At 42.4% G+C, this 288358-nt stretch overlaps 1 protein-coding gene across 1 annotated transcript; it reads right to left on the minus strand.

Annotated features, from left to right (window-relative positions):
- Positions 1–53805: 53805 nt before the first annotated feature.
- EXT1 (exostosin glycosyltransferase 1) lies at positions 53806–230018 on the minus strand. The gene is made up of 11 exons (XM_062503632.1): positions 229072–230018; positions 79103–79196; positions 76336–76443; positions 72588–72707; positions 66999–67131; positions 65541–65659; positions 64716–64811; positions 61665–61754; positions 57824–57984; positions 56655–56826; positions 53806–53991 (listed from the first exon to the last, which is right to left on the minus strand). The coding sequence occupies exons 1-11, from the start codon at positions 230016–230018 to the stop codon at positions 53806–53808; spliced, it is 2226 nt and encodes a 741-aa protein (XP_062359616.1).
- Positions 230019–288358: the final 58340 nt, after the last annotated feature.

Consider the following 288358-nt stretch of genomic DNA (forward strand, 5'->3'; position numbering starts at 1 on the left):
CAAAATGGATATTACAGATCTGTATAAACCTTCTTTGTCTAGCAGCTCAGGTCAAAAGTGCCAATTCATATGCCTGATGTTTTGATGCAGTTTTGTGCATTGTCTGAAAAATAAATCACAAAATCCACCGTTCAACAGAAATTAGGTGTATAATAAAAATGGGCTAGATCCTGTTCTCCCTTTCAGTTGCAAAACCCTACAGAGAATGATGAAATTTCTTGGGTAAGTGCAATCCAGAGGTGGTTTTACTGGACAAGTGCCAATATCAGCAGGCATTGTGTCAGTCTAGTCTGGAAATATCTAGAGAGCTGGGCTGATGCTCCTTTTCAGGTTTTATGCAGTGCCCATCACCTCATTAAACAAGCAGTGATCTGCTGTGCTTATCCTTCCACACACCATGAAATCATGTATTTAAAGCAGACCTTGGTGATACCAGTGTTTGAGGTATCACTGGTTATTTGAATGACACTAGAATTGAATTTTTTAATCAGCTTTGCTTGAACTAAACCAGCAAAGGAACATAAGATCTCTGAGCCCACAGTATATTTTTCAAATGTTAGAAAGATCTTTTTCAGCACGAGCAGGAAAAAAAATGGAGAGTTAATTTTGACAGCACAGACACTGCTGCTATTGTGCAGGCAGAAACTCGAACTTCCCAGCTGTCTTGCTGGCTCAACACTCCATTAGACATTTGAAAGGGAAGAATACATACTGGAAATTTTGTGTGGAGGAATAGCTCAAGGGCAGAATGTTAGACTGTTGTCAGAGTGTTCTGGAAGCCATGTTACTATTACTATTACTATTACTATTACTATTACTATTACTATTACTATTACTATTACTATTACTATTACTATTACTATTATTTACATTCTTCCCTTTATAATGTCCAGCTTCCAGGGACATAATAACACACTGCTACTTCTCAAAACCATAACCATGGCAAATGAAGCTTGGGCCAGCATCATCAACAACCTGCAGTCTGAAAGTAGAGAAGACAGAGGTGTCTGTGGGCTAGCCAGAATGCCCCTCCAACAATCCTGCTCGGTATCAGTCTTATCTAAAATAATGCAAGGCATATCTGTTCCTAAAGCAAAAATTATCATTAAACGAAATAATTTCAATCGAGCTGCAAACACAGCAATAACAAGATGAATCAATATCTGGGAAATAACAATAGTGTGGATTAAAAACAGGATATATATGACACTTTTATTAATAGCCTTTTCTCTGAACCTACCAGCCTGCCCTAGGCACACCATTCATTTTCTTTGTACAGCGTTTTGAAACATCTTCCAGGAGCAGGGCTGTTCCTCCTTGCCACCCCTGCAGAGAGACCATCTGTGCTAGTGGCAGTCCTGCACACAGGTGACATCTTCATGCTGGAACAGAGGAAAGAAGGTTTACTTTCCCTATGCTCCCCTTAATGCATATTTGTTTTTCAAAGCAAGTGACTAGGATTGCTGCTGTGGAAGTGCTTTGGGGAGCTCGTGACGAAAGCTTTAAAAGCATAAAGGAAAATATTAGTTTTTATTACTCCCAAAAGGCTATTCTGAGAGTTGCCCAAAGGGAACACATGAGCAATACTTGAGAAGAAGAAATATTATTTTTCAGTAAGGTATAAAATATTTACTATCTGCCAGTGATGGGCGCTGAACGATTTGTGAATATTACTTTGACAGTGCAGTGTTTAAGGATGCATTTCTCCCTACAAAGGCAGTCATCAGAGCCATATATCAAACCCTAAAGATCTCTTGCCCATGTAGATATTGAATGCATCTGAAAACAAATGCATGTATAACTTATCTAAAATTTGTGCAATTTTAACACAATTTTTAAATATGTGTATATGTATTGTATAAAGCTCCTGTTGGATGAAACTCACAGCTGCTGTGCCTTGTTGCTCAAGCATGAAAGATCAAGGTTACATTTTACATCACATGCACAAAATTTAGATGCCTTTCCCATTATTTACTTAGACAAGGTGCCTGCACTCCATCCTGTCAATTGATGAATAACCCTGCTCCCCAGTAAGAGCAGAGCAAAAGGTAGCCCCAGGGATAATTCACCTTCTCTGTCTTGCCTTCAGATGGGTACCTCTCACCATGGAACACTAATGAGCTGCTTGGCCCAGAGACTTGAGGAGGGAAGAAAAGTGGATATCTACTAGAAAAAGAGACATACAAGTATTTTGACTTAATTAAAAAAAAAAAATCTCCAAGTTCTTTACAAACATCTTTATAAATTGTAGATCTGTGCAAAACTCCTAAAAACAATGGAATCTTTGCTCTACCAGTTTTAATACATTTACACACAAGCCCAGTGGGCTGAATTTTTAATTCTGGCTTCCACTGAACCCAAATTGAGCTGAAAGGCTGTGGATATCATTGTTCAGTTTACAGGAATATTCAAAGTCTCAAGCTCTTAATGATTTCAGAGCAAGCAAGATAAATCCATTCAGTCTTCTCATTTTCCCCCCTCAATGTTATGTTCATTTTCTAATTGGCTTCAAACAGAAAATTTAAACAAAGACTTCACATTTCCTGCAAGGATTTTGTGTAGATGTGCATAAAACTCTAGGCCACTTGAGTGATGTTATTTTTCCTGAGTGCATTGCCCAGTAGTACCTCTGGACCTCTGGAAGCCTAATTACACACCTCTGGATTATTCACAGGAGTAAAGCCTGGAAGACAAGGCTCCCCTAATGAGAGATTGCTTCACCCAAACCTGACATGTAGCCACCTCTGATATGGATTGTGGTAGCATTTAACAGTGCACAGCAAGATAACCCAACTAAATTAGGACAAGAAGTGGAAAAAGAATAATGCTGCCAACAGGAGCTCTGGGGAGACTGAAAGTAGGCAGATTGCAGCAACCCAAGCTGTAACCAAGCCAAGGAGCCTGGGGAAATGCTGTCAGTAGCACAACAGTGGCTGCACTGTTCCAGTGACTGGGACGAACGAAAACCTGGTTTATCTCTTACACCTCGTATTAAACTGTACAGCCCCCTTATAACTGGTTCAGGAGGGAGTAAAGAGGAGGAGCTCTGTAGTTTGCAAAAGCACCTGATGTGGGCTACCCCTGGGTGCATCCCACAGCAGGGGTGACCCAGCCACATCTGCCTGTCTTTGCTCTGAAGGGAGGGCATAAATCTCTAGGAAGTAATCTGCTGCTATTATGGTTGCTATTACTTTACCAGTGCTCACTAGCTTTATGGAGCTGTCTGGACCATTAGGAAGTTTCTGGATTATATGAGACTCTTAAACTTTTTGGGCACCTATGAATAAACTGAGACACATGAAATCATAGCCTAAAGGAAATTAGGAGTCTGAGTTTAATACTGGATGCATGCCTGAAAAAATCTATGAGTGCACCTTTAAACCTCTATGAGAGCATTTAAAATTACCACAGCAGAGGCACCAGAACTAGCAGGGCTAGAAAGTATCAGTCTCAACCTCTTCAATACAAAAAGACATCACACTATTTTGAAACAGACCTTTTGGTGGCTGCTCAGAGCATCTCAGAAAGTGCTAGCATGAACATAAAGTCAGTTCCTTAACACCGGGAATGCAGTTGTTCAGGCACCCCATGACACACCAGAACACAGATTAATATTAATGAGAAAGTTCTCCCTGATGAACTTCTTTTCAGCATTAATTTCTCAGCTAATCCATGTTTTGTGAACTTGAAACCACAGGCAGAGTCCATGTGAGGAGAGAATCTGGTGTGTCACAGGACTAAGAAGTTTGGAGCCCAAACCTACCTCCCCTGGGATGGTCCTCTTAGTCTTTGCTGGTGGATTAGTCATTCCCTGTCAATCCTAACTTGTTGCATGAAGACTTCCACATGGATTCTGCAGTTGGCTGGAATGTGTTTCATGCCTATCTGTGACTGACTTCAGCTGTTCACTCCTTTATCACTAGTGTGATATATCTGATGTAAGGCATGCAGGTTGTACACCTGAGATTCACACAGCACTTATATAGTACAGCTGACCATGGAAATCAGATTTTTCCTTCAGATCTTGTGTTGTCTTTTCAAACACAACAAAAATGGAGTTCACAATGTGATCGGTCATTCAAATAATTCTCATTTGAGCCCAAAGTATCTTAAATACTGCTTAAAGCCCTCAATAAAACCTGCACTCAGTAACTTTGTTCTTCTGCTGCAACTGAATCTCTCTGAAACTAGGGCAAAGCTTGTCTGTGGAAGCAGAACTGGTCAGCCTGCAATTGTGGAATGAGCTCCCTCAATCTAACCACGTCTTTCTAAAATAAATACAGAATATTTATTTTGTCTCTCTAACCTTTCCTCCTCTAAAATAAATATAGAATAACGTGTATTTTTCCAAAACAAATCTAAACAAAACAAAAACTAACTAAAATATTCCAGGGAACATAGTTCACTTCAATGCAGGGATGAAGAGTAACCATCACATGATAGATACTAATCAAATCACTTAAGGCATCAGTGCAAGGCATTCAAATATTATCGAGATGAACCTATGCAAATTTAATTTCTTGAACAGTCTGCTGTGAAACCTTAACTTCTCCCTTAAAACCACTATGGAACTGAACATCTGCAATGTGCCTTTCAGTACAGGTGATCAAGAGAGATATTGATGTCTAAAACTGACACAACTAACAGAAAAGTTAGGAATTGTAGTAAAAACAGGAGCAGGGGATGCCTGAATACACATTATGTATTTTTGGAAACCAGTGCAGCTATTATAAGTATAAATCCTGCCTTAGAAATCTATGATAGGCCTTTGAAGGAGCTGCCAAAGAGGTGAGTAAAGAGGATCAGTCAATAAGGGATTGTTCTTTGCCAAAGGGGTATGTGCATTATTTTTTTTGGATGGTTTCACGGAAAACCCAACATGTTAAAGGGAGAGGAAGTAACAATCATTTCTGGTACACAAGGCCTCTGAGCTGAAAATGATTGAAAGCTGCTCCCACTATCACATATGTTTTATCTTGTTCTTAGCTTTCATTATACAAACATTTTCACCCTTACACACACACACACACACACACACACACACACACAAGAGTACCAAATTGCATAAGCCTTTGGTCTGACCATTTTCATTTTCTCCAGCTATCATTCATTTCAGCATCTTTCATTAATCACTAACAAAAGATCATCATTAGAGTAAGACACTAAGTTGGACATTTGGTTGGAAATGGGTTTGAGCCTCTCTTTTTTTAATTTTCTTCATGCTGGACTTTAATCCTTCCTCATGAAACGGCATTCACTCTGCTTCCCTCCATCAGTGACATTATGTAATGAGAGGTGCCTGTTTTTTTCAGTAATGATGAACGTAGACACCCTATAGTTACAGAAAGGGCAGGAAAAAATGTGTTGTGGGAATACAGGCATGATCTGGTTTGGGTTCTATGAAGGAGATAATTATGGCAAAAAGCCATATACTACCTTTTGTGATGCTTTTGTGTACCCAGGACAACCACATGAAGTTGCCATATGGGGCTCTGAGTGTCCATGACTTTCACAGGGTGAATCGCAGAGGAAGAGATACCAAAGGCACCTGCAGTGACACAACCAACTGCACTCTGTTACAGCCACAGAATGACTCAAGTTGCATTGAGCCACTTTGGATTTTGACCTCTGAGAATGACAGCTGAGGCCTGCCACACTGGTATGGATGGGACTTTTTCCTCTGCAGTGACAGAAGAGAGCTGCTCTGGTAGCTGTGAGTCACTGCCTGCTGACAAAGACCATCAGCTCCATGGAGCTGCTTATCTTTGCTTCTCAAAACTGTGCAGTGAGCTGCTTTTCTACAGTCTAAACCATATTTCTTTTATATTGAGCCCAGCACTTATGTGAAAAAATATACAATATACACCAATATACAATACACATAGTTCGACTTAGGACTACAGCAACCATCAGATGAAAACCATCAGATGAAACCATGCTGCAAGGAGCAGGTTCCAGAAACCAAGGGAAAATCAATGTCAGGCTGCCAACTGTGGAAGAGCCTTTTATGTAGGACAGTCTTCAGCATCAATTTGACTTTTTCCCCCTTTTTTACCTGACTTACTGTGATTTCATGTAAAGGGTTCAGAAAATCTCTAGTAAATAAATGCCCTGAAAATAAGAATATAGAAATACGCTTATGTTCCTACATTTTGCTTCACACAAGCCAAACCTTGTGTCCACAAGAAAGGTACATTGCACACATAACAAAATGCTTAGAGAAGAAGGTGAAATAAAGCTGGGGTCCACTGAGAAAAGCCCAGGATAAAAAGAGAAAGACCAAGAACCTCCATGAAAGCTGTAAATATAATTAAAACACGGAAGGGAGAATGTCAAATGGATTAAGGTTAATAGTTCACGCACTGCCATGGTTTGCTTATGAAGAGCATTAACAGTTTTACCAGAAAGGACTGGGAAAGGACACTATGAGCAATCTGCCTCACTTCTGAAGCAGTCTGCAGAGTACTCAGTGCTGACCTTTAAGTCCTAACTTGACCAGTCAAGAAGGGCCACCTGAAGACTGCAGTATAATAAGGTAGGGAGGGAAAAAACCTCAGAAATATGGTTTTATGTCCTGAAATCTGATTGAACCTGCCTTGGTTTACAGGCTGATCCAAAAGAAAATGTAGCAGAAAGCTTCAGCTGACTTGAAATATTATCTCAGAGCATCTCTTTCAGCTCCTTCTTGCATTATTTGGCAGTCTTTTGATAGCACTGTTCTCTCAGTGATTTCAGACACAGCTGGCTTTCCTCCAGGCAAATGCTGGTTGGGAGCTGGGGACAGGCCACTGAGGAAAAAAAATCCCTTGTTTTATATGTTGTGCATGGAGACGAAATCTTTATGGTGTCCATATCATGTGGAGGGAGGTACAAAGGGGGTGCAGGGGCTGTACACCGAAGAGCCAGATAAGAAATGGAAATCCCCAGTCTGGCAGAGAATGTGATATAAGATGGTAATACTTCGAGAAATGGTTCAGAAATGCAACAGTTCTGGTTTCTTCAGGGAATTAGTAACACAAAAGTCAGTCTGATTTTGCTCAGCAGAAGAGAAACAATACCTAGCTGACAAGATAGCTTCAAGTACAGGAGATGACTAGTTAGATTACACTGAACAAAGCAGGCTACTGTGACAGCAAAGTTTCCTTTCTTGTGTCTCAGGATCTTAACAGATGTTTACTGAGAGCTATTTTCTCCACTCGCTCTTTTAAAGAACCTAGTTCAAAAGAGTTTGGAATTCATGACCTCTAGCATAACAAAAGAAGCAATAAACTTATACATATCAAGGCTGATGTGTCAAAAGCTCAAAAGACCTAAGCAAGAAATACAGTGATGTACTATGATACAAATAAGATACAGTGATGCATCTCAATAAATTATTTTTATTACATAGTCAGAGCATCTCAAAATCCCCACACCTTCTGAACAGGGGGCTTCACTAATAAGCATTTCTCTTATGAAAAGAATATCTGTTTTACAGGTATACTGTGTTCTTTATTAACTGGACTTTTCTTACTATAGCATTACCTTTCCTATCCTAGTTTTTCTTGCCAGAGTGTCATTTCTATCATAACAAATAAGCAGATTTTGGCTGGGGGAGTGGGTGGGTGGGGGGCGTGGGTTTGGGTGTTTGTTGTTGTTGTTTTGTTTTTTGGGGGTTGTTTTTTGTTTTGTTTTTTTTAAAGTTTTTGGTGCAGAAATTCAGCACCACTCCTGTAAATATAGGCAGACCCTTTCATCTTAGCTTTTCTGTTGTGGAAGCAGGGACACCTTTACCTTCATGGACATAAGACCAACATTTTCAAAGCAATCACTGCTTGACCTCATCTCTCTCTGATCTGGGTTCATTTATCTTGTTTATTTCAATGTTCACATTTTGGCCTAATCTAGCTGTTTTACTATCACACACTAGATTCACGTTAAACATAGCAGCAAAACATGTATTTCCTGATTTGTTACCCTTCAAAAATGTTGTCTATTTTTAAAGAAGAAATAGTATCAAGGAATTCTGATAAGGTGGAAGGTGAACCTGTTTGAAGATGCACTATTCTATAATGAGCCAGAGCTGCCACTGTACCACTGCACACTTTAAAATCTGAACAGAAATAAATAAAAATTGTAATCATCCACAACAGCCCAGAGCCTAGTGAGGGCCACAGATTTCCTCATCTTTGATTAGAGAAATCCATTTATAAATTTACTCTTATCCTGGGAGCTGCTTATTGCAGTCACAAGGGAAAAACCCCAAATCCCTACATTTCTGGTTAAGTATTATTAAAAAATGGAAACTGAGTTTCAAGAAGAAAAGCCATCTCTCTGATAATGTCATCTCAGCTTGTAAGTTCAGTCTACAAGCTCCTGGGCAAGCAGTGTGTGTTTTGTCCGTGCTGCAGATGTAAATTTGCAGTTGTTACTGCCACAGCAAGTGGCGTTCTGCATCATGGTCTTGCTTCAACTTCTGAAACATCTCAAGGGTAAGGCCAAGGAACCACCTAAGATGTAGTTGCCTCACAGTTGTGAGGCAATAAAAACACCATTAAAACAAGGTCCATGTTCACAAAAAAGATGCTGCTTTTCTGTATTTAATGGAAAAATGTGTTTGTTGGACAGCCGCCATTAGGTACAGTGAGTGCCATCTGTCCCATTGCCCAGTATCACATACCAGCTTCTGAGCACACAGCTGTACCAGAAAAGGGTTAAAATCAGCCCCTGACTCCTCCCTATACATGACATAATGTCCATTGCCATAATCTCATAGTAAGAAGTAAGGACGATTTGACTCCACCTTCTTAAGGATTTTAGTGTTCACACAGAGGAACTAATCTTCAGCACTGTTCTTCCTTCCATCCATCCATCCATCCATCCATCCATCCATCCATCCATCCATCCATCTATCCATCCATCCATCCATCCAGACACCAAGGTACTTACCAGACACTAGTTGCCATGATTACTTTTGCTGTGAACACTGAGGCATGCAGACAGAAATACGATACTACCAGGACTTTGGACTTGGTCCAGTCGTCTTAAAGGCAGGGGAGTTAGAGACTATTTTCCAAGCAAGGAGGCACACATACATCTGGGTAAGTTAGTGCAAGCAGTAAAGGATGGGCAGATAGCCACAAATTCTGAGGCACATGTGTTATTTTAAAACAGTTTTCCTTCAGTGTATCTGTCACACCCAAATTTAGTATCGTCACATAAAACTCTTCCCTTTCACAGGACTGGCTTCTAGTGGCCTTTTTCTAAATTATATGGGTTTTTCCAGTGCAGTTGTGCTCTTTGGAAAAGAAACTATAATCATCTGGAGTAACAAGTCCAATTCACGCAGAAATACTTCTTGCAGAAGCTCCTTATGCCTTAGGCTCAGTATACTATGTCAGGGAGATTCTGAAATTCACTAGAGACATTTATGCTCATGAGCTAAATAAATACCTATCTGTGCATGTGGTGCAACTGCCACATAAACTCAGGAGTTTATTGCCTTTTTGTGCCACAAGTCTTGTGCCATGCCCTTATCAGCAAGCAACATTTATCCCCCTTTGCACCTGCTTTGCAAAGTCAGGATACAAATTGGTGATTAGAAACAAAAGAAATCCAAACTGGCAATTTATTATCATGGTAAAACAATTAAATTTAAAATCATTGTAGGCAGGGCTACTAAGTTCCTCTGGGTAGTAGCCTTTTCCTGCACAGTCAAATCTCTTGCACATTGTTTGGTCATTGTCCATGTCTGCTTTGGTCCAAATGCCTGAAAAATTACATGAGAAGGAAAAATAGGGGAGAAGAGGCTGAAGAAAAAGTTCATAAGAGTATGAGTTGTCCTTTAGTATCACTTGTGACCATTGCTAGTGACTCCTCAGCTGGCCACCCCCTCTCAGCGTGCCACCAGATGTGTCCAGAGTTGTCAGTGACTCACAGAGCTCACCTGAAGAAGCAGACCCAGGCTCACCTCCTGCGGATACTTAGAAAAGAAGACAACAGTTTTATCTGACAAACTGCCTCTGGAGATTTCCCTTTCCTCCACCACCCATATCCCTATCCTTTACCTCCAGCTCTCTAGAAAGTTACCTGAGCCAGTAACTGTCAGCTTGCTTTTGCACTTACTTTTTGGATTGTCCTTGTCTGAACTACATACAAATGTAGAAAAATGTCAGTTTTGATGCTGTTGAACACCTCTTAGTGTGAGACAGAAACCTGCTGAACCAACCAGAGGCCAAAACACCCCGGTACATATGGGGCTCCTGTGCTTCAGGCATGTGAGTGATTGCTTTGGGCATGGTTCTGTCAGCTGGAGCAAGCCTCGTTCCCAGCAGCCAGGAGCTCGCTGGGCTTGGCCTTTGCCTCCTGCTCCAGCCTCCCATCCCCTCAGTGGGCATCTGGAGGAAGGCGTCTCTCCAAGCACCCCTAGGACAGGCCCAGCTGTGGCTGTGCTGGCAGCCACAGGGGCTGCAGCAGAGGCTGGTGGCTGCCAGGCTGTGCCACTGCCAGGCTGCGCCACTGCCAGGCTGCGCCATTCAAATGCCGGGCCACTGAAAGGGTGTGACAGTGAAAGGCCAGGCCAGTTAAATGCTGGGTCACTGCCAGGCTGTGCCACTGAAAGGCTGTGACAGTGGAAGGCTGTGCCACTGAAAGGCTGTGACAGTGGAAGGCTGTGACTGTGGAAGGCTGTGACTGTGGAAGGCTGTGCCACAGCAAGGCTGTCCCACTGGCCCAGACCAGCTGAGCAGCCATCCCTGCTGGCCAGCGAGCCCTGGCCAGGACACGGCTGGGAGTGCAGCTGGAGAGCACAGCCTACCATGGCTTCCAGCCATGTTTAACTTGTCTGGAGCATGCTGCATCCTCCTCTGGTTTGGAAGTCAGGTTGAATCAAAGGCATCTCGCATGAAGCTCATGTGTATGCCAGAGCAGCGTACCTGCATATGCTTTTTGGAGCAGGCAGATCCCCCATATGGTGTTGAGAATGATGGTGCGAGATAAATGGGAAGAAAAAGCTCCTCCTCTTATCTTTCCTAGCAAGCCTGGAAGTTAAACTGGCAACAAAATCCAAAACTTCCCTCTGGCAGTTCTTACAGTAGAGAAAAGAATCTGTATTTAAACCCTAGAGGAAAGCAGAGAGAGGGAGGAGGAGGAGGAGGAGGAGGAAGAGGATGATGAACATGATGATGATGATAGTTGGGCTGGAATGGGCACTAGGGGTCCCAAAGACCCCCAGCAGCTCCATCTGGGGCTGTGCTGTGACTTCTCAGAGCTAGTACCCCCAGCACAGCTATGCCAATGTGATAAGATTTCTACTTTTTGTCCCTGGACAAACAGGTTGAGGAAGCATTTTATTCAGTCACCAGTCGAACAAAGGGTTAATCCATCACTGCCACACAGTGTCACCAGCTTTCTGATGTTGCCTGATTTTAAAACAAGACTTAACAGTATTTCTGACCCAGACCATCAATTATTACCATGCTTTTCTCAATGGCCTTCCTCAAGTATTACTGCAGCACCCACAAATGACTTTGATATGCTGCAACCACTATTTAACCACAGGTGAACTCAGAGCTCTCCCCTCTTTGCAGCCAGTTCCTGCCCTTTCCAACTGCTATCACAGCAGTCACAATTTTTTCCCCTTTGACTTACCAGCCCCTAATAGACCTGTATGCCTGGCTGAAGGTTTCAATTGTATGCAGAAACCCTAACCTGCCCAAAATACCATTTCAAGCATGCAATTTGTAAAGCCCCCAGTTGCTTTGCTGAGAAAATTTCATGGTCAATTAAAGTAAGGATTATCAAGACATCTACTTTCAAAGTCCAGGAAATTTATTAGGTTGACACCTTTTTTTTTTAGAAAGATTGTAACTCTTGTACTACAGAAAAGGTTGACTCTTTTCTTCACAGACTTACTCATAACAATAGGGAGCTTGGTTTTCTCTCTCATTGTTTCCTATTCAGACAATTGGAGGGTATTTCTGAAACCCCTGGAGGTGTTGCACATTCTGGAATTCTATTTTATCTGGGAACACCCACTGCTGCATGCTTTCTACAGTCGTTGTCAGAAGCACCAAGAACCCTACAACTCCCAGTTCATCTTTATAGACCAGATCCCTATCTGGAATGACAGAGGAGGCTTCTTCTGCTTTATCTCTGCCATCTGGTGCAGGACCTAAGACCAGAGAATAACAGTGGTTTACCAAGATTACTGATAGTAAGTGTAGTGAATGTTTCTTCTGGCACTCAATCAGTACCCCAATCAGAGCAATCAAAGCATTGATTGGTTTGGGTGCTGGGTGAGCGTTGCTCGCTAACATTCAATATTCATATTTTCAGTCAACAGAAATAATACCTCAAGATAGAAATGACCAACACTTTTCAAAGTAAGAGAAAAGCATAAATGTCACCATTAGATGAGATTACAGAGATGTGGTCTGTATTGCATTTATAACTGGCCTGCACTACAATGAACATGTGCAGTTTAATGCAGATAAAGACAATCTGTATTGCTGGCTATACAAATTCTGTCAATTTTACATTTATGGAGCTCAAGGCAAATATTTAAAATTTTGGCTAATGCGCCATATATTTAAAATCTTTCAGTTCCAATTGACATTTTTAAAACATTTTTACTACAGTGGTATCTTGTTGAGTAAATTCATTATTTTCTAGAGCTGGCTATCCCATACTCCCTTTTGCCACAGCATTCCTAGACATGTCTGCCCATGATGTCTTAATTTTTTGGCTCACTAATCTAATTTAATCTAATGTAATTGGTTTGGCAGCTCTATTAACTTTTTTTTTTCTTTTCTTTTCTTTTTTTTTTATGTAGGTGCTAAATGAGGCAGAATGTGTGCACGGCATGCGAGGCTGCCTTTTTCCACTTGTCCATTTTAAAGCATGATTGCAATTTTCTGGACAGCAGCAAGAAAAGTGGGACAACACAGCCCCTCTGTGCAACCCACCTGGCGGCAAATGAAGCATCCTTCATGGTAGATTAGCAGTGAAGCCTGCTGGCAAGCCATGGCATGGTGCAGGTCAGGATCAACTTTGTGCAGACTGCTCAGGGTGACTAATGTGCATGAAAACTGCACCTCAATAGGAAGACCTTACACATACAAATATAGAGGCATGACAGACAATATAGAGGCAGGAGTCTGTCTTGCTTCGTCCAGGGGAATTTAGGTTTGGTAATGGCTGGGAGCCCTCACTATTGCAGGCTGTGCTTTGGGCTCCTCAAAATAACATTAGGCAAAAATATTCAAGCAGATGTAATTAGTTTCGTGTTTTCATTTATGACTGCTTCTTCACACATAGCTAGCACTCTGCTTTCCAAAACATTGTAGCTCTCTGGAAATTCTGACTGAGAGCAGCAGAGCAACAAGTTTTTCAGCAAGACACAAAAGCCATTATAACAAATATCACAACAGCAAGTCAGCCTAAATGTTTAATGAAGTGAGATTCAAACATAGCTTAATAGATTTTCTTCAAAACTTCACAGGAACATCCTTGTTGGTTATGAAAGAAAATCTTCTTGTTTTCTGTCTGAATCAATTTTGTAAATTAAAATTGTAAGGAAACACAAGTAAGTTCTATGGCTGAAATCTCATCATGAAGCATTGCAAGAAACATTTATCAGTGAGATACTAAAATCAGACTTCTCTGACTGCAGTAGCAGCAAAACAAATTCTCTGCTGATGTAACTTAGTTTAGGTCCTGGGTGCTGTGCTAAAAGGATACTTCACCTGATGCCACAATCAGGTTGTTCAAAGAGGTAGATTAATTTAGGTTCATTGGATTTATGTCAAGAGAGAATTTAGCCTTATATTCCTCACTTTGGCTTCTGTCTAGGGAAATATTCTAAGAGGAAATTGAAAGGGGTTTTGACTGATTTTATTTATCAAATTCCAATAGAAGACCTCACTGGAGAAAGGAGAAGGTTAGCTTTTCTTCAGCACAATCCAATTTAGATGATTGTCAGAACAGCAGCAGGTGCTTTTGAGAAACCAATGATAAATATTTTTCAGAACATAGGGACAATTTATTTTTAATGGATGGTGAGGCACACCGCTCAATCATGATGGGGTGCAACTTTCAAATGTACATCTTTGCCTCTTTGGGCTTCCCCAGTGGCAGTGGAAAGAAGCATAAGAGAGAGGTCTGTGTATCTGCAGATTCAGACCACAAGAGATGACCAGGACTGTTAAGAACATAAATATGTGGCAGGGAAGGCAAAAGGTGGGTTTAATTGTGCCTGTCTCAGATGGAAAGAGAGACTGGACAACTGAATGCCCTGCAGACCTCCCTGTGCAGCGCACACTGCTTCGCTGTCATCTTGGCAAAGGGCTGACGTTTTACACTTCTCCCTTCAGCAAGACACTGCTTTATTCAAATGTCAGCAAATGAATCTTGATAAAGTAATCAGTCAGTTTAACAGAATGAAATCCCTGTGTACAAAAAGGTGACATGAAATTACTGCCTAACACATTAAAGGAATACGCTGCTGTAGCCCAATTACACCTTCACTATATACAATGAAATACCTCTCAAGCAATTCCTCAACAAAACAATAAACCTGTCATGAAAGAAAAATGTATTGTTCATCAAAGCTGTGTATTCAGGAAGTAATACTACTTTCAGGGTCATGCTGGTAGTAACTCAGCTTGAGATTAAAGAAAATTATAGGGAGTCTTCACTGTATTTTATACTTTCCCTTTGTGGAGCTAACAAATGTCTATCCGAATCCCTAAACTTCACCAGCAAAAGATTATTCAGTGAAAAACAAAAATGCAAGGTGATGAGAATAGCAATTTTTATATGTACTTCTTCTTGCTTTGGAAGAACTTCCTTCCTGAAATTAATATTAGAAGTTATACCAGCCTAAACTAAAGTAACTACACTGGATTTTGGAGGAAAAAAAAATCTTCTGATTTGCAGTGGTATACCTTAGAGTGAAGTCTGACCTATTGTCAATATGAAGTATTCAGACCCCATATTCCTGAATCCATCTATAATTCTGTTTGTAGTCTAACAAAGAAATCGTGAGGTGAACTACTTCTAATGATTTTCAGTATTAAGAATTCCCCTCTCAATCTTTGCAAAAAAAAGGACATACTAAAATAGAAGGTGTCATATCACAGGCTTTTGGTTAGCTGAGCAGCAAGTTAAAATCACAGGAAAAGAGGTTGTGAAATAGGCTTAAATATTGATTGGATGCCTGCTCTCATTCTGAGAAGTTTAAACTGTATATTCCCATGAGCTTCAGTTGCTGAAACCTTTTCTAACAGCTTTGCTCGGCTATGCAGGCAACTTGCTGGTTCACTAATTACTTATCTAATCAAGCTGTAATTAGCATGGTTTTCTATAGAGAAAAATTAAAAATGACCCAAAACTGTATTAGCGAAGATGCGCATTTGGTGAAAGGAAGAAATACAGATTTAAGAACGGTCCTTTATAAAAAGAATGATGGTTTTCCCATCATGGGTTTTTGTGAAGATCAGTGGAACAATTGCTCCACATAAATATGATTCCTGAATCATTTAATAGTCATTTAAAGCAGAGCTTCTGAACAATTAAAGGTATGATCAGAAACCACAGAGCTGCTGATCAGGGAAAGTGAAGTGAGTTTTAATTCAGCTCCTCCACAATGGGGTGAAGGATTGTCATATAATTAAACTTTCTCAAGCTTTTGTGGAAATATTTATGAAATGAGAGCATCTTTTAAATAAATTACTGGTCTATTTATTATTCTAAAATATTGCATTGACAAAATATTCACCCTGGCTTGATTGTTAAGCTTGTTTGAGAGTCAGGCTCAGCAAACATTCTGAAGAGCTGAACATTACAACCACAGGACATTTTCAGTCTGTGCCTACTACACGACCCCATTAGCTCGGCAGAAGAGACAAAACATATGGGGATCTCAGCAAGAGGAACAGGGAAAATGTGCCTCCCCAGCATTGTTTTCCCTTTCCCTGGCCACACAAAGGCTGTCAAATAAACACTGTAAATTATGAGTCCCCTTATTTCAGAGAGAATATTGCAGAGCTGCAGGGCTACAGGAAAACAAGGCAGGTCAATAAAAACAATAAAAGTCTTGGTAACATTCTCCTAGGTGAAGAAATTGCAGTGATTGGAGTTATTTACCTGAAAGTCCCAGTTCAGGAATAGGAACCAGTAGCTTAGGATAGCTGACATGATTTCTAGTTTCCAGGTGCTGGTTCTGCCCTCTTGGAAGACCCCATTTGTGCAGCAGTGCTATTAGAGATGGTTGTAGAGCTACTGCTGAGCCCCTGGTTCAGGGCAGCTGGAGAGAAAACGGTAGGGATAGCTCCCTTCTGGGCTGTGGAGCCCTTATAGAAGGCAGAAGGGTCATTTGTCCTTTCCCGTCTCAAGGAACAAGTTGGAGGCAAGAATGGAGGTGGTAAGAAGGGAATAACAATGAAATTAAACACTAAACCAATCCAAATGCAAGAGGAAATTCTTTCCTGACAAGTGGACCTATCCTGTGAACCTTGATGCTGCAGGGCACTGCTGATGGTGAGAATGTGAGAAGGAAGGTGAAAGAACTGGATGTGAATATTGCTTTGCTAAAGGTGGCATAAGTGACAATTGCTACAGTTTTGACCCTTAGAGTAGCATTCTTTCTTATGCTTACTTAGAAGTCTTGCCTCATTGTTTGAGCCAATCTGTAATGAGTAGCAGGAGGAGAATGTCTAAAGCAGGAGCTCTCATCAGTGGAGAGCTTCTGACACCTTCCTTTAAAAGGAGAAGGGTGTACTTCCATATGTATCATCAGAGCTGGTGCAGTGTATTGCCTCCTGTGCTCATGCCAGCCCTGTTGGACTGCAGCCCCTCTGCTCTACCCCTCTACTCAGAGTCACAGAAAAAGGATAGGGCAAAAGTCACAAGTTCCAGCAAGGATGTCTTCTAACTAGCACAAGAAAGGAAGATTTCACTTAGGGATCAGGGGCCCAGGAGAGACAGTGCCACCTCCATCTTTGGATGTATTCAAAACCAGCCTGGACAAGGTTCTGGGAAAGACAGCCCTGGAGTAAGACAGCCCTGCTCAGAGCAGGAGGCTAGAGCAGCTGTCATATGTATCTGATGTCCTCCTGTACTTCAGCACAGAGCCAGGTTACACATTAATACCTCAATATCAGTAAGACTTGTCATGCAAGGTGCTGGAAGGAAAGATGGGAAATTGACTCTGCATAGGAATGACCATGTGGACTAGCCCTGGGCTCTACAAAACTTTATGTGTGGGAGAACAGCCAGTGCTGGATGCCACCAGCTCTCTACAGACCATGGATGGAGGGGAAGGAAAACATCACTGTGACCTCCCTGAGGATATCTATCATGATAGCTTGATCCTTGACTTGCTAATGGATCTACTTCAGAGAGAAAGGACTTAAATAAAGATTAACCTTTGTATTATTAGGGAAATGGGAAAGAAATGTAGAATGACCTTTTACCAATTCACTGGTACACTTTCCTCTCTATGTCTGGTAGAAGGCAATAATAATCATCCTACAGAGACTCAAGGAAAGTGAGCAGTGCACATTGTTCCCATCTGATTTTTCAACATTTCTGTCTATCTCCTTCCACAAATCATCTGAAATTGTGTCCATTCATTAGAAAAAAATATAATTAGAAATCATATAAAAACATTTCTTTTTTTTAAAAGAGCACTAGCTCTGCAAATCTCTGGTAGATCAAGAATATTTTCCAGATCCTCAGGCCCCACTGAAATTAAACTGAAGCCCAGTTATTTTTCAGAGATATCCACAAACCTCCAACATTTTCACTGTATTTCAATACTTTTTTCCAGTCCCTACTGACCTCAGAAACTCATGCCCCCAAGACACAGAATAATCAACTTTTCTATTATTATTTGAAGACAGATGTTTGTTCCATATTTTTAAATAGCAATATGATAATAAGGCAGAGGTTTATTTGACTCACAGATACCAGCAGCTACAGTTCCCCTTAGTGGAATAACCATAACTTCCCAGGCTGAAAGGTTTATATGACATCCTTGCACATCCCAATCATAGATTTATGGTCAAGCCCATCTTCAGGGCCACATTAGAAAAAAATATTGTACAATTCTAGAGATCAGTACACCAAAAAGTAATTTAGTGCATATTAGCCAAAAAAAAAAAAAAAAATAAAAGAAATTTTTTCCAAAGTGCATAAACGCTTCTCGAATATAAAATTTCATCCCATCTCGAGGAGCTTATGTTACAGTATTTTGTATGAGCACTCACATGACCTTGCACTGGCTTCATGCACTGGTGCTGAATGAAGACAGACTTGACTGATTAATTCCTCTACATTGCTTTTTGCCTTTCATTGTCATCTCCAGGCATGCAGCAGTCACACTTGGATGCAGTATTCCTTCATATCTTTTTGACTACTTATGTGTTCCTCTCTCAAAAACACCAAATCCTCAGCAGCTGTAGTCCTTTGCTCTTTCCTGTGCTTTCATTATGTGCTGCCACAGTGTAAGCCCCTGACTTTGGGACTATTAAACTCCTCTTTATATTCTGTGGGCATGAAGTGTTGAGTGCAGATGAGATCAGGACACTTCCATGTTATGCAAGAGCAAATACTGAGTGCAGCAACAGTAATTTTCTGTCTTGAGAACTTCAGGGTAGCCACTGCCTGGTTTTCTCCCTCCATTCCCTTCACCTTTGCTGGCAGCATGTGAAGGCACTAATTTTGCATATGCTCCAGTGAAAACAGCAAAATGTCTTTTTTCTTCATCAGCTTCAGTAAGGAAGGGATTTCTGCTATGAAACCTAACTGATCTTCAAAAAAATATTTTTAAAGATAGCTGAAAGAATCTGATCAAGAGAAAATTTCAGATTTTGCTCAGAAATTTACTTAGAAATATTACATTTCTGATTGAGTTCTGTACTCCAGGGCTGCTAAGGCAAAGTAAATTTCTTTACCACTCTTGATCTCAGCAAAACTTGCCATTTTACACCAGTTGAAGATTTGTCTCAAATTACAAAGCAAAATCATATAAACTAATTTTCATTTATTCTGTGACCTTCCATTATGAAATTATAGTCATCCAGAGTAAGTAATTTCCACGGAATACATCTTCTCCATTACAATCAATAATGGAAGTAGAGAGCAGATGAGAAGATACTGTAACTGTGTTAGAAAATTTTCCCAACAGATTTGAATGACTGCTTCATTTCTCACAAATACTACATTTTTAAAGCAGTTTTACATGTTTTAATTGCAATGGGCAACACGGCTCGTTAGACCATCACTGCAAAGCAATGCCTGAAGTTCCAAAACACTGAAACTAATGATCTAAAATTTCACCGAGGGAACCATAGGCAACACAGCAGGTTTATGTTTCTGTTACAACAAAATATTTTTATGTAAGCCAAAATGACACGTACAATTTCATGAATAGAGCATAGACCAAGGGAAAAGAAGTGATGTAGCCACTATATATATATAAAAAACATCTCCTGCAAGTCACAAGAAGTGTGACTGGTGGGAGTTTGTATTGCCCTGTCATGTCAGTCTAAGTGCATGCACCACATTGTATAAGCTGAATTCATTTTCATTCTTTTCTCATGCCAAGAAATCCATTGTGATGCTGTCTTTTCATTTTCCTACCAATTCTTAGTTTATAATATTTGGTTGGGTTTTTTTGTTTGTTTTGAAATGTCTCCACTAATTTTTGACAGGCTAGAAAGGTTGCCAAACAAACCCAGAAGAGGTTATCTGGTGTTTTTCCTATTATTCTGGTGAGCAGTATCTCTGTTTCAAATCTATGAATAACAAAACATTTTATTTTTCTTTCCACATGGTCAAATTGGGAATTCTGCTTCACATTGGACATTTCTGTGAACCATTTCAAGCTCACTATTCACTCTTTCTTTTCTGCTTCAGAAATTAAAGCAATATTTACTGAGTTGGCAATCACAATGATTCTCCATAAATTAATTCGGGGTTATAAGGTAAAGGAATACAGGATGAAATTACATTTTTGGTAGGCACAATGCAGCAACAGGGCATGGCTGGTCACCCCAAGGCTTTGGACAACGGGCTGCTGGGGCAGCATTTATAATAGTAAGATAAGGGTGAGTTTGGAGTTTTGATCTGTGTATGATCATGCATGCTGTGCAGGGGATGCCTGTGCCCAGTGTAGGCTGGGAGAGGTTGGTAACTCCTGCCCCAAATCCACCAACCTCCATTTACATTGTTCAGTGCAAAAGCAGAGACTCCATCCCAGCCTAAGCCAGTACCCCTGGTCAGAGTCGGGGCTGGGGCTGCTCACATATCCGACATGAGGTTGGGAGTGAAACTGCCTGCAGCTGGGCTGAGGAAGGGCTGCCTGTGCTGGCTGCTGGAGAGGCTGAGCCCAGGAGATGGAGTGTGGCCCACGCACCAGGCACTCTGCTGGATCCAGCAGGATCAGCAGCACAGGCTGTCCCCAGCCCTCAGGGGACACGGGCACCTACCAGGTTGTTTGTCACATCCTTTGGCCACCCAGATTGCACCGCAAGCAATGCACAGTGAGGCAGCCAGAGTCCTGCTGTGGGACTTCCCAAGCCATGGGAAGTGCCAGGCTTGGGCATCTTCTCACAGCTGCCCCTTGACTGCTGTAGAGCCGCAGACAAAAATCTCCACTGTTTGAATGCCAGACAATGTCCTTCAGTTGTGGCTTTCTTCTGGGATCTTCATGGGTGGTAAAAGAGCTGGAGAGGGAAATATTTGTCCCCTGCCAGGAATTATTAATGCCTTCCTTTATGAAATGAGAAAGGCATGTACGAGCAATCCCCAAACACAAATTAGATGGCTAGATCAGAGGATGCTGGTCTGGTGAGGTGTCATCTCCTATTCTGTTCTGAGATTTCAAGGAGAGCCTCAAGCAGTTCCTTGAAGCCTCACTTTCTTCCCAAGTTAGGATGGACCATGTGGGTAAAGGCAATAATTTCAATTCTTAAAACAGTAAGCTCTTCCAAGCAATGAAGAAGGAGCTACTGACACTTGACACATCTAGAAATCATGCCAAATAATTGTCTAGATGGGTTTGGAGCTGAGGTTAACATCATCAGCCTGCTTTTAGTTAACTGTAGCTCTGTAAATATTTTATGTGCATATTGTATATATTGAAGCACGCAACTATTTACAAAAATTTTAAAGAAGTAGAACAGACTAACAGTTGGGAATACTTATGATTTTTGTGCATTCTTTTTAATCACTCTTCTTCCCTGGCAAAAACTAAACTGAGGGGGCAAAAAAGGCCCATCTTTGAAAGAGAATAAGAATGAAACTAGAGATCCAAGAGCAAGGTGGGTTTCCGATTAAAGCAGGAGGAAGAGCTGGCTACAGTTGTGTCTCTAATTTATGACTAGTTACTTCTTTTTAAGAGTCTTTGCCTAATTATCCTGATCTTTCTTTCTTTCTTTTTTTTTTTTTTAAAGACATACTAATTCACAGGTATTCCATAAAATACTCCATTATTAATTACAGGGGGATTTATCCTATATTTTGAAATACTCAGATAAGGAAATGTTCTGTGCTGAAGCAAAGGAGAAACCTTCTACATTGTAACCAGAACTTCTAAGAATATAGTCTTGACTGAAATATAAATATCACACAGAATTGAGATCCTAAATAACCCAAGAACTAAAGAAGTGAAAAGCATACCAGAGATTTCTTTAAAAAACACCAAGCAACAAACGATCCCAAGGGCAAATCTGACTCTGATTCTTTCCTAGGAAGAACATTGTTCCATATACTTGTAAATCCTATATACAACTCAAAGAAACAAGGCTACTCCCACCCTTTCAAAAATGCCCACCAGCCCTTCTGGACATCTGCAATGTCACCAAAGGCAATGACACCAGGTCTTTGCTTCACCAGTTGCTCCATTCTGGCAAGTACATTTGGGTACTATATTGCATATTACCTAAGGTTTGTTATGGGATGAATCCCATGGATTCAGGGACACTGTGCAAGCCCCAAAGGAGACAGAGCATTAAATCTGTTGTTCTGGTCTCCCAACATCTGGATATGTTATTTAGTCTTGTCTTTCTTGCAGGGTGGATGAAATGATGCTTTCCTCCTCAGAGGGCTTTCCTGGAAGGAAGGCATTGGACAGGCAGTACCACAGCCATGACTTTTTCTAACTGAGATATCATATGTATGTAAAATAGATTGCAGTCCTGCACCATAACAAAGTTCTAACTGGTGCCCACATGCCCTAGGTTGCTTCATTACTCCTGTATTTCCCAAACAGGAGGGAGGAGCAGAATTAAAAATAAAAATGGAATCCTGTGTATTTGCAGGTTTCCTCATATGGGTATGGGACTGCCAGTAATCTGCATTGTAGAGAACAGCAGTAACAGAAAATAACTCAGAATAGAAAAAAATGATACCAAAAATAAAGTTGAATGTTTTTGTGTTCCTGCTAGATGAACTGCAGGAAATTCAGATTTAACAAAAAGTAATCAAAGATAATAATATAAATCATTAAACCCAGCAGGTACTCTACTAAGGAAGACAGAGAAATCATGTAACATGGGGTGATGGCTGTAACAAAAAAATCTACACCAAACAAACTGGAAAAGCTAATGAAAGGGTGAAATTAAGACTACATAAGAACTCGAGGTAAATACTGAAACTTTTTTGAAATATACAAAGAAGATGAGGTTAATAAAAGAATCATTTGTATCTCCCAGAAACACAAGACCAGATGCCAAAAGAGGTAGACATTTCAGAAAAATTAAATTAACTTCTTTCACTGTTCATGAGGGAGGAGGATGAAGTGTTGTGAAAGAGAGAAATGCACATTCCTGAATGAGAAAAATGAATCTCAAAAGTGAACCCAAGGTCAACTTATAAAAAATGATAAAATTATTAGATTCTGAAAACATTTCTGGGACTCTGGGGCTCAACAGGTCCCATCCCATTCATTGGAAAGAGCAAGGATCCCCTTATAACTGAGTCATCTTGGATTTACTGAATGCAAAAAATTTCTGATTGAACCTATTATTTTCTATGATCAAATAACTGAGTTTATGTACGTGGGATAATCAGTGGATAACACTTATGTCAGCTTTAGCAGGGCTTTTGACAGTGTCTCCAACAACATTTTTACCTGAGGACACTGTGGTCTGGATGTGTGGGCAACCAACTGCATGGGTAAAAATTGCTCAGAGGAGAGTGATTAATGGGTTGTGCTCTCTCTAAGGCAGGCTGGGGCTGACTGGTTTTACTGAGAAGACTCTGAGAACTCATGGCAGACAGAGCCCTGCCTGTACATCAGGAGTGTGCCCTGGCAGAAAAGGTGGGAGCACAGCCAGGAGCTTGTGGGGAGGGACTGTCCTGCCACCCAGCTCCTGCTGGGCCACATCCACACACTGTATTCTTTTGAACTCCTCAGTACAAGAAATACGTTGGAAAAGTGGAGAAGAAAAATTGTTAGGAGCTGGAGCACTAGATTTGTTCAGACTGGAGAAGAGGTGGCTTCAGATGGACATTATAACAGCCTGCCAGCACCAACAAGGAGGCCATCAAAAAGATGACTGAGCTCTTCACAGTGGTTCTGGGGAGATAGGAGACACTGGGAATAAGTTTGAACATGAAAAGTTAACCAGGATATCAGGAAAAACTTTTTTCCCCAAGAGGAAAGTCAGATATTGGAGCAGGTTACCCAGACAACTTGTGCAGTCTCCCTCCTGGGAAGTTTTCAAGACTAAACTAGATAAAGCCCTGAGCAGCTTAATCTGATCTCAGATCTGGCCTTTCTTTAAGCTGAATTTGGACTAGAAACCTCCTGAGGTTCCTTTCAGCATCAATTATCCTGTAGTCCTATGATCTGTAGGGGTCAACAGCAAGCCAGCTGAGAAGGGAGCAATGGAAGGCCCTGCTGGATCATGGAAAAACTTAGACATGATAAAGAATAAGCCCATTCAGAGTCTCTGGCAAGTGAAATAGCAGCAATGCTAGTTAAAGGCAAGATTAGGAACAGAGATTAACCAGCAAGTGAGAAAAAAGGGAGCAAGAGCCTACAACTGAAGGCAGAAAAGCTGATTCTACCAGTACTGTCCTTAGCTTGCTGTGCAGATTTGGAGAAGCCTCAGGGAAATTTCTCCCCAGTGGTTAAAGCCATGTTATTTCCTCCCTGTCTCTGCATGTTTACCATGCAGACACAGCTATCCTGGAGCCAAGGGCATGATGATGATGGCTGCGTTGAAGATACACAGGTATGTTCATAGCATGTTCTTTCCATTAGAGACCTGTGGTCCAAGCCCGGACCTGAAAACAATTCTCCTTTTGCTACCAAAACTACCCAGAGAATCCTACCAGCAGAGGCAACCACCTGAGCAGGAACCACTCAGAAAGGTTCACTGTTTTTTACCAGAGCTTTCTTTATCCTGGGTTAAATGCTTGCCATGGAGAGACAGCAAATATTGACTCTACCTGTGAAAATCCCTGAGAAACCCAAGTTGCTGAAGGCTGGAAAAGTATCATAAAAATATTATTGCTTTTCAGTCCCACCTAAGAGACTGGGATGGGTAGACCTCTTTCCTGTTATCTTTTGTAATTTTTTTTCCTGAGTGATTTTGATTTCTATGCATAAAATGGGAGGAAAAACTTTTATTCCATTAAGACAGGGACTTTTTCAGACTATATTCACAATAATAAGAAGCTGCTTGATCTTCAGGTAAATGCAGATCAAGAAAAAAAATGTCTTCTTATGCTTGTAAATAATTGCAATTTAAAGTGCCATGAAAATAAATCAATAAACCCATTCCCAGGAGATCAACAAATAGCATTGTCCAGAGATTATAACCCAACACTGGGGTCATTCTCAATAGACAGCTGTCTCATTTCCTTTTCAAAGAAACAGTCATATATCTCACTACAACTCATCAAAAAAGTATAATAAAAATACACATTCATTAACCTGCAGAAAGGAAAAGGGAAGGAATGAAACACGCTGATGAAACAAAAATAGTCCAGCCTAGCTAAGACACGAGATTTTAAGGACCTTCAAATGAACTAAACCAAACCAGGTAATTGGACAGTAGCACACTAGATGAAACTCAGCCTAGGCATGTGGTTTGTGGGAAACACTTTAAACTACTTGTGAACATTTACGGGCTCTGAATTTTTTGTTACCACCAAGGAAAAAGATACAGGAATTCTTGTGGACAGCACAATGAATACATGTATTAAACATGCAGCAGCAATTAAAAAAAAATAAAAGGTAGGGGATATTGAGCATGGAACAGACAGAGAATAATACAGAAAACACTGGAATCAATGAAACATCCTCAGCCTTGCCAAGTCAATAGACATTTATTTCATATGCCACCTCTCCTGAAATCTACAACCTCAAGTGCCTTGCAAACCAATGTAATCTAATTGCACAATTAAATAATAACAAGGGGAGATAAATTTGATTCTCTGTTCGCAAATCAAGTAAAGAGCAAAGGGCTGAAATGAAGTCTGGATGAGGGCTGCAGTCCTTCACAACTTCACAACTGATGAAGAATTTCTGCCTAGAGAAGATCAGAGCGAAAAGAGATGAGAGCAAGAAAGCAAAGGAAAAATATAGGCCTGCTCTGTCTGCTGAAAGGGAAGCAGTGTGAGTAAATGCCTTGCTTCATTTGTGGGTAGACATCCACATACATAACAAAAAAAATCTGTATATATTGTTTTATCAGTGGTTAGCTCCAGGGGAATCATAGTCAGTGTTTCAGTGAGAATGGGACTGGACCTCCAGTGCTGCAGCCAGGGTTCACCTTTCTGTGCCCATTTTTCACATCTCTGTTTTTGTCTGGTTTTTATTCCTTAAGGCATTTATTGTGTAGGTTACAAACTATTTCTTTTCATTTTCTGTATGTTTGTGCTGAATGGGAAAACCCCTGGGTGAAATGTGTGGAGAGCAATGCTGGCAGGCTCAAAGCAGGAGACCTGAACATTTGAACCTGTCATGGCCATGTTGTGTTTGCAGTTTCACAGTAACAGTAATTGTAATAGTGTGGCAGAAAAGAATGCAAGGATACTACTGAGGTAGCAATCAGTAAAACTAATGCAAAGCCTGAGTTAAGAAAGCTTTAAGAAATTTATGTAAAAGTAACTAAACCTCAGATAAATGAAGTCATAGGCAAAGTACTGGTGCTGAATCCTACTGGAGTAGTTTACATTCCCACTATTAAAGGTGAAAAGCAATCACTAACCTCATTGCACAGATGAAGACAGTAAGAAGAGAGGAGTGAAAGATCACCCACGAAGTCACAGAGTGGAACATTAGTACATAGAGAATCAAACTCAGCTTTGCAGTGATCTTCCAAGAAGTTAGACTGCAGAACAGTCATTGAAAAGTTCTACTGTGGAAAACACCATTAATGTGCTTTGATATTTTCCAGTTAGAGGTGAACTACAAAAAGTAAAAAGCTATAAAAGAAAAAAAAAAAAAACAAACTAAAATTGTCATGAAAATTACATTGGGTCACCTCATTTCAAAAAGATGTATCAGAAACAGAACTGATAAGAAAGAATATGTGGAATTGGCACTGCTGAGGTTTTGGTTTGCAACCCCAAGAAGGGTACAAAAGTCAATGCAAGAGGGGAAGCTGAAGGGGAACTGTCACTGTAATACACTGAGAGTTTAACTTCTGTCCAAGGCATTTCTCACTCACCTTTTGCCTACACATCCTACCTTAGAGGTCAAGTATTCACTGCCAGTCTCTCAAAGCACACACACAATGGGGTCCATTATAAAATTTTAGCCTTAATATCACAGATATATATTTTAATCTCACAAAGTAAATGTAAATCTGCAGGAACACATTTTTTTAAAAGTCAGGAATTTCAGTCTGAAAAGATTGCATAGAATTGGAGAAAAATTAATAATGGGCAGACTTTTAAGAGCAAAAATAAATCAGATATTGAAGGTGGATCTATCTTGTACCTTTAATTAATTAAAAAAAAATTAAAGGAAATCCTTTTACTGAATGAAAAACTAGAACCCCTAAATTTTATTTAGTAAATTCTCTCCTTTGAAAGAGTGAAATAAAAAAAATGGGTAGGCAAAAAGAAGTTGGGAAGAAGAGTGAACATAATTTCCTTAAGAAAGAAGTTCCAGTCTAAATTTGATTATGTGTAAGTGATGACCTTCTCTCTTTCAATGAGGTGAACAAGGAAAAAAAATAATCAGAAGTGTTCCTCTTAGGCAAACACTCAGCACTTCTTATTTAAAACTGCCTTCCTGTCAAAAAGAAAAATAATTACGTGGGTAAAAACAGAATTAGGATTTTTCTCTTCTCTATCACTTAAAAACAACAAAAAAGAGACAATTTTGAAATCTAATTTCAAAAATTAAAAATTGCATAAAATAGTTTAAGGAGATCCTCTTTCAACAAAGAAGAAGAGCCAAATTAGTCACAGCCATGCAGGTCACTATTTGGGACAAGAGCTGAGGAAAGACACACATGACCCTTTTCCTACAGTCACATTCCCATTTGTACAAAATGGTGGTAAGGAGTCAGATGGTAGAAACACAGATATTGCATAAAACTGAACTGGAAACCATATTCACCCTACACAGACCTCTACTTCCATGTTTAAAGCTTATTCCCTTCTTCCAAGCTGTCATAGTTTCCATCTCAGTGCTCCTTCCTCTTAGCGCTTCTCAAGGTAATACAGGCAACTAGATTAATTTAACCTGGAAGCATCATCCAACTATAAAAACTACATTATTCCCAAGGTAGTAAGTTCCTTTTATTCACTGTTCTCATGGCACTTTGGGGGCAAGAATGAATCTGGACTGTAAGAAACATAAAATATTTCTAAACCCTTTTTTCTATACTCAGCTATCCTGAACAGACACACTGCTGAGTGTTACAGGATTAAGAGGTATTTGAATAGTCATGGTCTGTAGCCACCTGCAAGTCAATTTGAGCTGTGGAGAAACCAGAGGTCCTTCGCTTGTGTTGTTGATATTGAATGGCACTTTTTTGTCATAAGATAATAAAGTCAGAGAAGCTTCCTTCTGCAGAGCTCCAGCATCCTCCTTTGCTGTCTGAAGGCACAATCCTCACTGCTACTGGCGCCACTTAAATACAAAGGTTTGGTCTCTTTTTTCCACTTTTCTTTCACATCATTGCCTCCCATAATAATAAAAGTTGAGATCTCCCGTAATAATAAATTGCTGGGACAAACTTGCTCTTTGACTCCTTGAAAAGCCTTACTTTTTCATTTGACAGACCTTTCATAGATGTTGTTAGTCTGAGATATTGGGAGACTGAGGGCATATCTTTCTGCCCCAGTCAAATAAGTTAAAAACATACAGCAATGCCAATGAGAGGAGCTCTTCTCAAATTCACATTTCCCTCTCAAAACAAAGTGATCCTGCAAAAGGCTCCAGCCACCTGGGCGGAGCAGTGTGCTCTGAGCCCTCCATGCAGTCTGGCCAGGTGGGCTGCCAGGTGGGGGCAGTCAGCAGCACTAAAGGCACAAAGGACATTTGGGACTTACTGCTGTGTTTTAACAGCCCCCACCACAGCTGCTGACTCCCTAAACCAGCAGTGCAAAGCTATTGCAGGCCCACAGTTCAGACTCTGGAGCTCACCAGACAGGTCCCTCTTCCAGGCTGACTGCACATCAGCAGGACCCACAGCTCCTTTGGGCCCCATGCAATACACCTGAGACCCTCAAAGAGCATTAGTTTTTTTTGGGGGGGGTGTTTTTTTTTTTTGTTTTTTTTTTTTTTTTTTGTTTGTTTTTGTTTTTTTTTTTTTTTGTGAGAAAGACCCAGCAGGACCCATACCACAACCACCAAAGCCCCACTTTACAGTGTGGAAAAGAAGGCTTGTGTTGCCTGCCCTGCACCACAGCACAAGAGCACCTGGGAATTTTGGGCAAATTATCGAACTTTAACATAAATCACTAACTATTGTCATGGCTGACATCTTCCACATCCGGAGAAGTGAGTAAATCACAGAAAGAGCACTCAAGTCCAATGCTTGTTTTTCAAACTAAGTTTTGGATAACAAAGCTCCTTTAGATGCTATGGATTGACAATATCTATCTTATCTGAATATTGAAAACATCATGTGTTGTCCCAGGCCTTCTCTAAACAGCTGATTCAGATTAGCTGTAACACACTTCTTGGATAACAAGGAGCTAAGAAATTATTGAATAAACCATTAATCATGTAACACAGTATTGTCCAATGATTATTTTAGAAACTAGAAATAAAAAATTTAAGCATAAACACAACTCTTAGACCCATACATCCTAGGTTTTCCCGGTGGTCTTTTTAATCATGTCTGTGGATTGTACAAGGACAAAGAATATCTCATTTCAGTTTATTTCCCCCTCTCTGCCCTGCTGGTTTTCAGTGGAAAATGTTATGGTTTGCATTCACTCTTCTTCAGCAGTTTTTCAGTTATAACATGCTGCATGAAACATCTTGGTAAGAGGATATCAGGAGGGGTTGTTACTTCTCTGGAGCATCTATAAGCTAAGCTGTTGCTCTGAGGATGCCTGTGCAGGCAGGACAGGCAAGTCAGGCCCCTTTTGCTCACTCAGGACCTGTATCATTATATTCTATCCCTCAGGCATTCATGTCAAATATATGGGCAATAAATGACTGACTTATTAAGCAGATTCCAGACCAGATGGAGTTAATGCAACTCTGCATGGCTTCACCCATTCAAGGAGACATCCTTCCAGGAGAGGAATGCTGTTTTAGTATGGCAGCTAATGGTATTTACATGCTCATCTTCTCTAATATTGGTTCTTGGTATCTTCCCTCCTTTACACTACACTCCCATTTTAGAAACTAGATAACACTCTAAAGAATTGTTTGCTTAGGACCACTGTAGAAGTAGGAAATATTTCTGAAAATCAATTTCCCCAAATATGCAAGATTTTGATACATAAATCTGGGCTTGGCAAAGCCTTGCTGCTTCTCAATTATGCAGTAAAACTGTACAAAATGCAAGGAGGTCGAAAGATTGCCCAAGGTCACAACAGGAATCAGCAGCTCAGGTTGAGTGAAGCGTACAAACATGTGAGCTCTGATTTTCGTCATCTAGCTATTGGACAACACTCTTTATTTCCAGCTACTATTGATTTACAGCCTTCTACCCTCAGAACACAGCTGGCATTTTGTTAATTCAGTGTCCAATAGCTCATAATGATCCTGCTAAAGATAGACGGTTATGGGGCAGTCAAACTCCATGAAATGATTGCATAAAAGTGTGACCAGGATGTCATTTTTTCTTACATAGTCTGATTTTAATTCCTGAAGGAATTAAAATGGAAGGAACTTTTTGCTCAGCTAAGTTTCATGTACAGTCAGTAAACAATACTTCCAGTGGAAGAGTTTTCTGGAAGAAATTGCTAAATTCTTTAAAACTGAATGGCTTTTAGGATTTTTTTTTTCCCAGGGGGATGTTATTGAAATTTCTCATTTTGATAAGACCAAAATTCTTTCCCTAAAAAGAGGGGGGAAAGAAAAAGACATTTCTCAGGGGGCGTGACTATCAGGAAGACCTCTTTAAAAGGTAGATTTATGAAAAAGGAATTTTTTTAAAGGAATTTTATCACGTTACAATTTTCCAGATTCCTCAGATGACACAACATGTCAACCATCATGACTCATATTATTTGCCATGACAGATCCTGTCTGACACAGTGAATCACAGTGGCCAGGGCATGTGACTGGCAGCCATTAGTGGAGAGGGTCTGATTTAAAGTCATGGGCTTTCCTTTACACCTACCTGCTGTACATCTGCAAAAGCTGAGGCTCTATGTGCAGCCAACTGCTCTTGGTTTATTTGCAGATTCAGAGAGAGCAATAGCAAGGGACAGAGAGTCCTTTTCAGCACTCCTATTTCTTTCCAATTCTCTGTGCAAAATGACTAGAGATTTCCATTAACACATCAAAATATCTTTCTGTGTGGAAGTCCAACTCCACATAAGATAAAGAAATAAAAACTGTATAAACAATCTTAGCATTCAAAAGCCTTTCCAAGCCAATTGCTATATAATGAATTCAGTATAAATGTGTGCTGACCTTGGATGCAAAATGATCCCTTTCTGCCAATAATTTGCATAGTGGATATTGCTTTTGAGTCAGGAATACAGTGCCTTGCAGTATGAAGGTTTTAAAGGATGAAAAGAAAGTAGAGACTGAATATTAGCTCAGAGAGACCTGCACAAGCCAGGAAGAACACCAAGAAACATTGAGGCCTTCCTCAAGAGAGGACAGAAGTGCAATGTTTTTAAGGAGTAAATGCCTTTGTGTTTATTGTGTTTATTACTATATGTCAATTCATCCACATGATCTGGCTGCAAGCTCATAAAGTAAATTGTACATAGGGTGGAGAAGACAGAAAGTGGGTGTTCAAACTACACCTGCTGCCCTGTCAGGCACATGCCCTCCCATCAACGTGGGCACACTCCTGTGCTTAGGGCAGGGGATGGTGAATCCCGGCATCTCCTTCCACACCCTTGGGAACCAGCAGCTGGGGCCAGAACCAGTCTGCATGCAAGCAGGATGTAAAGGTGGACAAAAATGTTCTCTGAATTCTATACTAAAAACTTCACAGGTACTAACATGTCAGTGGGACTTCTACAATCCCCCAGCTGCAAGGATGGTGCTTTAGCATGGACAGAACAGAGCTATTTCCCTCTGTCAGCAGCAGCCTCTTCCTTGGAGGATCTTCCTTCGGCCACAGGCAGGGCACTGAATAGTCCTGATCCTCCCCACTCTTGTCAGTGCTTTTCCTGTTTCCTCATGTTACATCACCTCCTTGGGATGTCTCCAGGATTTCCCATATGTCTTCAAACCCCCCACATCAAATGGGTCCATAGGCCTACAAATAGGACAATTTTTGGGTACTTTCAGAATACTAAAAGAGTGCAGGGCACTTTGCATGTCCTGAGCACTCCTGACCTAAAAGCAAAGGATTCTCTGAAAGGATGGAAGGACTAAAGCACTGGAAAGTTGCAGCCCTGAACATTCAAAGTATCATTCCTAATGTTTGCCATATTCACTGCACATGCCTTTAGCAAGCTGGTCTCTACTGAAGGACTGGTTATTCTCAGTGTAATACCAAGCCAGCACAAGTATTTCCTGTCACTGGTTCATACTGTAGAGCATAAACTGTGGTTGCTATTTCTCTGTCTCCTTTTAACATATGAACTATTTAGTGAGCTATTCACACTCCATGATCTTGATCCAGCTCAGTCCTAATAAACACCATCTCACTTTTGTAGAACACCTTTGTCCCATAGGATCTGAAAATACTTAACAGGATTGTGCTGTTTTCCTGGATAGACTGGATTTTATTCAATAAGATCATAATATGCCAGAATTTTTTTAAGTGAATCTTTAGATGTGCCAGCCCTTGCCCAAGAGAATTTCAGTAAATATGCTTACATCATTGATTCATGAAATTCTGGACTTCTTCCACTTTATTCTGAAAAGTCAATATTTTTGAAGGATTCAGGATAGGAGTGTTAGTACAGTACATTGGTAAAGACAGCTCTTCTTCTGAGGGGATATGAATGCTAGCACCAGAAAAACACTGTAAATATTAAAAGAATATTGCTCATGACAGAGGAGTAGCTGAAGTAAAATGAGGCCCTGACTAAGCACATATATTGTTCATGGGGTAGACACTTACAACTGTGAGAAAGGGTCTCCTGCCACATGGCACAACACAGGAGATATCAAAGAAAACATTATGCTTAACAAACCATGCTTGACTTGCTGCCTTAAGGCATATTCCACACATACCCCAAATACTGCGTGATGAAAATAATGGGAGTGCATTGGACTGTGGAGCACCACAGGGGACAGAGGTGGATGAGGTTTCAGAGGAGACATGGAAATGGAGTCCCACCTCCATCTGTGGCATGTTTCACAGTTGATGCCACAGATGCCAAGTGGATCACTCGAACCTGATGGTGCTTTTTTCTTCCTGCAAGGTCAGAAAGGAGCCACATTCAGCTCTCTGGCCCCTCTACTGCCCAGGGCTGTCCCTGTCATTCCTGTTCTCCTCATTTGCACAGTGAAGGAAAAGACCTGCTTACTGTAGTGACACAAAGGGCTTTGAGATGCTGCAGTGTAAAGCTCTGGGTAAATGTACATGACAGCCAGGTCACAAGAGTAAAGAGCATTTGACCCTTCCTCCTCTGTTTGCACAGGGGATGGAAGGCAAGGGGATGGGCTGGAGTAGAGATGAGCTGTTACTGTCCATACTATGAGTGCTGATGATTATTCCAGATGAGCTGAAAACTATGGACTCAAACAGAGATATCTGTGCCAAACACAGTAATAGGCCACTTGCAATGCCTTTGTAGTCACCAATGACACTCTGCCTACTGCCACCCTGCCCCATGGCTGATACTGGCACAAAGGCAGACTGATGATGCCCTGCCTCCAAGCAGTGCCCATGGTGGGATAGACAGACTGCCAGCACCCTGTCCACAGCTTGGCAGCAGGAGTGTGGGCAGAACACTGGTTATGTGAGGTGTGCTTTTCTCCTCCCACCGCCCCGGTGGAGCCCAGGGACAGCACAGCTCTCCCCTCTTCCAAAAGGTGTGTGCAGCATCGGCTCTTGCTGCCTGACAATGGGACACCAGCTGTTCCTGGCAGGGCACAGATGCTGCAGCATCACTGGGATCTTGTGTTTGCTGTCAGTGATGGGATAAGTCACTGTATGGGCACCTCGCTGCTCATCTTTCTTACTGCCTCAATAAAGCTTCAGCTTATAAAGCTTTATCAGAGTCCATTACTATTTGGACCCCACTGAGTTAGATGGAAACGGTTGGCAGTCTTAGAGCAAAGCGAGGGGTTTGGATGAAGACACAAAAACAAGGGTGAGAAGGTTTATGTGCGAGCAGAAGATTTAGTACTGCCAAGCACACAATCAATATTGCAAAATAATCTCAGCAGCGTGTTCATCTCCTGGCCAAGGGTCAGAACAGTTCAGCTTCCTGAGCTTCCTTCCACAGCTTAAGAACAAAGAAACAAACAAAGGCTCTTTCTGCAGCCTCGTTCTTCAAATTATTCCAAGAAAATGAGAGTCCTAGACAGAAGAAATCCTGTGACATATCTCATAACAGAAGACATTTCTTGGGAAGTCCCCAGTCCATGTTTCCCAATTCTGCTGCATGTGATCTTCATCTGTCATTCCCATTTTGTGTCCTGACAAAATGCTCTCTAAATCAGCTGGATTCCCCTAACTCATTGCAGTGAGGTCTGCAGGTTACTTTTGCTGATAAAAGGATAATCCTTAGAAAATGAAAGGCATTAAACACTCAGTGGGAGAGAGTTTGGGAAGTGCTTGCCAAGATCCAAAAGAAACAATTTTGAGGTGGGTCATGGGGGAGATCAGACACAGCCATTCAAACCCACATATTTTCTTATGGAAAGCAACTTCACTTGTGTCCCTGTCCCCTAGGGACAGAATAAAAGGGAAAGGCAAAAGGAGATGGGAACTTACACAGACCTGATACAGAGCACTGAGTTCTTGAGCAAGACCTCTGGCCTTTCTGATCTCATTCTTGCATATTCTTTCTCCCAGTCATACAAAAGGGATAACTGCACATACTGCAGGACAGGTACTGAAAGGAGGATTACACCACAAGTCCTTCTTGTTCTGTGCTGTGGAGACACAGTCTGTGCTACAAATGGGGGAGACTAATGTCATTAATTCCAAAATTACTGGAGCTAACAGGAGTATTTGTTATCAGGACATTTTCCTCTAACCCCAAGGTTATTGCTGAAAGCTTTGTATTTTCTTCATAACTTGCTGGCAATGAGCAGCAGAGAGGGAAAATTACTGCTGGACAGACAAAGGGACCTGCAAGTTACAAGTGCAGAGGTAGGCAGTCAAGGATCTAAAATAATGGTATCATACAAGCAGATGGTCCAACTCATAAGACAGAATGGGTCCCTGTAAGAGCTACACAGATTTGGTCCAATGCCACTTAGGACATGGCTTCGTCAATAGTTAAGAAGGGGCTGGTATCCCATCTGACACCACAGACCTTCTAACTAAGTGCACATTTCAATGGAGGGTCTTGAGCAGCAAAAGGAAGCAGCTGATATATAGGGTATGTGAACTAGACAGAAATTGCTATGTATAGAATCATAGAATTATTTAGTTTTTGAAAGATCTTTAAGGTTATCAAGCCCAGCCATTAACCCTGCACTGACCAGGCCAGCACTAAACCATGTCCCTAACTGACACATCTACACACCCTTTAAATACCTCCATGGATGGTGACTCCACCACTTCCTTGAGCAGTCAGTTCCAATGCTTGACAACCATTTTGGTGAAGAAATTTTTCCTAATATCCACTCTAAACCTCCCCTGGCTCAACTTGAGGTTGGTTCCTGAGGTTATTTCTTCCTATCCTCCTAGACAAAAACTAACATTTGCCTGACTTAACCACATAGGTTGAATGAACTTGGACAGCAGAAACCAGAAGTTCCTCCTGCACTGTACAAGGAATTGACCCATAATCCATGGTTACAGCCAATTCATGTATTGTAACCACCATGTTAAGCTCCAGGAGGTGATATTTCAATTTTTCAATTTCAAGCTTGATTTTAGCAGTTTGCCTAAAGGAGGATAACAAACACGACTGCTGAAATCTTTGTCTTCTGAGGGCTATGCTAAGTGAACATGGATTATGCTAATTTATATTGGCTGCACAGGAAGGCAATGACACAGTTATTAATGATCTGCACAACCCAACGCAGGGAAGTACCAACAGACACAAAAATACAGTGGAGCTGGTCTTATGGATATGTTCCCTGTTTCCAGTTCTGCTCAGGCACTGGCAAATTCCTAACTTATGCAACCTAACTCCTCACATCCCAGGAGTTTCATGGAGACCAAGGGGGCTGATTTTGCAGAATCTTTACCAGATACAGCACAGAACTTTTCTTCTGGGGGACACTCTCTGCTACAGGCCTGTATTTTTGGAACTAGTGAATACAGGGACATTTCAGAGAGACTGGAGCAAACTGAAGTACATGGAGGGGTTCTCTGGTCACCTCTCTGAAGACCTGGGCTGCAGAAGTTCATCTCACAGGAGTCAGCACTGGGGTGAGCACAAGCATCCCTTACACCCACCAGCAAAAAGGCTGCCAGGAGTCATGGGACAAGACACCAGCTTCTGCTAACCCCAGGCACCAAGGCTGAGGCAGGCTTGGAGTGGGGCCACAGCTGCTGATCACCTGCACCACATGCAGTACCAACCTGAAATCACTGTCATAGAATCAACATAGAGACATAGAATGATTTGGGTTGGAAGGGACCTTTAAAGATCATCTAGTTACAGCCCTCTTACCATGGACAGAGCCATGTTCCTCTGGACCAAGTTTCCCAGAACCTGATCTTAATGTTTCCATGGATGAGGAATCTGCTTACCTCGGTTCTTACACATTATCTCCGTCTAGAGGTGAAGATATTTTATACTTGAGATGAGGAGGTTGTCCATCACTGGGAATCAGGAGGTTAGAGTTTCACTATGGCAATTGTGAACCAGGAATTCCCCTGCCCTGATGAATTTATTGACAAGGCAGCACCAAAGGAGAGTGGGTGGCTACTGACATAATGGACAGCATAAAACAAGTATTCCCAACCATATTTTTTTTTTTTTTACTTTTCTTTGCACAACTTTAAGAAAACAGTATAAACCTACTCTTTGCACAGATCAATAAATGATCAATAATAAAAGCAACTTCTTATCACAGGCAGGCATTTTTATAGTTCCAGCTAAAGTGCAAGACCAACTAAAAGGGGACATCTCTCATAATAATTTCAGAATGTTTTTGTGTTGAAAAGCTGAGTGGCACTGTTGAATTCTAGCTGTGATCTTCAGAGCCACACCACAAGCACTGGAGTTTAAGAATCTTCCTGCCACCCTGCATGAAGTACCAGGTTCATGCAAACATCCATCCTGGTACTAACATCAGCTTTCCAAGCATGATCATCATCCAGCAAGTAAATAAGGGGTGGTTACAGGTGGTCAGAACTGGATGCTGGGATAAAGAAGCCCCATGATGAATATGGAAAAAGACTTTGGGAAACTACTTCAAAGCAGATGTTTCATAGTAAGGCATTTCAACCTCTCCTCAGGCCATGAGCAGTAGCTGAGTTTGGGAGAGCAATGCATTCAGAGGAAGGACTTTGGCTCAACACTTTTTTTCCTTCTACTTGGCTGAAGAAACCTCTTTTCCATTGACTGTCATCAATCCAGACAGTATTTACTCAGATTTCCACAGACAGCAATAAGTCAAGGGACCCAGGCAGGGAAAGCAATTAAGTTTTCCATGTGAGCTGGATCTAGCATTTCTGGAGCAGACTGCTGTGCCCAATCCATATCACAGACCTGGCCTTTGGAGAGATTTCAGAAGGAAAGAGGGACTTACTTAATCCATCAGTCTTTTGATTTCTCTGTTGGAACAACCAGTGTTGCAGCAGCAGATTTTCAGGCTTTAAGGCCAGCGAGCTCACCATGACTGGCTAATCTGCCCACCTGCATAAGGGAGCCCATCAGTTTTCCCTGGCAGTGCCCCCATCCAGCCCAGTGCTATGCAATTCAGCAAGAGCACACTCCTTGGAAAGACAGGCTGATTTAGTTTCCCTCCCATCCCCAGGTAACCTGTTCTGCTAATGAATTACAAGAAGGAAGGGAGTCATTTAGTCAATGGTATTTGTGTACGATGATTTTACATGTTGCAATGGTGCCCACTGCAGTAAGTAAATTGCCCCCTGGCTTTCATAAACATCATCTGTACACAAACATTATCCAAAGCAACTCTGTGGCAGGGAAATTCTCCAGTGTAAGATAATGTCATCTCCACAGCAATAAGAAAGGTAAAACAGTACTTGGCAGCTGGGAAAGAGGGAGAGGCGACAAACAGCAGCCAGCTGTAAAATGACCGTGTCAGGGCTACAGCTGCTTGTGTCTGCCTGATTTAAAGCACCAGCCCCACAAAGGCATGCTGAGGAAACTAATTCTGTAAGAGAGTAACTTCATACCCAGGAAAATTATGAGTAATCCAGAGGTCAAGCTGGTTCTGTGGGGTGCCTTTATAATACAGCCACCAGCAGAAAAAAATGTCAGTAATTAAGTTCCATCTAATCAGATAGAATTGGCAATAAACCCAGGACTGCTCCATTTATTTATTTATTACATTAGGTGCAAGGGAACAAGAGTCCATTTTCCTTCTAAATTTGGATGTAATTGCAGTCAGCTCTTCATTAGTGCTTTCTAACCTCCATCTTGGAGCTGATGGCATCATTCCTGTTTTATTGGCAGAGAAACTGATGCCAGAAATTGAGAAGTGATCTGGCCAAATTCTTACAACATCTCAGTAACAGACCAAAGAAGGGAATGTGGCCCTGCTGCATCATATCTCTTCCCCGCATCCTCTCAAGCTGTGCCCAGAAGCAGAAAAGTCCTGAGAGTCCAGGGCAAATCTATGACTTCAGCCAGGTGCAGTCAGACTGAATGGTCCATTTTGACCATAGCCAACTCCCTGTCTACATCTCTGAAGGCTGCAACAACCTCTTCCATCGTGTGATCAAGGGCAACGATATTTCTGCTCATGCAACATAGACCCATCCAACCCTGCTTCAGGAAGGTGTGCAGAGCTCAAGTGTCTTTAAGTTGTGTGATCTCTTGGTTGAAATATGGGACACGACTGCTTTAGGCCATTTAATCCTTGTGTTTGTCATTGAATATTGCTTTCTAAGACAGAAAGACTCATCATTTTGTGGCTGAGCAGCAACCTAGTTATTAGAACTAATGACTGATAGCAAACAGTCCAAAAGAAAATGCCTTTAAAACTTAAATGGGTTTGTTCTAAGTGGACTTCCGTCTTCTTCATATATGTTTAAAAAGTAACACTTCTTCATCCAGTACCTAACTGTTAACGCAGAGCAAAACAGGAATTAAATTTTTGCCTGTAGTGTCAACTGAGCAAAGAGATTCTTTGTGACCAAGACAGGGAGGGAATCTGAAGCCTTCATCTTCCATCAGCATGTTCAGCTTCCAAAGAAAACACAAAGAAAAATGTTATCTCTTCTTCCAAGGGGGAAATTCAGGAGTTAATTTTATAGAAATTATCAGGACTTGGGCCCAACACTAAGGATGTAAAATAAAGTCATTGCTCCTATGGGGTTACATATGGTTGGATCTTTCTGAACAGTTCAGCCTCCTTATTTTTTTAAAATCTATGATTAAAAAAGGGTAGGCAGCTGCCTGATGAGTACTTCAGGAAATTTCACCCTTATCTGCAGGTGCTTAAATAGGAGCTGAGCCCTAGGGAAAAACAACATGTCTCTGAACAGCCCAGTAAGTGGCAGTGAGAACAGCAGGGAGCTATTCCCTTGTCAGGGGATCATGGCTGTGATCCAGTCCAGCCCAAGTCAGGGGCAGTGAGAGAGCCTCACCTCCAGAGCATTCCCAGCCCAGGAGGTGGGAGTCATGAGTGGAATGAGAAGGAATGGCAGGGATCCAACAGCCATAGCACCCCAGGGAGAGCCTCTTCTCCTGCTGGCATGGAGATATCTTTTGACTTTGGCTAATGCCACCAACAGACATAAAAAGCAAAATCTACCAATTCAAAGAACTGCACCAAGCCATCTGTGCAACATGTACTCCACTCTGGTGTTTTTTTCTGGCTGTTTGAGCTCCTCAGGCATCACCAAGCATTAGTTCTGTATTCTAGATCCCCTGTCTGGGTCCAGGAACATCTTGGCAGGTTTTCTGAAGGGTCAGAGCACCCAGCTGCCTGTGTTCCAACCACTAACAGACTTACTGGTTTAGATCTGACTGTGCCAGCTCCTTGCCTCCCAGACATCACCCACACACCATTTTAGGGATGGGACAGGTTAGGAGCTGTCCCTACCAGCACCTGCATATTGGGTTTGAAGGTGGAAAGAGAGGGAAGGGAAAAAATGGAGGTGAGTGGATGCCAGCCAAGCTGTGACATTTAGCCTCAGACCTGGAGAACAGACCCTGTGCTTCTCTAGCTCCATAGCTGGAGTAATTTCATGGTCTTTCCCCATTTTCAGTCCAGGTTGCATGCAAGATCTCCCTGCTCTCCTCTGTACCCTCCATTCCCTTTCTTTGGACCAAACACTGAAGTAATGGGTCTGTGGGCAGCATGCCTTAGTCCAACAGTAGGACTTGATGCCTGTATTAGCATGTTACAGAACACTGATAGTGAAAAACACATGAGCCAGTCAAATTTCTATGCCTCAGAGACAGCTCCTATCTGCTGTCTTTGCTAAACAACTAGTTTCTGATATGACCCAACCCAGACTCAGGCATTTTTCTCCCACTCTTCAAATCCTCAGCTTGTCCCATACAACCTTTTTCTCCAGGGATTTCTTAAAAAAGAAACCATACAAATAACAAGTGACTTTCTGCTCCAGCTCACTTCCTTCTCATGCCCCTCTCACCTCCACCAACAGGTTAGGGTTTGCCTCCCTCTAGTCTGTGAAATCCCCCAGGACAGAGCACCCACTGTTCTCTCATGGCTATATAGAGTCTTAACCTGGGCCAGGGGAGGTTTAGGTTGGATATTAAGAAGAATTTCTTCACAGAAAGGGTGATTGGGCATTGGAATGTGTTGCCCAGGGAGGTGGTAGAGTCACTGTCCCGGGAGGTGTTTGAGAGAAGACTGGATGTGGCACTCAGCTCCATGGTCTGGTTGACAAGATTGTGTTAGGTCACAGGTTGGACTTGGACTCAAAGGTCACTTCCAACCTACATGATTCTGTGATTCTGTGAAATATGATTTTGATGTTTTTGCTCTTTACAAAAAAAATAAATCTGTCCCAATTTGTCTTCCCTTTCCTTTTCAGTTTGGAAACCTTAGCCACTTTCCCCAATTGCTCTCATATCTTTTTAATGATTCCTTAGGGCTTTTCTTCACCTTGTCTGCAATTTTCAGGGAGAAATGACATGGAACTCATTTCCCATTTATCTTCTCTTCCTCTTCCAAAGTTTATTTCCAGCCTATTCTGCTCATAAACTGATTATTCCTGGACCTCTCTTCGAAGTTCAGATCTGCAGGGACCAAGCACAGTGTGTTCCTCCGTATGTTCTATCACATCTTTCTGTTCACTTGCTCTCTAGCCAAATTAATTGTTAATTAGTCATAAAATGTGAATCTCTTATTAAAAAAAAAAAAAAAAAGAAAAAAAAGAGTGAAGAGGAAGAAGCAGACAAAGAAATAGGCTCTGCAATGGAGCAGTGAATGTGGTAATAGGAAGCCAAAGCTTGGAATTCTCCTTTTCCTTAGCTCTCACCTCACAGCTTCCCTGAAAGGTGAAGTGTCTTTGTCCCTACCCTCTCCTTCTGCTCTGTCTGTACAGAAAGCCCCTCTGAAGTAGCTGGGAAGAAGATCTGGCTTCCCAAAGTACACAACAGCTCTATGAGAGTGCCACTGCCCTGTCTGCCAAGGCCACAGCCCAGACTGGGCTCATCTCACAGCCCCAGGTCAGCCAGCTCTTGGGTGTTCCTTACTCTTCAGCTGGTCCAATGGCAGCTTTATGCTTCCATTGGTACCTCCAGCATTATTAGGTTGTTCCTTTCTTTCCCTTAAGTATCTTTAAATATACTAGACACCTAGTGAGGTAGTCTCAGGCATGCACTGCTGTCAATAGCAAAACTGCAATGTACTGATGCTCCAGAGGGACACTTCCAGATGCCTTCACTGAATATATGATCACAACAGCCATGGATGAAACACGTACTACACATCTCCTTGCAAGGGCAAGACCTACACCCCCAACAGAGGACACTTGGTAGATACTGAACAACAAGGTCCCCATTTTCTATTATGTCCCAGCTGTCAAGAGCCACTCTGATGCATCAGAGGAAATATAAACCCAGCAAAACTGGGTATACAGCTGCTCTGTCAGCAAACTGGCACAAAGCAGCTGGAGCTCACCAGTAGAACTGGCCCTATTCCTGGGTCCACATCAGCCTCATTTTATGAGGACACTTCAGATGGCAAAGACAGGAGCTGTGGATCATGAAGAGAAATACAATAAAATCACTTAAAAACAACGATGTAGTCTGTATATAAAATTGCACTGTAGCATATTTTATGGGGACCCCTTTGGAGCACAGAGGAGAGAACTGAGGCTTCCAGGAGCAGCAGTGCTACAAAGATCTTATCCAGCAGTATGCTCCTCTCTGCCCAACCCATGATGGAGCATTGAAATCAATTATGCTGCGGGTTAAAATGTGCTGCCTTACTTCTGAGTATTCGTTCACTAACTCTCTATCACAGAGTCATAGAGATTCTTTTAGATTCAATGAGATTCTGGAGTTGTATGTGGAAAGTTCATTGTTCACACAAGGTTTGCAAAACCCCCTAATATGATGTGATTTAAATTTGAAGTAGCATAACCTTATAACCAGACTAAAATGGATAATTGAAAAGGCGTGCAAGACAGAGCACACTTAAAACAGTGTTTTGGAAATTTAAAGTGAAAAAGGAAAGAGTCAGCACTCTTTAGTGAAAAAGGGGGTTGTATAAGCACTTGAGAGGGAAAAAAAGAAAGAAGCTGCTTTTTTCTACATGGAGAATTAATCTGAGCACTAACCTCCAATCTGCTGTGGCACTTACACAGTGGTACAAGGGGAAATGGGGACATAGTGCAAGTTACATAAACAAATTCCTGCAGAAGAAACTCTTCTGATAGAGACATCCATTGTCCAGACTCAATCCCAACCATGCTAACACACTTCTGTCCTCCGTCCTGCATATCTCCTGCTCTGCTAATGGAAAGCTTCCACAGAAAAAGTGTAGCTTACAAGAGAAGAAAATAATTGTGAGCAGGTTTGAATTTCTCTAGTTTCAGAGTTGCCATGCTCTAGCAGTGAAAGAAGTCTTTGACTTTTCAGACTCACCAAACCCATGCTGAGCCCATGAAGGTTGCCAGCCTGGAGTATCTACAGGCTCTGATCTACTGCATTGCTCAAGGCAGGATGGATGGCAGCAAGTTTGGCCTATCAGCTAGGCTGAGTTACTCTCCTGGGCAAGAAAATAGATGCTATTGCCTGCTCAGCAGTAAAGGGAAAAGGGAAAGCAACAGCAAGGGAGAGAGACAGTTATTATAAGTTTGACTAGGGACAAAATAAAATCGATGCAGTAAATGGCACTTAATGCACTTTAGTGACCCAATGCATTTACTTCACCATAGTGTGCCATGTGGCTGATCACATTTGATGCATAACACATGAAAAGCACTAGAGGCCATTGCTGGAAAATCTCAGGATGCAAAACAAATTGTCCGGGCACTGCGGTATTTTTTTCCATCACTTCTACACTCACACGCACACACATGCACACACCCTTTCCTGCCAGCACACTGGATTTGACAGCACCTTCCAGAGGTCAGCTTGGCACTGACTCCACAGTCCCACTGAGTTTGCCTTGTCAGGATGAACAGTCAGGGCTCATAAATAAATTCTGATAATTTCCTTAGTTTGGTTTGACTGAAACAGCACAGCTGCTCTTTAAAAAAAAAAATAAAAAATTTTAATTTTAGTTTTATTTTTAACCGAAAATCCAAGAAAACTTGGATTGGTGCATTCTTGCAAAATTAAATAAGTGGAGATGTGTGCCAGCTGCAAAATACAGCAGGACTTTACTTATTCACATGGCAGTCCAAACACAAAAACTAGACAGGCCAGTTCAAATCCAAGGGCTATGTGAAGGCTCAGATTTCTTCATTTACCTGACATCTGGGGGGATACACAATGTCAGAGCTGTGGAGATATAAAAAAAGACAGCACAGTTCTAGAAAGATGCTAGCTGTTGGCAAAGCTGGGCTCTTTTTGTCCTGGCATGGATTTGCTTTTTTTTCCCTTGCTACCACATGGACACATGTAACACGAGGACATGGATAACCTCTGGAACAGTTGGACTTGCAGACAGGGAATATCCATAACTGTAATGAGCTGGGACTCAACAGGCTGGGGTAACCATGCCTTACAAGACTGGACCTCAAAAGTCTGCCCCTTTGGTTTACAGGATTACTGACTTCCAACCATTTTTGTAAGTGGCTGTGACTGTGATATTGTTATTGCTGCATGTCACCATAAATCATTATGTTTTTCCACACCTTCTCTTCAATTGCAGGTTAAATAGAATAAATGGGTGGAAACTACAACTACACATGCAAGGAAAGGGATTAGAAGCAGCCACACCTATTCATACCAGTTCCAGGGCTTCTGCATCATGTAATAAAAATTTACCCTTAGACTGAATGTTTCACCTGAGGACCAGAAAGCATTAGCCATGAACCCCTAAAGTACACATTCTTCATTGCAAAATGAAGGTATTTATGAATACCCACTCGCTATTTAGGAACAGTAAGGTGCAGAAAGGTTAAATGGCTATTTTTAATCTCAGACTAAATCATTAGAAGAGTTGGGAAGTGGAGCAAGAGTCCTACCCAAAGACCAAGAATCATATCAACATTCCTTGATCTCATTATACGCAAAACATCTTCCTCAAGACTTCAGTTACTACTGACATTACCCCTCTAAATGTAGACTTGAATTCTGTTACTAGGGCCACAAGATGGAATTCAAGGGGGTTAACCCCCATCCCCACCTGTGACCATGTCCCACTTTTGGATTTGTATTGCACAACACCACAATGTGCGCAGCAAAGCCACCCTGAGGAATGTCAGGCCCAAGCCATGCTCACCCCAATGCCTCACAGCTAAGGAAGGTCACTAATCTCATGTGAGATCCCAGCTTTTTGGATTCATTCCAGTGTTGCTGTAAGCAGAATTTGGCCCTGCTCTAAGAGAGGGAGACAAAAATATACATTTAACTTATTTGCATTTGGAGCAAACTAGACAGATTTCAACACTTAAAGGGATTGCATTTAAATCATCTATGGATTTTGAAAACAACATTATTGCTTGGAATCATAAACAATTTCCAAATTTTAGATCTTCCTGAGCTAGACTCAGTTTTAGGCCTAGTAGCAACAATACTATTAAGGCTGAGAGGGAAATGCAATTGCATTGAACTGGTATTCATTCTCCTTAAAAATTATGTGACAAATGTTTTATTTTAGCTTCTCTTGAGGATTTCCTGGACATTGAAAATATTCTTAATGTAGTCACTGACTGGCATTAACATAGTACTCTAACTGCCTGTTTCAGGGAAAGCAGAGGACTCTGTTTTCCTGGCAGCCTTTCACAAGGTGCTGTTTTAAAGGTGCTTTGTTATCTAACAGCACCAAGACATCACTGGATAAATGGCATTTTAACTTCATGCTTTGAAAGTCTAATTCTGTCCTTTCTTGGGCTGAAAAGAATCCATTGTCTTCAACACAAACAAGAAGGATTTACAACAATCAAAGGGAGAGGAAAATCCATCTTTTCTCCTGATATATTGACCTCCATTACTCTGTTTTAAATTCTTGGTTTTTGAATACAGCTTCAGGTACTCTTTACTTGTCCATTTTCATACTGTTTTCCCAGCTCCCTGATGCTCCATGAGTGCTAGCAATAGTGTGGCTATGACAGTCATGCACACCTTATCTACTGTACTGTACAGCTCCACAGAAATTTAGGAGATGAGACTATAAAATGGGGCAGATTTTCAGAAGAAAACCCAGCCTAGCATCCACATAGCAGACTATGGCGGAACTAAAAGCTGAACATTTTGAAACATCTGACTAGAGTTACTGCAGGTATCTCTCCAAGTTGAGATGGTCTAAATGAACTAGATGATGTCTCTTCCAAACCAAACCATTCTATGATTCTATGAAGATAGCCTAACAGATCCTAAATTCTTGCTAAAAATGTAGGACCTTTCAGTCATCCATAGGGCTATCAAATGAAATACTCCCTGGGGCTGCCACAGACCTCAGGATGCTTAATACAAGGAGGAAATGACTGGATCCATTTCAGAAACAAAGAAAACTCAAAAAGTCTCTCTCAATTGCCAGCAACTGATTTGTGGTGGTTTTGTGATTGTAAATAGGAGCTGATTCTTTGTAGAAGGGAAGGGATGAACTTCAGGGAAAAATATTTTACAGGATCAGAATTCTCATTTCTGCCACAATTTTGAGAAAGTGTTGTATACATTTTTGTTTGTTTGTTTTTGCAGTCATTATGTCAGCAGCTTCTTCTTGTGAAATCTCAGAAATTACTTTAACTTACATTTTCTGGAAAGAAATACAGCTGTTCCTTAATTTGCTTCACCACCACCAGCAAGACAATAGTTAATTACAGAATGGAGACAGGTAAGAGCTCAAGCTGCACATAGCAGCCACTGCAGCATGGAGCACCCATCCAGCTTTAATGTGCAATAGAAATGCAGGTGATGTGCAAATTCAGCTTCCCAGGGCTAGCAGAACCTGAAGCCAGCACTTCATATAACCTGCACACAGCCCTGGAAGTCATGAAGGGAAATGAAGTGTGGAATAAACCATATCATGCAGTGACTAGAATGTCACATCACACTGCTCAAAATCTTGAGTAAAATCTGTTTCTCTCTGATAACATTGTGGATATGATTAGCGAACAGCTTTAGAAAAGGAAAGCACACACTTCTTTCTTTTCTCTCTGCTAATAATTTAAAAATTAAAATAAAATAAGGCGCTGATCAGTGCCAACTCTCTTATCTACCTCCATTCAAGTGGCAGCACAATGGGCTTCAGTGAGGTTGTTCAAAAAAAGCTCTCTAGAGTGCATTCAAAGTTGAACTGATTATGTGCTAAATATTTTGGGGCAGATACTTACTTCATGTAAGGAAGCAAAGTCCCAGGGATTTTGCAGACCTGGCTTTGGTGTATTCCAGCTAAGAATAGTTTTCATTCCCAGTGTGGCAGGCTAGAAGGCAAAACTGACACCAGTGTGGGATTCCCTCACTTCACACATCAACAAAGAGATCTCCAGTAGAGGTTTTTCTTCTTTTATGGGCCACTTTTCTATATAGCAGAGATGAAGTGGGCACAAGCCTCCAAGGATCCTACTCACCTGATTGGTTTTGGATTTGATCTCCACTGCCTCTGCAGGCTACTGAGGAACTCAATGCGACAGCAGGGGTTTGGTTGAGGTCAACATTGCACTTCTGAGGTGACTATTCCAGTTTTCTCCTTTACCTCATTTTGGTTCACATCACAGGGCAACACTGGAGCACACCAACTGAACCCTCTTCAGATGAAATAAAGCTGGAAGGGGCAGATATGGACCTGGACACTCCAGGTGGACACTCCACCCCCACATTTAAATCCCCACCTCCAAGGTTAAATATAGCATGAAAGTCAGGTTTCAGATGACAGCTCTACACCAGTCAGTCCATGCTGAATGCCAATGCAGACAAGAGTCCTCTGGCGGCTTCTACAGGTGTAGCTACTTGCTACAAGTTATTTAATCAAATTAATTCCACCGCAAACTGTTTTGTATAAATAACATAGCAAAACCACAGAATTCAACTGCTGAAGGAGTGTTGGCCAATAATTTTCAGGGAAACATTTTGTATTCATTTTCTGGCAGGGAGAAGCCCATAGCCAGTATCAAACACCAGCGACTGCTGGGATGCTGTTTTGAAGGAATCTGTAGTGGCACTGGAAACCAGAAGAGCAGATTCACATCTTTCAACCTCCTCCCAAGATACATCAGTCTTCCATGACTGGCAGATCAGATGGGTTAACACAGTATAAAGACCTCTTCACGCCCTGGCAGTCTGAACCCCAGAAGGGAAGAGGTGTGCATGAACATCCCTGATGGGAACAAACACTAAGCCCTCAAATGTATGGGCCATGGTTCTGGGCCCACTAGTGTCATCAGGAGCTTTCCCAGTGTGGGATTCACCCCACAAGATGTTGGCATCTGTGCTACAGATCCTGCAATCGGTGTGCTTGTACCATCAGCAGAGAGAAAGCAGCACACGTGAGCCACAACTTACCAGGCTAAAGCCCATGTCTGAAACAGGTGAGATCATCCCCTGCAGTTCTGTCTCCCCAGCTATGCAGGGAGATAGCAAGGCCAAGCTCTGGCAGAGAGAGAGGATGCTTTGTGCACACAGAATCAGGTGGGCTGAATGTAAAACCCTGTGACTGTGACAGGCTTCTGATACCCCCCTAACAACAAATATGGGTCGTAAATCAATAAATCCTTAACCTGCAGGAATCAGTCTTCAAAGGCCTCCAAGCTGGTGGAGTGATAATTTTTGCAAGACAGCAAGCACCTATCAGTGCTGCTGGATTAGGACACTGTATACATGCTGCACCACATTTGTCATTGCAACAGAGACACACAGTATACAGAGCCAATTCTCAGTTCAGGCTGAGGAGAAAGCAGATAAAGAGGCTTTCATTTAACTACCCCAGACTTGAGACACATGGCAACTTTGCTCCCAAATTTGCATTCTCAAGAACCAAAGCAAGGTTTGTTATTCTACCTTAAAAATAAAAACACACTGCAACAGAAATGTACGTCCTTTATTAACAACTTTTCAAAATAAATCTGAAGAAAAAAAGTCTTTGGTGACACTATCTATAAAACCAACCTATCTTAGATGGTAAACCTATGATGGTATACAGGTTAATGAAGTAAACCAAATTATATGGCTTTTAAATTTCTCATTCTCTCTTTTTCTCTCACTCACACAGTTGCTTTAGGTTTAATTGCACCATGTTGTCAATAGTCAAACAAAGAGGGAGAAACACTTTAAAAAAGATGTGGCAGCACTATGAAAACATCGGTAATGCATTAGAAAATTTTTCTCAAAAATGTACATTTTATACAAAATAAGATTGTATTTTTGTTTGCTTTTTTGCTTTACATTTGCCAACCTAAGAATTCCCATTTCAGGTTTCCATTCTCAAACACTATACATATTATCTCTCAAAATAAATATACAGAATTATGTACAAGGTCACAAGGCCCATTGGATCATCACTAACCCACCATGAAATAATCACTAAAAACATTGTGAAAGAGTGGAGGGAGCATCTCAAAGCATCTGATGAATCCTATAGCCCCTCCCCCCAGTTTAACCCCTGCCTAATTTAACTCCCTCTAATTTAATTCCAACTTAAAAAATGTGAGTGAAGACGGATAAAATAGTGGTATAAAGGCCAGCTTGACTTAGTTTTAAACAAGGGTGAGATGTACAAAATTTTGGAAGATGCAATTTTATTTCCAGCAGACACCAGCTAAGACCCTGCATGGGGCAGGTCCCTCCTTGGAAGACCTCAGGTCCATCCTGTGAAATCCCACTAACGCTCAGGGAAATGGCTCTGTCAGGCTGATGCCCTTGAAGGCCACGTTTCCAGAACAGACATCAGAGCCTGCCCAGGAATAGAGAAAAAAAAAAAAAAAAAAAAAAAGAGCAGACAAACAAACCACCCTCTGCTGTAAGAGGTTGTTTAAGTGGAGGAATTAATGAACTGCTGTCAATAGATAACAGATATTATGGCAAACACTAAGTATTCTTTTCATTTCAGTAGGGAAGTGCAAAACAGACACAACATTTTACACTGGGCATGTAAGGATTTTTAAAAAATCTGCGTCTACATCTAGCTCTTTTTCTCATTGCTTCAAATGATGACTTCCATTCTCCAAATGACATATTTTGGTAAATGAGCTATTTTAAAAGGCGCTCACTGGTGAAAGATTAATTTCTTTGCTGAAATTGGCTCTAAAAGACAAACTGCAACCTGAAATTGATCAAATCCATGATGCTTTCCAATGGAAAAGATCAAAGTGCTCAATAGCCATGCATTAGCAACCAGTGTGTTCACTATGAAATTATTACAAAGCTTTAACATTCACATCTAGAAAAAGGTATGGTAATAATTAAGAGATTCTCATAAAATAGAAAGAGGGCAAATAAAATCTTGTGCAGGCCCAAGGGACTGCAAGGAGTGCCAGGCACTTTCTATCTTGGATGTTTGCCCCTACTTTTGTGTTGCATTTTTCTCATGAAACCTTTCTCCAGCAATAGATGTCATTCAAATGATAACTGGGAAGGGTTTCTTTCTTTTTTTTTTTTTTTTTCCCTTTCCTTTAATAAATTCAATTAAAAATTCATCAGTTCTCCCAAACTCTAATCCCTACTTCTATTCTGTTTTAATGGCATGGATCTATTCACATTCATCCATCCATCTCACCCCTGATTAAATTAAGGTCAGTAACCTTTACAAAAGGCCACATGCGTAACACTCAGTCAAGTCATCAGGCATTCAAGTACCTGTAAAGTAAAGGCTAACATAGCCTGCTGTTAATGAAAAATAATAATAATAAAAAAAACCTACAAAAGGAGCAACAAGGAATGAACCTTGTTTCAGCACCATCTGAATTGGGAGAGGAGAAAAAAAAAATAAAGAACCACTAACTTGCACCTAGGACATGACAAGAGAGTGTTTTCATTCACTAAGGAAACAATGCAGCTCTGTCTAACACAGGTAGGCATGGGAGGCTTTGCTGGCTGTCCTTAGCACTGGCCAGTGATGGCCACAGTGAGCATAACACACGGAGTCTCTGAGCTGGGTCTGTGTCCAGCTCTCCCCCTGGGTCCTGGGGCTGTGGACACGGAGACCAACAGCCGCTCTGGAGACTGGCTGAGAGGGACATTCTTTCCCAGCAAGACGACTACACCCGGGTAACGCACGGCAAAGAGAAATGCTCCTACCTACCCACATCCCTTCTGGAGCTAAGCCTTCCATTGTTACTTGTTTAATTAGCAATCAGTAAACACACTGAGAGTGAGCTTTAGCACAGTCCCTTTCAGCCACCCCAAAAACTGACGATAACAGAATGTCAAACAGCTTAAAAGCTTGGCCTGACTTGCTGCCCTCCAAAGATAGTTACTGCCTTTCTAACTGAAACTCCAACCCACGTGCCCCCAAATGGCATTTACTAGAACCCAAGCAGAATTGTAATTTTATTTTAGTACAGGTCCCTCTTGCTGGCTACAGACCAGTGACTGCTCTTGTAGACATGGGTGCTCACTCACCTGCACACAGCAGGTGAGTAAAATGTGAGCCCTGCAAACCTCATCCAGTGTTTGGCACATTCCCCAAAAAGTGAGTCTAAGGAGAAGGCTGCTCCAGTCCTTGAACAAGATATCTGCATGGGAACTACTGAGCCACTCACTCTGGAAAATCAAATCACTGGATTTCACCTTCCCATGCAGATCACCAAACACAGACCTGAGAGCACAGAGAAGTGAGGTTCAGATTCTTACAAGATGTGGTCAGCTGAATTAGCAGCTCACCTGAACACAGACTGAAATACATCCTGCTCCCCTTCCCTCACTGGCCTTGCCTATCTACTGTTGCCTCTTCACATTTCTCTCCACATGCTGATTTAACTCTCTAAAATGGTATTAGAAAAATCCAATAAATCACTGGACAGTTTTCCATGAGTTTAGAGAGCTAAATGGGCTCATAGAAGCATCTGGTGGCCACCACCATAGCAGAAGGTGTCAGGTGAGACTGCATGGCCAGGGACTGGGAAGGCAGCAGGAATTAAGGGAAAAGTGGCACCTCTTCCTTTCAGCATCTTAAGTCACTAGCTGCAGTCTCACATGTTTTGGCAGATTCCTTTAAAGATTTGGTTCAGATTTACTAGGGCGTGTAGTGACAGGACAAGGGGTAATAGTTTTAAACTGAAAGAAGGTAGATTTAGATCAGATATTAGGAAGAAATTCTTTGCTATGAGGGTGGTGAGGCACTGGAACAGGTTGCCCAGAACACACCAGAGGTGTCCAAGGCCAGGCTGGATGGGGCCCAGAGCAACCAGGTCTAGTGGACGATGTCCCTGCCCATGGCAGGGGGGTTGGAACTAGATGATTTTCAAGATCCCTTCCAACCCAAACCATTCTATGATTCTAAACCAAAATGTCAGGAACCTGATGATCCTAACTCAATGTACTATGTTCAAATATTGCAATACATACGCAAAGGAAAGCACTCTGCAAGACCTTACATGTCTTCAGGTTGCATTCAACATTTAGTAATGTGTACTTTTCACCTTTACAGCAACTTTCTGTTTAGGGATAATGATCTTACCAGCAAGAGAAATTATGTAAGCTTCACAGCATTCTCTCTGCAACCAGTAACTATTAGTTTTACAAAGAAGAGACTGAGGCATGCCCTGGTTATGCGAGTTGCTTAAAGCTGCATATTAAATTGGTGCCTGAGCCTGAATGAAACAGGTGGTCATTCTGGTCCAATTACTCTTCATCCCTATTAGATTGGACTGGTAGTGACTGAAGAGTCACTACTCTTCATCCCTGCTACCAGATTGCCTACTTTTAAAGTGAGGTATAGAAAGGCTTTCTGGTCTTCAGGGCATTGGCACTAAAATCTCTTGCTGTGATTTAACAGAGCTCCACTTGGGGTGGGGATAATTACAGAGCACCCCAAAATGTGAGTGTTTGAAACCCTTTTAAAGTGCTTATTTTCTTAGCAAACTGGAATGCCATCTTCCTGACCCAAATCACTGCTTCTGTTTTCATTCTTCAATGTAAAGAAACACATAAATAAGCAAAGGATTACAAAAAAATAAGCATCTGGAATATTTCAATTTAAAAATACTTATATTTGAAATGCTAAAACCATTTTGGAGCATGAGCAGCACTCATCTTTCAGAAGCAGGTTTCTTGTGTGTTACCATGCCTGGGAACACACCACTGCTGCCAGGACCCAGTGTCTGACCATATGCTTTAATTCAGGTGTCAGACCCTCATGAGGGAATTTCTCTATGTATTTGCACTTCCAGTAGGGGAAAAAAACAAAAAAATTAAAAAAAAAATAGGGAAGCCCGTGCTTTGATTTCAAATGAGCCAGTTATAGGCCAAATTCCTGCACTGCAAGAACCAACATGCTTTCTATGCTTTCTTACCTTCTGTCAACACTCCTTTTACCCTCAGAAGGAAGCTACTTCTGGATGTTCAGCTGCCAAGTGGCACCCCTGCCCGCAGCAGGGACTTGCCCAGGCTCTGGGTGTCCCACAGGACCACCATAGAAGCCGTGCTGACTGCCCCAGGGTGCTCTGCCCTCCGTGGGCAGGGATATTCGGGATGTGCCTCTCTGAGCACAGCAGCCCTGCGTGCACGTCTGTCCCTGTGCTCCATGTCACGCTCCTCCCCAGCAATGCTCCTCTCTCCCTTCAAGGCAAGGCGGATTGCCTTTAAAACAGAGGTCCCCAACCAGAAGGATCTACCCTCTCGTTTGGCTCCTTGGCAGTTCACCAGTTTCCAGCTGTCCAAAGGAGTTTAGCCATAGGGGTTGCTACTGGCTTGGGGAAAACAGAAAAAAGGAAAGTCGGTAGTAAATGAGAAATATTAATACTTCAGTTCTGTCCTGTTTGTGCTCAGTTTGTTTCTGGACCTGCTGCGTTTTCTCCCGATGAGATTCCAGCATTTAACTGGGCAGGGAAAAAGGAATGAAAATTGCATTGACAATCAAATGCATAAAAGAAAGAAATGGCAGCTCTGAAATATTCACAACCAACACAATTTTGATTAAAGAAAGAACTCTGTTTTTAATAGGTTTTTTTTTTGATCATTAAAAAAGTTTAAACCTGCATAGCAATCATTTCAAAAATAATTATTTAATGTTCCATAATGAAACTGTACACAACCTAGTCTCAGGACAGCAGCCTGCTGGCGGTTCGGCGCAGTCCGGAGCAGCGGCACCGGGGCGCGGCTGGCGGGGTCGGGTGCTCGCTGCTGGCGGCACAGTCTGGCTCCCACACGGGCAAGGGCGGCTCGGCCCCCTCAGCAGCATCCTCAGAGTCGTTCAATGTCTCGGTACTTCTTCCTCAGGATGGAGACCTGGTCTTTAAAGAGGACAGGGTCGAGCCTCATCTGCGAGTGGATCAGCGGCATATAGCCAAACCAGCTGGCAAAAGTGTTCATGCAGCTCTGCCGCTGGGCAAAGTGGTCGGGGTCGGCCCAGCGCGAGGCCCGGGACGTCTGTGAGGGGAGGAGAGGAGAGATAAGAGTGAGCCCTGGCACACGGGATGGCAGGAATGGCGGGAGGGGAGGAGAGCAGGGAGCAGAGTGAGCCCTGGCACACAGGATGGCAGGAATGGCAGGAGGGGAGGAGAGCAGAGATCAGAGTGAGCCCTGGCACACAGGATGGCAGGAATGGCGGGAGCTGGGTGAGGCAGACACCGTGGTGCCCGGCCATGCCAGGGCTCGGGGGCACGCGGCTCTGTGGTGGCTGGAACCTGCTCAGGGGCTCAAAGAGAGGAAAGAACACCCTGCCCATAGCAGACCCAGGGGTAGTGAGCTGGGCACCCCTGACTTCACAAACAGAGCAGAGGACAGGGCAGTGTGGAAACATGAGTTTGACCACAAGTCAGCCTGTGGAACACAACACCCACAAGCAGCCCTCCCAAATCTTGCCAGCACTCTACTTCACCCTATCCCTCACTCTTCTTTTCTTCAAACCTTCCAGCTATTTCAGAGATACAAGAAGTTATTAAAAACCACCAGGAAAAAAAAAAAGAAGGCCACTACTTTCCAGCAGAGGTACACACCCAAGCCCTGGCCAGTTGCTGCCCGTGGTCTTCAGCCACAGGAGGAAAACAATTATTCAGGGTCAAACCTGAACTTCAGCAGTTCAGATCGGCAGAAATTTATACACAAGTAATTTCAACCAGCTTGTAACTGAGTAGATGTCCTTATGTGCTTGGCATTACTCATGTGTAGGTACCCTGCATTGAAAAGCAAGGCGCTTCCAGGAATCCCACTGGCCAGACAGTGCATCAGACAGCACTGTCTCACAGACACAAAAAACTGAACTGAAGTACCACGCTACATCATATTGAACTGTGACCCAAGGAAAACACCATGGTCTTTGACTGCATACATGCAGAATATTCTGGCATGATTTTCCAAAGTTCAGGACAGCTGTAATCACTGTGGAAGTCCACTGAAATTCAGCAGCTCTGGGAAAAAAAGGGCCCTAGCAGCTTTATAGCTGCTATTGTCTGTACCTAAAGAACATTTATAAACCGAAGAAAACTATTATTTAACATAAAATATGAATATTGAGAACCTAAGGTTTTTTTGTGCCACTCCCCATGCATCCCTCTGTAGCACTTGTGTTTCCACTATACTTTAAAAACAAATATAAATTCATAAACTCAAGGGATGTAAATCAAAACATCAACAGATAAAGTCAGGGACTTGCCAAATGACTGTGGTACCAGACTTGATCTTGGTCCAAGGCCTGTCCAGTTTAGGTCAAGTGGTAGGTTATAATGTGCATTGATTACAGCCTCCTGATTTTACAGAGCCACTAAAGAGCAAGTAAAAGTTTCTTGCTAGAGGATTATAGCAGCTATTTTGGCCATTAACACTGAATTTCCATTTGACTATTCATCTCTGTCACAACACTGAGGTTATGTTAATTTTTTATTTGTCTTTCAAGGAATTATGAACATGGTCCATTACATTTCCCAAAGCTGCAGCAACAACTTGTCTTTAGGAAGAGAGTTATAGCTCATGGCTGACTCGAGTCACCCGTGCTGTAAGATGAAAAATGAATGCTCAGGCTGTGCCAAACAGCCAAAGCACAGCCCTGTGGAGAGGTGAGGCTGAAACTGGAAGCAATAGGTACTTTCCTGGATGGCACCTTCTTGTTCACCAAAGGTGTCCTGGGCACCCAGATGAGTCAGAATTGCTAAGTGTTACCAATGCTACCAGTACCTCAGGTGTAAGCACAGTACATAGAGATAATGGAGTTTACAAACTGACATGGCAACTCCCCAGTCAAAGATACAAGTAATGCTACCAGGAGAAAATGTGAGGGGAAAATCAAGAGCCCTTCTGTCACCTGTCCCATAGTAATCATGGTACAGTTTGCACTGAGGTCATGGACACCGTGGCAGCACAGATGGAAGGCTGTTCAGGACTTGCAGATTTTGCAGGACTTGCTGCTCCCCTCATTGTTCTCTCACACAGGGCAAAAGGACAAGTGTCCCCACACTACCATGTATCCCTGCAATTAGAGGTACTTCTGCAATGACAGAAGGCTTATCCAGCAGCTGGAAGAGGACCTAAAGCAACCACTTCATGGGTGCTAGTGAGTGATGGCATAACTGTGGAATGAAATGTTCCCTGTGGGGAAAAAACACTTGCATATCACAAATTATCTCAGCTGTGACAGTTCAGTGTCAGTGCTTGAATCACACTATACAATTTACAATAGCACATGGACAGCCTGGTACATTATATTAATTAATAATAATAAAAAATAGAAAATATTTCTAGAATTTACTTATGCTTCTAGCATTCCATGACAAGGTCTTGAATCTAGAATACTTAATTAGAAAATCAGAGTTTAACTGAAATTCAGTCACCACAATCATCAGTTCCAGGAGTTTGGGATCATCACGAATAACACAGTGTCAGAAAACTATGAAGGGAAGAGCATCCACAGTAGATGTTTGCAATTTTTCTTTTTTCTTCATTATAATAAGCATATCTAAAATCTAATTACAGTTCTGCTAAACTAAAAACTGCAAAAATATTTGACAGAATTGTATCACTCTGAAAGCCTAACCTAAAAGTGAACCTGCTACATTATCAATACATCCCAACTGCTAAAACATACAGTGTTTACATACCTGTCCCATCATGGTCTCCTTGTACTGTTTTTTCTGTGTTACTTTGATTGGAGGCAATTTTGTCACAGCTGACACCAAAAAATTCATTAGAATGTCCTCACAATTGGCCAGTTGGTCCACCATATTCTTTAGGCTGGCAGGCAGGTAATGAGTGTACAGGTAGTGATAATATCTGAAAACCAACAGCAGTGTTAATAATACAAGTCACTGTGCTTTCAGGTATCCAGGATATTTCTATCTCAGTTGAGACCCAAGTTTTGTACTCAACTCCCAGCATAACACTTCCTTTCTTTGGTCTCACCCTTTAACAAAAAGGGAAAACAAATCAGTTTCTCATCAAGACAGTAAACAGTGCTAAAGGAGAAAGAGAACATATGCCTTTTTTGAAGCCAGGTTGAGAGAAACACTGTGGGCCTAAGTATGAAGATAATGGACAAGTAGGAAGGAGAGTCCCATAGTGCTACAATGTGATTAGATAACACTGAGGATTTAATCCTGTGTATTTTCTTCACAAACTGTTCAGATGGAAAGAACTCTTACTAAAACTGCCCTACTACTGTTCTTATTGTTGAAATTATTCTCCTTTGGGTCTGTACCATCCCCTGTGACCTGTCTTCTCCTTTGTGGGGGTGTGGATTAGAGACTCCAGAATTTTCTTTTTCTTTAAATGTAGAGAGCACTTTGGTCTGCTGAAGTTCTAATAACATAGGTTTTCTCCAACATGCTGCAATATGCAGAGCTGCCACATGCCCATTGTACTACATTTCTAGAGTAGCCAGAAGACTTTGCAGTCTGCAGCTGTCAGCCAACACATACCCAGAGCTGGTCTGGAAGTAACCTCCTTTCTGCTATGCTACAGGCCATTCAGCCAAGCAGCTTAATGAATTCGGGAACTCTTTGAAGTGTGTAATTCCTGATGTTAAAAGGAGCAGTCTGACTGCCTCAAAACACAAGTGACTTCAAAGAGACCCAACAAGTGCAATAATGATTACCAGATCCCCAGAGCTAAACCAAGAACTTAAATTATTACCCCATAAAATGTAGACCCACTTACTATCTTTCCATTTTTATCCCCTCCCCGGAAGAATGCTCTTCACACCCCACCCCCACCCCCTCTTTACTATCTTGTTTCATACAGAAGAAGGATAGCAGATGCTCTGGATTCTTACTTGTGGTAAATAGCAGCTCCTGTCAATACCATGGAATAGTCATTAGTCCATTTGGAGGTATACCCCCACCTTTCCTTAGTGTTGTCCCAGAAGTGACTGCGTGCAGGATACCCTACAATCCTCTCTGGAAAGCTCTGCCAAACTGTAAAGGCAAAATCCACCTGTGGACAAAGGTACAGGCCAAATGAATACTGAAACTGTTTCAACAAATGTCAACAAAACAAAATACTACCTTGCCACTAATTCACAATTCAAAATCTTGGAACTGTTGCAAAAACAGTAATTCTGTGTATTCATCAGTAAATTAAACTGACTGCTTGACATTTTGCCCTATAATTATGCACATTTTAATGGTTCCTGTTAAAGAGAGTCTAAAGCATCGCAGCATTACATTAACATTTTCAAGCTTGCCCTTTACATATCAAACCTTTTCAAGTTACAGAAAGAATGGGTGTAGGTGCATGTATTTATACCTCAATGCAACAGCAAGGGGTAATAGCCACGTGGTAAACTGAAATTTTTGCACATCTTTGTGTATTGCATCTACCATTTAATCACTGTTAACACAGAGTTTGGGAAATCAGGAGTCATAGACTTTAAAATGGTAAAGGTGGCTCATTGAGAATAAAACAGGCAGTCAGTGTGTAGTCCTTTTATATTTTCTGTTTTGAGCCTTCGGAAGATCATGTCAGTCATACTTTCAAGACTGTCAATGTGACCAAAAAGGTTCAATATATAGCTTAATAAAGAGGAAGATAAAATTCCCATTTAGTTAAATGGCATAAGGAACCTAAACTTTAAGAAAAATGCTTTATACTGTATGAGCCACAGGAGCATGTCAAATGCTGCCAATGGCATTTTTTTTGTTTTATTGTCTTGCTGTAATTATTTTAATAACTCAAATCTCAGAGAATTGAGAAGTGACAGGACATTGCTACCCTATGATCCTACCAAACAAAATCTAGTGATATTAGGAAAGGGATGATTGGGGTATTTTGCAAAAGGATGGTCAGCATTGTATTTGAGAAGTTTGGTAGAAATACATATGGAAAGATTTTATCAATGGCAGTCCCCTCCCCTTCAACTTAGATTTTGGAGCTCAAGCTAGACTGAAATTTTATAAGAGTTATACACAATTCTAATTGTCCTAGTCAAGCCCCCCAAAAAAGAGGGCTTTGTTTCTGCACTGCACACTAGGTTCCCCTCAGTACTAGAGGGACCTAATACTTTGCTTAAAAATGTTTGAAAAGCCTTCCAAGAATGCAGTCAAAGTTAAGGGTATAAAGGTTAGATAAAGAATAGCTGCTCTGAGAACAGCCCCATTTTGTGTTGATTACTGTCAGACTTCTCACATTTACAAGTATTTTCATGAAACAGAAGAGTTGCACATGGGCTGAAATACAAAGTTAGGGCCTGGTTATTTTCTTTAAAGTCATTTCAAGGAATCTGAGGCCAACCAGAAAGACAATGTGCACAAGCCAGTTACTGTTGTGACAGTTCTGATCTCATACAAATCAATACCACATGAAAGAACTGAAGGGTTTTTTCCCTATAAAGGCCTTTCCCATAAAACGTGACATCTGTTTTCTTTAGAGAAGTCTGAGAATCTCAAACTTAAATAAATAATAAAATTGCTGCACCCAGTGCCCTCTCTTGTGCTTTCAACTATCTGTCCTTGCACTAGGGAGATGCACTAAAGCAACCACCCTAAGAGAAAACTCCCTATATTAAAAAAGCCCCTCAGGTCTCATCCTAAGTAATTTCCAGCAGCACTGCCATTCTCAGCTGATCACCAGGAAAATCCAGCCAAGCTGGCAGTCTCTTAAACCTCTGGATCCTGACCCATGCTGATTTCTAATGACTTCCCACGCACAGAGCCCTCTGTGCATATGGAACAGCTCCTCTCACAGAACAATTACGCACCGTTCTGTTGAGAATGGAAAACCTACATTGGGATCGGACAGTCCACAGAATGTGCCTGGTGACTGCTGCTCTCAATGGGAATGTGATTGTCTTTGGCCAAGTTTCTAAATCGCCTTTTCTGGGCTTTGTAGCTGTGCCACCACAACTCTCCATGAGCAGCTAGTTTCAAAGGAAATGTCACATCACATTTGCACAAGCTGTACCATGGGGAAGTGAAGCAATAGAGAGGTCTCCCAGCTCTTCATGGAGAGCCACCAAGCAGAGGTGCTGGTGCTGGCACCCTGGCAGAGACATGCTGGAGCTGCAAGGTGGGTTCTAGCAAGAGCTGGCCAGCTGGTTCTGTCTGCACACAGTGACCAGGGGGCTCATAGAGCCATTGCGCAAACACACAGGATCAGCTCCGAGTTGCTCACAGGAGCAACAAAGAAAACAAAGCAAAGCAATAAAGTCATAAAGAAAAGTGTAGGTTATCTCACACAACAAGAAGCATTTGTGCTTCAAAATGTTTAGGGTAAAACATGACCAAGGTGAATGAGAAACACTATTAATTTCATATGTGTTCCAGAAACTTGTATGACTTTGAAGTTTGAAGGATGACTAAATACCAGTTAAAAACAAAACAAAGCCTCAAATCCTCATGGAGTTCACAGGCTGGATTGCTGTAAATACCTCATCAGGGCAATGAAGCCCCTTAGAGGTACTACCATGATCCCCAGGGCAGCTGAGATGGGATGCTTCATCCTGAGCAACAACCTGCTTAGGAAGTTCAGCGCAAGGAGAAATGCCTTTTATTGCTTTGGGGCTTCTTTGGGCTGTGCAGAGCTTTGCACTCAAGCGCTTTGGTAGCAGCCATATTCTTCCTCATCTATCAGAAACTACCAAGGTGTAACATTGGTATCAAACAGGTTCAATGTCAGCTATTTCTTTCATTTTAAAAGTGAAAGAGGGTTACCAAGGCTGTTTCTTGACCAGTATAACCGCAACACAACATCTGTACAGGGAAGAAGAATTGCAATCCATCCATTTAGAACAAATTCAGTGACATCTTAGGGTATGTATCAGTGACTGAAGACTAATGTTACGCATTTCTTCACTGATATGTAAGTAGTGACAGCATCAGTGAAAGATCCCCATCACTGACAGAAATGCATTTTTATGAAGGTGAAGTGGGGAGAGCAGAATGACCATGAACATAGAGAAAAAAAAGGGAAAACAAAAGAAAATCGAGTTTTTCAAGCTATTCCCTGCCCATCATTAATAATGTATTTCCCAAATATTGCACTCTATATAAACTGTCATCGGTTTCCCTTGTGGTTCTCAGGAAGAGGTTCTAGAAATCAATACTCATCCCAGTTGTAAAAATTGGTTTTCTACAGTATTTTTCTTTTCTTAGTGCTATCTTGTTCTTGGCACAGACACTCAAGCACCTAAACTAGCAAGTATCTCCAATTTTGTGGGCTGACACAATGGGGAAAGAGCATTCTTCAGTGAAATCCTGCACTAGGGAGACAATGCTGTCTTTTGGAGTGATAGCAGTCCCCCTCTGCTGACGAGCCTTCCTTCTTCACCTACACCCTGCTGATAATGTGGGGGGAAGCTACCCCAGTCAGAAAAGTGAGAGCAGAATATTAAAGCTGACTGCTCTTGGCTGCCTACACCCGCCTGCAGCTATGTTACTAAAATAAAGAAGAACGGAAGAACCATATGCTAATGATGAGCCAATTAACCAGGGCGAAAAGCTCCTCTGATGGCAGACAGTGGCGGGGCTGCTGAAACAAGTGCAACACCTTAAATACGAGGAGTGTAGCAGGAAATCTTGTAGCATTTGCTCACTGGCAAAGCAAGAGAAGAGCATATCTGCTGTGCTCAGGCTGAGCCCAGCAGCCAAGCAGACTCCCAAGACAAAAGAGACCCTTACCTCAGTGGTTGAAAGCACGGTGTCCTCATCCAGGCTTAGCACTGCATCTGTCACTATGTTGTCATAGGGTAGGAAGCGACTGCTCATAACCTGTGGGTATCCAAGGCAGGAAGGGGAGGAAATAAAAATCACTTGAAGGACTCATTTCCAAGGCAAATACTTAATTTTATTCCTCACTCTTATTTCCTCTTGTCTGAGGTACATGGCATATTTCTGTTTGATGTAAAGGACCCTTCAGCTCAAAAGTGAAGGAGTGTCGTTTTTGTCACCCCAGCAGTCAGCCTACACCTTCTGTCTGAGGAGTAATTTCTGAACGGACCTCCCTCTTTGCAGCAGGCTGCTTTCCTTTAGTGACAAACTTCATTGCTCTGTGCTGATAATTAGATGCACCTACAGCTTCTTTGTGGATGACATTTTCCCTGGTGGCTAGGACTGTCCCTCTGCTCTCCTACAGGGTATGAGAATCAAAGGTAATGAACATTGAGAAGGACTTTCTTTGCAACCCTCATAATCTTACACAGCTGGGAAACCAAGCACCTCAGGCTGTGTGTGAAGGATTTAACACTACCAGGATGATGCAACATTCTCCACCAGAAAAGGAAAATATGCTGAAGAACCCAAATTGAACTTTATCTGCATGAAGAATTATATATATTAGGTATCGTAGCATTTTAAAAAGTCACATTCTTAAATGGTCTTCCAGTACCTGAAGGAAGCCTGAAAGAAAGATGGAGAGGGACATTTTATAAGAGCATGTAGTGACAAGGGAGAATGGATTTAAACTGACAGAGAGTAGGTTTAGATTAGTTACTAGGAAAAAATTCTTTCCTATGAGGGTGATGAGGCACTGGAACAGGTTGCCCAGAGAAACTGTGGATGCCCCATCCCTGGGAATGTTCAAGGCAAGACTTCCCAGGGCTCTGAGCAACCTAGTCTAGTGGGAGGTTTCTTGGTCCATGGCAGGGGGGTTGGCACTAGATAGTCTTTAATGCCCCTTCCAACTCAGACCATTCTATATATAAAAAAACCTATATACAGAATAAGCTTATTAAAGATAGAGCAGGACACTCCTCAAAGTAATAGGAAATAGATGGGAAAGCTGGATCAAAAAGACAACAGAAAGAAATTAAAATCCATATGGCTTCTTTATCAGACTAAATAGCACCTTTTGAGAACTGATGACGAATAACAAGGACACAACAGTTTGTTTCCCTCATCTCCTAGGAAAAATAGCCCGGTTAGTTACTAGACTTCTTTACCAATTTACTATGCCATGAAAACACTTTAAAGGTCAAGCCCAGTAAGAGGAATCTACTGTATGGAAAGAGGGACATGGAAAAGTTTTACACAACCCTCCTACATATGGTCAGTTTTACATCCCCTGCAACCTGTTTGGGAACAAGTTGGAATCTGCCTTGATTCAGAGAAGTCTATCTCCATAATCAGGATGTTCACAATGTCTGTTTGGAGAGCACCCTGTCATCACTATGATGGCCTTGGTCTGGGGAGGCAGGGCTCTGATGAAGAGAGGACCTGGCTGGGGCTGAGGGTTTTGCTTTGGTTACACTAAGATGAAGCAGAGCAAGCAGCCAGCAGGAGACCCGTGTTCTCATCCCTAATCTTTTACAGACTGTGCAAAATTTTCAAATAGTACAACAATCTGGACTTGCTGTGTATTTTTTTTTTATAGCTAAAATACCATTTTGTAAAATGAGTGTTAGAATATTTGATTTCAAGGGAAGAGTGAAAGTTTGGTAAAGGCAGACCACTGTGATCAGCTGCATGGAGTACTGGTGCCTGCCAGCAGGCCTTGGCTAAGTTGGAGATGAAAAGCAGTTCCTTTGTGCAACCTTTGAACTGTGCTGCTCCAACTCTGCAAGCTTGGTCCAAAAAAACAGCTTTCCACACAAGAAGCCATTTGGCATACTTTGGGATATTAGAGGAAGAGACTGTCCACTATAAACACACCTTTGTGTACTCAGGAGACTCATTTGTAATCTAAACAGTGCCTGGAGCCAATTTCTACAAACACTATAGAACTGGTCAGAGATTCCTCCTCTATCTCACCTCTGCTAGTTTTACAAAAAGAAAATAAAAAACATCCAGAACATTCAAAGGGCTCAGAAATCTCTACAACCTTTCTTGGCCCTGCAGCAATCCCCCTGAAACTGTTTATATGGCTAGCTAATGCCAGAGCCTTTAGCTGCCAACCTTGCAGGGTTATCTGTCTCTTGTTAAGGTGACAAGGAGAAAAGACCAAAGACAAAATTACAAATTCAAAACAGGATTGTACAGGCAAAACAACTGAAAGTCCCTTTGCCCACGCAGAGCTCTGGAGCCAGCTGACAGAGAAGGACCAGAGAGGTCCAGAATCTGTTTCAGATTCTAGAAGCAAGAAATCTTGCATCTCTCAGGCCTGCGTTTTGAATCATCCACTTCAGTGTGATTTAAAAAAACTCTTTTCTCATCTGATGGCACCTATTTTGACTTTATGGAAATACACACAAGATATGTGTGTTGCACAGCAAGAGATGACATGGTGATTTTGTTCCCACGCAAGTGTTCCGTGTCTTATGTCTCTTCCTTTTTTTATGGCAGCAGTACCTCACAAGGCCATAAAAGAAGATATTTTTCAAAGTCAAGTTCTCATTTTTAACTTTGCTTTTAAGTCCACAGCTGACCCCCGAGTCTTGCATGTGATTTCTCAGACTCAGTGAGTGCAGCTGCATCACTACTTTCATGTACCTGCAGAGAGATGGAATCTCCAATGATGGGGTCAGCACTATCTTCTTGCAGGGTCACATTTCAAAACTGGATCTCATCTGTGAATCTTGGATTCAAGGCATTAATTGCTGTGCTGATGATTTCTGAGTGCACAGGACCCATGCATGAAACACAAATATGTAACTAAGCTGGTACAAAAGGCCAAGGAATAGAAGGGACCTGTCATTTTGTTGGGCAATACAAAGCTTTCACCAAAGCCACTGGAAAATAAATTCCTGTCTCATCAGAGAATGCAGGCAACCTTTTACCACGCTCCTCTCCACTTACCTTGCTTTCTCCTTCAATGACTATGACAGGCACAGAAGTGGCAGGCCAGCGGTGTTTGGCTGGGAGGGGTTTATCACAATTCCATAAAACAATAATCTGAAAGAGAATATTGGACCATGATCAAAGACCTTTGTGGCAATGCAGTCCATATTCTAAAGTCTCAGGTTTCCAGACAGACATGTTAAATTCAAGTTAGGAATTTCAAAATCAAAAATAATGAAACAAATCTGCATTAAAAAAAATTTGATTCATAAAAAAATCATAAACATTGATTTCACCCAAGCTGACTACTTACAAAATATATCCTCTCAGGCAAATAAAGGCTGGACAGGAACTTGGGAAGTCTCTGTATCAGCCACATGATACAGGTGTGACTGATTTAGTGTGGCTCTCATAAATGCAAAACCACTTGTGACACTCCATTACAAGAGGATACTCCTACTGAAATCCCCAGGGTTTTTTTGGAGAAGCCAAAATCCTGGCACTGATAAGATTAAAAGTCACAGTGGGAGGAAGGAAGATCATTGAGGCTCTTGAGGCATAGAGATCCTTGTGCAGTTTGCAGCACACACAGTGCTGATCTTTAAAGTGCACTCATTATTTTACCTGTCTCATGTAACAATGGGTTTAATTACTATCTGTATTCCACTCCCATTATACTCAGAATTTTTATTTCCCATGCATGTAGGTCAGACGGTAGAAATCTCAGAGGAAAGAAACATCAGAATTGAATCAGGGTTGAAACAGGGCTGAGTCACTAGGCTCCACACTCCTGGCAGAGTGGTTTGTCTTCACTGTGACTGACAGCCAAACAGTGCTGCTTACCTGTGCACAGTACTGGGACTTGGCTACAGCAACCAGGAGTTTCAGTACAGGCTGAGATTGGGAAACCAGGGGAGTTACTGCATGGATAACGGCAGTGAATGTGGAAAGAGGCTTCAGACCTGAAGTGAAGAGAGACGTGTTCAGTGAAGACAAAATCACCCCAGTTACTACAGATTAAAGGACTTCAGGGATGGAAAAAAACAATCTGCACTTAATGCAAACCTTGCCAGGTTTTTTTAAGTCACCTTCCTTCCTCTCAGATACCAGATGCTTCAGAGATCACACTTCCCTTTAACTCCCACTCTGCACCTTTAACTTCCACTCTGAAATACCAGACTCCAAGACAATTATTTCCTTTTCTTACTCACTGTTTCCACAGATGTCCTGTAATATCTTTTTTTTTATCCATTTGTCCCACAATATTGACATCTAGCTTGTTCGGCCAAATGTCTTTCTTGACACAAGCTCTGTTTTGCTGCCTGGCTCTGGATTATTGATGTTTTCTACAGATTATCTCCACAAATTCCAGAAGTTTATTCATTTTCCTAAGTTCCATTACAGCCTCTGTCAGATTTTTGCTCTTTCTGGGTTGATTCCTATCCACATGCATCTTCAATTACATCCTAAGCTGGCAATTCTGCTTGCTTCTTTGCCTTCCATTTTTAAATTTTTGTCTTGCTATGATTTCATTTTTTTGCCTGGAATAACAGATCCAACTGGCACCTACCCTTCATTACTGCTCTCAGCCTCATCTAAACTCATCAGTGTGGGGTCACAGTCGTTTTTCATCAGAATTACCACAGAAATCTCTCTTTTTTAACACAATGACTGCCAATTTTTACCAGGTGAATAGTACAGATACACACAAGTGGGATGGCATAGGCTGAGCCAAAAGTAGCAGCCGTCTGGTAAGCAGGATCCCTTCAGCCTGGAGGCACATTTGCCTGGAGAACTCATTGTTCAAGCTCTGCTTCAGGAAAAAGCCATGAACCCAAGCCCTATTCACTCCTTCTAGTGGGACCCATATGAAGACACATAGCATGCAGAGTAAATCCATACAAGTGTGCACTCCAATAAAAAGTGTCATGGGTAAATTACCACTTTTTCCATTTCACAAGCACAAATAAACAAAGAAAGGAAAAAAGCTATTCCTCTTATGTCCCCTCAGGCCATGAATGGGTCAGCAGCTCAGGGATTAATTGCCAGCAACTGGAAAGTATGAAGGAACATAGTTTTTTTTTTAAACAATCTTTGCAAGCAAGAGGCATATGACGCATGTTTATGAGTCAGAGATGTTCCAGTCTACAGTGAGCAGCGAAGATTGAGACAGGATAAATGAAAGGCATCATTAACTAGAAATGAATGGTAAGTCACTTGGCACATGCTACTCAAAGACAAAATTTCAAAATTCCACTAGAAATTCCAAATGCCACTACATTATAGCAAGGATTCACTCACCAAGATTAGCATAGTAGTAAGGAAAATCTCCCAGATACGAGGAATACTGTGGCAGTACAAATAACCCTCCAGGATGTTTGTTCCATATTAAGCTGTTACGTGATATGTGCTTAAATATTCTGTCCTGAATAATCTGGAAAACAAGAGAAGTAATGATTTTTAAATATACTGTCACAGTCACTGTGTTAAAAGCTTCAGGAACTCCAGCTGACTGGAATCATCACCCATTTTGCAAAAAGCCGAGGCACACAAATTAGTAGACATTCCTCCTTGATCTCTCTTAAACAGACTCAAAACCTGCACATTCTGACACCACTTCAGCAGTTCAGGCATTGTGCCATACGTTTTAGAGCACCTCATTAGTCTCTCTGGACATGGGGACCATACAATTTATTGCATTTTATATTTCAAGTCAAATATTTTGTCTATTTGAGTAGCTTAGCAGTTGTAAGCCTGATTAGTTCTTTGTCAGCTTTACTATCCAGAACTCACAGAAGATAGTTATTTGAAGATGGCATAAAAAGCTAGGTAATATTAGGAGATAATGAGAGTATTCAAAACTAAAAAGACTTCTAGCAAATCAGGCTGCATTAATTATTAATTTTTTCTTAATTATAAAGGAATATTAGCATTCAGATACATCACTGATTCCACATCTCAGCTCTGTAACAGTTCCTCGTTGGATGAAATAGATTATCTTTTCACAACTACGGTCTGATTGGCTAAATCTAGGCCAAAACCAGAGACTCCTAGATTTCTAAGGTCAAAATTAATTGATAGGTTATCTACTTTAGCATCTAGAATACCACAAGCAAAAAAAGAAAAAAGATACCAAGCTATACAGTTGGTATGTATTTATGAAATTACAGTTGCTTCACATCAGTTGAAGGAAAACAAGAGTGGTTCTTACACTGATGGGAAACTCCTTAAACTTCCTGCAAAGGCATAGCAAGATTCAGCAGAGGGAATCTCTTACAGGACAAAATCAGCCTCCAAAGAAGGTGCAACTTTCTAAGTGCAATACACTCTTGAGCCACATGTTCTTACAGTTTTGCCTTCGCATGGAGTATTAGAAGTTAGCAAGACTGGAGATGGAATGCTGCAAAAGGCCAGTGGGTGATGGAGGATGGATTTTCCCCCAGGCTGGGTAAGCAGGAATGCCTTGCCTTCTGCTACAGCTCATCTTTTGTTATCTTCCAAGGAGGTTTTCATGTAACTACCAGTTTTTGCAGTGCATACGTCTTGAGTGTAAAGAACATGCTGGTTGCTCTAGCCCAATGTCCCTGGCCTTAACATAGATGTATCTGGGTGAAACTTTATGTCTCTGAAGCTGGACTGAAGTGTAGGAAAACCAAAAATCAGGCAAAAAGACCTACCACAAGAAGAACAAAAGCAGCTGCTGCAGTCTAAACAAGCTAAAATCTCTTTAAGCTTCTAAGTTCAGGGACATCTGGTCAATACATGAAAAAGTATTGCCACAAGCAGCGGTTTTCCTGGAATTTTTGATCGCTATGACAAGAAAAGATTAAAACACCAGTTACATTGTGTTAGACAATCCACTGCTGGTGGCAATACATGTACTGCTAAAATGGGGCAGATGTTAAATGCATGCTTTTCTGAATTTTGCCTACAGCCAATTACCATAGCTAATATGCAATAATTCACTCACACAAGTAAGTTAATTTAAGTTTTTTTTTTTTTGAATAACAGACTTAGGACTGTAATGCCATCAATGACAAGAATGTATCTGAATATTTCTAGCTGACAAGTTAGGTATATCAGTTGTCGTATCTCCCACATGGCAGTGGAGACCAGAAAAAACACACGACAATGACTGCTCCTTACCCAACTGCCAAGTTATGCCACTAAACAAGAGAGAACCTGAAAACTACTTATTTTTTGAGTGTTTACCACAAAGCATAAATACTACAGCTCCTCCCTCTAGCTTTCTCAGAACTGGGGCACAATCAGATAAGTAGAAGTCTGTACATTTACATGGCCAGGAGGTTTACACAGGCGGTGGAGTTTTCCGGGGCACTGGTAGCCAACAATGCTGCAGGGGAAACCCAGGGCTCGTGTTCAGTGTGCCTCAGCGTGCCCGGAGCCAGCACAGCTCCAGCACAGGGCAGGGCCTGGTGCCACTGCAGCACCACAAACCTCACCAGTGTGCTTCTGCATCCTCCTGGGGAGCTGGGGAACTGGTTCACCACAGCTAAAAAATGGATCACTCATTTATCACTCTCTTGGGCATGCATAAGAAACCTAGCTGACTGTCAGGACAGACGGGGAAAACTTGGCAGAAAGAGAACTAAAAAATGTAAAAAAAGATAACATGGAGGACACCAAGGAATTAAAATGCAGAGTGTACAGTGTTGCACATATTGCAGAGACAGCATGTACCTGGTCTCTCCAATGATGAGGCGTGACAGGAAGTTTAATAAGAGAAGAAAGGGGTTAGGATCTCTGGCAAAGTCTCCTTTTTCTTTTTGGAATGCATTAATAGTCCAGTATTTTTGTCTCCCTCATCCTCACACTTCAAAAATTCACATATTGCCTTAATCATTGCTGCTTTTCAACAGGCCCCTGCCAACCATCCAGCATTTCTTGTCTGTACTTAGTGCTGTGCCTCTCCCCTCCTCTTCTTGAGTGGAGGACTGGGCACACTGTGCAGCAATGTTTTGGGTTTGCTTCAAGAGAAGACGAAGCTGAAGACGTGCAGATATGCTGGGGCATGCATTCAATGGTGCCTGCAGCAGCCCACTGCTGCACTGCCAGTACTCCCACTTACCAGCCTGCAGCAGACACTTGTGAGCATCACTGCCTAAGCCACTCCTTGTCCAAGGCACTGAGCAGTTCCTTTGTGCCTGCCACAGGGTCAAATGATTCGAACATCTTATTTTGGACTATGAGCTGTTTGGCTTAGGCCACTGTGTTGGGGGAGAGTTCATTCTTTTCCCAGTGGCTGCTATGAGGCTGTGGTTTGGATTTGTGCTAAACACAGGGTTGACACTCTAGAGTTGTTTTTGTTATTGCTGAACAGGGATTGCATAAAGCCAAGGCCTTTTCCGCTTTCCATACCGCCACTGTGGCGAGGAAATTGGGGGTGCCTGGGAGGTTGGGAGGAGACACAGCCAGGACAGGTGACCTCAAGTGGCCTAAGGGAAATTCCAGACCATATGACATCATGCTCAGGATATAAAGTGGGGGAAAGAAGGAGGAAGACATTTGGAGTGATGGTGTTTGTTTTCTCAAGTCACCATTACACGTGATGGTGTCGTGCTTTCCTGGAGATGGCTGAACACCTGCCTACCAGTGGGAAGAAGTGATTTAATTCCTTGTTTTGGTTTACTTTTGTATGCAGCTTTTGCTTTCCCTTTTTTTTTTTCAACCCATGAAATTTCTGGCTTTTACCCTTCTGATTCTCTCCCTGACCCCACTGGTGGGAGAGTGATTGAGCACCTGCCTGGGGCTTGGCTGCTGGCTGGGGTTAAACCACAACAGCCACCAAATGCTGTGAGATGATCAAGGAACTTAAAATGTGATTAAGGTTTCCAGAGGTGTGCAGAATAAGGGGCTGTGATGTCCTTGCAAACATCTGATTTGGTGAAGACTTTTTCTGTGCTGATATCCTCAGACAGGGACATACACTGGCATTGCAGTTAGTGGGCAAGTGATTATTCTGATGATATCTAGAATCATCAGAGCACTTTGACACAACAAAAATACAACAGAAGATGGATCACATCCACACACAAAAAATATAGAAACTGCTAGGACTTTACTTCCAGACATTAGATTTTAAGAAGAGGATTTATTGCTTGCAGGTTTCAGACAACAAAAGTCACTCTCAACTGTTTTAATATTTTCCTAAGGAAAATTAATTTGGGACTTTACTTAGGCAAGCTGAAATGTGAAATGACCACCTCAGCTGTCTCAAAAGATTGAGAGTACTGAATTTAAAAAACAACAACAAAAAAAAGATCTCAAACCAAAATTAAGTCTCCCAAACAAATGAAAAAACCCAGAACATAACTTCAACACCAGGCATACATTAACTGGTTTTATTAAACTAAATCTTCTGGGAAGACTTTTGTCTTCACTTTGTTTTCTCTGATCTGAGCAGAAACTCCAGCTTGCTGGTTACTCATCTGCTTCAGCTTTAGAGGTTTTGCTGTCCCTTGGGCTCTTGAAACCACAGGGGCCAGTATGTCCCAAAGCAGCACTGAAGACACCTATGTGAGCACTGGAGCTTGATGTGATGGACAGCAAAGCTGTGGGAGCTGCAGGGTATGTGTCCTGGAGTCCAGCCCCAGCACAGGCAGGAGAGGGGCAGTGGGGAGAGCCCTGTGCCCTGTCCTTTTAGCAATCCCTAACAATAACAGGGCACATGCAGGTAAGGCAGATGATGCGTGAGGCACCTGATTGTTCCCGAGAGCACTCTGTAAGGGTTAATTAAACTGTGAGCAATGGCACATGGTCTTCCACCTTTCTAAGTCTGATCCTGTTGTGGGTTGTAGTAATTATCACTACCTCATCAATGCTTATGAGGAGTTTGAGGATGTAGAGCAGTTCTAAACAGGCAGCACAGATGAAGACATGCTCTTCTGAGGGCAATGGGAGCATTGTGAGGAGAGCTGTGCCAGGGGCTCTGCAAATGTTCCCTGGCTGGTTTTCTTCACTGGCATGGAAAAACCTAAGGGACTGTCTTGCAACAGCTGGAGGCTGATCAGCCATGGGCACTCATTTGCAGTTTCCAGAGGGAAGCAGGCACAGCAGGGAAGCAGGAGCCTTAACAACTGTGCATTACAACTGTGCACAAAGACAGGTGCAATTGCAGAAGCATTAGCATAAGACAAATGCATTTGCACCTACATAGTGAGCCCCCTTCAGTGGTACAAATGTGTCAAAAATTTATGTGAAAAATTGCAAAACAGTTAGAATAGAAACCTGCTTTGAAACTGCAGCCTAGGCCCTACTTCTGAAGAGCCTTTCATCTCTCCTCTGTCTCTGAATTCAGAAAGGATTCTCTCCACATTTGAAATCATCTGTCTCCCCTTTTAATAGCAGTCTAATTATGATTATCTATTAATAATTTATAAGAATGATCCTTTCCCTTCTCCTGTGTGTGAAGATAAGACATAGCATTTCCAAGCCCTCTCTTTTCCTTGAGCCAGATCAACAGCCCTATCACAAGGCATCAAAATGTTAAAGAATAGTCAAGGAGGAGCTCTACAGTAGCATTTTTTCCAAAAAGAATTCCAGAAGGGTTTCTTAAGAAATACATTTACTACTAATGACAAGGATAGTGATTCAGAAGCCATAAAGCCTTGCAAAGTCGAGATCACACATGACAACTTTTCCATGTGTTGGGTAGTTTCCATTTTTCACTGTGTCAGTTTTCTAATGTGGATTCTGATAATGAAGAAAGTATTTCCTTAGGGGAGAAAACTCATCAAGATGCCGAGCTTTTTTCCCAGTGACCAATTGCATGTCATGAAAACCAAGGTCTGACGCCAGCTGAGGACAGGAGCAGCTGGACAGGTATGGAAATCTTGCTGCTTGGCAAGGTCCCAGACAATTTTTACTCACCTCTAGTGTAGTCAATACAATCTTCTCAACTGAAGAAAAATAAGCCTCCCACAAGAACTGTGTCTGCTGTCTAAGTGCTAGGATTTTATCCTGATGGATAGACCTGATTGTAGAAGGAATCTGTAATACAAGATGTAGTATAGTCAGAAGCTTTAGAAACAACACAGTCTCATCAAATTAATATGCTGCTGACAAGCCCTCTCCTCCATTAGCAGGTTGTACAGCTTCAGCACTTCGGTCCAACAGAGATGTGTGTCAACAGTTAAAGCCTTGATGTAAAACAAATGAGACATAACTCTTTATAACCTCAGATATTGAATACATTATTTTTTAAAAATCTACTTTCTTTTAATTTTTGATTGTTTCATGGTAACGAAGCTACCCCCCTGCAGCCTTGTGGTAAGGCAAAGTAAGGAGCTCCTCCATACAGCCCTCATGCTTTTCATCCCACAAAACTGTTCATGGATTAGTGTTTTAACAGCCTAGTACCTGCAGGGGTTGAGAGTTCAACAATAATCTCCACATTCCAAGTATATTAATGGGATCTGGAATTGCATTTACCACAGCATGGCAACACTAAGTGCCCTAAGGAAAACATAGCAACACCTTAAATTAAGACTCCACTTTTGGGGAGCCTGTGGATCAAATTGCATTTTACTAATTGTCTTAGGTGGAAATAATAATATCTTCCACAACATCCGTTATTTACAAGGGAAAACTGCTTATTTTTGCCCTCTTTCCATTAAATCTACACATTAATTGTTGTATAAATTGCTTTACAAATAAACCCTAAGTTGCCCTGCTGCAGCACTTTTCCATTAAAAAATGTAACTGCTCACTTGATCAGAAGGGAAGGGCTTCACATCTACATCTTTCACCATCCCCATGTCCTTCTTGAAACTGAGGTGTGTAAATGCCATTTCTTAACTAGGACATTGAACCAACGCCTCCAGTACAACTTGGACAATGCAAAGTGACATTATCAAGAGGATTTAACTGAAATTTGCTTCAGTGATGAGGGCTAGTCACAGCACTAGAAAGGCATTTAGGATACGTTGCTGCTTTGTGCTCATCTTTTTCTAGAAATGAACAATTGTGTGGCACCTACATTTCTGTGATTTCTAACTGGACTCACAGAATTATTTAAGTTGGAAAAGACCTCCAAGGTCATCTAGTCCAACCACTAAATTAGGCCAACTTGTTATCAGACACTGGTTTCTCATCAATCTTTTACCGAACTTATTAGTTTTAAACATAAATTGTATTTGGCTGTGTATTTGGTCCTTGTGCATCCCAGCTCATTCTGTTTTGCAGCCCACCACATTCAACCCCTTCCTGACCAAAACACGCTTCTTATTCCTAAAATATTCTAAGAGGAGGTGATAATTATTTGCTTTTACATGTTCCCAAAACAAACTTCCTGTGAAACCTCTTTCCTGAAGAAAATTTGCAACTTTAGGAAGTTACATGCAAAAAATTTTCACAAGAACCAGAAAATTCTTTACTTGCAGCGTTTGCAGCCAGATCTGGACACTTTGCCCAAGGCTCCACCGGGTGCAGTATCAGATGGGCCAATCTTTGCTCTCTCAGCCCTTCAACTCTTAGACCATCATCGTAGAGACAGTACTAATATAATACAAATTTTGGGCTTATGAGAGAGTTAGCCCTGCAGCAAGGTGGAACAGCAGAAAATGGTCAGATTGTCCAAGGTGCTACTTTATTTCCCTTCCCTATGGGCCCTTTAAGTAAAATATAGGTCTTTAGGTAAAATGCTCACTGCAAAAGTAGTATGAAAGAAAGAACCTGAAAACATGTATTAGCACATGTCTTTTTAAGAGATCACATCACTATTTGTGATGTGTTCTAAGAAGTAGAAGGATAATGCACATTACCTGCAGCAGCTGCACAGATGTGTATTAATCACATCCAGAAACATTACCAGTAACAAAGACAAGGTTTAAGTCACTTTGTAGTAGCATTACAGCATTTTCTTAATAAACGTTTAATTGCAATATGTACAACCTTGTGTAGTGTGTATGTATACATGTATAAACAACCCAGGAAATCAATATTCAATCCCCACTACACCTTTTGAAAGAAAATGCTGCTCTGTGAAGATTACTGCACAAAGTTATGATTTTACACACCATACCATGCTTGTGAGTCCCAGCAAACACAGCGTCAAGGTTAAAAAGAGCCTTGATGGGGGCTCTGTTACCACAGCTGGAAAGAAAAGTCAGAGCTCCCATTTTAAATGCATTTGCCTATTAATCTACTTGTCCAGAAAGACGGGTGGGGGAAATGATGTATTAATACTAATCTGGCATGATTATATTGGAATTATTAGAACTTTAATAAAAGGTCATTTCAGCAATGAGTAGGGGGGAGGGAAAAACCACCCTGCAAAAATAAATGCAGAAAGGCTGGAGCTAGCTCTCCCAGCACTATGATGAGGAGAATATGCAAATAAAAACATCCGAGTTGCTCTCAAACAGGAAATGAAAAACTGTAACATAACAAAAACATTTCCCAGAGCAGACATTCAGGCCCTCTGCCAGCTCTTTAAAAACACTGTTAATAACAGTGCAGTAGCTGTTCAATATGGAAGCAGCTGTGTGAAGTGAACGAATGGCACGTTACCGGAAAACATGAAGATCAGCAAATTATTATTATTTAAAGAGAGACATAATTTTGCTCAGAAAAAATGTGCTGTCCACAGAAGCAAAAAATCAAATGACCCTTTTATATTTGCAGCTTGTATGACATTAAGTAGAATAGGAAGCAAGTTGCAAGGCTTGCTAGGCCAGCTCTTCACAACTATTTACTTCTTTAGACAAGTTAACAGCCTTATGATGACATTGCAAAGATACTTTGTTTTGGGGTGCCACCACACCTGTACCCTTGAGGGCTTCTCTCTATGGTTTACACTAAATTCAAGGATTAAAACAAAACAAAACCCAAACCATCCGCTCTTAGTGGCTACTTTGTGTTTATTCCAGATCTTGTGGATCTCAGCCTTATGATGGGCAATAGCACTTCGGAAAAAAACTATTTTTCAAGAACTTCTCCTACCATGGACTTCTCTGCAGAATTTACAGAATATATTTGGACTGTAAAACCCACTAATCTAGCTGAAAAAAAACAAAACAACCACAGTGCATTTAAAACCAAAGTAGATGCTGAAAGTAGCAGGGAATTTGTAACTTCCTAGCCCACTTTTGTTCTGTGACCTCAAGATTAACAATAAGCGACAAGAACACTGCTTCAGAAAGCAATGCCACATGCTCCACACATCAGAAAAGGGACAGATTCTGCTTTCCAGCAAATTGTTAGATGGTAACTATTGCCTGAGAAAATACTTGCTTTCCTGAGGATATCCATGAGGATAAACTATTTTTTAAGGACTGGAGCAGAATCCACCCTCAAATGTTTTTCCCTTTCATCACAGGACCTGCAGGTCTACCTCAGATTGGCTTCCAAGTGCTCCACTCCAGAAGAGATTTCATGCTCTTTGCAAAAATAAAAGTCTCCTGCACTTAAGAATGTGGCCTGGTGGCTGCAATGACGTTCAGGTCAAATAATGAATGATGTCATATTAAATGAGTTCACAGCCAGTCTGACACAGACAATCTCTTCATCATAAAAAAATCTTTTACAGCCCTGACCTTTTGGATTCATCTTCCCTTTCCACATAGAGGGTGGCAGCAATAATCAAGTGATCTGCTGAAGGCCGTGGTCTCTTTCTTACCTGTAATAACAATCTCTCATCGCCGATGATGGCAGCTTGGTTCCAATCAATCACCTCCGAGAAGGGCAGCTCCCATCCGTTGCTGAGCATGACCGGGACACAGGCAGCCTGCGGGCACACAGGCATGGCCACCATCAGCAGCTGCCCCACCAGGGCACCCAAACCACCACCCCGCTCTCTGCACAACCTGAGGACAGGTAACATGGCAAAGAACACCAGGAGCCAGAAGCCACAGGAAGGCAAGTCCAAGAGTTTATAGTTTTCCATTTTGGGCTTATTCATATGCACTAAAAGGTGGGGTTTGCATGGACAGTGGTATTTGCAATCCGGTGCTTACGCTGCCAGACAAGGGCAGAACTGTTCAGTGCAGCAGATGGAACACTGGAGAATTTAATACAAAATGATGGCCTTCCTTTCTGCTTTGTGAACCACTTAGCAAGGAGCAACTTCCCTAACCTTTATAGCATGTTGCTGACAACCCTACAGAAAATACAAACCATATTTAACTCCTGACCACCTTTCCCATGAAGGAGTTAATTCTCTATCCTGTTTGGTATCAACACTCCAAACAGAGACAACTGCATAAATACAACTCATCTGTCATCACCTGTCTACAGAAATAAAAAATGTTGTATGTCCTGAAACAAACAGAAAGCATATACATTTAGTATCTATTTCTTACCAGTACAATATCTCTAAACTAATTAAACTTTTAAGAGTTTTACACATTCTTTTGCACAGACCGTTTGCGAATACTTAGCAAGTCAGTCAGTATTTCCATAAACAAATGATCTGGTCATGATCTATGTTCTGGTCAGCTCAATCACAACATAAGATCCAAACCAAAACCTTCCTGGTGTGATGAAATAACCTAGTACCAGAGGATTTTTATCAAACCTGTACTCTGGTTCAGTTTCTTTTGGATCAACTTAAGCTTATGTGCTCTGAGTTTGGTCCAGACTAGGGTTCAGGCCTCCCAAAAGACAGTATAAAGGGGAATCTTTCAGACTGCTGTACCTTCCTTGGTAAGATGGATCACACACAGCATCTTAGACTGGTCAAATCTACATTACAGCAGTGACTATTATGTGTAAATAACTGTGATCTTCTGTAAGGAATTACTTCAGTGCATGAAAAAAGCCAACCAGAAAACACCTAGTAATGTGTTTTCATGTTTAAAACATTCCACTAATGCGGGTTAGACCTTTCAACATTACCTGGATCCAGACAGAAACTGGGAATACACCTTTATTGGTAAATACTCTGCTAGCCTGATAGTGAAATCCTCAGTTGCCTATATTTTATCATTGACCTGGAGCCCACAGGTTTTGTGCAGTTAGGCACACTCCCTGCCTTCTCCTCCTGAGATGATGTATCTAACAGAAGCTGCATGACTTTGGGCCCAGATGAGAGAAGAGATGCAGAGTACTCATCAGGAGGATCTAAAGTGACTTGTCATCATATAAGCCAGTCCCACTTCTTCCTCTGAAGAGACTGGAGAGAGAACAGCACTTTTCAGGCTATTAATCTTCTCTTTAGTATGAGAAAGAGGCAACTGACAGTCCAGAACATGGATCTTAAATGTGATTGCAGGTGCAGGGTTCAGTGATTACACCTACATGTCCAGAGCATGTAAGGTATCCAAAACACCCTAGGTCGGTTTTTGGATAGGGTGGGCAGATACGACACAGGATCTACTGGAGTCCTTTCGGAGAAGCAGCAGAAAGCCAGAGCATTTCTGGGCACCCTGGGCTTCTAAAATGACAATATACTCAGACTTACGTACATCAATCCTCAGCACTGCAGAGAACAGTGCTCTCTAACAGTGGCTGGGATGTTTTATGGTTGACAATGAAAAGGGATGGGATGGCCTTCATTAACAACTTTACTGTCAATGCTGGGACACATCCCAAATGGCACAAAACAACCCCTGGAGGCAGTGTGTTCATTTGTCATTTCATGGAAACCAACCAAGCAGCTCCTTCTCTCCAGCCCCCATGGAAATCCAGATGCCAGAGCTACAGAGGAGTTGCAGCACGTCATGAAATGCTCTCTATACCTGCCTGAAGATCCAGGACCCCAGGATTAGGCTGATGTTTGCAAAAAAACCAAACCCAAACACCAAACTGGCTAAGGTGGAGTAGGCAGGTGTCAGGCTTGACCACTGTGCTGCCTGGCCACAGGGACTTCAGAGCCCTTTTACATTGCCTTCTGCTACAGGCCACAGTAAAAAGCGGACCACCAACCAAAGTATTTTAGAAAGTGAAGGATATTCACGTGCTGTCCCAGAGATCAGCTTGTATCCACCTTCAGGTGAAGCTTCCATCTGGAGCTTTACCACCTCCAGGCCACCTTCTCTATGTTCAGCAAGCACCATCTCAAAACTGGCAACACATAAGCAGGTCTATTTTGGCTAAGTGAAAACAAAAAGCTATTTTTACTGCCCCAGGGTTTATGTGCAAAGGCCAGTGTCTCCCAGGGGAAGTCTCACAGCTTGACAAAGTACTGTTCTAAACCCGTCCAATCTCTCAGCCTCACCACATCCAGGGAAACCCTTTTTCTGGAGATAACACAACCCAACCTTCAGATGAGTTCAGTGCTCAGCCCCTCCTGGGAAGAAGCTGCCAATTGCTCCAGAAGTATGAATAAAAGCTTTCGCAAAGTGGATTACTGTCCACTAGGGAAATGAAACACATTCCCCTCCTCCCTGCCATTGCACACTGAATTGCAGCCAGTGTAGTCACTACTTTTAAACTGCAGCTCTTACCTGCAAGGCTTCCAAAAACCTGAAAGAGCCCAGCCTGCGGCCACGGGGAACCAGACAGAAAGTGGCATTGTGCAGCATTTCACGGTAATCATACCTAACAAGAACAGGGGAGAAAAGAGAAAATTCAATTAGTGGTGAGTCCTAGAGTAACTGGGCGTGAAAATGCAAACAGCTGCTGAGACACATCTGGATAAAATCATCCCCAACCAAGACTGTTCAGCACCAGGTTAACTAACTCCCTCCATGCATGTGTGTCAGCCTCCTCTCCGGCTCCTTTATGTTCATCCTCAGGAGCAACCACTGTGGGAGAGAGCTGGGAAGAGTGGTAATGAGACTGATAAGGAAGGAAGTAATTTTGTCTTTGCAATAATATACCAGTTCTGTATGAACAGTGCATGACTTCCTAGAACAAACTCACATTAAATATTTTGATACCCAAAGCATTGTTCCAGTACTTCTGTGACCCTGATTTCTATTCAGTTAGTCAAAACCATGCATGACTGTGTTCACAAGAGGTTTGTACAAAGCAAAAAAGTATTCAAACTACACCAAAGAAATACTTCCTTATCAAGCAAGCACTAAAAAAGGGATGGGGAGTTCCAAAGACTCACTTGGTGGTTATTGTTAAGTACGGACAGAGTAATAAATGACCAGATTTTGGCAATTAATCGCATAGCAAAAAAGATCCATGCTCCTCTAAATGAAAGTGCTGATAGACACTTCTGGCTTTTTTTTCCCCAATTACGTCAATCACCACAAAATCATTCACCAAAACCACACATCAAATCCGAACAGTTTCCTGCCTGTTATTAGCAAATTGTACTTCTGACAAGCCCATGGAACTGTGAATGGCAGTGACTTCATCTGAGTGAAAAGGAACCAGCCTGAACACCCTCCATTCTCCAGAGCGTCCTGGACTCTACACATAGATGTTATTTTGACAGCAACTTGTAGCACTGAAATTTTTTGACACCAATAGTCTAATTTTACCATGTCCTGCAGGCAGAGCAATTTTTTTTTGTATGTGTGTCTATGTGTATATACATACATACATACATGATTATATTTTATATACAAAGAAGTCAGGATCTATGTTTGTATTCTCACACAGGCCAGACAGATGGGAGTAAGCCAATTTTCAATTATAAACTGTCTTTAGGAAGAGACATCTTGCAAAGGCCCATTTGCTTAAACAAGCGTGTATAGCTAATTTGCACAAGAAAAGGTCACTGTGAATGGATTAAGATTATATCCACTGAGAGTAAAATAAAACCCCTCATTGCATTAATTAAAACTACAAAACAGACTTCAAAGTCCCTTTTTTCTTTTGAATCCTATCTCAACTTTGGTTAAAATACATACATACATATTCCATCTGAGTGGCAACTATTTATTTTTCTCTGTATGGGATAGAGATTGGCAGCCATGTCCCAGCTCACCAGTCAGTACTGACACGGCATACAAGGGAAAATATTAGGACTGGAATACAAAAAAAAAAGAATTTTTTAAAAAAGTTGCCATTTTTAAGCACTCCTTTTTTTACATATTGAGAGGTCTGAGGCTCATTGCTTTTACTGCGCATTGTAGGACAGCAAATGTTAATAAATGCCAAAAATAGAATACCCCGTAGGGCTAGAATACACCAGTCAGAAGTTCCCCATCATTAACTAGCTAAAAATGTAAAATCCTGTTAATACCCTGGAATGCAACATTATCCACAAAACATTGATGGCAAAACCAGAACACAAAGAAAAGCAGAAAGCAAGGCCACTGCAAACGAGTCTTCCACATCCCAGTGACATCCTATCTGAGCACCTTTTCTTTCATATCTAACTTGCTGGTATTAGTATAGATTTACAAAGGGGAAAAAAAAGAAGAGGATTTTGTTGACTATTTTCCACCACAAAACCAGTTACCATCTTGCTCCCATTTTTGAGCCTTTTAAAACTTAACATGTGATTTATTGTGGAGGTCTGTAATAGCACAGCTCATGGTCATCAAGCAATTTATCTACATCATGTGTACACAGAAAGCCCCATCCTAACCTTGATGTATAGGCACAAAATATCTACTTGCTTCAGGGAGGACCTACAAATACAGAAAGAACAGATCCAGAGTCGAGTAATATCCATCAAGAGCTGCTGAAGTGAATGAACTGCACCAGAGATTCTATTTAACTAATTTCCCTTCAATTTCAAACAAAATGCTTTAAGGTGACTGAATGGGATCTTTGAGCACAGTGTCCACTTAAAACTCCTCAGAGACCACTCTGGCATCAAGCATCAACTTGAAATCTGCAAACATGAGGTGTGTTTTTTTTTTTTACTCCTATGAGTTCAAGGGTAGCATGCCAAGCAATGGGAGCACTCTGCCTTACCTGGAAGACAGAAGATGGCCCAGTACATTTAAATACAAATTTGGGAACACTTTCTGTGCAACACCTGTAACCAGTCACAAATGCACAAACATTTCTGTCAGGCTGCAAGCATAGCTTTGCAACTGGAAGCATTGCTTACAGAGGAAATAATGTACATGTACCAAACAGTATTTCAGAGTCAAGCTTGCAGCAGAGACCATTTCACTTTTTTTTTTATTTTGGATTTCCAGACAGCATTTGGAGGAGACCTTGGTCACAAAAAAAGTCACTTGGTAAATGAAACTCCAGCTCACAGGCCATGGTGAGGACAGAAGTTTCAGGGCAACTTTCACTTTCAGACTCCTTCCAATTTAGCTCAGACAGAACCATACACACAGCAGCAGGTTTGATTTTTGCCAGCATTTTGTCAGGGACTGCACAATGTTTGTGTACATTTTTTTCCATGTAGTAGAAAGCATACAGCATTACACCTGAAAGCACCTCTGTTCCCTTAACTCAGACTTAAAACACTTTCAGTGAAGTGAGTGAACTAATCTCCATGATTAAAAGTAAGCATCTGACTGAAGTATTTGCTGGACATGAAATTTCTCCTTCACTTGACCAGGAAAGAAATCAGAGCTGGCACAGACTTCCAGGAACACCCTCTCAGCCAGAGTACTGATGTTGTACGCTAAGTACCAATCTGGCATTTAATGCAAACATCAGTACCACCTCAACAATGGGCTTTATTTGCCCACCATCTCCACTGACGAATCTCAGCAAAACCTCAGTAAGACAATCAAATATGAGAACCTCCATTCACAACTGGAGGAGGCATCTTAAGCTATAGAGAAAATAGCGAAGTGTTCAGAAAAGTGTTAAGAAGAGGTTCTTCCAAGGTTTCCTCTTATTCTTCTCCCCAGCAATGAGGGTTAGATCTGTTTCCAGAACTACTTATGACTATTAGCTAGTAACATCTGAAGACGGTAGGGACATTGGTTACGGTCTTCCAGCTTGCATTGTTGTGGTTTCTGCAAACTCAGAACTGCCAGCATGTGTGGACAGCTCTCATTTACCTGCCTACTGACTCTCCTGTTACCCAGCTGTGGAGGTTTTTCAAGCTCCAGAAAATCAGAGCAAAGACCAGCACTGAGCAGGGGCTGGCTGGATACTTCTTCCTTAGTTGTGCTGCTTCCGTGTTGCACTACTTCAGGCACTTTCCTTTCCTTCTGGCAGTTTATTTTCCCTAGCATTTACTGTAGAAAAGCTTTTAGAGGAGTCCTCTGCTTTGCTCAGAAGGTATTTATTTCCAGAAAGCTCCAGGTTTCCACATTAGAAGACTGGCAGGGAGTGAGAGCACATGCTTATTGCTCATACATTCCTGATTCCTTCATTCTGCATGCTTGCACAGAGGTAACATTTTACTGCCAATTTTAGGGTCGGCTTGGCCTGGGTCTCAGCTGCAGCATTCAAACATGTTAAAATCCAAAATGCATATGCCTTAAAAATGACAGTTGGGTCTTCAAAACTAAAATAGCTACAGATTTAACCCAAAGCTGGTATCCCTCTGTAAGTATCAGAGGCATGTTTTATTAACTTTCACGCTTCTTTTCGTAATGATTAAGTGTACCTTGTTCACAGCTAATACCTTTTTAGGCAGCATAAAAGAATAGCTCTATTTGCAATCAATTCTAATTTACTCACAACTTAATTTAATTATTCCCTCCCTGCCACCACCCAGAGTTGAGGAAATATGTTTGGCCCCATCGATCACACAGGTGTAAACACTGCAATGCCGTGAGGGCAATTATCCAAAGGAGAAACACTGCCCAGCCAAATGCTCCTACCATTTTAACTCTTTGATCCAACACATAGTGCCTGCCTTCCCCCATCCCCTTTTTTCTTTTTTTTTCTTCTGATGTGCCGACCATGTCAATCAGCACACGGATTAGAAGGCTGTTTGGGATTCCTGGATCTCCATTATCCCAAGGAGCCCCAGCAGGCTGCAGAAGCTCTGCAGTGACTAATCAGCCATGCCATACATTCCTTCCTACAGCTTAAGCATTTCCCCATGTCACTACACTGTTGAGATTACAAACTAGCCTGGGAAATATTTTCACTTCCAATTTTAGTATAAACTATTTTTTTTAAAAGCCACAACATCTTCATCACCACTGATTGAAGACAGAAGAGAGGTCTAAAATGTAAAAAGACTGTTTAGAACAGCATATATGTCTAGATGCCCTGATTATCATAAAACTTTATCTAGCTACATGGCACCTGTCATGTAGACAATATGTTTTTTTACAGGATGCAATCACCCTTTCTTAGACTGAAAAACCTGACATACAAATGACCGGTGGCTTCTCCAGCAGCTAGAGGGACCTTGGGAATGCGAACCACAGCATCCTGACCTTACTTCTTCCTCTCTGGTGATGCAGCATTCACTAAAATCCAGCTGCATGTTATGGCTATTAAAATTCAGATGGAAATACAGGAGCAGAACCCAAGGCAAATACAACAGGTTTAACTCAAATCAAATGCAATGGGTTTAACCCAGCAGTACATATTTTAACAGTGCCACACATAATCCATCTCTTGGAAGATGCTGGAGCTCATCTTTGGCAGGGACTACCAGCACATTCCACTGTAGATGTCAGATGTGACTAGAGCTGTTTTTTCACTTCCTGAGCCAAAAAATTGTGATGGCACTTAACCAACTATGTCCAGGGCTCCTCTCTGAATCTGCAAGCCCATGAATGCACACTGCATCTTCCAGAAGTTTCTGTATCATACGAAGTACTACGAGAAAGACAGACAGTAAACACCTGTAACACAGGTAAATGGAGAAGTGTTTCTTGGGTTTCCAGTATATTAATTTTCAGCTATTAACAAGTAGCCATTTCTCTATGTGTGAATGCTTAATATAGAGGGCTCTGAACTACTGTCTGGAAAGCCTGAGAAGAAACCCCACTCAGTCACACAGAGTGTCTCGTTGCTTGGTTTCCACTAAGGTATGTTGGCTTTTAAATAAACTGTCAAGTAAAACTTGGCATTGAAAACACCAAGTGAGTAACTGCCTTTGTAGAAGAGCTGACAGCTCGGCTGTGTGTCAGATAGATAGCTGCCCAAGACTGAGCTGGGAAGGCTCACACATCCTGCCTGGAAGGGTGCCGTCGCTGTGAACTGCTTGCTCCTGGATTTACGGCTGCGCAATGCTTTGGGGTGATCTGAATGCTGGTTAACCGGCTGCTGCCAGTTCATCTTCTGCTCTGCAAGTGCCGGTTCTGGAATTAGAAAGTTTGGAGGTGCAAAAACATAATTGGAAAACTTTTTTTTCCCTGTTTAAAAGGCTAATTGATTTCACAGGTGTTTAATTATCATTTGCTGTAAGATAATACCTTGTAGTGCCATAAAAAATGGATTTAATTTTCGAGTGCTTGCAAAACCATTGCCAAAGCCAAGTTAGAGCGAAAGCTAGATAATTATTCTATAAATCAAACACACTGCCTCCTTTCTTTGAAATTTTTAATACTTGGCTATAATGACATCTGACGACCTTGAAACTAACATAAAAAGGATTTTTTTGCCAAGTGCTGAAAGGCAGCCATTGGAGTATTTCTTTCAGTCTAGCTCGTTACTGCAGCCGCTGCCACCACACTGCCCTGGCTGCTGGACTCCAAGGGATGTTCCTGTCTAACTACAGCAGCAGGAATGAACAGTGACTTAAGAGCACTGGTGATAGCTGAGTATGGGTATGAGCATGAGCCCAGTCTGAAAATTCTGCATAATTCTACTAAGCCTTGCAATGAAAATGAAACTCTATAAGCGTGCAGCAACTAACAGCAAAGCACAGCTGTTTTCTACATTCCATGCCAGCATCTTCCTTTAATTCTGAAGGTGGGATTAACAAAGAAAAATGGGGAAGTAGACTTTTCACTTTAATGCACTGCTAAAAAAACTTTATTTTACAGTAAAGATGTACAGTAACCGTTAAAACTGAAAGTATCTTTATAGTCTTCAGTGACATCACTGTTGGATTTAGTTCACTTCAATATTATGCAGAAAAACATTTAGATACACAAGCCATTAAAGCCAATGTGCATTCCAACAAATAAAAATACTCTAAAGATTTCTGTCTAAATATTTATATATAATGTCCTGTAAATCTATATGATGCATGCAAGGCATGCACAACACTTGGATTGTAAAATGCTATCCAACTGGCTTCCAGTGTAGTGGCTAGACCACCCAGAGCAAGAAGTGTTACACAGCAAATGTGGTCTCACCAACATAATTTGATATTTAAAGATAACTGCTAATTTAGCAAGTGTACCAGAGTAGGTTTGTAAGTGGCATGTCAGAGGCAAACCTTGCAGAGGTGCCTCTCTAGGCAGTGTCACGCCCCAGTTACCAGGAACCTGCTAAGGGCACTGTGTAGTGCTTCTTCTAAAACCAAACACTGGCTCCTAGGCTTTGAAGTCCTCTAAGAACGCCTGTTTAACAGCCGTACCTCACTGTGCGGGCAGCAAGAAAACTCACATCGTGCCCCAACAAGAAAAATCCACAGAGAAGCAAATGCAGCGCTTGCCTGTATCTTGTGAAGAACACAAATGTAGCTCCACATAATGTAAATACCCTCCAGGTGGGTGGGAAAGCAGTGATACTGATGCTCGCATGCGCACCCAGGAACACGCACACACAGAGACACATAGTGAGGTTTCACCTGGCCCCACCTCCTCTGCCATGCCTTCTGAAGTGACAAAAGCATGTATGAATGCTCTTTCTCTGAAAAGTGCCCAGCTGGCACTTACTGACCACCAAGGTGCTGGATCCTTACAAGGTAAAGATAAGAACAAGCTATTAAGATGATCCAGTGGCTCAGACAGCTGCTTTCTAACAGGATTCTTCTAACAATAAATTACACCAGCACTTTGCATCATTATGGTACCTCTATATTACTATTTTCTGGAGATCACAAACTCCTTTTAGAATATTTTAAGATAAAGAACCCCAGCCTGCTGGCAGGATAACAAAGCAGCACCTCTACTTTACCGATGAAGCCAACATGCAGCCTGTACTTGGGCTTCATCTCCTCAGCCTTGCTCCTCAGTATTCTGCACAGAAAAATGCAGGAGTAAGTTGAAGAGGAGGTCCAGAGGAGGCCACGGAGACAATCAGAGGGCTGAAGCACCTCTCCTGCAGGGAAAGGCTGAGAGTTTGTGCTGTTCAGCCTGGAAAAGGCTCCAGTGAGTCCTTACTGTGGTTTTTCAATATATAAAGGGGGCTTATACAGAAGATGGAAAGAAGACTTTTTATTACACCCTGTAGTGACAAGAGTAATGCTTTTAAATCAAAAGTGATTGGATTTGCATTGGACATAAGGAAGAATGTTTCCATTGTGAGTGTGATGAGGCACTAGAATAGATTGTCCACAGATCCTGTGGATGTCATGTCCCTGGAAGTATTCAAGGCCAAGCTGGATGGGGTTCTGAGCAACCTGGTCTAGTGGAAGGTGTCCCTCCCCATGGCAGAAAGGCTGGACTAGATGATCTTAAAATATGCTTCCCAACACAAATAATTCCATAATTATATGATACTTATTTTTAAAACTGGGGATATTCTATCCTATCCTTCAGAGTGACTTTGTTTGGACTTTAGCCCTTTCCTAGCAGTGGAAAACACTTGTCCTAAATAGCTCCATCTACTCCCATTAACTGAACTCACATGCTGTGACAGTACAGCAGTGAACATCTTTGGGGTAATTTGCCACTGCAAGGGCAATTTTCTTATTGATTTATTGTCTAACTTAAAAAAAAAAAAACCAACAAAAAACCAAAAAGCCAATAAACCAAAAAACCAAACCACTACTGGAATTTCAGTTATTAAAGCTTCAGTTTGGATTAAAGATCCAAACAAAGAAAAATCTATACTGCATTTTCTGAACAAAGAAACAAATTTTCGTTCATCTGCTACCCACTCTAATTTTGAGATTACAGGACACACCTGAAAGCCTCAGCATGCAGAGATATAAAAGACTTATTGTGAGATCATTCACCTGTCAACACACCTGTTGGCTCTCAATCTGAGGACTGCTACCTACCTGTCAAAAAAGTAAAAGGCTTCCAAATCTTTCTTAATTATTTTTAAATAGCTCTTTATTAAAAATTTGAGGTTAAAAAATGCTGAAGAGGATCCATTATCCAGACTATCACACTTCAGTATCTGTGGTTACTATTTTAAATAACCTAGAAAGAAAAAAGGTTGATTAGAGGCCCTGGATGATAAAATATGGATAAAATCAGTGTTCTGCACCCATTTATGCAACAGTCCAATAACTGCACCCTGCAGAGACCACAGGACTCCATTGTAAAGAATACCATCCTCTCCATTAAGCTGCATGTAGGAGTGGGGCTTCAGCAGGACAGTAGAGAAAGTATAACCCCCTGAAGATCGAATTAGAAGGGGTTACAGTTTGTATTCTTGCTTTGTATGTCTGGCTGAGCTCTTTACCAAACCATTTAGAATAGTCCTTATGAAGTTTATAATTTTCTATTCAGCTCCACAGATTTTCCCATTACAGCTATCAAGCTCCTAAGTGGCTTGTTGGCATCTTTAAAAGTTATAGTCCTCCAGACACAACATCTAAAAATGGAATGCAAAGACGATGTGCAATGCTGGCTCTAATTATGCAGGAGTTCATTTCTATGAATGACTGGATTTGTTTCCAAAAAAACAAAGAGGGACTTTACACAGGAACTGCTGGCAGAGCCCCATGTTGTCTAGGCATGCTGACCTAAAATGTGACCATGCTTGGAGGAGAAATTAGTTCAGCAAATGCAAGGTACAACTTTGAATGAAATAGATAAGTCATTTTTTACTCATACAGAGTCAGCTGTAGCTTAGTCCCCAGGAGCAGTACACCACAACACATCTAGGTACTTCATTATTGTGGCTGATTATTAATTCTTCTACTCGTCTTCACCTCAGGACCTCCAAGCATTTTTTTTCTCCTTTCCATAAATGAGACAAAGCTACCTCAAAAATAGGATTAGGACACAAAGTGGGGAGGGGGGAAACAACCCTAATTCTGTCTATTTTGGTTTTGTAGCACTGAATTTTAGGGTAAAATCCCAGCACTGTTAACAGTCCAGGGTGGTTTCCACTGGCTGATCTGGATTTAATGAGGCCTAACTTCTGCAATAAAGCAGAGCAGGAGTGTGAGCTATGGAAGTTCAGGAAACTGCAATTTTTTTTTTCCTTATTGCAGTCAATAGTCAGTATTAAAATAATTTTTATTTTATAAGGGAGAGGAAAGAGAATATAGCGAGGAAAAATCCACTGATAAATGTTTTTTGGTAATGACTCCTGTACCTATTCAACAGTTTTGCTAGAGATAAAGCTAAATCAAGGCCATGTCATGTGTGGTTTGAGAACCAGGACTGTGCTTCACTGAGTGGCCAGGTAAAATGGAATCTGTCACTCTGCAGATTTGTTCCTCTGTGCTTGCTCACTTCTGCTGACTACAGTAAAATCCAAGTTTTCTGTTATTTGTTTTTCTCAGCAAAAAAAAAAAGGGCATCTACAACTAGTGCACTGGTCCTGTTAATTTCTGCATCACTAAGTGCCCTTTGGAGCCACTCTCCTCTCCTCCTCAGCCAGAGTGAGCTGCATGCCATTTAGCATCAGTTTAGAACTGCAGAATGTTTCTTACATTCCACAGTGTTGTTGAGGCAACTCCAGTGGTCCTCAGTCGATGTTGAATTAGACCAGGGTGTTGACTACATTCAGTAAGACTGGAAAGAGTTTTATTCTCCTTCAAAGGTACAAGGGATAATCATTTCAAGCTGAAAGAAGTTTAGATTGGATACAAGGAAGAAATTTTTCATGTTGAGGTTGATGAGACACTGGAATAGATTACCCAGGGAAATTCAGGATGCCCCATCACTGGAAGTGTTCAAGGTCAGATTGGTTGGGGTTTTGAGTAATCTGATCTATTGAAAGATGGCCTGTCCACAGCAGGGGATTGGACTAGATGATATTTTAAGATCCAACCCAAACCTTCCTATGGTTCTGTAAGTCCCCATTGTGACATATACAACTTTTAGGCAAAATTACAGTCTAAAAGTCCCCTGAAGCATGTTTGCATCCATGCATACTTATATGCACACACTTAAACACTATTTACAAAGGACTTTCATCTGGAACTACTGATGCATGTGCTTAGCCTTCCTCTCCTGCCTGACTCTGCCCTGACTCATAAAAGAACCTCACATATGATTTTTGCAAAATCACTATTTCAAAAAACAAGGCCAATTTTGAGAACAAAGTTAGAGGAATAAGCAACCACAGCAAACTGAAGGAGAGCTCTTCTTAAGCATGCAAAGCAAGAAAATCAGTCTGAAGATGTTAAATGCCAAACACTATCGAAACCAGACTATTTCATACATCTGAGCACCACTGCCACTTTGCTCCTAAGCGTCCCATGGACATACCTGCTGATGGTGACTTGCCTGACTGCTCTCATCTGTACCTCCAGTGCCTCACCACAGTGTCAGGCATCTGAGCTATATTGGGCCTGAGCCCATGAGATACAGATGGTGTTTCTCTGTCCCTACTGATGCCCACTCCTGCTCTCAGAGCTCAACACTGCTCGTAATCCTGTTTCCCCTTTTAGCATTCCTGCCCTGCTGTGCAGCGTTTGCCTGAATGTGCTACGTCTGTTTGCAAGCTAATAAATTATTTACACAAACTATTCAGGCACAGTAGCAAAGATATAAAACATTTATCAACAAAAGGAACAGTTTGTCATTTTAAAATAATTATGTTTCTTTAAAGAAACCAACAAATTCAGTTGTCTCAGAATTACTTACTAGTTTGTGCAGACTTGTAAGGACTCCTTCTTTTGCAGAGAGGCATCTCTACTCCAAATAAAGCTTTAATCATGAGAAATTTTATACCTCAGCAAGGAAATCTAAAACTGGTAGGTTTTGTAGCCAGAACCACAATGGGAAGCACAGATCAGGTTAGGTATATGTTGGCACCTTCTCCTGTGATCTGCCACACACTCAAACATGAGTTGTAGGAGAACAGGGAACTTCTAAGTGTATTTGCAACTCTGCTCTGGGGCCAGTAGCTGAAGCACACCTACACCGTGTTTACACCAGGGAACAGCTCTAGCAGCCCCATGCCTGGAATACTGTCAGACACCTCCTCCAGCCCCACAAGGAAGTGTGCAGGGCCAGAATGACACTGCCTGCCAAAAAAAGCCCTTGTCTCTCTCCCGCTCCCTGCCCTGCCTTTAATATCTCTTCCAGCTGCGAAGGCACAAGGACAAAGGGAAAGGGAAAGGCATCAGCATGCAAGTGCTCAGAGGGACCTATGATCTGGCATGCTTTGCAGATTGCCAAGAAAAACATGACTGTCCAGACAAAAGGGTTTATGAGAGGATGCCAGCCATGATGAGGTTAGTCAGAGGAACAACAGCTCTTCAGCCAAATGCTAAGAGCCAACAGATGGATGGGAAAAGTGTTGACTGTAAGAGAGGCCATGCAGTGATGTAGTGCAATGTGCAACTGGACTGCTTTCTTATACAGGTGTGTTAATGCTGGTATTAGTTTTAAAATATTTATTATTATTTTCGAAATTCCAGTGATAAGCACAGAGCAGGTTAAAATACATCTGTAAAAGAGGCTTCTCTATCAGAGTAACTTCAACTTCCTACCTCTCAAAAACTGTAATTGCAGCCCCCTGTGCTAGTGGGAGAACAGGCTGCACAGTTGCCAGCTGAGTCTGGGTTTTGTGTGTTGCGTCCCCAAGGGGTATAAACAAGACCTCGAGCTCTCCCTACAAACTTCTGAGCAGCTGTTCTCCCCCAGCTGCCCTTCTCAGACTCCAGATGGGCTGTGATACAGGCATTTTTCTACAGCAGTGCCCCAAATCATGTGTTACATGTGTCAGCAATTTTTGCCAACATTGAAGGCTAAAAGGGTGCAGACCTGGAACAGGGTTCTGGAGCATTCTCATGTAATACAGACATCTTTTAGATACTGTTTAAGGGACTGTAAAATGCAGTAAACCAAAATACAACGCTTGGTATCTGAAACAAGACTTTTTACCTCAGAAAGGAACAATTCTGTATAGGATTAGAGGGTCACTGTGGACAAGCAGCTCAAGAAGAGCAAATGAATCCTTAGACACATCAACCATATACACACAGAGAAGAAATTGTCCTTTTGTACCTGGAGTCAGTGAGGTGGACACCAGGAAATGCACTGTGCTAACACCTCCAGAGTTTATAAAGATGGTGAATAATTGAAGACAGAGAAAAGGGACAGAAAAGTTATTTAAAGGACTGTAGTAAATACCTTTCTGAGAGAGACTGAAAGACCTCAGCTTGTTCAGCTTATCAGTGAGAAGAGGAAGAAGTGGCTTGATTACAGCATGTAAGTGGCTCTACAGGGAGAAAAATAAAAGGAAGCAAGAGTTCTTCAACCTGCTGAAAAAGGGCATAACAAGAATCAAGAGGTGGAAGTTAAAAGCGAAACAAACATCAATAGAAATCTGTAGTAATGCCTAGCACTGAAGGTATGATAAGCACTGAACCAAACTGCCAGGGGAGATGGTGGCTCCTCCATTAAATGATCTCTTGAAATCGGAAGGAAGTGCTTAGCCAGAGGACACACTAACTCATCCCGCTTTACTGGATGCAGCACGGGGCAAAGCAGGTGACACAGAATGGCCTGGGCAGGAGATCAGACAGAGTAATCTCCTGGTCCATCTGGCCTTCCATTTTCTGTAAAAGCTGTAGTACTTGGTGCTTTTTCACAGTCCTAAGCACAAACCCTCTACCTCCAATATTCCATCATGTAAACTTCATCCAATTACATTAGTACTGAAATGCCTGGGGATATCTTCTGATAAGCCCAGGCACTACTTAGACTGCTTTACTGGAGGTACAACAAATTCTGTAAGACTAAATAACAACAGCCTACACCTCATAACAAATAACCTTCAAGATTCTTCTACTTCAGACCAACACATTCAACTTACTCAAGAATTATTCTTCTCATGGACAGACAGTTATAAAAACATCCTTTTTTTCATATTTTTTTAACTAAATCAATATTGTATTTCTATAGATCTCAACTGGCTTCATTCCTATAAAATTCTCCACAAGACTTTTCCACAAGGATGATCATCCCAAATAAAATATCAAGGTTGATTATAATTTTGGCAAACTTAAGGGAGACATTCATAAATTAGCAGAGAAGAAGTGGGGGGAAACCCTAAACCAATAAATTGTTATGCCTAGATGGAAATTTTAAAATTATCTTGTTTTAATGGATTACTGAAGCCCTCCCCAGTTCATCTGCAGATGCTGGAAGCATGAATGGATAAAACTGGAAGCCTAGGGATTAGCAAAGTCATTAACACAATCACATTTTCTCTACGTGGAATATTTTTTTCTCCTCCCTCTGCCTTTCAAAGATTTATGATCTCTGTCTAGTAATGCAGCCAGTTCTTACACAAAACCTACCAAGATCTTAGTAATTTAGTTGGGAACATCAGTGTTTATTATCTTTTGCACTGAGACATCCTATTTAAAACTAGTTTCTCAAGACAAATTAATATTCTGCTGTGGGAAGTTTGCAGAAATGGAGAAAGAATGAAAAATAAATTTGAAGGCAGCTCCTTGCTTATTTTATCATCCTCCAGGTTAGCTTGTGTTCAGAGAGGAGGAAGGTCTTAGCACTGCAGCCACACCTCTCAAATACAGTGGTTTTGGTTTATACCTTCCTCTGCTTTGGGCTTTCTTGCTCTGCTGAATAAATACATCTCTTGCAGAAACCTGACCACGCAAGGAGATGCACGGTTTGTGGAGATGTATGGTTTGTGTTTTGCCCACACCATGGCATTTCGAGCTGGCTGTGGTTTCACAGGTGTCTCCCAGCTCTTGGCCAGCACAGAAAGCAGCCTCTCAGCCCCTTCTCCTTCAGCCTGACAGGTTTGGCATGGTTCTGTGGTGACCTTTTCCATGGAGTTTTGAAGGATAACATAATTGCTGCCTCAGCAGATTCCACAAGAAATTCATGACTGAGCTTTCAGCTCCAGTTCTGTGAGGAATCTGGAAAAAATTAAGCCTTTAAAGTGACACACAACCTTACTGTCTGTCCCAGTGCTGCCACAAATGTCAAAAGCCTCAGAAAACACTGCTTGAATCAGAGATTTGACAAAAGCCCCATAGTGAAGTTATGGCAGATTATATTAACCAGTACTTTGTGAATGCTATCGCAGCTGGTAATTTTGGGTCTCTCCTCAACCCCCAGACTCCTGACAAATGTGCAAATTCATTTTGCCCAAGGAGCCAGCCCACTGTGCATTCAGATGAATGCTGCAGGGAAATGTCTGTGGTCATCTTCTGTAGGTGTTTATACTCATCACAGCTGCAGACCAGTAGTCTCTCAGCCTCAGGTCTTAATGCATACACACTCTGACTTATTTGCAGGAACATAACTACTCTGTTCCTGCTACACCTGGAGGGAAGGGTAGCTCTGGCTGGGCTGGAAGATACACTGTTCCATAGCTCCCCAGGCATGGATGGTGGTGTAGTGCTGCTTTCCCAGTGATACAAACCAGATCCCACTAAAAGTGGGTACCTGTCTCATCCTGTCTTGGTCGCCCGGCTGCACAGGAGAGGAAAGAAGTGCTGAGGCCAGAAGGGAGCAGGCTCAGTAGACAGCCAGATGGTGTGTAGGAACAGGAGCTCCCTGCCTGCCAAAGGAGAGCTGGGCTCTGGGTTAACCAGGACTGAAAGGCCAAGCGCCCAGCAGAGACATCCCCGCAGGCTGCCTGGGACCCAGCAGTGGCTGGGTCTCCAAAGGACAGGACAGCAGCCTGCTGGCACGATCCAGCCACACGAGGTTCTTACCCACACACTGCAGTCACGCTGCCCTCAGGCACCAGCCCAGATGCTCTTACAAATTAGTGCATCAAGGTCACCACGGCCAGGTTTTTGCACATCCCAGTCTACAACAACCCTGCTAAAAGCAGTGTTCTCTTCCTGAAGGCATGTGGCTGCTGACAGCAGTCCCAGGCCAAGGACACACGGTGCTTGTGCCCAGCAGCCTCATGGCCTTCTTTGGTGCAGAGCCACGGTGCAGCCCTGGGCGTCCCCTGCAACCTCAGCCTCGAGTTTGAAAAAACCGGCTGTAGTTTTCACACATCGACAGCAACAAGGCTTTTACTTTGCTCTGTATGCTGCTTAGAAAAACACATCAAGGTCAAAGAAAGAACATGACTTGAAGGTTCTTCCCAGCAGCATCAGGGTCTTGGTGCCTAACAGAGTTTACGCCAGCAGGAAAAGCGCTTCTGCCTCTGACGTCTGCATTTTGACCCCAAACAGCCAGCACTGGCGAGTTCTGTGTGCAGCCTGAGGACTGTTTGCAAAATGATCAATGACGCACACAAATGGCCTCTTGTTTGTCTTACTGTACTCTGCAAATATTGCTTTTAATGATGAGGCTTTTGCCAAATGGTTATGAACACACCCAAAACAGGATCCTGGAGATAAAACCAAAAACAAAGTAATCACTGGCTGTCTTCCAAGAGGGACTGATCAATGTCCTCTGGTTTGGGCTTAGACTGCAGCACTGTCTCAGCAGAGTGGAAAACTGGATGCAAGTAGCACCAGCTACCCACCTCTGCTGCTCTTATGATCAGCCCAGATTGCAGGGAGCTGCTGAACCGCTTTTAAGCTGAAAATCCTCTCCTACTCAGCTTCTGGACCAACTCGAGCGCTTAAAATTTGAACTTCCTCAGTTTCCGAAGGTTTACCCAGAATTTTTTTTTGAAGTGGTCTAAGTCAATAATGAATACACAAGCATATAATTTTTTTTAAGGAGAAACTCAACTTTTACCATTAGGTAAAAATAAATCAGTGGTTACCAAATGATTGTACTATGTCTGTCCCCAAACTGAGTAAAATTGAATTCATGCCTCTCTAAAAATCAGGTGCAAAAGGGTTTGTAAGAGGAAGGTAAGGGAATTACTCTCCATCCGAGCCCTCTCCTGAGGTCAGGTGGATGATGATGGCCAGATTCTGCTCTCAGTTACTCTGGTGTGAATCTCAGTGGAGTTGCTCTGGATTTACACCGATGTAGCTGAGAAAAAAACCTGCCCTGTCAATTTTCCTTCTTTGGTGACTGTTCTTCTAAGTCCTGCGCTCCATCTTAAACCTGATTCTTCTTATGAGTTGCCTGACTTCACCACGATGCCAGCTGGCATCTCTCTGCTGATCTGCTAGTGTTTAGTTCAGAGGATTTCCAGACAGCTTCATGGATACTCCTAGAAAAAAAAGCAGCTCGAGAGGTACCTTGCATATTCTGAGTGCAATCATTCAGCAAGCAGGTCCAAATGGCTCTATCTGTGCCCCAGAAAAAATCAGCAGCACCACGGAAATTGGAGTTTAACATTCTGCATTTAAAGCCAAGAGTTTTTTAATCTTTGGCACTTGTGAAAGGCTGTTTTTCACAAAACGGAGTGATAAAACTCTACAAGAAACACTCATCCCCAAACTATCTGTGTGGCTTTTGCACACATCTGTTTCTCTCCTGTCCTCAAGAGATGTCTAAAATCTAATTAACCAATTAATTTGCAAATATATTCTAATTTATTCAAGACAGATTTTCTTAGTGTTAAATTATCTGACAGTGAACCATACGCTGTACACAGGAACAGGACTTCATTAAAATACCAAAGGTTACACAAATGGAATAAAAATTATATTTGTACTACATCAGCACATACTTATATCCCCTAATGAGAAAATGTGTTTGTATTTCCCTATTTCTAATTTGTTTTTGCATGTTTGGTTCAAACCTGTGGTTAATACATTTGCTACATAACTACTACACCTAGTGTGAAAACATGAATATACTGAGAGGCTTACATGTCTGTTTAACTTGCAACAGAATTTAAATACACAAATAATCCACCATCAGCACTGGTAAAGCTCTTCTCTCAGTCCAAGCAATACCACAGCTCATTTGTTACTGTGAATTACATCCATGCCCCTGATCAGCTGTGCTCCTCCCACCTCCCTCCGCAGGAAGCACCTTGGCTGAGAAATCTCAAACTCTAATTGACAGCACTTGAGCAAAGTGAGTCTAGAGGAAAAGACCGATGCCTTGATCTTGATTGTTGCATTGAACTGCTGTTTCTTTTTTCTGCCCTCGAAAACTCAGGGGCTGTGTAGGTACAAGTTCCAATGACTGGTTTCAATTCCACCAGCTACTGGAGGGATTGTATCATTCACCATTGCATGGCATCAGTCACAGCTCCACTTGACCTTCTTGAAAGCACAGGAGATGCACTGCTGTGCTCAGTAACAACTACCTAACAACAATCACCACCACAAAACCCCCTTCCCTATTTATTAACTCTCCAAGAATTTTATTATACAGTGCTAGCACAAACAAAAATACTTTGTCAGTATACACTGGGCACAAAATTACTTCTTGAAAACATTAATACCAAACAGCTGGGTTTTTTGCTTGACAAGCAACTTGGTATTTTGATTACAGTTCATTACATTCCAGTTGCACCACAGTCAAGTAAGACCAAGCTACGATTCTTCTAGGTGTACCTAAGGGACTGCTCCTCTACGGAAAGGTATTCTAACTGTATCTGTAATTCATTAAAAAAATCCAAGACTTCCCCCGTCATAGATCAGTGGCTGAGCTAGAACATCAGGCAGATCCCTCAGCACTGCAAACCCCGGGCCATCAAGATGCACCCAAGCCTGCTTTCATGCCGCCAGGGCTATGTGCTCTCAGCAGACTCCATAAATCAAGCACTGCTCACAGCTGCAGGCACCAAAGCATCAGGAATCCATCAGTGGCAGTGCTTCGCCCCAGGGAAGGGGCTGGGGGCTGCAGGGGACATGGTGACTCCCATGGGTTTGACAGCTGAGTGGGATGGTCTCAGCATGAATTGAGACTGCTGGCTGTGTTCTTCTTAATTAAAGGAGTAAGTGCAGACAGCTTTTCTGGGGGTGGGTGAGTTAGGTTGGAAGTCCAGTAAAGCTGGAGAAGAACAATACCCCTCTCTCGGGACACGCTATCAGTTTTAAAACTACACTTTTACCATTTTTCTCCACTTATTTTTAGCAGCAATATTTAAGGCAAGTACATAAGGAGGCAGAAGTGCCCTACCTACCCCCAATTCCTTATACTTAATTTTTACTGTGTTTACTTTGAGCATACAGTGTGAACTGGAAGAGAGGACAACCTGCAAAGTGACTGGCTCTGCAGGTGACTAGATGTACAGCAAGATGTATAGTGACTGTCAGAAGGGCAAGAAAAATATGAAAGCAATGGGATGAAGGAAAAGGACCATTCGAGTTTGGAGGTAGGTTATGAATGGCACTGCTCAAGCAGCCACGAATGCTTCCACAATATAATCTGGTCTGGGTCCAAGTCTGGCTAATGAGAAGGAGCAGAAACAGTTTCCCAAAAAATAAGCAAGTGTTTAAGATCGAGGATGAGAGCAGAGCCAGTCCGATGTGGAATGCAGAACACCAAGAAGTACAAAGCAGAGACACTTGGCATTCCCATTTGATTTTAGCTGTACAATAAGAACAGTCAATTTTAAAAAAGACTAATTTAAAGCACTATTTTTTTTTTCCCTAGTCCATAGTTTATAATTAAGACATGGAACTAGTTTATAATTGAGACATGGAACTAACTGACTCTAAATAAAATTCAGACCAGGAACTTCTGGGGGATCACAGAAATGATTAGTAATAAATAACATGATGTTCATGGCTACATTATATTTCACATAAAGTGAGTGAGGGGTGCTTAAATTAAATCTGTGACGTACCTTGTACTGGAGGTGTGGGGGAAGCTAAACTTTGGGGGAACTATTTTATAGTCACTCTTAGGAACTGTAAGGTCTTCCTCACATACTCATACTGACCACAGCCAGAGGCTGGAGGACGCTGCCTACAGATGTCAGCTGGCAAGGAGACAGCTCCTTCAGGAGAAGCACAGGAACCCTCTCCCACACATGCAGGAGAAGGAAGGCTATGGGGAGGAACAGATGGAAAACAAGTTCCAGGGGACTGAGAAGCAGTGAGAGCTTGAAACTAGTTTTAATTCCTGTTTGTAGTCATTTCCTTCACAGCTGCAGGTGAAGCCTGTAGAAAGCAAATGCACAGAGTACAGGGTCAGGAGCACAAGGGGAGGCTTTGGCAGTGAGGTGAACTATTTGAATTTCCTATTGTGGCCCATTATGTCAGGAGGACTGTCTGCATGGCTTGACACAGCCGATTATTCCTTCAAAAAGCTTTCAAATTAATTTATTTTTGCTCATATTCAAATCAAAGAATTATGTAGTACAGCTATTTATTTGCTGACTGCAGTGGTCAGAACTACCTACAACCACTGAGGTCTGAAAACAAAGCTCCTGTGACTGTGCTAACAAATCACAAAAATCTCCTCATAAATGCTCTCAATTACTGCCAGCCTTTGCCCTGAAGGCCTGCCTGCTCAATGTCCTGCTGACCAAACAATGACATGCTGACTGTCACACAGCACAGCCCCATGAGTGGTGGGGAGCACTGTGTTCCTCTTCCTTGCCTTGTGAGTCAATGGGGTTGTCAATTTACACAGGTGCAATCACATTCCCTTATGGAAAACTGATCCAATTTATTACATCGATCAACTGATTCCATTAAATCTTTGCTACTCATGTTTCTCCTGAGGCTTCTCCCATCCTCAGCCTGTGGCTGAAGACCTTTGAACCCTTGAATAACAGGAGACTGCCTCCTTTGCCCCACTTTGAAGCCTCCTTGCCCCATAAGATGCACATATTTACATACTTGGCTATAATGTAACACTTTAAAACTGCCATCAGACATTTCTCCACTTAGCTATTAATAATCTCTACCACAGACTCTTCCACCACTGACCAAACATGCAACAGTTGTGAAACTTTAAAAAGGCTGGCCAGCACCAGATCCTATTTTAGCGCCATCTTAAGCTATGTCATGGTACATCCTCCCTCCCACTCCTGTGATCTCAGAAATGTTTTCTAGGCTTTGGTCTTGATGAACAGCACCTGAGCTGAGCTCCTCTTGACCTTATCAGAAACACTGTGTGCTCCCTGGACTAAGTGCTCTCTAACAAGCTCCTAGTTCTTAATGAACAACCATGGAAACTTATTTTTGCTGCCTGAGTAACAGTCCAAGTGGAACATTTTTGTTATCAAACTTTCAAAGAGTGTTAGTGACCCAAATTGTGGCCACTTTGGAAAATTACTATGACTAAAGCCAATTTCTTTTGTGACCCTATAAACAGCAGCCCTAAGTGAGACCCTTTGAGCTCTCCTGACCACAGGGGCTGTGACCAGCACCTCCCTCTGAGTGAGGCTACTCTCAGGCTTGGTGAACCCTCAAGATTGCTATACTTGGAGGACCACTGCCAAAAGCCAAAAATGAAGCCTGGGCTGATACCCTCACTCCTCAAGGCTCAACACTACAGTAAATTCTATAGCATCTGTTTTAAAATATTTAAATTAGATTTTTGATTAAGTGTTGTGAAATTTAAATGTTGCTAGAACCTTTAGGCCTAAACCATGGTTCAAGTCTGGGTCTAATTTTGGCAAGGGGGTCCACTCCAAACCTTGTGAATAAACACAGGATTATCCTTAACCTTTCCCATGGTTACCCTTTTTTCCATATCCAGTCTCCATGAAGATAATTTTAGGTTGATTTAATTTTAGACACTGATTTTAGATTTTAGTATGATTTTTCTCTGTGTGCCTTAACCATCTAGTAAATAGTACAGTAAACTTATCAATGAACTTTGTCACATTTTCACTTTTTTACAAACCCTGGTTTTGCCAATACCTTTGTCAGTGATTATTTGAGAAACCTAAAATACTCACAACAAGCTAAACAAGTGTAGTCAGTATCATCCTCCTTAATGTCAACCACTGTAAAATATTACTGTCCCAATACAGAGAATTTCAGAAGCAGAACACAATTTCTTCTACATTTTTGTTACAAAGCAGATGACACCTTTTTTCTTGCTCGAGCAGGGCCTAATAACTGACAATAAGTATTACATGTATGCAGTTTTTTGCTTGCCTCTGAAATAGGAGTATACACTCTCAGATCTTCCTGACAAGTTTGGCTTATTTAAAACTCACTCAATATTTTAATGTTAGCTGTTCAGAGAGGAAAATAAGGGGGAAGAAGTCTGAAATTGTCACAACACCAAAGGGTATTGACTATAAGCACACATCTGTGATTTAAAGCCAAGTGACAATCTATAATTGAATTTTCTGGGGCTGCCTATGGTTTATTTACTGATTTCAGACATTCTGTATGGGGGTCAAAAGAGCACAGGTTTTTACTTATTCATAGAGAAAGCAGGAGGGGGGGCCTTGGCACTCCAGGTACCTCTGGTATTGAGGAACTCTCGACATGTGTCTTGACTTCTACATCTGCTTCACTGGAGCAGCAGTTAAACATCATCATGTCAAACAGAGGGGCAGATGTGCCCATAACATGGGACTTCCCACTGGAGAAGACACAATTCCTCACAGAAAATTGCTCAAGTCTCTCCAGACAAGGTCTTCACCAAGCTGAGAGGGCAGAGACATTTTCCAAGCCCTTGCCTCCATACCCTCCTTTTCTCCAGCGCCTATCATAGAATCATAAAATCATCATAGTTGGAAGAGGTGTTCAAGATCATGCAGTCCAACCATCAACCAACACTACCACTGGAACCCCTAAAACACTAAACCACATTGTCCAGCACCAAATCCAGATGCCTCTTAAACACCTCCAGGGATGGCGACACCATGACTTCCTTGAGTAACCTATTGCAGTGCCTGACCACCCAAAACAATCTTCTTCTAATACCTAACCTGAACCTCCCGTCTCAGCTTAAGTCCATTTCCTCTTGTCCTCTCACTGTAGACATTGCAGAAGTTCTGTGTGGTTTTCAAAATGGCATTCAGGAAAGGAGCACTCTTCTTTATACTACCTTGGATATATCAACAGATTAAAAACAAATAGCAGTGAAAGAGCACCCAGATGGATCCATGCCAGTATCCCAGCACAGAGCTGCACAAAGCTGGGGCAGTCACACCAGCCCAGGTCCTGTTTGCCACAGCCTCCAGACCCAAGGGGTGAATGAAGCACATGCTGGAAGAGAAGGACTGCTAACGCCTCCAGTGCAGGGGGCTGATGCTTCAGCTTTGACCCCAGCCTCTCCATCAGGGCCATCATTTGGACATCTGTCCATGGAAAGTAAAGATCTGAGGCTATAAAAGCAATTGAAACCAAGGAGCTTGCACGTTTTTTTAATCTGCACCACCACAATGTGTCACCAGCTCCTGTCAGCTCACATCTCTGCATCTCGGGAGTCACAGAAGAAAAGAAGCACGATGGTTACCACACATTTTCCCCAGTGAGCATCCAGCCTGATACTTCAGGTATTTCTACAGCACTTACAGGCAGAACTGCAGACATACAGAAAACCTTCTGTATATGTCCTGGAATGGCTTTTGCATGCTTTGCCATGTGGGATTTTAACAATGCCCTGTTATCCACCTTGTTTCCCCTACCATTGAGCTAATAGCAGGCAGGTGTTAGGAGGGATTAGCTCTCTTGTACCAACTTGTAGGTAGGGAGAATTGACATACACAGGCTCACACCCACAAACACACTCAGATCCAACTCACCCCCTCTGACTCAAACTGGTCTTAGGTTCTTCCACAGCTGAGGAGCCCTTGCTGGCACAGTGGATGCACTGCACCGTTCATTAGGAAAGAAATCGCCACTGACAGTGGCTTAGGCAGAACAGCCTGGGTAAGTCCCTGCCACTAACACAAGGACCTTTGACAACACATTTCTACATTTCTGTGTGCTTTAGCAAACGCTAAAATAATGTGATCACATGATCCTGATCTAACAAGTGCTCTGAAAGACAGTATTTTAACTACATGGCTTTTCTTGTAATTTTTCAGTTAAGGATGCTTGACTTTTGCCCAGTTTAGATCTTTTGACTCATTGTACTAACCTGGAGACAACCAGCTGAACTAGCTGGCATTTCCTGGTGTAACAAAGGGTGCAGAATTAATGGAGGATTTGACTCTGGGACTTTTGGGATGGCATTTAATAGTTTGGTTCTCTGCTCTCTCAGTAAAGCCCTAAGTAGAGGAAGGAAAACACCAAGTTATAAGTGGATAAACCTTGAGTGTTATGGACTTGTTGCTCACACTGTAGCAGAACTACGCTTATTAGTGAGAAAAAATAATTAGTGCACAAAACTGCATTAAAACATTTTTGCACAATTTTCCTCTTCAAGTGTAAAACAGTTCTCATGGCCTATTTTAAGTATTTTGCATTAAAGAGATCAGAAAAAGTCTTGGTTCAATTTCTCAGTGGCAAGTTGTTACAGTAAAGGAGACTGGATCCAGGATAACAATGACAGAAGAGGGAATGGGTAAAGATAGCTGTTCCTGGAAATACAAAAGTTTGGCTAAAGCCAGTGCAGGTGTGATGAGGGTCATGCTTAGCTCAGTCACTTCAGTAGTCAGAGTGCCCCTTGTTAGCCACAGCCCCTTTGTTCCTTATTATTACTTTCATAATAACTTCACATATATTGGGATAATAAACTATCCAAAGTACTGCTTATCAGCTTCATTCATACATGGTAAATGAGAATGTCTCAGCACTGATCCTTTTCACCTGGTTTTATTGAGTCAGGCATCATACCTTCAAACCAAAGTCCAAAGCAGTGTCAGGGATACCCCAGCACACAGAAAGGGTGCTCACATCCATATGGCACTTCAAGGACAGGAGAGCAGAGGATGAGGAGAAGGGAACAACAAAGCAGTAGAGAGTAGAGAGACTTCAGTGGAGAAAGGGATGATGACAGAGCCATTCCTCCTCTTGTGGAGCTAGTAGAAGGTTTTCTTGCATCAGACCCTTGGTAGCAAATACTTCTTTGTTTTAAAATTGCTTTTGAAAAGACTGCAAGGTTATATTCCAACAGAGCCTCGGCACCCAGGATTCAGTTTCCAGGCTGATGACCAAAACTCTGAGGTTTTCCTTTCTCACAATTATGTTCTGTGACTCCACCTGTGCCCAGCCATTAATATCACCTGAATGCATCTTTGGGAGGAAATTATGTTTGCATCAGAAACAGCTTCTACATCATCCAACATATGTTTACCCTTTCACATGGAGCGGAATACTAAATCCTTCCAACCCACCCAAGAAGACACCTTCAGATTCACCTCCTGCCCATTTTTATACACCAAAGGGCAGAAAATAACCCCCTTGACCTCGGAGACATGCTCTTCAGTGCCTGGCCAACTGAATTTTGCTTGTAACTGGATGGTTCTCAGGAGATGTGGAATTTCATGCTGTTGGAGAGTCAAAGAAGGCTACTTGAACAACAACTTACTGCTTTTTTGCTTGGCACCAACTAAAAAGAAGTTACAATAGGAAGGAAAATTCTACAGGTAGACATGTCAACTGGGGCTTCTCCTTTCCTCCTTGGCATGGTGCTGAGCAGCAGGCAGCAGAGCTGAATCACACAGCATCTCTTCATTGAGGCTGGGGGGTGACAAGCTCCCACAATAACTACTGAGATGTGATGCCTCCCAATACTGTGCAAATCCAAGTATGAGGGACTCATTTCCACACAAATGGCCAGAGGATGAGAGAACAATATATGAATAATTTCATATTTGTCTGCTTGATTGACACAATGAGATTTAAAGACCTAATCCTGAAAACCACTTCCAATACTTAGCAAAGCCAGTGTTTCCAATTACATCTCCCTAATGGGAGAGCAGAAGAAAGGTTGAAAGTTATACATGCATTTAATTCCCATTGAAACAAGTATGTGAACAGTGTCCTACACAGTCCAGCATATCTGGCCTGAAGTGTTTGTTCAGTTCTGGTATATGGCCACTGAGAGCACTAGAAAGGGGTTGGATCACTCTAGGTCCTCAGGGAAAGGAAGTCATCATGAGCATTTGCAGCACAGCCCCAAGCTGCCTCTTGGCCTGTTGCTGCCACTCACCTCAGCACCACATCGGCCTCAAACTGTAATTTAGGTATTTTACCACACAAAGAGGTGAGGGAGAAAGGGTGTGAACAAATACAGTGCTGAGAAATGAACCAAAGCAGCAATTTCATTCATGCTGACAGGATCCACTGCAAATAACAAGGAAACCTTTTATTTATTTGGTCTTTGGCAGACAAATAAATTGGACACCAAGGGTGCCAGGGAAGGCAGATCACATGTCCCATTTCAGGCAGGCACCCCTGAATTAGTCTGACAGTACCTGACAGCCATATGCAATGGTATGGGACAGTTCTGCATAAGCAGGAGTCTTGTGTCCCCCACCACGGCCATTTTGGATCACTAGGGAAGTAGGTGGGCCAGACAGCAGTGAAAATTGTCCCCTTGATCTGGTCTAGGGAGAACTTTTGGATAAATGGGTGGGAGGCAGTCCATGTATCTCCTGCAGCCCTTTTCCTGGGCAGCACTGGACAAGGACATGGCACACAAGGATCTATCTGGAGCTTCCACACTCCCCACACCTCTCATAAAGAGACATTTAGAATAACAATTTAGTGTCCTCTCTTATAATAAAGTGTTCTAAATGATGAATTTCTGACATCATCTGGTTAGGACTTTGCATCTTGTCCAATTTCAGACTGAGTGCTGCTAATTATTTAGGCTCCAGAGCTCCCAGACTAACGCAGAAGATGCAGTCATTGCTGCACGCTAGCAGCTCTCTCTGCAAGACCAGTCCCAGTGTGATCTCAGGGAGCTGCCTTGCAAATGCACAGCCAAGTGTCTGGCTCCAGGCTCCAGGCAGTAACCAGCAGCAGGCACAGGGCATGTCACTGCATTCATGCAATGTTTATGGTTATTCTAGGAGTAAATAAGAGGCTCTGTCATGTCACCAATCATTTCAAGCAGCTTCCAATGATTTGAGCCATTTTCCCGATAAAGTTAAGGACATCATGCAATTCAAGAGCAGAAGTAATGAATGTCTGATGGACCAGAGCAAATCCTGGCCCAAGCTAGTTTCTAAATCAGCCAGTTTTTGAAAGGTTATTTGGCAGGGTTGGCTGTGTGTTCAGAGACCTGGGCTTTATTCTACCGTGGTGATGAACTCTGCTTTTGAACTTTCTGTGCTTTAAGCCACTGCCCATTACCACTCATAATGCTACAGATTTTAAAACACTGCCAGAAAATAAACATGTATTTCAAGGTGGCAACTAGAAAACAGAAAGCAAGAGAGAGAGAAGGTTGTGTAAATGGGAGCCATGCTCATTGGCTAAGCCCTGTTAGGAGCTGGATGAATATCTAGTTGGTTTGGCATCCCCCTGGACAAGAACCTGCACTGCATAGCAACGTCCCTCAGTAAAACAGCTGAATCACCAATGCTCGTCCAAAGTATCAGAGACAGAGCTGGATTTGGTTCCTGCAGTGCAGGGAGTGGAGACCAAACATAAGAGAGGTGTAATTACATGTCCTGGGCCACAGGTCAGTCAAAAGGTTTTGATCAGTTTGATGTGATGGGCTGCAGCTCAGGAATGTTCTCCTGGTTTCATGTGTACAAGTTTTGGCTCACTTCTTAAACCACTCTCCTTCTCATTGTTTCTGCCTTGGTGATAACCTGAACCACTCAGCTTAGGAGGGCAAAAATGTGCAATGGGAAGCAGAGACTCCAGGAGTAATTTTTCTTTCAGAAATATGCTTTTCTCTCATTTTGTATCACACTTGAAAACAGTATCTCAGTAGCATTCTGCCTACTTGAATAGAGGTTAATAAATTACTCTACTTGAAAAATGTCCATATGCTTCAGACAGCGAGCTTCTGCTTGGAAGTTTCTTTAAAATCTGTTTTCACACTGAGAGAATAAAACCAACTATTTTTCACTTCCCTTCCCTGCCCCCATGGCAGCACCTCTCAGACACTGAATAAGGACCCAAAACTGACCATGGGCCCAGGTTCACTTTGGTTGAACACCTTGGGGCAGTGGATGCATTTCTGTGCCAAGCAGAAGGACACCAGAGTGTTCCAAGCACGTTGTTGTCCCACCCTTGCTGCCCACTCCTGGCAAGTCCACCCACTTTCTCCTGCTGTGCTCTGGATGTGGTTACAAAGATGAACGTCTCTGGGATGATGAGAAGGAAATGTGTCTTACATTCACTAAAATGGGTTCCATGGTCAAAAGAAAAAGTGCTTTAAACTGAAGATAACATCTTCATTAAAGTTGATTATGACAAAAAACTGAAATCCTTCCCTAATTAATTTCTTCTCAGCAGCCACTGCCTACTCACTGAAATCAGTATTTTTAGTAAAACATTTACATTTGTTGATGCAAAATCAAATATGTGTTATTTTTGGTTTTAATATTTTAGGTGGTTGAAAAAGTCTGGATTTCTGGTAGCATGTCGATTTAAAAGTAAAGTTTAAAAGCAAAGCAAGAACTTAAAATCAAAACAGGGCAAATGTTCTTTCATTTCCTGTTTTCTTCCATTTGAATTTTATCTCTGCCTCAGACTCTTCACATATTTTCATTATTTCATAATCATAATTTCCCTTTAAAAATAAAGGATGTTCTTGTTACTGGAAGAACATCCTCAAAATCACCAGAGAGAGACTTACTGCCAAACACTACTGGAAAAATAATTATTCTGACTATGCAAGGCACTGTCAAGTAGAGTCAAGGTGAAACTCCTTATAAAGAGAAGCAACTAAATATTTAGGGAATTTGCCTACTAAATAAGATAGAAAACAGTATTTTTGCTACTTTTCCTCTGAATCTTTCAGTTATCCTAGCTGTTGGTAGTACCACACCTTTGCAAAATACTGCAAAAAGCTCCAACAGCACATTGAACAGAAGTTGTCATTTCTAAAACAAGGAGCCAGTTTTCTCAGTTTTCTCTCTTAAAGGACTGAGGAGCCTTTTAAGAGAATTCTGTAGTGATTCTAATGCACAAAGCCTGTGACATGCACAAACCATCCCAGACCAAACAGGAGATACTGTTACTAATAAACTGTAAATAAAGGGGAAGTGGCTTTTTCGATTTCCCAATTAAGCAAGATAATACTTCCATCAATTATGTTTTTATGTGACATATTCCCAATATGGATGTAATAAATGGTATTATGCCTCCTGGTTAACAACTCAAAGAAAATCCATTTAATTGTCCCTGCCCTTGCACAAAATAACACCAGTTGTCTGTAAACCATTCCCTAACTCATACACGACTGGTATATTTCTGGAAGTCCTGCTCAGCTTTACATAACATTACTCACTAATTAGCAACTTCTGAACATCAATCTGACGCCACTTCTCTGCTCAGAGAATACTGGTCCCTCCAAAGCAAAGGCAGGATTATCCCAGGCTCACGGAGCTCCCAGGGAAGGCAGAGCCTTTGCAGTTCCTGTGCCAAAGGCCACAGGATTGCAGACTGAGGTGCATGGGGCTCCTGTGAACAGGAGTCACAGGGTCTTGGCTGGTTTCCCCCTAGGAAAGCTCCAGTGCAGGGCAGAGGCAGGTGGGAGAGCATTGGTGAGGATCACCTTTTGGGGGTCTTTAAGGGTGGTTTGGTAAAACAGCAGAAAACCCAAAGTGCTGCTACTGAAGGGTTGCAGCAGGATCCAGGCAGCTCATGCACAGTAACTGAATTGATGCAGGTGAATGGAAAGGCAAGTAAAAAACCCTGCCCCAACTCAACCAAAAAGCTGAGCTGCAGAGGAGAAAAACGAAAGTGAACCTGCCAGCTCTTTTGAGGGCAAAAGAGGAGAACGGTCTGCCCAATTCTGGCTACAACCTCCATCCAGGCCTGGATGTTTCAGGGTATTAAACAGAAACAAATTCTTCATGCATTTTTCCCAGAGCTGATTGTCACCTGGCCACCCCTTCTGCTCTGTATAAGCAACATGCTTTATGTACTCAGTGCTTAGCAGCTATTTGTAGGAGTTACTCACATGTCACAAAACACTTTATCCCTACATTTCATTCCACATATCCCTATTTCATTTAGGTTGCTGTTTTGCATCAAAGCACACAGTGGCTGGCAGCTGCAACCTCAACCTCATCCATATTCCCCACGTGGGCTTTGAACATGCTGGCTGAATATGCTCACAGGTTTGATGATTACACCTTTATTTCAGTGCAGGATTAAATGATTAAATATCCCAGTTAAGACCCCAAATCCTTGAAAAAAATATCTTAATTTTTTCAGAAGCCAGGTATTTTATGTATTCTGGCCAGGAAGCTTTTGGATGCTCCACTGAATGGCTGTACCTCAGCAGCAGCAGCAGCAGCAGCAATGAATCCCAGTCCTCAGGTTCAGCCTCTCAAGGGAGCAGATGGTCATCAGCAGTCAGCTTGTAAGCCCACCATAACCTCCACTGAAAGGTCATGGATACTGCTTTGGAGGATGCCCAAGTCTGCTTTCAGACATGGTTGACATGTCCACAGCTACAAACCCATGAAACATGAAGGGACCAAATTTTGTTAGTTTCTCCATTCCTCTCCAATGAAGACCAATTGTGATGGGAGCTGGGACCATGCTGGAGGCTGCATTGTTTGACTGCAGACAGCTCTTCAAGAACAGCACCACCAGTGCCTGATGCTTTTAGTCCAGTGGGTCATCAGTGGGACTGTTTTCTCCCACATGAAATATCCTGTGCTGGGCTTATGGAAAACAAGCTATGTACCTGTTTTTACATTTTAATTTCAATCGGGTGGGCGGTGAGAGAACATCTCAAAAGCAGAGCCAAACAAAAGTCACCACCAACTTCTATTCCTCAAAGCTTTGTAAAGTGGTAAAAAAAGAGAGGAGAAAAATCTATTATTTCTAAGGCAGGTTGCTTCTCCTAATTAGTGAGTCAGCTCTCCTAACAAATATTATAACAGGGCATGAAAGCAGTGCTGAAGATGGGAGTATTTATGCAGGTCAGTGGGGGTTCTCCTAAACATTTTGATTACTTTAACTGCACTAAAACACATGCAAAAACCCTATCATTAAATTTAAACAGCCTGATGATATGTGGTACCAGAGTAAGAGAACTGCAAATAGATTGCTGTAATCTGCCATACTGTCACTTAGTCCTGCTCCTCAGCAGCCATAATTGACTAATAGGATAATAAAGTGGCAGCTATGAATCTGAAGGCTCAACTCCATTGTTTGAACATCCTTAAGGAGAAAATATTCCAAGTTAAGAAGACGAAGCAGCCTAATCACAATCATCTCCCCCAGTTCAACTTATTTAAGTACTCATCTGGACTCCAGGATTACTCTGTGTCAAATGTGATAACATCCTGGTCTTCCAGGATGACAACTGTCCAAGCAATGCCCTTGTTCCAGAGAGCCACCAGCATCCCCTGCTGCCCTTTGCCAAGCAAGCCTGTGAGGCTGCAGCAAGAAGCACCCCCTCTGGCTGAAGAGCTATGTGAGGGACCTTGAGTTTGTGCAGCAAGGCTTTGTCTCAACCAGGGGAAATGCCCTTTTACTCCACAGAGGGCACTTTCACCTGATTCTGTGACCACAGCACCAGCAGCTATCCCATTCTGCACAAAGGTTACTACCTCACATCCATTTAATCACGTAATCTGCCATGTGAAAATGGTTCTGGTGAGCTAGGACATGCTATATTGATGCTGGGACAGATTAGCAGCATCTACTCTTCAGTGCTGTTTACAGAAGACTATTTGAGGGGCTGAGAGCGGACAAGTTCTTTTTCAAGCAGAGCAGAGGCCAATCTCGATTAAAGACATTGTCTTTTTGTTATCACAGCACTCCACCCCATCCAGCAGTCATCCTACAGCTGGAATCAAAGCTCAGACAGAGACCTCCCACTATGTGTGTGTATACATGTAGGAGAGCTGGACCACGGGAAATATCCTCACCAGCACTCAAAATCCTTACAGACAAAAGCATGGGGTAAGATAAGCGGATGTGACATGGCCACATGGACACCAGAGCAACCTTTCATGCCAGCAAAGTCTTTAAAAGAGTTAAACTGCTTTCTGGTATAAATGGAAAGCCACCGATGAGAAATGAATAAGCAAACTGACCTCCAGGATAGAGAAGTATCTGTACTTTTGCAGCCAAACATGCTCTTCAACACAGCTTGGTGCAGGACGGAAGGCTGGAATTGGTGCCAGCCCTCCATCTCCCACAGCTTCCCTCCCTGCTGCTCCAGCCTGCGTGCCAGACAAGCACTTTATTGCTTTTTCCCCTGCCCTTTGCTTTTCTCAGACATCAACAGCTCATTTCATCTCCTCCTTACGGGGAATGAAAAGGAGCAGTGGGACAGCACTGCCACGCTCTCTGCAGCAGGGCCCTCCACAGCCAGTCAGCTGCTGCCAAAGCTGCATTTCACCCTGAACCCATGTCACTCTGACCACCATCAGCCTGGGCAAGAAAAACACAATGGAAAACTCTCCACTCATTTCACGGGAGTAGTTTTTAAAATCCGAGGCACTAGTGCCAGTTTTGGGAATTGGCCTCACAGATCCCCATTAATCCCAACTCCTTGCCTTCAGCAGTCATAGGGCTCCTGCTGTGACTGAGGGCATTATTTCTCCATGGAGAACACCCATCTTGCTCCAGATCCTTCAGGAAAAGCATGTTTTGCCACACTGCTGGAGGAGAGGAGAGGCCTGCTCCATCAGGGCACCTCTAGACTATCAAATAAAGACACAATGTCTGCAAAGGGGTGGACATTCAGAAAAAAGGAAAAAAATCTGGCAGGCCTCAAAGAAGCAATGTCAGTCCATGATCAACAGGGAGAGAGACAAACACAGATAACAGAAAAAAACAGCCAGAAAAGGATAACAGAATCAGAGATGAGATTGCTTCTGGAAGTACCCAGGGCTAAAAATCAGGATTAGAAACTACTAAATGTGTTTTTTTTTACTTTTTCTTTTAAGGACTTACTTCCTTGTATTTAAGAATAAGGATTAACTCTTAATTTGAGCCAGAGCCTTTAACCCTATCTAACAACAGAGCAGGAAAGGACTGCTGTTTATCCGTGATTCAGTCTGTTTACAGCACGGCATGTTAAAGCAATTAAGGGTCTTAAAGATGAAATACTTCTGCACAGAACACCATTAAGTCCATATGAGCATGCAGTGTCAGCAAGCAAAACAGTATCTTTGACTCAGTGCTCTGAGAAAGCTTGAGCCTGGGTAATAACTATTGTTTAATAATGCAAATTATAGAAAATAATGAGAACATTTGCATGCCTCCTCGACAAAGAGGGGCATTTCAAAGTCTCAGGGAACAGCCTAGGCAATAGGAAATGTTCTTGTTCTCATGGGTCAAACTGCTTTGCTTTTCCTCTTTCCTGCTGACCAAAGGGTTTCATGCTGGACATGCTAATCACGCTCACATTTGCCATAGTTCACCCTCTTGTTCTTGTTGTTCTTGTCTACAGAAACCTGCAACCCAAACCAAACCACCACCAACCACAGTATTCACCAAAACGCATCTATATGACCACACATGCTTTACCCAGCAACTCCTCTGCACATCCACATGCATGAAACATAGCAGAATTCAAGGCAATGGGCAAATACTGAAACCTCCAAAGTGTTAAGCTAAAGAAGATGAATCCTCTCGTTTTTCTCTCTTCTGCCAAGTTCTTAGCTTTACATTCCCATTCAATCATCAGATTAAAAAGCTTGGTTTCCACAAACTTTGAAATTGAGTTTATTTGAGAGTCACAAGATTAGAAGCCAAGGATGCCTTCCACTGAGGCACAGGCACTGCCTCAACAGGCTAAACAGTCATTAAGAAAACTTGAAAACAAAGAGGCGAAACATTTTTCAAGGCCTGGACAGGAATGCAAACAACTGGACTAATAATATGCAAGTAGGAGATTTAGGGGCCCTAAACCAGTCCAAGAACACTGCTCTGGACTACCACAAGCCACCTGAGAAGGCCTTTTCAACTAACATATGGGTATGCTGGTTTTGGCCTGGGGTAGAGGTAATTTTCTTCACAGTGGTTGGTATGGGACTGTGTTTTGGAATCATGCTGAACACAAAAGTTGGTAATATAGAGATGTTTTTGTTATTGCTGTGTAGGGTTTAGACAGAGCAAAGGCCTTTTCTGCTTTTTGTACTGCCATCCTGGCAGGGTAGTTGCGGGTGCCTGGGAGGTTGGGAAGAGGCAAAGCCAGGACAGGTGACCCAAACTAATTAATTATTCCAGACAATAGGACATCATGCTCAGGATGTAAAGCTGGGGGAAGATGGAAGACATTTGGAGTGATGGCATTTGTCTTGCCAGGTCACCATTATGCATGTTGAGGCCCTGCTCTCCTGGAGATGGCTGAACACCTGCCAGCCCATGAGAAGCAGTGAATTAATTCCTTGTTTTCCTTTGTTTGCATGTGTGGTTTTTTTCTTTCCCCATTAAACTGTCTTTATCTCATCCCACAAATTCTCTAGCTTTTACCCTTCCAATTCAGTCCCAAATCCCACTAGTGGGGGAGAGAGCAAGGGGCTGCCTGGGGCTTGGCTGTTGCCTGGGGCTAAACCACAATGATGGGAAAATCAGGTGGAAGATGCATTTTGATGATAAAATTCAGCATATGATTTCCTACTACCATAACCCATACACAACATCCACACACCACAAAGATGTCATCTAGTACTCACTGAAATTTGCTCCCAAAAAATTCTGATAAGCTTTGACTGGTACTAATTCCTCTCCTGCTTTTGTGAGCAGCTCAAGCTACACCCAGAGGCCGACATCTGCTACCTTTTCAGGCTTCCTAGGGTCTTCTCCCCAGCCTCCAGCTGCTGCTCAGAAAGGGTGCAGACATTAACTGCATCCTGAACTAACCACGTATGCCAGGCCTGGGCAGATGCCTTAGATACATTTTGTCTGCTTGCAGTGCCTGGATCCTGCTCCTGGGGTCCGCACGGTGCTGACAGGGAAGCAGGGCTGTGCAGGAACCTTCAAAGCCAGCAGTGCTTTGGCTGTCCAGAGGGTAAGGGCTCTGCTGTGACTGACACACGACACCCCCATTACAGCAGCACGGGGCTCTGAGAAATCTTCCCTTTCAGCTGTATCTGTGGAAACCAGAATGTTGATGGGATGCTGAATACCTGGAGAAAACATAAATCTGGAATTGTTTTCAAGCCCCAACACCCCACTAATGTCTCAGGATTTACAAGCCAGGTAACTTGTTCATACTTATACTACTTCTATACAACAAGATCACCAAAAAAGTACTGTTTGTTTTTAAACAATCTTGCTGTATTATTCCCCATGACTCCTCTGACAAGGTAGGAATAGAAGGTTTTCAAAAATGCTGTTGAAAAACTTATAATTTCATTTGTAAATGGAAAAGAAACAACAACGTGTAAAAAATAAAGGCTCCACTTTTTCCATTTCACCTCTGCTATTTATTTGTAATAGAAAGCTCTTCATTACCTACTAACTCTGTCTGTATTACAGGACAGAAAAAAAATAATGAATAGCACTTTATAGATCTAAAATAATGACAGTGATCAGCTCAAAAAACAGTGTGGGAAATAATTTCTAGGCAAACTCCTGATTCACTTTGTTACACAGGGGGGAAAACACAGAAAACCTAAAACTGTATTACATTTTCCCTAATCCACACTAAATTTTCTGCTTGAAATTAGGGTCTTTGAAATGATCCTAAAACATCTTTTGAATGAGAGGTCACTTGCCTGTATATAGATTTATCTGAATGCATTTATGCTGATGTGATATACACTCTCTCACTACAGAGGTAAGGTTGCATTCAGTGAAAGCACTTATCAAGATTAAATTTACATTTTCTGATATTTTGATTGTCGAAAAGCGTTTTTTTATGAAGAACAACTGCAGAAGCTGCACTCACATTTAGAAATACTGCAAAAAGCACTTTATGAAATAGGCTTTACTACTCCTGAACCTTACAGAGCTGGGAAATCCACAAAGAGACCAATTTACAGTTTTTAAAGAAATGTGTTGATGTCTTTGACATTAAAAACAATATCAAAATTAATTTGGAAGAGAACTTAAATGAGAGGTTCGCAGACTTAACTACACACCTAGATACACCTCAGACTCAAGACCTTTATGTGCACGTATTGTATTTCAGCAAGAACCAAGCATCTTTACTGTTTTAATGTAGGTCTCAAGACAGCAAAAATACATTTAATATATGTGAGTTTGCACTTTCACGTTAGAAATGTGTAGATGTTATACACTAGGGACACACATGCAAGCAATTCCTGAGATTAAAGAAAAAAGGGTTTCCAAGTTATATGAACCACAGCTTTCTCTTAACACAAAAGACTGAAAAATAAAACAATTTCAGAAAGGCTCAGCAGCCATCTCCACTTTTTCCAAGATGTTTTTGTTTGTACTTTGAACTAGAACCAAATCCTGCCAAGCCTGATAAACCAACAGCCCTAGAGGACTTCAAGGCATTAAGAACTCTCTTCCTCTCTCCTTCAGCACACACATCTGAGATGAGGGTTACATTCTCATTTTGGATACAGGGGAAATTTATACAGCAGCATTCATCAACGAAAAAAATACACCCTCGAGCTTAGTGAAGTCAGAGTGAAGTCAGATTTTGCAGATGACATTAGTGATGTCATTTGCCAAATGGGTTGTTGCCACTCAAAATTTCTGACCACATGAAGAAAGTTATTGGATAAATTAATCCTTCCCAGTCTGTGCTCTGAAATATCAACAATTTGTCTGAGCTACATTTTGCACTGAACCTTTTCTGGAGTCCTATGAGAAATGAGTCTGGTATGTTTAGTCCAGTTGCCAGAGAGCCAATATTTCAGAACCACAAAAATTATAACCTCAGTTATTGTTTCTCCCACTGGCAATTCTCAGCAGAGACCTCAAACAGTGAATGTGCCTCAAACAAGAAATTACTAAATGTTGGGAACAGCTAATTTTTGATTGCGGGGAGCATTGCTGTTGCCATCAACAGACTCAAGACTTTGCTTCTTTTGAGAGGAGGAGCCCCAAGCTCAAGTTGAAAGAAAGACTGAAGGAGCTTATTGTACTGCTGCTGTTCCGGGACTCCATATGCTTCCTAGAAATGTCAATAATTATTTATTATTGAAAAGAAGCTAAAAGATGTGGCTTAAAAGCATTCTCATTTTGATTAATTTCTGCCACTTGTAGGCAGTTACTTATTAAACATTAAACATTTAGACTAGAAATAGGTAATTTTTTGGAGATTACTATTACATTTTCAGAGGCCTAGCAAACAAGGTGCTGCTTCATTTTCAACTGTCACACTTTTTCACTAGAATTTTTTTCAAAAAGTGTAAAAAGTTGGTGTGCTAGAACACCAGCAATTTGGTTCACTGAGATGGCTTTATTCTTTTCCTCTGATTTCTTAATGCAATAAAGACAGTCTCCTGTGTTATCTTAAGAAATACATTGTTTCAGTGCCAAAGCCAACAGTAACAAACAAAAAGACCAAGCTGATGTATTTCTTTCTATGTATATATTTCACTGAAGAATACAGCAAAGCATTCTTATCAGATAGCTCCCCCTTAGCTATAAAAAATTATTCCCCAAATGTTCTTCCTTGGTCAAATTTTATTTACCTTGATGAATATTCTACAAAAGGTATATTGCTTTCTTTTTCTCTCAAGGCAGAAATAATCAAAGAAACTAAAGAACAAGAAGAGCTCCCTCCTGACTCACAATAAAAGCTTATCATTCCCATAGACTTTCCTACTTGCAAACAACATCCTGCTCTTTCCAGCCTGCGTAATTGTCTCCCTCCACCTTCAGTAAGGAGCCAACACTGACCTCCAGTATTAGCTGGTGGACAGTAACACTTCAACACAATGGAAAAATAAAGCAGGGTATTCCTAAGGGAGAGGATGAAACCTACTGTGTCCAGTGATGGTGGCTCAGGGCTGGAAGCAGATAGGTTGGAATACAACCACTGGGACAGTTTTTCCAGCCCAGGGACCATATTACTACAGCATCACCTTTCAGATAGGCTGCCTCTCAACCTGTAACATGCCTTTCCTGAGTACTTCTACACCTCAGCCACCAACACAAGTGGAAGGTATTTAAGATCCACTACATTGTTGTGCCACTATCATGTATTTAATGCATTCGTCTTGCCGAAATCTGGCAGGGGTATTCCGTGCAAAGGATGATAACATCTGCTTCTTTACATGGCAGTCTGACTTCTCAAGATGATAAATTTGAACTCTCTTCTACCCTTCCTTTTCTTGCCTTGAAGAGCCAGCATGCCACAAAAATCAAGGCTGACTACCTCAGCCAGGTTTTTTCTACTGTTCATCAAATAAAACCTTTATCAGAGGCCAAAATGAAAGGAAATTCAGGAATTGCTATTATCACAAAAGTTGGTAATGTGTTGAGCACATCTGAAAGAAATTAGTAAAAGTACATCACCTATGGGTCCATAATGTATACTTCCTCCAGGTTTACAATTATGCACTGTCAAAGTGATTCAAACTCATACCAAGATGATGTTTGGTGCCAAACACTGACCACCACAGATCTGCTCACCTCTCAAAAACTGCTTGCATACATGACCCCCTCGAGAGTATAGTCTATCATGCATTAGTATCATCTTGCCTCTGCATAAAATATAAAAAATTAAAGTTCTCTGCATCCTGCACAAGCCTGAAAATATTGTTAGTCATTGTAGGAAGAATTAACACTCCACCAATGCTCATAACTATAGTGCTCATAACTATGGAGCAGAAGACATATGAAGATTGAGCCCAACCAATTTAACTGCTCTACAGTCTCCAACATTGCATGGAGCTAAGAAGTTGGACCCTAAACCTCTGCCATTAATTAAAAATAAAAATTCATTTTCTGTTATAGAAATAATGGTTGATTTATAGTTAGAGCAAATAAAGTTGCCAGGTTTAGTAACTCCTCCGAGGTCATGAAAAGTCAGCAACTGGGCAGGAACCAGCTGGTGGAACCCATATATCTCCCTGCTCCCAGTCAACGAGGAATTCACTTACTCTGGTGAGAAAACACAGGGCTAGAAAGTCTGTTCTCTCAAAGCTAGCAAGTCATAACATACTTTTCTTCCTTTCCCCCTGACCTGAGAAAAACAAAACATACATATTTTGGACAATTTCCTTCTTGCAAGCTCACTATGATGACTGCAAAAGAGCAAAAGTAGGGAGAAGAAAATCCATCCCAAAAACAGTATTATAGAGTAAGGCAATCTTTAACTATTTAAAGATGGGGAGCAGTTGATAATGTTTGGTAAAACAGGGCAGAAACTCCTAAATACTGTTGCTGAAGGGCTGCAGTGGGATCCAGGCAGATCAGAAGTTAAATACAACTCATTACTTGAACACTCAATCCCAGAATGACTTTAAAACCTACATACATGGACGTATGATGCTGTCTAAAAAACCACTGGAAAAGCTCTTGGCAAAGGGTGATTCCCTTGCCTCTTATTTGTGCCTGTCTAAAAGAATGAGACAGAAAATAATAGCTGCCTCCCTGCAAACAAGTGCTGCTGGGAGTGCTGGAAACAGCCAGCGACCAGAGGTTAATTTTTTATTAATTAGAGCACAAAGCATCCTGGCTTGTCCCTCATTAGGCATCTCCAGGCAGTCTGGATTGGCTAAGCAGAGAGCCAAGGGAGGCAACAGGCACCCTGTGACAAGGCTGTCGTGGAGATAGCTGATCACTCCTCCTCCAGGAAAGCTTCTTCAACCAGGACATAGCAAATTTGATCAACAGTAGTTTCTCAGACTGCATAAAGGCAATCCCAGTGCATCGTTTGCTTTGTTGTCTGACAAGGCTCCTGAAATCTGAGCCTGCAGCAATAAACCCAATCCATTTCAGCCAGGCTGGTTTTATTTTTAATAGGTGAGGAGGGAGAAAGCAACAGGGAAGGTAGGCAGGGAAAACCACCAGGAAAAGAAGCAAAGAGAACAGTGAGTGGCTACTGCAGATTCATACATTTAAATATAACCATATTATGTTTGCTCCACCAGAGCTCAGGGTCTCAATTTGAAGATTAGAAAGAGGCAACACAGTGGAAATGAACCTTGTGGGGTAGGTGCACTTTGACATATATATCACTAATAAACTTGATTATTTTTTTAATTGAAAAAGAGACTCACAGCATGGAAAACTTAAACTCCTCTAGACCATCCCCACATCCTGGGAAGGCAGCTGAACATGTCCAGACATGACTGATAAAATAACATACAGTGCCTGCAAGCACATTGCTGTGTATCCTTTCCCTATGATACGCTGCAGATAAGGAATGCTGCTTTCCCCAGGATGAGTTGAGGGGAGGTGTGTGTTTGTCCCCATGTGCACGTTCACATGCCAGAGTTTCCTCTTTTTCCATTTCTTCTTCTAGTTTTTCATTTCTTGCTCTCCTGGGAAGACAGCTCAGACAGTGTCTGGCCTTACCCACAGATAAAGCTCCTTGTTCTTGTCAAAAGCAGTGCTGGGAGAATGGCAGCACAGGCAGCACAGTATTTTAACTCTTTCTCATAAAAACAGATAAAGACTGGCAGCAGAGCACTAGTGCTGCCACAGGTTATGCACAACTCACCAACATTATCCACATCTTTCCAAATCAGCTGGTATTTTATTTAAGTGCCAGCCAAAACATTCTTATTTGCAATTCTTAACAGGAGACTGTCAAATGATAGTTGCAAAATGGCAAGACAACATATCAAATTAACGACAGTTTAAAAACTGAAATTAATCACCAATTTTAAGTGGACTCTTCAGCAAGCCCAGTGTTACTATCTGCTGCTGTTTCTGCCAGGTACAGGCAGTTTCAGTCCTCAGCCATCCTTTTCAATTACTGTGTTTTGGATTCAGCTGCACTGCATCTGCCTGAAGATCAAAGCATGCTTTTCAAAAAAATTACAAAACCCTAGATTAAGTAAATAAATGCATAAGCTGAGGTTGGAACTATCCAAGAAATATACCCCAGAGTGAAGTTAACTGTCAGCAAAATTAGAAATAAAGCTGATTTCTAGATTCAGATTTCTTTTAAATCAGAAGTATTTTCAAAGTTGTGGGGAAGCTGAGCCATTGGGGTGCAAAACCAAATATCTAATTCTTTAAATGACTTGAAAAGGTAACTTTATACATCAGAGCCCATAACTGTTCAAGTATTTTCAGAAAATTCACTGAAAACTCATCAGTATGCCTTTTATATGCTATACTGTAGCCCAATATGGAGGCTATAGCCATAGGTACTACATTTGCATTTTTATACACACATTTACATGAATAAATGAAGTGTTTTGTATGTCTGGATTCCCATTTAGGCACAAATCCCTGTTTCCAAGAGCACATTTTGAGAAGCATGCTGAAAACAGAGCCTTTAAACAATGTCTTGCTGCAGCAGCCTTCCCCCAATGTGGCTGTGAGCTTGCAATTCTAAACTCATTTTTACTCTGTATCTCCAGAGCTCTGGAAGATCCTTTGAGGATTTTAAACCCCTACAAGCATGCCTGTTTACCATGGCAATGCTACAGCTGACTGCAAATTCATTCCCTTGCAAATGATCCTCTTGGCACATTTTGGAATTTGCTCCATTATTTCCCGAGAAGGTATGCTGAGACCTATGGAAACATCTAGGCATGCGCACCCTGGGTATTTTTAGCTCATTGGAAATTCAAGCAATTAAAAAAAATTGAAATGGGGGTGGAAAATGGACCGTGGGAAAAAAAGTGATTAACCAAAATATTCAGGCTCCCTGCAGGAAGGCTTACTTCAGTTGCAGCTTCTCCCAGATAGATGGTAAGAAGGAACTGCCAAGGATTTCACACCCTAATCAGTCTCTGGGGAAGTCTGCTCCCACAGCGACAGATATGGGCTCTGGTTCTGGGTCTGTTCTGAATTTCCTGTGGGACTGGGAGAGTTGTTAAAAATTTGTAGTGCTTCAGTGTTTTATTAATTCATCAGTGGGTCAAATCACAGTTTAACATCAGCTCCAGTTTCTAAAAGAAATCTATTCCATTCAGAAGTCAGTTGTACATACTTTGCTCACCATGATACAAAAGGAAAACAGAAATCCCCCATGCCATTATTTTTTAAAAAAAAACCAAATACCCACAGCATCCCTTGCTGAAGCACTACCTTTTGCTAAATCCTGCGAAATGCTATGATGAGCCATTTTTTTCCATCCCCAAAGAATTCCCCGTAAAAGACTCTGCAGCTCAGTTGCAATATCTTTATTCCAAACCTTTGGAAAGTTGGATTTTCTGAAGGACACCACAACCTTCACTCTCCCCAAGCCCTGCAGTCCTCCTGCAGCAGGAAGCACGGCCAGAGGAGCATGGGGCTGGAGCCCACAGAAGTGAAGCAGAGCTCAAAAAGAAACCCCAAACCCATAACTCCCTTGGTGCACATATGTTTTTCTCTTCAAGTTGAATGCCTTGCTTGCCATCTCTCAGGCTAAAGTTAGAAAAAACCTATAAAGTACCTAAGTAATTCCTTCTATTTTAAAGGTTCAGACATTAAACTATTCAGTGAACAACTGCTTTCAGGCATGAGAATAGCAGATGTATCATTAATTTTATCAAGTTCTGTATTTAGGAGAAAAGTCCCCTCTTGGAAAAGAAGACTGCAGAAAAGACTGGTTTTGTAGATATAGCAGCAGAAAGCAATACTACTACTCTGCCATGGAAGGACACCACAAAATACTTAGACCTATAGCCTGAAGTCTCTTTCTCTAACAGCTCCTCATCTGAAGATGGTGCTCAAGGTGTGCCCACCAAAAGGTCCTGCTCTACCACTGGAGCTTTAAGGCCTAGGTTTCCCCACATAAAATAACCCAAGGCTGAAATTCCCAAAACTGTTCAATGTCTGTGACCTCATTTGTTTTTTCTCCAAGGAGACTGCTACAATGCTTCTCCTCCAGTCCAGCCCTGCCTGCAGCTCATCAGTTGTTTTTTTTTTTTCCCCCCCTCACTTGCTCCTGCTATGCTCTGAGTTGGACAGAGGCAAACTGAAAAAACAGCTCAAACATTGCTTGCATGGTACAACTATTATCAAATTCTCACACCTCCTCCGTCAGGTATGGCAGAGCACACCCTCAAGCTCATGCTCAGATGTTGCAACGAAGGACACACTGCCAGTGGTCCTCAACACACTCCAACATTATGACAGCATCCACAGATGGGAGCATGTCTCAGCAGTGATGAAGGGGGCATTTCAATTCTTGTTAGTTCAATCATATTATGTTTAATGGAAATGAAAAACATGTCTTTTGTCCACCAAATAAAGGCATCAGACAAGCTGAAGCCGCTGCCTCAGCTCTTTCAGAGTTATTTTTATTCGTGTGTCTCTGTGTACAGTAAGTCTGGACTCCTCTCTCTCTACACCTTCAGTATCCACATACAGGGTCCACCTGAACCACCTCTGCTTTTCCTGTCATTACAATGGGTGGAGGAGCCTGCCCACACCTTACTGGATTATGATGCAACTTGACTGCTGTTTGCAACATGCAATGAATTTCTGGAGGAATGCAGCACTTCCATTAAACTGTTCCATAATTCAAAGCCCCAGGAATTCAAGCTGTTTTCCTACTTGGCTCTTCTTCGGAATGGAAATTTCTGTAACAAAGGTAGAATCATCAACCACACCAGGAGCTACTGCAATGCACACTCATGCTATTGCCTTTCAAGTCTAGTTCCAGTGGTCCTTATATAGGGTGCCAGGACAAAATTTGCATGGCAAAGAAAGAGAACCAGAAGCAGAGTGGAGCCTGTGATCCAGCCCACTTCATGCCAGGTCAACCCAAAAACTCTGAGACTTACTTCTCTGCAAAGTACCTGGAAGAAACATCAGTGCTGCATGTCCACCCACCTGGGGCAGCAGTGCTGTGGGTTTCCTGTCCAGGGGATCCCACAGGAGGAGCTCAAACTGTACCCCAAAGACTAGATGGACCATTTCACCTGGCTAAAGACTACAGTCAATAAAAGGTCACACAGCACTACATTGCTAACACAAAAAATACAGATGGTATTGAATGTGCCAATAATGAGCTGAAAACACAGTTGTGCTGGAACACAATTAAGGCTGCTGAAATGCTCTGATGATTTGTAGGCCCAGTAATGCCAAGCCCTTTTAAACCTTTTATTAAAAAAACACCACACAGGAAACAGTGCCTTCAGACACTTGGCATTAGCCACCAGGAGGCAGGCAAATATAAACAAGGCCACGTAGGCGCAGAATTAAACCTGACAGCCATATTGCTCTTTGGCAAGCAAACAATATGACCAAAGGGAAGTGGTGAAATGTTCCCCATTTGTAAAGCCAAGCTTAATTGTAAGCAAAAATCCATCCCAAAAAAAGCTTGGAGAACTGATGGAAACCAATGACATGGCCTGTCATTGCAGGAGGCATCATGTGCTTTGCCTGGTGTCTCTGCTCCTGGGGCAGTTTGTGGCTGGTGGCCCTGGGATATTGTGTGAACTTGCTGAGCAAAGCCATGCTGGCAAAGGACACACTTGCTCCATTGTCCCAGACCAGCCAGGAACACAGAGGAGGAAGAAGCCAACCTGTCTCATGTCCTCCAGCACCTCCTGGTGGGTTACTACTTAGGGCTGACCTGCAAGCATGAACACCCAAAAAAATTCCTGAAAACATCAACATGTAATTAGAAAAATGCCATGAGCTATGGTGTGCAAATCACAGGCATCTGTACAGAATGTGAGAGGGTATTTTAAGGTAGCTGAATTATCTTGACACAAAGGAGTTACTTATACATAAATTACAGTAACTTTGCCCATGCTAACAATGCTGTCATCCCTCCCTGTGATTCACCATGGTCTTGTAATGCAAAAGCTTCATTTCCCTGGCACTGGAGTGGTACTGGGTCTGGTCATTCCTGCACCATGAGCATGGGTTGCATTCCTGCACATGGCCATGGTGGCAGGGGAAGGTGTGGGAAGGTGTGGGAAGGTGTGGGAAGGGAAGGTGTGGGAAGGGAAGGTGTGGGAAGGGAAGGGAAGGTGTGGGAAGGGAAGGTGTGGGAAGGGAAGAAGGGAAGGGAAGGGAAGGGAAGGGAAGGGAAGGGAAGGGAAGGGAAGGGAAGGGAAGGGAAGGGAAGGGAAGGGAAGGGAAGGGAAGGGAAGGGAAGGGAAGGGAAGGGAAGGGAAGGGAAGGGAAGGGAAGGGAAGGGAAGGGAAGGGAAGGGAAGGGAAGGGAAGGGAAGGGAAGGGAAGGGAAGGGAAGGGAAGGGAAGGGAAGGGAAGGGAAGGTGTGGGAAGGTGTGGGAAGGTGTGGGAAGGTGTGGGAAGGTGTGGGAAGGTGTGGGAAGGTGTGGGAAGGTGTGGGAAGGGAAGGGAAGGGAAGGGAAGGGAAGGGAAGGGAAGGGAAGGGAAGGGAAGGGAAGGGAAGGGAAGGGAAGGGAAGGGAAGGGAAGGGAAGGGAAGGGAAGGGAAGGGAAGGGAAGGGATGTCCCCACTGCAGGGCAGTTTGGCTGTGATTCGAAAGTGCAGCCACAGCTCCTGGCCCAAGAGGGGCTCTCCGGTCACACCCTTCCCATCATCCCTGGAAAAACACTCTGGGTTTCCTTCCTCAACCCAGCTCCCACTCAGACTTGAATGTGAACAAATGCAGGACCTTGGTCCTTCTGCATTTTTATTTGTTTATGAGACAATAAAAAGATATTTATCTCATTTTCAAAGCAGCAGTCAAACTGTGCAAGCCTAAAATTTCCAACGTGGCAGTGTGCTGGCTCTTGGAGGAGGCTACACACTAAGCCAAAATTATGGGAGTCGTGTGAAGTCTGTATTTATGCTAAGATGGAACTAGAACTTGTTTGATTAAAATACCTGATGGGGACGTCCTGGAACCAAGTAACAGCAATTAGTCAAAACACTGAGTTTTTTCCAGCTGCATCTTGACACAGAGCAAAACTGGGCAGAAGGATCACCATAACCCAAGTGGGCCCTTGTAGTTAAAAGACTCATCCATTTGCTGATGCTCTGTCCCTGCAACACCCACCTAGCACAGAGATACAGGGAATGAAATGAGCCCAGATCCATCCCACAGTGAGGGACTAGACCCAAGGGTAGCAGACCTTTTGGGAGAGGAGTCTGTGACATTCACGAGCATTCTGCACAGCCAGCAGCCCCCTCCCTGACAAAGACCACCAATCCAGCAGCAAAACAAGGAAGATAAAACTGAAAGAAGAATTTTGTCTACTCTGTCAGAATAATGCCCACAGTGCCACCATAACCATCCACATACACTCTTCAGTTTCCAAGCTTTCCCCATATTAAATTAAAAGTCCCTTAAATCTCCATAAAAAAAGAAAAATACTCCCTTCACACTCAGCAGGGCTGTCCTGCTAAAGAAGATAATCCATTTAGGAACAGCTGTAACTGTTCTTGGAAAGAAAACAGAAATCTCCATGAAAGACTTCCACCTCATTCTCAAAACTTCTCATTTTTACCAATAAGGCCACTACTTTTCTTCATTGCAGGACTCAGGAGTCTTGATTTAACATGAAGAAAAAGGAGAAGGAAATGGCAAAGTGAAAAGAACCCCCCTCAGTTCAAAGAGAACTATTAATTTTGATTTTCTGTAAATAAGTGTAAAAGAAAGCAGACAAATTGTACTTTTTTATACTTTTTTTAATGTCTTCAAACTATGACCAGGCAGGCTAAATACTAAAGCCTACCACTAGCAACAAACATGGACAAGAAAGAGGACTTATTTTCCCTGGGAGGGCTGGCTGCTTTTCTAGTGTTACTTAGAAAGCCACTCTTGACCAGAAGCTCACCAGGGTATTTCTTGGCTGACAAGGCTGCTGCAAATTGAATTGGAATAATGCTAAATGAGGGGGAATCCCTTTGGTTGCATTGCTAACAGAAGCTAAAAGAAAATTATCTATTTACACCTTCATGCAACATCCTCTCAAATCATCTGAGCACAAAGGTAATCAGCATTTGCCAGTGATTGCTGCATTGCATGGCTCATGGCAACCTCACACTGGCCTCATGGGTTATATCATATGCTTCAGAGAAAAAACAATTATCATTGCAAGCCTAAACAAGTCAAATAAATAGAAAATGTGACCAAGCATCTGCACTGCTGTCCAGCAGGTTTATGAAAGCAGAGTAATTGTTACTGTCAGACCATGGAGGCATAGAAAAAGAGGACAAAAATGCACAGAGGTAATTTGATACAAGATATTTTGTACACAAAGCATAGTGATGGTGAGTGACTCAAGGTCCAAACACCTCTAGCCAGCAAGCTAGCTGCAAACCACCTATATTCCTATTTTGCTGATTTGTACTCTCTGTGAGCTATTGCAACAGGGACTTTAAAAAAAAAAAGCTGACTCTCCAAAGCAAAAATGCCAGTGGGTCAGCTTACACAAATACTGAGACACAACATATATCTTTCTGGTGCATGTAGTGATGAGAATCCCCGTCCTACCACACCACAGTGCTTGGAAGACAAGAATTAAGAGGGAAATAAAGTGAAGAAGTGGATTAGATAAGAGATAAGCAGAGCACAGCACTCATTTCCTGCTGGCATGAAAAGGCACAGGACAGGGCAGGAGCTACAGCTCACAAAGCTCCTTTCCAGCTCTGCCCATCCAGCTCCCTTTGAAGTGGTGAAAAACCTGTCAGGTGCCTTCTCCATGAGTTAGTTTCCATATCCATGAAATGGAAACAGGGGTACCCATTTTTTTTGTTTTGTTTTTTGGTTGTTTTTTGTAAAGCTCTTTAGGATTTATAACTCTGTACCTCTGCAGGGTTTCTGCTTTGCCGTGTATATGTGCCACATGCATAGTTTACCAAGGATTTTCTGAAATGAACCTTTCCTGTTGTTATTAATACACTTCATGTGGGGTGGGAACGACTAATTATTCTAATGAACAGCCTTTCAGAAAAGGACCTGATGATTACAGTGAATCAGAAATGCAGTGTAAGCCAGGATAATTCCTCCTGTGGAAAAAAAACAACAAAAAAAACCCAAAAAAAACCCAAAAAAACCCCAAAAAAACAACCAAACCCCAACCAAAACTAACAGAAAGAAAAACCTTAAATGCTGCCCAGCCTGGAAAGCAGAGACGGGAGCACAGATTGCAAGATGCATGAAGTCATCTTTCCACTGCTGTCAACAGCTTGCATGGCCCCAGCTGACAGAGCAAAGGTGACATGTCTCCAGAAATATGTAGAGCAATTTAGTTTCTAGAGAAAACCCAAGTGAGGCCACACTGCACACCAGGGGAATAGGAAAAGTGTTGAACCAGACAGCCCTGAAGTTCCAAGCTGCCCAGCTGGCTGTGTTTTTTACCACTGAGGTGGCATAGAGGATGCAGTTGTGAGTAGCCAGGCCAGCACTGCTGCACAACTGATGGGGAGGACATTTGGCTAGTTGGACAGTGAACAGCCAGGAAAACACCTGAAGCTACAGGTGTCATCCCACCCAAGACAGCCTCCATGGCTCTAGAAATAAAGCCATGTGCCAGGGGCGGCACAGTCCTGCTGGGGACTGCAACACCAAAAAGGAGCTGTGAAAAGCAAAGCCACGAGCTCTTGCCTATCTCCTGCTTGTCCTTAGTACAGATCCCCTTTTCAATAAGGTAACAGGCCAGCCTTTAAGGCTCTGCAGGTAAAACACTCTGGGTCAAAAACCTTTCCTATACTTCTATGAGACCTGCTGTATAAAGCAGTGAAGAGAAGATGTGGGTCCTTCTCCTACTTGGTCCATGCTTTGGTCTCCTCCCTCCCCTGCTCCCAGCAGTATTTCCTTGGTCTCAGCTGGAAGGGTTGTAAATAGAAACAGGTTGGGATGTGCAAGCTATTCAATATTTGCACCAAAAGAGGTCAGGTGCCTGGGGAACAAAAAAGGCCCATTTTCCTCCTGGAAAAGGAGCATTAGCACTTTCTTAACAAGACTGTATCCAGTTAAATTTAGCAACTCGGCACACACATTGCACAAGGTCATGCTGGCTTTTCAGAAGCCTATCTAACTTTGACATCGTTGCACCTCATTTCTTTTTCATATATTTGCGATAAACTAATTTGTCATTCATGCTTGAACATCTATCCTCTGAGTCATGTCTAGGCACAAGGATTTTTTAAGGCTGGTGTCTGGGGGCATGAACAAAAAGGCCATTAATGGCACTGGAGGCTATGGACAGTCAGAGGTTTAACTTACCCAGTTTATGAAAGTAATTTGTTTTCAGGTTATTGGTGATGATGGTGGATATCAGACTTGCATCACAAATAAGAAGAAAGAAAAATACCAGAGACCTGAGAACCAGGCTAAAAACAAAGCTGCAAATGAATAACTGTGGAAAACATTACTGAAAATACTGTATATCCTCTTTCTCAGAACGGGATAAACCCATGAAAAAAGGCCAGGTCTGGAGACTGGTTCTCCTACAGTCTCTTTTTCTCATTTCCCCATTGTTTCTTAATATTTCATATTCAGCCAGTGCAATATTAGATTATGACTGGCATTTCTCTTACGTTCCTTATATTAGAGAGGGGCCCAAGCAAGAGCCAGCTGGAAGGAGAAAGGGAAAATATTTCCCAAATTTTTTCATTAAAAAAGTATCTGCTATGAAATCCACATCTGGATTTTGCTGCTGAGACTCATCTCTATCTCACTTATTTAAATCTCTTTTATTATTTTTACATATCTATTATTGAGTTTTCCTTATGTATATACCATTATGAATACTCAGATTCCCAGATAATCTTACAGCAAATAAAATCCTATTCCATCTAAAACCAAGTTACTGACCCCCAGCTTTACAATCACCTCAGTATAATGCTTACCTAGTCCTCAAGTAATCAGTTAAGCTGGATACTGCATTACACTCCACTTTGGTTTCTAAGTTAAACAATGCCTTTCTACATGCTGTTGGGTGGATAACCTGTTTCTTAGCAATTGTGTCATTTTACTAATGATCAAGAAGAAATAAAACACGGTTGCATACAAGTTAAATCTTTTCACTAATTTTAAGATCCTTTATGCTGTTACACAACCTAACATTTTGGAATGGAAGGTACTACACAAACATTTAATCACATATACGAGAATACTGTGTACACATATACACTTAAATTGTATTTATACAGTCATATATAACTCAAATTAAATGAATGAGTTTCAGCACTATCGCTTAAACAATATCACCAGTCATTTGTGCATTTTTTTCTCTGAATTTTCCATGAGACTGACAGTGATTGAAAACAACTGCACCACCAAGGTCTCCTTGTTAATGGATGTGTCAAAATCCCAGAGGTAAAAGTAGTGACTGCAGCTTCACACATTGCACTGCATTTCTCTTCCATTTCACAGCACAGAGCTGAAGTTATTTTTTAAGCCATATGGTTTTGCTATACTTGCAACCTACAGCTAACAATATACTTCGAAGTGCATGAGCAGGCATTGACATACATGGAATACGAAACTCAATCTTCCAGTACTCATTTACATACATATCTTTGCAAGCACATGTGAGATTTATGTGTAAGGAATGCACTTAAGAAATCCTTTGTGATCCTTGGGATATTGCCAACTCCAGCACTATGCTCCATGTTTGAGTGGAGGCAGGTATCTCTCCACTCCCTGCTCCTTCCACATACTACTGGAAGGCATAAACTGGTCTACATAAGCATTATGTATTTATAATATATAGTACATTTATGCCTGAGGAAGTACTCCCCATGCATCCATTTTGAGCACCCTGTGTACAGATTAATGCATATATCACTGGTGCAATCTCATAAATCAGTCACCCCTAAATTGAATCTTCACTGCCACAAGCATCTTGTATGAAGATGTTATAACTCAGCAACAGTACAATAACCACCTCTCATGACCTGGTAAAAATTGCATGCCCCTATTTGTGACCCTATTGCCTTAAAAGTCGATGATGCACAAAGTTGCTGTGCTCAATTGTACACTTGTGCTTGGAGATGAGCAGCAAAGGAGTAACTGGTAGCTAACCAAAGCTGCATATTCTCAGACACAATCAGCACTGGCACCTCCCTGGGCGATATTCCACTACATTAGGCACAAAAACCACAGACACCTGCAGTCAACTCAGCCGGAGAACTTAGCTGGGGACTGCCTCAGTACCCACTGATGCAGCCACTGCCTCCATCCCCGCTCCAAGACTTATCTGTGAACATGATAAAGAGGACACAAAGTTTTGAAGCCACTCTGGATACCAGCTGGAGAAAGCCAAGCCAGGCTCCTCAGTTGTTCCACATCACATACTGCCCAATGCACTTTTATTTGTTCTATAAGACAAACATAAAGATGGATAAATAATGAGAGCTGTTGAGACACTAATTCAGGTTTTTAATTCATGCAGATAAAGAACTGCTGCCCCTGTGTATAGGCTCAGTTCTCCTGAGGTACAGCAATACAAGCAACAAGAAAAATTAAGAGGGGCTTGTTTGCAAGATTAAATGCTACACAGATGGGACATGGGCAACAGATTTGAGTTTGGTTGGGTGTTTGTCTTCAGCAGGGTCACACAGCAGCAATGTATACAGATAATATGTGCTGGGGAAGAGAATTACAAGGCTGTAAAACACATCATGGGGTCCAGCCAGCATCACATCAACCAGAAGAACAGAGCTCAAAGGGTTTGCAATGCCAAAGGAAAGCTGTGAAGTGCTTACTGATGGGTTTGATGTCACTGTCATTTCTCTTTTGTACAGCTCTGTTATTCAGATGCTGCAACATGGGCCTTTTTTACATTGCATGGCTTTTCTGAAAGGGCTATTCCATTTCACCTTCTTTTTCCTGAACTACATCAACATGAATTTCAGCATTAATTCCCAGTGATTACTTGATCTGCAGATGGTTAGGCAGATAAATATCTATGTGTGCCAATCATCTAGTTTCAAGGGAGTAATTCAAATATATAAAGAACCACAGAAAGGTAACATGATAACAAAAAATAACAGAAGATGCATCCTCTTTGATACTCTTTAAAAAATAAATACAGATTAAAAGATACAGTGGTAGAAACATTCTTGAGATTATTAATGAAGTATGAGGCTGCATGACATTTTTTATGTTTTATTTCTTACTATTACTTTAATTAAGGGAATAAGTTAGTTAAATAAATGAGCAGCACACAAAAGAAGACTAAAAAAACCTGAGGTACTGGTGTTCATATTTGTTTCCAAGTCATCCACAAGGCTACTGCCCTTAAGTCCTCCTCCACCTTGAGACTAATTTGCCTATAAAGCCAAGGAGACTTATTTTCCCCATGAGAAAGAGTAATTTCATTCTGGAAGCAATTGCTACACAAGCAAACCCAGAACAGGCAATGGAGAGGCTGTGTGTGGATGCAGCTGATGAGATAGATGGGGGCACTGCTCCCCTCCCAGACACACCCAGAGACCCTGTCAGCAGACAGCCCACATTGCCTGACAGATGCACCAGCACTTCAAAACAGATTCAAACATTGAATCTTCCCCATGCAGAGGAGAGCCCAGCAACAGAATCTGGGCCAGACCTTCTTTTCCTGCAAATGTACTCAAGGAATCCTCTTTTTTTTTTTTTTTTTCACTCTCAGGTCCTGCGTGCATGCAGGTGTACTGAATGAAGGATGGAACAGCTCTGTTGGGGGGGCGCTCTCTAGTGGTTTTTGGTTTTGTTTGGTTGTTGTTGTTGCATTTGTTTGTTTGCTTGGATTGGTCTGGTTTTGGAGGATTTTTTTTGTTAGATTTTTGCATTCTTTTTTAAATCAACTCCTCCTGGCAGCTCTGGGCAGGGCTCTGTAACTGTGTATCTGACACTTGTCTGTGGCACAGTGAAGGTGGCCAGAACTCATATTTACTGCACTTCTAAAACATGCACGGATGCAAGGAGACACCATGAAGAGAGATGGAGGAGACATTCTCCTTCTTCCACCCATCATTCCCATAATAACGTGAGGACTTGAAATACTACAAGGATTAAGGGAGAGGAAGAGGTGCTGCCAGCAAGGCCCAGGCAGCACTGCAAGGGCAGCACGGGGCACAGCTTTGTGCAGTCTGGGATACACTGGCCTGCAGCAGCTAGGGAGGGTCAGTGGGCAAATTCTGTTTAGGGAAGCAAACTTTTCCATGCCTAGCATGAGGTTTAGAAATTAGACCCCTTTGTTTTTGGAAAGAAGTAATTCTAACTGACTCCATGCCTGTTACAAATGAAAGGCTGAGAAAAAAAGAGAAAAGGCTTAACAAGTATATTGAATTTAAATACGGACATTTGTAAAAAATTAAATCTCCAGTATTTAACTGCAGAGCTCTACAAATTGGAGCTTTCTGTTTACATAGGAGGCTTATGCAGTCAATTCTCATAGTTCAGTGGAAATTGTATTTTTATATTAAACTCTATTAAGCTTATTTTTCTGTGGCAGAAAGGAAGGGTCCAGAGAGCACAGTGCAGATCACACTCAGAACAGATATATTCCACAAACGTGTCTGGAATGGTTTAACGAACACCTAAATTGACAGCAGCCAGAATGCAATAGCTTTCACAGAGAAAGGGCTGGGAGGAAAAAATGAAAAAAAAAAGTCATTGTAAGAACATTTCTGTGCCTCCCAGATGACAAACTTCTGCAGAGCTGTTGGCTAAACTGGGGATGCTTCAGAAGCAAATCAGAGCTGCACACCTTCTTGTCCCACTGTCCCAGTCACCAGTCACACACCAGCAGGACTCCAGAAGCAGCTCTGCACCACTAGCACAGTGTCCTGCCCCGACCACTGTCCTGTGCTGGCCCTGCTGGAGCCTGGTCCAGCCCTGCTGGCAGGAGAGAGCAGCTTCAGTGCCTGCTTTGGATTTCAAAACCCCCCCCCCCCCCCCAAAAAAAAAACGAGTGAAAAAAGGGTAGATTTCCACAAACTAGAAATAAATAACAATTCTGCCATCCTTGTTCTGTAACCAAAGGTGGATTTTCTGTATACTGGCAGAAATAGAACTACAGCTCCACACCCTGCATCTGCCCAACTCCAGCACAGGGTGCCATTTATCACTGGTCCTGCACCATGATCAATCTAGCACTATTTCAGCTGCTCCTAAGTTTCTCTCTCTAGATAACATACCAGGTAAAGAAGGGAAGGAGGGACAGAGGGAAGGAGAGAAAGCAAGACACACTTCCACTTATCTCCATAGTAGTATCAACAGTATTGGGCAATCAGACACAAATTACATTTAAAGAACTCAACAAACTTCCTACTATACTTGAGAAGGCATATAAGGGTATTTATATACCAAAGAATTATGTCCTTCTTGTTTTTCTTTAAGTAAATACAAGTTGGAAAACCTACACCTAAAAATCTTGCCTGTGAAACATCTGTTTCAAGGAGGTGCTCTGTAATGCCTGCAAACAACCAGGCTTGCACAGAACTGATGTCATGTTGTCAGATGCACAAATCTCTACCATCAGTCAGGCTGATTAATATTTGAAAAAAGCCCCTATCTCTACGTATACAGGAAAATATGTGCAAATGAGATACAGCAATGTAAGGGAGATTAAGAATCCAGTACAACATGAGATTAAAGATACTGCTTCTGCCTGGGTCTGAGGTCAACATCACTTGCTCTTCCAGAGATGCAAAAATGTCTCTTTCAACTCAGAGTACTCTAAGGGCCCTCCAAGGCTTTTTGGCTGACTTCAGTTGCTGGAGATAACACAGGTCTTTTGGTCTGGGGGTGGGTTGTTTGGAGAACTTTTGGCTTGGACACAATGCAAGACAAGTATCAGAGGGAGATGAGATGCTCTTAGTGCCCTCCTGCTAGGAAATGCAAGGTCTGGAGGAGGAGTCCAAGTCCAAGCCTAGGGCAGGGCTGCTCATCCCAGCACCTATGCAAGGGGGAGTGCACTGGTCAGCGATGCTCAAGGGATGGCAGGACACCTTTGTCAGACCTAGCACCTCTATCATGTGGCTTCACGGTCTTAATGTTGATGGAGCTCTCGTCTATCAGAGCAAATGTGGTGTCTGGCCATGGCTGTCTGTGCAACACTGAGAGGCTGTCATTAGATTTGCCAGCCCCATTGGTGGCAATGGAGCAAGACAGCCCTGAATGGCCTGGAGCCATCCAGTAGGCAACAGCTGGCAGCAGTTCTGGGTCACTGTCAAGCCCCGAGTTTGCCAGGGAAGTGCTTCTGTTGACTGACCTTTTTAATCCTGCTGCATCTCATATGCAGCACAGCAGTTCGAGCCAAAGTGCTAAAGTTAGGCTTGGGAGTGCCATTCCTCGAAAGCCTTATCCCTCTGACACAGCTCATCATCTGAAAAAGAGATTTTCTCAGTCAACTGGATCTGCTCTGAATGCCTCTCTCTGAAAGAAGGCCAAGAGCTGGGATTCAGTGGAGATGAGGCCAAATACCCTGCCCTTCCTGCCAAAAAACATCAGCTACTGATATCAGGTGCCTTTGCTAGCCACTCACAGGACAAAAGCTGAAGCCCATTAACCCAGATGAGTGGATCTAGATGTTCAGCTACAGCAGCTAGGAGCAGTTTGGTGGCACAAGACTAGGCAGGGGCAACGTGGCAGAGCGAGGCACACCCGTGGTGGGCAGCATGACTGCAGCTGGGCACAGCTGCTGGGGGGCAGCAGTGGTGTGCCAGCACTGCTGCTTCCCTTTCCTTCCCTGACAATGTGCTGGAATGCCTGTTTCTAACAGAGAAGGTCTCAAAACAACAATAAAAGCCCAGACAGCTCTGCTTCTTTGCCCCTTGTTAATGACATGCTGGCCTCCAGTCCATACAATAAGATCCAAAGAAGGATACAAAGGTCATGTTAGAGGAATAAAGTTCCCCTGACTTCAAAGAAGAATGCAAAAACACTGGCAGATTATGGTTTAAGATTGCCTGTAGGTTTCCTGGTGACACATACCACTCACATCTCTGTATGGACCTGGCCCCCACACATGGGTCAGCATTACTGCTCTGCTTGCAGCTCCTAACATTCCATAAAGGTGCATTTTTTGAAATTCTGCGCTTTTTCTTGTTTGTTTTTTTTTTTCCTTAAATTTAACTGCTTTCATTGACCAGCATGTCATGCTGGACATCTGACATACAAGAACTTTCCATACCAAGATATGAACAAGCTCATGGAAGTGTTCAGGGTCTAATTGGATAGGGCTTTGAGCAACCTGATCTAGTTGAAGATGTCTCTGCTCATCTGCGGGGCAGCTGGAACTAGATCACCTTTAAAGGTCCCTTCCAACCCAAACCATTCTGATTCTGTGATCTCAGTCAAAATATGCATTTGAGGCAGGGCATCCTGTGCTAAAAGGCTGAGCCATAGCAATCACTTCCTCTGTGAAAAAAGGCAGCAAAGACTAAAACCACGTTGACATCAAACTCTCTGACAAGGATCCTGTTTATTTCAACATGTGAACAATCAGAGACACACATATTCATGTCTACCACAGCTGCATTCTGTGTTACAGCCACATTTGGTAAAAGAATAGTAATCAAGCCCAGGTCTCCGTTTGTACTAATTACAGCTGCATATATCTAATCAAACAGAAAAAGTAAATTTTCAATTTTTTTTCTATTTAATAAATTATTTTTTAAAATTATTTATCACACTCCATTTCAAAGCCTTTTCTTTCAGGCAACTCTAATGAGTAATGGATGGAAAGCAAAATTTTGAAAGTACTGGAGTATGTGGCAAGCCACCTAAATCCTATTGACTTCAATAACACCTAAGTCAATTCTGTCATATTTAAATACACCTAAAATACCTTCTTCCACAGCCCTAAAACTTTATTTAGAGTGAAAGCAATGCCCCGTGGTTTGAACACAGGTTGTCAGTCCTGAACTGGAACTGATGGCAACTCTGCAGAAGGGCTTTAGCAATTCACTTCCCTGCCTGCAATTCTTGCCTGTGTGCAGAGGATAATAATAACAAGGTTTTATTGAGCATAAAGGGGTTCTGTTGGGATTAACATTTAAGAAGCACAGTGCAATCTAAGTGTTACATTTGATTAGGAGCAAACTCTGACACAGAGAATATCTAAGAAAAGGGCTGCATAAAAATCACCATATGAAAAACAGCTCTCTAACATAAGAACTGTTCTACTTAGCACTGCAAGACCATCCCATGTGGAAATCTTCAAACTACAATTTGGCAGATTTGGCATTCCTACATAAGATTTTTCTCCTCCTATCTCTTTTTTTAACACCCACCCCCCCCCCACCCCCCCCCGCAATGTGATTAACAGCTTTATTAATTTAACAGCTCCTTACTTAAGAGGATTCCAGCAGCTTACTGGTAGGATCCTGGATAGACAGTGCAGACTGTACTGTATACAGAAAGGCAATCCAAGCTCATCCTGATATAACAACTTCACACAGTACTTAATATAATCAAAGACACACAATAAAAGTATTCTTCCTAAACTAATCAAACCATTAAAACACCAGCCTCAGCCCAGCTTCATTATGTATTGTGTTAAGCTGGCAGAGAGTCAATTCAAACAGCATCTCCCTAAACCTCCCTGATTCAGGGAGTCTGACCCATACTTGGTTCTCAGCGCTGCCGGCTCATGTAAAGCCTGAGAAAGCACATATCCTGGCACCAAAGCACAAAGCAGAGGCTTCTCAGCCCCCTCCACTGCAGGGCTCTCATCAACACTAGTAATAATTCCAAAAGAAAAATTAATAAAATCCACCCTGGGATGCAACATGTTTTGGTGTGCTTGGCTAAAGTCAACTGCTCAACAAATCGACCCATAAATAAACACAAGAAAAACACAAATTAAAAAAAATTGATAAAAACATGTGGTAAAGTGGGAATGGGCTGGGAGTGCTAGCAAAGCAGCACATACCAAAACTCAGACTGATTACTCAGCAAGCAGGAAGCTGGTGTCATGATCTGACTCACATTTCTGAAGTTACTCTGTGATGACTACAGTATCCACAGCCAGAGATGGCTAAGATTGCTTTTAAAGAGGTAATGCCAAAACTATGAACGGCTAGTTTACAAGTTCATGGGAATTGTGTGACTCTTTTTACTTGAAAAACATTGTGTCAGAAAGCAACCTCCTTACCCCTCTGAAAAATGTTTATCTCTCCCAGAGACAGCTCCAAGGACACTCCACCCAGCACAATGCAGGCATTAGTTGCTCCAAGCCCTGAGAATGCTTTCCTTGGTGACTCCATTCATATGGTACAGAGATTTATTTTTATTTTCTTCAGAGCAAAGTTTCATGATTTTTTTTAAAGTATTCATGATACTTTTAAAAATTGGTCCTCTTCCCTTCCCTCCAGTCTCACTTTTCTGAAAGGCTTTACTACTTTATAGCACAAGCAGTAAACATGGCACCAGACAAGCCATGCAACAGCCCAGCACCGATCTCAGCCCCAGCACCTGGGTTCCAGCCAGATCTTCCCTTATGCTCATACACGGCTTGCTCAGGGAGACTGCGTGTGCTGGGGCAGGGCTGCTCTCACCTCCTGCCTGTAACAGCCTATTTTACCCATCCTTCCCTAACATACGACTAATTCACAGCTCTTCTCCAGCCTGATTTCAACGAGCAGAGAGTACAATTATTGTGCTTGGAACAGCCTTGTCCCCACTTTTCAGCAAAAGGAGCAAAGTTCAGGGGTAGGCTTGTCTGGTGACTCAGCTTTCCACTCCTCATTCCCAAGAACTTGGCTCCCCACTCTGTTTTCCCTTGGGTCAGAAGCTGATGTGCAGTATTGCATCTGGCTGGATGTGCAAAGCTGCTCACACCATCCAGGGAGGTTCCTTAAGGACCGCAAAGGATGTTAGTTATCATGCCAAGAAGAAAACTCCCAAACCTCCCATTCCCCAGAGAAGCTGTCTGGAGGAAAAAGCATGCATTCTTTGACATTGAAAAGGAAAAAATGGGGCAGAGTAACACTTCAGTGCATACCAGAAAGCAGCTCATGCCAGAAGTATCGCATGTGCAACTCTATTTAACCCCTTTTGGGGGGTTTGGTCTACCAAGGCATTACCTTTCCCACCAGTTTTTCCCTGAACTTTAAGTCTGAGTTTCAGCAAGATGGTACTCCCCCTCCAGGGTCTATGTCCCCACTTCCTTGGCTCTCTCCACATATCTTGGTGAAAAATCTTGGATTTGTTCACTAGTCCCGTACAGAAATATCCTCCTGTTCCAAAAGATTTCCTATTAATTTCCCCATTCCAAAAGATTTCCATAGAAATGTTCTTGCAACCAGAACTTCCATCCTCAGAGCAACACGTATTTATTCTGGTGACAGTGATCCTTCCTGCACTCACCTACCTATGAATGCCTAGTCTCCTGTAGGAAGCCCTGAAAGAGGCCCTTGCATACAGAAGCAATGTCTGACACTTCTCCAAATTTTTGTGTTTCTTTTTTGGGATCACACTGGCCATTAATGATCTTTTCTTTGTCCTTCCTGCTCTTCTAGCATTACTCATACGTAAGCTGAAGGACACCTACAACCTCTACCACATGAGCATCCTGCAGTCCTTGCAAGTGTTTCCTCCTATCAATTTTAATGACAATGATTTCTTACTCATGAGGAAGTGTGAAATCATAAAGAACATACCAGAATGTCGCTCTGGGGTATAATTTTGCTTATTAATTAGTTCAGGATTAGAAATAGCATCAGTGAGGTTCAACTGAAACATCCCTCCGTTCTGTAACGGGAAATCCTCCCTGGTCGATGGCTGAAGCTATTGCTGAAGTCAGATAAGATGGTATCAGTCTCTTCTGGTCCTCTTGGTAGGAACTGACATAAAGATGTGAGCCAAGTGAGCCTTTTCCCATGTGCAGCAGCTCAAACACGCTACATACTCCGAAGGTGTTCAGTGAAGGTGCTTATGGGCTAAACCATTAATCTACTTGCTAGCAGAAAGTACTCTTCCTGCTAGCCCTTCATATCTCCAGGGGAAAGCCTTCCTTTTCCACCCTCATCCTTATTTGAAAAGATACAAAGAGTGGAAGGTGCCAGATGGGAAACACAAGGCATAAAATAGGGTATCACATAAGATTAACAAATGGGAGAAAGAAAACACATTTTTTTCATGGTGTGGTGTGATCTTGGGCAAATAATCATAGCAGGATTTCTGCAGGTTCATAACCTGCTTCAATAAACAACAGACTTCACTCCAGAAAAGAAAATGTCCCTAATAATTAACTTACAAGTTGCTCTGTGGGATTTTCTGATGATCCCGTGCTACCATTTGGCATCTCTGCATGGGACTTTCTGAGCCTGACTCACATCTCATTACAGAGTTTCCTTGCGCCACTATAATGTAATCAACTCCAATACACTTACTCATGATTTACATCACCCCCAGCAAAAAAAGTTGAGCCCTCCATCAGTTCCTCATTCTTAAGCAAAACTTATTTTTTAATTTGGCTAAATTGTGTTCAGCACAGCTTCTCCGTTAGAATCATAGACATATGGAAAGTTAATGCAAAGATTGTATTATTACAGGGTAATAAACAGATTGATTAAAGTAATTTATAGGATGTTCTCCTCAATATGAGCACTACCAACACTTCACAAGAAAGACATGCATAAATTCATATGAAAATTGTCTACATACATGCACAAACCCCTGAATTTCCACACTGACAAAACCATTGCAATTTCAAACTCTTCAATGCTTTTTGTGTCATTAAATATGCCATTCCCCTTTATTTTTAACCCAGGGTTCACATAAATATGCTTTTCTCCTTTCCACACTTAATGGTCTTTAAAAACCCCACAAAATTTAAAAGAAAACACTTTAGAAGAAAACATCGACCTTTCTGCAGTGTCAGAGAGAATAGCAGGAATGCTGCAACAGCACCAGCACGCAGAGATGTTCTGTCTAACCCAGGACAACTCCACACAATTCCCGTGCTAATGTCCCCTCCAGGCAGGCAGGACCTTCCTCTAAGTGCTGTTCCCCATCCCAGATTTCCATGGGAAGGGGCGCACCCCAAGCCAGGGTCCCACCTCTGGCACGCTCTGCTGCCCCAGCAGCCTGACCTGTGCCTGAAGCTGGCTCTGCAGGGACTCTGTGCCTCCGGAGCACAGCTCTTCCTACCTGGTGATAATTAAAATACTTCAGACTGTCAAGTATTCACAAAAAAGTGCATTCACTCTCTAGAAGACTGGCTGTTAATTTCTCCTATGAATTTGACCCTGCCTCTGAGAAGACAAATAATGAGTGGGGCTGGGCCCCAACTCTGGCTTTATGTGAAGGGCAGGTGCCTGACATGAATTAAACTTGCTTGGTTTTATAGCAATCAGATTTGAACTTAGACCAGCAGAGTAGGAACAAGCTCCCTAGTTTTCTCCCTGGCTCAGTTGTTTATGCATTTTCTGCCTCGTGTCTCCAAAAAGAGTAACCAGCTTCAAGTGCACTTGCACAGGCATTATGAATAGGAATAACGCCTTAAGCAGCTGCTAGTCATTCAATTCTTCGAGGATTATGAGTCTCGCTCCAGTGATCTCTGTTTTAACCTACCCACAAAACCAGCTGTGCATTAGCCCTCCCCATTTACGGTCATTGACACTTCTCGGGTAGCTGTTTAGATCTAAACCCAGGTTGTATAAACAGCACAAGGCAGGCTGCATTGTGATTTCTTTCATACACACACAAGCCCAAGCTTCTTTCTTTTCATAATTTAAAAAAAGGCTCTCCGTTATTTCAACCTTATTTGCTTTTCAAATAAGAAGGCAAGGCACTTCTAGAACGGAAGGAGATCTGCACTGGGAAAGATTAAGAGGGATAATAAATACAAAGGCCACTTATGCACCCATGACCCATGGTGAGGAGACCGAAGCAGAAGAAGAGGAAAACAGGAAATTTCAGAAGCCAAACTTTGTGCCTTATAACTGATGCTGCTGGTCCTGCTTCCCTCCAGCTTGGCTTCTGTTCCCCTTCATTACATCTGCTGGAACAGCACTTGGGAGCTGCTGTCTGATCCAAGTATTACAGCCTGTATTCAAACCAATGGTTAAAGCCTACAGGTGCCATTGTCCTCTGGCCACAGAGCCCAAGCCACTGCCAGAGATCAACCAGAGATTCCTGTTTAGCTTGAGAAACAGAAAACAGTAGTTTGCAGTTGATAACGTTGGAATCTCTATATATTTTGGTAATGACCTTCCCAACAGTTTATCCTCCAGTCTATTTTGAACATATTTGACAATATACTCTACAAGTCTCAGCTAAACAAGCATTTAAGAGCATGACATCCTCCCATACTGGGACAGTGAGCACTGTCATTTGAGGGTCCTTGGTTTTGGACTACAGTGCCTTTTTTTTCTGCCCTACTAGTTTAGGGTGTTCTACCCCAGAAGCATCTACTTTTCAGGAATGTTGGATGTGAAGTGCTTTAAAGTCTTCTGTATTACAGTTTGGAATGCAATCATTAAACAAAGACCAAAAAAAGGATAAAAAACCCCAAAACAGAACATAACTCTGGAACACACAAAAGTTCCATGAAAAGGACAAACACCTAATCACCACAATCTAAAAAATGGAAAGGCACGTGGGGCTGCAGGAGCATGAAACCACAAGCTTTATAAAGTAACTGCCAGGCTTTCACAGTTAACTGCAGGTAGGAATTCATGTCTACTCTGCTTAGCCAGAGCAATCAACACTAATTTTATACCAAAGAATGCAGCCTCATCTTACACTACTCAGAAAAACAAAACAAAACAAAAAAAAAACCCCAAAAAACAAAAACAAAAACAAACAAACAAAAAAAACCACCCCCCCCCCAAAAAAAATAACAAAAAACACCAATAAAAAACACAAAACCACAACCAAACACCAACAAACCAAAACAATACAGAACATGCCTAAAATGCTTTGGTTCCTGTCTAGACCTATGCAGCCAAAGGGAGTAATTTTTGTCCAAGCTGTGAACCACTCTGGGCATTCAAGTGATGCTGATGGCCAAGAGGGATGTAGACGCAACAGCAGTCCCTGCAGGGGCAAGAGCTCTGTTTATAACAAGGAGTGGTGCTCTGTGGCTCCATGTTTGTTTTCAGGACACCCATCAGGCCATCCTTCCCCACCACTGGAGCTCCTTCCTTAGGGTGAAACTATAGCAGTGCTACTTTGGTACAGAAAAATGTCCAAACTGGCATGAAGAAAAGCAAGCAGGCCATCCTTCCTGACAGGGTCCATACACCTCACTTGATCAGGGCACATAATCTTCAAAGCTGTTGGCTTCTTCTCTAGGTTAAGTGGCTGTCCTACCCACAGGGGATATTCAGGGAGTGGGGCAAGGGATGCAGGGTCTATGTCCACCCCAACTCCATGAGGACTCCCATTTAAGGCAAAGCATCTGAGTGGTTTAACATGTAACAAGCTCAAGCATTTACATTGGAACTGTTTCATTATAACTGCAAACTGCTCTCAAGTTAGATAAAGGTATTGGGATTAGACTGACCAAGTGATCTTATCCATTTAACCAGCTATTAGCAATAGCTTAACTAAGCATGGGGCCACAAAGCAGCCAGGCCAACCAGGGCAGAGCACCCTCTCCATCAGACTTCACCACCCAGCACGACAGACTGAGCACTCAGAGTTCATTGGGACACAAGGCAAAACACACATGGAAAGAAAAGCCCTTACTTTAAAATTATACCAGTAACTATTTCAATGGATACCAAAAGCTCTCAACCTTCTTTTAAGAACTAGGAAGCAGTGGAGTAGGAGGAGGGTTGAGGAAGTTTGGCAGCATATTACAAAGTGACTATATTAAAGCCTCTTGCAGAGGTGACTGGGGATATCTTTTTAGAAAAATCCCTTGTAAACAGAAAATCTCAGAGATATTTGACTTAAACTATGTTAGCTTCAGCCCATAGTGGAAATTTCTGTTCAAAGAAACATTTGTGTTGATTTAGGCATCAGTGAAACCTAACATGTCCTCTAAATAGCAGCACTTTAACAACAAGAAAGGGCAGAAAAAAAAAGCTCCTGTCACCTTGTACCAGATTGGGATCTTAGTTGCATAGATACAAATTTAGAGGAAACAGTTCTGACATCAAAAGGAACACCACTTCAAACTTACACCGGGCCCAGAAACTAGCACCTGCCCTTCTAGCCCAAGCCCAATATGCAGGCAAAACACAAGTGGGAAAACTCCAGTGCCAAGGGCACCGAGTCATACACCAGTGGTGTGGCCTGTTGGCAGACAGGACACAGCAGCACTGCCAGCACAGAGCCAGGCACGATGTGGAAATGGCTGAGCCTCTGCTTTCCACCACCACCTTTTCTTCTGATGCCAGGACTCTGTCATATCTAACTTACCAGCTCCCATACATGACACATTTTAAGCATGGCACACCATGACACAGCATTGCAAACATTTGAGATCCAGTCCAGTCCTCCTCCCAGTCAGTAAACATCCAACATAAAACTACATCATTGAATGAACTTAATAACCTGAAGGAAATTTCTAAGAGACTGTCATGCACATTAAATCAGAGCAGCAGAGGGCTTGAAAGGCTGATATTCCTGACTGATGCTTAGGTTAATGTTCCTGAACCTTCCACTCATTAAAAACTGGATGTTGCCAACAAAAAAGCCTTACAGAGATAGATACAATTCCAATACCATAAATGCCAGGCACTGAAGAGTAGAATTGAAAGTTTAGGAATATCAGGTGTTGAATCAAGGCTAATTTTTGCATCAAGCATGTCAGAAAGGATAATATCTGCTCCTTAGTAGCATTAGTGGGGAGGGAAAAAAGAAGAGACTTCCAAAGAAAAGGGATGCGGGTCCCCAGTGGGCCCAGCAGAAGCTATCTCCAAGTTCTGAGAAGCCAACCTCAGCATGGCTGAAACTGTGACTTGAATGTGAAATGGAAAAAAAAAGTAACTAAAATGATCTCTCTTAGCTGACAGCTGTAGACAGCCACCTTCCTGACAACCTCTGTGACAACCTCTGTGACAACAACAGTGCACAAGCCAAGAGTAAAAAATGAAAGAAGTATATGTCAGTAATAGTAATTATACAACACTCTCTGTGTTAGAAAAAAGCTTTCTGTGATCAATAATTAATCCTGAAAGAGAAGGGAGAGTTGTTATATCTGTGTGCTCAACAAAGGGGTCAAATAGACATGTGACTGATCTCAGTTTCACTAAGGCAAACGAAAATAATTTTTGGAGATTTTGGTCAAGTCACACAGTGTTCACAGCAGATGTGCGAACATCTGCACAAGGATCCTGAACTGGGAGTTTCTGGCCCAAATATTTAGTAGATCAGATCACACTGTACTGCTGGTTCACAGAGCAGCACAGAGTTATTTTACACTTTGGATAGAGTATCTGTCCTTGGGTCCCTGGAGGTTAATTGGTGTGGGGATGGAAATATTTACAATTGCCCCCATGAAGGATGCTGGGATCCTCACTGGTGAACCACAAACCACAGCTGGACTCCGAGTGCACACATTTCCCACAAGGCAGCAGTGGCATGACAGACTTGATGCCAGGCATGCTGAGCTGCACTTTCCCAAGGGCCCAGGCAATCAAACACAGAGGACATCTGCAGTGTCATAAGACCTCCAGGTTGTGAACAAACTCAATTCTTTGCCCTCTTCCCCTTCTCCTTACTTAGCAGTTACCAAGTATTTTCTACATGCTGCTTTCATCACTTCAGCTATCATAGGGAGCTTTTCCCATGCACTGCAGTTCACAACAGCAGCCAAAGTGACTTTGGACTATTTGCATCCTAATTTATAATTAAAAACAGAAAAAAATCCCAACAGGGTAGTTTTAAAATCCAGCAATCTTCTTCCCTGGTAAAGTTATCAAGTAATGCTATAAATCCTCATTTCCTTTTACACTGATAAACTACACCAGAGCCTTATTCCTCTGGAACAGGAGTGCCTGGAAAGCAACTGATTTTCTGTCCACATCCACCCAAAATAAGCATGAGGGGGCCTCTGGCAGAGGGAGTGCAACATGCCTGTCTTCTGCACCAGCAGTCCAGCAAAAAGCTTCCCTGAGCCTGGCAGCCACCAGAACACAATGAAGAGCCAGAGGAACTATACATCATGTCTGGCTGGTTGGGGATTGCCAGTCAGGCCTGACACTTTTACAGCTGGGTCAGCCCAGGAGACGAAAGGGCAGGGGGAGAGGGGACATACTCGAAGCGAGTCCCCAGTGAGGCTTAGACTCCTTCCCCCAGATGCAAAGTTGACTCCAAGATGTAAACAGAAGGAATTGCAGGATAGTCTGGCTTGGCTGGTAATTTAGACACATTATTTGACTTCAGAGAATTTCAATAGCATTGTCTGGCAACAGTTAAATCTTACCCACGAAAGTCCTAGGTCTGAGAAGGACAGGGGGTTAATGTCTTCTGGCACTGTTAGTAACACAAGGGTGCTTTAAAGATCCTTACTTAACTGCTCTCTTCTTGTGTTTGCATCAGAATCTCTGCAAAGACAGGCACTAATTAGCTCTGACTAACTAATGCAGAAAAAAAGCTAATTAGCAACCCTCCAAACTTTGGATGACCTCTCTTCCCAGTGCTTGTTGTTGCACCCCTGAGAACTCATAAATTGCTTCCTTGGTGCAAAAGGAAAGGACAAAGGCTAACTAAAGGGTGAGTGGCAATAGTAGCCACGGGTCAAAATGCAAGATTCATTCGGTAGCCTCCACTACCAGCACGGAAAGGGAAAGACTGATTGAAGATAACAGGAACTAAGGTACCCAACAGCTGGCTCCTGCCCCCTCCCCTCTCTGTTCTGAGGCCAGACAGTCCCACCCTTTGTACCACAGACCTCCAGGAAAGCCCATGAAGGACTCCACCATCCACCAACAGTTGGGTGTCACTGTGTATCCGCTTACATATTCCTGATCCTTGGGTTTATCCCACTGCTTCAGAAGACAGAGAAAAAGAAATCAAGACAAATGTAAGTAACAGGCCAAACTCAAGGTCTCCTGCTCTGGCAGTAGGAGGCATCAGGTGCATTCTGCTCTGAAAAGAAGGATCCTTCCTAGTGGGACTCAGCAAGGTGAACACTCCCAAAAACACAAGTGCTCCACCTCCCCTGCTGGCCATGTGAAATCTAGATTTTGAGAGGAGAGTTCAGTGGTTTGAGAGCAGCAGCGACAAGCAGCACAAATGTTCTTATTACAGATTTGGGATAAAAGTGAAGCATTTACTTAGGCATGAAAGTTCGAGCTATTCTTCCCTAAAATTTCCTCAGTAAAAGGTCTTTATTTACAGTACAGGACATTTGAAGAGCTTATATTGGCCAATAACATTGACAACGTGGTATCAGGCAGTGCAAGCTGAGGACTCCCTGTCCGTTTGGTGAATTTCAAAACTACTGGAATAAGCTCATTCCACCTCATTTTTTTCCCTCCCCAGCAAAATGGTATTAGCAACCTACTTTAAACCCCAATTTCCTGGCCGAATTAAAAGCCAAAATTACTGAGAAATGCATATGTTCAGTCGACTTCAGCTTCATGACTCTCAGCTAAAATAAATTTGAAGACATGATTAACATTGAATGCATTGATCTATTTATCCAGTACGATGATGCTTTAATACACCCAGGACAAACAGTAATTCATGTGCAAACATATTTGAATTGGAAAGTGAAAGTAAACCATGAATTATTCCTCTATCCATCACATTTACAATAGCTGCTATGGCCATTTCTAGCTGGCTAAATCATAACATCATCCCTAGAAATACTAAGCAATATATAATAGTTCCTTCCATTTTGTTGTGGCATATTTTTACTTCCTTTTTTTTTTCCTTTAAGAATTTGCTCTCTCAATTTACCCTCCATTTCATTAAAATTGCATGTTAGATATCTATTTCCCCTACTGTTCATAAAAATGCAGTTAAAATTATCACAGATAAGAAAGAAATATATTTTTCTCTTTTTTTTACCCTGTTTATTTTTGCATATTCTAAGCATCTCAGTTTCTTCTGAATATCTGGCAGTTTCTTTGTTATCTTTCACATAGCAACAGAAGAAAGAGCAGGGATAAAGAGGAAAAAACCTCTCCACATGGGAAAATATGAACTATTCTCAAATCCAAAGAACTTAGTACACTCAGAAGAGCTAAGTAACAAACTAAATAACACACTTTGGAAGCAAATACTGATGCACAAATACCAGAAGCAGAAATGAGAATCGAGGGTCATGGCAATTCACAACACAAATATGAGTCAGTGAAGTTACGCTGCTAAAAAAACCCAAAATCTTGATTTTAAGGAAGAGAAGTGGCACATATAAGAAATGGGAGATAATTGCTCTAGTTATTCAGCCTTTGTGAGACCTCAGTCACATTTCTGTGTCCAGGCACAGACAATGCATTAACACAGATACAGCAGCAGACAAATTTAAAACAGCCCAGACCCTGAATAGGGGAGCAAAAGTCAGAAGAGATTTAAGAAATTTTACCAATGACTAAAGAATAATAGAATTAGTTGTACAAAGTAAAAAATAGAAGAGGGTTACGAAATAAAAGCATAAAAAGTTAAGCTGAAAAAAAAAATCATAAAAACAGTTGAAGATTACTATGACCAATGGTGAATGGACAAAATACCTGCAGTTGCAACAAAATGCATTTAAGTTGGGTATCAAGTGAAAAAAACATCAATGTCCAGGACTGGAATAAAGATTAACTTCATGGAATTTTACAGCAGCACCTTAGACAAATGAGATCAGAGCAAGACTTTTTCTTGTCCCAGGGCCAGAAACTTAATAATTTCTTGCAAATATGTATCATTGTTTAGGATTCTTAGGGAATACTGCTCCATGCCTCAAGATGAAGATGGAACAGAAACACAGGTAGCAATAACCTGGGACAGAACAAACAAATAAGCAAACAGAAATTAATCACTCCCATCCAGCACCTCCTTAGATCATGGGGAGGATAATAGCTTGACAAGAGACATTCATTGCATCTGCATTTCACTGACATCACCCTGTGCCAAGATCCTTGATGTTCATCTTCACACTGCAAAAAATTTATTCCTATATTTAGCTAAACATCCAACCCTGACAAATAAATGTTTCATCAGCAATCTTGATTAGCAAGGACGGAAGAGCACAGACCTGCTGCAATTCCATTTCTTCTCCCACAAATATTCCCCAACCACACTGCAGGGAGGTTGTGTGACAGGCCCAGGTTTGCTCCACAGACCAGAAGCAACTGCAGAAAGCCAGAGACTCTCACCCTGGGGCTGGATGGCACTGCCAGGCAGCTGCCCTGTGCTGGCACGGTCTGGGAGCTTCATTTCAGCGCTGCCTAATAACTGTTCTTGCCACACCTGATTCCTTCATGGAGCCCGTATAAAATACCCAATTCATTATGTCCACTCTATTCCCAGAGGTGATTGAAATAAAAAGCTGTTCTGGCAGAGAAGCTGAGGAAATGAAACACGAGGGAGATGGGGAAAAAGGAGAAAAATAGAAATCAAGAATAGAAAAAAGCACTCAACCAGGTGGATGGAATGAGTCCAGAATTACTTACAGCTCTGGAGCTGAAAGAAAAAAAAAGAAAAAATGAACACCTGGGCATATTGTGAGATTAAAATGTATTTAGTATGTGTGTCCCAAAAAGAGCAAGTCATAGATCTGAACCATGGGCTGAGAAAAGAAACTCTCTTTCCCACAAAGAAGGAATCTCAGCATTTAAGTTCTGGAAAGAATAAGTATTTATTCATAAAGATAGCTTTCTCTTTTCCTGCCAAAAGTAATGAAGCTCATACTCAAAATCTACCACCTGCACTCAATTACCAGTTATTTAACCACAATCAAAATATTTTAAAAATGTAAATGAAGTACAATGATGGACAGAAATGCCAGTTCCCCATGAAATTCCTTCCGTAAAGCTGGGATTGCCACGGGCTATAATTAAAAAATTGTCAGTGTCTGAGGCTCCAAGTATTTTCCCATAGAAAGATCCAAGATTTGCATGCTCTGTGGCAAATGTTAACACTGGCACTGGGAAGGTACAGCTCAGGAACAGCTAAATGGAGGCTGATTCACTGGTACTTCTGTAGTACTTCAGAAGTATTAAAGCACCTCTTGTTTTCACTGTTTCTCCTTTTTGCTCTGTTTTTTTTTTATGAAAAAGAAGTGTTCAAAAGTACTGATCCTACATGGTTAACTCAAAGAAGAAATTACCAAACTACATCTAAACTGAATCTGCTAAATGGAATGAAATCTCTTCCTTTCTTTGTCTACTGGGAGACCTTCCGGTGCAACTTCTGTTGACTTACTGCAACACTTTGCCCTTACCAAAAGCTTTCCAGTTTTCAAAGGGAAAAAAAATGCACAAGCACAAGGAGCTCATTCTGGTTCTCTAGACAAGCAGGTGAAGAAAGAAGTTTAGCAATGCCAACCATCAGGACACTGCCTGCCAAGATCTCCAACCCAAAAGCTTTTTCACATGGCTGAGCTTCAGGTCTGCAGCAAGCACTCAGCAGGCAGGTCAATGGTTTCCCCTGGCTGCATGCTACAACTCATGTGCAGCCTGACACAGACCCACAGATCCATCCCCAGGAGCATGATGGATGCTCTTCTGAACTACCTTCCACCCAGAAGGGATTTTCTGCCAGTTTCTGGCAATTATGTTATAAAAGGAGTTTGAAGTGATTTGCTTTAGACAGTTAGATATGGGTGGTTGCAGAGGTAAATGGGCCACTCCCTCATCTAAGCCAGGAACTTGAAAACACCCCTTAAAAAGAGTATAATCTGTTATTAATAAATCTTCAAAGGCAGCTGACATGCCCAAACAGAGAAAATGAAGTTTTGCAAATGACAGTGTTCAAGGCTACTGCCTGCTTACCATCCAGTTATGAACCAATATGGAGAGCAACAGAGGATGGCTCTTACACAAAATACAGACACTGGAAACCCTACAACAAATTAGTGTCCCATGCCCATTAACTATCCTATTTCTTTTTTCTTCTGTTTAAACAGCATATTTTCCTATTTTTACAAACCTGCTTCCTGTAGCTATAGGAAAGAACCATGCAAACAACAAGGGGAAGCTGATGACAGGGGAAAAAGTGAAGCTGCCTAACAAAGCTGAAATAAAGCATCTGGAAAACAGCAATTTCTTTCCTCTAAATTCACGTAGTTACAATGAACTTCTGTAAAGGGAATGGAGAAAAAAAAAGCTAACATAAAATAACACAAGAGGTTTTCCCCCGCCCCCCCCCCCCACTGTTGTTGAGTTGGCAGTGCTCCTCTAAAAATGTATCCCTTCCTTAATGAGAGGGCCTTAATCTCAGCCTTTAGAAAGGGTGCTAATAAAGTTAGAACATGCTCAATTCAAAACCAAAATAAACTTATTTTTCTAGCTTGCACATATTACATCACTGAGGTACGGGATTGGCAATATCATTAATTAAGTAGTGCATTTAAGGTCTTTTAATCCCAAAGGCTACTTGCATGTAAGCTTGGCAATTGTCCTCGACGGACAACTCAACAAGGTAGCTTATTCCAAGCAGATACTCCCTGGCATATCCATTATGCTGACTAATATGAAACACATTTTTACCAGAGTCCAAGCCCATCACCAACCAGTGAGAGTCATTCTGGGGAGAAATGTCTCAGGCTGTGCATGCTTGGATGTTGGGACTGCTCTTCTGGAGAAGTATCCACTACCAGGACAAACCACTGGTCAAGTGCAGGGTAAAGCAACTGAGGGACTTGCTTTTGGAGAGGAATTGGGCAGTCTGCTGGGCCCAGCACTGCAAAGCCTGCTATCATCATAAAAATGATGGAAAATCAAGTTGGTCCCGTTCACCATGGGTGGGCCAGGGCAGGAGCTGGGTTATGGGCCAGGAAATCTATGGGTACAACAACATTGTTGGTAGACAACTTTAGGCACAATGATACCATTTATCACATTTCCTTTTTTTCTCCCAGATCTCTCAGCAGGGCTCATGGGAAGATTATAAAGCCCTCTTTGGTGCACCGTGATTTAATCAGCTATAGTTTGAATATTACGAGATGTATTAATTACCATTGCTGTACAAGAGCAACTGAAGAAGTAAAATGTTTTTCATTTGCATGGACTGAGAGTATTTGTTTAAAATGTTCTCAGTATCATTAGGATCTAATCAAAACAGAGTGCATGATAGTTATGCAGGAATACAAAAAAAAAAAAAATTACCTGCTGCTTAAGTATCCAGTTTTCTAATAATATTGCAATAATATCTTGACAGATAATTGGCTTCCCAGTTATAATGGAATTCCTTATCTATGTTGCTAAAATTACCTATTGGTATTTTCAAAAGACAAGGAAAGGTTGGGAAAGAAATGGTAATTGTCTCTAGTATGGAGAGATTTAATCAGGAAGATAAGTAAAGATATATGACCTGACTTCTTTTGAAAAATAAAAATAAAAATAATTGAAGTAAGTTTTACAAAAGCTTCAACCCTTTTGGAAAATTATACAAATGCCATTTAAAATTAAAATTTAAAATAAACTGATTCATAACTGTTGGGTTGTTTTTAATGATCTGTTTGAAGGTCCCTGCAGGTAAAACACCTGATTTGAATTTTATAAACAAAGGTAGGAAAAGTACAAAATATTTAAACAGTTTTCACCAATTGTGACCTCTCCTTTTCTGTCTATCATATAAAGAATGGATAAAGGGCTACATTTTCACATACTTCATTACTGCCCTTTTGAATTTTTGGTTGTCTGAATCCCAGGAAACCACAAAGTGACTCAGTTTCCCAGATCCTGTGCATACAATTCTGGAAAAGCAAAATCTTTTAGAACTTCCCAAAGTGTTCTTCCATAACACTGCTTTTGAATTTAAGTGAAGGATTTTATGAACTATCAAATGTGAATAACTACACTGTGAATAACACACAAAGCTGAAAGTATTCCTTCATGCAGCCTGTGCTGCTGTGGCCATCCTCACAGTTCCCCCCCTCCATTTCCAGTCTCTGCAGCTTCAGCTCTGCAGCCACTTGTGCAGGCTTTGATTTCAGCTGGTCAGTTCACATACAGAAATGCATTAGCAAAGTCACAAGCTTGACTGCAATTTATTTTCAAGAAGACCTTGGTCTTCTCAGCATCCTGTAATTCACAACTGCCTGGGAATATAGCTAAAAGATGTTGTCCCTAGATAAATGAAGATACCACCTGAAACAGATAAAAAATTTCCCCAGGCTTTAAAAACAGGTTTTTCAAACCTTTGTTTTTTTAATAAATCAATATGGGTTTTTTTGTTGTTCTTTAGGCAAAGCACTTCTTTAAATGATAGCTCTTTCAATACTATGGCATTCAAAGTTTAATAACAAAGCTAAACCCATGACTTTAACACTTATCATTAAATGTTGTCTGCTTTTTTCCAGAAATATTCAGGCATTTCTCTGATCTCTCCTTGAATTTTGCATTTTACCTCACCTGGGACATAACATTTCAAAAGCATGATTATCACTTGACAAAATGCCTTTCTGAGGAGGCATCCCTCAGTAAGGTCTTCACTTTCATGAACAGTTAGTAAAGTGTGAGCAAGCATAGAGCAGACACTTTAATGTGACCATAAGAGGGGCTGCAGATGTGGGGTGGGGAGAAAAAAAGCCTACAGTGCTATAACTTGTAGGTAATTTTGTCTGTATTACAAAAAGCTTACGAGTCAGCTAACATTATCTGCTAGCACAGTTTAAATTATATAAACAGTAAGTATAATTTACTAGTTGTGAGAGTTGTGCCCTTTTGAGGAATTGAAACTAATAGATCCAGGCAGAGATAGTAATTTCTAAGTAGTGGAATTTGTTTAATGCTTTTTTAGTTAACATGCTTTGGTAGAAACAGGGTCTAGCCACAAAATCTCACTTCCTGTCTGAGCTCTGGTATCAGGCTCCAAAGCAAAGTTTTAGTCACTGTACAGCTAACAACTATATCCAAAATTCCACTTCAGATCTAAGTCTGGCTAGAGAAACCAGCTGCTCTCTGTCCCTCAAGTATTCAGAGGGTTTAAATCCATATATCTTGTTCACACCCAACCTCCTCACAAGGAAGGTAAGCCAAGTAAGTCCCAACAGAGTATGTATTTGCAAGTGGCCTAAGAAAAAAAAAACAAACTTGTAAACGAGGGCTGTATAAAAGTATACAACTCAGCATTTGTTTTTCTGGAGAACCTCCTATCTGATGGTTTTTATTTATTTTATTAACACTTGCATTTCAGGACATGTATGAAGCATTATCTTCATTTTACAGATAGGAAACAGAGATATTTATTCAGATAAGGCACAGAAAGGTAAAGTGACTTGCCTGAGGTCACGTTAAGGTTTCTGGCAGAGGCACGATCTTCCTAATCTTCTGAACTCTAGGCCTCTGTTTTAAATTACAAGACTCCATCACGTTCATAGCATCTCACCCTGCCCTATTGCCAATCGTCTGTAGTGCTGAATTTGCTCCAAGCAAAACGCATTCATTGATGAACTCTATTACTTGTTCTTAAACATTACTTATGGACTGCTACTTCAAATGAAATTCTCTGCACTGCAGTCATATTTTACCTACATGGTTATTCTAATTGAGTATTGAGCAAAGTGGCTAATTAGGAGTCTTCAAGGGACTGTTTGTTTAATTTTGTTTTGGAATGTGTGCTTGCATAAATGCCATACAAGAAAAAGTCTGGAGGCCACAATCATCTGCAATGTAAAAATATTTCAGTTTCTGTGAAGTTTTCCCTCCCCTGGGGGTTCCAATTCATCTCTCCTAGTTGATAAATCAAGTCAAAAACACCCTCCCCCCCTTGCTTTAGTGTCTAGCAGAAATATGACCCTTTTCTTGTCCAGGCATGCAGACAAATGATGAATCAGACTTTCCCTGAGAAACTGCTGCAGCTCTTTTCCTAAGGCACATTACTGCCTGAATAACTCAAGGTTTTCCCGAAGCAGTGGGCCTGCTTAAGCAGCCTTTATTTACATGAAGAGAACACAAGAGGTATGGTCTGAGTCTGATCTGTAGGTTATCAAGTGCCATCCAGATAACCTCTCCAGAACACCAAAAAGTCTTACACAGCACTTTGCCGTGTCCCTGTGCTGCTCCTGTCTGCCAGCTGAGACTGCCAGAGGTTTCAGTTGCTTGCAGCAATCCCAGCCATATTCTTTGTCATTCACCGAGGAGCACTTAGGCACTGGGCACACCAAAACTATCTGTGATGAATGCCAAACATGACTTACCACTACCAGCAACACACATGAATACCCCTACCTCCTTAAAATGCCAAAAGACGTTTTAACTTGAATCATTAGCATAATTCATTATGATCTAAATCACAAGTATTTCAAAATATTTCCAACTCATTAGAGCCCTAGAGCAAGTGGATTTCCCCACAAAACTGTTTCCTCCCCTTCAAAATGGAACAGGGCCAAGTTCTTTTCTGCCCTATAGCAAAAAGACAGAAGTTGATCCAAAAAACAAAGGAGATGCAGGCTATTTCAAATGTGAAGGTAAATCTGCTATAGCTTGAAATATGTAACTGCTCCCCTGATTATCCAGATGTTCTGTGTATCAATGGTTAATCCCATGCTCTTCCTTAGCATGACATTCAACACTGTGGTTACTAAACCTTTCCCTCACACTCTTAGGTACAAACATGACTGAATCAAGAAAATACAAGTTTGTTCAATGTTCAGGCAATAATAAATTAATTTGTTCTCATAGTACTCATGCAACATTTATGAATACTCACATTCTACAGAAGAAATTACTTCTGTAGAAAGACAAGGTGCACAAGCTCATTTCCTACAGACTGTTAACCAATTGCATAAGAAATCTGGAGTCTGGTCATTTTTATTTCCTGTAGCCTGAGGTTTGTAACAACCAAGTGCAACGATTTGGGTTTCCCTACCCACTTCATTTTCTGCAATCTTGAACTTCAGGTACAAACATGGCTCCACTGAACTGACAAGCAAGCAACTTTCACACTGTTATTTAATCAAGTGAGGATCTCACTTTCTCTTATTGGATAAGGCACTGGTCACATAGAAAAAAACACTTGCTCCCAAAAAACCATGTATGGCATGGCAAGGCTTAGTCCATCTACAGCAGGATTCGAAAATGACATGCAGTGTATTCCTCTCACTAGCTCTAGAAGTTCAGAGAAGGCTGCGGGTGATCTTTTATCTTCCAGTTACCGTTAGTTGGTGGGGGGGTGTGTGTTCTTGGGTTTTTTTCATTTTCTTTTAAATAAGAATAAGCTAAAAACTGACAAATATGCCAACTTGGAAGAGGGGCGGGGGGGAAAGAAGGCAAAAAAAGCAAGAGGAGAAAACATTCCTGTCCATACTGTCTTGCAGCTTGGCAGGGTACTTTGAACTTTGCCTGCAGCATATGGTTTGCTACACTATATGCTCCATAGGGGAACAGTAGGCCAACAGTAAATAAAATTCCTCCTAAAGCAACAACCTTGTGTATGTTGGACCTTCCTATATAGTGCTTTCAGTTGTTTCCAAATCTCTTCTTAGCTGATCACGTGGACTTGGCTTTGTATGTTTTCCCAAACTGCTTTGAAATGCTTAAAGAATGGGATTAAGGAGCAAAAGCTATGTGCACTAGAAATAAAATACAGTGCACCCCATGGCTTTACAGATGTTAACTACTAATCAGTTGTGTAGTGCACCAATATTTAAGAAATTTGGTGTATCAAATATGGCAAGTCCTATAACACGAAACAGACTACCAGCCTTGAAACATTTTTCTACAGCCCGGCTCCCATTTCTTCCCTCTGAGCAGACACTAAACAGACTTTTTTCATCTCCCATGAGCTGTGTAATAAGAGGGCTGCAGAATGTACACATCCAAATGATTGTTTATTTGGATCACTATAATCCAGACCAATTTACACAAGAAGGGTCCCCATGTACGTGGGCTTGTTTCAGTTCATTCCTACTTCACACTTACACCAGGACTCTCAGAGCACCCTGAGCTAACACATGTTTGAGAGATGAATCAGTAACTGAAACCTAATATAAAGTTTGCAGACACCAAGCAAAAAGCAGCACAGCTGCAATGCACAGACCCCCACTGTGCAAATGACTCCAGCTTCCTCTCTAAAATAGCTTCAAGCATTTTATTAATTAAAAGAAGGTCAGACTTACATATCAACATCCATTGGTTTCAAGAGTTTGTGCTGCATGTTGTGAGATCACTGGGTACAGTAACCAGCCAGCCAGGTATGTCTGAGCAATGAATACTCTCCATGTGGCTGAGACCCAAATACTAAGCCTCAAGAAGTAAACAGAGCTTCTGCAGCACTGAAAGCTTTTGGGAAAGGCAGTGAGCTGACACTCAGGACAATAACTGGGAGAAATCAGCTGGGATGTGTATGTAAAGCAGCGCACTATCTTGTCCCGATAAGGCTTCTGTTATTCACCCCTGCTCTCAAACTGCTACTCCACATCCTTGGCAATCACATACTCCACACAATTTCAAGGAAATGACTGAACTTGCACACTCACAGTGCCACTCTGAACATGGCACAAGGAGCATGGTCAAAGTTGCAGCTCACCATTTTACAAACCCCTCCACCATCATCTCCTTGTAAAAACTCATGGAGTTAGGCATTCATGCTGCTTTCAAGTGCTGCACCCCACACCAGACAGGACTGCTCCTCACAGCTCAGGGAGTCTCACTGTACCCAACTGTGTAAGATGACTGGAAAGATGAAGATTCCAGGTGCTTATTAAAGAGCCCGAGTTAATTAAATAACACTGAACATTGATTGTGATAAGCTTTGCCCTCCCTCCACTAGCTGAGCCAGGCTGACAGAGGAGGTCTAGGGGGATGTTAAACTTCCTACCTACTTAATATCAACTAACTTGAAAAATTAATCAAGGAAATTCACATTAATACAACTGACAGGCAAATGTAATTACACTGTGCATAACATTTAATTCAATATGGTTACTGAGCCTAAAAAGCACATTACCTTCTTTATGAGATTGCTTTGCTATTTATTAGGGAAAAGGTCTTTGTAAAATGACTCTTTATTCAGCTGCAGAGAAGAAAGAGAGATCTGGGAACTACTCCCATGGCATGGAAATTGCTTCATTCCCTTCAGCTAGATTCGCTGTTTAAAAATGAGATGTAAATCAAGGCCAGAACTGCACTACTGGTCTTCCACTTCTTTAGAGTAACTTCAGGGTGACCACTGCAGAAACCCAGTTTGAGCTGCTGCATTCCTATTCCTGCAGCCCTTCACACTCCTCCCAGATACATTCCAAATTGCTGTTCATCTTGTTGTTTTAACAAGACTTTTTTTTTTTTCCTTGCCCAATGAATGTCCTGTTCAACTCCATGTTTCAAAACTGTAATGGATGGCAGAGTTTAGTTTCCTTCCTTCTTGGGAAAGGAATGAGCAGCAGTGGTGACAGAAGAGTCACCTACTTGTAGACCTCAGCAGAACTCACTAATGCGTTTTAAATTAATTTGAAAGGCTGTCTTGGCACAGAAAGGTCAAACCTTCCTCTTTTAATTAAAACTTAAAACAAAAAAAAAAAAAAAGCAGGGTGAATTTATACCTTAATCTCCTTCTCTGGTCAAACCACGTAGCTTTACTCACAGCTAGCAAGTGGACTTTTTTTTAAAGCTCTGCCCTTCACTCATAAACAAAACCAGCCAGAGCTCTGTCTCATTATAGCCTGCACAGACACATGGTCCTGCTGTGAGGGCAGCCCCATGCAGAGAGCTGCACAACAGCAGAAGGAGCAGTTGCCCACTAGCTTCTTATTATAGCAGAGCCCCCGTTCATACGGTGTTGGAGCTGCTTAGAAATTCCAGTTTTAAGCCCTTCTCCAATGGTTTGTAAACCTGGATGGGAAAATCTATTAGCGATTCAATCACCCCATGCCAAACCCTGCTTGTGCAGCAATACGTGGTCCCTGGTCAATGGACACTTAGGGATCCAGGTCACTGGCTTCCAAAACCCATCCCCTCCATCCTGTCACCTCTGCTCTCATGTAAACTGACTTTGGTAACCAGCTGCAAGAGCAAACCACAATGTTCTTATCTCACTGCTACAAAAAACACAGCCTAAGGAAACATTGGAAGTGCAGATTTTCTCATTTGCTCTTTGGTTTTGGATTTGAGCAAAACATGGAGAATTTAGCAAGTACTGTGAACAGCAACATATCTGTTGGTTATTAAAGACCTTCCTTCCGCTAGCCCATGCAGTGCTAGCCCTAGCTACGTTTTTACAGTTGTCTTAATGAAGTTACAACTATCTCAGTACAATCCAAAAAAAGAAGCAATTTTGAACTCTGAAGAAACAATTATAAAATTAATGGAGACCTGACAGATCTGCCAAAACATGCACCGGGACAAGCACCCGTTCTTGAGCTGCAGATCAAATGCTGCAGTGCGCCTGTCAGTCAGCTGTTGACGAGTATGACAACCCTGAAGTTTATGTGGCAGTGAAAACAGATTAATAATTGGAATAAAAGTGTGGATTGCCCATAGCTAAGACAAGGGAGGTGCTCAGCACGGCTGCTGATTCGGCTGGTGGCCCCTGTGCTCCTGTGGCTGGGATATAAGGAAGCGGGCAGGATGCTGGCAGCACCCACAGCCTCTCAAATGGCAACGCTGGATGCAGGGAACCATCCGCCTGCAGCTGCGCTGCACAGGAGCTGGTGACCACCTTAAAAGCAATCCTCCAGAGTGTCCAACCTTACTGTTCTTCCCATCTGATGACTGGGAGAGACACATGGGCTTCCCTTCTCTCCCTTTCAGACACACACACACACACACATTCCCACAGCGCCGTGCCCACTCCTCCCCGGCTCGGGCAGGGTTCCGCAGGCTGTGTCCCGGGGTGCACGGCCAGCCTGGCAGCCACTGCTCACCCCTGACGCGGCCAGGATCCACCTGGGGAATGGCGGACTCCGGTGACCGATCTGTGTGATCCTTTACCAAGAAGCTGTAATAAACAAGAGCCAGGCAAAGGACGTGCGAGGTCCCCCCGGGCCCAGGCTCCCCAGCCCCCGGGGGTGGGCTCAGCTTGGGCCCGGCCTGCCCTTGCCTTCCCCACGCCTGGGGGCCCTCAGCCTTCTCTTCAAATGGCCTTTGTAAGGCTGAGCAGCCCAGGAAACAATGGGAGCAGGAGGTGTCAGCCAGCCCCAGGCTGCAAAAGCTTCTCGTGGACTCTTCGGGGCTCTTCGAGGGAAGGGCGGTGCTCGCCCTGCTGCTTGGGAACCGCCCAAACGCGAACAAGAGCCAGAGGCTGCTCTGCACAAGATACGCGTATACCGGTACTGGGGAGCCTGCAAATGAAACGAGGAGGGTTTGGAAAGTATGAAGTGACCTAGCTTGAAAAAAAAATAAAAACCCCTAAAAATCTACTTCAAGTATGAGCCTTTCAGTTCTACACTCAGGGCCATTTTTCAGTGAGCTGTCACTTTTCACTTCAAAGGTTATTCCTTAAAGTTAAATAAAATATTTATGTTATTCAGTACAAGACATGAAAAATTTCTGGTTTGCTCATTTCTACACATGGATTTGAAACATGCCTGTAATATCCCTTCTGTTGTTTGCAGGCTTAGCTGCAAATATTAAGTGTTCATTATTACTAAAACTGAAAAACCAAGGTCAAAACCGGATATTAAGTGCTGGGTCATATCCTGCCTCAGTGACAGATCTTCCCCAAAATGCTTGCTATCACATTAAATCAATTCGATTTTTTTTTTTTAATCAGGTTGTCAAGAGCTTACCAGTTATCATGGGGTAGATTCCTACCCCATAGGGAACCCTGCACAGGTTGTGAACTGCCAGACCCTTATTCTCACACACACACACACACACACATATACAGAGTAAATGCAAATACCAGTGCTCTACTTATGAAACATATTCTGTTTTATTTATTTATATCAATATATCAAACACATCCAATTTTATTTTCTTCAGCCAACTTGCTTAACAGCTCACTGCATATACTGTGTAAATAAATCTCCTAATATTGCCATTCCACTTTTATTTGTTTAAACCCCCAGCTTTAGCAGCTCACAAATCAGAAATAAAAAGGCAGGTTTACTCATCCCTGAGCAAATTTAACTCCTGCTAAATTCAGTGTTGTTTTTCTTCTAATTTCATTTAGGCTAAGTGAAAGTCTAAGGCTTTCTTCCTCCCAAGTTAAAGACTAAACCTATAGTTTTCACCAAACTGAAAGGAAGAAGCTCCACAAAACCATTATCATTATGCATCTACTCCCTGTGCATTTGCTAGCAAAAACTAACCTTTGTAAAGGCCAGCTTTTCCTTTTAGTTTTGCATGAGTAAATCTAATACTGTTCTACTGACCTCACTCACTCCTGGTTTTCTATTTTAACTTGGCTTAGGCAAGTTTGAGTTGCATGGAGGAGACCATGGCATCTTGCAAGACACAGTATTTAGTTTTTGCAGATATTGGCTTTATCCGAGTAGGTGCTGGTATCCAGCGCATAAGACATATCACTGAAGCATTATAAATATTTAAAAAAACGGTTACTAAGTCATGTTATTACCTTCAGTGTAAAGAGCCAAAATATACCTTCAACCTGTATCAGATGAGAGGGAAATTACTCCTTGTACATGTGAACTATCATCCCCACCACAGCAAGCATGGAACTAAGAGATACTTAATGAACAAAAACTCAATCTAAGCTACAAAGGAAAATGAAACCTTCATTTTAAGGCAGTGTAACCACACATACTTCAAATGCAACACACAACATTAGCAGGCCTACTTTAAGGACAAAGGCTGCATTCAAACTTGAGCTATGGTAGCAAGGGGGCCATGTGTTCACCCTGAGGACACAAATGAGTTTCACCCCAGGCAGAGATCCATCCAAACACCTCTTGAGGCATCATCCAGCATGTTAAAATATCATCTTAAAAAGAACCCACTTGGTGTGATGATACTGTGTGTGGGTCCATCACTGCTTAACACCCAACAGGCAGAAGGACAGCCCCACCTAAAATCTTCAAAAGAAGGCCCGCTTCAAAGTTGTCCTTATCTTGACAGCATAAGAAACACAAATTAAGCTTAAACCAGTAAGTAAACTGTTACCACTAGGGGAATTCAAGTATTAAGAAGAAGCTTCTTAAAGCCAATTGGGAGATCAAATACTAAATAATAATATATTAGTACTAATAAATTAAAGATGAAACACGCTTTACAATTCCAGTCAGAACTACCACTGGCTTTAATCTGAAAAATGCAACATAACTAAGAACAACTGAGGCAGCATTAATCTCTGAATTCAGTGCTGTGACAGTGAAAAATAAAACAGAAAGGCTCCAATCTCTCGTGAGGTTTTATCTTGCACTGTTTTGATCTGGCAAACTTATTTTGAAGTTAGCTTGTTTTTGTAACATTTAGTAGAGAATCATGATGAAGGCCAAGGTCCTCCATTCAACCAAAGCTTCCCAGAATCCACCAGTCCCTGCTGTCCTTGCTCTGCTGATGATGCAACACCCAGTGTTCAACCTCTGCTGGCTGCACCTCCATATTAGAAGATAACCATGCCTGCAATCTGTTCCACTTCATGCTAATTATAGGCAAATCCTGTTTAGTCTACCCATGAAAGTAAATCGATTTGCATGGGATTATTTACAGGAGTAAACGAGATCTAGACTGGCCCTAAGGATTTGGGGCTTTTGGATGAGATATCAATGAATTCCCCAGCTGGATGAATTTCTAAGTGTCCTTCCCACTGTATTAATACAGGTCACCAAATGTGATATAGAGATATCTTCCCTCCACCAGCCTTCCACAATACAACTTTTTTTTTCTTTTTTTAAAAAATAGCAGGGTTTACTAACGTAAATCATGAGCTTTGCTTTCAATAGCCAAGAGATCTGGTAATAGTAGATAACTGGAAATTTATTTATTTATTTATTTATTTAAACCTGTTTTCATTTTTGAAGGACACAGATAAGGCAATACTACAACTTGGGGCAAACCTTTTCTTGCCCCATTTACTACACTCCTTGGGGACCCACACATCTGTTTTAAATGAGGCATAGCTTACACTCATACGTTATTAGCACAGCATTTTCTCCCCAGGCTTTCCAAGCTTTCAGCTCCCTACAGAGTTGCTGTTGACAACTCACATGCACCACCTACTACTTTGTGGACCCTTTGTCTTACCACAAGACAATAGGTGCAAGGCAGGTAACTTCTTCCCACACAGTTGCCAGGGTGTCTCCAGAACAGGGTAGTCTTCCTTCAATGGCAACCAGGCCAGACATGACATGTGGAGAGATAGCTGGAGACCTCCAATCTCTGAATCTCAGCTTCTGGAAATTTTCCCATTACACGACAGTGCTTGTGCTGGCAGAGAGGGACCACGTCTCCGGTCATGCTGTGAAGCTCAAAAGTCTCATCTCTTCCATCTCAAAACAGGAGCCATGGATTAAACTGTTCCCTCAAAGACTACAGTTGTTTCTACGCTGACTGTACTGGATTCATAGGTATTAACACAGATACTGTTCTCTTGAATACCTAAATTCAGGCGTGACTAGCTCAGCCTTGCTGTGACCCCTTCTGTCACTCAGGCCAGGCCAGGAGTTTGGCACTTTCTCACTTTATTCACTCTCAGACCCCACTCAGGTAAAATTACTGCATCCAACAGAATGGGTGGGATTTTTTAAACCACTTTCAGGTTGACAATATTTTTAAATATCCTAAATGTTGCACCAGTTAAAAAAAAATTCCTTTGTTCCAGCTCTCATAGCTGCGTGGCTCCTTTGAGTATTTTTGGATTTTTTTCAGAGGCTGATAACGTTCCCCTTTAAAGCTCAGCAAATGTCAGGTATTTACAGTGTCATTGCTTTTCTAAGGCCCCTCTGATACAGATACTCAACCATAAGCAGGCCTCTTACACAAACAGCTGGGCTTTTTTTTGGTTTGTTTTTGTTTTGTTTTGTTTTTTCAGTTTGCCTGCCCTAACAGCACTTAAAAGCTTTTCAAGCAGTAAATTTCAAGTCATCTAGAGGACAAGAGACAGAAATGCCTTAACCCAGGCTCTTCTGCTCTCCCTGTGATCCTTGCTTACTCTATCCATCAGTGACCTCATGTTAACATGGCAATTTTCCTGGTTTATTTCTTGTATCCACCACAGCCACTCTGCTGCTTAGGATAGGCAGCAAGTCTTCAGTAAGCAACTGCAGGGACACAAAAGACAAACCCCAACTCCCTGTTGAGACTCCAAAACTGCAAATGCACAACAGCAGCAGCTGCAAGACAACACCCTAGAGCCCAGATATGTGCACAGTTCCCACTCCTGGGAATCAATGAGCAGGATGAAGAATTATATATGACCCTAAAATACAATCCAATAAACACTTAAGTCTCAAGCAGTTCAGGGGTAAGAGGCAGTCATGGATCTCCTGTCTGTCACTATCTGTGGGCAGTCCATCTACAAACCAGCAAGCCTTCGTGTGATGAGCTATTCCTTTGCCGAAGTCTCAGAAACACTGAATCATTGAATGGTTTGTGTTGTAAAGGACCTTAAAGATCATCTGGTTCCCATGCCCGCCATGGGTAGGGACATCTTCCACTATACCATGTTGCTCAGTGCCCCATCCAACCTGGCGTTGATGTGTTGAGTCATGTGATGTGGCGAGTCATGCACTGTGTTCCTGACTCCACAGTGTCTCAGTTTATGACAGATCAGGATTTGGCCCAGGAAACACACTCATTCAGTCATTTCATCCAAGATGCCCCCCTTCCCGAGAAGCTTGTCTGCACTGGTTCAGTCTGGCTCAGAAATGCCACAAGGCATTTGGCTTTGCTTAATGGTGGGTGTATCTAGAACGGGTATCACAGTCAGGAATGACAATGGAAGGCTGCAACCCCCAAAATTAGCTAATTAGAAGAATAAGATGAATTCAGCTAGATCAGGAGATCTCCTCTGCTAACTGGGTTTATTGTCTGTATTGACCAGCACAATCTGGCCAAATCCCCAGAGCAAACAAGCAGCTTCTGCCAGTATTGCCACAAAGCCAAAAAGTCTTAATTTGCTACAGGAAATGCTCATTTTACTGTATCTTGTACATCTGGCAACAGCTAAAATGCATCTAACTTAGTCAACAGTCAGATGTGATGAAACACAGCCAGCATTTTTCCACTGGTGTAACACAGAGCTCAGCAGAGGAGCTGAATCCAAAACTTGAACACCACTGAACATCAGATGTTTCTACATTCATTTTCAATTAAATGTTTCTGTGCAGACCCCAGAGAAAGAGGTTGTCTAGAAACGTGCTATGTGACAGAAGATACATAAAGCAAAAAACAAAACAAAAAAAAAAAAAACCAGAGGCACCTACACTAAGTGCAAGCCTGTGCCAGTAGCACAGCAAAAAAAATCTCTTCATCTTGAAAAACAAGTTTTCCCCCATCCATGCAAATACTCTGTAAGCTGAATTATACTTGGAAAATTCAAAAAGGATTGGGGCTGGGTTTTTTTGACGGCTGCCCAGTAGAAATAATTGAGTTCAACTGTTTTCCCATCCAAAACATATTTAAGCTTTCTGATCTGCATTATATCAAATCCACAGTGTTTGTTTTGTATTCGTGTAGCATTTTGTAAACATGCTATTTCCTTCTAGCTCTGTTGTCAGATGGAAGCATCATCTTCCCATGTGCCTATGCTACCTACAAAATAATGGAGTGGCCAGTTCTCTCATCCACCTTCCCCCCACTCCTCCCTCCATACAGGCACTCTCCACTATGATTGTAAGTTTTCCAGGATGGAAAACTGTCCACACAGTTGCATACAGTCATGGGGAGCAGACTGGGAAAATTTTCCTCTGCTGCTGGAAAACATGACTAAGCACATCTGAGATAGGTCCAAAACTGACTTGTTCTCCCAGCAGAACAGAGGCATTGGTTGCTAGTTATGAAAGCCCAAACTCCCAGCAATCACACTTAATTTCTGACTTGTTCCTGTTGGTATCATTCATTTATCCCTCTCTCCTTTAGTATCATTCTTTCCTGACCTCCAAATACAAAACCTTGTGAAAAAGTAGCAATTGCATTATATTTTATATTCACTTTGAGAAATTGTCTCCATTTTTCTTGCTGATCAAATGGAAAGAGGAAATTATAATCTCCAGGGCAGGGACAATAAACTGGGTCTGCAGTGAAAGTTGGCATCTACTGCCCTCCAAACAAGCTGAGCTTCATATGGAAGTTGAGGGTTTTCTTGCTCCCTCCCTTTTTCATACTATTGCTTGCTTTGGGAGTCTTTATTTTGCTCTGACACTTTTCACAGGGTTGGGATCAGTTCTGAGATTTGCCAGTTTTCTTGTAGGATGGATCTGTTTGGTTTAAGAGAAAGTAGGGGAGGAAGTGTTTCATTTTCCAAACACAACCTGCATTAAAAGAGATTTTTATTCCCTTGTTTTCCTATCAAAAAGTCTAGACTCAAAACCACTGAGCAAAAGTTTGATTTGAAATATCAAAATTAAACTGAAGGCTGCAGATGGGAGCACTTTCTGTTTTCACTGCAGGTTTAATCCTACCCACTCCTCATTGCTTTGCTGTCAGCTGGGGGATGAGAAAGACACTCTGGACGTAGCATTTTTTTCTCCTGCTACACTGCTGCTGGCATCCTAGAAGCTTTGTCTGCTTCTCCCAGTCATTTCTACCTGGTGTCAGGCAGCAGCTGAAAGTAGAGGCAGGCAGTGAGTGTGAAGACACCAGGGCATCCCACCCTAGGACTGCCAGAGTGGCACAGGAATCCCCCATGGCCCATCCACCCATGCCTCTGGGGCCAGGCAGCCCAATGGGGATCTGCACCAGCTGGGACCAAGGGAAGACTAAGAGAAGCTTGGCCCCAGTTTTTGTCCGGCGCTTGTCCAGCAGCATACAGAGCACAAAATAATCTTTCCAAATCGTATTGCCAAAAGGAATAGCCTGTCCAATGATGAAAACATCCTGACCTCCTTTTCCACCTCTCTTGGGGGAGAGAGCTATAAGGCTCTTGCACATGGTGATTGGAATATCATAACCCTGTCCAAAATTCTCTGGGGAAAGACAAAGCAGGCAAACCAATGCTGTGCTTCATTCCAGGGCTTAACAAAAGGAGGTTCCCAGTCCGCCTGCTATAATGAGATGCATTGCATGGGCATTGCACATCAAATCACAGAGGGTTTCCACTGTGTGTCTCCCACCCTCTCTCCAGGAGGATTCCCTGGCCCTCAAAGCCCCACTCCTGCCACAGGCTCCCTGGATGGACACCCCGGTGCTGGCTCACACAGCAGGAGCAGCTGCTCAAAGGAGTTTCATTGGCCCAAGCTCTCCCAAACACGGGGTCACCTTCCCTTGGTGTCCATGTGTGTCTCACAGGAGAACAGGGCAATTCACTGAAATTATCCAACAAGCCAAAAAGCTTTAAAACCAGAATTAAAGGTACAAAGGGGATTAATTGCCAAACCTAAACAGCACTGGTGTGCTACTGAAGTCAGCAGCAGCAGTGTCTAAAAGTATTCAGCACATTTGAAGAATCCATCAACAAGCTAATGGATTATTTTTTTTCTGTGTGGAAATGTTACTTTAATGTAATTTCCCTAGTGCATTTAAAATGACAGGATGTGCATCTTTCTTCTGATCCAAAATAAAAATATGGGTTTTTTACATCTCAAAGCCAGCTACAAATACCTGTAACCTATGAATGCAAAACTCCCTAGGAAACATAAGTAAAATCTATCTATATACTCTTTTTTTCATGCAACAGATTAGGACTGACAGAGGGCTCTAGAGCTGGAACAGTTTTTTCAACTCTGGTAAAGATGGTAAGAATTCTTTAGCAAATACAGAAGAATACAAAAATTTAACCTTTTATCTGCTCTCTGGTTCTAGTGCTCCAAGCATGATGCTCTGTCATAATACAATAAAAATCTGAGTAATTTAAGTAATTTCCCCCAAGAGAAAGAAAAAATACAAAGGAGTGGAGGGTGAGACAGTCTCAGATTCACATCTGGAAGAAAGAAAGCCAAAACAAAAGCAACCTTAATTTATTTCCAATCAAACATTCTCTTTGTGAAATAGCAGCAAGATATACTTCATTTCCAGGTAGAATAAATAACTGGTTAGAAATAGTTTGAATGAATGAACCTGGTGTAGACCATATGAATGCAATCCTCAAATCTATTTACAACTAGATAACAATAATGAGAACTTCATTTCTTCAACTGAAGAAATGGGTTACTTTCAAGCTGCATTCCTTTTTTCTGTATTTATTCCCTTCTCTTCCCCAAATGCAGTAAATTCATGGAGCAAAACTGTAGGAGCTGGGGAGTTTTGTTTCATTTTGTGTTTGGTTTTTGTTTCGGAGCAACCATTTCATAACCATAACTATTCACAAACACTGTTTGCTTTTCAAACAGATGTTGCACTGTAATTGTGTCCAAATGAGCTGATTTGAGGTTTTCTGTTTGATTAGAGAACAAAACAGATAAGAGCAAAACTACCGGGGCTACGTGAAATTTGTAGGAGTTTCAATGAAATAACTTGCGAGATTGCCTGAAACCGACGAGACCTATCACTTGCACTTCCAAGATAAATTCATCAAGAGAAGCATTCTACTTCTCTCCCTAGTATGTGTCTCAAAAGTAGCCTCAGGCAGACCTCTATTAATCCATAAGCAGGCTGAGGTCTAACAAGCTCCTGGGGATGGAGGTGAGAAAAGAGGAGCAGGACACTAGGGACTGCACACACACACACAGGCAGGAGCTGCATGAGCCTTCTCTTTCTCTCCCCAAGAGCCCACACTCACCCAGCAGAGCAAAACCAGATCAAGGTGGCAGAATGTTACCAAAGGACCTGAAACCATGGCCTGAAATAAGGCTTGTCATAGAACAGATAAGGGAAAAACCCACCCACACATGCCCCGGGAAAATGATGGTCCCAGAAGGTCAAACACTGCACAAAGGAAAAAAAAAAAAGTTGGCTATTATGCAATATGAGATAAACTAATCGAGGCCAGAGGAACAGCAGCTGCTATGCAGATGGCACTTTCCCCATCTTGACTGCTAAACCGGACAACCCAGAATTCTCTATTTCCGTTAATCTTCCTGGGCAATGACAGGCTGCAGCAAGAAATTAAAACAGTCATGTCCAAGCATCCTGGGAGGCTCTGGAAAGCCAGTGAAAAATGATGGCTCTGGGGTTAACTAAGTCACGATTCTGATGAAAAGCAGATGTCATTTAATTATTGGGGGGCTTCCACTAATTATAACCCATGGACATATATTTTACAGTACACCAAAGATCAGGAATTATCAAAAGCCCAAGGCTACTAATACGCACAGTTCCTCCCATGCCATTAAAATTGTACGAGTGGGAAGAGCAACAAAAAGAGCCATCATTTCTATTGTTAGAGTTAAGTCCTGCATCTTGTTATAAAGAGCAGTGTAGCCTTAGTTCAGGCTCTTCTACTTGTCTGAGAAAATTATTTTATCCAAAGCTAAAAATCAAAAATTAAATCTATGTTAGCCCAGAAGTTTTTTTCCCTGGCCTTCACTCTTGTGAACGGAGTACCATTCCTGACTGAAGTACAACACAGTACAACACAGCCTTTGGGAGACTTTTTTTTTTTTAATTCAGTTTCACATTTTCTGCATATAGGAGCCCTGAATTACGTAACAAGATCTCGATCAAACATTTTTTCCCCTGTCTGCATAGCAACTGTAAAGGCATCTAAACCACAAGGCTCTTTTAAGCTATGAGTTCCCATTCTGCTATGTTTGGAAGCAAATGCTTTCTATGAAGAGTAAGGTAGGAGGCAGTGGCAGGTAGCCAGATAAACTCCTTGCTTTGGACCATATGCAAGCATTTCTTAGTACAAAGAAATCCTAATGACCTCTTTCTGTGCTTAAGGTTCACTTTTCACAATATTTTAAACACACCACCACCCCAAAAGCTCTTCAGATCTAATACATGCAACAATCCCAGGAAATTCCTTTTGGTTTACCCTTTGCTTACAAAGAAAGCCTCACATATGAAATTCATTTCTCTTAAATTCTTTAAACAGTATGCAAGCAGTGCAGGCTTCGAACACAGTGCTAATTATGGGTAAGCGGGCCTTTTTCTATCTAAATGGTGAGGTTAAAATTTATGGTGTAGTTTACAGACTACAAAAATTCCTGGTTTAGTAGGTAATGTTTGTGGCCCTTCCTCATCAGGATCCTGTCTACCAGCAGGGAAATACAAGGGCATTAAAATGTATATCAAGAAATAAAGAGCAATATTTTAAATAATGTATGGCAAAGGCTAAAATAATCTCACTTCTAAATTAAAAAATGGCACAGGCCGAGTTTTCCCAGTGTTTTTATTTTCACAGAGTTATCAAATCAAAGCTATACATAGGTATGAAAAGGGACACAGTACAGAAGCAAGAGTTTGCACAGAAAGGTGACTTGCTGTCCTTTGCTGGAAGAAAAATCAGCCTGACTCCTGTATCAAGCATGGCAGAAACTCTCAGCTTCCCGAGTTAGTGGCAGCTTACACATCCCATGGTACTCAGCACCTTTTTCAAGTCAGGGAAAAAAGCCTGGAGGACACCTGTGCAAGTGTCTTGCCTCAAAGCCATTTTCCTGCAACTACACTCCCCTCCTGCCTCTCCACCTTTAACTCAGCCCAAGACACTGCTTTCCTGCTATACAAAAAAGACCTCAAGCCTTGCATTTTGTACACTTCAGGACTTCTCCTCTGGCAGGCAGGAGATGCCAGCAGACAGCAAGTGCAAGGCTGGAGGGTCTGTTTCCCCCTCCCACAAGGGCAGACCACATACTGGCTTTCCTGCAAACCTGCACCCCAGCAGCCAAGGCCTGGAGACCATCCTGTTCATTTTCAACGCCCAAGGAAACACAGACTAGGATGTGTCGGGTAACAGAGAAAGCTTTTTGTGCCACAGTTTCCTCACTTTGCATGGTTAGGGTTTGCTTAAAAAGAGTGGAGGGATGGTTTAAATTCTTACATCCCTTCTCCCCCTTCCTGAGGAAGCTCTGCCGTTCCAGCCAGATGCTGGGAGCAATTCCAGCTCCATCTGTTTGAGAGTTTTGAGTTGTGCAACATAAATTTTACTTTAATGTGTGGTAATAATGACCTCCAAAACCCCATCTTGCCTCATTTAAATATGCTAGCTGAAAGCCAGTTTTCATGTACATTAACACATTAAGTTTTGTGGGGTGCATGTTAATGCTGTTTATGAAGATGAAGCCACACAAATTCATATTAGCACTAATAGTGGTTTCATGACCTAAAACCCAAGGAACACAAAAAACTGTATTTTTGAGCAGCTCCAATCTCATGCCCATGCTCCCTAGCCATGCTTGTCTGATCATTCCCACCTCGGAACATCGCATGTGCGTCCATTCTCATTAGGTCTCCCAAACTCCACAGGTTCAGGATAGGTCAAGCCTTCAAACTGAGAAGGCTTTTACAGAAATTAAAAAGTCATACAGGAAACAGTACCAGCACTTCATTAAAGTGAATTTTCCCTCGCAAGGTATCAAATCAGTGTTAGGTTTTGTAAGAAAGTTTGAAAATCTTAAACTTTGCTGAGAATGAGTCTTGGCATTCTTACTAGACATCTGCATGGTCTCTTTTAACAAGCCAGAAACAAATGCGGGCTGTGCTCTGTTTCTGTAGCTCTGCTTTTCCACAGCCAACCTATCCTATTTCACCTACTTTTTCAATGGCAGAAACAAGACACAAAAGCTGATGAACCAAATGTTTTCAAATGTAAATCTCGATTCTCCTGTGAAAAAGCAGAAAGCACTGTATTTTCCTCCCACAGGATGCTCCCCCAATCTTCGTTACTTTAACTCACATCAAGCATACACAGAGAAGCACTGAAGTGTTGCTTTCTGGGCAATGTATTATTATTGTAATACATGTTATTTGTGTTCACAAGCACACGAGAAAAAACTATCTCCTCTTTTCCAGGTGTCACATATTATTCAACACTTTTGTAAGCAAGCAAGCAAACATCCAGCTTTGGCAAAAATCAGCATTCATTCTGCAAAGATCTTTGCAGAGGTCAAGGTCACATAAGAAGGAGCTGTGTGCACTTCACAAGTTTTGTCAGAAACCAAGGGAAGGGGCAGAGACAGGTCTTGAGGCAGGTTCATGCTGAAAAAGCCATTTGCAATGAGTCAGGATTCCCAAAGGAGCAGGTTTCCTCTTCATGCTCTCTCACCTCCTCTATCCCAAGACAGACATTAAAATCAGACAGCTCCTTCTTCTCCCCACTCCAACTCTCCAAGGACCCCTAAGCGTGATGGCTGGGCCTTCCACATCTGTTTGCTACACTGCCACACCAAGCACCTCCAGGCTCTGACTCAGTGGAGGCAGGACTCTTATCAAGAGACCGAGATGCAACACGTTTCATGCCATTCGTCCCATTTACAAACTCAGGTCAAGGCAGTAAGCTACACACAAGAAACTGGAGTAGAACAATTATAAGCTTCATTTACCAAAATAATTCAGCTCTCAAGACTGAAATAGTGTCTGTGTATCCAGTTACCACACAAGAATAGTTGTCTCAAGGCACAAAATGAAGTCACACATTTGGCCTTTGAGTTAAAAGAATTTTTCTCATGAACTGTCACCGATAAATAGATAAATGAAGAAGTGGCCATGCAGTCTTTGTTGATGATACTACAAAACATACCAGGTTATATACACTGCACTGAAGCTTGCCTTTTAGCTTAGCCTAAACAGCAGTGAAGAAAATTAATAGCTACAAAGACTTCAAATGCATGCTCTCCCAGAAGAGAATCAAAGAAACCCGTGGTATAAAAAAGAGGGCATAATTACGTGCAACACAATACTGTGCACACTGAAACCTATACTAATCAAGTAACTTGTCTTGCATTGAACAATCAGGCACAAATATTTTTCCATGATGAGCAGTGAGGTGATGGACACAAAATGTTTGTAATGGATGCAAAAGATAACCATGCCCTTAAACTCGGTTTGCATTCGCTGTTCCTAGCAACTTAACGCAATGAGAGAAAAAAATTGCAAAGTGCAAAAAAGGGAGATTCTTGTCTAAGTAACCTTCAGAGCTTGAAGTTTAATAGGAACTAAGCAACTAAGGAAATAGGATGAACCTTGATACAGAGCAGCTGAAAATATACATTGAAATAAGCCGAAAATATACACTGGAATAAGCCCTAAGCTACATTTGCAAAGCTTGAGTTGGATGCAGTGAGAGAGCAGAACCAACAATCACAGCAGATTTGAATGCCTGCAATGAAATAAAGAACAACAGAGGTTAAGGCCAAAACATGATGAAATCACATTTTATTTTGTTTAGGGTGGGGAGCCCAGACTTTTCCCACTGGCTCTTTTCTAAAATAAATAGGAAAAACTAACTAAGAGTCACAAACTACAGAAAGTTCAATAAACAAAAGGATTTAGCCATGATGAGTTTTAATAGCTGGCACTGGCATGCTCCAAGCTTGCCTTCTGCCAATTTTTCAACAGCTCTAAATAGTCAAAGAGAACAATATTTTGTACTTAAGAGTTTTGGAGAAGGGGAGAACTCAGACCCTCTCTTCCTTCCCACATAATGTAACAGAAACACTTAATCTAGTTTCCTCAGTAGGGCCCTCTGGCAAAACATTTAGTCACTTTTAGTCTGTTTGCTCTTGATACAATTAGATGTTTCTGGTTTGTCATATCCTTATCTAATTCAGCTGGTTATTTGTTCAGCATGAGTGGCTGGGAATGGGGCATACTGTTTGTGTGCATATTCACATACACCTCTGACCATCATTCCCTGAAATACACCCCCGCACTCCCACACACAAACACGGACAGATTTAGCTAACTGCCATATGGAAAAACAAGTATGCTCAAGACATCCTGTGAAAGAAGACTAGATTGGTAAACTCCCAAGCAGTACATAAAGGGAAGTTTCAAGGCTTTTATTTGAGGAAGAAGTAAGATCATCTAGCATTCTGTTTTAGCAAATTTGTGTCAAATTGACATTCCAATTTCAGCAGCATACATTAAACTGCACAGTTATTTAGCACTGTACAGATTTTACGTAACTCTTTGAGTTACTAACTCACTTCATTTTCCTTTTGACTATAAGACAGATTAATCTGAAATGAATTAAGACAGGCAACCCGAAGTGATGTTACTATAGCTGGTAAACATTCTTTAAACTGCTCTATCAGTAAGCCGCTTAAAAGCCTCACTATCATTGTATGTTGCATCTGCTCAATAATTACTACCTCTCAAATCAGGGATTATGACTATGTGCTGAGTATTGCAACAACAACAGGCAAAACAGTACAGGTAGTCAGGAATCCCAAAGGCAGAAATTGGTGAAGTATTTAACTGCTCACATATAAAATGCTGGGCCCTGGAAAATCAGGCAGTACAGTGGCCAATCCCTTGTACAGGCAGATGCTCTGAGCCTTGAAATCAGAATTTCTATCTCATCTTAAAACAAAAATAAAAATCAGAAAACCATGTGTTTCATTACAAGAGGCAGAAATATTTCACAGAAAGAAGGAAAAACTGCATTAAGGACAGGACAGTATATATTGTAATTACAGTTACTAAGGTAAGCAAACAAAAAATAAAAGAAAGTGACCAGAGCAATGTGGAGAAGGCAAGAAAGATTCCTCTCACCAAAAGGCTCTAAATTTCAAGACTAAAATGAGACGCACTTTGTGAAAAGACCTGTTAGTTCCTGTAGGACTGTGCTTCTGTCATGGTTTAGTCATCTACACCTTAAAGGAAGTAAGTGTGTTTCACAAGTCCACAGCTCCAGACATGCCCAGGATAAAATATAACCTCTGCCCACAAGTACTTTAGTCTAGAAAAAGCTTCCGATTGCACAGAAAATGCAGCAATTGTGCATTTAAGAGAGTTTGTGCTGGTAGAAAGGAAATCATCGCCACCAAGTTTGAAGCACCTCTTAACTGACTACAAAACTGAGTATTACAGAGCTGCAGTAGCTGCACTAACTACAAATAAAAATAACCCCAAAACAAAAACCACTCTGCTCAAAAGACAGGCACAGACCACAGCAAGGATTAAGAATAAAGAGAAATTTGTATAATAAGAATGTGTCTGCTGTGAGTTTAAAATTAATTTTGCTAAACTTGCCGAAGAAATATTTATCTCCAAAATCTTAATTCAGTAATGTCTCAGTCTATAGCAAAGAATCAAAGGAAGAATTAATTGGCAATGCAACAGTTTCCAGTTTTGATTTGGTTTGTCTCCTTGAACAGTACTTCGCACATACATGTTCTAATACCTGACACTGAAGGCATCTGGATTTTGTTCTCAATTCCCAACGTGAATGCAAGAACACAAGAAAATAGCTGTCTTCCACCTGGGCACTTGCTTATATTCTGCTTATCAGATTGTTTCCCCTTAAAAGTAAAATAAATAAATAATCAGTTTAGTTATTCACACAGAAATTTTAATTACTCAAGCTAATTTCTAGGCTATTAGGAAGTTTTCAATCTCTTGTCAGAACTGACTGAGAAAAATGTATCCAAATACCCAAAGACACCTAAGTTTACAGGGAAACAGACCTTTAATTGTTTAGTTTCAGGTTGTCTGGTAGCACATGGACTCATCAGAAGACTTTTCAAAACACATGCCACAGAGTCAAAATTTCAGGTAGAACCAGAAGCACACTTAAACTGTAGTTCTGGAAGAGACTTAAAAAAACCAGAACACAATCCTACAAGCTGTTTGTTTTCAAAGCCATCACATACAATTTAATATCGAGTAAAATTATGGCTAGCTGGCAGGGTTTCCCTGAATGGGTGTGACTACAGAAGCAGTATTTAACAAATCAAAAGCATGAATCATGCAAATATTTCAACGAAATAGGATCAATGCTTGATATAAAATTACTTAGACAATGCTCAAGGTAAAAAAAAATTACAGTCTACAATGAGAATATCTAAGATGATGACTCTTGCATGAAATAAACCCTGTCTTACTCTTGCCCCTCCTTTCACATCAATAATTAATTTGGGCTAGAGGAAAAAACAATGGAAGTACTCCCATGAAGGATACCACTTTATCCTTAACCAATACAGTGTATAATTAAATACAAGCCTGAAATTAGCTCAGCCACAAACTTTTGATCAACCCTGTAACATACTTATTACCCTCACTGCTGCTGCATGACTTAAAAAAATTTAAAAATTACCACCACAGAATCAGAGGAATCAAGTCAAAGGTGAACTAAGGAAATTACCTGGCTACTATTTCCAGCCTGTTTTCTAACCCAACCACATGCCCCTGCATAGCTAAAGTGAAGGAAGCAAGTACAGACACAGTCAAACAGCTTCAATAATCATTTGGGGGTCACACAACCATCCTGGGGCCAAAGCAGGTCAGCAGCTATGCACCCAAACTCTCCCAGGGCTATGAACAAGGATTTAAGCATCTAAATGCCTGATTTAAACCACAGGGGGAACCCATGTGGATGTCTGTGGATGTCAATGGTGCAGGAGTATATGCTATGAATAGAAAACCTGCTCAGGCTCCCCATCTATGGACCCCTGCTCAGCACAAAACACCTGGGAAATATTTCCAAAGGCTGAGAATAAACACTCACTGGCAGTTGCAGTAATAGGATATCCACCCACTCCCCCTATACCAATAACTACCCACCTTCCCCATCTGTTCAAAACAAAAATTAATATATTCTGAGAACCCACCTTTGCAGGGCACACATCCTCCAACCCAGTAATCTGTTTTATATGTGTAAATCTGGTTTGTGTGGACAGTCCTGATGACCTGCTAGCACCAGTGAGGTGACCAATGCTGGTTTTCTACCCCAGAGTGCTGTGGCTGAGTGCTCTTCTGCATACCAGATTTGTTTCAGGGTGACATGTCTCTCTGTGACAAATGGGCTGAGGACTTCAAATGACTTGGGGGGAGGGGAGAGCTTTTCTTAATCTGTGTTTCCTTAGGAAACACTATTGTTCCAAAATCCAGTAAGAAAAAGTTCACTGTTATCTGAGCAGACAGAAAATGTGGATCTTCTTTTCAAATATATAACTGCAAAGCATTAGACAAAAGACAAGTAACTAATCCTTGTTTAAAAGAGCTTGCTTTGTTTAAAATACAACATATTCCCTCTGGCATTAACTACCTCAGATCTCAGGGGCTTGAGGTTATTTCGGGATTTGGTAACTAATGGAATAATTGTATTACTAGGAGTTTAAGTAACAACGTGTACATTGTGTAAATATCTTCCTGTAACTGACTGGTGATAACTACATTACACATCCTTCAGGAAGCATTATATTCTGAATATTTACAAGTTTGTTTCAAAGGTTTCTAATTTTATTTAGAGTGTTCAAAGTGTGTAGGCACAGTCAAAGTAATATATTTTAAAACCCCGTCATAAATCATTCACTGTGCAAAAGCAAGCTTCCATTAAAAAGGAAGTACTTAATTGCTGAGAACTTCCTGAATGTGAACTGGCACTCTGGATACCACCTCTTGCACCTTTCTTTACAGACAGTCATTAACTTGTGGCAGGGGGGACACTCACAGTGCCTGAGCCATCCAGCTCTGCTGTACCACTCTCAGCGACCCTGCTGATGACTCCAAGATCCCCCAGCCAGCTTAAGTCCTCTGGAGTCAATGCAGCAGCACAGAGCACTTTCATCACCCAGAGGACCAGCTGTGCCTCCCAGCCTGAAATTCAGCATTTCAGCAACTCGTGACTATGAATTTAACTACCGAGTAACCATTAGCAGAGAGACCCAAGACGTCTTTTACCATTATGAAAATTTTTCTCTAGTGCATGTTCTTCAGAAAATACGTCACCTTGGTGATATAAATAGGCATTTATTAAACATATGGATGTTAACAACTGTCAACATTTCAACTGTCTTCATGCAAAACAAGATCTAAGAGAGACTTCAAGAAAGCACAAGCTGATTGTGGTACCTGAAACCAAATCCCACCACTTCCTTCCATGCCAGTCATTTCTAAAGGCCATTTCACACCTGGATGAAGCCATTCACATTTTAATATAAGTGCTTTGATTTCACAAGAGGATGTTGATTTGCCTCTCCTTTCCTGGTTTCTCCACCAGGAGAAGTCCTAATGCACACTGACACCACCCAGCAAGGATCCTTTCATATGCAAGGGCCCCCAGGCTGAATCCAGGTGACACCATCCGGTTTGCAAGGAGTTTGCAAGTGAGAGTCCAAAGAAGGAGACATTGAAAACCACGTGGTAGGATGGAATTCAAAACTTTTGAAGGCAAGAGACAGGATCAACAACGTACCCAGGGGGGAAAAAAGGTTTAGTGGAAAAGAAATACAAAAGATTCCTTCAAGACAGCTGAACAATAAACGGAGAGACAACTATTCCTTTCTAAAGCCAACAATGTTTCAAAATATGGACACTGAGCTGTGTGTATCAGAGCTTTCACATCAGCCCTCTGCACCGTCTTACAGCTAAACAACTCAACAGAAGGTGAAGGAAGAGGAGCCATAATGATCAATAAAACTCATACTATTTACAAGTGTTCTCAGAAGAAGTTACCTCACCCTTTCAAATCTCAGCTCCCAAAAAAGAACAAAATGCTCTCACCCAGAAGAGCACAGCACTGCTCTTAGCTTTCTTCACATCGTATCTCATACAATATCCCTTAACTGAAGAGGCTGGGGCCAAAGCCCAGGGCACAGCTGCTCTAGTTACTGTAAAAATCGACTGATTCTCCCATGCCATGTTGATTACTACCATTTAGGAAGCTGAATTTGTAAGCATAAGAAAAATCAAATTGATTTCATCTAATTTACAAAAATCTAATTGCCACCTTTCATAAGCATTAACTGGCTTTGCTTACCCAGATTTTCCAGCAGTGGTCTTTTAAAAGCTGATCACTGACTCTCTTGTGAGTTAAATTCTTCTTGTACCGGCCAGAAATTTCACTTAGCTTTAATCTCACTTTGTATCATGTAATTGAGAAAAAGAATATTCTGCAACAACCCTACTCTTTGTAATATAATAATCTTCATGAAATTTTGCACGAGAGCTCTGTCAGCTGCTGCCATGATGTTCGCAACTGGAGAAACCATGCTCCAGGGCAACTTCACCCTTATGAACATCCAGGGAAACTTCCTGTGTGGTCACAGTCCATAACATGGTGTTTGCCAGCATAAAGTACTTAGATATTTTAATATATGCTGCTATTCATGTAATAGAAGATTAGTAAGGAATGTGAGAAGAACAGGGGCAGCCAAGTGAAGGAACCACTATAGGTTAAACACTATCCATGCTGCTTTGCTGGAGGGAGGACAATAAATAAAGGCAGAACTGCTGATCTCAGCTCAGTCCTTGAGACGTAAGGTCCAAGCCACAGAAAGGTACCAGCAGAAAAAAGCATAAGCTACACAGACAAATTGGGTAATGTCTGTTCCAGAGAGAAATCTGGGCTTGAACAGGGAAGAATCACAGATGTGTCACTGCTGAGAAGGAAAGCCCAGTCAGGTAAAAAGATTTAGGTCTCCTGCATAGCAGAACTAGGAAAATCCATGCTGGCTGACTGCCCTGCATGTGACCCACTGGTATAAAGGCTCAAATCTACTCTCCAGACAGACAGTTTCTTACAAAGGAAACTGGATATTAAGACTCCACTGGAAATGACCACTTTGGAGATTAATCTGTGCACATGTACACATGTACACACACACACATTAAGGCGCTGGAAATCTGCTGCTGGGAACACATCTAAAGCAGGTGGAAATGCAGGATGGAGAGCATTCAGGCTCTGGAGTTTAATGCAGCCATAAATATTACCAGCCTCATCCATTCCAGAACAATGCAACCACCGCTCATCAATATTGGTGTCAGCTCTGTGTTAGCAACAAACCACATGACAGCCACGGTCACCCATTCCCCCTGGCCAGGAGGGACTGGCTGCAGATGGAGCTCAGCATGTCTGCACAGGCACAGCCCTGCACACCTTCATGCAGGGGCAGAAAGAGGAAACACAGGCTGGAATCCGACACCATGGTGTCATCCAGGAATTTGCTTTATAGCATCTCTGTGATCAGTTGCTGGGGTAGCCTTTTCAGGAATTATCCAGGAATGCAGAGGTAACCAGAAAGCTCCCTCTGAAGTCTCACCATAGCAAGTGATCTGCCCGAATACCAAGGTGACGATTCCTGTGTCAGGCAGCCTATCCTTGTCCTCCCCAGCCTTGAGAGGGACTCAGGGGCAGGGATGGATGCAATAATCACTGGGTATCTACTGATTGCTACAGAGCCATCAGAACACTTTGTTAAGGCACCCAACCTTCTAAATAGAAAAATCAGAAAACCTCTTCAATATTAATTTTTACATTTTCATTCCAAGTTCTTCTCAAACATCTGATGCTGAACTGACCTAGAGAGGGGACCTTACTCCTTCCTTTACTGAAATGACAGCTTTTAAAATGGCATCTGCAGTAAGATGCATCAAAACCAAAGATGGGTTCATGGGATTTTAGAAAGCTTTCAGTTAATTGTTCACTGCTACTTGCTTTAAAATACTCCCCACTCCCCTTTGCTTTCACATTATGTCTTCCTAGAGTGCCATATGGGCTAGATTGTCAGAAGGAGCAAACGTAGATCCACCCCACTTAAACCAACAGTAAAAATGTCAAAGCCTTTGAATAGCCATCACCCAGTAGCAGCTGGGGAACTTCCACTACAAACACTTATTTTCAAATTTCATTCTGCCTACCCATTTTTAAAGTTTTAAAAACATTTTAATGCCTCTTTTCCACAAAGCAAGCAACTTTACCTCAAGAGTCATGAGGAGTGATGAGTCTAGATTTCAGAGACAAAATCAAGTGGGTTTTGGTGAAGACAGAGAAGCAGGCTAAACGTTGTGGAGAGAGAGAAGCAAGAGAGCCCAGTAGAACGTGTTCTTACATTCACTATAGATTTTAATAGGTCTCACCACTGCAGCTTTCCTACGAACAGACTTGCATAATTACACACCAGCCTCTGCATGACCCAGGGGGCAAGCCTGGAACACTGCACCCCATCAGATATACTGAGCTGCGATACTCTGAAGAGACAAGAAAATGAGTTTTCTAGTTATTAATGTAAGCAATTCAGAAAGCACATCCACCAGTTTCTCAGAGAGATTTTATTTTTGTGGGGACTTTTCAAGGACAAAGGATTCAATTCAAAACTTTACTAAGAATGAAAAATGAAATCCCCATTACACAATTTTAGCAACAAGCAATGCTGCACCAACTGCTACCACTGGTAACTTCTTGGTGTCCCTAGCACAAAGCAGGGCCCAGGTCAAACATGTGATGTCAACAGCATTGACTGCTTGGCCTCACTTCCACAGCACTCCTGATGGATGCTGTGTTGCTGGTGCAGCATGGCATCCTCTCCTGGGCATCCAGAGCCGCTGCCTCCAGAGATGAACTCCTGCTGCAGCAAGGAGTCAGTAATGAGATTCAAGAATAGTGGACTCGTGTTTCCTTCTGGCAGATTAATGGGAGGATTCAAGTTCACAGAAATGTTTGAAATGGAAGGTAAGAGGGAAAACAACTGATAAAGTACAACCTCAGAGGCTTGCAGGGTGCAGTGCACATGTTCTCCCCTCAAAGATGTTGTATATCAGACGGGGATCTCTGAACAGCTGCCCTCAGGAGCTCTGGGCGACAGCCCAATACAAGCTATGTGCACAGCAGCCAACTGAGCCTGACTCGGCACACCCAGTGTTGGGGAGGGATGTCAGGAGCACCCTAACCAGCCCCACAGACACAGCAGGTACACCTGATCCCTCTGCCTTTCAGGGAGTAATCCTGCACTCTCCAAGAGTAAGGGGGCTTAGCTTAAGGAACAGGCAGAGAGTCCTCAGAGCAAAGTCAGGAGCACTCTTCACACTGCCTGCACGAGCAGGGACCCAGCTCTGCCCAGAGGGGTGAAACCACAGCTGCCCATCAAGCACAGGCATGGCCATTTGCCCATCGACCAGAGCTGACCCTGGAACAGCCAGCCAAACCTTGCAGTGCCCTCTCTGCCTTCTCCCAGAGTGCAGGAGACCCAAAGCAGGACCACAAGGCTCCTCTGCGTTTTCCGTTGCTTCCCAGTTCCCTGCGCTGTAATTATTGCCAGCCATGTTAGACAGATAAGTGACAGGGGCAGTGAGAGCAGCAGGGAGGTGCTGGCCTTGCTGCCTGTAATGGTGGAGTCCTTCCCCAGTGGCACAGAGGTTGGCCATTAGGGGCCTCACCTGTCACCAAGCCAGAAATCAGAGAATCACAGACTTAAACATTTATAAAAGACACTATAAACAACTCCCTCTCTCTGGTGACAGGAGGGATGCACTTGACAGGTCGCTGCAGCGTCTGAACTAATGGTGGGGACAGCAAGGCAATGAGGTGCACACTGACTTGAAAGAAAGACCAAGGGCATCTGAAAAGGTTATGTGTAGGGAAAAAAAAAACCCACAGTTTTATCAGCATTTCTCTAGAAAACACAAGTGATAAAATACAAGTTGGAAAATATCAGTGTCACATTCTCAGCTGCACTGTGTCTTAATACCAAAATCATCCTGTTAAATGCAATTAACGTGTTGCTGTACTAAGGTATTCCTGTGCCCAAGACAAAAAATAACAGTTGTTTGGATAAAGAACAGACAAACAAATCATGCATCTGAGAAAGAGTTAGCCACAGCTAACTGAGAGGTTTTCAAAAGGCTAATGGACAGGGTAAATAAAAGCAAACTGAAGTAAAAAGTGTGGCTGTGCAGAAAAAGTGGGAGGTAGAACTGACTTCCCCCTTCTCAATGTTTCCAAGGAATACCATTGCAAAGTTTTGACAATTATGAAGCATGTTAGCTAATCATGAAAATTCATCAAGTATGTCATAAGTGACCAGCAAAGAGAACTTGACTGCTAAAATTGGATGAGCCACACAACCTCCTGACAATCACTTACATAAATCACAGGAACATATCCATCATTTGACACACAGAAGGTGTTTCCAGAGAGTAATATTTTTATGCCAAGAACAAGAAAGTTTGTATACCTCTTTTGGAATCACACCATATTTTGATGATTACCATATCAAAGCATTTCGGGGGGGGGGAAAGGTTATACTTTTGTGGTCTAAAACTCAAATATTTGCAACTGAGGCAGAGGACCTTCCTATCCACACCAAGGCAGCACGAGCAAGGCAAAGCCACATGCTATCAATGCCAACTGCCACTTACATGTGAGTAATGAGGAATGACAGCAAACACACACGAGCACTTTACACAGTGACACTTCAGTCCAGGAAGTAGCACCAGATTACAAATGTTAATCCTAAATGGTCTACAACCTTATTGGAACAAAAGAAAGAAGGCAGAAGGTTTATTGCACTTTGTTTCAAGGACTTACATGTGGCATTATACCAGGAAGTATATATAAAAGTAAGAGAACTTAAGTGAGTGCAAATGTAATTACTGTGTTTTCAAATCTTACCTTCTGGTTTTGCCTACCTAACTAGAAATGTCCTAGTTTATTTTGTAGCTGTTTTTCAGGCTTGTTTCTTCCCCCACACCATCCCCCACCCCAACTATTCCTAATACAAACTGGTAATGTCATTAATATAAAATTTCACTTCTTACAACAAATATAAACCCAAGTTAAGAACTTGCTATCTACTCAAAGTGTTGTTTGGTTTTTCATTAAAGGAAACTCTGCTCACCTCCTGTGAACCTCCTGCTCTTCAGAGCTGATCCCAGTCAGCAGCCAGAAATGCTGTGCTCTTTAGAGGTTTGGTTGCATCCACCCCACACTGTGACTCTGCATGCTTCCCATTAGAGCAACTAACTGACTTCCTTTTCCATAAATCCTAGTGCAGATCAGGAAACAGCACATGGACTAACACAGCTTAGGAGTTTACCAGCTTTGGCAATTCATCTTTGCACCAATTCATCATTGGTTTCCCTTTGGGAAGGGGTAACACAGGAGATACAGTAGGTCATTCTGCAGATAAGGTAACAGAAGGATGCAAATTTCTTGACACATTATTTCAAGAATAAATAACCTGCCATCCATATCTTATTTCCTTCCTTCTGCAATTTTCCTTTTTGTTTTAATTCTGAGTCTTGACAGTAGCTCTCAATATTCCACCTTGGAATTTTACATAACATTATGCATTGTCAACATCCTATGGAGTTTGAAGATGTCAATGATAGCTTAAAATATATCCCACTTGTTCTCTTCTCTTCTCTACTATTCTTGAAATGCTGTCAAGAGATATAAGGATAATTAAAACTCTATGTACATCAAAAGATATCCCTCAACTCAGTAAAATGCATACATTCCAGCAGCACAATTAGACTGAGATGACATCCTACATTTTCTAGCTAACAAGGTCAACAGAGAAAAGATGGGAAATCACACCTATTCAACTGCAGTCTTTACTGGCATATGTCTGTGAATGTTTGCTGTATTTCTTTTTTGAATTTAAAACTTGTCTTGCTAGCAAAAGGAGAAAAAGATTTATTTTATAGTCCATACACTAAAATACAGTATGTTGGAAAACAGATGCTAGAACAATATTCCACACGCCCCGGCAACTGCACAGCAGTTCTCCTCATCTTCACACACAAATTTCTGTAGAGTTGCCAACCACTTAAAAATGAAATAAAATGACGTTATCCCAACAGAAGTAAGGTACCTCCATATAATATCATGGGCAAATTACCTTGGTTACCAGAACCAAAGAGAGGTGGGTATTTGAAAAACAATCTTCAATTATTTTACAACAATATTTGCCACTAAATGTGCTACGCTAAATTACTGTCCATGCAGGCTGTGAGTATGTGGAAGCACAGTAAACTGCTAAAACCCTTCAACAACAGCAGCGCTGCTTATGGTCACACAAAGGAAACAAAGAATTCACTGATACTTGTACTTTACTCTGTTTTTGCGACATTATTCTTCAAAAGTGAGTAACTCTGAAATTCCAGTTCTTCAGATGACCTGCAGAGTATGCAATATAAGACAGCTCAGTAATTTTGCTCTTTACCTCTTCACAGAAAGGAATTACATTTCTCTGAACATGCTGTGATTTATAGCGCTCTGTTTTGTTTGTGCTCACAGATTCCTATTAAGGCCATTAAATCATATAGCCAATGATGGACTTCAATTAGCAGTGGAAACTCACAAAAAAAGCTTTGTTATAAATGAAGTTAACTGACAGAAGATATTTTCGAATCCAAGTTTTCTCATACAACAAAACAAATAACTTGATGAAACAAAATACAATGGGAAAGTAGTTGCAACCTTAACCATGGAGAAACACCCCATCAGCTCATAATGAGCACAACACTGTCATTTATGCTGAAGCTCAGAACAAGGCATTGTCCATCCTCTCCAACAGCTCTTTGTCACTACCCCCAGGATTGTCTGCAAGCATATTCAATCCAATTAACAGTTTTTTAGTAACAAATATCTGGCCTTTGCTAGGAAATGTAAGGAACTCTTTGCAGAGAAATCAGAACCTCTCACCGAATTCCCTTTCACTGCATAAGGAGTCCAACTCCTTCCCACCCCCAATCCCAGAGGATGGATTTTGTCACAGTCACTTCACTCAGGGCTGAACCTTCAGAAAAGCCTGCAGAGACTCAAATGGATGGCCTAGAAAAATGTGTGTACGAGAAATTAATTTGAAACAATATATACAGCACAGTTTAAGTATAAATTCCAATTCACCAAAGGCTAAGGAGTGACAAGAACTCTAAACTCTGGTATTTAGCAACACTGAAATCAGACAACCAAATAAGACAAAAAAGCAAAGAAATCATCATACATTTCTACTTAACAATCTACCTGCAATATGCTGCCAATACTACAAAATTTGGTGATTCATCAAAATCCATTTACAAGGCAGCAAGAGAAAATAAAGAATTAGGTTAAATTAATGACCACAAAGAGGCATGAAACAACCTTTACTACTGTGTTTGCTTTCTAGAAGATGTAGAACAAGACAAATTCCTTCCCAGCATCTCCAAACTGGTCATGTCATGGTTTAACACCTTTATTGTACAAATGTCTGCCTAGTGATTACAACAGACTAATCTTTTGCAACAAGACAGAACTAGATTTTTTCTTTAAAAAGCCTCTAAAAATATCTATAGTTAAAATAATGAGACGGGAGAAAAAAAACAAACAAAAATTAGTTTATTTCTGCCCATTTTCTTTCCTAATACAGCTGAAAATAATTTCTAAAATATTTGATTTTAAAAACCTTGCATCAGTTGTCTTGGTCTAAAACCACATTAAGTATGCTTTTAATCAGCATAAGAAAAAATTTTATGTGTTTTTAAGGATAATAGATAGATTTAAATAATAAAATACGCATAAAAAAAGGAACTTTCAAACATTTGCACTGACAGCAAAGTACCAACCCTATAAACCCTAACCACTGGGCACAGCACTCTTCCTCTTTTGCAGCTCTGGAAGGAACAGCTATTTTAAGCAATGGATCCCAAATGAGATAATACTGGTCCTTAGAGATCTGGAAAATAAGAAACACAGTGAAGAACTATGTAACATGAACATCTTTAATAGCATGAACATTAATAGCAGGTTACTTTTTGAACAGCCGGTAGTGGGAGGAAGGAACTTTGTGGACTGCCAAGGAATTAAATTTGCCTGTTGGCAAGAATGCATCACTGTTGGTGGGGTAAAAAATGAATGAGAGAACGTAGTCAGATCATAGCCCCTGGTCCTCAACTTAGACCTATGTAATGCATCTAAGTTTTCTTTTTCCATCTAATCTAATAAAGCCATGGCCAGTTTAAACCTCAGGGAAAAAGGGGAAGTTCCAGAATAATGTAGATAAATTCTTAAGCATGTCTAGAATCAGACACACATGGTGATCCAGCGATTTATAATTAGTGGTGAAGAGTTACATAGAACGAAAAACTATATATTTGTACTAAAGTAGCCATGGGGAACTTTTACAGAACAGGGTCTGCATTTTCCCATATAAAAGGGAAAGCAAAACAATAACAATTTTAATCAGAATCATCCTTATGAACTAAATATCCAGACTGTCTCTGACTGAAAGCAACAACCCACATTCCAATCACAAACAGTTGCAAACTTGTGAATATCTTAACTTCCAGTTTTCTACACCAGACTTCTGGCATTTATTAAAACAGGTTTCTCCAAAGAGAACTGGTGGACATCCTGTCGCCTGCTAAAAATAAAACCAGGGATCAAGAAAGAACAATATTTTTCTTCAGCACTGCCATCTTTTTTCAGGAAGATGGCCATGCCTTCTTTGGTAAGCATGCACTTCAACAAATCTCTCTAGATTTCAAGTAAACCAACTGACCTAATTAGCACAAACTACAGGAAAGAAGGGAAAGCTTTCTTGGGATGTGTGTCTGCCTTTCCATTGGTGCCTATGACCACAGTAGGTTTATTACTACATAGATCATATTTTGACTCAGTGTCTAGGTGTTACGGTTGAGGCCCCACTAGAAGAGACCCGAGCTAGGCCAGCGCCACCCTGCAAGAGGCCAGAAATGCAGGAGAGCTTTCCTGGACTTTACTTGCTTCAAATGTGATTCATGGAGTGAACTGACTTTTCCAATTGGTTTCTCAGGCTGTCAACAACTAAACCAGCCTCCAATTGGTCCCATCAATTCACAGAGGAAGTTCTCATGGAGAAAAACTTCCTAGCGTGCCCTCCCCCCAGGGTAAAATCAACACACTAGGAATACAACTCTTCTCTTTCCAGGTATTTTAATAATTTTGTAGAATTGGTAAGGAAACCAGTTCTGAGGGCAGCTTTTTGGAGAATAAAGGAACCGGGCAGAATACTCTCAACTGGCAGGTAGGCTCCTGCACCTGTCTCCTACTTCTTTCCACCACTTTAGTACATCCACATTAGCAGATGGAAAGATGACAAAGATTTATTTTCTCAAAAACACCTCTCTTGTCAGCAGCAGACAACTGCTCTCTATCTCAGGGCGCAAGCTCTATTCTGACAGGCACATCAAATGCATTTGTCAATATATATTTGGGCATGTTGATACCTGCTGCCTGTCTCATCCCCAAGTGGAGCTTCTTCCCATACCATGTGATGTGAAACCTCCACATACACTCACATACATACACATCCTTGATCCATCTAAACTCAAGACACAACTCCCCTCCAATATTCTTACTCTGCCATTTCAAAGCTGCAGGAGAGTTTCATTCCTTCACATTTCAAAGCAAGATGAATCTCAACAAATGAAGAACACTGGAGGAAAAAGAAAGACACACATCCAAATAAACAAAGCAACCTGATCAGACATGCCCAGATGACTTTAATTTCAGGGGAGCACAAGATCCAGATTTGGATTTTGCAATTTGGCGTGGCTCACTCCAGGCCAACTTCTCCATCTTCTTCCACAAGCTGAAGCTTTTCAACTGAGGCAGATTACAGCTAACAAAGTCATACAATTTAGCTGATCCAATAAAATTATCCAGACAGGAAAGATTCTTCCTCAAATGCCTTGTTATCTTGATTAGATAACTGAGTTTCTAAAGTTATTTTGTGCTGCTAGGAGGCAGGCACATACACATTGACTCACTAAATGACTCTGGGCAAAGTTCAGCTATCTCCTTGCACCTGCACCCAATTTAGCATGACTATTCCTCGCTGCTTCACAACTTGCCAAATCAGCTCCTTGAGATTCTGCAAAATCTCAAAGTTGGGCAAAACTCTGTCTCACATGATCTCTTAATAAAATTGATATTTGAGAAGGTCTCCTTAGCCTTCTCTGGAGTCTTTTGTTTCAGCCCCCATACCATTCGTGCCAAATAAGAGAGGCTACACATACTAACTGAGCCAAGAATGGAAAAAAAGTCCAGATGGTTTAGTAAGGAGTCGGACACGATTACAAGAAGTTTCCAAAAATTAGCAACTTTCATGGACTAAGCTGTGTCCCACATTAGCAGAATGTGTTTTCCATGATCTCCTTTGGTCTTTCAAAACCTGCTAAAAGCTCAACATTTCAGATGCTTTATGTCTGTTAATTCTTGCTACATTCTTCACAGAAAATGCTTCTTTTCCTTCACAATAGACATTTTAGAATCTCCTTCTCTGTTCATTTTCTGAGAAGCTCCACACATTCTAGATGTGTGTCTCCAAGAAAAGCTCTACTGAACAGGGTAAACACACGCAAACATAACTAGCCTAGGCAAGAGGAAGGTACTTAAAATTCCCTCAAAATTAGACACAATTACAGCCACAATATCCAGAGCTTTTACATTAAAATAATCTGATGAGAGACAAAGGTGTTAAGTAAAGTTCCTGACCTTCATTCAGGATCCACAGTTAGAGTGAGACATTTAGGATGGGTCTCCTCACACCTAACTCCAGACACCTGAAGGCCAGGAACTGTAAGTCAGCTCTATAGACTCTATGAGTCAAGAAAAAGAGATGGGTTTCCTCAAAACCCAGTGTATTCCATCTGTTGATGTCTGTAGTGGCATGGATGTAAACCATGTAGATACCAACCTGAGGAGGGCAAAACAAGCTCTGGAGCTGCTCTCTCTTTTCACTGTGTAGAACAGGAGGTCACCTATCCTGGATGAGGTATTAAGGTTTCAGAAGACTAATTCAGAGTACTACAAACTCTTCTTTAATAGCAAGTACTTTATACATGTTCTCAGAAATGTTATATACTTTTATATACAGATCTCACTCAGCAGCACATCTTGTAAACAGCTGCTGGAAGAAATTACTGATGGAAGTAGCTCTCACCAGAGCACCTTACTGTTGTGCCATGCCAGTGGCACACAATCACCACTCACCCAGGCCATCAGTCAGATGCTGCAGCTTTAAGTTTACCTTATATACCAGAACAGGCACAGATGAGCATGTCCTATAATAGTCTGTACAGCACACTGCCCTGTTTAGCACATCTAAAAGCAGAGACTGTAGAAGCAAAACAGAAGCTGATCGAGTGATACAAGTATAGCAGCAGGAAACAAAAACTGCAAGCCACTTCTTTCCAGACAGAAAGATACCTCCCAAAGGAAATAACTCACTTTCTTCTTCCCTGCACAAAAGTGATGTGGCAGTCATGAATGAGTAAAAAGGAGTAGAAACAACACAAAAGGAACTGAAAGCAGTCTAAAGCCCATTGTGCAAACCATGGACTTTCGACCTGAGAGCACGGTCTTGGAGAACTGCTGCCACCGAGCTAACTAAGCTGAAACAACCTGCTGCTCCCAGGCCACAAGCTAACATCTCACAATAAATGGCTATGGAGTGAGTTCTTGTGAAACAAGGTTAGCTTCACACACCATGCACGCAAAATCCAACATGCAACATCCAGCCCTCAAAGGAACAGCACTACAGGACAGCCTGAATTTACTCAGAACACAATCACTCATTTTATTTATCAGTTCAGAGCACGCAAAACTCAAGGCACTTTGTGAACAGACTACAACAACAATTTATGGCCCAAAATTATGGTTTAATATATACTCAAAAGATGGATATCAGCATTACCCCAAGCAGAACTGAAATATATCAGGCTCTCATACAAACACTGAAGCAGTACTAATCAGAAATCCTAGCAAAACTACTGCAGTCATTCAAAAAAGCAAAGAAGTCCAAACAACCACCCAGTCCTGGCACAAAACAGATCAAAACTAAGGTTTAGAAGAAAAACAGTATATAAATATAAGTAAATGGGGAGAATTCAGAAGGCTGCTTAAAAGTTAAGGCTGTGTGGGCCTAGGTAACACTGGGTCTATTCTGTGTTCCAAGATGTTGTCACTACTGTTACAGCATGTTAATTTTTTGGACCTACAAATAAGGACCAGGCTCAAGAATACCTTCCATCCAATAAAGTGAACACTTTCTGTTCATGGGAAGACAGGTTTTGCAGACATCAACCTGCCAGACTATGTTAAGGTTTGTGAACACAGGTGCCAACAAGCAGGACTGAAATTTAGCTCAGTGGTCTTATTTCTGAAGGTCAGTAGACAAGGAGCACAGAACTGCCAGAGCAGCACAAGGAGCTTGAGGGAAAGGGTCACTGCTGGCCACGACAGTGGATTACTGCTGCCACAATGCAGGACTCAGTGCTATTACCAGAATGGTTTTCAAATTGACTCTCCGTAAGGGATGGAAATTAAGGACTGCTTTGTTTAGGATGGGAAAAGAAGCCGTGCACTGGAAAAAGGATAAACCAATATAAAGATACTCATTTTACAATGCTGAAGTATGCCTGTTTACTCTGAGCACCTTCGTTACAAGGGAAACCGTGAAGGGAGAGCTGCAGAAGACATCCTTTACAATCACCCTGGCTGTTCAGATACGCACGCAAAACTGCTAAAGAGTGGTCAGGGCAAAAAGGGACATCTTTCTCACCCACTGCCAGGTGGTTTTAACAATTTTCATATTCAAACTTCCACATGTAGAAGTCTTCAGCTTACAAGCTTCCCTTCGCATCATCAGGCCAAACAAGCTCATGTTCACTAACACCTACATCATAACTCAACCACAAGAGTATGACTAGAGCAAAACCATTCCCTGAGAATGCAGCCACGTCACACAACTGCACAATCTCAAATCAATGCCACCCTTCAGAGTTGGCCCTGCTGCAGAGCCACCAGGTCTTCAGAGAAGGGACCAGTCTTTCATGCCACTTCATGCTTTGCCCTCTCAATGGTTTCTTGTCTGTATAACCTGGGCAGTGGACAATTCCTCTGGGATACTCACAGGCGAAAATGCTGCATGACTATCAACTGTCTCATCAGAGAGATGGAGGGGTGAGAAGGTAGGAAGCATCGCAGTGAATATAATAAGAAAATAAACACACAGGGGCAAAGTCAACTGCCGCTGGCAACATTGTTGCCTTTCAGGTGTTGATTTAAAATAAAACAGATGTACTAGACATTTCAAGAAAAACAGACACAGAAGAGAGAGGAAATGGCAAAATAAACACATAGAGGCGTTTTGGAAAGGGAATTAACTCTAAGATGTTGATTTTCTAATACAAATGTAAATTTTACTTGAAATTTGTTTTATTTTCTTTGCATTTTTACAACACAAGCAAGTTGTTGCTGGTGAGCTTATTCAGCTATGAACACTACACTACTGCCATCAGTAAGATCAATCATGCACTAAATTGCTACTGAAAACATACTCTCTCTTCTGGCTTTGTTTCTCCACATGGTTGAGCTGCCGTTTTCTACTGTACATTTTTTATGTAGGGAGTAACTGCATTTTGAAGTTGCCTACTACTTAACCACTGGCTTCTGAAAAAGGCTCAAAGTAAAGTATTTTTTCCCATACTAAGGTGATAACAAAAGCTGTGGTCAGTATGAACATACAGGCTATGGGCCACATTTTGCTTGGGACCATGCTGGTTAACCAAGGAAGCAACAGGCTCTGTAACTGAACATTACTTTTTAATCAGTTTTCACTGACCCACAATATTCTCTTTCTTCTCTTCAGAACAGGCAGGTTTCCACTACTTCTGTCGCTTTGAAATTAATTAAATGTTTGCACTTAAAAAAAAAAAAAACCATGAACAAAAAATTAACTATCAACAATCTAGCATCACCACTTGAAAATTAAAACATATTTAAACAGAAGGTTCACAAAGCCTCTGCTTGACTTTTATCTATCAGCAGCTAAAATTCCAGGAGGCACCTGGGCAACCTTTAGAGGTTCCCAGCTTGTTAAACAGAGATGCATGAAGGGAATGTGAGGCAGTAGGGCCAAGGAAGAGCCTGTGGCAGGTATTTCTGATGCTACAAATACTGTTGGACCCAATGACTACCTTAAAGATATCTAGAACGGAAAATTATTTTTTTCTAGCAATGTTTGGTGGTTTGGGTTTGTAGATTTTTTCCCAAGAGACTGACTATAGCTCACTGCTTCTTTTGAACTGGAAGGTTTGGGGGCTAGGGAAGCAGAACCGGGTTTTGCAGTTAATTTTTACATTACAGAAAATAAACAGAATCTGTTTTTCCCAAGTAGGATACTAAAAAGTGAGTCTTAAATTTTGATTTAACTGAAGGCTTTGAGTTGTTCCATTTGGGCTCGCTCCTTGTGAAAATTCGTTAAGATGCCAAATTTAAATCTGCTTTATAAAAATTTAAGACACTTTCATTCAATTGTTTTTTTCCTCTCACAGTATACAATTGTGATAAGTTCAGCCCACCAGTGTGTGCCAGCCCGTTTCTAACACATTCTCCACTACATCTCATTACACTGTCAGCAATATCATAGCAATTCTGCAGCTTACAGAATTGTAAGAAAATACCACAAAAAGAGGAAACAAAGATTGCAACATTATATTGAGAACTCAGAAAAAAGCAAGCACTGCTACCTATCACTTAAGGCTTGTCTCAGCACTGGGTTAGCAAGTCTAGGGTTTGTAACACCAAGCAACACAACTTCATTTCCTGTGATCTTGAAGAATTACAATTCAGAAAGTGAGATCTGTGTACCTCTTCCAATTCTCCAGTTCATTGATAACCTTATTCTAACACTGACCTAGCCCTTACAAGTTGGGTTTGGTAGCATGAAATACGTTAACCCTCACCCTCAGACAGACAAAGAAATACAAAGAGAGCAGTTTTGAGATGGTTCACAGGGTGTGCTCATAATCTGAGCACACTAGTTAACCTTCCTGTGCTTCATTCATCACCTGCAAAGCTGGGATAATGCTTAGACACTCCAAAAGCCTGCTACAAGACTTAATTAACCAGCATTTGGGCATGGCTCAAACACACTGAAGTGACCAATACAGTTATTCAATTTCTCTGAAGTTGTGGGTGGAAAAGGGAGGTATTTTACACTGTGTAAGGTCTCTGAGAGCACTACGCTTGATTGGTAACAAGTGAGGGTGAAGGTATCTCAGTTAGGATATATAAGTGAGTAGGACCACTTGTCACACTCAACCCTTGGGCCCCAAGTCCCTGCACAGGCAGGGACCTGCACCTGCACCCAAAGCTCTCATCTCTAGTCAGAACAGTTTCCATTGGACAAACTGTACTGTTTTCTCTTTGCAAAAAAAATTCCAAGGGCATGAATGGAGAGGTCTAAATTGACAACAATTCTCCAGCACAGCTGGGATTTGAACCCGCTGCCAGTCCAGGGCCTTATCTGTTAGGCAAAGCTGTCCAAGAAGATAAGCTGTTTCCATGTCCTTGTTAAAAAAGATCTTTCATCTTTTTCCACAACGACCTAACTCTCTCATTACTGTTTTCCTTGGAAACAAACATGCACTTTGCACAGTTTTGTCTGAATTCTATCTTTTTCTTGAGAATAATCTCTCCAAAAATTGAAGCTTTTTTCGTTTGTTTACTCCATTCTATGTGGATCTCTCTGATAAATGAAGAAGGAAAGGCAAATGGAATTTAACAACCTGAATAACCTTGATTTATGGATCCCAGCACCACTCTGCACAGATCTGACTGAGGAGCCGAGAAATCTTGGCCTTGTGGTTAGGCAAGGTGGCTGCTGAACAAAAAGCACATCAGTGTGGTTTTCAGCTTTCCAAGCTACATTCTTCCTTCTTTCTCCTGCTGAGGAAATACTTCCTAAACTTCTCAAGTGAATGAACTGCATGCTATCTCTTGGACATCAGTCAGTATTCTCATGTCTCCTTTGGTAAAGAGTGCATTTATGTATAAGCTGATGTCCATATTTTGGGGAGAAAATGATAACGTATGGTATCAGAAGAAAACACTTTTCAGAAAAGAAATTACCAAAAGCAACCATACTGTCAATTGACCTACAGTTACAAAATTGTCTGTCTGGGAAATGTAAAGACCTGCTCATGCTCCATGAGACACCTTACCTGAATGACAAACCAAATGTACAATCTCAGGCAGCTTCCAACAAGGAAAACCTTTTATGAACGTGGCCACACAGAGGAGTGTATACATTTTGCTCGACTCAGAACAGCATACTTATGCTTACCTACCAGAAGACCTTTTTTGGTAGCACGGAAGATTCACCTCTGTCTGAACAACCCAGTGATCTTAATTCTGCAAGGGCTCTGTGTTATCACGGCTACAAAAAGTTCTCTGCTATCACCACTGCAAGAGTTCTTTGCTATCAGTGCTGCAAGGGTTCTCTGCTATCCCTTCTCATCAGAACTGCCATTGGCTCCTGCTGCATCTCCACTGTAAGGTCAAAAGATGAGATGAGCATCGAGAAAGAAAAAAGCTTAAAGTATTTTTAAGAACCAAATGTGCTATTCAAGCAAGACCTCAGTTTGTAATTACCACATATGGTGAAAGAGGGCTGTAGCAAAACCAACAATCAACTTTGCAAGATCAGTACCCAGAGAAAATGAAGTCAGTTGTCTGTGAATATACAACTCCCAAACTATAGCTTTAGGTTTACAGAGCAGGACAGGTGGTGTTCAATCCCTACCAAGCTTATCTGCTAAGTCACAGCAGAAAATATTAATATTCTTGACTGTTCTACCTCTTCATAAGCAATCACAACAAGAACACACTATGTTCACAAGTGGATGACAAATTAGGAATGGCCTATGGCAACGTTTTGTTCACACTGCAGTATTTGTGTAAAGTACATCTTGGAGCATTTCTTATTTTGTGCCATAAGTCATAGATCACATCCACTCATGCATCATTTAAGTTTACTTCTTTTTGGAACCACTAAAAGTTACAAATCCATTTATAAAATTCAGTGAGAAACAGTAAATTATCTTCCTTTCTTTTAAAAATATATTAAAATTAGAATGCAATAAAGGTCTAATTTCACTGTGTCAAGAGTACTACTCAAAATCAAGTGCTAAATTATTACTCACTTTGAATTCATTACTGTTTTGCAGAATTTACATACATCAAATCTCAATAAAAACTACTTCACAAGGGTTGTAAACAAGGAGAGAAGCAAGAGCTGGACAAGACTATGTAATAAGAATGGCCATGCAAGCCAAGCTTCTACCCTTTCTCAGGCTGTAAACCTGTGCACTTTGCACCAAAACTGGAAAGCAACAATATAACAAATTTCTTCTGTTGCAATGAACTGTAGAAAGAAATGTTTTCCATTCTGTAAGCTTTAATTTCTTTCAAAATTATTTTTACTCTTATGTGGCTAAATGGCTGGGAAGCAAAAATTTATTTTAGCATACACTTCTCTGCTCTTCTTGGAGGTGAAGCAAAGACAGAAGGGATTGGCAATACACACTCAAACTCTAAAATAATCCTTTCAAATGACATTTTGCCAGGACACTGCCTTCAATGTAACACAAAGGAATTAATGCAAATAGACGATCCTTATAAAGAGAATCAAAACATGCCCACTTTCACTTTGGCCCTGAAACCTTTTACCCGAACCACTATAAAATAGTTTTATTCAGGAACGTGAACACAATACACCAGATTCTTTCCTTGTTTCAGAGATACTGAAGCCCTTATTGCTCTAACCCTCCCACAGGCATCACACCACTCACAGCCCATTCAAACCCCAACCGGGGCCACACAGACAGGCTGCCCTGCTTCCCCCTCCCACCCCACTGCCTCTGCTGACAGACATCTCTTCTCTCACATCCCGGTGTTCCCCAAAATTAAACTCTCATGACTGGTTTCAAAGCATCCTGCAGACCCCTTTAAAGAAGATGAGCAACTAGAGCCTTTGTCCCAACATGGAGACAAGAGCAGACGCGTGCCTGGAGTGGCTGTGACAGCCAAGGGCCAGGTACGGCACCAAGGCCCCAAGAGAGGTCCTGTCCTAGCACAGGTCTGTGCCCACAGCTGGCTCCAAGCCAGCTCAACACCAGCTCAACACCAGCTGCTCCAACACCACAGCTCCCCGCTGTCCCAGCTACGGGAGACCTTCCTGCCCCAGGGGCTTCCGCTCCTGTCACAGGGGAAAGCGAAGGGCAAAGGGTACAAGTTACTTCTGGGGAGATTTCAACTGATCACAAGACAAAAAATTTTCACAATGAGAACAACCAGTCATTGGAATAATCTCCTCAGGGAAGTGGCAGGCTCTCCAGCATTAGATGCGTTTAGGATTTGGCTGAACAGGGTGCTAGGAATACTGTCTAGACCACATATTTGCCAAGAAAGGCTGGACCAGATGATCCCTGAGGTCCTTTCCAACTTCCACTCTCTGATTCCTAGGGTGCATGAGGCCAGCCTGTGGGATGCCTGCTGAAGACGGATTGTTTTTTCCTTTTTTCTATTTAGCATAGAGGCCCAGGAAAAAAGATGTGACTGAAAGGCAAGTGGCTGACCAAGTGAAACAAAGACAATTGACACCTCTGCTCCTTGTGATGTTCCCAGGGAGGAAACTGTCACCAAAACAGGGGGTCACCATGAAGCCAAGATGCTACTTCAATTCACCTATGAAGTATTTTGACAGATAAACGAGATTTAAGTGGCACCTAGGTCTCACACAACACAAGTGAAAATGCAGCTTCCTACAGATTAAAACCTTTATTGGATATTTCTCTGCATGGCCTGAAAGCTCTGCTCTCCAAAATGAAGACTTGTATATGACAGAATTCAACTATTAAACAATATACCATGGCTCACCCTTAAGGCTCTGTAATATTACAGATCTTATATCCATTAAATGGTACATTTTTTGAAGCAGCCTACGGAGTTATGAGAAGCTACAATTTTCTCCATGTCTGTCATTTCCAATACTTGTGGCCCAACACGGAAGTGCAGCACTGTGGACCACTACAACATTGGCGTATCATCCTTTTCATCAGGTTTCACAATCCAAAAGAACCTTGTAGAGAAGGAGAAACTGAAAAAAGAGCATCCTCATTCCTGCCTCCTCCCATGTCCTTTACAAAATTTCATTTTATTTTGTTGTCCCTTTTCTAAAAATTATTTTTTATTTACTTGCACATTTAGGTGCCGCAATTCTGCTCTGCAGAGCTCACAGCTGGCTCGCAGGCAGACTACCAGCCATAGCTTGGAGCAATCAGAAAAACCTATGTCCACCACCCTGAGTAGGACAATAAGCCATACAGAAGCCAAGAGTGAAAACCACAACTATGTGAAAATCTTCAAAAACAGAGCTTCACTCAATTATTCTGCTTTCTTTTGTGTAAAAAATAACTCTTGTATGCCAACAAATCACCGACAAAGCATACCTCTTATTTTAGCTGTTATACTTATTTGCAGTATTTGAAGTACTACACAGGTAAAAGTAATACATTCCACTTCTTTAACAACTCAAAGAAAGAAAGGGCCAAATTGTGTTTCCACCATAAACCACCATATCAAAGTAATGTGGAATAAGCTTCACTTCCTAATTTAGTATATTCTGCTTTTACAGAAAACATGATGAGTATGTTTACATGGCAGCTATGTGCAGTATTTATATGTCCATATGATGCAGAAGTTGGAGGCTCACTGAAGAAAAGTAAGTAGAAGGTGATTATCTGCCTCACAAAGGTTTGGGGTTGTATCAGTCCCACAAAAAGAAGAGGGGAGGAAAATGCTCCATTTCCTTGTTACTACTTGACAGTGCTGGTTGTTTAAAGATTTTCAACTCCTTGGGTGAAATGCAGCTGAAGGTTTCCAGACCAAAACCTTGCAGCAGCTGCACCATCCTCTGAACATCGGGGACAGCTTCATCAGTCCCTCTTCAAACTACCCACCTGAAGGAGGAGCACAGGACACTTGCAAAACACCAGCTTCTAAAGTCAGCTGTGTACACAAAAAGCTGTCTTTCATAGGAAAGGAGCTTTTGAGAATTGAAGAATTCAGAATACTTTTCAGTACTGAAGTGTTGCAGTCACTTTATTTTTGCTAGGTCTGGTGCACAATTGGTTTTACCTGAACCCACATTGGGTTCAATGGTGTAAGGCAAAATTCTTCATTGAAGATGGAGGAGGGAAGTGGGACCAAAGGCTCTGTTCAGCAATCTGGATACAGAGGGCAAAGGTGATTTAAAAGAATAATTGGCTTGTGGACAGATCTCCTCCTTCTATCACCATAGTATAGATATTAACCACACCATTCCAACCCTACTAAACAAAGGCAGAAGCTAGGCAAGCTGTGATTTCACAGGCCCTGCATGGTATTCCTCACGGTGGACTGCAAGCATCACTCACAATGGTGAGCAGTATGCAGCCAGAGTCATCAGGTCTTTCTAGAAATCAGCTCTGCAAATCAAATGTGCTCACAGAACCCAGACTTAAAACAGATAGATGACCCCACTTTAACTCTACAGACCATTTGCCACAGAACCATTTACTAGCAAGAGCACCATGATAGTTCCAAGGGAGAGAGGACGAATGGGTGGTTGTACATGCCCGTGGGCATGCTTGCTGCAAGGGCAGGACAAAGGCAAATACACCTGGGGAAATTTCTAATGCTGAAAGAATGCAGAACGGTACCTCTGAGCCTTGCCACAGTATGACATCGAAAACAGTGAAAGGAAAAAAAAAGTTCATTTTCCAGACAAATTGAGTATGCAGCTTTTCCACAGGTAGTGGAAATAAAAACATTTGTTCTTCCATGAAAAGCAGCACCTCTGCTAAGACTTGTTTAAAGCACAAGTCCAAACCCATATTCATCTAAGCCAAGGACAAGTCATATCCTCTTTGAGTAACTACAATCTGAACTAAGCACCTCACCCTGTAGAGCACATGGAGAAGCTTTAGGGCCTGAGTCATCTGACCTATTTTTAATGCCACATCAGGAGGGGAAGAATTGCACCCTGGGGTGCACATTTCTCTCTAGCAACTATCACACAAATGCAGACAACGCAGGTCAAAAATGGGTTTTGGGATCCCGAAAACATCTCTAACATTTCATGTCTCCAGTTTACCTGGTCAGCAGATCTGAGGATACTCAAGGCCATGCTTCCAACCATGCTAAATCTTACCAGTCCCCTGGGGTGGATATACCAGTCCCAGTGCTCAGAAGGGACTGGAAGGATGGCTGGGCACACACAGGCTGCAGTAGCATGAACGGGCCACACTCAGTGCACGGCTGTCCCAGCGGTACTCCAAGGCACACACGTAACAGGGATTACCAACAACATTACAGTTTTGTACACTTCCTCACTGCACACACTGAGAAGGGCTTGGCTGAGGCAGAAGATAAACCCTGTCCCTGCTTTGCTGGATTAGATAGATTCACTCACACACCAGTTACAGCCTCAAGTTCAAGAGAGAGATTTCCCCTTCCTTTTTCTTGAATGTTTCTTGTTAGAGGAGATTGAGGGAGTAGGACGCCTGGGGATCAGAACCTAATGGATTCCAGCACAGAGCCTGAGTCTCAAAATCAAATCCTGCTGTCACTGAAATGTTGCTAGGTATCTTTGTTATTCTTTCCAGTATCTGTCTTCTTGTTTTGGTGCTGTCAGATGGATTATGTTCCCTTAGACAGCGAGTGCCCTGGGTGCTACCTTTACCATGCTCCCAGGAGCTCATGTGGCATTTCCAGTGCCCAGGACGTAACAGGGATTATCACAAGAACATGCCCCTGCCTGGGAACTTGCAGGATGCAAGGACTAAACAGCAATATATAAAAAAGTCATAGATAAATTGCTATAATAATTAGATTATATAGTCATCATGAAAGTATTTGGTTGCAGCCTGCATTCATTAAAAGTATAATCAAACAATTATTAAGAAAGACACTTTTTTTTTTTCTTTAGCACACATGTTTCACTATCAGCGGTAGCACAAACATTACTGATGGCTGCACCTCTGACTCTCAAGGACTTGTTAGCTCTAGCTATTGATCCATGAACTAAATATATTTCTCTGGGAATTTCTGGCCAAGAATATCCATACTGATCTAAACTACTGCAGGTATAGTAGGTGGCTCCTGGACTGTAACATGGTTCTCAGTGCTCACCGGGTTCATGCCTCTGAACTCCAGTTTCCCCCCACTAAGTAGCAAACTGCTGGGATTTGATTCTCTCTTTGTTTGAGGATATTCATTTGGAGGGGGTGATGGGCTACTAACATCAGGGTTTAACTCAAGTATACAAAAGCCAGGAAATTCACAGCTAGGGCTGAAAATGTGTGCTGACACAGCAGCATTATCTCCTGCCATTAAGCCTTTTCTGGATCTTTTGGCACAACTGCCTGGGTTAAAGCCTGCGTGTCAGCAGAGATTTTTCAGACTTTGCCGCTAATTTGTTTGCTTTATTTAAGTTGCTAGCATCAGTCAGATATATTCTTCTTAACATTACACCAACATCTCATGAGGGCCAAGTAGATATGCACACACATACCAACACCCTTCCACTCGTGGTTTCACCTTCGTTCTCCCCAGAGCTGTGAATACAGCATGAACTAACTTGCAAAGTCCCAGCTGTCCTTCCAGAGTGGACACAAAAGGGGATTAAGCAGCACTGAATAGTGCTGACAAACAGACCTGGGCAACCGTAGCAATTGGTATTTCAGAGTAGCGTCACATCCCAAGGATCCGGCTTTGGCTCCCCTCCCAAAGTCGGGAAGGTGGGTGGGAGGAGGATCCTGGGGATTAGCCATGGCATAGTTCTTCTAAGGGGCAGAGATGCCAAAAATGGTGCTTGGGGAACTGTTCTTGGCTCTTTTAGTCACCCTCACTGAATTAATTTAGTCGCTCTTGTAACAGAAGGGTGAGGATAGGAAGTTTTGGCGGCCTTTAATGGGAAGTGACTTCCCAGAAAGGGGATATTCTCCATTCCAATGGCAGAAGTGGGCCTGGGCTGGCTGCAGGTGGGCACAGCCACAGCCACTGCCTGCCATTATTCTCTGCTGTCCCAGGCCCTCCAGGGGCCTCTCAAATCTAAAAATACCACAGGAAAAATAACAGCCCAAAAGCAATAAGAAGGTGAGGTTTTTCCCATTTCTGCTTGTGTGAATATGAGCTACACAATGGGGGATGGTTGAAAGTGGATTAAATTGTGAAGCTATCCCAACAGGTGAGCCCACTCCTGCAGGACACCTTGTGTCCAGCCTGGACACAAGCTGCTGGCAGCCATGGAAGAGTGGCAGGCTGCTCCCCTCCCACACTGGCTTCACTGGTCTCCCGCCACAACCAGCATGTGCCCAGCACAGCCCTGCTGAGTCCCTGGGGCCCAGCACACACAAAATGTCCCACACATGGCAAACTGGACCAGCCCCACACACGCACAACCTGATCAGGATCTGCTGCCTCAGGAATGCTGAAGCAGGCAAAGCCTCGGTCATGGACGCTGGAAAAGGGAAGGGGACATGGGGAGAAGTGGACCCAGAAGCCAAAGGAGACTGCCTGGGTTAAAAAAGCGACTGCACAGCAGCCCCCAAACTCCTTTCCATACAATTTAAATGCTCTGCCAAGCAATGGCAGCTCCAGCTGCCTTCAGGGCTGGGATACAGAACACATACATATTTTTTCCATCTATTTTTAAAATCCAGAATAAGATTTAAGTCAAATTTAAGAAGCTACTTAAATGAAGCAAATGACCATGAGATCCTATCCCATCAAGAAAAAAACTAGCTATCGTGGCCCTCTAAACAGGCACCTAGAAATTGCAAACCAATCTAATTAGAGACTTTATCTTATTGGTCACAAAGCACTTGTTACAGATTTAACATTAAATTAAAAAATTAGGAGGTTACTTACACCAGCCCAAAATTTACCATCTTAATACAAAGGACTTGCCAGAATGACTCAACATCAAATAAAAGAGCAGGGTTGGATTTTACAGTTTTAAAGACATGTAGTTAATATAATCCATAAATAACTGAAATAGTGTTTCTGAGCGAAACGGCCTGTTCATTTTTATCACGGATATGAAGACAAGTGCTGTGGTGGAGGGGAGACTTTTCCAATTATAGACTCATTTTATTAAAAAAAAAGAAAAACCAACAATACAGAAGGATACCTCTGGGCAATAGTTTAAGGTATGCTTCAGTACGAAGGTAGGGTCTTTGACAATATGGATGTCAAAGAGATTAACCTAACCAACACACACCAGAAAGAGAAAGAGGACACTAGTGACAGATAAATTTGTATCTTATTTGGACTCTAAAATCCTACAGAATTAATGTTTCTGCTAATATAATATAGCTGCTTAGGAGGATTTTTCTGTTTAATATGAGCCATCTTGGACAATGACACTTAAGCAATTTTATTGTCACTTACAGCCTAAACCTAAATCAGTCCTTAGCTTTAAACCAGATCAGTTCCCAGTTCTGGTTCACTGTGTAACCACAGTAACATCTGTCTCATCACAGAGAAGGCAAAGGTACATTTAGAGGCAGATATGTTCTTTTTGATGGAAATGACATCATTTTGATGGTAAAGCAACAGTAAAAATTCATCAAGGGGTTAAATTCCTCTCTGAAAATGCTGCTGCAATAGTAATAGCTGTCAGAACAAGGCCATGTCTTGGGCCAAAGAGTCTTAACCAAACAAGTCTGCATCTTCACCCATTAATCCAACTGGAAACCAGTGGGTCTGTGCAGAACACAGTGCTGTCAACTGCTGAGAGCAGAGCTCCCTGGATTGACAGGGCTGGCGGCAAAGCAGGTGCCCACCCAATTAATCTGCCCTGCAAGGCTGGCCAGCTGATGTTAGTTCTGTGGGGAAATCAACCCCTGGCTGCAACCACACAAGAGATTAAAAACCTCAGGTTCAGAGCACTAAATCTTCCTTGCAATTAACTGAAATAAACAGATGAACAAAAGGGTGGATGAAGTTGCTTCAAAGAGGTAGCCTTAAAGTCATGTAACAAACAGGAAAACAAACAAAAAATAAAATTCAAAGCCATGCCACATCACTCTCCCCCATACATATTTTATTCCATTGAAGACGGAGGACTCAGTCAATCAAGACCTGCAAATTGGTAGGCAGTACATTCTGTGCTGTCTGTCAGTATTACACATCCTAAAGGGCTGAATAAATAATTGAAGAATAAATAATTGTGCCACGGCTTTGTCTCATGGGCCATTTTTTTAGATTGCTGTCTAATGATAGCACCATCTGCGACGCTCCACATTAATATGGGAAAAAATTACATAGGGCATTGTTTGTTCTGACACTATGATGTTATGATGTCTCTTAATATTATCTTGAATAAAAGGCTAGAGCAATGATGGAAGTGTCCCAATTGCTTGTAAACTCTCATTTAGGGAAATCCAAGTTTAAGCAGAGACATTTTCCCCCCAGGGACAGGACACAGGAGAGTGGGGAAGCATGGATGTTTCTGAGGCATGTCTTATTAAGGTGATTAAAAAGAGAGGAGCTTGGTAGTAATGTTTTTGTTAAGCATGTCCAATTCAGAGACTGCAGGTTAGTAGTCCTTTGCTGACAAGACAGCAGCCAGGCTCACCTCCAAAAAAACTACACCTCAGCCTCAGTTCCCTAGTCAGTGCAGAGAGGAAGGCAAAGAGTGAGGCACAGGTTCTCACTCCCTGAATCCAAAAGAAGTAAGATTACTCACACCAGTTTAATCTGGCATGGAAGCATACCATAGGTGATGGGGAGTACCTGCAAGGAGTACCTGCAAGCTTTTTGCAGGGGAAAGAAAGCAAGCTCAACACAGCCACTACTTGGTTTCCAGTAATGCTTTCACAATTCTCAACCCAAGAGACATTTTTGTATTTATTCTCAGAAAGTAAAACCTAAAGCCACGATTAAATATTCACCAATATTACTCCTTCTGCCTCCTGTGCACTTTTCCATGCCTGCAGAATACCATAAGCATTTCCCTTCCTTCCTGAAGAGGTTTTGTGGACATCATCTCTCCCTCCCTCCTCAACTAAAGGTAGGGGGGACAGGTAGAGTGGCACAGGCAGCCCCATCCACTCACCCCTACATGTCTGCAACTGCTGTGATGAGCAGCTGTGGCTGGTAGAGTGGTGGGTCTGAGAGATAGAACAAATGTATTTGTTGCCTCAAAGTTATTACCTACCTGTGGAGCAATTGCAAAATTTTAAGTAGATTTTACAAAGCCCAATCTCACTGTTGTCACAATCCAGCATAATTCCAGGCAGGCTGCAATGGGAAGTGCTTTGGCCTCTCAAGCCCCAGCCCTCCATTCCCATGTACTCCTCAGCACCTGCCTCCAGAACTGAACATTTCAATTTTCACAACCTGGAAAGCAAACCCAGAAGAGATTTCGGGCACATGGGGCCCCTGCAGTTACGATACCCACAATGTCACGACTGTGACCATAGGCTTCAGGAACTAATTTGCAAAGCATGAGGTTTCAAACTCTCCATTGATCAGGTTTAGCTCGGTGTCAGAAGTACAGAGACCAGAGTTTGCAGGAAGGTTTGGAGAACGAAGCATTGTGGCTGCTCCCATCAAAAAGATGATGGTGAAGGAAAAGCCTCTTGCGCCCAAGCCTTCCTTGTACCATCAAATATTTTTCTAACCCTCAGTCCAGCCCAACACTAAGAGCTGGCATACAAACTAATCCAGGATGTGTGGCTGTAACTTGGCTGTAGTAAGTTACAGCTAAATTAACAATTAGAAAGAGACCTACTGATACAATCCCCAGCAGGAAGATATTTTCAACCAGCACAAAGCTTCTCTGAAAAGACAAGACATACAGCATCCCACACCTGCTCTCGTCAGCATGTACCATGCTTGAGATAACTGCAGAACCACTCAATGGGTACAGCAGCATGCCCTTCAGAAACCCAAATGTGTGACACAGGCTGCTAATGCACAGCACCATAACACAGCAGGGGTGGAAACCTGCTTCTGCACAAAGGGCTTGCTGGGACTTGGCAATAGATTTGGCCATTTACACATTAACCAGCACATGCACATACGGATATCAACAGATATCAGATCACATAATACAAACAGACCACAGATCACATAATACAAACTCAAGAGCTTCACTCCCAAATTTGTACTGAAGGGGATATGAAGATGGCTATAGAAGGGTGCCATGTCCTGCCCCCAGCTCTGACATGGAGTTGCTGCACAGTTCAGACAAATTCCATCACCCATCCTGCAACTCCGCTGGGCCAGCTGGGGAGACAAACCCAGACACATCAGTGTCTAGGAAATGTCTACATGTAGCTAAGCCGATATCTCACACACTTAGCAAAACTTATTCTAATACCGTAACACCTCCACCTTTGCCCCATGCAGCTGGGTATCTTGGGTATGCACTATTCTCCCTCCTGGAAAACGTAAGACAGCTTTCCTTGAGAACAAAACACAGCCTGTGGATGTGCAAAAGTGGCGAACAGGAGCAAACAAAGACACAGAAAGATGACAAGGGAAAAAGTATGAATCAAACAAATTGCCACCAAAGAGGACTTGGGCTACAAACCAGAATAATGTGGTTCCTTCAGCAAAGAAATAAAACAGTCAGAGGGTGTCCCAGACACTGAGGACCCATGTGAACTCAGAAGTGGCTCTGTCTTGTAGGCATTCCTCTGTTTCTGCTGCAGATAAAGAAGGCCCAGCGATCCATGAAGCGTGGGGAATTCATCCCCTGGCACCCCAGTGAGGCACGGGACAGCCATTGTGCTCAGTGAGGTTCAATTGCAAATTCTGTAGGAAAAGGAACTGCTCCCTGAGGGCTATAGAGGAGGGCCAGGAGGAGGAGGAGAAGTTTAAGGTCTTGCTAAACTGCAGATAAAAACTGAAGGGGAAGGTACAAGTGGGGTGTGCAGGGCATGTGGCTGCCACCTGGTCTACGAGGGCAAATACCACTTTTGTCAAAGCAGAGCAGTGAAAAAAAGAATAAAAGTAACAAAAAGTACAGCTCTTGACATTAAATATTCATGGCAACAGCTACGGTGCAGCTAATGGAAAATGTACGTAAAACCTTTAAGAAGTTTGTTAATGCATGGAGATTGGCAGAGGTTACAGCACACTTGGTGCAAATCAGGAGCAATCAAACAAAAATAGTTTGTTCCTTTTCAAACCTGCACTAAAAAGGTGTCCATTTATTGCACCAAAACCACTGAAGGCACCAGGAAGGGTCATAAACACTCATTAACAGTATTCCTGTTAGCTGCTGCCCAGCTGCACAGCCATTAAAATCTCCCCTTACAATCCTGACACCAGATTTTTGGGGGGGAGGGGGAAGAGGGAGAGGACAGTGCTCTGCAATTTCAATGCTACTTTCCCCAATTCTGTAAGGACCAAAACCCACATAATCTAGTCACCTCCACCCTGCAGTGAGAATGACATGGTTAATGCACAAAATATCTCTATAGAAACACTATGCAGGCCATTTATCTTTGCTATCTCCATTTAGTAACAAAGCCACATACAGACCTCAAAGCCCCTATGCTTTTAAAGTGACAAACATATGATACCCCAAGGCCATAACAGCACAAACACAATTTGCCCAAGCACCCAGTTCTCTTCCTCACCCTTATCCTCAAAATAAATCTGTTACCTCAAACTGATAATTGCCAACTCTGAATCTTGCAATTTCCATCACTGTTTTGCTCTGAATAGCAAAAGTTCAACTTCCCACCCCAGTTCCAGACCATGCAGGGGAACACTGGTGTTTCCTGGGGCAGAGAAGCAGCTGAAGCAATGCCAGCCAAACTCCAGCTTCTCCCATCACACACCCACCCACCTGTCCCCCAGCAGTGCAGACAGAAGGAGTGGGTATTTCCAGACAACTTGGTGGTGTGGTACACTCCCTGCTGACAACACAGGAGAGCACATTTAAAACCACCTCTGGCTATTTTAACAGAGAGGTCCTGCAAGAGCAGGTGGAATAAAAAGAGTCACTACTTGCTGACTCTCACCTCTCCTTCTTTCAAGAAGAAGGGCAGATGCAGCCAACAACAGCAGCCTTTTGTTAGGAGCCCCATTTTGTACCATCTACACATCCATGAGCCCCAGCATAACATCATTTCAGCTCTGATCTCCACCTTCTAGCATTTATTCCATGCAAACAACAATCACAGAGCCCTGCCGCCAGTCCAGACACAAAAGCAATTAAAACCCTGCAACATCTGTGCATCAAATACTAACTGCAAGTGTATCTTTGAGGCTGTCAGGCAAGCACTGCCTGCAGAAGGTCATCAGGCACATAAACGCTTGCAGCCCTGAGACTGCAAAGACATGCATGCTCAGGTGTTTTAAATATATATGGGAAGACTTTAAAGCAGAAAAAATTGTCCAGATTTCTCTTACTCCCTGTTGGCCAATAATTTTAACCTTGCATCATCACTGGACTTCAAACAGTACTGCTAATGGCAAAAATGTATACACAAGTTGCTTTGTTTTACTCTGTATTTCAGAATGCATAGTGCCCACATAAAAAAAATAATTTACAGTGCAAGAGTAGGTCACATTAAGAAAGCAATATATTAGTCATAATAATATTTTTTTTTTGTCAAGGATTCAAAGGCACAAGAATCTGTCACTTCCATTACTTGGATCAATAACCTTTACCAGGTCTATTTATCTCCTATGGGTTCCTCAGCTTTCCAACCACTAGCATAAAAAGGTTTTCTCTCTCTCACTTTTTAACTAAAAACAGAGTCGAAAAAAATTGTGATTCACTACCAGGACACACAAAATCTATTTGTGATGGAAGAGAAACCACCAACACATGCAAACATTTCCTAGAAAGTCAACAATTGTTAGTAGGTCTTTTTAGGTTAATAACCACAACATTCCTTCACTTAATTTTACATAGAAGATGTCACCATCCATTACATTTTCCTCCCAAACATTATTAACCCCCCATATTCCACAGGACCAAACGCCAAACTTTCACTGAGGCAGAGCTTTTCAAGACATCACCATCTTCTGTCAATGTCAAAATCTCTGGTGGAACACAAGAGGTGCTCTGGTGGTCAAACTGCCCAGCACAAAAAAGGGCACAGGACTATTCAGTCACGTTGTGCTGCTTTTGCCACTGCTCTGACTAGGTCTGAAACGGATTTCAGAGTCCAAAGAGTACCAGAGTCAAGAATAAAGCCTGCAAAACCAACCGTGCTTCATGTGCTGAGTTGTTTCATCTGTCTGAGTTGTTGTGGTACCTGTGCTCTGTAAGACCAGCTCTTCACCTCCGAGGGTTTGTTTGGTTTTCACAGCTAACATATGGAATGCACGGTATTTCAGAGTTTGCAGTAACCTAACATTAAAGATGATTAAAAGCAAAGAAAGGGCAAGTTGGTGGGGTGACAACCAGCCAAACAGAGAAAGTCATGGTGTATTCAGTTCTATTTAAGATGTGTGTGTATGTGCAGGCATGTAAATGAAATCCATGATCTATACATCAGTTCTGAACATGCAGAGACACTTAAATCACACACCCCACAGCAGAGAAAAATTTGGACACCACCAGACATAATATACTCCACCGACTCAGACTATCTCCCTTCCCACAAAGGATACGGCTCTGCAAATTAAACTTTGGTGCAAGGAATTTCCATTTGGGTGAAAGCTTTTGTTTTTAATAACATCCATTTGGCTTCCAGAAGCAATGCCAAACACAGGTAGAGCAAGTTATATGAGATTAACATACAGCTTTAAGCTTGTATTATGTCAAAAAGTACTTCTCACCCATTCATGTGTGCTCCCAGGCATCATTTGAACACTAATTTCACTCCTGGTTTCTTCATTTGTACATTGACTACTAGGAAAAATCTCAAACTATAAATGTACATTGACTACTAGGAAAAATCTCAAACTATAAATGTACAAATTTTCGATATACGAACACTGTACTTTATTGTATTCAAATATGGGGAGGAAAGACAGATTGAGTGAACTGTTCAAAGCCACAAGCACAGGAGAATTCATATTCAAGACCTTCCCGGATTCAAGTTCAATATTCGATCATTCCTTCCTGAAACAGCGTTTTTCTTTATCTAGACTTCACCACAATAACAAATCAAAGCACTCCATAGACAAACAGCATCAGAGATGCCATTATCCACAACAGACTTACATCAGGGATGAATATGACTGCAGTACCCAGAAGAAAAAAATGTGCTGAAAATAAGATACTGAGAGCCAAATTAATTGGTGACATAAGCAGGTATAAGTACATTGAGTGAAATGTAGTAGCTTATGCCTGCCATGAATATAACCATAAGCATTTAGCAGGTTCTTCCTCGAGTCTTTGTTTAAACAAATCTGAATTTATTAGTCTGCTGCTGAATAAATATGATAAACTCTTACTGAAATTTTCCTCTGGTGAGCAGCAATAAATACTAGGCAACATTCTTTTAAGTGATCCATTATCTTAAACTGGATGAGAGTAACTCCAGGTTTTCTGCATGCACAGACTAAAGTTATCTTCAGTACAAGTTAGCACAAAATAGTGTACTGCTGCAAGTTTGGGGATGCACGTACCAAACTGAGCAACTCAAGACACCCCATATCCATGGAGTTCATATGGTAACAATACAGAACATTTTCATACATAAATTTACAGACTACTATGAAAAGCTAGAGGTCAAAACTTACAGGGCATAATGCAACAGGAAAAATGTACAAAGCATGTTGGATCAGCTTTTCTGATATTACAAAAAACTGGAACAAAAACACAGGCAGCATTTGTAATTCGGAAGGGAAAAAAGTCAGCTTTTGTCAGATACAGCATCTGAACAATCTTCGAAGTTTATTTCACTGACCACTATTTAGACACACTCGTAAGCCTCAAACAGGACACAGCGAGAGAAAAATCCAGTAGAAATAATCCAGTTTGTGCTCCCATCATCCACAAACCCAGTGCCATTTTCCCAGTGTTCTCCAAATGCAATATTTAATAAACTTTTGTGTTGTGAGACACTTTCAAGCACTGCATTTTAATACAGTAGACAATGACATCCTTTGAATGTTTCCATTGACAGAAGCCAGGGCTCAGGTGGCTGCTTAACCATCCCCTGCACAGGGACAGAGAGCAGGCAATGCCTAATCTTCTACATCTTCCCCTCCCTGCCTGCTCCTCCATCCCCCTTCCCATGTAGAAGCAAAGTGTCTCAAATACCATTGCAACACCTGCTTCCCAATGCAACCATGCCTGATTCTCTGTACAAAATAAAAACCAAAACTAAAACACATAAGGACGTAATATAACATTTGCATAATGGGTGTGAGACAGAAAAGACAGTTTAGCTACAATGATTACACAGACACAAACTCTGCCAAAGGGATACAAAACAAACATGCTGTGTTTAAAAATACATCTTGCAACATCATTTTTACCATGTTTAAAAGAAAATCATACTCTTTAAACCAGAGGCCTGGATGCAACACCCAGCAATGGTGCAGGTGGCATCTCCCTGCAGGCTGTCCCCCTTCTGCCTCCATACTGGTTTCACACCAGTTTCAGGTGAGATAGCACCTGAACAGAGTTGGATGTCTCAGTGTATAGCTGTCTCAGCACAAAACCTGCCAGATATACCTCATGTGATCACACTTTAGTGTTTTGGTTTGGTTTCTAACAAAATTTGGAGCAGTGGAGAAAGTTCACACAAGGTTTGTGCTTTGAAATCATATGCTTGTGGTGCACCATTCAGTACTGACAGCTCTCAGATTTGCTTTGTTTGTGAATCAAGATGCCAGAACGCCAGAATCAAATGACCCCACACCAGAAGTGCTCCAGGTCAACATGGAAGTGTTTCAAGCCACGATGAGCACTTCTGTTGCAGAAATATGAAATTAAAATTTGAGAGAGTAACCTTCTCACCTCCTCAACACCCAAACACTGCAACCCTACTTCTAACAAACATGAGAGGAAACAGAGCTGAGAGAGAACTGTTACAATAAAAGATGTAGTGCTGCTATTCTAATTCTTAATTCTCCCCTCCTTCCATCCTTGGGTTTTCACACACAATATTTAGCTCCTTGAGAGCTCCCTAATGCTCACCCTGCTTCTCTTGATGCCCAGAAGATGTCTCATCCATTACACATCAACCCTGGCACTGGGCCACTCCAGCAGGACAGAGGTCATCTCACACACCCTAGGACAGCTCAATCAGAGACCCCTTTTTTCTACAGAAGCAAGCATAAACCTTCATGCCCTTGGTCATGAGCATACCTTCTGCTACAGGAGTGTATTTTACTGTTTAAAGCCAAGTTTGTATTGCTTTTCTTCCAAGCCACTCCTACTTTATAATAATCTTTATTATCTTCCCCTAACTACAAAAATTACAAGGTCCCTCAGCAGACTAATTCCTAACAATGATACTGATAAACAGAAATAGGTCAGACAACAGCTCTGTCTATACTTAAGAAAATATTGCACTGCCTACAGTCTCCAGTTCTTCAATTTGGCTCTCCTTTGGAAGTTCAAAGATGGCACCTTTGTCTGTGCACTTTTCTATTTCAAACACCCCCACCAGCTTATTACTATTTACCTGTGAAAACAGCAGTAACTGAGAATATATCCTCTGCCAAAAGCAGCTGTTTCTTTGATTCAGTCCTTTTGCACAGAAGCCTTCACCTGACAGAAGCATGTCTGTCCTTTCCTCCACTTGTTTCCAACCTACCCAACAAGCAGATGCACAGAGACAGCACCGACATGAAGATGTTTCATCAGGAATACACCACTCTGACAGCAAACTGCCAGTATTCAGTGAAATCCATTCAGGAAACTGCTGCGTTTCAGCACCAGATCTTCAGAGTCTCTCTTCCTCCTCCCTTCTTCCCACTGGTCTTGTTTCATCCGAGTATCTTCCCCCAGCAGTTGTAAGGAAAAGGAAATACAAGAATACACCATCGCCACTAATGAATTCACTCAGTCATGTCACTAACAGTTCCACTTAACTGTACTGTAGTATTCCTTTGGCAGCTTCTCCCACCATAATGTAGTAACAACTCACCACTGTTCCAAGTGAGCTACCAGGGTTCAATTTACCATGTTGCTTTATTTCCACACCAACCACCCGAAATGCTATCCCACTTGACTCTTACTGCCCTGTAACTAAAAATAGTCAAGATAAGAGTAGTCAATATCCATCTAAGCTTTCATGACCAAGCCATGGACATAAGGTCAAATAAAGAAATCACTGGATGAGGATACTTACTTCATTACAGGCAAACTGGACATGAATCATGAAGTCCTAGATAATGATTTTAGCCTTTTGTAGCACAGAAATTAAGTCAACGTTATATAAACAGATGACCTTTAATAATAATAATCATAATAATAAAGGAAAAACCCCAAACCCAACCTCTGGCTACGACCACAGTTGCCTTACCTTGCAACAGAAAGCTGCCACTTACTGTACTAAGCATTCAAACACAAAAATCTGGACCCTTCCTCCCCATGCTTTAAATATTTGGTCCAGGCCATCCCCAAATTTTCCCTTTCAGCATTCCCTAAGAAACAGCTACACTCACTGTCCTGCTGTTGCTAGACACTCAGACTCAGCTATGGATAAAGACCAGAGGGGTTGCATGAGTATGCAGAAGGGGATCTGGCAACAGGAGTCTTGAGAAATGTGAGCTTCATTTTCTCTTCTGCATCAGCTTCCAGGGAAACCTCAGTGAGCTGCTTGGGGCTGCCACCTCCTAAAACCCAGCATCTGGGGTAACAGTGGCATACAGTGCCTCCCAACCCTTTGCTTCAGCCTGCTCCTCTGGGCCAACTCAACTGCATGTAGGAAGATGCCATCGCGGTCACTTGTATTGGGGCTGACATCCTGAATGCAGTTAGAGCCCAAAGGAATCACCTCCCAGTAAATGTAAATCACAGACACACAACCTTTTATCTCCCCAAATCACAGTCCCAGGCTCTTAGGATCAGTCTTCCAAACACCCTCATCCTCTTAAGAGTTGGATAGGGAACATATGATGCTCTCCAGCACCAGGCTAGGGCAGCAAAATAAGATTTGTGTATGCTGCTTGTTGATGGGAAGGGCAGAACTGTGATTGTTTTGTTGTGTACACTGACCTACACCACCACATTCCTTAATACCAATGTGCACCAGCAGATCACCCACAGCCCCAATTCAGTAAGCATCAAGCATAAGGACACCAATCCTATTTCTGCCAAAGCAACCACAACACATGGTGTGATGTTTGCACTGGCCTTGGTTCCTACCTGGAGGATGCTTGCTCAACCTAGCTAAAGTAGAACTGCTTTAAGAGATTACACCCATCCTGATACAAAGTCTGGGGACACAACACTCCTTGTGCAGTATATTTCAGTGACCTTGGCTTTGGAGACCAATTCCCAACTGGAGATCATACTGCTGCAACAGTGATGCCTGCTCCATCTGCACTATTAATGGTCACGGTCACAACCTGGCCCTACAGACACGCTTTTATTAAAAAATCTCCTTTGAGTAAGCTTTACTTCTTCCTTGCAGGGATTGCACTGGTGGCCTCCCCTTAAGTCTTTCACGTCTTCCCATTCAGGTCTGTTTTCTGAGAAGCACAGCTGAACTCAAAAGCTGACAGAACACACAAACCTCCCAGGGCTACAGCTGCAGATGTTTTGGACCACTCATCCTCCTGAGCCTGGAACCAAGAACCACACAAGGAAGTCTACTGCTTGGTGTGGGATTGCAGAAGTTCGGAAATCCCCCTCTACTGACAGATCTTCTATCAGCTCCAGCAGAGCCAGGAGATCCCCTGTCTGCCCAAGCTCAAAGAAAAAACATGGAATAGTTTGAAGTTGATGTTTTAAGTGTAAGAGAGCAGAGATCTTCAGTGTGTGTCATACTTCCTACAAAGAGTCTTACATGCGACTCAAGCTACCCTGAGTTCAAACCAGCCCCTCTTCCCTCCTTGTTTCATCCTGCTTCTTTTCACAGGACCACACTCATAATGATGGAAAAGTTTGAGTTGAAAGTGTAATCTACATAAAGGTTGCCTAGATGCTTTGAAGATGTATGCCACAGGATGTGTGCAAATAACAGGATTTCACTTTACGTTGCATTTAAAAGAAAACGTGCCAAAGTGATCACTCTGCACACAATGGGTAAGAGAACAAATGAGTCTGTGCCACACTGGTAGCAGGACTGAAGCTCAAGGGTTCACTCTATTTGCACTGGTAAAGCAAAACCCAGTTATTCCTGAGAAATAAGAAGTCAGAATCAGAAGCCACCCAAACTTTTAAATTCAATTCTGTTGCTGTGAATGCAAAGCCACATTGGTCTCAGAACATTCTGGAGACATTAATGAATCAAGAACCAGTAAACCTTCCAAGGAGATATCTCCCAACTGTACAGCTAAGTGGAGCAATACCCTAGATAAAAAATACAACAGTTGAATTCCAGACCTTGCATAAAAAAGTAAATGGAACATTATATACTGTGTGGGGGTGACCAACATCTCAGACCATTTGACTTTTAGCTGGACTCTGCAGCCTCTGAGAGACATGGCACATTTAGTTTTCAGGTTAAATGAGACTTTGGTGCAAAAGGATGCATTTACACATCAGCATGCAATGTGGAATCCATCCCCCACTTCTCAGGCTTCTGTTTGAATAGATCAAAGACTTCTGGCCATGGAAAGCAACATCACATAAGGCAGTAGGGTGCCTCCTAACACCTCCCCTGCTGCTGCTGGCTGTGCTCTGGCTGAGGTCTCAGAGCAGCCACAACAGTGCTGTTAAACAACTGAAGTCAGCAATGAGCAGATTACACCAGTGTCCCCAGATATGATGAATAAAAAGCATATTTCAAGGAAGATGTATTTAAAGGAAATTACTTCAATACAGGGCAGCAGCAGCTCAGCACATGGCCATACCCAGGCACCGCTGCTGCCCAGAAAGCAGGACTTGCCGTGGAGCATCTGCTTGCCCCAGCAGTGGGTCTCTACACCTGGGGCTGCATCAAGGCAGCTTCTGCAAAACAAAAGATTCAGGGAATGAGGCACTTGAAGAAGATTCTTCTCTCCCAAGTGCTATCATTTGGCAATTTGTTATGTGCTCCCAACCCCATTGTTTCTGAGATTGGCAGGACAAATGCAGCCACTCATCAAGATTCAAAATTACAAGGCTTGTCTTGCAGAGGGAAAACAATACATAAGTCATACCTGATTTTCAGAAGGCTACAGTTCACCAAAAAGCTGAGTGAAGCTCTCTTCTGTTATTTAATTAATTGTGCACAGCAGAACAGGATTGAAGCAAACATATTCCAAAGCATGATGAAGCTGAAGATGTGTTGCAGCCCCACAGCTTTCAGCTTTCATTACAAAAAAAAGTAGATTCTTGCTTACTACTATTTTCAAGAAAAGTAAAAAAGTAGTAAGTTTGGACCATGAGTTTTATAAAAGGATTTGGTTTTCACACTTCATCTTTAGACAGCCATAAGCCACTTGCATGTCTCACCTTACTATCTAATTGGTTTAAATGATCTGGTTTCACTTTTTCCCAAAAAAATATATTGTTAGCATGTGGTGGCAGGCAGGGCTTTGCAGGGTTACAGCAAGCCAAAGGCAAGTAAAATGGCATAGCTGCCTACAAACAAATAGCAAGCAGCAAATCTAAGGTGAAACCATTATAAGTAGCTCTTCAAAACTGCTGAATCCTGTGTTGGGACTCCTGACGACCAATGGGAGTGGATCAAGCCAGCAATGCTCTGAGAAATGAAAATACAAAGCAGTTAAAGTCTGTTAAGTAACGCAGTGGCCAAATCAAGGAACCCTACACACATCCAAGCGTAGTGTGGATCCATGAGACTTTGCACACTGCCAAGGATGAGCAGCGTGCAGAAAGGGCTCAAACTCAACTTCAAGGCCTCAGCTCAGACACACTGAATTGTTCACGTAGCCCACAGATTTTCTTCCCTCTTACTTTACCAAAGTTTTCAAATAAAACCCATTGTTCGTAAGGGAAAAACTTGTAAAAGGAACAGAAAGACTATTCTCACTTCTAGAGATCCAGTAGTGCTATCCTGTGCATGCATTCACACCATCTCCTACCTTTTAAACTAGGGTTTAAAACTGTAATAACTGATTCTCTGTTAATCTGGAGAGGGGCTAAAACCATCTTACAACCAGACAAAAACAATGCAGGAACAAGCTCATTCCTAGGCTTATAAAACAAGCCTTTACAAATAATTATGTTTTATTAGTTTTCATTTTATGAGGATTGCGTTACACAAAACAAATACCAGATGCCTATTTGTTGCATCTGGGGGAAAGACAGAATCTCCGCAAGCATTGCTGTAAGCAGCCCTGCTTTTAATTAAATACAATGAATGCATAAAAATTTATACTGCTGGACAACAGCAGGTAGGAAGCAAATGGATGAATTGTAGCCGCTGGAAGAGCCCCTCCCCTCCAAGCTCCTGCAGCAGGAGCAGCCACTCCCCAGCCTATTGCTTAGGGCAGGAGCTCTCTTACCAAGGCTCCTTTATGCATTTCCCTTTTTCCCTTTCATGCACTTCCATTAATGCCCAACTCTGCAGGCAACCAAAGCTAAAAAAAAACAAAAAAAAAAAAACACAAAGGTGAGGTGAGGTAAGCAGAATTTAATGCTGCTTTTATTAGATACATACATGTACTCAGCCAGGAAAAGCTGCAAAATCAAGTTCTTAAAGACAGAATAAAGATGGAGAAAAAAGAGAGAAGGCAAGGAGGTGTTAAAGTTTCTGGCAACCTTAAAGCAACCATCCAAAGCCTGATGTACCCTTTTGGTGTTAAGTTGCCAGACTCATACAAAACACTCCCAAATGGCCCAACAGAGGGTGCAGGACAGGTCTCTATACCTGAGATGAATTACATGCATCTGAAACACGTGGACACAACCAGAGGGAAGCACACAAAGCATGACCCACTACAAGCAAAAACTGGATGCTGTTCCTAAAGGACAGTAGAACACAGCCAACTTTCCAGCAACTACCAGACGTCAGCCATCCACCTCCCCAGAGGCACCACTATGAAATCCATTTCCCATTTTCAATGATGGTTTCCTTTTTCATTTTAATTGCATTGTGATTCAATCATGGGGTGACAATAGACATTTCTTTACTTTTTAAGGCTGATAGCAGCCCTACATTGTAAACCCAGTTTTCAACATCATGTCTGATAATACTTTAAAGTTCCACAGAAGAGACTGAAATTGTGTCCACAGGATCTCATTGCCGTAGGGAGTCAACTTCCATTTCTTTTTAAGGAGATATTTTTAAGACATGGTGCAGCAATAAATATAAGGTAAACAGCAGTGGGATGGTTTCCATGCTTTGCTGCTCATTTTCATGTTTCCATCTGTTCTATTTATCAAAGCTGAGGATGGGTCTCTTCTATTATCCTCCACCAGTGCATATCCTTAACCTACTTCCTAATCAAGTTTGTTTATAAATATTCATTAAATTCCATACTTTACCGGCCCAGTCAGTTAATTCTAAGATCACGGTACCACAAACTGCAATTACAGTAATCAGTGCATTGATTATTGTGAAACATGGTTACCCTGAGACCAAAGTTAAAGTAGTAACTATAGTTATAACCAGTAACTACACCAACAGGGCACCCAGAGATCACACCACTATCTCTAAATTCATCAATCACCAGTTTTAGACCCAAACAACACAAACAATTCCACTGGGAATTATTTTACTACGACCTGTGTAATAAAGAATTTTCATTAAAAATGAAAGAGCAAAAAACTTTTTGCTAGGAAGGGTTATTATTACAGGCCATCAGAAATAGCTAATAAAACAAAAGACGAAAACCTGTTGTCACTGCAAGTCACTAATGTTGTGTGATACAGAAAGTCAATAGACATGTGCCCTGGTTATTTTGGTTCTCAGCAACAGTAACTGAAACAGGCATCAACAGGCAGTGAGGAAGAGTCCAGTCAAAAATGGCAGCAGCAGAGTGCAATGATTTTTCAACACCTTCAGCACAAACACTTCAGACAAGGACCAGGTCCCCCTGCACAAGCACAGAGCAAGAGTCAACCCAGACCTTGGGGTGCTCAGCTTCCGAGGTCCACGGCAAAGACAAAGGAGGATCTGAGGAGAGGCAACAGCTCAGAAAATAGCCAGCCCCATAGTCAGCTCCACGTCAAGAGACATGCATGGAGTTCAGAGATGAGTGGGAGTTTGGGGCTTCTACTGAGCTGAGGGGACCTGAAGCCTCCACACTGGGTACAGAGCCCAGGAAGCAGCACCCACATATGGCTAAGCAAGAGGTGGTGCCTGCCCAGCCAAGGCATCCCTTGACAACATGTTCTCAGGGTGTGTGACCATGCAAGGTCCAGCTGGGGACAACCAGACGCTGCTCAGACCTTGCAGCTCTCATTCTGCCTACAGCAACCCTGAAACAACACGTACAGATGGGACAATAAGGTGATGGGCTACCCTCAGCTGAAGGTGAACAATCACCTCCTGCTATCAACAACTAAGGTGCTTGTCTCCTTACACACCACAGCTGCAAAAGCCATATTCCACAGAACAAAGCTATGATTTTATTACTGGTCTCTGCAAGTAAGTTTTGGGAAGGCTGTAGAAAAGTAATTGCATTTGTGTGCGTGTGAATTCACAAATTAACCTCAGGAACTCTGTTTATGGCAGGGGGGTCATTTACAAGGAGAGGTGAAAGCAGCAAGCACACGTACCCTGACTTTGATGTGTCACCCCCACCTGCCTTCACACAGCTCCAGCTGCCTGTGTGCTTTGATTACCTGAGCTTTCCCCGCCACCACCTCACTCAGCTGCTTTCATCTTGCCACAACAACAGCGCCATGAGAAGAAAGGGGGAGAGGGAAGAGGGTGAGAAAGAGGAATAAAAAGAAAGAGAAAGATTTGGGGCTGGAAAAGTCAGCTTGGTAGAGGAACCTGGAAAGAATTGACACGCTGTCAGGCAGAGATGAAAGCACTAGAATTAAGGGATGTGTCACACACTTATTAAAATGGTGGCATGACTCTAAGAAGGAAAGCATATTTTTGGCACCTGCTTGAAATCACTTCCATGAAAGAGCCACCCAACAATCTGGGACAGCTAAATTCAGCATCATTTTTATCTTTTGTCAAATATGCATAAAAGCTTCTGAAGTCAACCGTCCAACACAAAACTGTAATAAAAAGTATTTTAAAATCTTACTTTAACTGATCCACAGGCCAGACTGACCATCAAATCTGAAGTGATGCCAAGCAGTGAAGAGAAACCTAACACCAGCTTGAATTAAACTTGCAGAACTGTAGTAAAAGAAGTAGGCAGGGAAAAGAGATGAAGAACAGTTATGAAAATGCAGGACTGCCTGAAATGTTTCCCTATCTTCAAAAAATGTCGCCTTGAAATTCCTACCTGCTTCATTCACCTTGCTGCTATCAGATTTTTTATTATCCTCAGTTTTGAGAATTTGTCTGGCACTTAGTATGCAGGAGCAGTGCACGGGAATAGATCCTGCTGCCATAGATAATGCAGTTCTAAGGGAAACCCATCAATTGTTAATGGCCATGCAAATTGTTGAAACTAGAGAGTTATTCACAGTTATCTCACTGTGATTTGGTAAGTGTCCATGCCTGATGTGATCACTCACTTGATATATTATTCCATTACAATTCAAGTAGTAGTCTTAGCTTCTGGGTTTAGAGAAAAAAAAAGTGTAAGGGAGTATGGAAGGGTGAAGGGATGTTATTTGTTTTAAATTATTTTAAACAGTCACACACACCTTCTTATGTAAAATATGATAAATCCCTTCCTGCGACTACAGTCATGCCTTAATGAAACATTTAAATCCCTCCGATCAGAAACTAAAGGAGCTTAGTGTGCAACTTTAGACCATGATCCTGCAAAGCACTTTCTTATGTTTCAGCCATACACATGGTGCACATGTCGCTTGTGGCACTGGATCTTCCAGCTGGAGTTCATGCCATTTTACAATTTCTGATCAGGGTTTCTACTGCTTATGCAAAAATTTGCTGGCATTTAATAAGCTATAGGCATCTCCTCAAATCCATAATGTATTCACTCTCTCTTGCAGCAGCAACCTACTGATCATTAATTTTCAGCTTTATTGCAGCTCCAACATATCAGCTGCCTTTTTATTTTTTTGCATCATCTGAGATTTATTACTTTTAGCAAAGTGTACTTTAATTTTTTCTATTTTGTTTGCTGATTTTTAAACTGCCCTTAAGGGGGAAGTGTTACTCTTCTTTATAAAATAATTCTGAAATCACAGTATTAAAAAATAAATCCTATAATTATGTTTCCCATTAGGATTAGATAAATTACATTTAATTAAAAGAAAAATCTGCTCTCACCCAGCACAATGGTTGGTGGCAAACTCATAAGATTAAACATTCATGTGTTTATCTTCTTGAAGCAGCTGATTGAGTCTATGAGCAGACACCCCAAAACAAGCCTTCAGAGATATAAACTCAGACATTGTAACAAAAATTTGTCCTTCCCTTCAGACAAAGATTCTGATTATTAGAAGCAGCCTCTGAATTTATTCTTGACTACTACAAAAATTACAGTTCTGATGGGCTTTCTGGTAGTAACACACTGAACAACCTGACTGCACCAGGAAGTCTAGTATTGTGATAAAATGTCTGCAAATATTCACCTGGCAAAAACCAGTATCAGAGGTCAAGATCTTCCAGGAGAATGAAGAAAAACAGGATTCCTACCCAAACACTGCCATGCTCCCTGTCTCCTACACTGCTGTTGGTCAGGTGATGTTCTCCATCAGCCTGAAGGCTGCAGGGGTCATAACACACACTGCAGCTCTAGCAAACTATTTATACCATGCTCCCTTTTACAGCCTCAGAGAACTAATTATTAACGGGACAGGATCCCCCACGGATACCCTCAGCAAACACTACAGTATGCAATTTTCCTTTAGGAATTTACTGCTACGTGCAGGCCGTCAGCATCACGCTCTCAATTTTGCTTAGGAGCTGAAGAATGATTGATCTTATTGATTTGTGTCAACAGTCTGACATGGTCATATCGACCAGCTGTAATTTTGTAGGAGGAGCTGGGAAGGGAACTGAAGATTGCATTCTCTGTGGCACATCATCCTGCCTGAAGAGAAAATGATGTTAGAGATGCTGGTACAGCCATCGACAGGACCGCACTGGGACTCGAACCGGCACAAGTGAGCAACGAGAGATTTCCCATGACCGTGTTTACAGCAAATCCACTGCTAAACACCCAAATGTATAATTATAATCTATTACAATTATGCAAAGAAGTAACATTTCAGAAAGGCCTTCTCATTTCCCATTCTTAGCATTGAATACTTTTGTTTTGCAGCCAATCAACTAAATTAGCCCTAATTCTGTTTCATTCATAAACACAAAGACGATATTAGAGGGGGGAAAAGTGAATAAATGGGAAATTCACTTAGGAACCCAGGAATTATTTTGTTTTCATCTATTTCTGGACTAGAAACCATCATGGAGAAATAAGTCAACTTACAGAAGCTTTACAGAATTTGCTAACTGCACTGCAGAAGCCCTTGTTGGAGCGATCAGGAATGACCGTGCTTCAGTGCCTGGAAAAGCAGTTGTCTTTGGTAGCAGCTGAGTGAAGAAAGGAGAGTTAAAAGGTTCATATACCAAATATGTCCTGGCCCAGGACAAGCCAAACCCTAAAAAAGCTTTAGAGGCTATTTGCCCTAGCCAGACACACAGAGAAGAGCTGCTTTATACTCCTCCTGAAAACTGTCACCTTTTATTGGAAAATCATTTTAGACCCATGCTCACTGATGCTTCCTGAGAGGCGGATACAGAAAACATAAATTAGTAGCATTTCAGTTTTACACAGGCTCTAAACATTATAAAACACTAAAGTAACCCCCCCAAAATGCTTAGGAAAAGGAAATACTTCTTTCCACTATAAAAGCATATGAAAACATAACCATAGTTGCCAGTGGCAATCCTGACTGTCAGACTGCAGTCTTGAGACACATCCAGGCAGGAGAAGGCAGAAGCTCCTGCAACAGCCCTGCCAGCACCTTACTTCTCCCAGGGACTGCAGGAGGATTGAGAAGTCTGTCTTACTGGAATATGAAATGGGAGCCTGATTTAGCCAACACAAACATCCCACCTTTACCACCTTTCAGGGAACACCCATTTAGCATCCTAGCCAAGGAGATAGCACTAAACAACCAAAAAACTGAAGCTAAATCTCAGTAAGAGCTGGTGGGAGAGAAAAGTGCAGAAACACAAAATGTTTGAAGAAAATGGCCTCTTCTTGCTCCTGTTATTGAGCAGGCCTAACCCTCCTGACTGGCTTACAGTTATGTTTTCCTATTCTAAGAAATTATAACATCTTAGGAAGTTAGATTGCGTTGGAAAGTCATCAGCCTGGCAGCACTCATACCAGCTTTTTCCCAGCAAAGCAGTTAATACACAACAGTTTGTTGAGATAGGGCCTGTATTTCTTAAAATACTACTTACCCCTTCTCATGTGAAGCTAATCTCTTCTCTTTCATTCTCATTTGGAATTAATTTCTTAAACCAGTTTCTTCTCCAGCACAGCAGTATGCTGATCTCTCACCTCTTGGCCTTCAAATACCCTTGCAGGCTATGTGGCACCCGTGCCACAATACCAGGATAGTTTCTATCCATGCATGGCTGTTAACTGTTAAAAATTACAATTTGTTAAATAAGTGGAAGAAAGGACTCCCACCATTCTCTGGCTGAGATCTTTAATTGCTCCTGCGCATACCTGGTACCACAGGCACCTCGTGCCACAGGTCCCTGCCTTCTCCAGAGCTGTGGGGATGAGTTGTATCACCATTACATAGCAACAATGTTCCCTAGAGTTGACAGAGGAGGCTCCTAAATTAAGGGCAAAACAGTGATAATAGGTGTCCTGTTTCCTCCTGAAATTTGGATTGAAAAAAGAGCTACACAAAGCCTCACATAAAAGCACAGCATGGCTGGATGAACAGAGACAGAGGAAGAGGAACAAATCTATTGCTCAGTGTAAACCTTGAGAAGGTTTTGAAACCTATACATCTCAGATACCTGGCAATGTGGAAAGGTGCACAAACTTAAATATAACCTTCTAGTTATATTCACACATTCCCTATGACATGAGACAAGAGTATTAATCTTGCATCATCTTCTAGATATAGCCACGTTCATGAGAAGTCAGTCACCTTGATGCCTTCGGTTTTAGCTTTTATATTTTTCAGAATCTCTGCTGCTTAGTGTGTTAACTCTGAAACTTCATATTAGGTGTTAGTAAGTTCTCTTCACAGGGTAGACAAAACAATCCCTTCCTAGCTAGAGAATCAAGGACAACTGGTACCCAAAAAGCATAAACAACAGCAAGGGAAAGGGGGCAAGCCAGGGGGGCTGATACATCACAGCCTGGGGCAGTGGTTGGATAACTGACCCCAATATGTAGATGAACCAAAACTTATAAAAGTGTAAAGACTTCATGACCACAATCCATCTTGGATTTGATCTGGGTGTAGCCCTGGCTGAGCTCTTGCACTGTCCAAAGTGTACCCTTTCAATAAATACCTATTTTATTCCTTTTGCTCTGTCTAGTCTCTGTTCCAGGTCAGTCTTTCCAGCCAACAATCCCAGAAGCTCAGAACACAGCATTTAACTCCATTCACAGGCCAGACAGTTGTCCATGTACCTACCAATTATTCTCCTCTGATTAGCAAAACAGTTTGTTTATCCAAGACCACAAAACTCTGCAGATTTTCTGAAAGAAACCCTTCAGAAAGAAAAGGAAAACAATCACAGATAATACTCCAGAAATCATCAGATTACAGCACATTCTCTTGACTCACATCTGTTGAGTAAATAAGTGTTTCGTGCCGACCAGTTTCATTTACTTCCCTCTCCCGCGAGCGGCTGCTGGTTTACTTTCCAGCAGACTGTTCCAGGACTGTATGTGGGGCAAAAGGATTATCTCCAGCAGTCAGACCAGTAGCCTTTTTTGCTCAGGTTTGTCTCAAGCTGGAACTTCTCTTGTTCAATTCCATTCTCCCAGCAAGATGCACTATTTCACAGATGCATGGATGCGAACAGGTTCATAGCTAAGAACACCCTCAACACAGCAGGGAGCAGCAGGCAGCTGCACACATCCAGCTCAGTTCTGATCTGGGTTCAACAAGCCCTTAAAGCTATCTGTTGTTCCCAGATTAATTCTATGTAAAATGATGACTCAGATAATTCTTTTCTTTGAATTTTGTTCTATCATCAAGTGTCTCTTCAATGATGAGTATTTATTGATAAACTATCCTAGATCAACTTTCCTAGGCAGGAAAAATAATGCAGAGTCCCTCTAGCTGTGTTCACATACAGAAAACACCTGCTGCAGACCAAATCACCCACTTACTATAATACTTTGTCACCACACAACCTCGTATGAGATACTTCACAGGAGGACATAGAAAGGCCTGGGGCAAACAATTATAATAATAACACTCATCCCACAAGAAAACTTAATTACTTGAGGTTAGGAGGATGCCTGGTTTAAGGCCTGTGGGCAGGGTGGGCTCCTCTGCCAGGGCCTGACCCTACACACCCGGCCACACACGTGGCAATGCCCAGCACTGCTCATGCACACAGATCCACCTGCTCTCACACCTCCACCGAGAGGGAAGAGCCTGTGCAAACGGCCAGGCTGAGGACTGCACAGTTGGCTGGGAGTTTAGGGATGCTCCTGTCATCCCTGCTCCTGCAAGGCATCAGCCTGGAACCTCTGGAAGCTCCTACCCCTCAAGGCCCTACTTGCATTAAATCAGCATCAACAGGAACATAAGGACACTGCAAAAAATACAGAGAGCAAGAGGAAGAGCACAATAGAGCAAGTCTTATATTCTCAGACATCCATTAAAGCTTTGTTATTTACCTGCTTACTGCATTTTGGATAAATGTATTGTAAACCAGGCAAATTTCCAGTTTCTCAAAAATCGATATTAAAAAGTAGTCTGGTGGGGACGGGTCAGGAGCCAAGATACTCTGGGAAAATGCCCAAGCACTCTCCCAAGTAGTTTTTGAGTATTATCCAAGGTCCCAAAACAGCCTGGTGATATACATGATTAATTGACTGGTTCCCATCTCATTTCAGATGTCCTGAACAACATCCACTCTAAACCTATGTGATTTCTCAGACCTGTCCTAAATAGCTGCAAATGAGCTGACTTGTGAAGGCTTTTAGATAATTCAAAAAATAATCCAGTGAGTGATTAAGTGTGGCATCTACATTTGTATTTTAGTACAATATGGAAGCTCAGTATATTAAAAATACAAGAATTGCACCTTTGTTTGAAACGTGCACATACATGCATATGAAGTGTTCACATTATCATCACATGTCAAACGGGCAAGCCTAAGCCTTGCTTCACATTCTCATGCCAGTCTGCTGAGCAGCAAAGTCATCCCTCACGTGTACTTCTACATTTGTACTTCAGTATTCGTATTTTATTCCTAGTGAGAAGAAAGCTAAACTAAAACTTGCTTTTCTTCCTATTCTAGACCTATTGCATGACTGTGACCTTTACTCACGATTTTCAGGGGTGGGAGGTTCAGCTGTGATTGGCACATGTTCCACCAGTAGAGTGCACACCACGTAAACCTACCAGGTACCAGGCATCAATGACAGTATTCAGCTGGATATATTCTTCTCTAGAAGTACACATCCAACCCTGCCTAGTGCTACTGTGTGCCCTGCAGAGATGCCTCACCGGTATAAGCATGCAAGCTGCTGCTGCTTTCTCCCTCTTCTGCCTGGGAAGAAGCAGCCCCAGGTAGATGTGTGAGCAGCTCCTTCCACAGGCTCCTCCTCCACTACCACAAGCCCCCAACCTCCTCTGGCAGAACTAGTCCCACCTCATGAGGTCCTGCGTGTTCTACTTCCTTTTCTCAGTTCAGTCATGATCACACAGGTTTTTTGAGCACTGACTAATCAAAAAACCTCCTTATAAAGAACACTCCATTATGCTATTTGTCCTCTACCATAGCTCACTTTTTTCCAAAAAATATGGGTTTTTTTCTCACTTTCCTCCTCCATTCTACTCCTTTCTCCTTTTTTTCCCCTTTTGCTTCATTCTCATAATTAACTTTAGATATCAAGCATGGATGAGGAAAAAGTCTCCCTGAATGAGCTCCTGGTGAGACCTCATTTTTTTTGATACTATCACCACTACCCTCTCCATCTTCCAAGAGCAAGGCTGCTGCAGGTCAGGGGACATGCCACAGACATTATTTTACTTTCCTGGAAAGATCCTCATTTTGGTACAAACAACTTCTCTGCATCTGGCTTTACTAGAACATCAAATTTCTCCATTTCTTTTGGAATCCACAGTCATCTACATTACCTTCCAAAAAGTAATTATTGGGAACCAGTTAAGCCTGTATATGAATTCTGCCTTTGTTTAAAACACATTGTACATATGTATATATTTAGACTGTCATTAAATATTTAAGAGGCTGTCTTCAAACTTCAGCAGCAGCAGCTTTTATTCCCTTAACCCTTTGTGAAATGGAAAGCTTGCGGCTGAAATCTTATTGTGGAGGAATTCAGAAAGCCCAGCTGCCCTAGTGCTGGGTGACAAAGGCCAATTCTGACAACCAAGGACACTGTAAAGAAAACCAGAGGTTTTCTTTGTTTTCTTTTATATCCTGTTTGCTAGCAGTCTAATCATGATAATGTAATTCATTTTAGTCTGCCTCAGCTTTATCTGCTGAGATGCATAACTAGAATGCAAATTAATTAGCTGTGACATACAGATGGATCTTTCAATACAATTCACAGAGACAAATACACATATGCCCATCCCTCCTTACCCCAAACAAAGTAAGACACTCTACACATTTTTCCAGAGGTCAGGAAGTCACCTTTCTTGGCTTTTTCAATCTCCTAGAGAGGAAGCAGCATATCCAGCGTACAGATGGACCTCATGTGAACCCAACACCAAATGTTACACCCTAGACAAAACCCCATCACAAGTAACTTGTGATCTGTGCAGCCCCAAGCCAAACATATCATAACACCACTACCCTGCTAACACAAGGTTAGCACATTTTAAAATCTGGTCACCTGATTTACCTGGCTTGGCAATGTCTCCAACCTAGACCAAATCATTCATACATCACCCCAGAAAGTACTGGTATCTCAAGGCCAGCTCTCCATGGTCAGGGCACCTATAACTACCGTCTTTCACATGAAGTGATACAAGTATCACAGCAGAGAATAGGAAAAATCAGCACAGAAAAGCACAATATGCAACTCCCAATTGTATATGGGTATGACAGTAGACATATCCTGGAGACTATGTTTTTCCTTCTTTTTGATTGAAATCTTGAGGATGCACAGTTAAATCCAAGCCCCAAACACCTCACAAGAGCCACTCAATGTACAGTTTTCAAGGCTCAAATGTATTTAGAGACACTTCTTTCCAAGCACTATAGCCTCATTGATGATCAGATGTGGCTTTACGTAGGATGAAAAACAGAGTTCCTTCTACAGCTTTCACACCTGAGTCACACATCAGCACAGAAGCATTTCAACTAGACAGCTATGTCATGCTACCTTGGGGATGTGACCCTGGAAGGTTTATAAAGGGAGTGGAGCACCAGACATGGGCCCTACGAGCACAGAGGAGCCAGAAGACACAGGCCGTGTCAGGATGCAGTGCTGGGAGAGCAGCAGATGGCACACTCAGCTGCACATCGGCACCAGGCACAAGTGAGAAGGGGCAGCAACACACTCTGCCAGGTGCCCTTGCTCTGGTAAGATGCTGGGTCAAAGAGCTGCAGCATCTGCAGTTGTTCACTACACCAAACCCCTTCACCTCAGTAGCTTGACCACAGACTGAGCCTGCCTCAATTCTTGGAGTAATCTTATTTTCTTGTCAGCATCAGTTTTTAGTTCCTGTCTTGTAACAGCAGCATTGCAACAAATGTTGAAGCCCTCCACCCCAGATACAGCCGCATCCTAGCGGCAAGTATGCTTTTTGTACGAATAGCACGGCATGCCAGTTGGATTCATGTTATCATACCCCTCGAGGGTCACCACAATAAGTGGCAAAGGCACTTCAGGGGAAGCAGAACTCACAGGGAAATGTTGATCTTTTATTAGATCAAATGGCATAGCTGTAAAAAATTGGACTCATGTGAAACCACAGGCAGGTATGTTTGGTTTTATGACAACTTTACAGCACGCACACTGTAGTATACAGCAAATAACCAGGATTTTTTCCCATCTGTAAATTAGCTCCAACTGCTCAGAGCTAAAAACAAAAAAACAATATATCCTGAAAGGCTGCAATTGTCGGGTCTCCCTTCTTTCCCAATGCACATATTCCCTGAAGGAAATCACAAGCCAAAGTGACTCCCGGGTGACAAATAACATGAGCTTAGCTTACTTAGTATCTCTACTGATCACCCAGCACTGATACTGTATCGCTTCCACGTGTCCATTATTTCACCACCCACCCATCAGTTTTCTGAAAATGAATGGGATTAAAAGTCCACTAAGTATTTGCACTGCTCTTTCCTCCCCCTCAGTAGCAGAATTACAGTAACCAAAAGGTGAGCAGAGTTCACCCAGGCAGTTCACGCAGGCTTCCCGACTTTGCAATGCAGACCTTCCCGGTCTCTTCCCAATCCCCAGGGATAGTTTCGGTGGAGAAACAGACAGCAGATCGGAAATTTTCACCAGTATTAATGCCAACGTAGTTTCTTAACAAATGCTCTCCAGAAGTATTTTTCCACCCACGTTCCCCTGTGCACCACAAAACTCTCCAGCCGTTGGCAGCTCTGGGCGCAGCTCCACTGCACATCACCCAGTGCTGCACGGCTGGTCTGTTTTAATTCAGCGTGCAATTCATGCTACCCAGGAAAAATTGTCGTGTGAAAAACTTCATATACAGGCACCTAATCTGCAGCAAACATAGTGGTGGTCAACATCTAAACGAACTAATCAGCTGCAAACGGCTTAGTCAGCATCGCAATCCTAGAGGTAATTCCCAGAAGCGATTTTCTCGGCAGCTATATATACAAACCTGAAAAGCAGACTGGAAGACAAGGGCAGCAGTACAGCGAGACAGAATTTGGCTTCATAGTGACATTACCAACAAATACAAATACAAGTCGATAAAAGGCAAGCAATCAGGCATTCACAGAAAGCACATGCTGAGCTCACATCACCGGTGTATCCTCTCACATATAAAAAAGAGAAACCCAGACACAGGACACAAACACAGCCAACACTCCTTCCTTCTTTCTCTCTTTACTGATACTGTAATGATTGGAACTCAGAGAAAAAAACACGGCAAGGCAAGTTACGGGCTTGTCTGTGGAGACACACAGCCTGGCTCACACGCGACCTGGAGAGAACTGAGGACTCGTACAAACTTTATCTCAGAGCAGGGAAGGCACAGGGCATCTGCCCTGAGAGGCGCTGGGGGGAGAAAAAGCAGTGCCAAACGCCAGCGCATCCTCCAACAGCACCTCCGCCGCTGGCAATGTTTGGAAAGCCATCAAGCTGCGGATACAGGTCATCAGTCCCTGGGCAAGAAACGCCACGGCTGTAGGACACCGCACCACCCTTCAATGCATTCCTGCCAGCTACCCCGGCCAAGGCAGAACGGAGTCAGCCGGCAGCCTCACGGGTGACGGGAGAAGCCACCGACTCGCCCAAAGGAGCGATGAATGCTTTCCTCTGGCCACTGCCAGCGCACGGGCACACATCTGCCACATCTGCCCGGCGGCCCGGGCTGCCTGCGGCAGAGGGCATGCCGGCATGCCCTGGGGAGACAAGCACGGGGAAGGGGCACCGCTCACTTACTTTTCGTATTCGGTGTTGTCTCGATCGCAGCGCGAATCCTTGTGCTTTTGCCAGTCTTTGCCATGCTTGCAGGTGGTCAGGAGGACAACATCCTCTCCGTTATGGACGTGATATAAGGCATTCCTGGTGTCTGACCCTATCCCCGTCAGGTACCTTTTCCCCTTGAATACCAACATGTACTTCCTGAGAGGAGGGATGGTGTTAAACCTCAAAAATCCCTTCTCCCCTCCTGTCCTAGGATGATCCTTAGAAAAGAGCGGGATAGAAACGTCAAAGTTGGGTCTGAAGTTTTCAGTACTGATGCTGGCTTTGGCCAGCATAGCCTGGCCAATGTCGAACCCCACATCCTCAGTGTAGTCGGGCCAGGTGCCCGAGTATAAATTAAAAATTAGGTGGTTTCTGCCGTTGTTCCACAGGTGGAGGCTCTGCACCTTGGAGCGGAGGTTGTGCACATACTGGGGCGAGAGCTGGTCTCGGTCCAGCGTGTCCAGGCTGAGGACGAAGAGGCAGGCCTGCCCGGGGTCCGAGGTATAGAACCGGGAGCCCTCGATAGCGGCCAGGACGTTTTGGTAGCTCTCAGCGATCTTCTCCCCCTTCTGCTGCGGGTACACGTAGACCTTGAAGCCGTTTTTCCGGCACTGGGCGAAGTCGAAGCAGGACTCCATGCGGCAGCGGCGCCCGCGGTAGAGGCCGGCGCTGGCGTCCCGCCGCTGACGGGGGGAGACGCGCCCGCCGCCCTCGGGGCCCGGGCGCTCGGCGGGCGCGAAGGGCCGCAGGGCGTCGGGGAAGCGGGGCCAGGGCCGCTCGGCGCCGCCGGGGCGCGGGCCATGCCGGCTACCGGGCGGCGGGTGCCGTGCCGCCCGCAGCCGCACGCCTCCCAGGTACAGCAGCAGGGCAAGACAGGTGCCGGCAGAGAGCAGCGTCAGGTAGCGTTTTTTGGCCTGCATGTGTCCGGCGGGGGTCCGGGGGGCTGCGGAGGAAGGCGGGAGCAGCCCGAGCTCGCCGGGCGCCGCTCTCAGCTCCGCTCCGCCATCTTCCCGCCGGCGAGCGCTTCAAACTCTCTTCGCCCACCTCCGCTCGGCGCCGTTCCCCAAGCCGCCGGCCGCGGCCGCGCATGTGGGCGACCGCCGCAACTTTCTCGCCGCCGGTGTCTCAGGGGCGGCGGGCGGCGGCCCGGCGGCGGCCCGGCGGGGCGCCCCGCATGCACTCAGGGCCGGCCCCCCGCGCGGGGCGGGCACCGGGCAGCGCCGCTCCCGCCTTCCCGCCGCTGCCGGCTCTCGGCTCCGCCACGCTCCCGCCCACCCCTCTCCGCCCCGTGCCGCCAGCCCAGCCCAGCCCAGCCCAGCCCAGCCCAGCCCGGCCCAACCCGCCGGCTCACAGCCCGCGGCCGCCTCGCCGCAGCCTGACGAAGCCCCGCATCGCCCGGCGCCCCACGCCTGGCCCCGGCGTCGCTCGCTTCTTGCCTCGCTCCCGCTGAATGGCCCCCAGGACGGAGCAGCGGCGGCGAGGACCCTCCTCCCTCTCTTTCTCCTCCTTCCTCTCTGTCTCCTCCTCCCCCTGCTGCTCGCCCCTCCCTCCTTCCCGCCTCCCCCGGGCCGCGGCAGCAGCGGCCGCCGAGCCCCGCGCTCGCCCACCCCGCCCGCCCGGGGCCGCGACCCCCGCCCGCCGCACCCGGCCCGCGCCGCCCCCGCCCCGGCCCCGGCCCCGGCCCCGCGCGCTGACCTCACCCCGCCGCGCAACCCGCGCCCCCATTGGCGGGCGTCACGTCCGGGGGGGCGGGGCTTCCGCCGCGCCCATTGATAACCCGGCGGGCGGGGGGCGCCGCTGCTGTGGCGGTATCGGCTCTTCTTGGCTGGGCTTGCTCGGAACGGCCCTACGGGGTGACGCCCGGTGAGCCCGGTATCGGGGGCTCCTTCGCCCCTTGCCCACTCCACTCCCCTGCCACTGCAGCCCCCGGCCGAGTGTGCCCCGACCCGGGTCTCCGCCGGCGGTGCCGGCTCCGCTGCTGCCGCCCCCTGCCGAGTGCGGCGCCGCTATGCTGGAGCGGCCCCGAGGGAACGGACCCAAAACCTGGGCTGAGACCCAAAATCCCGGTTACGAGGCGCCTGGTGACAAGCGTTCCGCGTGGTGCGGGCAGGGCTGGGGACCGTGGTCGCGACCCCTCTCCCCGGCGGGGACGTGGCTCCGCTGCCGGCGCTGGGGCTGCCCTCGCCCCCCGGGTGCGGTGCTGTCCGGCCCCTGGGGGCAGGCCCTCCGCACCCCTGAGGCGACTCCTCGGGGCTGGCAGACAGCGTAGCCGTGCTGATGAACGAGTGGTCTGTAGGGAGCTGCCGAACACCCAGCCATCCTTGAAGCTACTACGTATTTGAGTTTAACCTCATCCGCTCCTTGGCCTCAGTTTCATTGCCAGCAGCCTGTGTTCTAGGAGAGCCCTTATCACTCGGGCAGGATGGCCTGTACGGTGAACCCAGGCTGGAGGGCATGGCTGGAACACAGCTAGGGGCCCCACCTTGATTCGGCACCCACAGCGCTGGAAGGGATGATTGCAGTGCCAATGAACGTATCTGTTTCAGTCCTCCTGGCTCAGCAAATAATAGTGGGGAAATTACCTGTGATGGGCTTCAAGGTGCTTGCACAAGACCCTGGATGTCAAGTAACTATCCGATGCTAAAGCCTGCTCCAGTGTGCTTTCCTTGTCGCTCTATCATATGTTAAAAGTGTAATGGATTTGCCTTCTCTGGGTTGCAATCGCCCTCTCCATCTGCCAGATACAGAGGGGTCTTGCACCACCTGAGGGACAGAAACCTCACATCAGCCAAAAGCTTCCCTACCCCTGCCCTCTTCCATGCATTTCCCAGGAATGAGCTGAGGCTGCTGTTGTGTCCTTTCCTCTTCTCCCTGCACTGATGCTGAGTTGAGGAGGAAAAATGATGCACCATAATGTGTGAAGATAATGTCTCTTCAGGAAATGTAGTGAGAGCTTACTATGGAAGGGTGTGTTACTGATAGAAAATCCGGGTCAATCCTGTAGTTGGAGCCAAGAGAAGATAATTCCCTTCAAAAATAATTTGCTTGTGGGGAGGACTGATGTAGGAAGAAGTTAGGAATAATAAGAAAATGTCAGATTCTGAGAACAAAGTCATATTTGTGGCTGGTGTAGGTTTAGGTACAGGGGTCAGAAATTTTCAACAATGACCCAATAGTGGGGAAGTGTGATTAAATATTAATCTATTCACTAGCCCTGTAGTCCTTCTCTGAAACATTTGTCACAGCTCACATTCCAGAACTGAGATGCTGTTCAGGAAAAAAGAGGTCAGCTTCTTGAAAAGTGAACCAAGGCAGCTCACAGAGGCACCTTCTGTTAGACACAGGAAGGTGGAATCTGGAATCCCATTACTGCAAATTTGCTCTGCAAATTAAGCCTCTGGGGACCGGTTTCAGACAGAATAAGAAGGCTGTGAGCTTTGCTGCCTGTGCCAAGGATGGTAGCTGTTGCAAATAGATTTTGAAGATGGGGTGCTGGTGAGCCTGTGGTAACATGGTGCTGCTCCGTGCAACAGGAGGTGTAGGAGGGAAATGAAAGCCGTTGGGTTTCCAGCTGAACTGCCCTGCACTTGAGGTACCCACACTGTTGCTGACTTCACAGCACCAGTAAATACTTCAAGTTTGAAATATTTGTATCTTGAAAAAGGAAATTATGTTGTCATTTTTGACCATAGGGAAATAAACCACTATAGATCACTGGTAGCAGGTTTTATCTGTAGGATTCCTGAGTTACAGTCCGATTGCTCCGGAGAGATCTAGATCCCATTGTACCAGGCAGAACCTACTCCAGGAGATGTAGTTGAGGAGAGAGTGGCTATGGTGATCAGCTGTGTTTTTGAAGACCTTTCTAAACCAGCCATCACACATTGTTTATAACTTTCCTATGTCACAGACTGCAATCAGCCTATGCCCAGTCCACTTCATTGTTGCTGCTCAGGCCCTGTGGGCAGCCTGTCAGGAATCACACAGCCAGCCTTCAGCTCTTTGGCTGGAGAGTTATCCACAGCCTGGGCAGGCACTGGAGGCTGAGTGCTCCAGAAGCCTACCTTTCTCTGTCTGCATCTGCCACCTGGCAGGTAGATGATGGAGAAAAAATCAGTGTATAATAGAAATTCTGCCTGAAGATGAGGATGAATCGATGGTGAAAGGATATTTCAGTGTATCCACGTGCAAGAACATGAGTCACCAACCCCAGGTTTGCTCTGGTCACTGCTGCCTGCTAAGGGTCTGCAAGTTTGCAGGTGGCTTTTGACCCTGGTTCATTACCCTTTGCACTCTTCCAAATAATTTATATCTTCATGTGGCTGACAGTTGTCTGGGAATCTGTCCAAGCCTTTAAGTGAAAGGCCAGGAGAGGGAATTGGTTTTCTATTTCTGACTTTGTAACTTAACACCTGCCCAATCTGTGGCAAGTCACTTGGGGCCAAATTCTTAGAGAGGTAGATTAGTGTGGGCTCCTGTTTTTTGGATCTCTCTTGGAGTCCAGCTATAGCTTTACATGCCCTCAAAATTTAATTCCTCAGAGTTTCTGGCTCAGCTATAAGTTAAATCTGGAGGTACCCTCTACTTTTTTTTAATGTGAAAAATTTCCTACTGCTTCACACACTTGGATGCATATCATTTTTGATGCTGTTGAGTAATGTCCTTGACTGATTCACTGGGCATTAGATGTTTCTCCATCTATGGAGTTCAAACCTGAACATAGAATCTTGCTTCTTGCACTGAAATCTGCTCAAAACTTAAGAGAAAAATGCTCACGCTCACTCATTTGTCCATATCCTCCTTTTTTAATATGGTGACTCTGTGCTTAAAGTGTTTGCCCGAGTATGAGACCTAAAATCACCCTCACAATTTCCAGGAGAGCATCCTCTCTGAGGGGGTGGAATGGGATTCCCCTGCTGAGACTGGCTTGTTATAGGTAGCTACCTGGAGTAATCACTCTGTTAGACTACCTGTGGGTCTCACATTTCCAACTAAATGGGATTGATAATATTTCCTGGCTAATAGGACAGCATGAGAGCTGATTTATCACCGCTGTTATGATCCTAGGGGAAAAAGGATGAAAAATACAATGGAGCTAAGATGTCTGAAAGGGCTTGTTGATAGACACGTGCAGTTAAAAATTGTTACTCTGTTCCATGCTTATCACAGATCACCATTCTTTGTGCCACACACACTTTTCCCTGGCTAAGTGCAACAAGGATTTCCAAAGAATAAAGCAAAGCCTTGCAGAACCCGCAGCCTGGAGCTCCAGGCTTGGCTCTGTATTTATAAGCCTGGTTTCCACAGATGCCAAGTACCTGCAGATGCTACTTTGGTTTGGGTGATCATACACAGATTGAAGAGCAAAGCTTTTAGCAGAAATCCCCACCTGAAGGCTGTAGGAGAGGAACTGAGTCCTGTTTGATATTTGTTCACATTCTGGTGGGAGGCAAAGTCAGTGATCTGCCTTTATTCAGTGGTTCACAATGCCAAGTTAAACTTTGGCATTTTTTGAAGTCCACTCCCCTGTCTGGAAAGAGTTAAGGCTGCCTTAAAAACTGTATCTACCTTCAAATTGCCCTTACCCGGGGCGCTTAATCAAAAAACAAAGGAAGAGGGAGGGAAAAAAAGGGAGGAAAAACACAACAGGCTTTCAAAGAGTTTGTTTGTGGAACGCTAATTTTCTGTTAAAATTATTCCTCATTGGGGCAAATTGAAGTGATCTTTGCTCCACAAATTAATACTAATGCTATGGTTGCTTATCATGTCTTGGTAAAATCACACGGGAATAAAAATATCGACTCTTACCCATTAAAATAGCAGAGATGTAACTGTTTGAGCTTCAACATTGCAGCAGCTGTTTCTCATGTCCTCAGAAATAATTGGCTGTTTAAATGTGAGAAAATCACAGTGATTTTATAATTAGTTTATTTTTAAGGAAAAATGTAACTGCCCTTTGTTAAGAAGGTGAGATTTTCAGGTGAGTTGGAGGGATAGCAATGTAGGCACCTGATTTACCATGATATTAAACAGATAGTAAAACCAGAGGCTTATAAATATTATAAATATTATGATCTTAATTAAGTGCAGAGCTCTGCTGGGTAAAAGCCTGAGACACACAAGGCATTGCCTGAAACTTGCTGTAGGGTCGGGGCCCTGGTGTGTTGGTTACAGAGCAGGTTGGCAGTGCTGAGGGTCTGAATACAAGCAACTGGCTTTGACAGTAGCATTGTATGAGATTCATTGAAGGACTTAGTGCTCTGTGGCTATTTTGAGTGCATCAATTCATAAAAGTCTCTCTTTGGATCCAACCTAATTTGGAAACAACTTAAATCCATGAACATCTAATGTGGTGGGAGTGGGAAAACTCCCAGGCTGCCTGAATGCCTGCTCTCAGGTGTGACCAGGATTGGAGGTGACCTGGGGGTGACAAGTGGCAAGGTTCCTGGGTCCCACCTGGCTCTCCCTGCACAGAACTGGCCCAGTTCCCCACCTGAGTTTAACTTTTCCCTCCATGTTCCCCAAGAAATGACTTGGCCAACAACTGCTCTGGAGAAGGGCCTCCCCCTACACTGTCCTGCTGGGTAGGAGGTCTGGCAGAGGGGAATGTGGGCAGTGGGAGAATGGCTGGCTGGTGGGCAGCATCCTGCCAGAAGCCCTGCAGAGGTGCCATGGGTTAAATCTCCACCTCCAGTTTTGGGAAGGAGCTGGCAAACACTTTGATTTTGTGAGTGTGTTTGTGGCCGGCAATCCCCAAGGAGTGGAAAGGAAGGCATTGAATGACAGCATGTGACACCATTCTGTCCCCAGTATTTCATAAGGGCTTTTCTCATTAATGCTCTACCTCTTGCTTCTCCTGGCATGTCCTTGGGTTTTGCTGGTTGTTCCCTCGGCTCCTGTGCTGGATGGAGAGCATGTGGGGGCTCATGCAGCCTGCAAGGAGCCTGCATGTAGCCAGCTGGGCTTTGGCCCCGAGCCTCAGTGGGACAAAGGGTCAGCTCCAAGGGCTCCTCAGACATGAGCCACAGGGCTCTTTCCTGCAGTGTGTGTTTGCTCTGCAGGCTGCCTAATTATAACTGTGCCACTGCAAAGGCAGCCTGGCGAAGGGAGAGCTCCCAGGCAGCTGCTATCCCCGAGAGCACACAGCAGAGCCTACTTACTGGCATTTCTTTCTTTGAGGAGTAATAACTTCCAGATTTACTCCTTTCTAACTGAGCATCTTTCAAAGTGGGTGTAGAACTATTTAAATAGCTTCTGTGGAGGTGGGATGAGAAATTGCTCTTATTCCATAGTCTGCAATCAGCACCAAACAAGCACTTTTCTCCACTGCACACACAAACAGGAAAGTATCTGCCAGCAGCCTCAGCACTTTAGATCTGATTTTCTGCCCGCTGGTGTAAGACACAAGGAATTTCACTAACATGAACAGAGTTTCAGTTGTGTAGTTTTATTCTACTTTATTCTACATCCAGTTAAATCTCCATATTTTTTTCACCCTAGGGACTTCTCACTGCTCCAGAAGGAGCTGCTGCAGCCCTTGCTTCCCAGCATAGCTGGGCCATGACATGGTTCTGCACAGCTCTTTGCCTGGGTTTTGGATGGGTCAGGGAATAGCTCTGTGACCCACTTCTTCCTGGAGAGCCAAATGCATCCTACTGCACCAGAGAGAGGAGCTTCCCTGCAGAAGATAGAGGCTATGGATGTCCTGAGGTGCCCTCCTGCAGTATCTAAAGCTGGGCCCTTTTCTTTCCCTGCTCACCTGTGGAAAGAGCCTCAAATCCAAGGGCAGGTAGAAAAGACCTTGTTAAAGAGTGTAAGGCCCCAGACTCCTCCCTGCTTGGATGGAGCAGAAATGCAGTGATGAGAAAACAGTACAAAGAAGTCCCACACCTTCAGAGTTGTCAGAGGGAAGCCAGGCTCCTTGGTGGCTTCCAGAGATAGCTCCTGCCCCTACCAAGTTGAAGTGTAGCCATTTACTCCAATAAATCCCAACGAAAGTTCGGGTCCTTGCTGAGTCAGTGCTGTAGCTGGTGATGTATTTTAGTGCATGGCTTTTCTTTTGGTGCAAACATGGGTGGCAATCTGATTAGCTTATGATTCATGATTTGGCTAATGTCCCTACTTCCCCCAGTCCCCACCTGTTCAAATAACTACTACTGTAATGTAGGCTGTTAACTTGAAATAACTTTTCCAACTCCTTTGGTAAATGAGCTCTGGAAACTCTTTAAGTTTTGTCCAGAGGCAGAAGTTCTAATAATTTAACTAAAATGCTCTTCAAACCAAGTCAACATGGTGCAAAATGCTCACACTATGTGAGCGTTTAAGAAGAAACAAGTTTTCTTTGCGCTGTTTTTATTCAAGGAATGCCATGATCAGACATGCTGTTCTGGGAGTGCCTCCTTTCCAGACCCTACTGCTTGTCACTGCTTCTTGCCAAAGCCCATCCCCTCCTCAGCTCTGCCACACAGAAATACAGCTTCTCACCCAGCCCTGAGAGCAGGAGCCAGGTGAGCAAACTCTCCCATTCAAGGAGTCACAGCTGATCTGGAATATTGTGCCAGAGCAGGATGAGGAAAGGCTGTTCCGGGCAGTTTGGCTGTCAGAACTCAGCAGAGCAGAGGGAAAGCCTGCATGAGCAGCCATGGTGGATTAAGGCTGGTGACCTGAGCCACCTCTGCTACTGTCTCATGAGCAGGATGGGCAGTGCTCCTTTCAGGTCACCTGTCCTGTGGCCATCACTCACCAGTACAGTCAACCCAGCCTGAGGGGGTTACAGCAGCAGCTCCACATGCCCTTTGCACCAGCTCAGACTGATCAATCAGACTCAGGACGACTTCCCAAAATCCTTAAATTATTTAAGTGGTACAGTAAAATTAAAAAAAAAAAATTAAAAAAGAAGAAGAAAAAGGAAATAAAGGAAATACTGGTACTGAACTCATTAGAGAATTGATCTAGTCTATTTCTCAGCTGGCTCAGACATTGCTACATAAAAGTTGGATCATTTTGAAGCACATGTACACAACCCTCAGAAAAACCATCAAGCAAATCCTGATCTCACCTAGTCCTCTTCTGGCCAGGAGTTCCCCTGCACTTGCCTGCTTCATTCCCTGCACAACCCTCAGCTTCTGGTTTGGTGCCCTGTCATGGGTTTAGCTCTTACTTCCTCTATTGCCATGAATGTCTAATCCTTCTTCTGTAAATCCACCCTTCACTGGTGGCAGGTCCTCAGGTTGAGTCATCATGGGCACAGTGCATGGGCACAGCCTCTGAGCCTCCCAAAATCAGGTGGAAGGCAGCAGGGAGAGGAGCAGGTGTGTGACCTTGCTGCTGCAGTCAGCACCCAGGTTTTTCACTAGGGTAGGTAGATGCTTTGCCTGTGGGTAAAAGCAGTAGGTTCACCAAGGAAGTGCCTCTCCATAGGTGGTGTGCTGATTTCACCCCTGGCAAACAGCATTAATATAATACATCAAAGCTGGCTGCATTAATAGCAAACCAAGGGAAAGGATTTGCTGTACATACTAGCTACTTTTCAAATGCAAATGTCTGTTTTAAATCAGATTAAGACAGAAGGAAGCCTAGAGAATGCCAATAATTAATACATGATGAAGGAATAAACATCCAGGGCATCAAAAGGTAAAATACAATCACCAAGATTAAAGTAATCTATCTTCTCCACACAGCCTGCTCTGCTGCATGGAGTAAGTGGGTGTGAGTCCCCATCCCCATTTCCATAGGTAGGTGGTGAGTATAACCCCAAAGAAGCTGCTGAGGAAATAAGAAGGCTCCTCAAGCTCAGTCAGGGAAGTGGCGAATCCTCAGACTGGGCTCGGCTCAGCTCAGCTCAGCTCTCTAAACTCTCCAGCTTCAGTGAGCCATGCTGCTGCAGAAAGGGAAGCTTTAGCAGTCATTTCTATTCACTGGCATGACCTTGGTCCCTTCAGGGTATACACAGCTGGCTCCTGTAACTTTAAACTAGTTAGAAAGGTGGTGTTTGGGATCCTCACTGAACCTTGAGCAGATCTCAGAAATACTTTGTCCTGGATTCTCTTCTTTTCCCCATATGAAAAGCACACCAACCTCTCCTTCTCTCCCCTCCCTCTCCCATGAACATCAAGTTACAGTTGGGGTTACAGCAGGACCCTCAAAATTGACATATCTCCTCAACATTCAATTTTAAAAGAAGAGAAATAGGAAAATAAAGAGAAAGTGGTAACAAATTATATCCTCCTTTCATATTTCTTAAAATTCACATGGTGCTGCCATTGGGCATGGCAGTGCCTTGTGCTTTTACTTCCTTTTTCAGCTTCTATTGGAATAGCAGCACTTAGTCTGGCTTTGCTAAACTTGCACAGGGCACCAGACTGTCTCAGGCTTCGCATATCAGTGGTAGCAGAGACCAGCAGACCCAACCAGCCCACGGTCCATGCCTGTGGGGGGTGAGCTTTGCTGAAGGCAGACAGACATCCTGCTAATGTTTGGAAGCTGCTGTTCACCAGGGAGCAAGAAGCCCTGCGGCTGCTGGTTTCACTGACAAGTCTGTGTACCAGTCCCTGGATTTGGAAGGTATTTATCTCAACAAGTAGTTACTTATTTTCACCAAGTAGTTACTTATTTTCAGCTTTAGACGGCAGAAAAGAAACAGAAGTCTCTTCTCAGACCTCTCAGGAGCTGTGTGCTTAAAGTGACTTAAAGGTTTGTGAAGTGCCCCCAAATCAAAACATGGAACCACAGAATGGTTGGAAGGCACCTTCAATAAATAGCTAGTCCACCCCCCTGCCATGGGCAGGGTCATCTTGCAACAGATGTGGTTGCTCGAAGTCTCAAAACTCCATCCAAACTGACCTTAAACATTTCCAGGGATGGGGCACCCACAGCTTCTCTGGAAAACCAGTTATACTGTGACTACCCTCACAGTAAAGAATTTCTTCTAATATCTATATTGGGCTTGCATGGCAAGACTGTGGTAACAGGGGGGCTATGGAGGTGGCTTGTGTGAGAAGCTGCTGGAAGTTCTCCCATGTCCAGTAGAGCTAATCCCAGCCAGCTCCAGTATGGATCTGCCACTGGCAAAGGCTGAGCCCATCAGCTGTGGTAGCACTGCCTCTGTGATAATATATTTTAGAAGGGAAACAAAAAAGTTATTGCACAGAAGTCATTACAGCCAGAGAAGACTGGAGTCAGAATATGTGAAACAGCCCTGCAGACACCCAGGTCAGTGAGGAAGGAGGGCAGGAGGTGCTCCAGGTGCTGTAGCAGAGGTTCCCCTGTAGCCCATGGTGAGACAGCTGTGCCCCTGCAGCCCATGGAGGATCACAGGGATGCAGAGATCCACCTGCAGCCCATGGAGGAGCCCGTGCTGGAGCAGGTGGATGCCCAAGGAGGTTGTGATATCCTGGGAAGCCTGCATGGAGCAGGCTCCTGGCAGGACTGTGGACCCATGGGGAGGAGCCCACACTGGAGCAGGTTTGCTGGCAGGACTTGTGACCCTATAAGGGACCCACACTGGAGAAGTGTGTTGCTGAAGAGACCCATGTTGGAGCAGATTATGGAGAGCTGCAGCCTGTGGGGAAGACTCATGCTGAAGAAGTTCATGGACTGCTGTGGGAAGGACTTTCCCTGAGGGGGAAGAAGAGGCAGAAACAGCCTGAGATGAATTGACCATAACCCACATTCCCTGTTGCCCTGCACTGCTGTGGGGGAAGAGACTGAAAATAATTAAGTTAAGCCTGCGTAGGAGGAAGGGGTGGGGGAAAGTATTTTTAAGATTAGGTTTGCTTCTCATTACCCTGCTCTTATTTTTATTTGTAATAACTTCAACAAATTCACAAGTCTGTTTTGACAGTGATGGTAATTGCTGAGTGATCTCTCCCTGTTCTTATTCCAACCCACAAGTCTTTCTTTATATTTTCTCTCCCCTGTCCAGCTGAGGAGGAGAGTGATAGATTTACTTTGATGGGCACCTGGGATCCAGTCCAGGTCAAATCACCACATATCTAATCTAAATCTATCAAATGTTCAGTTTGTTTGTTCTGTCACTACAGGTCCTGGTAAAAAGTCTCTTTCTTTCTTGTGAACTCCCTTTAGGTACTGGAAGGCTGCTAATGGCCTTCCTGGAGCCTTCTTCTCCAGGCTGAACAGCACCAACTCTCTCAGCATGCTTTCACAGGAGAGATGCTCCATCCCTCTGTTCATCTTTGTGGCCCTCCTCTGGACCTGCTCCAACAGGTCCATGCCTTTCCATTACTTGAAGTCTCAGAGATGGATGCAATACTCCAGGTGAGGTCTTGTAAGAGCAGAACAGAAGGAGATCATCAGCTCCTGCATCACCTGCTGACCATGCTGCTAATGCAGCCCAGGGTATGATTTGCTTTAGCACAATATTCCAGGTTGAAATTACTGCAAACAATTACAAACTGAGGAGTAAGGATACTCTAGGATTTTCTTTCACTTTGTAACCCACTTTGTAGGGGCAAAACTCCCCTGCTGTCTCTTGAAAGCCCAGGAAAACACTCTTTTAAAAATAAGCTGAAAAAATTGTAATGCTTCCCACATTTTTCTTCTACATTTCTTTCTTTCTTTTTCATTCAAACCCCATGCTGGGCTGAAGGGAGCCCCAGGCTAGGCCACAGTGTGGACAGATGGACAGTGTGGGCAGTTGGCCCCTTGCACCTGGCATGATAGCGATGAAGGTTACTGCCTCCATCACCCACTGATAAATCTGTGCTTGCTGCCAGCAGAAGCAATGGAAGTTCCAGTCATTCTGGGAGAAAAGCTGGCTGCAACCCAGAGTGGCCATGCCATCATGGAATTGTAGAATTATTTAGGTTGGAAAAGATCTCTTAGATCAAGTCCAACTGCTAACCCAGCACTGCCAAGTTCACCACTAAACCATGTCCCTAAGTGACACACCTACACATTTTTTAAACACCTCCAGGGATGGTGACTCCATCACTTCCCTGGGCAGCCTGTACCAGTGCCTGGCCACCCTTTCTGTGAAGACATTTTTCCCAATATCCAATCTAAACCTCCCTTGGTGAAACCTGAGCCCATTTCCCTTTGTCCTGTCATTTATTACCTAGGACAAGAGACTGACCCCCACCTGTCTCCAGCTTCCTTTCAAGGGATTGTAGAGAATGATAAGGTGTCCCCTGAGCCTTCTTTTCTCCAGGCTAAACACCCCCAGCTCCCTCAGCTGCTCCTCATCAGACTTGTGTTTCAGACCCTGCCCCAGCTCCATTGCCCTTCTCTGGACACACTCCAACATGTCAATGTCCTTCTTCAAGTGAGGGGCCCAAAACTGGGGCCCAAAAACAGCACTTCAAGTGTGGCTTCACCAGAGCAAAGTACAGGCAGACAGTCACTGCCCTGGTCCTGCTGACCACACCTTCTGATATAGGCCATTGGCCTCTTGGCCATCTAGGCACATGTGATTCATGTTCAGTCACTGCTGGCCAATGCTTCCAGGTCCTTTTCCATCGTGCAGCTTTCCAGGCACTCTGCCCCAAGCCTGGAGTGTTGCATGGGGCTGTTGTGACAAGTTAATCTCTGCCTTTCTGCAAGGGCCTGTGCTTTCCTGCACTAGGTGTACCATCACCATTATTATCCATCCTTAAAACATCCTCCGAGTACTTCCTGGAGGTCTCCCCAGCGCAACTGGAAAGTCTTACAGCACAGACTGGGCCTCTCACAGGGGTGGAACTGGTGGTTCCCAAAGGAGAGGTCTCACACTGAGCTTTACAGTGAGGTCTGTAAGTTCAGCAATCATTGCTTGCATAAAAATCAGAGAATCACAGAATGAATGAGGTTGAAAAGGACCTCTGGAGGGCATCTGGTTCAACCCTCCCACTTAAGCAGTCCCACTCTCATAAAATATGAGAGATACAGTCAGTGACTGTGGTGGTTGGGTTCTTAACCACAGGTAATGACAAAAATCCAGCCAACCTTCATTGGCTGATACTCTGCCACCCAACCAGTGGAATAAATCAGAGGGATTGAATAGCAACCAATCAGTCCTTGTCCAGCCCCTCCTCACTGCAGAGAAACCTGGCAAGGGTGCAGATCCAGATGGTACCAACTCTGCTCTCCAGTTGCATGAAGAGGAGATGCCAGTGTCACCATGAGCACTGATGTAACAGTATCACATTACTGCCTTTCTGCCAGAAACTTTGTTCTGCAGAGACCAGTGAAGCAGCCTGCAATCTCTGCAATCAGTAGTTATCCTTTGGAAGACAAGCTGGGTCAGCAGAGAGGACAGTCCTTTGGATTTCTGAGCAAGGAGAACATACCCCCTCAACCAGTGGTTATTTAGGCTTCACCATAGCTCTGCTGACAATATCAAAGCCTTCTGGAAGATTGCAGATGTCAGCATGGACTCTGATCTTTGGCTGCTGCCCAGAGAAAATTATTAATCATTTTGACAAGCACTATCCAAAGAAAGTCTAAACAAGTAGTGCTCCAGCATCAGGATTACAGGTAATATCAACACTGTAAAAAGCCAGAATTTCTATCTTGGCCTTGGGATCCCAGTATTTTGATCTGACTAATTAATGTAATCACTGTGACCAAATATTGTAGAAATGCTTACCAGCTGTGGTCAAAGGGATGTCTGACGTGGAAATTATCCAGGGGTGGTACTGAAGGCAAACACTGCTTCTAATACCTGCATATACCTATAGAAACCAGAAGCAGGGTGTGTCCTCATGTGTAGGTGATTACCATGTGCAGGACTATATTAGACACAACCCTTTACCTACGTGAGGGGAGAAGAAAATGACCTCTTGAGATCTATTGCAATTTTGCCCTATATTTCAACCAGACTAAAATCCCATTTGGACAATTCCCACCAAGGACTGGGCTGCTGTAAGGAGAAGCCAGCCCCACTCATTCCCTGCTAGCCTTGCTGTTGAACCCATATGGTTTCATATGGTCGTCTAGTCTTAAACCCCAGCATTTATTAATTCTAATGCTATTAAAAAAGTAGAGTTTTCAGTGGTGAAAGTAACCAGCAGAATCTGGTTTGGGGACCCAACTTCACAAGCAATGAACTTTGCTGTGTATTTCCTGTAATTTTCACAACTGGGGGGAATGAGCTGAGTTTCACAACATTTTAGCTTCTGGTTGGACTTCCATAACAAGCAAAGGTGATATTTGCAGGTTGAAGTACAGCCCTTATTTACTTTAGAAGCACATCTCCCAGCAAATTCAACCAGGAAAGAGTTTTGTCCTTGCTGTCTTTCACTGGCAGGGCTTTTGTTCCCATGGTCAAGTCAATAAACTTCCCGTTCACCTCTGGCCCCACGGCATGTGGCCGGGCAGCATCCTTGCTGTGTTCTCTCTCATAAACAGCCTCTTGCTTCAGCCTGATTTCTGCCCTAAACAACATTTCTTCTTATAACTTAATTTTTACTTACTGCCTAAAATTCCAGATTAAATGCCATCTCCTAGCAACTGGTATATTTTTGTACCTAGTCTGCTAACTTTCGGTGTTTGAATATTGCTTTCCATTCATTTTGCTGTCTCAGACAGAAAACACTGGTTTCGCAATACCTACTGGTTTGTACATTTTTTTGTTAAATTTCTAAAAAGTTGAATCAGTTAAACAGCTAAATTTATATTCATTTGTTGACTCCATAGATATACTCCAGAGGAAAAAAAAACCCACAATGTAATCCTCCTGCTTGGTGCACCTTTATAAGAGAGACATAGGGCAGGAGCTGCCTTGAAAGGGGTGTCTGACCTGAGATGTTTTGGTATGGGGCTCTTTTTCCCACCTGCAAACCCTTGGCATTTGTGACATGTTAAAGAAACATTGAGAAATGAGCTTACCACCCTCTGCAGACAAACCATGTGTGTTCTCCCCAGCAAGCCACGGCAAAAGCCCACGTTGGCTCTTAAGAGCAGGACAGGGCTGAGTTATGCCCACAGTGAACCTTCCAAGGACCTTACATTAAAAATGAGCCATTTCTTTTCTGGCTGTTGAGCTCAGATTCTGTGATGTGGCTTTTAAACATGTGTGAAGAGGCATTTGCTGCTTTTATCTTTGTAGGTAGCATGGCAGGATCTCAGCATACTGCAGAGAAGGACTCACGTATCAAACCAGGTGTCTCATTGGAAAGTCTCAGAATTTTTTGGGACTTGTCTAAGAATTTGCCTTCAAGAAGCATTAGCAAGTAGGGCTCATCTGTGGTTTATTAACTTTAGTAAACCACAGTCTCTATCCAAGCTTCCTCAGGTGGTCAACAGAGAGAAGCTGCAGCTTTTAGGATGTGTGTCAGTGCTGCAGCAGTCTGCTGCAGACTGGGATGGGGAATCCCCAGGCAGGGCCTGGAAACAGACTTTGCAGATGTTTTGTGCTGGGCAGGTGGATCCTCTAACACAACAGGGTGAAATCCATCCTCAGATTCAGATTCTTGTTTTGTCACTTTTCTATCCATGCAAACTTGATTTTAGCTATTTGTCCTGTTTGCGATGGCTATAAATGGAATTTACGTGTAATAAAAGTTGCTGTCCACGAGAATAGAAGAACAACTGATAATTCATTATTTTTATTTCTGTAACTTCTCACTTCCAGAATATCTTTGATGAACTGTGAGTCATATACACTGGCTGGGACATATATGCTTAGCTCTGATTTGTACAGTGAGATGTAAATTATCAGTTAATTAAATGAAAATTTTCTCTGTGAGCTACTGCTTCCCCTCTCTCCCATTTCCCCCACCCTCCTCCCTTCTGCTTTAACTCACCAGTGTTTAAAGCCATGATGCCATTGCCTGACAACCTGAAAACATGCCATGCACCTTCTCCAGCAGCAGTGTTTCCTTCAGGACTGCTAGCAGCTATAAAGATTGAAGCTGCCCATTTGTTCCTGCAAAAACAATGTGGCATCAGGACTAGTTACAAAAAATGGGGCATTTAACTTCACATCTCTGCTCTAAAAAGTACTTCCCACCCCCAGGAGTCAACTGTGCTGGCTCAGAGAGATGGACACTTAGGGCATTCTTTAATACCACTTTGTTTTCCTGCAGAAGCCCATGCAAGGTACTGGCCAAAGCTCTGCTTTGCCAGATGATCCTCAAAGGGCAGATTTGCATCCTGCTAACTCTAAAATTCATAAAATATCTGTGTGAGGAAGGATATGTGTGAGTGATTCCCTGACAGCTGAGTAGAACCATAGATAGCTGCAATCACCTGATGAGAACATGAATTTTGTCAGATCTTGCTGAGCTGGTTGGGTCTTGCCTGCTACATGTGATGGTCTCATTAACACCTTTTGGCAGAAGTTTTCCTCTCAGCTTGGCCAGAGGTGCCTTCGTGTCAATAAGCAGCACGGAGTGGAGATGTGTAAGTTTTTGGCAATTTTATGTGGTTTGGCTCCAGAAGGATTAAACTCTGCTGCAACATAAAGTAATGTAACCTTGTGCAGTTGTTTAGAGCAGAATTAGGGTAAAAAAAAAAAAAAAAGCAACAAAACAAAATTCTGTGCACTGGGGCTGTGTAAAAGAGGGTGTTAGTCAGTTTTCATGGAGCAGAAGCAGTGAAGCCAGTAGATTCTCCTGTGCATCCTTCTTCCTCACTTACCTGTTACCCCAGGCAGAGCACCACTCACACACAGAGGACAAGGAGCTCTTCTCTAGAAGGCAGAGTCTGGGATGAGCTCCTCCATGATCTGACTTTTCCAGCCTGCTCCCCTGCTGTGGCTCCTTGTGAACCTCTTGTTCCTTGCCCCAGCTCTCCCCGACCACAGTGCCATAATGCCAGTCTCCTGCACTGAGGTTCATCAAGCTGGGTTCTTTCAGAAGGACGAAGAGCATTAAAATTCAGGCTTTGTCTAGATGCAAACTGTACCATGCTGTTGTATGCCTTGGAATGATATAAAGACATTTAATAATTCACATGAACGATTTCTTCCTGCACAAGAATCCAGTGACAAGAATCTGTCACTGATAAACTGTGTTGGATTTGAGCGGCAGGGTTTTGATAACAGTGGCACTACAGGGATAGCTTCTGTGAGAAGTTGCCAGAAGCTTCCCCCATGTCTGACAGAGCCAATGCCAGCCAGCTACAGGATAGTCAAGGCCAAACCCATCAGCCATGTCAGTCATTCCTCTGTGATAATGTATTCAAGAGAGGGAAAAAAACCCCTTCAGAATAATAGCAGTGGGGAAAGGAGTGAGAATATGTGAGCAAAACTTCACTGCAGACAACAGGGTCAGTGAGGAAGGAGAGGGAGAAGGTGCTTCATGCACCAGAGCAGAGATCCACCTGCAGCCCTGGAGGATCACAGGGTTGCAGAGATCCACCTGCAGCCCCTGGAGAGCCCTACACTGGACCAGGTGGGTGACCAAAGGAGGCTGTGTCTCCATGGGAAGCCTGTGCTGGATCAGGCTCCTGGCAGGACTTGCAGATGGAGAGAGAAGCCCAGTCTGGAGCAGGTTTGCTGGCAGGACTTGTGGACCTGTGAGGGACCCACATTGGAGCAGTTTCATCCTAAAGGATTGCATCCCACAGAAGGGACTCACACTGGAGCAGTTTGTGGAAAACTGAAGCCCGTGGGAAGGATTGATTCATGTTGGAGAGGTTTGTGGAGAACTATCTCCCATGGGTACTATCCCACACTGGAGAAGGGGAGGAATGTGAATCCATCCTCCTGAAGAGGAAGGAGTGACAGAGACAACATGTGATGAAGTGACCACAACTCCCGTTCCCTGTCACCCAATGGGTGACATTTTTTCACTTAGCAGCACTGATGTGACTTAGGGTCCTTCTACATGAACTGGTGCTACACCACATGAGATTTATTCAGGAAAAAATAAAGGTATATAAAAAAAAGGTAGCAAAGGGGGACATGAGAGGCTGAAGTGAGCTGATACCAGATGGGATGAAGAGGCAGGGACTAGGAGGAACGGGAGATGTGTTGGTGAAAAGGCAAAAGGGAGAGCCAGCAAGGAGACATAGGAATGGCAAATGATCTTTGCAGCAGCAATTTGAAGGGACATGTGCCAGGAAAGATTTCATTTGTCAGGGGCAGAAAGAAGGATGTGGTGAGATATGAGATGATCTGAAGTTCACCTGTGAGGATGGAGGGGAAGGCTGTGTCTTAGCTATGGTCTGAAGGAAGAATCTGGAAGGCTCCAGTGTGGCCTGGAAGCAATTGAGGGATGCCCTGTGGCCTCTGTTATGTACAAGGTCAGATTAGATATTCACATTAGTCCCTCCTGAGTTTACCATCTATAAATCTGTGAAATAGAAGCTTTAAACCACGATAAAGGCCTGAGTCCTTGGAGCATAATATTGAAAGCCCAGAGCATCCTGAGATATTGGCTTTAAGACTGGGATTTGGGGGTATAGAAAATCTATTTCAGGATATTTTTTATTATTTTTTAAGGTTTATTTCATCTACCTGGTTTTACATGCAGAATATATTTTAAAAACCTCTAATAAAATATGTAAAGCCCTCTAAATATCCTTAAAAGAGTCTTTTCATAATATGTGTTGCATAAATAGGCAGGATGCTGCTGGGATGTCATATACAGATGTCATCACTTTGATAGTTTCATAGATTTCACAGCCAGAAGGCACCACCATGGTGGTTTCCTCTGTCTTCCTGCATAATGCAGACCATGGAGTTTTGCCCAGCAATTCCCACACCGATACATGAGCTACATCATGTACAAAGACATCAATGCTTAACTTAAGTATCTTTTTGGGTGATGGAGAACCTACCATATCCTATGTCATCTCCAGTGGTTAATTACAAGATCATTAAGGAGAAAAATATGCCTCACTTTCAATTGGATTTTTTTTAGCTCCACTCTTTTTATATGCCTTTATCTGCTAGGTTAAGTAGTCTCTGGTACTGTATTCCTCCTCCACATACAGATACTTATAGATCAATTCATCCCTTATATTCCTCTTGGATAATATAAATGGACTGTGCTCCTTTGGGTCATTTTAAGATATGCTTTCAATCAGTCTTGCAGCTCTTCACCCAACCTTCCTCAGTGTTACAGCATGATTTTTAAGTGTTGACAGCTGAACTAGACTTGTTTTGTCTCATTAATGTCATATATAGAGCTAATATGTTTCCTCTACTACTCAATATTCCCATTTATACATCCTAGGGTCATATTAGCCCCTTTAACAAGAGCATCACACAAGGAACTCTACTCAATTGTTTCTATTGTGACCTCTTCGGTAAACAGCCAAGAGCAGCTTCCTGAATATTCCCTCTACGACAAGTCCCATGGGATCACTCTTCATTTGCAACTCCTCTGGAGACTTGTCATTTAACTCCTCATGATCCATTTTAAAAGTGCCATATTGATTTTTACAGTTCTACCATTCAGAACAGACTGAATGGCAGAATGCAACCCCCAGCATGGCTCTGATCTTCCCCAGGACCTATTTCCATGGAGAGGCATGCCCACAGCTTCTGGTTCCCTACGGCAGCTCTGTGCCTTGGCTGGCAGTGAGGGAGCATGCAGCCACCCCAGCTCCTGTTTCTGGTGGAGGTCTGCTGCTGCTTCAAATCTATAATTGGAAGCACAGGAAACTGGAGCAAAAGCATCATCCATGAGCACTGAAACATCTAGAGAGGGTAAAACGGATTTGCAGCTAATGCTTCCAGAGATGGCAGAATTCTTTCTGTGTGTTTAGATACCAATGCTTCTTGATGGTTTTCAGGGAATACTTTGAGACAATATCCTACTCTCAGGAGGTCCCAAACTGGCCCCTGGAGAAGCATCAGTCTGAAAATTCCATATAAATGCCCTGCTGCTAGTGCTTAAAACCACACTGTTTTTAGAGTGGTTTTAATTTAACAGGGAGGGGTGTGTCATTGGTGACCCAAGAGAAATGCTAAAGGCTGAGGGTGGTCCTTGGTCCGAAGTGTTTGGGTAATACTCCAGACAATCTTGGTTTTCGGGTTGGTTGCCATGTCCCTGGTGGGGTTAGCAGAACACTGTCCAAAAGGTTCATATTTTGAGACTGAGAGGCAGCTTGTTGTGGGACTAATAACATGGAGAAAGAGGGGAAGCACAAAGAAAGCTCAATTTCCCCTGCCTAATACTGTACAACTCATGGAAGTGGAGAAGGGCAGAAGAGATACTGCCTCAGGGTAAAACAAGCAGCTGCTGTCCCCAGGTGAAATTAGACAGTGGGAGCCCTGAATCTCACAATTTCTCATGTTCCTGACAAAAGTTTTACCTGCCAAGAATTTCCAAAACTAGGCTGAGTCTGGGATCTAAGAACATGGACAAAACCAGACGGCATAACATACGCTCCATGCTCTGGATTTAAACTTAAACAGAGGCAGAAATACCCTGCAATGTCCCCAAAGTACTAAAATTCCTTGCTGTAATGACAGGCAGGGGCTTACCTGGCTTTCCTGCATGTGGGAGCGTATCTGTTGTGCAAATCCTTGCAGCTGTACTTTTCATGTGGGGCAACTGTTGCAGTTAACTAAAATTGTTAAAATGAGTTAATCAGCTTAGTACAATGTTTCCAATATTTTCCAAAAAGACAATTTGCCTCCCACATAGTCTGCTCTGTCCCATTTCACAGCAGGGAAGAGAACCAAAGAACCCTCAGGCTGAGCATCCAGAGCTCAGCACCAACCAGGCTCTCCCGTCTCTCCTGGAAAGTGCCAGAGCAGTGTTCAAGCTGAGATTTAGGATGTGCCCTGAAGTGCTTCATTTCTCTGCAGTAAAACTCCCCCGTGAAGGAAAAGCAGTTTTCCTAATCTGCCCAGAGCTGTTGGTGGAGGCTGGAGGTGGCCAGGCACACTCCCTCAGCTTGCCCTCTGCAATGGATGGCTGAAGCTCTGAGCCTGCAGCCAGCTGGCTATAAAAAGTTGCTTCTCTTCGGCTCATAATTGGGCTCAACACATTTTTTTGTTTTGTTTTGTTTTAACCCCTAATTCTTAGGCTTTTCTCCAGCTATCCCTAATATTCTGGTGGTGCCTAGTAAAGATCAGATGAAAGCCTGGATGTAGGAGCTGGGCTGACCCTGGTCCTGCAGGGTGTCACCCCTTTGTGTCCCCAGGTCTCACTGAGTGCTGCGTTTGTCACCGTGCAGCACAGGAGCTGGGCTCTCACCCACCCGGTGGCTTTGGATGGGAAGGCGGGCCCGGTCCCTGCTGTCACTCCAGGCTCTGGCTCTGCCTCTGCCTCTGAACTGGCCATGGCAGGGGACCTGTCCCAGTTTCTCGGCTGACAGCCGGAGGTATTGACTTTAATGAGTCTGGAATTAGTCATAGTGACATAGTAGCAGTTTTTTACCTGGAAGAGGTAGAAAATCAAGATGCAGTTCCATTTGAAATGTAAAGTAATGAAAATTAACAGATCAAATTAACTCTTTGCTTCCCGTTCAAGTCTTACCTGCATGAAAACTGAACTGAGATCTTGGTAGACAACTTGGTCCTGTTGTACCACAGGGTCAGGATTGCTGAGGGATGCTCTTTAAAGCTATTCTCCATCTCTTTTAAGCAGCTGCTTCAGCATTCCTGTTCCTAAAAACATTTTTTTTTTCATAGAAAGTGTCCAGTGTGCATCCTTGCTGATATTTTAGCCTGTTGTTCCATCATTGACAGGGAGATGAGGTTAATCCTCATGTTTCCCTAAAAAAAATCCTGTAGCCATTTGTTCTCTGTTTTATCTCCTCCCAAGGCTAAGACCTCATTGTCATTTATTAAAAGGAAAACTCTTCTTTTTGACAGTGTGTTTCTCACATGCAATAATTCAGTGTTTCCCATATGATACTAATAACAGTAGAAGGCAAGAAATCAGATCAGGTGCAGAAAAGCAAGAAGGCAATGATGAGGCAGTGACATGAATGAGACAAAGGAGTGCATGAAAGAGGAACAGACCTCAGACAGGCCAAGAGCAGGGTGATGTGACAGCTCACCTGTGAAAATGTCACTGCACACGGGGGCAGGAGAGGTGGGCATTGGAGAAGCAGGAGCTGGGGATGGCAACTTCTTGTCTCTCAGATAAGGTGTCTGTTTTGTACCACAGTGCCTGGCCTGTTCAAACCAGTCCCACTTGTAACACAGCCTTCTTGGAACACCTGCAGTTCCACTGTTAACTTTCAAGGTTTAACAGTGACAAGTAAAAGCTGTACAGTAAGGACATGGGACATGAAGAGACGAGGTGAGGAAGTGTCCTTTCACAAGCAACAGGTCAACAGTGAGACTGGGAACATCATGTGTGTTCCTAGAGATGCACTTCATCCACTGGACTTCACTGTGGACTACGGATATGTGCTCACATCAGAAGGCTTTGCTCAAATGAGCACAGATCTGCTCTGCTAACACGATTTTAGTTCAAGAACACAATTTTTGGACAGGGACATGGCATTGAGCCCAAAAGTCCTAAGCTAAAACTTAAGGCATCATTCCAAGCAGCAAAACTTGGGCCTGTAACCCATGATAGATGCTCAGGTAAGGCAAGTTTTGATGGATCCACGGGATGTACATGGGTGTAACATGAGGTCATGCAAGTTTATCAAGTACTGATTGTCACTGGAAGGAAAAAGACCAGGGAAAACAAATTGTACAACTGGATGCTCCATTGATGTCTTCTGAGTAACAAACTGTACACAAAGAAACTGCAACCCCTTCCCCAAGATTTTTAATGCTAAACCCATACAAGCACAAATGGAAACACAGTGTCCACAGCTTCAACTAACTATTTTCACTGCCACCAGGGAAAAATATTTCATGATCATGACAGCTGCTGTTTCATTACAAAGCAGATCTGGTTTAGGTGGCATATTGTCTATAAGAAATAATCCTATTGTGCAGCACAAAGAGTTGTAATAATATGGCAGCACTGTAACCCCTAGGGAGACCCTGATGGTGAAAGGGTATGTGGCATAGTAACTTTTTCTTTACTTGTATTATTGTTCTAATTTCCCTCAGCCCAAGAAGTAACATGCACAGATTTGTTCAAAAACAGAGCTTTCCCTGCTAACATATTCTCCTTGCTGACAAGGTTTATGGAGTAAAAAGCTTTTTAAAGATGTAAGCAGATTTTAGTAAACTGCAGTCCCATCATGAGATGTTAAAAAAACCCACATGATCTATGATTTTTTTAGGATGACAAGTTATCTAGACTTTGTCAGTTATAGCTTACACTATGTAATTTTGTTCTACTATTTTGTATTATTCCAGTGTTTTGTGTTTGACCAAAACATGTCATCAGTCTCTACCTCACAAATGTGAGAATATTCAGAATTATGGCTGAAAGAAAAAAACCACATATATGGAAGAGCATAACATCATGCTTGAAATTTCATCATTTCAGCATTTTTGTGAAAGCTACCTAATCCACTGACTTTTAAATTGCTCCCATGCCACAAATACTGAGAATAAATGGGGCGGGTGGGATGGAAGTGAAATGCCTCACAGCACAAACAGCTTCTTTTGCGGTTTGGTCCCCTTAGAGGATGCTTCACTGCTGACAAGGGCATCCCCCAAGCCTTGAGAAATAAGGGCAGTGAAAGCAGAATTCTTCCTCACTGTGTGCAGTGCACTAAAGCAAGATCAGAAGAGTAGGTCTGGATTCATACCCAAACCCTGCCCAGCAGAGCAGAGCCCTTTGCTCAGGCAGCAGCTGTGATGTGCAGCATTTAGGCAACCCCTGCACTTGTGCAGCAAATCACTGCACAGACCCAGGGACCATGGCTGGGGAAGGAGACTTGTGGGTGAGCAAAAGGCTCTGCCCACCTTCAAGTGCTGGAAACTACCTGAATGAGAATTCTCAGACTGTCAGGTGAGAGTTGTTGCTAGAAAAAAAAAATATGTTTTTTTCCCCCTCCTCTTCATGACCTGGATCAAGCTAGACCTTATTTAAATCAAACAAAATACTTTTACTGTATAATAAAAATTCCATGTTTTAATACATTGCCATGCACAAATGAAGTCAAACAATGCAGAGTACAAAATTGTCAAATATACAAAATGATAAAGCAGATACCCAAAGCTTCCAGAGATCATGCCCAAAGATACCAAAAACTTGATATTGGTTTTAATTTTATTGTTTAAAAGAACTCCTCCCTCCCACCTGGGCTTTATTTTCTGTTGATTTTTGAAAACAGAAGGAAGTAAAGACTGAATATAAAAACTGTAAGGTGGAATTAAGTGATAGTCACTTTGTATACTAAAAATTAGTTTGCATGATAATTTCTGTTTTGGGAAAAAGCACTGCTGTGTAGCTGAACACCTTGGATGCCTGGGGAAACACAGTATACATCAAACAAAAAGGCACACTTTTGTCTCATGCCACATCATTTGGCTCCATCATTAAAAAGTTCAGCCATAGATGTACTGGGAATAACAGTGTGTCACTTTATAAGCATTAGAGTGCTGGCATTTTCCTAGATTATCAACCAAGTTAACATTAAAAGGAGATCACTGGCTTAGGTATTTCCTTAGTGAATCTAAACCAGAACTGAGTCCAAAGGCAGCTGGACCAGACACAACTTGCTGGCTTCAGGTGACTGTTTTGACCCATGGACAAGAGCTTGGAGTCAGCTTTCTGCATCCAGCTGTCCTGCATCAGGTAACCAGATCTCCCAGGACCTTGATCCCAGCCTCCCCCTCACTCCCTGCAGCTCATGTCCAGCATCAGTGGCTGATTCAGAAGCACTGGCACAGCCTGGGATCTGATTCTGTTCATGGGCTCCTCTTTGGGAAGCAACCTTTGGAGACAACCAAGGTGCAACTGCAATTCCAGCTGTCAGCTGCCTGTTTTCCTCAAGGTCATGTTCAAACAACCTTAAATTCAACTTCCCAAAACAGAGGACCCCAAATTTAGAGCCCTCTTTGCTGGTTTATGGTGTGCAGAGCCAGGCAGGCATTCCTCCCATCTTACCCAGACAGTGAAAAAGAAACAATTATTTCCAGGAAGGTCCAGGTAGCTGCAGCCCCTACAGGAAACTGAAAGCAAAGTTCAGCATATCCCAAAGTACTGCCCTGCCACTTTCAGATTCTGCAATATCTGTGAGGAATTTAAAAATACACATCTTAACCTTGCCCAGCATCCTTGCAGCAAAGCAAAGGAGTCTTCTCTTCAGAGGACACAGCCTCTCTGGGGAAATGCTGGTCATTCCCATCACCAGGGCAGTGTCCAGTCCTGCCAGGAAATGCCTCCTGCCATGGCTGCAGGAGCCACTCGGCACAGACAGAACACTGCACTCTGCCTGTGGGTTAGCCCGACATGGCTCCATTCCTCCCCTTGGTCAGTGGTGTTGGATTCAGGGCAGAAGGATGAGATGTGACTCTCATGCTGAGATGCTTTGCATAGGCTGGAAGCTCCTGTCCCTCTGTGCTTTTTCTACTGTCACTTAATCTCTATTCCACCTTTCTCAGAAGTGTGAAGAAGGAGCCTCTTACATACAACGGAAGCAGACAAAGTGCTAAAAGGACTCCAAACATTTCTTTATCTGGCCTTGAGACCAAAGCCTGGCTCTGTAAGGAAAACTTCCGCTTAGATGTAAAGCTACCCTCTCAACACTGAAAAATACCCAAGCAACTGAGCAAGTCCCCTGTGCATCTGATGGGACAACTTGAGGTTTTTCTTCCTTCCCTTTACAGCTACTTATTGCTTACATGCAGTTTTGCTGCAATACCAATCTCCCTGTTTTTAAAAAAAAACCTGTGTTTTGCTATTTAATTTGGTGACTTATGATACTAAATAGATAAATTCGAGGCAAATACTTAATAGAAGGAATGTGATTAGAGGTGTAACAACTACAGAGAATTTTTTTTTTCTGAGAAACTATTTAGATATATTTGGAATTAGTATCAGAAAGGAGCTTTTCATTTATTCTTAGACTGAGCCTGGTCTGAGCCTGAGCTGTGATAATGCTGTCAGTCCTACTCTTATGGCAGAAGCAGTTGTTACAGTCAAGTGCCAGTTCAGCTTCACCCCTGCCCACCTGGCCCCAGCCATGTCTGTCACAGAATGGTCTTCTCCAGAGCTGCAAGGTGTCTAATACCAATCTGCATTAAGTACTGCTTTTATAGTTTTCCTTGTTTGTGTGACCTGTTTACTCTTTAGACCGTACAACCCAGTTTGTGCTTTCCCCACCACTTGAGGAAGCACATGGAAGATGACTGCAATGGTTCACACTTGCCTTGTGCACATCAACAGTGGTTTTATTAAATCTGCATCAGACACTGAATACTCTTTTGTTTATTTCTGGAGGACAACATTCAAACCAGCCAATGGTAACAGGACCCAATCTGGCAAAAAACCACAGCTGGGAGCAGCTGTCATTTCTCTGGGTAATCCCACTGATGTAATTTCACTTCCAGGGCTTTATTACCCAGCTCCAATGGGGCTCCTCATGAGAGAAGAAGTTTGCTGTCTTTGAAGCAAGGAACTGGTGTACTGTGCTCAGCTGCACAGTGATACAATCACCCTCTCCATCAGCACTGTAGCTTCTCTGCCAGTTCTTGCAGGCAGGAAAATCTGTTTCGTGCCAACAAGATCCTACCTCTTAAGACGCAAACCCACAGCTGTTATTCCTTGCTTTGACTACACATCTGCATGGCCCCAACATTTGATGCAGTGTTTTTGTCCCAGGCTGCTATCAGTGAAAAGCTAGAGACTCTTGGTATGTCCAAGGGTTTTGTTGTCTTTTCTTATCCCACTCTCTTCCTTTAACTGTGTGCAGCAGAGCCTTACAGCTGTGAGCAGACCTACAGATGCTCATACCAAATGCACAACTTTCCACAGAAGCTATTTAAATTAATACCATTTTGTGGGGGGAAAAAAGGATATAGATTGCCCTGCCTTCCTATAATATTGAAAACTTCAGGATATTTTTAATTCAGAAGTTTACATCTGATGATCTAGTCTAATCCTTGCATAATACATGCCTAATAACTTCATCCAGTAATTGCTGCACCAAGCCTGGATTTCAGTTTGAGGTAGAGCTTATTGACTTACAAAAATACTCTGCGTACTTTAAAGACTCTATGTGATGGAGAACATATCAGGTAACTAAGTAAGCTGTCTCCATGGGTAATCATCCTCCCTGTTGAGTATTTGCACCTAATTTCTAGCCTGAAATCAGTTTCCAACCAGTAGAGCACATCATTCCCTTTTCTTCTAAATAGAAGAGCTACCTACCTTCAGACAGCACTTCCCTGCCCAGGTAGAAGATTGTGATTGCAGACAGAGATCAAGTCACCTCTTCAAATTGCCTCTGATAAATAAATAGCTTGAGCTTCATTAGTCTGACACTATAATAAGACATGTTTTCCTGCCCTTGAATGACACTGGGAACTATTGAAAATAATCTTTCCTAGTTGTCGATACCTTTTCTGAAAGACTGACAGTGACCAAACAAACTGGAATGGCATCACTATTGCCAGGTCCTACATCCCAGCTGCCAAGAGCATCTCTGGGGCTGATGCTGAACAGATAATTTATGACACCTTCACAGCCACTGTATTATTGCAGACACACTCCCCATGCTTCTAAGTTGGACTTACTGCCATCTCTCCCAGATTTTTAACTTTCCTGTCCTCCAGGCTATTCAACATCACTGACCTGCTCAGACCACTACTTATTGTGCCCCTGTTTTTGTCATCTCTGGCTGTGGCCAACAATAATTTTCTCTTCCCTTGGGGCGTATATTGAAAATAGAGCATACCTTGGGAGTTGCTCATCAGAAATAGTCTTAGTGAGGATAATTAATATTTACAGCTATTTTTTGTGATCTAGCCTGTAATCCATTTCTAATCATTTTAATATGGGTGATATTGATTTTGCATTGTGCTCTTTTGTTCTTTATCAGAATCAAATGCTCTATAGGAGGCTAATTATAGTATGCCAGCAGAACTTCTTTTCTCAACAATCCTTTGATATCACAAAAATAATAGCAAGTTTATTACGATACAGTTCTATAAAAATATTATGGAGGGCTTTATACATTTTTAATTGCTCTAATGATTACACCCTATCAACTTTTCCATGATTTTGCCTAAGCTTGATAGGAAGCTGATGAGTCTATAGTTTTCTGGATCAAACCACTCATTCTTTTGCACTATTGTGGGTCTGGTGTCATTTGAAGCTTCCTTTATGCTTTCTGGTTCTGAGGAGTCCTAGGCAAGTTTTTCCCTCACTTTTGGATTCAGTTAATGGTTCTACAAATTTAAAATTATGTTTGGATAGTTACTGCTTAATATTACCTGAAATTACTGATGGAGTAGGAGGAATTACATTTTAATGTGTAATCTGACTCCCTCCTTCCACTGCTTTCAAATAAGAAACAAGACTATTTGTTGGGTTTCCAGTGTAGTGTGAGCAATCTCTGTGCTGGGCCTGTCTAACATCACACTTAGCTTTGCTATGACAGTATTTATTAGGATATATGCGGAGTCTTTGGTGTAACCAGCCCTAACCTATTTGCCACTGACTTCCCATACATTTTTGGCTTCCTTCATTAAGCATCTACTTTTCTTACTTGCTGATTTATCCTCATGAGCCTGCCTAATCACCCATACATTATGTTGGTGGGTTTTTTTGCACTCCAGATTACTTTCCTGAATTTTACTATAGGAGGTTGCAGGTAATGCTAGTAATATTTTCCCCTCACCCACCAATCTTAATTATACCAAAGGACCTTCTCTGTTTAAATTAAAATCTTATTGACAGCCTATATATACCAGGGTCAATTGCAGTCCTGCAGCAGAGCTGTTCAAGGAGACTCTGATGGCAGAGATGGCAACTGTAAAAGGGGACCAATGTGAAAGATGCAGGGTTTTACTTTGTTTTATTGTGAATAATGCAGATCTTTTGGCTTTGCGGCAGGTGGAGGGAGGTTCATTTCAGTGATCACAAAAAAAGCCACCTTGATGCCGGCTCCTTGGCTGGCACTAATCAACACATCTCTATAGAGTGTGATGGAGTAGTGCCAGTGGAGGTCTGCCAGGGTCTGGCATGGGGTCTTCTGAAAATTCAGGGCAAACCCAGAATTTTGTGATTTTTAATGGTTTCATTTCCTCAATGACATTGCAGCTGCAGTTGAGTGACAACATTTATCCTAAGGAAGAGACAGGGAGGGGTGGACTCACTGGTACAGCATTGCCATGCATCTGGACAAGCAAAACCAAAGAGCTCATGAAGCTTTTTCAAACTCCCCTCCTGGAAGGCTGCCTTTCCCTTAACAGAATAAATGGCAGGTACTCAGGCACAAAAAGCCACAGATGAAAAAAATGACGAACAAAACAGTGCAAGGATGATCTCAGCTGCAGTGTGCTCTCTGGGGTGAGCAATTCCTTCAGGTTTCTAGTGGAGGACTTCTTATGGTGCAAAGCATTTGGAATGGCTGAGTTTCTGACAGGGATTCTTAGTGGGGTCTGATGCTGCAACCTGGACACAGAGAAACCAGGTGAGCTTGGCAGCAGGGGGAGGCTCTGGGCTGGGAGGAAGGCTGCAGGTCTGCACAGGGAGCAGGGTCCTGGTCACAACCCTGCCTTGTCTCAGAGAAAATAACTGCTGATCGGTGTAACAGCAGCATGGCCTTTATGAATTTATCTATCTCCACAGGCTGATAATGGCTGCTTTATGAAAATAGCATTAGTCTTCCACTCTTTTGCAGCAAACTAATGGCTCTGAGCATATTTAAATTCACTTCCTTTGCCGGAATAACTTATTTACTCCCTTTCATGTTGACTTGGTCTTTGGCACTCTCGACATAAATGATTTATTGACTAGAGATAAAGCATTCTTTCCCCTGAACTGTTCCTGCGACCCAGGCAAAAGCGGATATGTCTGCTTTTAATAAGGTGTTCGGCATAAAAAATGCAATAGACTTGATTGTCTGCACTCAACAGCCTTTCCGAGAACACAGTACCTGCCCCCATTCATAAGAACAAAAATCCCTCCCATGTGTTTATTTATATGAAAAAGTTTTCAGAAGAATACGCTGGGATCCAGATAGTTGTTCAGGAGATGTAGAACAATTTCATAAATATCCCTGAGGAAGCATGGCCTACTTTGGGAGAATAACAATGATTAAAAAAATCCAAACACAATGAATAGTTAAATACAAGCCAAAAAGTACAGTTATTTCCTTATGGCTCTGGCAGACAGTTACACACGTGAGAGGTGTCACGGGGCTCGGGGGAGCTATGCCTGCAGTTTTCCACACGCATAGGCTGGCTGCAGGATGGAGACCCACACCAGCTTCAAGGGAGGTTTGTCTGATAGGCACCTACAGCAGACTTCTCTCTGAGTCTGGCTACTCAAGGGTCTGGACTTGATTTTCACATTTCTCAGGGCCTATAACACTGCTTTTCTAGGTCACCATAGCTAAAATCCTGGGAAGCTTTTAAAACAAACTGTTTTAACAGGAGAAGTGCACACATCTAAATTCATGCCCATATACTGGAAGATGTTCAAAACTAACATTGATACAAAAAAGGCTTCTAGTGGCTCTCTGCCTAACACAACTTCTTCTCATACACCCTTTTAAGATAACACTGTCTGATAAACTCTTCTTTTATCATTCAAATTATGCTGGAATTTTTCATTGGATAGTAAAATAAGAGAATTCCTACTGTAGAAGTATAGCATTCTCCTTTTAATTTAACATATCAATCAAAGTATTCTGTTTTTAATTGCTTTACCAACACGAAATTGATGTCAGTTGTCAGAGTGCGTTTTTAAAACCTGTAGCAGAAAGAGCTGTAAAATTTGCTGAAGCTTACAGTGGACCTATGCCATGCACATGGCCAGCTCTATTAGTATCAGATTCCAACCTGCAACCCTATGAAAAGCTCTAAAAAGTGCAAATGTTGCAATTGGCAAAGATCCTTATGTTTCAAGGAGAATTTTTAAACCAATTAATTTGAAATTAGGGACCAGGATTTTCAGAAAGAAAATGTAGAAGGTTACTGCTGTATAATTCTTGGGAGCTCCATTTGAGAATCCATGGAAAGACCCAAACCATTAAAAATCACTAGCAACTTCTGAAAATCTTTGTCACCAGTAAAAATAATTTGCTTTTGGACTGAATACTATAGAAGTATCTGCTATGCTGAATCTGAGACAGGTGGAGAGCTGAAACCTAAGCCCATAACCATCTAAAAAAAATGAAACCCTGAAGAAAATTATCTGTTTGTTGTACAGGCACCCTCAGTGGTTGACCTTCCATTCTCTAGCAATGAACTGCACAATAATTTTTAAGAATTACAACACAGGAGCTTCCTACAGAAAGGTGCCTGTGACTTACTCTAGCTGCAGATTCTCTCCATCACTGCATCTTCACACAGCATTGTCTCACCCAGAATTTGGAATAAGTGCTAACAGTGACTCTAGAGTATCTGTTTATCAGGCTGGAGAGAGTGACAGTCTTTAAATATACAAAAAAAGCTACTTTGATTTTAAAGAAAGAAGGAATAAAGAGGTAAGCTCCCTCAGTATGTTGATGACATCAGTTCATTATAAAGAGTGTGCTGAGAAGGTCCTGATGTAAGAGACAGACACTAATTCCACTGAGTCCTCATGGAAGTAACAGTACCACAGCCAGCTGTGATACAGCCAGTGATGAGGTCAGCCATTCAGAGACTGAACAAAAAACAAAGTTCAGATTGAATGCAACAGTCTTGAGCCGGCTACAATATATTGAAAGGCTTATCGGAACCATTTGCTTATTCCCAGTTCCTACCAAAATACTGTTTTGAGTAGAAAGTGGAAAAAGTTAATGAAGAAATCTGCCCTCTCCAAAGGGAGTGTCTTGCTCCTTAGAAGTATAGTCTTGCACTTTACCTTTTTAGAGAGTTTGGTTTGGACTACAATTTCCCAGCCCTGCCCAAAACGTAAGTGGTGGCCAGAATAAAGAACCTGAATTCTTCCAGTTTATTCTGGTTTTATTGCAGACCAAACCCAGGGTCACATACATGTCTGAGAAAGGTTCTCTCCCTTGCCTCTCCCTTGCTGAGTTAGAAAATACACTGGCACACCAGAAACGAGACCCTCTGATATTTGGTGGGTGAGAGGGAGAGCAGACACAGTATCCTACAGCTCATTCAAACTACCCTGTTCTTGGTTACCTCTGTGACAGCTGTTCTCTAAGTCTTGATAAAAGAAATCACATCTCTGCCACGTGCAAATCTATCTACACAACCTACTGTGAATCAGTGAAGGGATGCTAGTACTGGGCTTCAGTTTGGATGCAGTTTCAGCACAAACATTGAAACATACCCTCAGTATTTTAAAAAAGGACCATTATATATATATGGACTGTGCTAGTTCTGTGAGAAAAGCACATATGAAGTGCTGATACTGTATAACAGAATACCATTAAGACTGCAAAACTAACACATACAAGACGTCTACATTCCTATCAGGGTGTAATATTGTGAACATATCCACTGAGATTGGAGAATTGTTGTGTTTTTCCTAAAACATCATGCCATCTGCATACATAATAAAAGAATCCAGTAGTTGCCATGCTAGAACAGGACTTCTAGTGAAGGGCATAGACAGTCCCCTAAAGGGAACTCAAAAGTTATGCACAGTGATGAAGACTGGAAGAAATTTTCCAGCTAAAGGTCTGTCAATGACCATTTTCAACAAATTAGATATTTTGGATATTTTGCACCACATATTTACTCCACAGCAAACCAGGTCTCCCCAGAATGTATCAGCTGAGTGGGCTGATTTTACTTCAAGTTTGTCTTCAATCCTCCATGGTCATCTTCTGGCGGCACCATTTATTGTTTTCATGAAGGAAAGTTCATTTTCATATCAAGTGGCAGGACAGCAGCTTTAGAGGCTGGAAATGTTTATGGAGAGCTCTCTGCTGGGGCTGTGAGAAATAAAACAGAAATCCAAAACCGGACTGTGAGTATAGAACAGAGCAAAGAAATTATCATGCATTTCAACTAAAATTTAAAAAATCAGGTCTGAGCTTAGTAAATGTACTCATAGAATATATACTGTGACCCTAGTACTTTTTTTTAATCAACTTTACTCACTAACCAAAACTCTTAATCAAGTCCTTAGATAAAATGCAGACCAGCAATCATTTGCATGACTTAACAAATCCTACTTGAATTTTATTGCCTCATGTAAAAGCATTGCTTATTCTTCCTGTAGTCTGAGTCCCAGAGAGCAGGGCTCTTCTGTTTGGTTGGATTGTATTAACTACTGAAGGCTTGATAGACAAATGCTGGAAAAGGTCTGCCAAATGCCCAAGTAGTATTTGATGTTCCTGCATCCTTTGTGCTGGCTGAGATGGTAAGAACTGGCCATTGCTGCATAGATGTGAAAACAGCTCATATCCTTTTTCCCTTCAGACCCCATAAGATAGTGAGGAGATTACAGAGTTTTTCTTTCCCCTGCTAAGCAGTACAGCACACTCGGTGGTGGTGGCTGCTATTCTGTGCCTGAAAGCCCTTGCAGAGGTCACAGCCATCACACCATAAAGGAAGAGAATGTGGGGGTTACTTGTAACTTCCCCTTCCCTTCACCCAAACTTTTCTTTGAGAAGCACCGCAAAAGGACAAGAAGCAATGGACACAAGAAGCAACAAGGGATATTCCAGTTAGGTGCAAGGAAAAAACAGTCTTCTGAGTGAGGGTGGTTACGTTTTGGAACCAAGTTGCCTGACCAGGCTGTGGGACCTTCACCTACACAGATATCTGCAGCACAACCAGATGAGTCCCCACACAACCTGACGTGGCCCTGCTTTGAGCATAGTTTACTGGAACCATCTCCTGAAGCCTCTTTCAAGCTAAATATTTTTAAGCTTGTACATTTTCTGGTGGGGATTTGTGCTCCTTGTTCTGCTTTTCTGAACAGGAGATGAGTGCCTGTGCAGAACTGCTCACGCTGAAACACATTCATTTGTTAATTCAGTGTCTAGCAGATAAATGCTTGTAAACCCATCACAGGCTCAAGCTTCTTGGGCTGAGGAGCTATGCAGAGACAATTTCACTGTATTATTTAATGGAATCATAGAATCGTTTAGGTTGGAGAAGACCTTTATGTTCATTGAGTCCAAGTGTTAACCCAGCACTGCCAAGGCCACCACTAAAATGTTTTGGGAAGCAGCTTTGTTTATCACACAGCCCTCACCCATCACCTGTTTTACAGACCAGATCTCTGACTAGGCAGTGTTGGGATGGGACTCATCAGAATGGGCTTTGCACCCTTTCCAGCTGATATCCTGTTTCTTTCATGAATGCATGTTTCTGTATGAGTGGGAAGAGCTGGATTGTTGGCGTTTTCAGATTCCTAACTGTGAAGCTAACAGGATACTGATGCTGACAAGTCAGCATTCACATCAGCTGAAACTCAGGCTGCCAGTGGATTTCTGCTTCTCACTCCTTCAAAATCATTGCTGGTAGGTTCTTCTTTGTGGGGTGTGGGCTGACTGGCTCTGCCAAGCTGTCACTTTGCTCATATTTGCCTCTTCCAGCCCCAAACTCTTGTAGCAATGGACATGAAAGTCTGATTGAGCAGAGAAAGGATGGGATGATAGATCAGTAGGTATTGCACAAGACTAAAAAAACCACCCAGTCCCTGACATGAGCAGTTGACCCCTGGGTGTAAATATGCCCTATGAAATAGAGCAATAGTAAAAACCAGTTTTCTTAATTACTTCCCTCTTTTTATGGGCATTTTTACCTGATTATGGTGCTACTCTTGATTTCTGTTTTTATAGCTGCTTTGCTTTTATCCTCCAGGTTCTCTAGGGTAATGTTCCCAACACCACCTACTGTCATCTACTATATGAGATGGCCACATCAGTAGTGGCCTGGGAAAGATGCACATTTCACACCCAGCAACTGGTTTCACTCCATGGAAGAACATACAGGAAGGTTTTGAGCCTTCAGCTGGTCTAGACAGATAACTGACTGCATCCCCAAGACACAAAAGAAAGCAATTGTGACACAAGTAATTTTGAAGACAAAGGGCAAATCTATGGGGAAGTTTTAAAACTAGAGAGCAGAAAACAGGTACTTAATCTTGAAAGCATTTGATTTCAGGTGAATTAGAGGATGTCTCCCATCTGTGTAGCATCAGTACAGAAAGGCCTGTCTCACAAAGGCCTGTCTCGTTTTTTGAGCTCACCTGCTGCAAAGAAGGGAAAATTTCAAACGCTCTCTCAAGCAATGGAAAATACCTTGCCTAGCCACAGAGTTGGAGGACTAAAATAAAATGGGTATACTGGCTAATTATATCAGGTCAGGCCTCAGGACTGTACTCATGCTAAAATTCCCCAATCATCCCCATTGTCTCAGTCATTAGCTTGTACTTGTACTTAAGTTTGAAATGAGCCAGCTGGCCCTTCAGGCAGAAACCCATGAATGAGGAGAAATGGAACTGATCCCAACCTGAGCTCCACACCACAGAGGGAGCACAACCACTTGGAGCCATGCAGAGGTGTCTGGATACAGCTGGAGACACTGAGCAAGCAGACAGCAGTAGTTCTGTCAAGCTCTGTATTTAGAGCAAGCAAAGTCAGGCTTTAGTGGTCATCTAGCCTGTTTCTTCTCTTCTCACTTTGTCTTTTGAGGACAGGGTTTTAGAAGCACCTATTCTTCCTCATTATCAGCATAATTTTTTGTGCCCAGCTGGAGGCTTCTCTAAGGACCCTGATTTTGTAACAGTACATATCCAGTGTTTACTGAAAGTAAAGACCTTTATAAAATGTATCACAAATGAGCAGTTGCCTGTGAAAACCCTGCCTGAGACAGCAAGCTCTCAAAACAAAGACAGCCCTTTGCAGGGGGTATATATGCTTACTAACACAACAGTGAACAGATCTAATCTCACATGACATTTTCAAGAAGCTGATGTAGTAAAACAACTATAATTTCAAAGCCAGAGAATGTATTTCAGTTTTTGAGTATCTGTGCTGTGTGATTTTTGCCTAAGAAAGGGACATATTTTACATTCATTTTAAACACATGTTAATTCAACTCAGCCTAGAGGTATTACCTATTTTGCCACATTTCCAAATTGAGAGATTCTGATAAAGAAAACAAGCATCTATTATCTTTCCTAGGTTTACTCTCCTGGAACTAATTTTATACTATATTTCCAAAGTCAGCACATTCCAAACACAGGATTACCACAAAAAATGCCTATTCTAAACAATCTACCATCTATTCCTTGGAGTCTGTGAAAAACTGCATTCAGCTATATTTAGTAATATTATTCCTGTGTTAGAAAGGCCACAGGTATCTGACTTCTCATGTCACTTGAGACATTATAATATGCTGTACATTATTGTGGATTTGTTGCATCTTGCTATTAACTAATTAGAGTTCATATAATTATTGAACGATTGAGGTTGGCAGGGGCTTTAAATATCATTTAATTCCAACTCCCCTGCCAAAGGCAGGGAACCTTCCACTACACCAGGTTACTCAGACCCTGTCCAGCCTGGCCTTGGACACTGCCAGAGAGGAGGCATCCACAGATTCTCTGGGAAACCTGTGCCAGTGCGTCATCACCCTCACAGTACAGAACATCTTCCTAAAACCTGCTCTTTTCAGTTTAAGGCTCCTTGTCCTGTCGCACCATTGTGGAAAATCCCTCTCTAGCCCTACTCTAGCCCCCTTTAAAGTAATGGAAGGTACTACAAGGTCTCCCTGGAGCTTCCTCTTTTCCAGGCTGAACAGCCCCAGCTCAGCAAGTCTTCATGGGAAGGTGTTTCAGCCCCATGATCAATTTAGTGGTCCTCCTCTGGACTCATTCCAAAAAGTCCATTTCCTTCTTGTACTCCAGATGGTGTGAGTGTCCAGCTCTGGGGCATCAACAGATACCAATACCACTGAAGAGTTTTGGACATTGATAAAAAGAAAAAGCCTGGCATCCCATTCATAGATTTACTTTACCCTTTTCTTTATTGTGCATTTAATTACTATTAACACTGAGGCATGAGAGAATGTCACGGGAGTCTCTGTAAGGCTTGTGGAAGTTCATATAAAAAGAAAGTACCTTCCTGGGGAACTGCTGGACCCAGTCAGTCACTGTGGTGGAAGGAGAATTGGCAGGGGCTGGGAAGCACTGACATGGGGCAGACTTGGCAGGGACAGGAACCATTTACCTGTACTTTACAAATGAAGCAGTATCTGCATTTGGTTTCACTCTATCACAAAGCTATCCCATTCCTGCTCTACGTGGTTCTTTTAACCTGTAGGTAAACGCAGCTATTGCTGCACATCCTCATTACGTAACAGGTCGCTGATAACCAGAGTCAACAATGCCAGAGATCCAAGGTTACCTCAAACAATTTTATGTGTGGAGCCATCAGGAGCCAGCATGGAGTGGGTGGCAAAACACAGCCCCCAGCCTGCTCCATACCCCCACTGACCCCTCCTCTCATCAGAGCTTGCAGCTCCAGGCAGCAAGTGAATCCTCAGAGCTGCACAGAGACAGTGCCACAGCCCAGCAGCCTGTGCTAAACAGGGACACATTAATCTAGGGACAGAATGCAGCACCCAGCAGCTGAGAGAATACAGACATGAGGATGCTTTTTGATAAAACTGCCAATTTTGTTTTGATTCCCAACCAGTCATGTCTTGGTCTGACTTGCCTGATTTTCCCCTCATTACTAAAAACTCATAGCTGATACAGTCTTGAAGGTAATTTAACGCTGTTTGTCAAATGCAGTTGTCAATATGGTGGAAAAATACCAAGGGGAAAAGGAAGGAAGTATTTTCTTACTTTGATTTTTTAAATTTTGTTGGCAAGGAGGAAATCAAGATTTTGGTTTTGGAGTACCTTGAGAGAAAAGGTGGGTCTGTGAGCACCTAGAGCATCTAACACAGTAGTCTTAATCCCAAGCATTCAATATTTTTCAATGAGTTGATGCAAAATAACTATAAAAGCCAAAAATACATAGAATCAAATGTTATCTTTACTTCACACCTACTGTTTTAGGGGACAGTTAAGAGATATTTGTCATTAACTATAAAACCCAACCATGAAACAAGACATTTTTTAAAAATTATCAGGGACATTGATGTAACATCAAAATACTCCAAGAGCAGTCTTTAAAACAAACAGCAGCTGACATATTAATTGCTATTTCTGCAAGGATAAATTCAAAGTTTCTTTTTCTTCTTCTGGACAACTTGCTCCCATAAGCAGGTACTCTTAATCCTCCTGGATAGAGTTTTAATATCTGTTGATACCATCACCATAAATACGCTCTTGAATAAATATTCCCGCATGAGATCTAGACAAGAAAATGACATTACAAGCAATAAACTCCTTGGTGTTATTTATGTATTGCTACACTGCTCACTGAGTGTCCCATGTCCAGACAAGGGCTTTGAGAGGGCAGCTGGAACACGGCTTGGCACAGCCTGCTCGGGCACGGCGCTGCGTGGAGGCCACGATCAGCCCTGGTGACGTGGGCATGTGGGATCCTGGCTCACTGCCAGACGTGCTGTCCACATCAACAGCACATCTCATCTCAAAGAAGGCTTCAGGGTGCGTTCCAAAGGCAGTTTAGACAGGATGCTCAGAGTTTTAAGAGAGATGGTGAACATTCAACAGGCAAATCCCACCCTCTGTGTTCTGCCTCAAGAGATAACTCCCTTCTTGCTTGTGATGCTGGGCTCGCCAGCCTGCATCAGGCAATTCTGAGATGAAACATTTCTGGGAGGATGGACGTCGTGGCAGATGCTCTCAGTAGGTAACCTTCTGAAAAGACAATTAGTCAGAGTTTATTGCAGCTGCTCTGTGGAACACAGTTGGTTCACACAGAATGGGTTGAAAATGTAGTTGTCCAAAATGTGTTTTGCTAAGCTATTCAAAGCTATCAAATAGTCAGATTAGCCAAGAGTGTCTTTATGAGTCATACATAACCCCAGTTTCCTTACCAAAGCAAATCTCTCAGCACCTTTACTAAGTTAAACAAAATGAGGACACATGGATTCTGCGTACAGATGATTTATGCAGGAATTTTGGTTCTTTCCCCTTTCTTTCAAAAATTAGAGTTCTTGGTGGACAATCCTCTAAAGCGCTTGAGCTCACACTCTAGCCTTGTTTTGAAAAGTATCTTAAAGACTTTTACATCTTCTGAACTTTCTTTTACAGTGTAATCTGAAAACCACAGGAAAAAAATCTGTCCCGGGAAATTATGTCCTTTCTATGCCTGTGCGAAATCAGCTTGTGGAAATTTCCCAAGCTTAGAAGCTGGGTTCAAAAATCAGGAAAAATCCTAGGAGAGATTCTTGCTTCTTTCAAAGCAGTTCGTTTATCTCAACTCAAGATGCTTCATACCTCCCACTCAGAAGCATGCAGCAGTATTTGGGAGTTATTCTGTGCATTATCAGTTCTGTGCATTATATCATCCTTTTACTTGCTTTAGGATTCTCAATGAAATATGCATTAAGTTAAACACAATCAGATGAAACAGTGAACAGTGAACTGGCTGTCCTGAAGCATTCTGCTCAAGAAACTCAAATTGTAGCAAGCAAAGATTTAAGGGAAAGTGATGCTAAGGAGTCCAATAGTCTCATCTGGTGCTGTCTGAAGCTGAAAATGCCTATGAGATTGCTGACTTTATGCCTTATCATGCATCTCTCTCATTGCCTGGTTGTAATCAGTTCTTGGTCTCCCAAGCTCTTCTGTGGTGCTCTGCGGGAAGTGAAAAAGGCTGTCACAGATGAATGGCATTCCCCATGCTGTGGCTCTGTACAGCCATTTGCAGTGCATTTTGAGTCTTTGCATATCTATTGTTTTCACCTCCAGAGACTGGGTTTCAAAATGAAGCTCCAGGAACTGCACAAACTGAGTAAACTCAAAGAAGACATAGCCTTTCGTGGTATCTTCAGCATGCACGTGAGGTGCTTAACCACACAGTCCCCTGTGGTTTGATGGCTGCTCTGATCACCACCTGGAACCTGTATTTGCATATACTCTGCAGATTCTGCAGGGCACTTTCAAGCCTACCACACTCAGAAGTGTGCAGCAGAATTTGGGAATTATTCTGTGCATTACATCATCCTATTACTTGCTTTAAGATTCTCAATGAAATATGCATTAAGTTAAGAAACACAATCAGATGAAACCAAAGATTTTACTGGGAAAATGGAAGTATTATAACAAAAGGGTTTGGAAACTCTCTGGAGCTAAACTTCCCCACTGGTTTTGCAGAGCTTATGCAGGACTAATAGGTGGAACAAACTATCCACCTTTAGGGAGATATTCACTGTAAGATTTCCTGAAATGAAAATTTCCATTCTGTGATTCACCAAGCGAAAAGGGAAATTATACTGACTAAAACCACCTAAAAGACTGCACACATGCATTTATCACACAACAAAACAAAAATGCATCATGAAACCTACAAAACCAGTCCTCACGCCTTAGTTAGCTGAACAAGGGAATTTGTCCAGCTTTTTGCAGGAAGTAATCAATATATACCCTTTACCTGTATTATCACATTGTGTTATCACTGTTTTCTCCAGGACCCTTGCACTGCTCTGAGCACCAAACAGACAGAATGCAGACAAAGAGCATTTTGGTACCATTTGGTACCTGCTTTATTCTTGCAGTTCAGCATGTGCCCCACCACCTCATTTAATGCACACTGTCCAACCTCCATCTGGAAAATAATTATTGCTATTCTCATGACACATCATCTAAACATGTTACCAAAAAAGCCCCCAATTTCAAAATACCTCCAGCAACAAGTGCTTCAGGATGTCAGAGCCATGTGGGGCTCCTGAGGAAAAGGGGTTTGAGGAAGCTTCTGGAATACATGCTCCAGAATGCCAATGATGCCTTCTCTTAATCTGGCCCAAAGTCTGATTTTTATCTCAAAATTGTACTTCACTGATTGTCATCTGAAAGTGAAATTGCTGGACCATCCATGTTAACAATCCATCATGGCCCTCCACAGCCACTGGGCTGTACAGGAAAAAAGCAGCCACTATTTTAGCCTCATCAATCTGATTGTTGCCAAGGCTTCCCAGGCTTCCTCAGAAAGGTCTATACAACAATTAGCATGTTGCATGCATCATTACTGTTTTAAAAATAAAATCACATAGAAGGCCCCTGGTCTCCTTCTCCCAGCTGCAGGACCAAGCTGTCTCCAAGGGAGAGCTGCAGTGAGGGCAGGTCCTATCCAAGGCAGAGATCCTATTCCACCCCATGACTGATGCTGAGCCAAGGTAGCAGAGTAGGCTCACCCTCTTCACATCAGGCTTCATGTCTCTGTCTAAACAGCTGGAAAGTGAACTACAGTGATCAAAATGAGTTACCACTTTTGAAAAGTCCCCCAAGTGATTACTAAGACTGTATCTGGATGTATTCCCAAAGTAGACCCTAAATACCAGTAATGCTACCTTGGCAGAAGAGCTTGATAAACAAAGGATGGGCAGCTTGGATCAAAGTTGTTAAGTCATGCATGAAGTCTAAGTACTGAAATTATGTGGGCTGTATTGACCACAGAGCCAGGTGAAGAAGTTAGTCATAAAAACCTGACATGTATGAAACAAGAAAGCCAGTGTTCAGAATGCATGAGATATTCAGTCATTCAGGGTTTTGGGGAGTTCCTGCTCAGCACAGGGATTCTTTGACTGGTTGCAAATTGTGTTTTACTCTGATTTGCCCGTTTACTATCATTTTAATTTGGAGGCTATCCAAAGCACCTGCATATTCTTCTGTCTTTTTTTGAATCCTGCACATGTTCCTGAAAAGATGATTGCACAGAAATGTACACAAATGGTGACAGACCACACCATATGCTGTGGATGTGAAGTTGTGTGTGGTTGCTGCCATCCCAAGCAAAATGCTGTTATCTCTCCCTTTGCCCAAACTAAGTGGCATCAACCATGACCTGTGGAACAGTTTACAGGACCTGCTGGAATTCTTCACATTGCCCTGTTAGCCTTCAAATCCAGTTTTTCTTCCCAAGGAAGCCCAGGCCCAGGAAGATGATCACTCCCCATCCTCATCCTCATGTGCCACTGTCACTGGCCAGGCTGGGCATCCAGTGCCCAGGGCTGGGACACGCTCTCAGGTGCTGCAGCAGAGGCAGACCCAGTGAAAACCAAGGATGGGACCAATGTACGTGCTAGAAAAGAATTCAATACCAGGTAGAAATTGACCTTTAAAAGTCAGATGGAAGGGTATTGCCACACTTTAAAGAGAAGGGTTTGGGGCTAAGTGTCATATCAGGAAAAAGACTTCCCTTCATCATTCAGATTCTTTGCTTGCAGAACATTAACAGAGTGGACTGATGGATGCAAAGAAGTGAAATATGCAGCAGAGCAGCATCTCAGTGGTTAAGAAGGCCTTATCTGCCATATCACAGATCACTAGACTTCCTTTTGCTGTCTAGTTAAATAAATACATAATTGTTCTGCACAAACTGGAACAGCATAAATAAAAGATATGCTGTATATCTCTCTCCCACTGGGAAGCTTGCCTTTAAGGTTAGAGATGTAAATAAATAAAGCTTGTGTGGATTTCTGAAATGATTCACTTTAACTTCTCCAGATAGCTTGATTAAAGCCAGCTGGGTATTTCCAAGCATAATTGCAGACTGGAACCCCAGATAAATACAAAACACAGACAGGAGTGGGATGGGAGATTCCATCCCTGCCTGTCCTGAGCTACAACAAGCAATTTGCTCTGCAGGGCACCAACTCACTGGGCTTTGAAGTTTGTGTGGTGGCTTAACAAACCCATTCACCCATCCTAGATGGGCAACCAGCCTACACTGTTATCTGGGCTTCTTCCACAAGCCATGGAGAAAGGCAGGGCCCTTCGAAGAGTGACCCACCTACCTACTTGTCATATTGGATAAAGGGTTCCTTGGCTGCTCCCCTCTTCTCTGATTACCAAGAAAGCTGAGTGATGAGCTCAGAGTAGTTGTCCACCAATTAAATGGCAAACAAGAGGTGACAGGAATTGCAACTTCATGCTTAATTTGATTGTTACAATTTCCAATTAGCATGTGAAGTGCAGGTACCACAATGTTCAGGATTAGCATGTTTAATGCGTACATTTCTACCAATATCCAGAACAATATGGACTCTGGTGAGGGATAAGAGCCCTAAATTCCTTTGAGGCCTTGGATGTTGGAATTTGACACGGAAATTACACACCAAATAATCTTCTTAAAAATTCATACACATAACTGAGATAATGAGATGTTTCCTGCAGAAGATCCACAAAGTACTGAAGTTTTGTGGAGGAATTATTTACTCAGCACTATTGGTATCATTTTGTAGCCAGTAATTTATTGTGCCTCTGCTGCCAAATTGTTTTGATTTGCCACTGATTTCTTTTCATTTCCACTTGGAATATGTGAACAAATGAAAAGAAAGTCACATAAGTAAATAAAATTTGAGTGAACAAAAATAGTGGTTTTTTTGTTATTAAACACCTTTCATATTTTCGCTGTGGTAGGAAATTAGGTTGGTAAGAACTTGTAACTGGAAAAGTTCTATTATTTTATCTCAGGCCAAACAATTTATCGCAATTCATGTGCAGGCAAACTTTCATGCCTCAAAAATCAGGGAAAATTATGTAATGGGCTGTGGTAGTTCTCCCCCAGTGCCAGAACAGTAAGCATCCCAATTAAATTTTTGCTTCAAGGAAGGAAGAAAGGAAGGAAGGATTTCTGCCACTGGAGCATAAAACAGATTTTGGCTAGAAAGAAGATGGACAAGATATTCAAAAACCCCCAAGTAATTTGCACACCAAAGTCTCATTAAAGTCAACAAGACTTTGATTTCCAAGTTACTTGTGAAAATTTTCTCTGATGATGCCTACAAGTCTTCCAATATTTATCTTAAACAAGTGCTGACACATCATTCAAAAGCAGATCTGGAGTAGCAACAAGTTTTGGTAATCCCTCAAGTCATTTCTAAAGCCTCACCCACAAGAGACACAAAACTTCTGGCATGTCCATATGTCTGGAATTTTCAAATGCATCATGCATTTGTCTATTTAGGGTAATTAAGGGCATGCCTCTGTGAACACAGTACTGTGAGGGAACAGGAGTCTGGATGTGCAGCAGAACAGATGCTCTGCTGGAACCTCCTGTGTGCCCTTGCCCCGTGGCAAACATAGGGCAGGACTGTGCACTGCAGGGAAGAGGAGCAAGCAACACGTGCTCAGCATCCACACTCCACCTTCCAGTGGCCTCACTGTCACCTGGCTCAGGTAGCCACGCTGTCAGATTTGTTTCACAAGCCCAGCCACCATCACACACTGCCCAGGAATAAACACAACCAGAACATTTTTTGCTAAGCCATTTTTAACTTGTTCTCCATCACCTCCAACACACCCTTCAAGAATTTTCTATTTGGTGCTCATCCCCACTTAGTCTGCACCAGGCTGGGTGCATCATGAAGAAATAGATGCTGGAAATGGTTGGCTAAGAGGTTAACTAGGAGGATCCATGCCCTAGGTTCCTGAAGAGCCAGTCGTTGTACATAAAACGCATAAAAGCATTTAACAAAGAAGCTGTGATGTTGCAGAGACTGCAAAACTGAAACAGCAGCCTTATCAGAAAAACACTGAAAGATGTTCAGGAATACCCAGCTGGTGTGCTCTACTAGCAAAAGGTTTTTTCTTGAAAAGTCTCAGATTTCAGGATTCTGGAGTTTGGCCCTGAAGGGTATGGCAACTGGGAGAGCTGTAAATGTGTTAAATATCAACTTCTTAATGACACTATCATTCAGCTTCTACTTTCCATTCTGAGATTACAAAGATAAATTATCTCACCTCACTAGGGTGTAACTACAACATGCTGCTGCAGCTCAGGTCTCCCTGTTTTTTCCAGTTTTCTCTGGTTTGAGAATCCCATGAGATTACTGTATCTGTGGCCTTAATGGAGCATCCTGGAGACATCTCTGTGATCATCAGGCACCGCCTGCCAACAAATTTTGTCTAACCTCTGGGCTCAGATTCCAGATGAGAAATTCATTCTAATGTCTCAGGAAATTACATCTTCTGACACAGATGAAAAGTATTTCTTCATTGCATATGACTATTGTTCATTGCTACTACACAGACCAAGCCATCCAGTAAGCACTTCTAAATCCACTGCTACGAATCCTCCTGGAGATACTAATGGCTTTATGTAGAAAGGGGAAAAAAATGCTTTTAAAAAAGGCTTTTTGCTTCTGATTCAGTCTCAATAATCTCACCAGGAAATAACCTGTGAAATAGCTGGTAAAATGGTAAGACTTCTGAATCTGGTATATAAAAAAGGTGCTACCTTTATCTCCTACAAAACAAAGATTTATGTGTGTTCTAGCTTTTTATGCTAAACCACATGGTTTATGCAATGCTGAGACTAGGGATATTCCCACCTGTGCAAACTCCTCATGGCATTTTGGTGTCTCTGCTGTTCAGAGTGTGCACATTCAGTGTTCCTTGAGAGTGCCTGATGGGAGACATTCTGTTCACTGCTAAACCAGCTTTCATTTTGCACCTTCAAGCAATGGAAAGAGATCTGCCCTCTGCCCGCAGGTTGAAGCCAGCTGCATTTCCAGCATGCACATAATACTGGGAGCATAGTTACATGAGATGAATCACTCAGTGGTGAAGATGGTTCTCCAGTCTTTCCTCCCCTTCCTCCACTGCCCTGCTGCTGGCCCAACATTGCTGCACAGTACAATGGACCTGTGAAATAAGCCAATCAGAAAAGCTAGACCAAGGCTTTAAACCAATTTATTTCCCATATCTGCCTCAGAGCTCCAGCATGGCTTCAGCAGTCCTGGCAGGGAGTGGGAGGAATGGCTGTGGCAGCAGCAGGAGCTCCTTAGCCAGCTCTGCAGTCGGAGTATTCATAACGTGAGTTCTGGCTTGTGTCTCCCCAAATGCTGACTATGGTCTCTCAAAGAACATAGATATTTAACTAGATTTAGAAAGGTAATAAAGAATGAAGCCAGCAGGCTGCAAATGGATAGACTGTGCTGTAGATAACAGGCACAGCTAATTCTGGTTTTAAATAACAATAGGGACAGCAGACCCACTGGCAACAGCCAGAGCATTTCTTCAAATTATGCATTCTCTGACTTTTCTTTTGCTACTGGAGGGCCCAATTCTGCAAACTATTTTTAGTAGCGTTACTTTGTCAAAGCTCAGCCATGAATTGGGGTCCCACTGTGCTATTGAAACACTTAAATAAAGGCTGGTTTCTGCCCAAAGACTCTGAAATCCAACTTACAAAAATCCCATAGGTTTAAATAGCAGAAAGAACTACAATAGCAGTACATTGGTGGATTGCTTTTTTATTACTTATTTTACTAAATATTATTTACTTTGTTTGCAGCAATTGGAGTAGAATGATGAAAAAAATGTTTCCATGCAAAAGACTGGAAAAACTCTGCAGTGCTGTTGGTGAAATAACAAGCCCTTTCAATGAAAGAAACTGTAAGCATTGAACAGTCCAAAATGGCTTCTGCAGAGCCACAGCAGTATTATATGCAAATATGTAATTTAGTTGTTTTTATGTAACCTGGCTATTTTGTAATCACAGAAGTAGAGATTAGACAAATGGGGCATATGCCATTTCTAAAGAAACTACATGGGAAAAATATGCACTGCAGTTACAGTCCTGATATTTAAAATTTGCTATTCAAAAACAAATTGCCAGCTAACAGGAAATTATTCAGTTTCATTAATGATACTGATTTGGAGTAGAACACAGAAATCAGAGTCTGTATATGTACATGATCTTAAAACAAATTTTAATGAACAGTGATTATCTTGCTTCTATTGAGTGCTGTTCATCCAGGTGTGCTTTACAAACCAACTGCACTATCACATACTCATTTGCCCATGAACAAAGGAGTTCACTGTGTCTATCACTAGACAGCCATCATCTCTGCTGTGACAGCATGAGGTGCTCGGAAGCATGTACACCACTTTAAAAACACTTTTGCACAATAAATGCAAAATATAGACAGGTTCTGTGTCTAGAATCTAGACAGGCTACGTGTCTACAGTAACTAGCTACAATGTCACGTGAAACATATATATATATACACACTTATATATCACACAAAATCTACTGATCATGACTGTATATATAAAATAAACACAACTGATTAGGACTAAATACCTACATTATGCAAGTCCAGCAACTCATCCATACCACCATGACAAAATACCATTTGCAACGACCTTCAGAGATGACCCCTATTCCCAGGAGCAGACTGCCCGCAGGACAAGTGACTAGGGATATTAGCTCAGGATTGAGTGGCTAATATCTTTACACAAGTCCAGTTCACTTGATCCAATATGAAAAACTGTTTTGAGACCGTGTTTTGCCCCCTGTTCTGACACTCGGCTTCCAAAGCCTTTGCAGCAGCCTCTAAGAGGTTTTTGGAAAGCTTGATAACCTTTTCCACTAAAACTAAGGCGTTCTGACAGCCAGAAGTTTAATTGGATCTCTCCAAATGGTCTTTAAAATCTGTGGTAGGGATCTGGATCAATTCTGAAACCAAAGCACAGGACAGAAGCACCACTAAAAGTCACAGCAGCTGATTGTTTGAAATACCTGCTCCCCATTACACAACATTAGCTACTTATGTAACACATGCAACCCAAAGTCTACCTACCACACTTGGTATTTTTGGGCTGCTGTACCAGCAAAGGTCTTGCAAATGAAAGTGTGGCCCAGATTCATTCAACTATTTTTAGACACCTACTGCTTTTAACTATTTATGTCTGCACACTGTCTACACAGCGCAGAGCCAGGCCCTGCCTCTGATTGCTCTTAGGAGATCATTACTTCTGGCTACAGTGAGAACACCAAGAAATATGGAACACACCTACAGGTAGATGGGACCTCAAAATTTGATTTAGTGATGCAGAAGAGCAAGGTTATCACTGAAAGCATAGTTCAGTTGAAGGGGACCTACAATGATCATCTAATCCAATGGTTTGACCTGTCCAACCATAACCTTAGTTAACAGTTGAGAAAATTAACTGTGAGCTATGCTGCATCTACAGAGCTGAGGGGGAAGAAAAGCAACAAAACTATTCTAGTTAACCAAGGCTCAGTGCATGGGTCTGAAGACACATGGAACAGATTTTTTTAGTAACGCAGTGCCATTCTTACATACTGATGTGTAATAGCACACTCTTATAGGAGTCATTGTGTGAGAGAGTCCGGGAACTTTGCCTTTTGATGACTGTGACCATCACTACAAGAGTGAAAAACAGTCTCCCTGAAATGGAGGTTTCTGATAGTAGCTTGCCTGGTGCTCGCATCTCTGCACGGCAGCAGAATTACTGACTTTGCTGGGAATGAACAAGACTCCCTGCTTAAATACCAAGTTATGGTAAATCACTGTTAACTCTAGTGCTGGCTATAAATTGTGGTAACATTTAATCCGAGATTTTAAGGACCAGACAAAGATTTTGGAAGACTGGAATAGAAGTTGTGTCCTGTTGACCAGTTTCCCTGTTAATTCCATACAGGTTCCTTTATTGTTGGACCTCTCTTTTCTCTAAATAAAAATCCTTGAAGATCTGATACCAGCTATGTGCCAGCAGTTAAATGTCCTGCTGTGACTTCACAGCAAATTACCTCATTCTAGTCTGACTGGCACTGATGGAGCTCTCTTCACCCAGAAGCACATCCATCCTAAACAGAGAGTAGCTCTCAATCCTCTTAGTTTTTTGGACTTTATAATCTTGGACTTACAATCTTCCCATGCCATAGCACTTGCTTTAATGTAAGAAAGGGACAAAACGAACACACAGAACTATGTTGGTACATATGCAGACACTATGAATGAGGATATAGCAAATTCTCCAGCAACTCTGGGGGATCTAAAAGTATCCCCATAACCCTGCTGCATCAGACAATAGACAGAAGATGGTTTCTAATGTCATCCAACACCCTTTCCCCACGCTACATATTTGGAACTGTCTGCAAACTTAATATTGAATATAAAATCACATTATGTAAACAGTCAGTCTCATTCCAGAAAAAACATTAACTTCAATTTCAATGTAGGATATCTAGATTGGGGAAGATTTAGTTTGTACTTTTAGAGGTTTATTCCCCAAAACAAAGGTATTTTTAATGCTGATGATTTGCTCCAATTCGAGTCACTGATGGCCAAGATGGAAGGGCCAGAAAAAGGACAAAAATACTTCTGAACATGACATCTGGGCCTCTGGCATGGAAGACTGTACTTTGTATAGACAATCAAATCTGCCTCTTATTGAAACCTGTCTACCTATCTGGATAGATTTTTATCTTGTCTCTCTGTGTTGGCACTGATGACTGTATACACCTACCTTGTCAGCAGCTCCAAACAAAAATATTTTTCACTCTTCCAGCTTATCCTTGGTGTGTCACAATGCATGCCAGACTTACCTCTGAAAGTCTGTATTTAAGTCCTTAAGTTTTGTCTGAGTAACACATAGGAAATTTGCTCTTTGATTTCAAGGTAAGACTAAAATGGACTCACAGTAATACTTAACCAGGGATGACTTATTTTAAAACATACTCTCATCTCCATAACTAGCCCATGCAAGCTAAATGCTTTAAAAAAGTACTTTGGCTGTTACTAGTGCACCTGAAGCCTACTGCCTTTGTTTTAGGTTGTCTGCCATGTTTTTAGGCACCCACAGAATGGTAGTGAAAAAGGATTTCATTTCTGATTTGCAGAGATGCTAAACTGTGGCAGTTTCCTTTAGTTTCAGGAGAGATGAAGTGAAAAAAACCAACCCAAGTATAAAGGAAACTGAGCACAGCTGCATATAAATGTTAAAGAACAGACTGTTGACAACAGAGTTCCATCGTTTATGTTTACCTGAAACCATGCAAGTAGACAAATTAAGTAGATGTATGCTCTGTGTATACATTAATGTTGGTATTGCACATACACAAAATAACTTCCCATTACACACTCCTTAAGCTACTATGAATTTGGTTGGCATCTGCATGCCAATGGAAGAAATGAAGCAGTCAGTGATATGAATTGTTGTTAAAATTCTATTTAGGACAATTATATACCTATGCTAGCTGAAATTCTTTACTGTCATAGTCAGCTTTCAGCTCTAAAATCCAAGTTCATAGGATACATACATAACTTACATTACACTGTAAGGCTATGGCTGTAAAAGAATATTAAGGAGGAACTCTTGCCAAAGTAATACTAAATAATTCCTTTCTAGTTAAGAACAAAATTATGGCTAAGCGAGTAGGGGTTTGCTAATTCACTTTAAGGACTGGGAGATCCACTGCAAATTACTGAATTTTCCAACTAAGTGAGAAACACATTAAAAAAGCAAGTGTAATTTATCACAAAATGCACTTTGCTCATTTATTTTGACAACTGTTATTTAAATTATTTATGCCTTTCCATCATGTACTAGTAAATGTACTGTAGCCTGTTTTGTAAAAAAAAGTCATCAGTGAGATTAGAGTAACACAACATCCGCTATTACCCTTTGCTTGGAGGTGAACAGAAACCAGCATTTTGTGCCTTGCAGGCACAAAGAGGGTTTCAGAAAAGGGCAGTTGTGATGGTTCTTGGATTTTGTCTTTTTTTGTTTAACACAATGCTAAACCTACAGCAGCTACCACTGTTTAAAACATTTATACTGAAACCTGAGTGTTCATAGAAGTGGGGCCACTTATTTAAGCATCTTATTTAATGGCTTAATAATGTGGTACTAGGTTTGCCTCAATGGAAATTTTCATTGCTGCCCAGGAACAAGGTTCTAAACCTGAAAGTCCTATGAGCTTTGTTTGAATGGGCTGATGAACGTTAGCAAGCACCTAGCTTTGAATTAGTGCATTTCTTTAAAGGAAGAAAAATTTTGCCTTCTCCCTGCATGCTCCTATTTCAAGGCTATCTAGAGGAACAAAGCAGAAAGCCACACCTTCCTCTCCTGCGCAGTGGTTTGAATTCATAAACTTGCATCACAGGCACAAAATCAATGTAAATGCACATGAAGGAGAAAAGTTAAGGCAAATCTGGCTCTAATCATTCCTGGAATCAAGTTATGTCAAGACTGTGAAACACTGAGGGTGTTGGCCAGAGTTGCATCACAGTCAACCTACACTTATGAACACCATGTACTCAGGAAACGAGGGAGTTGGGCATCCCATGAGGATCAGCACGGCAGGCTTGCCAGTGCATGTGCTTCCAGCCATTCCAGCAAGTATTGCTATTCTGAAGAAGCAAGGTGGAAAAAAACCCCAAAACCCCAGCTCCCCACCTTGCTAGTAAAAGATGAACAGTTGTGAAAGATGCTGGACTGACAGCCTGAATTAGGGATGCATGGGGTTTGTGAGGGGTTTAGGCATTGGTAACCGTGCAAGGTACATTACAGTAGATCTTTGGATGGGAGCTGGAGAACGTGAGACTCCTTTCCTCCATTACACAGAGAAATCAGACCCACCAGAGTCTAATCTTACTGTTGCATTCACTCCGCCTAATTTATACCTTAACTAATGATGATTATTAATTACCCTTAATTACGTGAGATACCTGAATTAATGATGGCACTTCTCAATTAGAAGCACGGTTATCCTTGGCATTTGGTTCCTCAGCAGATGCGAAAAATCCAGGCCCTGCAATATTATCTTCTCACTTACACACACTCATGATTGAAGGTACTGAATATGCTTTCTATGCAAGGTCAAAAAAATGGCCTTGAGAATACTTACTGTGAAATCAAAGTTATTCTCTCCTGAAGGTAATAATTATCAAATGAGCTTTAACATGTTTTTGGGGCTTTAAAATCTGCCCCCAGTCTATGGACATGTGGCTCTGTACCTCATAGGAGAAGAGAGTTGATCTCTCCACAGGACAGAGGGACATTTTGGGCCTCAGGAAAGCAACAAGCTTTAAAAGGCAGAGTCATTAAACTGTAATTTAGGGGAAGAGGGGGAAAGTGGAAAAAGAGATTTACAGATAATCTCATCAGTCATGTGCATTAGCTTTCAGTATGCTGACTCACCCGTAGCTGTTTAAACGTGTTCCCTTCTACTGTTTCTTTGGGGTTTTTTGGTTTTGGTTTTGTTTGTTTGCTTTTGGGATTTTTAAAAAGTTTTTGAAGATTCTGGGTTGGTTTTTTTAGTGGTATAAACTCTTCTCTACTTAATGCAGTAAGATGCAGTCAAAGACACTCAGGCCTTCATCCTGAGCTCATTCATTCTTTCTATTTTTTTTCTGACTCCCTGGATCTGCAGAAACTTAACCAGCTTCTTTCTTAATGTCACCTGTTTGAAGGGCACCCACAAGCAGATGAAGCAAGTTTACACCATGCACTCCATCCAGTCTGATACTCTTGTGTAGAAAGACACTTTCAGATAACCAGGTTTCCAAGCAAGAGAGTTTAACAGCTGGAGGGTGGCTGTGGGATAGCCCTTGGCTCAAACCAGATAGATGTCCACATCAAACTGAGAGCAGTCTCATGAATGAGCTGCTCAGGCATGACTCACATTTCTGTGCCATTTACAACAAAAAACATAACAGTTATGTTCTCCTGTCTCTTCCTCTGCTGTCTTCCATGTGCAAATAAATGGAATTCAGTGATTATTTATTAGATAACTTACACTTCTGTTGTATAAGGTGAGACGGCTGTGGATGTATCAGGACTGTTTGCTTCCACAGGTAGGATCCTTCCTCTCGGAGCAGGACTGAGTCCTCTTAAGCCAGGGCTGAAGGCAGGGTTGTTAATAGTGGGGACTATCAGATTAGTCTTGCACCATGGACAGAAGTTTTCCTCTGGATTTAGCTGGAAGCTCAGTTTTTTAGCCCACACTGGTCTGTAGCCTGAGGCATGGTGGCCACAGTCAGTCTTGTCTTGGTTACCTCTCCCCAGCCCCCCACAATAAGCCCCAGCTCCCAGAGGGTGCAGCCACTTCCCAAATCCCTGCTTTGAGCAATAAAACAACCACATCAGTATTTCTGCACCATGTGTGTGTGTGCATGCAGGGGATAGTGCTCTTCTAACTCCCAGCTGGATCTCATTAAGATTAGGCTAAGATTGCAGAATCTCTAAAACAGCCTAGAGAAAAAATAAAGATACTGTCAACTACTATTAGCTAACCTGGGATTGTAGCAGTAGTTTTATGCACCTAACAGCAAATTATTAAACACACATCAACTATAAATACAAATTGAGAAGCAAATCTTCTTAAGGTCTGCAAAACTCAATCTTAAAATTCTAGGTTGACTTCCACAGTTAAATTACAAAGCACTAAACCTAACATTAACTTGTTCCAGGCAATCTTAAAATAGTACATTGCTGGATCTAAGCTTTTGGGTGTTCTCAGTTAACTGCTCCTGAAGAAATATAAAAATGGTTTATTACATCTATAATTGTAGTAAATCTTTGCCCTGTACTTTTATCCCCTGGCTAGAGGAGACAAGTTTGGATATATTATGTGAAACCAAGCAAAAGGACAGGAATTTTAAAGTGTCTGAGCAATCAAAGGTCTTGAGTTAAACTCCATACAGCTTTGTCCAGGACTGTGTAGGTTTGTCTCTTGGAAGACCAGTTGTGTGTACAGCCGGACACACACACACACACACACATATATATATGTATGTATATGTATTATATGTGTTATATGTAATATTATATATATATAATGCATGCTTATATGTATAGCCACGATTACATATGTTGAGATAAATAAGCCAGCAGAAAAGGAACTTTCAGGGCACATTTAAAAATAGAAGCTCTTGCACACACACAAAATTATTTTTCAAAGCATTCAGGTTTTTTCCATATTTCTACCATCACTTTGTCTAACAACAAGTTTTATCTTTGTATAAATTTGAAACTCTGATCTTGATGATAGACATGATAAAGTACACTGCCAGAGTTCAGAGAATATTGACAATATTGTCAGTCTTGGCAGAAGATGAGAATCAGACTCCCCACCACAAAAACATAAGGCTGGGTGAAAAATCAATCTCAGAGATTGACCTGCTTTCTGATTTTTCAGTTGTTGCGAGTCACATTTCCAAGCTGTTCTCTCCAGACCATGAAGGGCCAGAAACTTATTTTTTTTATTGCTTAATGAAAGCTGAAAACTCATAATTTCACATGACTTCAGAAGCAGTGGCTCAAAGAAAAATAACAAATATTGTCACAGTCACAATAAACCATACAATTGGTCACAGTTTTAAGATTTTGAGGGTTGAAGTGCTACCTTCAGAAGCAAGTCATGCAGACAGACTTTTAAGCAAGGCAAGAGATGTAAAAAATATCTGGAAAATATTTTTTTTCATAAGAGAAAAGAGAGAATATTGCCATTCTATAAAGAGCTTCAATACTGCATGGATATTTTATACATTTTTCTGCAGTAAACGCAGCAATCACTATTTTTAAATTCACCTGCTTTAACCCAGTACATATAGAAATATTTTCAGGTAGGAGATTTCTCTTGGAGGAAGTAATGCATCTGATATCCCACACTCTTCCACGGATCAGATGTAGTTCCTGGCTCTTGATTGCATTTGCTACTGTATTGCAACATTTTATGATTAAGTCAGTAAACTTTACAATATTTAAACTGCTGTTCTGATTAGAGAGTTTAAATTTTTGTGGAGAGAGGGGGTTCTTTCAAAAGCACTTGGCTTAATTTTTCTTCCACTGTAATACACGACTAATTCAGAGAATTAACACATCAATACCAGTTATTTAGAATTAACAAAAAATTAAACCCCTTCTATTTGCCCTCCAGTACCTTTTCTACTGTTTTCCAGCCAACTGATTTTCTTGAACTTTTAAAAATTTCCTCTCATAAAGTGACAATTTGGACAAAAGATGTGCAATATGAAAACAGAGAGAGCGATTCCCATGATTATGCAGTGCAAAATTTACAAAAACTTTCAATACTTCAGAAAGATCAGCAGACACTTCTGTTTACAAAAATGATTTTTTTAGGGTCAAGACTGGTTCTGGAAAACTACCACGTTTCTCTTACAGTCTATTTTAATATTGAAGGCAGAATTTACAATGTTAAAAAAGAAGTGAAACAATAACAAGCTAGACATGTAAAGACTCTCCTTCCAAACTGGTATCTAGAGAATGAATAATTTCATTCATAAATGTTCATTTACAGCTAAACTGGGATTAAGTAGTGGATCTGAAAGCAGAAAAATAAAACCACAACTAATGTCCACAGATTAACTTCTCATCTCAGAGAAAAAGTAGAAGAATTTCACAATATATCTCCCAGTGTTTATTCTGTTAAGCAAAATGAATTATGAAGATGCTGAAATTTTAGAAAACATGAAATATCTGATAATTTAGAAATTTTTGCTAAAACATATTTTATGGTGATATAAAGGCCCTGTTTCCTGAAATGCATCAACGGCTTTAAATTCTTTTACATAGGAAATAATGTATTCAAACACCTGTTCTGCAGACTGCAATTTCAGGGACAACAAAAGACCAAAAACCATCCAATAAAGAATTTCAGACCCATTCAATTCTCCACAGCCTGTGCCAGGTCTGATCAAAAAGGGCAAGAGTTATCTAAAACACACTGATCTCAACCTATAAAAACCACAGAATCATTGAATGGCTTGAGTTGGAAAGGAGTTTAAAAGATCATCTTGTTTCAACATCCTGACAAGGGCAGGGAATCTTCCAGGTTGTTCATGGCCACATCCAGCCTGGCCTTGGACACTTCCAGGGTTGGAGCATCCACAACTGCTCTGGACAACATGTTCCAGTGTCTCACCACCCTTACAGTCAAGATTACTTCCTAATAGAATCTAAATTATTCCCTGTATTTCAGTGAACAAAAATGAAGTTAAAATAAATGCTAAACCACATAAAATTTCAAAACTTCAAAGAAAATATTCAGTTGCTTTTGCATAGGGATTGCATAACTCATTAATTAAAAACTCATAGAATAAGAAGAGCTCAATCTAAATATGAGGTTGCACATTTGCAGAAGAATTTACTTTTTGTAGTATCAAGATACTTCCCCTTTCTTCATTATCCTTTGACAAAATGACAACAGGCAGCATTTCACAGGCACTGCAGGTGAGGTTATATGCCATTTGCCAAACCCACTTGCACAAATTGCTCCCAGGGTTTCTTGTTTTCACCAGATGGTGTTAGGGTGGGATCAGTGGCGGGCACCAAACCTGCCTATTTCTGTACTGATCCTTGCTGAAAGACTTGCTGACAGCAACATGTGAAAAGCAGAGCTGTGAAGTCGTGCCTCCTGTGCGTGAACTGGGTTTTTCACAGCATCAGTCAACTGTCTGGAAAAGATAGCCATCCCCCGTATGCTCCCTGTCTCCTTCCCCAAGCCTCTTCCAAACAGTTAAAAACAAGTCCTGACACCAGCCAACATTTTTTGAACATTTATTATGCCAATAAATCTTGATTCTTTGGGCTTTGTGTTACATTTCAAAACAATATACAGCACCACTGATTCTGGGACAGTGAGCAGAGCATGCATTCTTTCATTTACAACAGACTTGATACATAAAGATTTATCATAGATTTTGTTTCAAGGAGACCCAACAGAAAACAACTGGCTTGTCAACACTGCAATGGACTTGCTGTGCAATTTTTGGGAGGACTGTAAACCAGAAGGTGACAAAGAATGGAAACCTGATTTTAACGGAAATTATTCAGGACAGACAAAAGTAAGCTCTTCATGATGCATCATGCCATCATTCTAGATAAACTTTTAGCTAAACTGAAGGCTTACTAGGAGTGTGAGTGATTTTGAGCCATTTCATCATGACAGCTTCCTTAAGTAGCAGGCGTTCCTTCATCACACTTTCAGAAGGCAAACTACTGAGTGCGTTTGGGCAAGTCTGAAAAAGGACACCTTTCAGTCCTACCAAACAGTTTTCCTGGAGAGCAGATATTTTCAGAAAAATATTTGGTCCAACTATGATCTAACATATTTAAATCTTTAATTGCATACCTATATATCTTTGTATTTATATAATAATGATCTTAAATATTGAGCAGATGCTTATTCATAACCCTTTTGACTCTTTTTAAATATCTTTTTCTTTTTTATTCCTCTCCTCTACATTGCAATTCATGTTTTCAAACTACAGTTAAGCTGAAAACATACAAAGAAAAACCTGCCTGCACTTGCTTGATACTATTTTGTATTTAAGGTTAAAAACAATGAGAGGTCTTTCATTGTATGCACAACACCTTCACTTGGACTGAACACGTCAGACTGCCTTCAAGCACTGGCTCTGAATGCCAGGAAAGCTGTAACGTTGAGATTGCAGATTTTGGGAAAGCTGCAGTACATTTGGCTTATCTGGATATGAACACATAACAGCCAAAAAGTGTCCGAGCTTTTGGAAAGAAAAAGCTTGCAGAAAGAGGAGGCGAAAGTTAGGTACCCAACCACACTATTTTTGCATCTAAAAATGGCCCAGCATTAACAAGGATGGATCACTCCCACATTCCACCTCATGGAATGGCACCCACAGACTTCCAGCATTTGGAGGCTTAGGCTTCTTAATCAGAAACTTCCAGCTGACTGTGAGAGCCAAATGTTGGCAGTTCAGCAAGTGAGTTCCTGGTCTGCCAGTCTAAGGAATGACAAGGTTTAACCGTTTCACGGGACACAAGTGGATCCTTCATCTAACATTAAATGTATTCTGTCCCCCTCTCCTTAGGAAACAAACTAGTTCCAGTGAGTCTCACAACCTGTTATTTTAATGTCAGTCCCATGAACTTCAGCGAAGGAAAGCACTAAATCCTGCCTTCAGGGAGGAATAACTCCAAGCACCATGGCAAAACTCAGGCAAATATCAGCAAAGCAGCTTTGCAAAAATGGCCCTGGGAGTCTGGGCCATGAGCCAGCAACAGGCTCTTGCAGTGAAGGTGGCCAGCAGCCTCCCAGGCTGCAGAGGACAGCACTGCCAGCATCCCAAGGTAAGTCATCTTTCCCTTTACTCAGCACCAGTGACACATCAAGGTCAGGAATGCTGTGTCCAGTGCTGGGCTCCCCAGAACAAGAGAGACAGGGACTTTGTGGAGCAAGTCCAGCATAAAGGTACAAGGATGATGAAGGGACTGGAGCTTCTGGCACACAAGGAGAGACAGAGATCTGTGCCTCTGTTCAGCTCTGGTGAAGAGAAGACTTGGGGGAACACGTGCATGTGTATAAACATCTGATTGAAGAAGGAAAAAAGATGGAGCCAGGTTCCTTTAGGCAGCACCCAGTAACAGGTCAAACGGCACTGGGCATGAACCTGACAGAGGGGAAATTCTATTTCAACTTAAGAAGAGACCTTTTCACTGTGCTGGTAATCAAACAC

Source organism: Cinclus cinclus, chromosome 1 (genome assembly GCF_963662255.1).
Source record: "Cinclus cinclus chromosome 1, bCinCin1.1, whole genome shotgun sequence".
Taxonomy (NCBI): domain Eukaryota; kingdom Metazoa; phylum Chordata; class Aves; order Passeriformes; family Cinclidae; genus Cinclus; species Cinclus cinclus.

What these genes read in the sequence shown, in the direction of transcription:
- EXT1 (XM_062503632.1), bottom strand. Translation starts at nt 230,018, where the DNA reads ATGCAGGCCAAAAAACGCTACCTGACGCTGCTCTCTGCCGGCACCTGT. An exon ending in GACAACACCGAATACGAAAA is followed by an intron (nt 79,197 to 229,071) that starts GTAAGTGAGCGG and finishes TGTTCTTGTTAG; the next exon opens with GTATGATTACCGTGAAATGC. An exon ending in AGGAGACCATGATGGGACAG is followed by an intron (nt 53,992 to 56,654) that starts GTATGTAAACAC and finishes CTCCCCTCACAG; the next exon opens with ACGTCCCGGGCCTCGCGCTG.